General features: G+C 44.7%; 1 protein-coding gene, 5 long non-coding RNA genes and 1 other non-coding gene across 8 annotated transcripts; 2 read left to right on the top strand and 5 right to left on the bottom strand.

Moving 5' to 3' along the window:
* Positions 1–85,362: 85,362 nt before the first annotated feature.
* On the bottom strand, positions 85,363–86,563 carry LOC138441804 (uncharacterized). The gene is made up of 2 exons (XR_011257436.1): positions 86,403–86,563; positions 85,363–86,204 (listed from the first exon to the last, which is right to left on the bottom strand). It is a non-coding gene; the product is annotated as an uncharacterized lncRNA (long non-coding RNA).
* An 18,838-nt stretch (positions 86,564–105,401) lies between these two features.
* On the bottom strand, positions 105,402–115,776 carry LOC138441793 (uncharacterized). 2 transcript variants are annotated; one of them, XR_011257434.1, is made up of 3 exons: positions 115,630–115,776; positions 114,300–114,399; positions 105,402–107,050 (listed from the first exon to the last, which is right to left on the bottom strand). It is a non-coding gene; the product is annotated as an uncharacterized lncRNA (long non-coding RNA). The 2 variants fall into 2 exon arrangements; XR_011257435.1 differs by having other exon boundaries at positions 114,300–114,426; positions 115,630–115,730.
* Positions 115,777–148,616: 32,840 nt separating this feature from the next.
* Positions 148,617–153,860, bottom strand: LOC138441785 (uncharacterized). The gene is made up of 3 exons (XR_011257433.1): positions 152,197–153,860; positions 151,603–151,794; positions 148,617–151,040 (listed from the first exon to the last, which is right to left on the bottom strand). It is a non-coding gene; the product is annotated as an uncharacterized lncRNA (long non-coding RNA).
* Positions 153,861–161,990: 8,130 nt separating this feature from the next.
* On the bottom strand, positions 161,991–256,354 carry LOC138441778 (uncharacterized). The gene is made up of 4 exons (XR_011257432.1): positions 256,289–256,354; positions 242,342–242,544; positions 173,888–174,169; positions 161,991–162,589 (listed from the first exon to the last, which is right to left on the bottom strand). It is a non-coding gene; the product is annotated as an uncharacterized lncRNA (long non-coding RNA).
* On the top strand, positions 174,873–174,945 carry TRNAG-CCC (transfer RNA glycine (anticodon CCC)). Its single transcript has one exon. It is a non-coding gene; the product is annotated as a tRNA-Gly (tRNA).
* Positions 219,831–222,392, bottom strand: LOC138441769 (uncharacterized). Its single transcript, XR_011257431.1, has 2 exons — positions 222,184–222,392; positions 219,831–221,423 (listed from the first exon to the last, which is right to left on the bottom strand). It is a non-coding gene; the product is annotated as an uncharacterized lncRNA (long non-coding RNA).
* A 1,029-nt stretch (positions 256,355–257,383) lies between the features above and the next one.
* On the top strand, positions 257,384–260,068 carry JUN (Jun proto-oncogene, AP-1 transcription factor subunit). Its single transcript, XM_069592835.1, has one exon. It carries the CDS (start codon positions 258,362–258,364, stop codon positions 259,367–259,369), a length of 1,008 nt encoding a protein of 335 aa, XP_069448936.1. The 5' UTR covers positions 257,384–258,361; the 3' UTR covers positions 259,370–260,068.
* The last annotated feature ends 28,290 nt before the right edge of the window (positions 260,069–288,358 follow it).

The raw sequence follows: 288,358 nt of genomic DNA, 5'->3' as shown, positions 1-288,358 counted from the left end.
GGCTCCAGCACATAAATATGGGTCATGGTGTGGGATATGAGTTCAGTCACCCAGTTGCGTCTGACTCTTTGTGACTCCATGGACTTCCACACACCAGTTTTCCCTGTCCCTCACCATCTGAAGTTTGCCCAAGTTCATGTCTATTGTTTTGGTGATGCCATCCAACCATCTCATCTTCTGATATCCTCTTCTTCTGCCCTCAATCTTTCCCAGCATCAGGGACTTTTCCAATGAGTTGGCTGCTTTCACCAGATGACCAAAATACTGGAGCTTCAGCTTCAGCATCAGTCCTTCCAACAAGTATTCAGGGTTGATTTCCCTTAAGATTGACTGGTTTGATCTCCTTGCTGTCTAAGGGACTTTCAGGAGTCTTCTCCAACACCACAGTTCTAAGGCATCAATTCTTTGGCATTCTGCCTTCTTTATGGTCCAGCTCTCCCCACCATGGTTGGGGGTGGGAGCACAATTCAGTCCATGAAACCTTTCCACACTCATACCCAGTCCCTCCCATAGGCCAGATTCTGTACTAAATAGCAGTTATATAAAGGTAGGAAAGTAATGTCTCTGCTTTTGAATATGCTATCTAGGTTGGTCATAACTTTTCTTCCAAGGAGTAAGCATCTTTTAATTTCATGGCAGCAATCACCACTGGCAGTGATTTTGGAGCCCCAAAAAATAAAGTCTAACACTGTTTCCCCATCTATTTCCCGTGAAGAGATGGGAGTAGATGCCATGATCTTCGTTTTCTGAATGTTGAGCTTTAAACCAACTTTTTCACTCTCCACTTTCACTTTCATCAAGAGACTTTTTAGTTCCTCTTCACTTTCTGCCATAAGGGTGGTGTCATCTGCATGTCTGAGGTTATTGATATTTCTCCCAACAATCTTGATTCCAGCTTGTGCTTCTTCCAGTCCAGCGTTTCTCATGATGTACTCTGCATAGAAGTGAAATAAGCAGGGTGACAATATACAGACTTGACATACTCCTTTTCCTATTTGGAACCAGTCTGTTGTTCCATGTCTAGTTCTAACTGTTGCTTCCTACCTGCATATAGGTTTCTCAAGAGGCAGGTGAGGTGGTCTGGTATTCCCATCTCTTTCAGAATTTTCCACAGTTTATTGTGATCCACATAGTCAAAGGCTTTGGCATAGTTAATAAAGCAGAAATAGATGTTTTTCTGGAACTCTCTTGCTTTTTCCATGATCCAGTGGATGTTGGCAATTTGATCTCTGGTTTTTCTGCCTTTTCTAAAACCAGCTTGAACATCAGGAAGTTCACGGTTCACGTATTGCTGAAGCCTGGCTTGGAGAATTTTGAGCATTACTTTACTAGCATGGGAGATGAGTGCAATTGTGCAGCAGTTTGAGCATTCTTTGGCATTGCCTTTCTTTGGGATTGGAATGAAAACTGACCTTTTCCAGTCCTGTGGCCACTGCTGAGTTTTCCAAATTTGCTGGCATATTGAGTGCAGCACTTTCACAGCATCATCTTCCGGGATTTGAAATAGCTCAACTGGAATTCCATCACCTCCACTAGCTTTGTAGTGATGCTTTCTAAGGCCCACTTGACTTCACATTCCAGGATGTCTGGCTCTAGGTGAGTGATCACACCATCGTGATTATCTTGGTCATGAAGATCTTTTTTGTACAGTTCTTATGTGTATTCTTGCCACCTCTTCTTAATATCTTCTGCTTCTGTTAGGTCCATACCATTTCTTTCCTTTATCGAGCCCATCTTTGCATGAAATGTTCCCTTGGTATCTCTAATTTTCTTGAAGAGATCTCCAGTCTTTCCCATTCTGTTGTTTTCCTCTGTTTCTTTGCATTGATTGCTGACGAAGGCTTTCTTATCTCTTCTTGCTATTCTTTGGAACTCTGCATTCAGATGCTTATATCTTTCCTTTTCTCCTTTACTTTTCACTTCTCTTCTTTTCACAGCTATTTGTCAGGCCTCCCCAGACAGCCATTTTGCTTTTTTGCATTTCTTTTCCATGGATATTGATAAGCAGAGACATTACTTTGCCAGAAAGGTCCATCTAGTCAAGGCTATGGTTTTTCCAGTGGTCATGTATGGATGTGAGAGTTGGACTGTGAAGAAAGCTGAGCGCCAAAGAATTGATGCTTTTGGACTGTGGTGTTGGAGAAGACTTTTGAGAGTCCCCTGGATTGCAAGGAGATCCAACCCGTCCATTCTGAAGGAGATCAGTCCTGGGATTTCTTTGGAAGGAATGATGCTAAAGCTGAAACTCCAGTACTTTGGCCACCTAATGTGAAGAGTTGACTCATTGGAAAAGACTTTGATGCCGGGAGGGATTGGGGGCAGGAGGAGAAGGGGACGACAGAGGATGAGATGGCTGGATGGTATCACGGACTAGAAGGATGTGAGTTTGAGTGAATTCCAGGAGTTGGTGATGGACAGGGAGGCCTGTCGTGCTGCAATTCATGGGTTCAAAAAGAGTCAGACACGACTGAGAGACTGAACTGAACTGAACTGAAAGGTAGGAAGGACTCACATCTTGCCCTCCTTGTGGGTACAGGGATGGAAGATGGGGAGCATAGATGAAGACACACCCAGATGAAAATACAGTGCAAAGAAGTGTACAGACTGCTTTGGAAACACTTGAGAAGAGGTGATACTGCTTAGAGGGATTTGGAAAGGTTTCATAGAGGAGCTGATGGATGAATTGGGCCTTCAAGGTTCAGTCGATTTTTGCCAGCTAGATAAGGAGCATAATAGTACTCCCAGTTAGGGTGGAGCATGGAGCATGGAGGATCATGACAGATATTGGGGAGAGTAACCAACCATGTGGATGGGTGTGTGGATGTGGGCATCAAACAATAGAACAAGCCTGGAGAGATGTCTGGAACTGGCCATGCTGCAAGGCCAGGGCCAGCCTGTATGGACAATGGGATGAGAGGGACATAGGTATTGTCTATGACCTGATCCTGCGGTCATAGCTTGGGAGGCAATCCTTTAAATGGGGCCAAAGGCAGTGAGATTTGTGGGTTAGACTGTCTTAGTCCATTTAGGCTGCTGTAACAAAATACCACAGGGAGCTTATAAACAAGAGAAAATTATTCCTTATGCTTCTAGAGGCTCAAAATCCAAGATCAAGGTGCCAACATGATCAGGTTCTGGTGAAGGCCCTCTTCTGTGTTGCAGACTGTGAATGTCTTGTTGTGTTCTTACCTGACAGAAGGGGTGAGGGAGCTCTCTGGAGGCTCTTTTGTGTGTGTGTGTGTGTGTGTGTGTGTGTGTGTGTGTGTGTGTGCGCACGCACGCGCGCACGCACATTCTGAGTGCTGAGTTGTGTCTGACTCTTTGCAACCCTATGGACTATAGACTTTCAGGTTCCTCTGTCCATGGGATATTTCAAGCAAAAATACTGGAGTGGGTTGCCTTTTCCTTCTGCAGGGGATCTTACTGACCCAGGGATCAAATCCATGCCTCCTGTGTTTCCTGCATTGCAGGCAGATAAGACATTAATTCCATTCATGAGCGTTCCATCTTCATGACCTAATTACTTCCCAAACACTAAACCTTCTAGCACCATCATACTGGGCATTAGGATTTCAATATATGATTTGGTGGTTGAGGGGGCCACAAACATTCAGATCATGGCAGAGACCAACAAGGAGACTCTAGTAGCGGGCTAGGTGAGAGGCAATGAAAGTCTGAATATGGCAAAAGGCTGTGAGAAAGGAGAAGGGCAAGCCAGTTTAAGGGCCATTGAACAGGTAGAGTGGACAGGATGAAGGCCAGATCAGACAGGAGAAAGAGTTCTGATGCTTCCAGGATTCCCACAAGGGGCCTTAATGGATGATGGTGCCCCTTACCAAGGTGGGAAATGCAAGGAGAGTGACAACTGAAGGTAGAGCCAAATTCCATTTTAGACAGCTGTGTTTGAGATTCCTCTCAAATACTAGGAGAGTTGCTTAGGGACAGGTCTGGAACCTCAAACAATGGTTGACTCAACGTGTGGCTCTGAGATTCTGGAGAATAGGCAGTAATGCTATTGGGGGTGGATGTAGGGAGAGGTTGTATTGAAACTTGCAAGACCCTAAGTATGTGAAGGACAAACAACCCACCATCTTTCTGTGCCTCAATTTCACCCAAAACCAACCATCATCAGTATGAGAGGGATTCTTCAGGCTTCAAACTGAGGTATGCAAACATCAAGATAAGATGCACACTCTTGGGTGAGAATAAGCCCCTACCTGTCCCATAATCCATGATTTTGCTAGGATATATTAGCCTTTGATTTCCTAAGTTCTTATATCCTTAAAAATGTACCAACTTTCCATCTGTGCTGAGAAAGATCTCAGCTTATAGGAGAACTCAACCTTCAAGGCAGCCTATTTTTCGGCTGAGTATTACACACACAAAGTTGTTTCTGGTATAAGACGACAGCATTTCCCTGTTTTCCCAATGTACATTTTTTCCTCCAGCCATCCAAAGGAGCACCTCAAGACATTCACATTTCCATACTTTCAGTTCAGTTCAGTTCAGTCACACAGTCATATCTGACTGCGACCCCATGGACCACATCACGCCAGGCCTCCCTGTCCATCACCAACTCCCGGAGTTTACCCAAACTCATGTCCATTGAGTCGGCGATGCCATCCAACCATCTCATCCTCTGTCATCCCCTTCTCCTCCTGCCTTCAATCTTTCCCTGCGTCAGGGTCTTTTCAAATGAGTCAGCTCTTCGCATGAGGTGGCCAAAGTATTGGAGTTTCAGCTTCAACATCAGTCCTTCCAATGAACATTCAGGAATGATCTCCTTTAGGATGGACTGGTTGGATCGCCTTGCAGTCCAAGGGATTCCCAGAAGTCTTCTCCAACACCACAATTCAAAACCATCAATTCTTCAGCTTTACGCAATAAGAAAAGGCAGCAGAGCCTTGAGTCACCAAGGCCCCCGGGTACCTAGGAGAAGATGTTTATGGCATAATTTCACCCAAAGCACATCTGCCCATCAGCATTTTTCTAAACTTTGGAGAAAGAAGAAGCAGCAGAAACTGCTGAAATGTGAAAATAATTAGAGAAGAGACTTTCCCAGGGAACAAACATGGCCCACACTGTACAGAAGAAAGAACAAACAAATGCTGGGGAGGTTATGGAGCTGTAAAACTCTTGTTTACTTCTGAAGAAAGAAATAAAGTTGGAGGAGAGCCACTGGGTCTGCACAACAATAAATCAAGTTCCAGGGGGTGAGGAAGGAGGGGTTGGGCCATAAATTCAGAGTCTAAAACAAAGCCACATTCCAGTGGTCCCTGGTGGCGTGTGAACCTGTAACGTTTGATTTCTGGAGAGATCTGCCCACTGTCTCCATGAAGTCAAAACCCCCCGGGTGCTCCACACAGAATAGCATTTGGTTCGGGTTAAAGTTTCTGAAATCAAGTCGTGGGTTTGTTCGACTTTCAAACAGAAAGGGGGAAAAAAATCAAAACAGCCCAGTTCCCTCTTCTGCTCAAGCTGAACTTTCCACAGCAGTTTCAGGGGTGACAGAAGCCACAAGGAGCCCAGTCAGGCGCAGCAGGGCAGGCCCAGGAAGGCCAGGAGGAAATTCCCACAGCTGTGCGCTTGGAAAGGGGGCTCCCAGGCCTCTTCCCTCCAGGCTTGGGGTAAATTTGCTTGTGAAAGGTCACCAGGGAACAGCCTCCTGGCTCAGGGATTTTTCTTCAGGCTAATACTTCAGGTTTCTGGAAGAGGGAGGTCCTATTTCCTGTTAACTCAGTCTTCTAGAAATAACACTCCCTTTTTAAGTGACAAGAACACCAGGCATGAAGTTACAGTTCTCACCTTTGGTTAATAGCCCTATAACTCTCCTCGCCTTGAACCTTCAGACATTTTTCCCCCCTCTATTTTTAAATGAAAATGAAAGCAAGGGAATTTACTTCATTAAATATTGACTAAGGGCCTACTATGTGCCAGCTAGGCTTAGACCTTTATTTATTATTATTTTTAGTTTTGGCTCTACTGGGTCTTTACGCAGCATGTGAGCTTCTCTTGGTGTGGAGCACACGCTCTTGAACAAACAGGTTTAATTGCTCCTTGGCACATGGGGTCTTGGGTTTCCCTGGTGGCCCAGTGGTAAAGAATCTGCCTGCAACACAGGAGCTGCAGGAGACATGAGTTCAATCCCTGGGTGGGGAAGATTCCTTGGAAGAGAGCATGGCAACCCACTCCAGTAATCTTGCCTGGAAAATCCATGGAAAGAGGAGTGTAGTGGGCTATAGTCTACAGGGTCGCAAAGAGTCAGACACGACTGAAGGAACTCAGCATGCACACACCCATGTGTGTGGGGTCTTGGTTCACCGACCAGGGATTGAACCCACGCCCCCAACATTGGAAGGTAAATTCTGAACCACTGGCCCACCATGGAAGTTCCCAGGCTAAGCCCTTTAAATAGATTGTTTCGTATAATTCTCGTCTCAATTCTAAGAGATAAATATTAAGATTAGTCCATATTACAGATAAAACAAAGGCTTGGAAAATTCCCATGACTGGCCTGATACCATTGGCCTGATAGCCAGTGGTGTGAATAAGGTGCATACTTAGGTTATTCTCTAACTTCATTTCTCTTAACCACTAAGCTCTACTGCCCCTATGGCACAAAATTCCTGTAGGAATTATAGGTAACTTACTAAGGATACAGGGGATGAGATTTTTCTAGAGTTAATTACCTTCATTAAGAACTAGGCAACAATAATGACAAATAATGACCTTGCTAAAAAGCTGCTAATTTTTGAGCACTTTCTATACCCACTTTCAGTTCAGTTCAGTCACTTAGTCGCGTCCGACTCTGCGACTCCATGAACCGCAGCATGCCAGGCCTCCCTGTCCATCACCATCTCCCGGAGTTCACTCAAACTCATGTCATCAAGTCGGTGATGTCATCCAGCCATCTCATCCTCTGTCGTCCCCTTCTCCTCCTGCCCCCAATCCCTCCCAGCATCAGAGTCTTTTCCAATAAGTCAACTCTTCGCATGAGGTGGCCAAAGTACTGGAGTTTCAGCTTTAGCATCATTCCTTCCAAAGAACACCCAGGACTGATCTCCTTTAGAATGGACTGGTTGGATCTCCTTGCAGTCTAAGGGACTCTCAAGAGTCTTCTTCAACACCACAGTTCAAAAGCATCAATTCTTAGGTGCTCAGCTTTCTTCACAGTCCAACTCTCACGTCCATACATGACCACTGGAAAAACCATAGCCTTGGCTAGACGGACCTTTGTTGGCAAAGTAATGTCTCTGCTTCTGAATATGCTATCTCGGTTGGTCATAATTTCCTTCCAAGGAGTAAGCATCTTTAAATTTCATGGCTGCAGTCACCGTCTGCAGTGATTTTGGAGCCCCAAAAAATAAAGTCTGACACTGTTTCCACTGTTTCCCCATCTATTTCCCATGAAGTGATGGGACCAGATGCCATGATCTTCGTTTTCTGAATGTTGAGCTTTAAGCCAAATTTTTCGCTCTCCTCTTTCACTTTCATCAAGAGGGCTTTTTAGTTCCTCTTCACTTTCTGCCATAGGGTGGTGTCATCTACATATCTGAGGTTATGGATATTTCTCCCGGCAATCTTGATTCCAGCTTCTGTTTCTTCCAGCCCAGCGTTTCTTATGATGTACTCTGCATATAAGTGAAATAAGCAGGGTGACAATATACAGCCTTGACCTACTCCTTTTCCTATTTGGAACCAGTCTGTTGTTCCGTGTCCAGTTCTAACTCTTGCCTCCTGACCTGCATATAGGTTTCTCAAGAGGCAGGACAGGTGGTCTGGTATTCCCATCTCTTTCAGAATTTTCCACAGTTGATTGTGATCCACACAGTCAAAGGCTTTGGCATAGTCAATAAAGCAGAAATAGATGTTTTTCTGGAACTCTCTTGCTTTTTCCATGATCCAGTGGATGTTGGCAATTTGATCTCTGGTTTCTCTGCCTTTTCTAAAACCAGCTTGAACATCAGGAAGTTCACGGTTCACGTATTGCTGAAGCCTGGCTTGGAGAATTTTGAGCATTACTTTACTAGCATGGGAGATGAGTGCAATTGTGCAGTAGTTTGAGCATTCTTTGGCATTGCCTTTCTTTGGGATTGGAATGAAAACTGACCTTTTCCAGTCCTGTGGCCATTTCAACCACTCCACAAAAGTACCCTTTGAGGAAGGGGGCATCCCCATTTTACAGATGAGGCAGCTGGTCAGAGAGAAGATGCAGAGCTTCCCTAAGGTCACCTAACCGGAAGATGGCTGAATTACATCTGGAGGTCAGCTAGGTTGTAACAACAGCTCTCAGGCTGGATCTGTTGCAGAGCCTCAGGATCTTGGTGGTCTCTGCAGAATACACCTACAGGTAGAATGTTGTTTTACTTTTTCAAACTTAAAATGACTAAAAGGGGACTTCCCTGGTGGTCCAGTGGTTAAGATGCCATAATTCCAAAGCAGGTGGTACAGATCATCCCTGGATTGGGAACTAAGGGCTTCCCAGGAGATGCTAGTGATTAAGAACCCACCTGCTAATGCAGGAGACATAGAGATGCGGGTTTGATGCCTGGGTCAGGAAGATCCCCTGGAGAAGGACATGGCAACCCAGTCCAGTATTCTTACCTGGATAACGCCATGGACAGAGGAGCCTGAAAGGCTATAGTCCATAGCGTCACAAGGAATTAGACACAACTGAAGCAAATTAGCACACATGCTGGGAGCTAGGATCCCACATGTCTTGCAGTGTGGCCAAATATTTTTTTTTTAATGACTAGATATGCAATTTCTCCCTAAGTCAGATGCTATCCTAACTGATTTTTGGTTATAAGCAAGGCCAAAGGCATAAAGGAAAGTATTAGAGCAAAACATAAAATTAATAAAACTATCCCACTTGACTCCTTTCCCTCTGTGAAATGAGTCAAGGGGGTTCCTATTCAATTTCATGAGTAGATTGCCTCAGCCCAGCTTTCATGTTCCACAGAAGCATGGTTGGAATGTACCTCCACCACCTGGCCATGATATTTAGTTCAGTTCAGTTGCTCAGTCATGTCCAACTCTTTGCGACCTCATGAATCGCAGCACGCTAGGCCTCTCTGTCCATCACCAACTCCCAGAATTCACTCAGATTCACATCCATCGAGTCAGTGATGCCATCCAGCCATCTCATCCTCTGTCGTCCCCTTCTCCTCCTGCCCCCAACCCCACCCAGCATCAAAGTCTTTTCCAATGAGTCAACTCTTCACATGAGGTGGCCAAAGTACTGGAGATTCAGCTTTAGCATCATTCCTTCAAAGAACACCCAGGACTGATCTCCTTCAGAATGGACTGGTTGGATCTCCTTGTAGTCTAAGGAACTCTCAAGAATCTTCTCCAACACCACAGTTCAAACGCATCAATTCTTTGGCGCTCAGCTTTCTTCACAGTCCAACTCTCACATCCGTACATGACTACTGGAAAAACTATAGCCTTGACTAGACGGACCTTAGTCAGCAATGTCTCTGCTTTTGAATATGCTATCTAGGTTCATCATAATTTTTCTTCCAAGGAGTAAGCGTCTTTTATTGTCATGGCTGCAGTCACTATCTGCAGTGATTTTGGAGCCCCCAAAAATAAAGTCTGACACTGTTTCCACTGTTTCCCCATCTATTTCCCATGAAGTGATGGGACCAGATGCCATGATCTTCATTTTCTGGAATGTTGAGCTTTAAGCCAAATTTTTCACTCTCCACTTTCACTTTCATCAAGAGACTTTATAGTTCCTCTTCAGTTTCTGCCATAAAGGTGGTGTCATCTGCATATCTGAGGTTATTGATATTTCTCCCCACAATCTTGATTCCAGCTTCTGTTTCTTCCAGTAGAGCGTTTCTCCTGAAATACTCTGCATATAAGTTAAATAGGCAGGGTGACAATATACAGCCTTGACGTACTCCTTTTCCTATTTGGAACCAGTCTGTTGTTCCATGTCCAGTTCTAACTGTTGCTTCCTGACCTGCATACAGATTTCTCAAGAGGCAGGTCAGGTGGTCTGGTATTCCCATCTCTTTCAGAATCTTCCACAGTTTATTGTGATCCACACAGTCAAAGGCTTTGGCATAGTCAATAAAGCAGAAATAGATGTTTTTCTGGAACTCTCTTGCTTTTTCCATGATCCAGCAGATGTTGGCAATTTGATCTTTGGTTCCTCTGCCTTTTCTAAAACCAGCTTGAACATCAGGAAGTTCACGGTTCATGTATTGCTGAAGCCTGGCTTGGAGAATTTTGAGCATTACTTTACTAGCATGGGAGATGAGTGCAATTGTGTGGTAGTTTGAGCATTCTTTGGCATTGCCTTTCTTTGGGATTGGAATGAAAACTGACCTTTTCCAGTCCTGTGGCCACTGCTGAGTTTTCCAAATTTGCTGGCATATTGAGTGCAGCACTTTCACAGCATCATCTTCCAGGATTTAAAATAGCTCAACTGGAATTCCATCACCTCCACTAGCTTTGTTTGTAGTGATGCTTTCTAAGGCCCACTTGACTTCACATTCCAGGATGTCTGGCTCTAGGTGAGTGGTCACATCATCATTATCTGGGTCGTGAAGATCTTTTTTGTACAGTTCTTCTGTGTCTTCTTGCCACCTCTTCTTAATATCTTCTGCTTCTGTTAGGTCCATACCATTTCTGTCCTTTATCGAGCCCATCTTTGCATGAAATGTTCTCTTGGTATCTCTAATTTTCTTGAAGAGATCTCTAGTCTTCCCCATTCTGTTCTTTCCCTCTATTTCTTTGTGTTGATCACTGAAGAAGGCTTTCTTATCTCTTCTTGCTATTCTTTGGAACTCTGCATTCAGATGCTTATATCTTTCCTTTTCTCCTTTGCTTTTTGCTTCTCTTCTTTTCACAGCTATTTGTAAGGCCTCCCCGGACAGCCATTTTGCTTTTTTGCATTTCTTTTCCATGGGGATGGCCATGATATTTAGTCATTCTTTAATATTAAGATAATAGCAGCTGGCCTTTATGAGCTTCTCCATATGACAGGTAGGTTATTATCCTATTTTCCAGATGAAGAAATCCTGGCTCAAAGAGGTAGACTGATTTGTCCAAGCTGAAATAGCTGGATGATGAAAGAGCTGAGACGAGCACCCCAGTTCGCTGCTATATTCTGAAGGGCTATTTCAAGCCCCTCCACACCCTATCCTTGTTCTTTTTTTCTTCTACTTCTTTCCCTTGCTTGCACTGTTCATTTCCTTGGGATGCTGTCACAAATGACTACAAGCTCAGTGGCTTAAGACAACACACACTGATTTGCTTACAGTTCTGGAGGCCAGAAGTTGGAAGTCAGTATCTCTGGCTGAAATCAAAGTGTTGGCAGGACCACACTCCCTTCAGAGGCTCCAGGGGAATAATCCACTTCCTTGTCTTTTCCAGCATCTGCTGCCGCATTCCTTGTTTTCCTTGGTTCGTGGCCTCCTCCTCCATCTTCACAGCCAGCAGCACGGCATCTCCTCTCTCAGATTCTACTTTCCTCTTTTCCTGACACACATCTTCTCTTCCATGGTAGTCAGACCTTGCTTTCTGTTTCTATCCACACCTGGCCGCCTTTCTCTTCTTCTCTGCCTATGTTGAATCTCCCTCTGCCTCTCTCTTATAAGGACACTTGCGATTGCATTGAGGGCCTGCCTGGGCCAAGATAATCTTCCAACTCAAGACCCTTAACTTAATTACATCTTTTTCCATGTAAGGTAATATTCACAACTTCCAGGGGTTAGGACCTGATATCTTTGGAGGATATCAGGTTTGCTTTCCCCCTGAAAACTGCCCTTGGCATTATTTCTCTAGGACTGGAAGTGGGACTGAATTTGATCAACCACACTCTCTTGCCTGGTTGCTTTGGTGACCTAAACACTACACATTTACCTAGTTCTTTCCAGTTATCCAACATCATGTGCCAGTTGCCCCACTGGGGTTCCAGTCTATGGTGCTCCCTCCCATACACAGATGTTGTGAGAAAGCTTGATACAAGGCAAGGCCTGGTGGAAAATAAAATGCAAGGAATTAAGTTCATGAAAAGGAAAAAAGAAGGGCCTTTGGGGAGTTGATGACCTATTGAGGCAAAGCATCATGTACATATGGAAAGTTACATGGGAATGTCAAGAATTGTCCACCCAATGTCAGTTATGGAGGGCAACAGGAAATTGGAAATGGAAGGCATCCTGTGGTCAAGAGAGGTCTGGAAGCGCTGAAGCCTGCATTGAACTTTGAACATTAGCTAAGGCTTATTGTGCTTCCCTGGTAGCTCAGATGGTAAAGAATCTGCCTGCAATGACAGAAATGCAGGTTCGTTCCCTGGGCCAATAAGATCCCTGGAGAAGGAAATGGAAACCACTCCAGTATTCATGCCCGGAGAACTCCATGGATGGAGGATCCTGGAGGGCTACGTCCATGTGGTCGCAAAGAGTCAGGACAAAGCAACTAACAACCACATAAAAAGATAAGGGAGTTGCCATTTTTGAGCATCTTCCATAAGCTAAGCCTCTCACACCTGCCACATTTACTCTTTTCCATAACCTGGGGTGGTGGGTATTATATGTTTACAAATGAAGAAACTGAGGCTTGATTGAAGTAATTACGCACCTTGCTCAGCTGGTAGATGGCAGAGCTGAGACCTAACCTTGGGCCACTGCCTGGAGCCTGTGTGCTTTCCACACACTGACATCCTTGACCTAGAACCCTAACCTCAGGCATAAGTAATGGTAACACAGTCCTGGTGTTCAGTGGACTTAAGGAAGAAGATGCCCATATTGTGCTAAGCAGAGAAACAGAAGTCACACAACATTAACACCTGAACTGACTGAAAATGCTCATTGGTGGCCCACAGACTGTATGAGTCTAGGAGGTGTATTTTTGGAAGGACTCAACTAAGGTTTAAAGAGACTCTGGAACCCATCCTTGCAGCTAATATAAAACAAATAGTCATGTGCATGGTGAAGGGGAGAAAATTTTATTTCTGTCTGGCAAAAATCAGCTTGTATTAGAACAGACAGGAGCTCATCACCTACAGTGAGGAATTCACCTCCTGACTCCTGGAGACATATGAATTTGAGGTCCTAGTAAAACAGTCTCTCTAAACATTCAGGCACCCATTATGAGAACCAAAATCAGATAACCCCTAGCTTCATGTTGATTGCAATTTCTAAGCAGTGTCAGTATACTGACTGAAAGCAAATCAAAGCAGAGTTGCATTTTCAAGCAAGACCTCCCTGTGGGCCCATCACATGCTGCTTCTTCAACGTCACTGGCAGGACTGTCTGAGATGAAGGATAACTCTTGTCAGAAACATGCTGCTTTAGTGTACAAAATATTTGCATAGTCCTTACTTCGTCTAATCCTCACAAGAATGATATGAGTTAGCTACTATTCCCATACGAAGATGAGGGAATTCTTTAAAATGGCAGTAGGACCTACTGGTGGAGAAGGAAATGGCAACCCACTACAGTGTTCTTGCCTGGAGAATCCCAGGGACGGGGGAGCCTGGTGGGCTGCCGTCTCTGGGGTCACACAGAGTCAGCCACGACTGAAGCGATTTAGCAGCAACAGCAGCAGCAGGACCTACTGGAAAGAGCACTGGTATTTTGGTTGAAGCCCCTGAAAGGTCTCGCTGAGAGGTTTCTGTTCCCTAGACCTCAGTCTGTATATCATGATAGGCTTGTCTGACAAGATGGCTTGTATGAACCTATTTCCTCTGAAATTCTGTGACAGAAGAACAGACTTTTCCAACACCAAACATATGCACTATTCTTTGCAATGGCTTAAAATTGCCCACAGTTTTAATAAAAACTATGAATGTTAGCAACCACCTTGCTCTTCAGCACTGGTCCTGTGTCTCTTAGACCCAGAAGGCCCATTTGGGTCCCTCACAGCCAGTCATGTTTTTAGAAGGAACAAGCTCCTGACTATGAAAACCTAAATCAGTCTTCTGAGGAAAGTGAGCCTCAGCAAGGTTCTGTCACTTGCCTGAGGACACACAGCTTGTGAATGACATGAATCAGAGGTCATGGCACCAAGCACAATACAGCAAGAGTCTATGTAGCAGTGTTTCAAACTAGAGCATTTTCTCCAGCCCTGATTCCTCTTGGGGTTGAACATGAGGTAAATTCAGATCTGTCCTTCAGGTTGAGTTTTTTTGTCAGATTCAAGCACCACCTACTTCTTGACTTTTTTCAGGAGGAGGGAGAGCAATTGTCTAGAAACTTTGCTTTAAAAATATGCCTAAGAACTGATGGTATGTATGTAGGAGTGTGTTAGTTACTCAGTCATGTCCAACTCTGCAAACCCATGGACTGCAGCCTGCCAGGCTCCTCTGTCCATGGAAGTTTCCAGGCAAGAATACTGGAATGAGTTCCCATTTTCTTCTCCAGAGGATCTTCCCAACCCAGGGAGAACCCTGTCCTCCCGTGTTGCAGGCAGATTCTCCCCATCTGAGCCACCAGGGAAGCCCAAGAATGGATGGGTATCACCAAGCAAAGCTGTGGTTGTATCAGAGCCAAGGTGGGTGCCTGTTTGAGTCTGAAACAAAAGTTCTGTGACTGACTGATGTGGCCCCTGATAATAATCTGTCTAGCTGGTGCCTTTCCTGAGATGCAGCCACAGACCACAAATGTGGACAAAGCCCTGCCTGGGTGGCAACCTGAATTCTGCATTTGGTCCAATTTCATCCTCAACTCACCCAGCGGGCTATAGCATTTTCTCCATGTATCTCCACTTTCCTTATCTGGTAAAAGGAACACAATGCCAATCCCCAGAACAGCCCTAAAGCATAAGACACCAGCTTTGCCTTGAGCCTGCATTCAAACCTCAGCTCCTTCCTCATTGGCCGTGTTACTTGGGGCATGGTGTTTAATCTTCTGAGCCTCAGTCTCTTCATTCGTCACATGAGGTTAAGGACTGTCTCAAAATGAAATAAAATCATGAAGATCAAGAGCCAGGTACTTAGGATAAAGGCAGCCATTTTTGCTACAATATGAGTGAGTTTGGAAAATAGAGAGGGCCACTAAAATCTAAGGTGAAGGCGTTATCAAAGCAGCTTTATTGTCACTAACTCCCAGATGGGCCTGGAGGAGGGGAGGGAGGCAGTGGAGGTCAGAGAAGGCAGGAGCCATGCAGGGGCAGTTCCAGAAACGCTCAGGCCAAGGGAAATATACATTTCTGACCAGTTGTAGAATCCATCTCACAGCCTTCTCCAGCTCAAACACAAACACACACACACACACACACCCCTACACACACACACACACACACCCCTACACACACACACACACACACACACCCCACCAAATTGAAAAGCAAACCACAGCATTTTAAAACCTCCTGTTGGTTTCGCCTTTCCTTCCCCCCACGTATTGTTTTTGGGAAGGGCTGTTTCAGCCACAGCACTGCCAAGAAAACAGGGTGGTTTCCCTTGACCACTGGCCACGAATGTGTGCCTTTTCCTGAGCTTTGTGCAGGAACCCACAGTGACTTTAAAAAATAATAATAAAATTCTTCTCTATAAATAAACCCTTACGCTTTCTGCTGCGGGTCTTGGAGGGACGCGCTTCCCCTTCTTTTTGAACTCATTCAGGGCTCCGCTCCCTCCACAGTGGAGCTACAGCGTGTAGCCCGAGGCATTCTGGGTAATCATTCTCCGTTGTGTCTTCGATCAATGAAGGAATGGCAAAGTTCAGGAGCTTGTACTTAAAGATCCGCCTCTCCTCCAGAGACATACATCCTTCCACAAAATACCCCATTGCCACTTCCCCTAGAGATTTTATTCTTACAGCCTGTTCTGAATTTCCAGAGTCCGACAAATTAAGCACTTACAGTTTACTCAGTGATGTGAAGCAGTGGAAAGACCAGAAGTTTTGAAGTCCAGATACCCAGGACTAAATTCTGGCTTTGTTTCCTGACTAGCTGTGTGATTGTGGACAAGAGGCTTACATCAGCTTGGGCAAGGTACTTAACAATTGCATATGTGCCTGCCTCGGTTTATTCACCTTAAAAATGGATATAAATGATCTGTAATGCATGGACTTAGGTAAGTATTAAATGGGAAAAATGCATACAAAGCCTCAAGCACACAGTAGGTAGTCAACAGAACGCCATTTTTATCAAGTTCTTGGCTGGACTAATTGTAGCACAAAGAAGAAGGCTGATTCTGCTGGGATTCTCAAGAGGATGTGATGAAGGGATAATTTATAGGGGTGGGGCAGGGCTAAGGGAATTAGTAAGGGATGTTGAGGCACCCAGACACTGCAGCAGCAGGGATTATCACCACCCGCAGACCTAATGGGACAAGAGGAGGGCCAGGCAGCACTGGAGCCCAGTCAGTGGTGGAGCAAGGGAGAGAGGCTGCTGGCAGGAGCTATCATAGTGTTAGAGGAGCTAGTCACTGACAGAGGCACAGAAGCAGGGAGGCAGCTGGGGGGGAATGCCCCAGCCTCTCCTGCACCCCTTAATCCTTTGCCGATGCCTATCACTGGCCATACCCAACTGAAGACAGAGAGAAGGGAACCCCCAGATGCGATCCTAAGGGTCAGCCTTCCAGAGCACAGTGCAGATTAGAGGATAAAGCTCAGTGGGAAGAGAGTGCAAATGGTGAATCACTAGGCCATTCGGAGAGAGGAATTCCTTATGACTTACATACTGGCTAGTATTAGTCAACCCAAACAGTGAAAAAAAACTCCTGCAAAAATCCTAAAGGGGTCATTGTAATCACATCACTTTAGACCTAAAGAGTTTGCAGCGTTTTCCCAGTACCTAAAGACATGAGCCCCCTACCTCACCCCTGGGATCCTGTCCCAGACCCTCCTCTCTCCCAGCTCATCTCCTGCCTCTTCTCTCCCAGAATTTTCTGAAGTGCTTGTCTCTTCCCCCCGCCCCGAGTTAATTAAACCCTAAATTACTTTATTTTAAATCAAATCTGTGTTTTAGATTTTTTTGATGTGAACCGTTTTTAGTCCTTAATGAATCTGTTACTCCTATTCCATGTTTTTTATTTTTTTGGCCATGAGGCATCTGGATCTTAGCTTCCCAGCCAGGGATCTAACCCACATCCCCTGCATTGAAAGGTGAAGTCATAACCCCTGGACCTCTAGGGAAATACCCCTAAATGACTTTAGAGAAGTTATTAAACTTTCTGAATATCAATTTCCAGTTCTATAAAATCATGACTTTTTACTGGATAAGATAATGATAATATCCACTTCGTAACATAATTAAATTTAAATGAAGAATATACTCAGCATGTGGATAGCCACATGGAGACTCAGTAAAAAGGTCACTTCTTCATTTCTGGGGCATCCTCAGTCTTGCTGGTGAAAGAGAAATGAAAAAGACAAGATGTACCACTTGATCTGACGCAGGTTGTCCACAAAGCACGGGATGTATCTCCAACTGGAGTGATTTTGTCTTGACATGCTTCTCAGCTTTACTCTTGAAACTTGCGATGGGTGGAAATTTGATTGGTGAGAGTCCTCATAAATCTTCTGTCCCTGTCTTCTCTGCTTAGCTAACTTATTGTCACGTGCTGACATGCAGACGACACCACCCCTAGGTGATGCACCATGCCCTCACTCCTGGAAGTTCTCACCCAGAGGCAGCTCTGGAGCTGAACTGCCCAGCTTGAGGTTCCTAGACACAACATTTCTTTGCTGCATTGTACTCTTGCCACTTAACCTCTCTGTGCCTCAGTATCAGCATCTGTGAAATGAGGTGATGCTGGCACCCACGCCACAGGGTTTTCCTGAGATTAAATGTCAATATATGCAAATCACTGAGAATACTGCCTGGCATAGAGTAAGCACTTAATAATATTAGCCAGCTTATTTTTAATCTCTTTATTACCAGTATGTCACAGTCCTTAACACATCTAGTATAATTTCAGGTTTATCTGTCTGATTCCCATATTGATTCTTTGAGTACCTCGACAACAGGGCCTAAAATAATGCTTGGCACATAGTATGTGCTCAAGACATGATCAGTAAGCAAATGACTAAATAAAAGAATGCATGAATGAACAACACAGGACTCAAAGTGCGTGGAGGGAGTCTGGTTTGGGTGTTCACGTGAAGCTCAGCATAGGCCTTTTCTCAAGGATGTGAAGAACTGAAGCAGTCAGAGCCAAAAAACTCAAGCTGCTCCGGGGCAAAGCAGGGCCACCCACAGGGGCAACTCCCATGGAGGCCTAGCGTGGGTGGGTCCCTGCCCGGAGCAGCCACCAGCTTTCTAATCTAATTGTGTGATAAGAGAGACCGCTCCCCCACCATTCACACTTCCTCCTCCCACGTTAAAAACCCAGAGCAGTAATGTGCATTCAGGGGTCTCTGGGAAAGACAATACTTGCCCCTGTCCAGCCAAACTCACCATCAGGACATTCAAGGGTGGAGGGGTCTGACCAAAGGATGCCATGAGTCCCCAGGGAACACTCAGTCCGAGGGCCCAGGGCAGCCCTGCCCCTCCTCCCGCCTGCCTGGATGCTCTCCTTCCTACATCTGCTCATGTGTGTCCTCGGCCCCCATTGCTTCCATCTTATTCAGTTAAAGTGCAAGGGACCTCAAAAACCTGTGTGATCTGCCTCCTGACAGCACCCCCATCCCTCATTCCTCCACTGTCCCCTTCGCTCACCCCACCGCGGGTTAGCCTGTCACTGGTTCACCGTGGAGTGAACTTGTTGGCTATTTCCCTGCTAAAAAGGCCCTTGTAGCTTGATTCTTCTCATTACTCATTTATCAGTTCCTTCACTTAACAGACCATTTTTAAACTTCAAAATTTTTATTTTTAATTATGGTTAAAAATGCAAAATTTATGACCCTAACCGTTTTGAAAGGTAGGTCAGTTCATGAAGTAGATTTACATCATTGTGTGACTATCACCACCATCCATCTCCATTCTGCAAAACTCTCTCCATCTTGTAAAACTGAAACTCTATACCCATTAAACACAAACTCCCCCTTCCCACTTCACCCAGCTGCAGAAGTCACCATTCCACTTTCCGACTCTATGTGTAGGACTACCTAGGCACCTTATATAAGTGGACTCTTATAGTATTCGTCCTTTGTAACTGGCTTATTTTGCTTAGTATAATATCCTCAAGGTTCATCCATGTTGTAGCATGTGTCAAATATCTGCTTTTTCTGGCTAAATCATATGCCATGTATGTATAAGCCTCATTTTGTTAATAGACACCTGAGTTACTTCCACCTTCTGGCTATTCTGAATAATGCTGCTATGGACACCGGTGTACACATATCTGATCAAGTCCCTGCTTTCATTCCTTTTAGGTTTATGTCTCGAAGGGGAATTGATGGATCCCATGATAATCGTCTGTTTTGTTTTTTGAGGAGCTGCCATACTGTTTTCCATAGTAACTGCACCATTTTACATTCCCTCCAAGAAAGCAAAGTTTCCAGTTTTTCCACATCTTCCTCATCCTTATCATCACTTACTTGTTATTTTCTCTTTTGGATTTTTTTTTAAGCCATCCTAAAAGCCTCTTGATGAAAGTGAAAGTGGAGAGTGAAAAAGTTGGCTTAAAGCTCAACATTCAGAATACAAAGATCATGGCATCCGGTCCCATCACTTCATGGGAAATAGATGGGGAAACAGTGGAAACAGTGTCAGACTTTATTTTTTTGGGCTCCAAAATCACTGCAGATGGTGACTGCAGCCATGACATTAAAAGACGCTTACTCCTTGGAAGAAAAGTTATGACGAACCTAGATAGCATATTCAAAAGAAGAGACATTACTTTGCCAACAAAGGTCTGTCTAGTCAAGGCTATGGTTTTTCCAGTAGTCATGTATGGATGTGAGAGTTGGACTGTGAAGAAGGCTGAGCGCCAAAGAATTGATGCATTTGAACTGTGGTGTTGGAGAAGACTCTTGAGTCCCTTGGACTGCAAGGAGATCCAACCAGTCCATTCTGAAGGAGATCAACCCTGGGATTTCTTTGGAAGGAATGATGCTAAAGCTGAAGCTCCAGTACTTTGGCCACCTCATGCGAAGAGTTGACTCATTGGAAAAGACTTTGGTGTTTGGAGGGATTGAGGGCAGGAGGAGAAGGGGATGACCAAGGATGAGATGGCTGGATGGCATCACGGACTCAATGGGCGTGAATCTGAGTGAACTCTGGGAGTTGGTGATGGACAGGGAGGCCTGGCATGCTGCAATTCATGGGGTCACAAAGAGTCGGACATGACTGAGCGACTGAACTGAACTGAACTGAATGGGTGTGAGGTGGTATCTCATTGTGGTTTTTAACAGACAATTTTTAAGCACCTACTGTGATCCAGGTCCCAAATAGATAGTTGTCAGGACATACAAATAAAGCCTAGTTGGTGCCCTCCAGGAAGAGAGAGAGCAACAAAACAAACCTGAATTGATCCACTCAAGGATGTGTACGAAGCCTACAGATATTATCTCATTTTATCCTCACATAATCCACAAGGTGAGTACAATTAACCTATTTTAGGGTAGAAACCAAGATTCACCAAAATTCAGTGACTTGCCTCCCACTTATAGAGCTCATACATGTGACAGAATTGAAAGCACATGTTTTTGAGACTCAAAAGCCTATGCTGTTTCTGACAGTTGTTCTCAGATATTTTTTTAATTTAACTGATGAGAAAAATATAAAAATAACTTTGAGGCACCAACAGATTTCTTGCCAACATTTTATTTGGCAAAACAAGAGCTTTGGAAAGCAATTAATTTGCCATCTAATGTCACTATTCTTACATAGGAAGAAATTTAACCACATGTCCTTCAGAAAAAGACACACACGATAAAGTTTATTTAACTGAATAAACTTAACTTTATGAAAACCTTACTGCACTGCTGATTTCTCATGTCCATGCCCCAGGAGTAAGAAGCATGTATCAAACCATGACCAGTCCTTGGCTTCTAGAGGTCAAGTACTCCAGCCCCACAGGCCCTCAGCTAGGTGCGCTGGAAGATGCTAAGCCCAGCATGAGTGGGCCTTGTATGAGTACATGCATTCTCAGTTGCTAATTGGCATCCAACTCTTTGTGACCTTGTAGACTGTAGCCTGCCAGGCTCCTCTATTCATGGAACTTTCCAGGCAAGAATACTGAAGTGGTTGCTATTTCCTCCTCCAGGGTATCTTCCTGACCTGTGTCTCTTGTATCTCCTGCATTGGCAGGCAGGTTCTTTACTACTGAGCCACCTGAGAGACACCTATGTCAGCCTTGAGGGGAGTTTAAACATGAACAGAACAGAGAAAATTAAGTGCCCTTGCAGGTTAGCCAATCTGACCTCCAAGTAATGGGGAGGCAGGAACATTTACCAAACCCTGCCACTTCCAATGCCTTCATGACCTCTCTCTCTTTTTTTAAAAATTTATTTTTTATTGAAGTATAGTTGAATTGCAGTGTTGTGTTAATTATTGGTAAACAAATAATTAAGCAAATTATTTTGCAGCAAAGTCAGCTGAAGTGACTCAGTTATATATGTATATACATTCTTTTTCATATTCTTTTCTGTTATGGTTTATCGCAGGATATTGAATATAGTTCCCTGTGCTAAATGATAGGACCTTGTTGTTTATCCATCCTATGTATACCAGTTTGCATCTGATAACCCGACTCCGGGTCCTACCCTCTCCCACCCCTGCCTTGGCAACCACATCTTTTTTCTATGCCTCTGATTCTATTTCTGTTTCATAGATAGGTTCAATTGTGTCATATTTTAAATTCCATATATAGTGATATCATATGGTACTTGCACATATAGTGATATCATATGGTACTTGTCTTTTTCTTTTTGACTTCACTTGGTATGATAATCTCTAGTTGCATCAATATTGCTACAAATGGGACTCCTCAACATATGTATCCAGACAAAACTATCATTTCAAAAAGGTATTTGCAACCCTATGCTCACAGAAGCACTATTCACAATAGCCAAGACCTGCAAACAACCTAAATGTCCATCAAAACAGGAATGGATAAAGAAAATGAGGTAAATATATACAATGGAACACTACTCACCATCTCTCTTGGCTCTAAGACCCAAACTTTTCCCCTTCTTCCTAAGGCCTTTATACTTCTATAAGATCTGGGTACCCATTTATCACAGTACTTTACCAGATTTGTAAAAGGTATAAGACTTTTTTACCAGGCGGGTGAGTAGTTGTGTCCAACTCATTGCGACCCCATGGACAGTCACCTGCCAGGCTTCTCTGTCAGTGGGATTCTCCAGGCAAGAATACTGGAGTGGGTCACCATGGCCCTCCTCCAGAGGATCTTCTGGACCCTGGGACTGAACTCATGTCTCCTACATTGGCAGGTGGGTTCTTTACCACTAGTGTCACCAGGGAACCCCATATATCATTATACATTTGCCCAAACCCATACAAGGTACAGCACCAAGAGTTATTATAGAGAATAAATATAATGAACAGTCATGTTTCTTCTGTTCTGCTCTTCAAATCTTATCATTTTACTGTGATTCAGATTTTTATAAAAAGAAAGATTCAGTCATTATAGTAAATCTGTGTTCCCTTTTGAGTGAATCTCAAAATCCTATTGCCTTCTATGGCTCCCAAGATGTGGCCACTTTTCTGGTTTTAATATTTTCTATTTCTTTACTGAACAATATGTAATAGTTTCACATGTAATAAAACTTTATATAAATAATATCATGCTAAAAATAGCCTCCTGCTTATTTCTTTTCTTATTCGATATTATACCTTTGAGATTTATTCCTATATAAATATGTTAAGTACAGGTTTTTGTAAATGTCCTTTATCAGATTCAGGAACTTTCTTTCTGTAACTAGTCTGTTGATAGTCTCTCATGAATGGACATTATTTTTTGGTATCTATTATTATGTGGTTTTTATTTAGTCTAATATAATGGATGCCATTCTTTAATTTTTAAATGATGAATAGCCTTGCATTTCTTTGATTAATTTGGCTTAGTTGTGAACTATTATCATTTTATATTTGATGCATTTGATTTGCTAATATTTTGTTTAATTTTCTTTTTCTTTTTTCTGGTTTTAGTATCAGGATCATGCTAGCCACAGAAAATGAGTTGTTAATTGCTCTCTTTCTTTATTTTCTGAAATAGATTGTATATAAATTATATCTTTTATGTTTGATAAAATTCACCAGTAGAACTACCTGGGCCCAAACATCTCTTTGTTAGAAAGCTTTTTAATTATAAACTAAGTTTCTTTAGTAGATATAGGACTATGTAGTTTGTGTTTTCCCTCATGCATGAGTTTTGGTAACTTGTGTATTTTAAGATAGAAGTTCAAGTTTACTGATTCAATTATATTATTGATTCCCACCCCTACCCCAATGAGTTTTTTCTGTTATTTCATTTTCAGTTCTAAAATTTTCACTTTTTTCTTTTTTAACATTTATTTATTTATTTATTTGACTGCACTGGTCTTACTGGCGGCACATGGGATCTTCAGTCATCACTGCAGTATGTGGCATCTTTAGTTGCAGCATACAAATGCTTAGTTGCAGCAAGTGGGATCTAATTCCTAACCAGGAATCAAACCTAGGTCCCCTGCATCGGGAGTACAGAGTCTTAGCCACTGTATCATCAGGGAAGTCCCTCCATTTTTTTTCAATAGTTTCTATTTATTTACTGAAAATTCCCATCTTTCCATTTGTTTCAATAAGGTTTGCTCTTGCTTCATAAAGCATGGCAAAGTAGTTTCTCTTAAGGCTTTGTCATAGTAGTCTAACATCTGGGTCAGCTTGGTATTACTTGCCTTTCCTTTGAGAGTTATTGAGATTTTCCTGGTTCTTTGTACACTGATTAATTTTGAATTGTATGTTCAGTTCAGTTCAGTTCAGTCGCTCAGTCATATCCGACTCTTTGTGACACCATGAATCGCAGCACACCAGGCCTCCCTGTCCATCAGGGAGTTCACTCAGACTCATGTCCATCAAGTCCGTGATGCCATCCAGCCATCTCAACCTCGGTCGTCCCCTTCTCCTCCTGCTCTCAATCCCTCCCAGCATCAGAGTCTTTTCCAATGAGTCAGCTCTTCACATGAGGTGGCCAAAGTACTGGAGCTTCAGCCTTAGCATCATTCCTTCCAAAGAAATCCCAGGGTTGATCTCCTTCAGAATGGACTGGTTGGATCTCCTTGCAGTCCAAGGGACTCAAGAGTCTTCTCCAACACCACAGTTCAAACGCATCAATTCTTCAGCGCTCAGCCTTCTTCACAGTCCAACTCTCACATCCATACATGACAACAGAAAAAATGATAACCTTGACTAGACGGACCTTAGTCGGCAAAGTAATGTCTCTGCTTTTGAATATGCTATCTCAGTTGGTCATAACTTTTCTTCCAAAGAGTAAGTGTCTTTTAATTTCATGGCTGCAGTCACCATCTGCAGTGATTTTGAAGCCCCCCAAAAGAAAATCTGACACTATTTCCACTGTTTCCCCGTCTATTTCCCATGAAGTGATGGGACCAGATGCCATGATCTTCATTTTCTGAATGTTGAGCTTTAAGCCAACTTTTTCACTCTCCTCTTTCACATTCATCAAGAGGCTTTTTAATTCCTCTTCACTTTCCACCATAAAGGTGGTGTCATCTGCATATCTGAGGTTATTGATATTTTTCCCAGCAATTTTGATTCCAGCTTGTGTTTCTTCCAGTCCAGCATTTCTCATGATGTACTCTGCATATAAGTTAAATAAGCAGGGTGACAATATACAGCCTTGACATACTCCTTTTCCTATTTGGAACCAGTCTGTTGTTCCATGTCCAGTTCTAACTGTTGCTTCCTGACCTGCATACAGATTTCTCAAGAGGCAGGTCAGGTGGTCTGGTATTCCCATCTCTTCCAGAATTGTCCACAGTTTATTGTGACCCACAGTCAAAGGCTTTGGCATAGTCAATAAGGCAGAAATAGATGTTTTTCTGGAACTCTCTTGCTTTTTCCATGATCCAGTGGATGTTGGCAATTTGATCTCTGGTTCCTCTGCCTTTTCTAAAACCAGCTTGAACATCAGGAAGTTCACAGTTCACGTATTGCTGAAGCCTGGCTTGGAGAATTTTGAGCATTACTTTACTAGCATGGGAGATGAGTGCAATTGCGCAGTAGTTTGAGCATTCTTTTGCATTGTCTTTCTTTGGAATTGGATTGAAAACTGACCTTTTCCAGTCCTGTGGCCACTGCTGAGTTTTCCAAATTTGCTGGCATATTGAGTGCAGCACTTTCACAGCATCATCTTTCAGGATTTGAAACAGCTCAACTGGAATTCCATCACCTCCACTAGCTTTGTTCATAGTGATGCTTTCTAAGGCAGCAAACTAAAATGGACTCTAATGGGTGAATTTAACTCAGATGACCATTATATCTACTATTGCGGGCAGGAATCCCTCAGAAGAAATGGAGTAGCCATCATGGTCAACAGAAGAGTCTGAAATGCAGTACTTGGATGCAATCTCAAAAATGACAGAATGATCTCTGTTCGTCTCCAAGGCAAACCATTCAATATCACACTTATCCAAGTCTGTGCCCCAACCAATAACGCTGAAGAAACTGAAGTTGAACGGTTTTATGAAGACCTACAAAACCTTTTAGAACTAACACCCAAAAAAGATGTCCTTTTCATTATAGGGGACTGGAATGCAAAAGTAGGAAGTCAAGAAACACCTGGAGTAACAGGCAAATTTGGCCTTGGAATGCGGATTGAAGCAGGGCAAAGACTAATAGAGTTTTGCCAAGAAAATGCACTGGTCATAGCAAACACCCTCTTCCAACAACACAAGAGAAGACTCTACCCATGGACAACACCAGATGGGCAACACCGAAATCAGATTGATTATATTCTTTGCAGCCAAAGATGGAGAAGCTCTATGCAGTCAACAAAAACAAGACCAGGAGCTGACTGTGGCTCAGATCATTTACTCCTTATTACCAAATTCAGACTCAAATAGAAGAAAGTAGGGGACACTGCTAGACCATTCAGGTATGACCTAAATCAAATCCCTTCTGATTATACAGTGGAAGTGAGAAATAGATTTAAGGGCCTAGATCTGATAGATAGAGTACCTGATGAACTATGGAATGAGGTTCGTGACATTGTACAGGAGACAGGGATCAAGACCATCCCTATGGAAAAGAAATGCAAAAAAGCAAAATGGCTGTCTGGGGAGGCCTTACAAATAGCTGTGAAAAGAAGAGAAGTGAAAAGCAAAGGAGAAAAGGAAAGATATAAGCACCTGAATGCAGAGTTCCAGAGAATAGCAAGAAGAGATAAAGCCTTCTTCAGCGATCAATGCAAAGAAATAGAGGAAAAGAACAGAATGGGAAAGACTAGAGATCTCTTCAAGAAAATTAGAGATACCAAGGGAACATTCCATGCAAAGATGGGCTCAATAAAGGACAGAAACGGTATGGACCTAACAGAAGCAGAAGATATTAAGAAGAGGTGGCAAGGATACACGGAAGAACTGTACAAAAAAAGATCTTCACGACCCAGATAATCATGATGATGTGATCACTAATCTAGAGCCAGAATTGTATGTTAGACATGTTGAATATTGTGTTAAGAGACTGGATCCTCTTAAGAGTGGCTTAAGAATGTTTTTGTTGTTCTTGTTTTATAAGCAAGCTATTAACATGGCTAAGTTTAGATCACAGGTCCCAACCTACCTTCTTTGGGCTGTGGTTGTAAAGCCAGTTTCGTTTTTAAGGCTTTTGCAGTGCCGTTAGGGTCAACCCCATGTATGAATCACCCTGGGGCCATTCGAGGACTTGGAAAGTGTTCTATACCATAGTTAAGTCACAGGCTTTTGTTATGCTGCTTTGGGTCAGTCCCTTATCTGTGAAGCCTGGGAGTGAGCCCAGAATTTCATCCACAAATTTAAGGAACCCCTTTCTTGAGCTCCTTCTTCTTGGATATCCTTTTCTCTCCCTTACCCAGAGTCCCATTTTCTTGGTGTGCTGGGTAGTAAGCCAGGATGCAGCTTCCTCATGCTATCATACATTTTTCATCACTGAGACCACTTTGGGAATGAATCAGCGAGGAAAAAAAAAAAAAAGGAAGTGAAAATAAAAAGATATTCCCTAAAAGAGTCTTCAAATAACAGGGATCTCTTTCCCCAGTTCTTATGATCAGAGGAAGAATTTTTTTTCTGAGTTTTAAGTGATTAATAAGATGCCACTGTCACAGCAATAAGGTAGTTCATGACAGGGATTTGCCTTGGGGTCAAGACAAGAGAGTAAAAAGAATAAAATAATGAAATTTTGCCTTCTCCCAAAGCACAAACACCTTTGGTCCTGCAGGGCCGACTCTTCCTTGTCCTCTAGCCAGAAGAAGAGAGTTTTATCTTGGATTTATTACTGTCCATGCACACTGCCTTGCGCCAGGATTCAAGCTGCCCTAGTGTCTAAGCTAAAAGACACAGGAGGAAAAAAAAAAAAAAACCAGAAACTTAATACGTATGATAGTCAATTTTGTGTATCAATTTGACTGGACCACAGGGTGTCCAGACATTTGGTCAAACTTTATTCTGGATGTGTCTGTGAGGACACATTAGTTTCCAGGCCCTGTTGCTTTTTCCCTCCTCTCTCTGCCACCAACCCCATGTTTAGGAGCTCCTGTCCTGGCTCAGGCCCTCTGTGCCTCCCCTGGAAAATTGCATTACTTTCCTGGGAGATCCCCGGTTTCCACTCTCATCAGACACATGATTCGTATAAGGAACTTTAAAGTGCTCAAATCAGACCATGTTATTTGCTTGGATTAAAAACCTTTAGTGTTTTCCCTTCACCTGTAAGATGAAGTAGAAGCTACTCACATGACAAACAAATAAGAACAGAACACCCCCCAGGCCCTGGCCACTGCCGGTTCCTCCAGCTTCATGCTACATCTGTGCTTCAGACACACAGCACTCCCTGCATGTTCACAACCTGACTTCCTGACACCTTTGTATGTCGTATCATCATGACAACTCTCTCTCCCCTGCCTCAACACCATCTTACCAAGCCTTCGAGGTAAAGTGGGATGCTCTGGCCTGGAAATGATCTACTGTGTGCCAGACACTTGCACCTATGTTAGAGTCACATTTAATTCTCACCACAACGCTCTGAGTACAGAGCAGTGACCTCATTTACAGACGAGGAAGTCGATGTTCGGAGATGCTCAGCAACTTGCTGAAGACACACAGCTACACTTACTACAGTGAAAATTGGCAGAATCAGAGACTGAACCCAAATGTCTGGTGCTCTAATTATTGACCCACAGTCCTTTCTGGTTCATAAGGACTAGATTTGAAACCTGGTTCTGTTATTCACTTGTTTTATGACCTTGCCGAAAGTCACTTCCGCTTTCTAAGCCTTTGTTTTCCTCATTTGCAAAACAAAATGATTGTACTCAATGATCTGTATGCTCCCTTCCTTCCTGAAGATGTATAATACCCTGAAGTGTCCACATAGCCCTGGACATTCCTTTGCTCCTAGACTTCCCATGGAGAATAGTCAATTCTCTAATGATGATCCCTAGTCAACAGAAAACTGATGCTTCTCTCCCACACTCTTTCAAGTATTCACACCGGTCTCTGAACCAGCACGGAAACTCCTACCATAGGTCTGCATGTCTAGGCTCATGCCTGGCTGAGTGTCTCTCTTCCTGAAGCCAAAATCCCATTAGGAAAAGAGAGATGGTGAACCCCAACACAACATTCTCATGAAATTACACTAATTTGTGCTCTCTCTCTGAGCGACCCACTCGAAGCCTAGGTAACCTCACCTGTAAAACAATGAGGGGTGGTCGTCTGTAGATCTTGTAGCTCTAACCTTCCAAGATGCTGGAACATTCAAACCACCTGAGGCAAGAACTCACTAATAGAAAAACGAAGCCTCCCACAAAGGCCCATTCTCCTTGGGAGAACCCAACCTTAGCCAATTCTAAGAGTCTCGGGAATAATTGGCTACTATCCCAACTTCATGACCACAGGAACAACCATAGCCTTGACTAGAGGGACCTTAATCAGCAAAGTAATGCCTCTGCTTTTGAATATGCTATCTAGGTTGGTCATAACTTTTCTTCCAAGGCGTAAGTGTCTTTTAATTTCATGGCTGCAGTCACCATTTGCAGTGATTTTGGAGCCCAAAAAGATAAAGTCTGACACTGTTTCCACTGTTTCCCCATCTATTTCCCATGAAGTGATGGGACCAGATGCCATGATCTTCGTTTTCTGAATGTTGAGCTTTAAGCCAGCTTCTTCACTCTCCTCTTTCAATTTCATCAAGAGGCTTTTTAGTTCCTCTTCACGTTCTGCCATGAAGGTGGTGTCATCTGCATATCTGAGGTTATTGATATTTCTCCCAGCAATCTTGATTCCAGCTTGTGTTTCTTCCAGTCCAGCGTTTCTCATGATGTACTCTGCATAGAAGTTAAATAAGCAGGGTGACAATGTACAGCCTGGACGTACTTCTTTTCCTATTTGGAACCAGTCTGTTGTTCCATGCCCAGTTCGAACTGTTGCTTCCTGACCTGCATACAGATTTCTCAAGAGGCAGGTCAGGTGGTCTGGTATTCCCATCTCTCTCAGAATTTTCCACAGTTGATTGTGATCCACACAGTCAAAGGCTTTGGCATAGTCAATAAAGCAGAAATAGATGTTTTTCTGGAACTTTCTTGCTTTTTCCATGATCCAGCGGATGTTGGCAATTTGATCTCTGGTTCCTCTGCCTTTTCTAAAACCAGCTTGAACATCAGGGAGTTCAAGGTTTACCTATTGCTGAAGCCTGGCTTGGAGAATTTTGAGCATTACTTTACTAGCATGTGAGATGAGTGCAATTGTGCGGTCGTTTGAGCTAGATAGTATATTCAAAAGCAGAGACATTACTTTGCCGACTAAGGTCCGTCTAGTCAAGGCTATGGTTTTTCCAGTGGTCATGTATGGACATGAGAGTTGGACTGTGAAGAAAGCTGAGCACCGAAGAATTGATGCTTTTGAACTGTGGTATTGGAGAAGACTCTTGAGAGTCCCTTGGACTGCAAGGAGATCCAACCAGTCCATTTTGAAGGAGATCAACCCTGGGATTTCTTTGGAAGGAATGATGCTAAAGCTGAATCTCCAGTACTTTGGCCACCTCATGCGAAGAGTTGACTCATTGGAAAAGACTCTGATGCTGGGAGAGATTGGGGGCAGGAGGAGAAGGGGACGACAGAGGATGAGATGGCTGGATGGCATCACAGACTCGATGGACGTGAGTCTGAGTGAACTCCGGGAGATGGTGATGGACAGGAAGGCCTGTCGTGCTGCAATTCATGGGGTCGCAAAGAGTTGGACACGACTGAGCGAATGAACTGAACTGAATTGAACTGAACTGATCCCAACTTCAAGGTCATCCTGGAGGGAAAGTTCCCAAAAGACCAGGGACTTAAAACTGAGGTGAGAAAGGAAGGAAGGGAGTAAAATAAAGCTCTATCCAACCAAGTGAAGACATTTAGGATGGTGGTAGAAGAGCTGCATGGATTTCAGAGTCAGATGGGCTTAGATTCAATTTCATCACTAACTGTGTGATCTTACCACTAACAGTGTAAATGCAGACAGGCCACTGGATCTGGTGTCTTCATCTGGTTTAAAAAAAAAAAATTAGGCTCATCTTTCTTACTCACAACTACTTGTGAGATGGTGTGTAAAAATGGTTATTTAGCATGGTGAAGGTGTTCCAAGTTGCCTGGTTTTATTCTTCTGTGTTTTCTATTTAAAGACAATCAGAGACTGCCAAGAAAACACAAAGAAATTGGGCCAGATGTTTTCAGGCAAACACATCCATGAGAAACACACTCTGGGAGCATCCTGAATCACAGTATCCTAAAACAGGAAGTGACTCTCGCAGTGATCAATTACAGGATAATTACACCAGATTTAGTATTCTGTACCCCCCAGCATTCACCACTGCTTGAATCTGGCACTGATCGGGTGCTCACTGCTCTCCAGAATGGCCTGTTCCTAGTCAGAAGTGAGATGAGGCAAGTCACCAAAACTGTCAGATCCAATGATTCTTCCAATAACAAGGCCTCTCTGTCTCTTCCTTTACAATCCAGTTGTTACCAAACTATATTATTATTCTACTGAACCTTTGTTCTTGCTGTTCTCTTTCCTGGGGACCCTCCCCATTCCTTACCCTCTTCCTCTGCTAAAGAGACTCTTATCCATCCCTTGAGAGGCAGTTCAATCCTTACCACCTCTGAGAAGTCCTCCATGAGCTCCCACCCCAAGCTAGGGTTGGGGGTTGCTCTGTACCTCCAGCTCCTTTTACTGAGCATTCAACTAAAGTGAAATAATCTATTTACATATTGGTCTCCCCACTTGACTGTGGTTTCTCAGAAGTAGGGACCTTACCTTACACATCTCTGTATCCCAGCTCCTCCAGCAGAGCTAGGATCAATGAACAGAAGCTGTCTGAGGATTTGAGTCAGCTAAAGGGACAGAGAGGCAGGCCCATGTAGGGCCAGCAGTGGCTGCATTGCGTGGGGAGTAGCTGCCCAGGGGGCACGTGTGGCAATGATTAGATTCTGGATCTGGCTTCCTAAGTAAGAAGAATTGGAGAAGAAAGGATTTCATTTCAAAAATGCTCTGGGTTTTTTTTTTGTTTTTTTTGGGGGGGTGGGGGGGGCGGTTATGTCTGTCTGCACCAGCTGAACTCATGGAGAAGCCTGTTGAAAACTTCACATCAGACTTCTTTTCTCTTCCTATAAACAGTTCCCAGCAAATTGATGGAAAACTGGACACATGTCTCTACTGAACTGTGCTCCAAGAGTAAGGTGGGAAATGTTCTTTAGGGATTTTTGGAACAAAACAATATGGTGTAATGCATTAAGTTGTAAACAAGTCATTTGGTACTTGGGAGAAGGAGGGGTGGCTATTCTGCCAATTTGTGTACTTGACCTTGGTCTAGGTGCTTTCCACAGGGCAGTTCGCAACATACCTGTGAGGTTAGGGATCACTGTCTATTTTACACGTGGAGAAACTAAAGGTCTAGTGGTTAATTAAATAACTTTCAACTCATCCAGCATCTAAGAGGGGACCAATCTAGATATAATCCCCAAATGTATGCTTCTTTATAGTCCCATTACCAATGATGTAAATTCTGTAAGTTACTTACCAAATATCCATTTTCCCCTTTGTGCTTAGACATAGAACTTGTGCTGGGCAAATTGCCATCTACAATAAAGAGAATTCCAGCCTCCATTATAGTTGAAGAGGCCATGGGCAAAGTTCTAGCCAATGATACATAGTCAGAGGGGGAAAGTAGAGCTTCAGGGAAAGCTCCTGAAAATGGATAGAGTATGTGTCCTTTGTTTCTTCCAATTCTCCTGCTGCTAAGCTAGAACCAGGCGTGCTATGTGGAACTCCAGGAGCCATTTCAGACCTGAGATGATCCTGAGGATAGAAACCATGTGCTAGAAGGGGGGCGACGGGGCTGATAACTATGGAGGCTGCAACCAGCTCTAGGCCTTCAGACTTCTTTTATATATCAGAGGAAATCCATGTGTGATTCAGTCTCTGTTTCTGAAGCTGAAACAACACTTGTGATGTCTCAGTTCAATCACAGTTTCACTGTGGGACTTCCAGCAAGTTGTTTACATTTTGGATCTTATTTTTCTCATCTGGGAAATAAGCAGATTGAACTAGAAGGGTATTTTCAAAGGTTCTTTCTAAAATAGGGTACAAAATACACAGCATAATCCTGGGCAACCAGCAGTGCTGGGTCTGGAAAGACAACAAAATAGAAGAGCCTTTTTGTCCCCAAGGATTTTCAAAGTAGTTAGAGAAGTAGAACATTCATTCATCCAATCATTCACTCAGTGTAGTAGATACTGTGGTCTGTTGCCCAGCTGTCCCCTTAAGACCATTTTCCTACTTGCCAGGAGTGTTGACTGCTGACAGTTGACCGCTGGCTTCCTCTCCCAGAAAGACCATCAGATGAAGGATGCTGTCTCAAGCAAAGCTGTGCCTGCTTTCTATGAACAACTCGTGCCCATCAATGGATTTAGGTGGAAGGTACCCGAGTTTGGCCTCCTTGCCTCTACTATGACAACTTAGAAGGCTTAGTCCTGGGCAACTGCATTCCAGCTCAACTTCTGTCTCTACCCAATCCGCTTTGCTTAATCCTTCATGGAGGTGGGGAGGGGTGTTCCCAGAAGCACCCACTGATAAACTTTGTATCTCAGAATCTGTTTCCGAAGACACACATCCTAAGGCTGTTGGTGGCAAGAATGGCTCTATCTGGGATTTGGAGCTGGGTTACCTGTTAGCTGGGCTTCCCAGGAAGCACAGTGGTAAGGATCTACCTGCCAGTACAGGAGTTGCAGGAGATGCAGGTTCAGTCCCTGGGTCAGGAATCTCCCCCAGAAGAGGAAATGGCAACCCACTCCAGTATTCTTGCCTGGAGAATTCCATGGACGGTGCAGCCTGGCAGGCTATAGTCCATAGGGTCACAAAAGAGATGGACATGATTGAGTGACTGAGCATGCATGCACCTGTTAGCTGGGTCACCTGTCAGCTGGCTGGCAGTTAGGATACCATCACTGGGATGGAGAAAGTACTGATAGCTCCTGGCATCCTGAAGCCCTGAAATTGGGAAGATTTTTACTCTTGGTGAGCTGGGGTGGGAAGATAGTGCAAGGAAAAGCACTCGCTGGTGCCATAGGTCAGACATTTGAGAGATTTGGGGGGAAAGCTGCCATTATTAAAATTATGGAATGTGTTGACTTCACTGAGTGCTATCAATGTATTGGAGAAAGGCTAGAAATGATTAATCACTAACTTAAGACAAGGTGGGAAAGTCAGAGTCCTCCTTGGCAACATGTCAAGAGAGTCTTTTCTCCTATAGCAGGAGAACAGAAAAAGCTGAGGACTGGGCCCAGGACATAACTGAAAGGGCAGCAGAGTTTCAGTAAAATTGTCCTTTTCTACCCTTGTGTGACTAAGATGAGTACCCTGATTGGGAAGGAACGGGACCCTCAGACGTAGGGTAAGGATATCTGGGTTGAAACACTTGAGAACCTGAGAACCTTGACACTCCAGCCCTGCCTGGACATTCTAGGCCACGGAAGAGACCTGATCTTCTCAATTATGGACTTGTCTCTCTTGCTTACAAATGACTCAGAGGATTTTGGCGAGCTGTAAGTCACAATAAACTTCCTATGGGCCTCAGAAAGAAAAAGCAGCATACATCAGGTTTAGGACTTCCCCTCCAGGCCACCAGACCCAAAACGAGGATCAAGTCACACCGTTATCCCACCAGAGATGTACTGGGCCTCCAGGAAAGATGTTACACCCTGAAGGAGCTGCAGGGCCGAGCCAACCTGCCTTGGCAGGTGCCAGGAGCCCCTGTGTGGGGATGGATCCAGGGGCAATAGGTAATGGGATGACAGAGTAATTGCCATGGGAGCACTCTCCCCTGACACAGGTTATGACACCTGTCAAGGACCCTGACAATTAATCCCAATGTGCTACAAGGTTGGCTGTGGGAAACTTGCAGAAGCTCACAAGAAGCACCCACACAAAAGGCTCAGAGAAGTAGGCCTGCTGGGGTGATGAGCCGTGGAAAGCCAGAGAACCTGAGCTAAGACCTTCAGTAAATACGTATCAAGTAAACCCTGTGGGACAGGCACTGTGACCATTTATTCATTTGATCACTGTGAACAAGACATGACCTTGTCCTTCTGGTATCTGTAAGCTGTGATTATGAAATAAGGGGACTGATTTTTAAAAACAAAATCACTCAGAAGAGACACTTCCAGGATTTCCCTGGCAGTCCATTGGTTAAGACTCCACACTTCCAATGCAGGGGTTGTGGGTTTGATGCCTGATCAGAAAACTAGGATCCCACATGTGGCAGGCCACAGCTAATACTAAATAAATAAATAATAAAAGTGTTATCATGTTTTAAAAAAGCAGAAGAGATGCATCCAAATGGGTGTGACTTCTGAAAATTCTACTGGGAGACTCTAGGCTTCTCACTAATATGGAGACAGATCAGGGAAGCCACAGTCACACTGACCTGGGGACAACTTTCCATCAAGCCACAGTTTAAACCTGTGTGACCTTGAGAAAATGTTTTAACTTCTCTGACCCCAAAGTTTCTCATCTGTAAAACCCAGAGGATGATCTCTGCCCTAGTAGGGTGTTGCCCCTTTTAAATTAAAGTGAGCTCATATAAATCCCAAATGCCTAGTCCATTAAATGCAATGTACACTCAGTAAAAGCTGGTCCCTTCTCCCTCTCCTATGCTTCTGCCTTTTACTCTGCCAACTCCCTTTTGTAAAGTCCTATTCAGGGTTAGTTGAGAAGCAAAATAAGAAGATTAGTCTTTCTTTTTCTTCCTTCTGTGCTTTCCTCCCTTTCTTTTTTGCTCATTTATTTAGCCAGTGTGGACACTTGTTGTTTCCATCATTCACTTGTCTTCCTCACTTAGCTTTGAAAGACTTTTGGTAATTTTTGCTCAATGAATGTAGCTGTATAGCATGAGGATTTTTCCTCTAGGAGATGCAGAAATCCATGGCTAGGGTTCTGAAGCTGCTGGGAAATCTGGAGTAATAATATACACCTCGATGTTCAGGATGTGATATTTTGAGCAGTCCACCCTCATTGTGATATTTAACCCACACATCAAAAATTAAATAGGAAAAGAATGGAGTGAAAACACAGAGCAACATATGCAAAGGTAAACTATCTCATCTGTTTACTACTAATAATAAATACTGAGTGTTTCCTGGGGGTCAGACACAAGCACTGGACCAGTGGATGGGAAACAAGTGTGCTTATGATACAGCATCTGAGAACTCAGAGTCAAATGGAGAGGCCAGGGCTCAGTGGGAAAGCCTTGTGCTAGGAGACAGACACATGTGTTGAAAGTAATTCCCTCTGTGCAGAGGAAAGCAGACTTCACACAGGCAGCTACCCTTGACCTGAGATTTCAAGATGAAATTGACAAGGTGAAGATGATGCCATTTCAGGCAAAGGGAACAGCACGTACAAGGCAAATGGGCCAGTTTGCTAAACTATAAGTTGTTCAGTAGAGGCTGGGACATTGCAGGTTGGCTAGAGTCCAAAATAGGCAGACAAATCACACACGGACTGTCTGCCCTGGCTGGCTCGATGTCACCCCAGTTTAAGCCTGTTGTCCTGACATTATAATAATAGCACTCCCTTTTGTCCTCCAAAGTATCCCTGTTTGATCAATAAGTTGTAGAGTCATCTGGTCTTAAGTAGGAGGGGAGTACACTACAGCCTGTGTTTTGAGTGATTGCTCTGACTGCCAGGTGGACAAGCTGGAACATGGAGGCTCCACAGTGGCCTTTTAAGGTCTCATCATCTCATCCAGTTCTGGCATTCTCTGATCAAGACAGCTCTGGACCAGACACTGTTTCTAGAAGAGCACCAAGTGTCTTTTACTAATGGATAAATAAATATCCATTGAGCCCATAGATGTGACAGAATAGAGAGCAAGGTAATACTTCTGTGACCCATCCTCTGGCCAGGATTCCTGAACAAGGTCGATCTGGACCTTGACCTTGAAGGACAGGGAGGATTCCGGTAGTCAGGGCCATGAAGTGGATGTGGTGAGAGCTAAGGTGTTAAGGTAAAGATGATCAGGGAGTACAATGAGGATACCTAAGAACCCGTATGTAACATGTCAGCAGCCACAACTGCCACCCAGTTGGATTAACAGTTTACAAGGATTTGGTCATCTGTTATTTTTCCAGTCTCTCTTCCTATCCCTTGAAATGTGCAGGGCAGCATGTTAACCTGTGTATTCCCAGAGCACTTGGAGCAGAGAACTGGAGCCTTCCCGCCTGCCCAAAGGGGCTCACTATATGGTCTGCCTTTCTCTCTACTCTGGGCTCCCAGGGCTGGCGCGTGTACTTTTATAGCTTCAGGGCTTTGAACAGAGAAGACACTCAACAGAGTTGGCAGAACGATTGACCAGAGAGGAGGAAATTTGGAAGAGTTGAGTGATTTGCCCAAGATCACCTAGGGAGCAGGTTCTGGCACTGGAGCTTGAACACAAGACTCAGAACTCTGTTCTTGCCATGGTACCATGTGGCCAAAAGTACTCAAAACATAGACCTTAGTGTTGTGAGACATCCCAGTTAGGAAGTGATTCTAACTACACACCGTTTACATCTGTCTCTCAGCCTCTCCTTCCAAAGGGGCCCTCCCCTCTTTGCATCTCTGGGTCTTCGAATATCCCTGAGCCGAGCATGACCTTTCCCTTTATCTCTCCATAAAATCCCATGCATCTTTCAAGGGCCAGCCAGAATGTCCCTCCTCTGTAGTACTGTTCTCACCTCCCTGGCTGAGTGGGTGAGTCCTTCTCTGCCACAACTCCATGCTCAAATGGCAGGTTATCAGCTAATAGATAGATTGCATTGTATAGTGGGCTATTTCCAGAGCAGAACACCTCTTAGGGTCTGCCTTCTCCGACACTGTGAGCCCCTAGGGGGAGAGGCTGGTAAATTATTTATCTTTGTATTCACAGTACCCAGACTAACTCCTGGTCCATTGTAGGCATCTGATTAATATTTCTTCCCAGGTGCTGCTAGTGGTAAAGAATTTGCCTGCCAATGCAGGAGATGCAGGAGATGCAAGTTCGATCCCTGGGTCAGGATCCCCTGGATTAAGAAATGGCAACTCACTCCAGTATTCTTGCCTGGACAATTCTACAGGCAGCGGAGCCTCATGGGCTACAGTTATTAGGGCCACAAAGAGTTGGACACAGCTGAGAGACTGAGCACAGGGATGAATATTTGTTAAATGAAAAATGAATGAATGCATGTGCTCAGCTCTTATCCCAAGCTCTCACTGTGATCATATGCTAGTTATACACTTACCCTACCTGGTTTTTAGTTGGGTTCAGCTCACTGGAGATCCCAGCCAGATATCAGAGGCAGGGAGGGAAATAGGTGAGCTGTTTATCCCCCTCCCTTAATTTCAAGCTTAGAAGATTGTGTGTTAGTTTGCAAGGGCTGCCATAAGTGGGTAGCATAGACTGGGGGCTTAACTGACTTTATTTTCTCCCAGTCTTGGAGGCTGGAGGTCCAAGATCACGATGTCAGCAGAGAGGTACCTTTTGAGGACCCTCTCCTTCACTTGTAATTACCGTTCTTCTCTCTGCGATACCACACGATCTTCCCTCTGTATTCATCTGTGTCCAAATATCATAAGAACACCAGTCAGATTTGGGCCCACACGAGTGACCCCATTTTATTTATTTATTTATTTTTGGTAATCTTTTTTTCAGATTTTATTTTATTTTACTTTACAGTACTGTATTGGTTTTGCCATACATCAACATGAATCCACCATGGGTGTACACATGTTCCCCATCCTGAACCCCCCTCCCACCTCCTTCCTCATACCATCTCTCTGGGTCATCCCAGTACACCAGCCCCAAGCATCCTGTATCCTGTATCGAACCTAGACTGGCCATTTGTTTCTTATATGATATTATACATGTTTCAATGCCATTCTCCCAAATCATCCCACCCTCTCCCTCTCCCACAGAGTCCAAAAGACTGTTCTATACATCTGTGTCTCTTTTGCTGTCTTGCATACAGGGTTATCGTTACCATCTTTCTAAATTCCATATATATGTATTAGTATACTGTATTGGTGTTTTTCTTTCTGGCTTACTTCACTCTGTATAATCGGCTCCAGAAATTAAGGAAACAATTCCATTCACCATTGCAATGAAAAGAATAAAATACGTAGGAATATATCTACCTAAAGAAACCAAAGACCTATATATAGAAAACTGTAAAACACTGGTGAAAGAAATCAAAGAGGACACTGTTAGATGGAGAAATATACCATGTTCATGGACTGGAATAATCAATATAGTGAAAATGAGAATACTACCCAAAGCAATCTATAGATTCAATGCAATCCCTATCAAGCTACCAGCAGTATTTTTCACAGAGCTAGAACAAATAATTTCACAATTTGTATGGAAATACAAAAAACCTCGAATAGCCAAAGCAATCTTGAGAAAGAAGAATGGAACTGGGGGAATCAACCTGCCTGATTTCAGGCTCTATTACAAAGCCTTTTTAATTTAGTTATCTTTTTAAAGGCCCTGGCTCCAAATATAGTCCCATTCTGAAGTACAGAGATTAGGTCTTTGACATATGAGTTTTGGGGGGACAAGATTCAGCCCAAACAGGTAGCAGAACTGTTGTAAGTACCCAGGTGCTAGTTCTTAATCTTTTCCACACCGCTACAATAGTATCTTCATGCCTGCTTAGTTGCTCAGTCATGTCCAACTCTTTGCAATCCCATGGACTGCAGCCCACCAGGCTTCTCTGCCCATGGGAATTCTCTAGACAAGAATACTGGAGTGGGTAGCCATGCCCTCCTACAGAGGATCTCCCTAACCCAGGGATCAAACCGAGGTCTCCTGCATTGTGGGTGGATTCCTTACTGTCTGAGTCACCAGGGAAGCCCTGGTCCTTAACCCTTCCCACACCACTACAATAGTATCTTCATAAATGTTATTTAATTTGAACCCATTACAAGCATGCTGACTGTTTTCTGGCAGGCCTCTCCTGGATACAGATATTGGTAATATGGTAATAAACCATACCATGGTAATAAACCACTACAGCCACTATAAAGTTCCTTGGGAAAGGTAAGGTTTAGCGCCAAACCCCCAGGAGAAATGTAAAGCCAAATAATGAGCCCTTCCTTCTCTGTGCCTCATTCTCCCCATCTGCAGAATGGGGCTATTAAAAGTAGTCCTTTCCTATGACCCTTATGAAAGTCCATTGTGATAAAGGGTGGGGCAGTTTTGCAGACTGAAAAGAGCAATGAGAGCAGAGGTATATGGAATCCACAGGGTGGACCCACTTCTCCCAGAGCAGAGAACAGAGAACAGCTCTGAAACTGTGGATTCCCATGTCTATAGCCTACTGATCAAAGCAGCAAAAAGGGGAGGGACATCCAGGAAGACAAGACTCAGCTGCTAGCAAGAGAAGAGAGTGGGGTGGGGTGGGACATTTTTTCATGATCCCTAGTCAAGCAGGCCTCTTGTCAGGATAAATTCTAGACTAAGGAAAAGCCTTTTTCTTCCTCCTTGGTAATCGTGACCCACCTCATGGGCTTGCTGAATATCTGTGGAAAACAGTTCAGGCAGAGATCCTGGATACATCTATTTATAATGATGTTGACATAGAGAGGACCAGTATGTTCATGCAGAGACCATGTTCTCTGTTCCTATAAACATCTTCAATGTAAGAAGAGGCTTCCATGAGCCCATGGGCAGAATTTATAGCTTGCTCCATGCCAACATAAATTAAGCGTGCATACCATCCTAGTGAAATAATGCAGATGGTTGATTTGGGGTGGTGAAGACCTACAAACAGTGTGGATTCCAAGGCAACTGAGTCCTGAACCTTGTGGTTGGGTTAGCTTTCATCTTTGGGAGCAGAGAGGGTCAATCTGGCCATGTGGTGTGGCAGAAAGGGTGCAGGTTTTGACATTAGACAGTACGGGCTCACAGCAGGTATAGGGTCATGTTTTGATTTAGACTTTAGTTTCCTCTTCTGTAAAACCAGACTAACAGAATTGTAAAATTCTGTAATTTTGTAGAATTCTGTAAGTGAAGTGAAGTGAAGTTACTCAGTCATGTCTGACTCTGTGACTCCATGGACTGTAGCCCACCAGGCTTCTTCATCCATGGGGTTTTCCAGGCAAGAATACTGGAGTAGGTTGCCATTTCATTCTCCAGGGTATCTTCCCCACCCAGGGATCTAACCCAGGTCTCCTTCATTGAAGGCAGATGCTTTACCCTCTGAGCCACCAGGGAATTCTGTAAAACCAGACTTAAAATATCCTTGGGGGTATTAAATGAAGTAACAGGACCTTGTATTGCTTTGGTGATAGTCATCTTTGTTTCTCTAAGCTCTTGTGTTTTGTTTCATTTTTGTAATGTCTTGTCATTTTAAATTGGTCTCTGAGTCAGCAGAAGTCAAGTCAGTTATAAGCCATGATCTCTAAAAGAACTTTGAAGCACTTTCCATGCACTTGGAGACAATGAACAAGACCGAAGTCCCAGTCAGAAGTTCTGTCTGGCAAAGCATTGAAGACCACAAAGCCTTTTCATTTGTACCGTCTCCCTTGGATGCTAATTCCCATAACTATCTTTGCATGGGGACAGGTAGTTTTACCTGCATCTTTAATAATAGAATAATAAAATGGAATAATAATTTAGCAGCAAGAGAAGTTGGGAGCAGCCCATCACGTTGCACAGCTTGGGGATTAGATGGGTTCAGGGGCCACTGGAGATCCTTGGCAGATTCTAACAAATAGAGTTGTGTCAACCACTTTCAGACAATCTAATTAAGGTTGAACCATGTACTTCCTCCAGATACATGTTTGTTTTTTTTTTTTTTTTTTTTTGCCAACCTGTTGAATATCCATATGGTCTTAGGGATAGCAGAAAACACACATGGAGTGCCTCCAATGACTGAACTTTTGGAGTGTTGTGTTGACTAGATTTGGAAGAGCTGACTTTGACCCTTAATTGCTACTCACTCACCATGAGGCCTTATGCAATCATTTTTGCACTCTTGACCTCAATTTTTTCACTGGGAGAAAAGAAATATCATTCCAATCCTAAGTAACTCACAGAATACAGGGGAAGATCCAATGAAAAGATGAATGTACAGCAGTTTACAAACAGTGGCCATGAAGCATCTCAGTTTAACAGAACTGCCAAAGAAGGCTGCTCTCTGCTCCTCAAACCTCAGCCCCCACTTCAGCCAATGGCACCAGTGTCCACCTGCCCCTTGAGTTCCTCACCCACCACGTGCCATTGAACAGTCAGCCCTCAACTACTTCTTTGGATGTAGCATTATCATTTTTAATTCTTATATACTTATTTTAATATAGTTTCAAACACTTATTTTAAAATAGTTTGGGGGGTTTACCTGGTGGCTCAGTGGTAAAGCATCCACCTGCCAATGCAGGAGAGACAGATTTGATCCCTGATCCAGGAGGATACCTCATGCCCTGGAGCAACTAATCCCATGTGCCACAACTATTGAGCCTGTGCTCTAAAGTCCAGGAGCTGCAACTACTATAAAGCCCATGCACTCTAGAGGCTGTGTGCTGCAACAAGAGAAGCCACCAAAATGAGTAGCCTGTGTACCACAATGAAAAGTAGCCCACGCTCGCCACAACTAGAGTAAAGCCCAGCAATGAAGACCCAGCACAGCCAAAAATATATATATAAATTTTTTTAATTAAAAATAAATAAATAATAAAATAGTTTGGGGGACTTCCCTGGTGGTCCAGTGGTTAAAACTTTGCCTTCCAATTCAGGGAGTGTGGGTTTGATCCCTTGTCAGGAAGCTAAGATACCACATGCCTCCTGGCCAAAAAACCAGAACATAAACAACGGAAGCAATGTTATAACAAATTCAATGAAAACTTTCAAAAATGGTCCACAGTAAAAACAAAACAAAACAAACAAAAAAAACCTCTTTAAAAAAATAGTCTTGACTTAACAGAAATGTTAAACACATATAAAATATCTTAATGTACCCTTCACCTAGATTTTTAAAATGTTAACATTTTACTGAGTGAGCTTTCTCTCTCTCTCTAAGATTAGGTAGGTAGAGATAAATGCGAGACAGAGAAGATACAGAAATAAAGACATGGATCTTGCTCCTTCTGGTCATTCAAGTCTCAGCTGAAATACCACCTCGTAAAGGTCATCTTCCCTGACCATTTAATGGTCCCTGTCACACCACTGGAGTTTCAGTTCTCAACAGTGTTGAACTCCAGCTGGTGTTGTTCTTAGCTATTTATTTACTGGCTGCCTCCCTGCCTCCCACACTAGGATGTAAGCTTTATGAAGGAATTGGCTTGGGCGCCTTGCCTTGTTCACTGCTGAATCCTCAGAATAGGCCTGCACAGAACTGGCACTCCCTCTCTGCTGAATCAGTGAATTGGGGAGTCGCTGTGTCTGGCCAGTGGAGGATCCAACTAGGCACGTGTTGTGGTCTCCATGTTCATGGTCAAGATGTCCTCCAGGGCCTACACCAGCTGCAATATAGTAATAACTGTAAAATACCTACACTCTTCACTCGTTCCATTATTTTGTCATAGGAGAGAATTACTTAACACACAGCTAACATTTTTGTGTAAATCTTTTGAGAAAGAGAGAGAAAACTAGACAAACACACATTTACAAGGAAAGAGAGATCATACCAGACTATTGGTTTACGTATGGACTCTGGAGCCAGACTGCCTTGTTCTCATTCAGGTTCTGCCACTTCCTACTGTGTGATTTTGGACAAATTACCTAAATACTCTGTGTCTCGGTGCCCTTATGTGCAATGTCTAGATAATAAAAATATCTTCTTCATAAGCTTGTTGTATGATTAAAGGTGTTAATGTATTTTAAATGCCTCGAGCCATGCTTGGCACACAGCAAGTGTTCAGTGAATGTCAGTGTGATATATATTACATAACTGAGAGCCGATAGTACTGCTTTACAGTCAGCTTTTCATTTGGCAAAATATCTTGAATATTCCATGTTAATAAATATAAATTAATATTTTTCATCACATAGATGTACTCTGTCTCCTAACTTACCCCCATTGCTAGATATTTACTACCAGTTTTTCTCTACTATAAACAACATTGCGTTGAACATCCTTGCACATGTATCTTTACACACATCAGCAACTATCTCTTCTTCTTGTATCTCTAAAAGTAGAATTACTGGGTCAAAGGCTGTGCATTTTTTCTGACCTAAGATATAGATTCCAAGCGGCTGAAACAGGCTGTCCCAACAGAGGCGTTTCCTTAGGAACCAAGTCCAGAGGCCGGGGCGGTGCCTAATCTCAGCCTTTTCCACACTGCCCTCTCTCCCGGGGCCAGCCAGGCAGCCGTGTCCTGCTGAGGCCACCGCAGGTTCCCATAATCCTGTTTACTTTGCTCTGGGCAGGAAAACAACCTGGATGTCCTCTCTTCAGGGGATATCAGAGACCTTTGCTTTGAACTTTATTTAAGAGAATAAAAACAACCACATGCTCCATGTCTGCTGTCTCATTGCTAGCCTTTCCTCTGTTCTCTGACACTGACGCTGTGTTTATAAAGCATCTGGGTTTCTGAACCCTTTCCAATCATGGCTTCCCCACCCATTTTTCCTTGCAGAAACCCTTCTGTTTTTTATAGCCCAGTTCAAATGCCACTTCTTCTAGGAAGCCCTCTCCCCTTCAGTCTACACATCCTGGTGAGAGGCCAAAAAAAACCCCAATACATCTATTGTTTGGTCTGCTTCCTTGATTACTGTGGAATACCTTTTCTCACAAGCACGGAGGACACTCTTATCTTTCGGAGGATCTAAGCAGCCCTACACATCCTCTCCCTTACTTTCTGGTGAAATAGGGATCGATTATTCTGGGCAGACAGGTGTGGGCAAGGCTAGTTCAAAAGGGGAATGGCCTGACCCTGGAAGGAGTTTTCCAAGATGGCAAAATAAACTGTAGTAGCTGCTGCATCCAGAAGGAGGGACCTGCATCCCACTTCTGTATAGCACTCTTCCCCCTCCCAAAGGGGCAGAAGCTCTGAGAGTAAAAAGTAAAAAGACTGAACAGGAAGAGTTGTGGGCTCCAGGACACTGCAAGGCGAGCTACCCATGGCATGTATGGAAGGGCACTGCCCCTGTGAGTGTAGCACAGCAAGAGCAGACCTAGGTTTTACAGGGCCTGAAACATATACAATTTGGGGAGCTTTCGCAAAAAAGAAAAAAGAAATTACAAATTGAAAATGCCCATAGCTACTCAGACTCACCCAGCAGGGGTGATGGAGGAGATGGAGGTGGGTGCAAGGAGGCAGTAGTCTTCACCCACTGAAGTTAAAATATCACACTTCTGAAAGTTATCTAGTATCTGACCTGCAAACACATTCCAGGGTCCCTCTAAGAGGGGTCCTGTGCAAGTGAGGGGCACTGTGGCTGAAGCTTCATTAACATCACCCTTGTAGTTGGAACATCTTGGAGCTGAAGACTAGAGATGGAACTCGTCCCTAAACTCCATTCCTTATAAACCCCCAAGGTTTGGGGCAACCTTAAACTCATATGGGCTTCCCTGGTGGCTCAGCAATAAAGAATCCACCTGCCATTGCAAGAGACTCAGGAGACAAAGATTCTATCCTTGGGTCAGGAAGATCCTGTGGAGATGGAAATGATAACCCATCCCAGTATTCTTGCCTGTTAAATCCCATGGACAGAGGAGCCTGGAGAGCTACAGTCCTACAGTCCATGATGTCACAAAAGAGACATGACTTAGCAGCTAAACAACAACAACTCATATAGCTGAGTAAAATTCCCTGACAAATGCAGGAGAGTCAGATTGATTTGATTGTAGAAGTACAGACAGTTCTTCGTATTCATGGGTTCCACATCTACAGATTCAATCAACTGCAGTAGATAAAAATTTTAGGGAACAAAAAAAAAAAAATCCAGAAAGTTCCAAAAAGCAAAATTTGAATTTGCAACTATTTGAACAGCATTTACCTTATATTAGCTATGATAAGAAAGGCGGCGCTAGTGGTAAAGAAACTTCCTGCCAATGCAGGAGACATAAGAGATGTGGGTTTGATCCCTGGGTTGGGAAAATCCCTTGGAGAAGGGCATGGCAACCACTCCAGTATTCTTGCCAGGAAAATCCATGGACAGAGGAGCCTGGTGGGCTATAGTCCATGGGGTCAGAAATAGTTGGAGGTGACTGAAGTAACTTAGTGTGCTCAAACACACAGAGATGATTACTTATATAGGAGATGTGTATGGGAGAATGTGTAGCGGTTACTACAGCATTTTGTATAAGGAACTTGGGCATCCACAGATTTGGGTATCCACAGGGATCCTGGAACCATTCACCCATGGATACAGAGGGACAGTTGTACAAATAAATAGGATATTTCTTACTTATACCATACTCAGGAAACACTTTTATTTAAAAAACAAATTACTGAGAAAATCACTTTGAGTGATTCTCAGACATGGGCATGATAAAACCTACCTCATTAGTTTGGTGTGAGGGTGGAATGAGCTAATATACAAAGATCCCAGCATAGGAATCTCTTGGAGTATCTACTGGGTTCCTGGTTTTGGGGTGAGTACCAGCTGAATTCAACCAGAGCTTGTCCTCAGACACTGAGGCTAGTCTCCCCACAGTCTACTGCAGGGAGTAAACTGGGCAAAACTGAGATTTGCAAAGCAGGGAAGGGAGCTGGCCTGGTGACTGTCAGCTCACAGACAAGAGCTCACTTACACTGAGCCCGAAGTGTTCAGGGATTGACAGCCGGCTTTGGGAGCAAGCTGATGTAGCAGCAGTCTGGGCTGTGGGTCTGAGTGCAGGCTCTGTCTTGCTGTGTCTTCTCCAGAAAGTCATTTCCCCTCTGAGAACCTGAGTTTACACCAGGGTCTTGGGAGAATATCAGGAGGACTAGCTGAGGTAAATGTCCAGCGCAGAACAGGTGTTCGATAGATGGAAATATATTCTGTGACATTCATTCCTACCCACATTGAGAGTCCTTGCTAAAAACCTCCCTCTGGGTGGCCATGTCTGAATCCTTCTTCTCTACATGAAGCAGAATCTGAGTACCAGTGGAAGACTCAAGATACTTCCCCTTTAGTAATTCTACTAAATTCTATTTAAATGAAACAGCCTCCTGAAAGCAGAAAATGCAAATCACTTCTTCCTACTAGAAATCTTTCGCAATGTCCCCTTGACTTCATGTCTGACTGGATGCCTGGCTGCAAGGAGCCAGAAAGCTTCAATTTGGGGATGGCTCTGTGGCACACTTCCTGGCTCCTGTGCTCACTCAGGCCAGGGGGTCTTGCCTGAATAGCCCAAGTCTCCTCTCCAGGGTTCTTTTCCATCACCCTCCCCATTGCTTTCTTCTTATCAGCATCCGCCAGGTCACCAGGCAGCCTGCCGCCGAGATGGCAGGCCATGCTCCTGTGATATTTGCTCACTCTCAGTATTTTGTCCCAGGGTGCCTTTCCCCACTCCTCCAGCTGTGCCTTCGCTGCAGCTTCTTCTCAGGAGCACAAGAGATATCCTGATAATACAGGCAGGCACTGGATTGAGAGGCAGGAGGCCTCAGTCCTGCCAGCCACACATACAGCTGTGGGGATATCTCTAAGCACACACTTTTTCATGTGCAAAATCACAGAGGCTGGACCAGATTGGCCCATGGGGTCCCCTAGGGAGCAGTCTACACATCCCTCATCTTCCTGCTCTTGCGATTAAGGACTTGGCTCACTATTCATTTGCACATAAAGTTTAAACTAAGTCACTGCAGTTGTGTCCTACTCTTTGCGACCCTATGGACTGTAGCTCGCCAGGCTCCTCTGTTCATGGGATTCTCCAGGCAAGAATACTGGAATGCATTGCCATACCTTTCTCCAGGGATCTTCCCAACCCAGGGATCAAACCCATGTCTCTTATGTCTCCTGCATTGGCAAGCAGGTTCTTTACCACTTGGGCTTCCCTGGTGGCTCAGAGGTTAAAGCATCTGCCTCCAGTGCGGGAGACCCGGGTTCGATCCCTGGGTTGGGAAGATCCCCTGGAGAAGGAAATGGCAATCCACTCCAGTATTCTTGCCTGGAGAATCCCGTGGATGGAGAAGCCTAGTAGGTTACAGTCCATGGGGTCGCAAAGAGTCGGACATGACTGAGCGACTTCACCTCATCTTCACTACCTGGAAAGCCCCATTAAACTTCACCAGTGCTCTTTAAATCTATCAGTCATTGAACACTGGCTAAAGACCAGGCCCTATGCCAGGGCTAAAGATATTTAACTGAATAGCATCACCCTTACTCTGAAGCAGTTCCCGGATGAAAAAAGACTATCTTTTTTTTTTTTTTTTTCGTTATCAGCATTTATTTATTTTTTTTATTTTATTTATTTTATTTATTTATTTTTTTAATTTTAAAATCTTTAATTCTTACATGCGTTCCCAAACATGAACCCCCCTCCCACCTCCCTCCCCATAACATAAAAAAAAAAAGACTATCTAAAGATGATTAGAAAAGGGATAATTGCCAAGAAAGGACACAGACCTGGCAACCACAGGCTCCTCAAAGGTCTTGTCCCAGAGAAAGAGCTACACTGATTCTGAGGATTGAGTAGGAGATCTCAGAGGTCAGAGAGTAGGAGGGAAGAGGAAATAGCATGTGCAAAGCCAGTGCAGAAATTTAGAGTTGGTTCAATGTGGCTCCTGGGCAAAATGCGCTCCTGGGCAGTAGGAGGATCTAGGAAAGAGAACAGAGCACACGCCGGAGGATCCTGGACCCCAGACCTCCCCTACAGAAGGAGAGACCTCTGTCTGATGGCAGTTTGTGGATGTTTCCAGTGCCGTCTGATGTCAGGGTTCTCTCCAGGTCCAGAACACAGAAGCAACATCCAAAGACCACAGCCCAACTTAGCCTGAGCCCAAGACTCTCTGTTGGTTGCACAGCAGAATCCCTAAGATTTGAAGAAAACAGTCTTAGAAGTAAGACAAATATTTAGAGTTTTAGAAGCTCAGTCTACAAATTAGGAAGAATAGGAAACTTGAACGTCAGATGTATGACTTTGTTCTCTCTAATTTAAAGCAGACTTTGTTTTCTGGTGGAAGATAGATTGAAATTGTCCTGCCTGCTCAATAATACGGTGGAAACCACTTCTGAAGAGCCAGTGTTTTATGTTATAGGCAACCTAATTTAATAAGGTAACAGAAGGAGAAAAAAGTGACGTCAATATGGCTTTATCTGAGAAACAAAAGAAATATACTGCTGATTTGACTGAAGTTGTTCCAGTCTTAATTGTGGTAGAAGGGAAAAGGAAAATTTTTCTGTCTCCTGGTCCTCTTCGCTTTTCCCATACTCTGACTCTAATATATTCATTCTGGAAAAATAAGAGCTTGCTCAGCAAAAAGAAGATGGAACTTCACTTTGCTTTCCTCCATCCTTCTTAAGGCAGGAGAGGACTGATATTTACTGAATGCCCACTCTGGATCTCAGTCTTTATCTACATTGAATGTTCACTGTAGGGCATAATTCCCCAAAGAATCCGCTGTTCTCTGCATTTGAAAGCTGAGGCAACCAAGGCTCAGAGAAGTTGGACAAATCTGTTAAGGTCACATGGTCAGGTAACACTGTATGTGTGACTGACAGAGTGAGGACTGTGGTCCCTTCTTCTCTGACACTAAAGCCCATGATCCTTCCATTTGTCCCACTGCTTTCCAATGATGCACAAATTTGGTTCACGAAGAGCAGCTTTCAAAGCAACGGAACAGTAGAAGTACCATTTCACCATCCATTCATTCAGCAGATAATCATGGGGTACCATGGTATGCCAAGCCTTATTCTGGCACTGGGAATGAAGAGGCAATCCTCTTTCCTTACGTGATTCACACCCGATGAGAAGAACAACATGGTGAATGTGAGCAAGGATTCAGGAGCCAGACTCCTGAGATCACATCTTAACCTTGCCACTTGCAAGCTGTGTGACTTTGGACACGTTACCTAACTTCTCTGTACCTCAGTTTGTTCATCTGAATAAAGGGTATCTCCCTTTATGGTTGTTATGAAGACTGAATGAGCTGATATTTATACAGCATTTAGAGCATGTGAATATTGTTAAATAAGTAATGAGGAAACATAGGCAACAACAAAATGAGTAAGGTACGTAGTATGTTGCATGATAGTAAGTGTGAAGATGAACAGTTAATCAGGGAATGAAGATAGAATATGTAAGCAGTGACTTTGCAATTTGGGGGGTGCTGCACAGAGAAAGGATTATTTGAACACAGACTGGAAGGATGACCAAGCAGTGCCTGAGCCTTTTATTGATGTTCAGAAAGCACCAAAGAATGCTGGGGCTGTATCTCTGATTCTTAATTGTGAAGGATACTTCCCCCAAATTATCAATTAAGGGATATGCTTAACAAACTGCATCTTATATTGTGCTGTGGTATAAATTCAGTTAGGCCATTTAGTCATGCCATTTAGTCTTTGTGACCCCATGGACTGCAGCATGCCAGGCTTACCTGTCTTCACCAACTCCCAGAGCTTGCTCAAACTCATGTCCATTGAATTGGTGATGTCATCCAACCACCTCATCCTCTGTCCCCTTCTCATCAGAGAAGATATCAGAGTCATCTTCTAATGTGATCTCAGAGACCAGTGAAAAGGCCCTGCACCTTGAGGGACAAGGTCATTTCTGGAATAGTCCTTTATAATAGCAACACAATTACTGTGTGTTGCTAAGTTGACTTGTGGTTTATAAGGGTCATTTGCAGTCCTTATCTCATAGATAGGAAATGGCACCCCACTCCAGTATTCTTGCCTGGAGAATCCCATGGATGGAGGAGTTTGGTGGGCTACAGTCCATGGGTCGCAAAGAGTCAGACATGACTGAGCGACTTCACTTTCACTTTCTCATAGATAAAGGTGCTGGCTCCAGGGCCTGTACACAATGAGACCAAATTTTGCCCTTGACTGTCTCTTGAACCACACCTGGCTGAAATCCTTTTGTCTTGGGAGTGGAATGGGCATGAATTTAACCGTCCCTTGAATGAAAATGATCATGACTGGCTACACGTTTACTGCTCTGACCCTGCGGAAAGGTGCCCTATGTTTAGGGCATCTTTATCTATGAGATAAGGACTGCATATGTCACTGGTCTCTGAGATCACATTAGAAGATGACTCTGATACTGCCTCTGATGAGAAGGGGACAGAGGATGATACGGTTGGATGGCATCACTGACTTGATGGAACCTCAAAGTGTTCTTTAGACGCTGGAATGCTTGAAGAGCAATTTCATTTTAGTTTATCCATCCTATGCTGTCTGAGAATTATCTTTCTTATGGTTCCATGCCCCATAGTTTAGGGATATGTTTAACAATTGTCATCCTTATGGTTGTGACGTGGAGTAAAGAACACTGGCCTGGGAGGCTAAAGAACACTCGGCTCTGTCATTATCTCCCAAGTGTCTATGTACATCACAGCCTCTGTCTCTGGCTCTCATTTCTCTGTCTATAAAATGAGGATATAGGAGGTAAACATACACACACACACACACACACACACACACACACACTCCACTCTTGATTTATGGCTTGCCTTCTCTGGACCAGGCATATCACACATATTATCTCATTTTAAACTCACAGCCATGTTGAGTTAGTATGGGAGGGAGTGGGAAGAGATAGAGCAGGCCTGGTCATAGACCTGATTCAGCCATTAAGCTGCAATGACTTAGCCTTTCTAAGAATCTTTGCAGGACTGTGACTCCCTGATTTTAGAGAACATAGGGCCTTTTCAGCCTGGCTTTCTAGGAAATAGTCCCCTTGACTATCCCCTTTCTACAGCTTGAGTTGCAGATAAGTGCTCTTTTCCTTCAGTGTTGAGCTGATGGGTTTTAGCCCAGCTCTGGAGACTCTCTGGCAAGAGGAAAATGCAAGGACAGATTGGCATGCAAGTGACAGAAGCTGTGCAAGGCCATCCTCCATTTCATCATCTCCTCCCTGGAGGCAGACCAGACTAAACACAGAAACAGTGCTTCAGAGGAGGAGCCAGAGGCCTCCCCAAAGTGACTCACTCGGTTTCAATGGAAGCCTGGGTCACCCGGGGATCAGGAGTTATCCTGACACCATTCTCGGGAAGTCCTTTCCCAGGGCAGTGCAGAGGGAGGATGAGTGATGTGGTCTCAGACAACAGACACTGTATGTGTGTGTGTGTGTGTGTGTGTGTGTGCGCGCGCGCGTATGTGTGTGTGCGCATGTGAGTGAGTGGCACAGCCTCTAATTCTCCACATGGATTCAGGCAGATTGCTTCCTCAGTGATAACAGAGGGCACAGGAGCTGGTGTCGGGTTAGCAGGCAGCTTAGAGTTTGGGAGCAAGGCAGGCAGCGTTTGAACCCCCATGCTGCCACTTGTCGGAGGTGTAGGGGATACAAGCTTCCAATCAAAGCACTTGGTATGTAACCTAGAGTTCCTTGGCTCCAACCTTGATTCTAGACTGGAAGACGAGGCATTGAGCTCTGCTCCACGCTGACTGTGTGCCAATCAGCAATCACTTAACTCCTCTGGGTCTCACCCTCCTCAGCTGTAAAGTGCACAGCCTAGTAAAGGTCATTGTGAGAACTGAGGGTCATGTCTACAAAGCGTCTCATACACAGTAGGCCCTCAGGATCTATTAGGACCAAATCACTGCTCCTCTCCACTCAGCCTGGGTCAGACAGTCCAAGAAATGTTTCAGGACCACGTCTGACCCCACACCATTTAGGCAACTGGTCTATTATAAACAACACCATAGGCAGAGATTAGTTTGCAACTCCCCAGCTCTGTAGGCTAAGTTATCCAAGACTAGAAACAAAGGAGTACAAGCTGAGATTCCATGGTGTTAAGCAGGGGTGTTGAGGGGCTCTGCAACACCACAGGCATGTCACAGAAAAACGATATGGCTATAACACAGCGATTCAATAATGCCACAGCCCAAGTGAACAACAGACCTTGCTCTCACAAAGAGCAGACCTCAGAGTCATCTGAGTCTAGGAATCAGATAGCTTCCCCTAGTTGACATCCCGAAGCTCGGGTTTTACATATTCACACAAGAGAATAAGAGTTCCCTACATCCCTTTCTGCTTTATTTTTTTTTTCCTTTTATACTTAACTCAGGCAAAGCAAAGCGAAAGGAGTTCAAAAAGTCATGCTTACTGTTGTTACATTTTCAGTTGAGACCCAGACAAGTCAGAGAAGAAACACATGCTTATCAGATGCCTCCTTCCAAAGGGCTGAGCAAGTGACGTGTACTGGCAGTAAGAAAAATAGACACTGTCTTGTCTCGTGGAGTTTATATTCAATGTTAGGGTCAAAATCAAGTGTAGTCCATGGGTAATTCGAATACACCTCTTTATCACAATGAGTACCTCTCCAGTGAATTTATGTCAGGACTCTCACTGGCCTCCCACCTACAGGAGAGGAGACCCTCCCCCTCATCCAAGTGTGAATTCATGTTGCAGAGTCACAGGGGCTATGATTAGATGTTTGGGTGAAGTCCTAGCAGGATGCAGAGAATGGAGATTCCTGGGGATCAGGAGAGTTTATTGAGAGTTTTGAAAGATGAGTAGGTACTTGCAGACACTCAAAGGTAAAGGGAAGGGCAGTACAGATAAGATACCTCTCTGGAGGGGAGAACCCGGCTAATGTGCTCAGGGGAACAATAAAGAGTTCAATAATGGTTAAGGCTCAGGGTGTGAGGGGTAGAGTGGGTTTGAACAGTTTCCTAAATTTACTGAAGATCTGAATTATGCCCAGATCTACCTCTTATACAATTTTATGTTATCCTCACCACCTCTCTGAGTTGGGTTGTTTCACAGATATGGAAACTGAGGTTCATAGTAGTTAAGTGAGAACTGACAAAAGTAATGAAATTGAATTAGGTCTATCAGGTGGCAAAATCCATACTTCATCTACTCTGTGTTGTAACTTTTGATATGATCCCAAGCTCATACCTTCAACCAATATCATTGAGCCCTGCTATGTGTCAGGTACTGTTCTAGTATGAGGATACAGCTGCTAACCAGACAGGGACTGTCTTCACTGAACTTCCATTCTAATGGAGGGAGAAGGAGGGGTGTGGGGAGGGATCCTCTGAAACAAATGATCATGGAAATTTTGGATAAACTAAGTGCTATGAGAAAAAAAAAAAAAAAAACAATGGGAATGTGAGTAATAGTTGGTTGGGGAGGAAATGGGGTAGAGAGGATGACTTTTCCTAGGGTGGTTGGGGAAAGACTCTCTGAAGAAGTGACATTTGGGCAAGACCTGAATGATGCAAAGAAGGAAAACAGAAAGATCTGGATATACGCAGGCAGAAAGAAGTGCAAAGGCCCTGGGATGGGCACCAGCGTTTGTGTATTCAAGGGACAGAAAGCAGGCCAATGTGGCTAGAACAGAGGAAATCGTGGACATACGTAATATGAGATGAAGTCAAGAGGACAGAGAAGAGCCAGTTCACGAAGTTTAGAGAAGGTAGACAGAATGTGGACTAAAACTGAAGCTTTACTGTCAGTTACAAGGGTAGTTTCCTTGGAGAGTCAGTCTGGAGCAAAGGGAACATCCCTACCACACCTCTTCCCCGACTTGCCCCCGAATGTGTGGCCATGAGCAAGTGACTTCCCCTCCCTGGACCTCAGCCTCCTTCTACAAAAAGAGGAGCTCATACTGCCTGTCTCATAGACCTGAAGTGAGACTAGACGCCAAGCACTGGCCACCCCTGTGCCCCTGTTAGAGAGTTAATGAAAATTCCCCCTGGGGACCATGAGTACATCCAGCAGGCTTTTGAAACTAGACACTAGAAGGACTTGGGCAAGCCCTTGCTTATCAAGCAGGTCACCAGTCCACCTGACAGTGAAGTCCCCTCTCAGGGGTGCACACTTAAAACTATCAGGCTTTCTACTAACGGAGCTGGCTTTAGCAGCTGCGGCAGTCTTTGAATATTCCAAAGTAAGATTCCACACTTAGATTTGATTTCTAAAAGTAACCTAAAGCTCTTCAGAGCAGTGCTTCTCAAACTTCAATGTGTATGCACATCGCTTGAGGGTAAAATCTGGTGAAAATGCAGCTTCTGATTCAGTAGGTCTCTGGTGGGGCCTGAGATGCTGTGTTTCTTACAAGTTCCCAAAGGATGCAGATCCAATAACCACACTTGGAGTGGCAAGGATTTAGAAACAAGTGGCTTTTGATGCCCAGTCAATAATGTATCTTTCCCAGAAAGGTTACAAAGCAATGGTCTGCTTTTAGTAATTTATTATTGAATTTATTAGATAAATAAATGTTCCTAGAGTGGCTCATGTGCCCTGGAAACAAGGAAAGAAGGAGGACTTCAGTGTGAAGCAAGCATCAGAGCAGTATCCTAGTAGCAAGTAATAAGATAACCTGAGTGAAGGGCCTGGGGATGCCTGGGGTGTTAAGGGAGCATAGGACTGGAGAAGGTCAGGGAAGGTCTTCTGGACAATAAGACATTTGGGCAGAGAGCTGGCTCTCAGAGAGGTCATGCAAGCGGACGGAAGTGTTGCCCAGGGCAAGGCCACCCAGCCCGATTCAGATCAGGTCTATCTGATGCAAGATTTGCTCTTGCTAGTATCTTCCATGCCACATGAATCAAGTCTTGCAAAAGAGAAGCTGCCATCTGTCCTTCCCTAGCGATGTCAAAGCAGCTGGCCCCAGAGTGGAAAGATATCCGGGGAGCAGAGACCTCAGCATCACCTGACAGGACTGGTGATTACGAAATTCACTTCTGCACCAAACACGTTGCACACCAATGCCATCCAGGCTTTGCTTCAAGTGTCCTTCCTCCCAAAGACTCGTGACGGGGAAGTGTGATCACCCTCCAATTGCTACTAATAATAGCTGTTACTTTTTTTTAACCACAATGAACTTTGAAACTTGGGTGGTGGTAGCTAGTCACATCAGTTGGTTATCCCTTGAGGGAAGTTAATCAGAAAGTAAAAGTCCAGTGACCTGGGTGGTTCCAATACTGTAAGGGGGGAAAATGATAGAAATTCATCTGAAATAAGCACCCTCTGTATGGCAAATGGTATGTACACTTTCTTTGAATTAAGGAGAGGTGGAACATGTAAGCCTGGGATGAAACTGAACACATGTGACTTTGGGTAAATCTGTTACTTCCCTCGGTCTCAGTTTCCTCATCCATTAAATGGGGGCTGAACACCTATCGAACCTACCTTCCATACAGTAATGTTCATAAAACACTTGGTGACCAGCATATTGTGAATTGTGTGCTCCAGTGTTCGCATCTCTCAGTATGTGAGAAGGAAAGAGATTTAGAGCAGTTAGTGATTTCTCTAGTCTCCAAAGCAGGTAAGCAATAATAACTCAAAGTTGAAATCAAGTCTACCTCTGTAGCCCAGTACCTTTCTCCAATTTTTTATGCTCTTTGTATTAGAATTATACCCTTTCCATATGACTTCCCATTAAAGTAGGCAAGTATATTTCCCTACCCAACCATACTGAGTTTTATCATGGACAAAGGAATGAGGGGCAGAAGGGGGGAATGACAGTATGGCAGTTTGGGACTGACATATGACGAGATATCATCTGTTATATCACATTCTCGTCTGCTTACTTGCTCATTTACCATGAGAAAAGTGACCAGAGGCTACCTTTCAGCTTGGCCCACGGAATGAGACAAGTGGAACAGACCCAGCTCTGATGCCCAGCATCACTGAAACTTGTAGCCAGAACCCAGGCCACCTAGCCACCCCTCAAGCCCATGAGTTAGAAAAAAACTGCTTGTAGCTGTAAGCAACTGAGTCTTGGGAAATCTGTTACCTTGCATTATTGTGGCAATATCTTACTAATACACCTCCATGAATGAACACAGACAAACCCGGTCAGTTTTGCAAGTATTTCTTGAATACCTACTAGGTGTGATGGGAAGTAAAAAGGAATTTAAAACCATATCTGACCTCAAAGACAGTCTTATTGCTCCTTTCATCTCCTTCACCAAATGCAGTAATGGCACAGAAATCACAAATTGTTGCTTTACAAAAATTAAAATGCATAAGTGCCTGTGTACATACTGTTAAAAAGCATAGCTCCATTAAATGATACCTAGGAACATCAAGGCATATAGGAACTCAGTAGTAAGTATTAAATTAGCCTTTCTGGGACATGAAATAACTCAGCTAGAGAGTGGACAGGGGGTTCCAGACAAGTCACATGGCAGAACTTTAATGTTCAGCTCTCTCTGCTGGGGCTGGGAGGAATCAGAAACTTGGATTCAAATCCTCAGGCTGCTGTTTTCTAGCTGAGTGACCTGGGGCAGGTCACATGTCTCTGGCCTTCAGATGAGCGTCTAGAACTCTTCCCTTTGCCTGAAATGGCCCCCCGCCACCTTTGTCTGCCTGTGAGGACCTTTGTAGACCACCTGTCTACCAAGAACTAAGACCTCCCCTCTGTTGGGTTCCAGCTACACTTCACTGAAAGATGTTGGCCCTGTGGATACTCTGGGGTCTTGTACACATGTCTTTTTCTTGCAATGGAGGACGAGCTGCTTCAGGACAGGGCAACGCCTTCCACACCCTTAGACCCCAGCACCAAGTACAGCGCCTGGCACAAAATAGGTTTTCAGTAAATACTGGCTGACTTTTAAGTAAACTAGATGGAATTGCCCCAGATATCATCCAGGGCTAAAGTATTTTAAAGTACACTTTCTTCATTGTTTTTAAAAAGGGTCTCAGGGCTAAATACACAAATAAAAAAGAGACGTGCTTCGAAAAACACGTCTACATAAACACATATGTATGCAAACAAACTTATGCCAAACACAACTGGGAGTTTTCTGCAGACTTGTCTCCCATTTAAGGCCTGTAATTTCCCTCTTGGCCGACACTGGCTTTGGCCTGGACTGTGTTTCTCAGACTTCTGGCAGGCAGCCTGCTGGGATTGGGTTTAGGTTTAGATTTTTCTTTCTTTTTTTTTTTCTTTCATCAGACCTGAAACTGAAGCCACAGACTTTTTGAAACCTTCTCTCAGCAGTAGCTGCCATGCTTCGTGTCACCTGCTTACCCCTCCCAGGCCATGTGGATCCATAAATGTGTCCAGAGGTCCAGTGACAAATGGATAAATGATGCATTCCTTCTAGAAGGAGACAAAGGGAGGCTGGGGAAGGAGCAGGCGATCTGGGAACTATGACCCAGGTCAGGCCTCCACTTTCCCAGAGCGGACTGTATCTAATGGGCTGCCTGCTAGGCTAGGGACCCAGGAGGGGAAACCAAGGCATGTGAAAACAAAACAAAATAAAAGAAGTTGTGCTGGTGAAACGGGTGAAGCTTGACCGAACATAAACCCTGAGCAGGCAATGGTAGCTGGCTTATTAAGGGAGCTCCAGGGTTGGGCTCAGCTCATATTTAGATCCTGGCTCTTAATCTCCTGTGCACGTGACTTACCTGTCTGAACCCTGCTTCCACATCCATGCACTGGATTATACCTACCTTGCAGGCTAAGGTAAATGAGTTCATCACATGATGGGCCAAGCGCCTTGTAGGAAATTAATCTGTGGTGGTTTCTGTTTTCATAACAGATTTTCCAATCTGTCAGGACCTGTCTAGTCTCATCCCCTCCCTTCTCCATCTGAGGTGCAGTCTCCTCTGTAGATGCCTCTGCAGCCTGTGCTTTCAGAGTTTCAGGGCCGCCTGGAGAAATTCTCACTGCTAGGAAGTTCTTCCCTAGGCTGACTCTGAAGAAAGTCTAACAACCATCTCTCTGGAGCGTTCACCCATTGGCCATTCCCACTCAGGCTTCTACAAAACGAGTCTACATCATCACCCCCATTGAGACCTTCTTCGTATAACATAGCTTTTAGGCCCTCCTCGAGGTGCCTCCAGAATTCTCAAGGCTTTATATATATACACACATATACTTATGTGTGTATGTTGTGTGTGGCATTTGCATATGGTATGTGTGTATCAGTAATTACAAGGACTACATGGGCGCATATAAGGGGATGTCCAGCTATGACTTGGAAGATCCAGGAGGCTTCTTAGAGGAAGGCTGTCAGTAGTTACTGTGAAGTGATTGTGTAAATTCCCACAGCTAACAAGGAGGGAACAGACTCAGGGCACATCTCCTCTGCCCTGGCAGTGGGGGATGGTTGATGCCTCTAAAGTGTGTCTAAAGCCAGACATCATGGATGCTAAATTTGTATTGATTTGTTATTATTCAAATATCTCTTTCCAGGCTCAGTTTCCTCAGCAGGCTTGGCCCAGGTCTTCCAACAGATGTTTTTCCATTCATCTCTTTGGTAGACCAAGAGACCCTGGTTTGCACCCAGGCTCTGCTGCTCACAAGCTGGACAACCTGCTCTCAGACCACCTCTCTGAGCCTGTGTTTCCACACTGTAAAATGGGGACTATACTGCCTATGCCCAGGGCTGACGTGTAGATTAATAAGACATGGCACAGAGAAAGCCACTCAGCATGGAGCCAATGTTTGCTAGGTGTTTACTTTCTTTCTGTGCCTGATAAGGTGATGTAGGCTGATCCGATGTTAGACTTCCATTATTCATTAATAATGTTATAATGGGATATACCTTCAAAGGCACTTGCACTTGAATTAGTGCATATCAACCACTTTGGTGGGCTTCCCTGGTAGCTCAGATGGTAAAGAATTCACCTGCAATGTGGGAGACCTGGGTTCACTCCCTGGGTGAGGAAGATCTCTGCCGGGAGCCAGTGTGAGGAATCCCGCCTGTGACAAGGTCATGAGAAAGGAAGCTGACAAACGCAAGGCGTGCTCAGACTTCAGGGTCCCCTCTGGAAATTCCTAAGCATGTACCCCAACAAAAATCTCCCGGTTTTTGTGCTCTGCTTTTCCACTCTTCTGACATTTTCTGGAAAAAGTCAATTCAGGGCTTTAGTCTTCTGCATTTGAAAGAGTGTTTCAATCCAAAAACCCCTCTGATGGCTTTCTAGCCTGCCTGCAGGACTCGTACAGCTGCGCATGTGATTGTTTGAGGCCTCCTGACCGCAGGAGGCACAGGAAACTTAAAACATCCTAGGAATGCAGGAGCTTCTAAGGAGTCAAAATCTTTAGAATAGGACTGATTAAAAGTTTCATTTGTTGAGTCAATGCTTGCTGCCAAATTTCCATATCCTTTATTTTTAGATATAGTTGGTATATAGAAAAACAAGTAGTAGACCTTGTATTAGCAACATTAGATCTTTGAGTTAAGTACCTTCTTTGTTATAACCCACTGCACCTTTGTTCTATAGAGATGTAACTTTAGCGCTTTAAGGAGATGTAGATTAAAGAAAAACACTTCAGGGGAAACAAAATTAACATTCATTAAGGAAGAGAGCCAAAAAGTGTTAACAAGCCTCTTGGCCAGAAGATAATGTAAATCACCTGAGACCTTTTGTATGCAAAATGATATACAGAAAGAGTCTGGGCTGCGAACGCTACATAATTTTGTGTTACCCATTGATCTCCATGTTTTGTCAAAAGTATAAAAGGCCTTCTGAACAATAAAGGATGGGACCAGCTTCTCGGACCAGTTTCTCGGACTAGTCTCTCGGCCTGGTTTCTTGGGACTCTCGCTGCCCCCGTGTCTCTCTCTCTCCTTTTTTCCCTTTCCCTCCCTCTGCTCTTTACTTTAATTTTAGGCTGAATTTCCACCTGGGGCGCAGAGGCTCGCCAGGTCTACTTACTTGCCCTGGCTGTTAAGACCCGCGCGAAAGGGAGCTTAAGGCGAGGCACCCTTAGATATTCAAGCGGGCGCCGGTGGCCCAACGTAGATGGTGCAAATTCCTTGTCTGGAATTTTATTGGCCTTCCGAGTAAACCAAGCTATTCAGCCCTCTTCCTCCACTTAATCTTCTTACTACACTATAGATTCTTAATCTAATCTTATATCAATCAATAAACAAGTCTTTCCACGCCAACGCCGTCCACCCTTCGAATTCCCTGGATCCACCGGGGCTGGACCCCGGCAGATCTCCTGGAGAAGGGCAATGGCTACCCACTCCACTATTCTTGCCTGGAGAAGTCCATGGACAGAGGAGTCTGTCCATGGGGTCACAAAGAGTTGGACACAACTGAGTGACCCAGAAAATCACGATGGTGTGATCACTCATCTAGAGCCAGACATCCTGGAATGTGAAGTCAAGTGGGCCTTAGAAAGCATCACTACGAACAAAGCTAGTGGAGGTGATGAAATTCCAGCTGAGCTATTTCAAATCCTGGAAGATGATGCTGTGAAAGTGCTGCACTCAATATACCAGCAAATTTGGAAAACTCAGCAGTGGCCGCAGGACTGGAAAAGGTCAGTTTCCATTCCAATCCCAAAGAAAGGCAATGCCAAAGAATGCTCAAACTGCTGCACAATTGCACTCATCTCCCATGCTAGTAAAGTAATGCTCAAAATTCTCCAAGCCAGGCTTCAGCAATACGTGAACCGTGAACTTCCTGATGTTCAAGCTGGTTTTAGAAAAGGCAGAGGAACCAGAGATCAAATTGCCAACATCCGCTGGATCATGGAAAAAGCAAGAGAGTTCCAGAAAAACATCTATTTCTGCCTTATTGACTATGCCAAAGCCTTTGACTGTGTGGATCACAATCAACTGTGGAAAATTCTGAGAGAGATGGGAATACCAGACCACCTGACCTGCCTCTTGAGAAATCTGTATGCAGGTCAGGAAGCAACAGTTAGAACTGGACATGGAACAACAGATTGGTTCCAAATAGGAAAAGGAGTACGTCAAGGCTGTATATTGTCACCCTGCTTATTTCACTTCTATGCAGAGTACATCATGAGAAATGCTGGGCTGGAAGAAGCACAAGCTGGAATCAAGATTGCTGGGAGAAATATCAATAACCTCAGATATGCAGATGACACCACCCTTATGGCAGAAAGTGAAGAGGAACTAAAAAGCCTCTTGATGAAAGTGAAAGTGGAAAGTGAAAAAGTTGGCTTAAAGCTCAACATTCAGAAAATGAAGATCATGGCATCCAGTCCCATCGCTTCATGGGAAATAGATGGGGAAACAGTGGAAACAATGTCAGACTTTATTTTGGGGGGCTCCAAAATCACTGCAGATGGTGACTGCAGCCATGACATTAAAAGACGCTTACTCCTTGGAAGAAAAGTTATGACGAACCTAGATAGCATATTCAAAAGCAGAGACATTACTTTGCCAACTAAGTTCCGCCTAGTCAAGGCTATGGTTTTTCCAGTGGTCAGGTATGTATATGAGAGTTGGACTGTGAAGAAGGCTGAGTGCCGAAGAATTGATGCTTTTTCACTGTGGTGTTGGAGAAGACTCTTGAGAGTCCCTTGGACTGCTAGGAGATCCAACCAGTCCATTTTGAAGGAGATCAGCCCTGGGATTTCTTTGGAAGGACTGATGCTAAAGCTGAAACTCCAGTACTTTGGCCACCTCATGCGAAGAGTTGACTCATTGGAAAAGACTCTGATGCTGGGAGGGATTGGGGGCAGCAGTAGAAGGGGAGGACAGAGGATGAGATGGCTGGATGGCATCACCAACTCGATGGACGTGAGTCTGAGTGAACTCCAGGAGTTGGTGATGGACAGGGAGGCCTGGCGTGCTGCGATTCATGGGGTCGCAAAGAGTCGAACACGACTGAGCGACTGAACTGAACTGAGCAACTAAGCACGCACACAACCAGATCAGTGATATGCAGGCCCTGCTCTATCCGCCCTGTGCTGGGTTTAGGACTCCAGGCATGAGTGGGCACTGAGCCCAGGACCTCACCGTGGAGAGGAGGCACAGGCCACAGAAGCCAGCGGTGAGCACTGCTGCAAGAGCTCTGTGCACACACTGAAGGAGGACTCTGATTCCTCAGGGAGTGGTCAGCTGCGGCTTCACGGCAGAGGGGCAGATGTCTCCGAGGGTGGCAGTGCACCACATAACAAGGAACAGCTGCGCCAACCTCCCGGCTAGCTTCTTAGGGTCAACTCTCTATCCTCCTGAACCTCTCAAAAGATAAATCCTCTGCAGTTACGACTCGGACTATGGCACGCCCCAGCCCAAATATCTGCCTTGACTGACTGCTCTCATGGTGAAATCCCGAATCTTCCCTATGGTCCCCAAAGCCCTCCTTGATGGGGCTCTGGCCTCCTCAGCAGCCCCACTTGCCGACCAGTGGGGCCTCTGGAGGCCAGGCAGCTCTGGTCCCTCCAGGATGGGTGCCCACATGAGACCTCATCCTGCCCTCCTGGAAGATGCTAAGGCTGTGAGAGGCTGAGGAGAGGGGCAGACTAGTGCCTGGCTCTTGGCTACATACGGCAGGTCTCTGTGAGGAATCATGGGGAGGCTCCATGGGATTGTTGACCAGAATCACGGCAGGGAAAAAATTGCTTGCGAAAGGACTGAGTAGCAAGCACTCTAATGACAGGATGCTGGCTAGTGGTGGAGGCAGGGTTACAGAAACCAGCAAGAGAGGTCGAGGCAGCCTGGGGGGAGGGGAGCAGGAAGCTGTGCTGCTCTTAGGGGTCAAGGGAAGAAAAGGAACACGCATGCTCTGGGAGACTGGAGAGCTGGCACCAAGGAAGAGCAGCCCGGGCCCTGTGGCTCTTTGGGTCACAGCCAATCCCAGACTTCAGGAGAAAGGAACAGACAGACAGAGGAACAGACACCTGGTCTCTCTCTCCTCCAACACTCGTCTCCCCTGCTTTAGATTTCCTTTTGCCAGATTCAGCTAGAATTTAGTCTAGAGGGGTCTGGGTGATGTCATTCTTAGGCGTTAGCCCTCTGGGGCTCAGGGCAAGCAGAGTATGGAAAAATTGGATGGGAACGACCACAAAGAAAGAATTACCCTCACAGCAGGTGTCCCGGAATCCTACAGGAACAGTGAGAACAGCCAACCCTAAGAGGGCCAGCTCTTCCCCAAGAAAAAGAATTCCATGTAAGGGGAAGAGGGCACCTGGCTGACAGGCAGCTTTCCCAACCAGGCCACAGTGTTCACATAGCATTCAGATCCTGTACCCAAAGCATCTGCCAGAATAGTCCACATGGCCACAGACATCTCATACCTTGGCCCATGCATAGCTGTAGAGGGCAAAGTGTCGTTATACTATGTTCCTGGCCTTCACCCATCTTCTCTTCTCCTTCCTCAGGACCAAGACCTGGACATGCAACAGGGGACTTTGGTGTCCCCTCCATAAAAGAGGCAGAAATTATTCAGATCCAGTCATAGAAATAAGGATAAGAATAATAAGGAGAGCAATAATATGTTATTGTTTTTGCTATGACAATCACACAGTTAAGCTCTTCCCATGTGCCATGGACTATGCTCATTCTATCAAGTTATATAGTCTTCTCCCAAACTCTAGGAGGTGGTGGTCATGAGTGTTCCCATTTGAAAGATGGGAAGACCCAGAACAGTTGAGTAGATTGCTGAAGTCTCTCAAGTCAAGCCCAGATTTGCTGGCTGCAAGGCCAGACTGTCAACTACCATGGAGAACTGTTCTCAAAGCCACCTGGAGCCACAAATGAGTGTGTGAGGGAGAGAGCATTCATGCAAATCTTCAAAGTCAAAGGGCCCATCAGAGCTCGCCTTCCAGACTGGTCTTGTAGCCCTGGCCTTACAAATGCTGTGTCGTCCTGAGCACATCCAGGTTTCTCTCACTGGCGGGCCTTTGCACAGAGGCTGCTTCCTTTGCCTGGGACACCGCCTTCCCCTTTAGTGATTCTCCTAACTAGTCGCTCAGTCATATCTGACGCTTTGCAGCCCTATGGAGTGTAGCCCACCCTGCTCCTCTGTCCAGGCAAGGATTCTCCAGGCAAGGATTCTCCAGGCAAGAATACTGGAGTGGGTTCCCACCTCCTTCTCCAGGGGATCTCCCTGACCCAGGGATCAAATCTGAGTCTCCTGTGTCTCCTACATGGCAGGTATGTTCTTTACCACTGTGCCACCTGGAAGCCTGCCCAAACCTGTCATCCGTGCCAGTTGCTGAGTCTTGTCCAACTCTTTGCAACCCCATGGACTGTAGCCCACCAGGCACCTCTGTCCGTAGGATTTTACAGGCAAGAATACTGGAGTGAGTTGTCATTTCCTTCTACCTCGGTTTACTGCTGCTTGCTCCACAAAGCCTGCTACACCTCCCAAGTCACAGCCCTTTGTCCTGTGCACCCCCTACCAACAACCCTCCATATGGTCCTGAGCATTGGCTTATTCACTCCACCAGAGTACCAACGCTGCAAAGGCTGAAACATACCTGTCTGTCTTACCCCTGTGTCCTGAGAGCCCGATCTAGCACCTTTGCACGTAAAGGGTGCGTTAGAACAAGTGGCAAATGTAGCTGGATGCTGGCCCAGACTTGGCCACCCAGAGTCTGGAGCTGCAGCCCACACATGAGAGCTGCACCCAGGGTAGAGAGCAAGACAGAGGGGGTGTCCCTCCTGTGACCTGAGGCGACAGCAGCCAGGATGTCAAGGAGGGCCTCCCAGAGCGAGGCCCACTGAGCTGAGATCCTCCCGTGGAAGGTTGTTGATGGCCCCAAAGGAGGAGAGAGGTGATCCAGGCAGAAGGAATAGCACATGCAGAGGCTCGAGGGAATGGAAATGCGTGGAGGGTCCCTGAGAGGGAAGGGCAGGAGGGGCGATGGGAGGGAAGAACTGGAAGGTCCCTAGCACCTAAGCATTTGACATGGTCCAAATGAAGAGCAGAGTAAAATGCTGGAGAAAAGAACAAATCCAAGCCTCCTCCCACCCCATTCTTTTCTTCTTCATCCAAGCCTGCTCTTGGCAGCTCCTCATCATGGAGGGACCGGTTTCTGAGAACAGCTTGAGGCAGGAGTCCTGGAGGGGTGGGATTCTGCTTGATCAGGATCCAGACCCCCCAGTGGAAGGGAGGTCAGAGACACTGTTCTAAGTGCTTCATGTCTTTAATCCACACTCATTTGGTCTCTACAGTGTGTAGTAAATAGATTGTTATTCCACCAGTTTTGCAGGTAGGGAAACTAAGGCACTAAGAGGCCAAGATCTGCCCAGAATCTTACAGCTAGCACACTGGGTGAAGGAACCACGCTTTGAATGCAAACAAACTGCCTCCAAGCAGGTGGGAGCTTGACCACCTACCCTGCGGCCTCGCCCCTGTATGAAGCACTTACTGTGAGAAAGCACAAAGCAAGGGTGTTCCATCCTCACTTCATCTGCCTGACAGTCCTGAGATGTGCTACAGGTCAGCCCTATTCTAGAGATTGGTATAGCCTCATTTAGACTAAGACTTCACATTTCTCAGGAGGAACCTTCTTACTAAAGTGCAAAAGTTGGCTTTAACATTTATTCAAGGAAGGGTCTATGCGGAATAAACCAGACCCGAGAACAAGGCAGGTTTCCTGCCCCATTGCCCCAACTCAAGCACAAGGAGCCCAGATGGTTGCTACCAGGCAGTGTAGACAACTCAGGATTAAAGCTGGCGGCCAGGAGGTCTCCTTCTTTGAGCTGGGGGAAGGAGAAAGAAGATGGTTTGGTGTCAGTGGTCCTAGAATCAATAACATTGCCACTACTACCAGACCCTGCCTAGCTCTGTGACCTCGGGCAAGTCCTTGAGCCTCTGTGCCTTAATTTCCCCTTGTGAGAGAGATGGTGTCTCCTTTGTGGAACTGTTATAAGGATTCAATGAAATGTGAGAGGGAAATCTAAAGCCTGGTATGTAATCATGAATGTTAGTGTTAAGATGAATAACTGAGGCTCACAAAAGGAATCAGCTCAAGGTCTCACCCAGCGTCCTTTCTGCGTGAACTCTACTTTTGGTAGCTTCCATTTTCATCGATGACTCCAGCACTCTGGCAGTTCCTGCGGTTTAAAACCAGAATCCAGAGTCTTCTTTGATTGGCAAATACTCAGTGATGTGTGGTCTATTACCTGAGCTGCATCCCCGCCATATCTGGCCCCTTCTGTCTCTCCTCTACCCGACTCAATAGCCTTCTCAAGAACCACAGGTCAGCAAGGGGCCTAGGACTTTATAGGCACTCAGTAAATGTTGAATGAATGGGGTCATGCTCTCTCCAGACACTTTCCTTCTTCATCTGCCCTTCCCCTGTAAAATCCTCTATTCCTGAGATGACATTAAATGCCTTGTCATGCACATACCGGCCCCTGTGTGGTCCATCTGCCCAGCTGACTAACCACCATCCTTTCCTCCTATATCCTTCATTAATTCTCATCCTTTACCTGCCTTTGCTCATTCTGTCCCCTGTGCTAAGGATACCCTTCCCTTCCCTGCCAGGTCCAGTTGGCACATTTCTAGTCATTTTTAAAAACACTCTTTATGGGAACCTCCCTGGCAGTCCTGTGGTTGGGACTCTGAGATTCTACTCACTGTAGGGGGTGCCGATTTGATCCCTGGTCAGGGAACTAATCCTGTAGGCTGCTCAACGCAGCCAAAAACAAAACAAAACAAAAAAACACTCTTTATTCATTTCACAGATATGTACTGAGTGCCCACAATGTGCCAGGTACTGTTCTAGACCCTGAAGCTACATCAGGGAGCAGAATAGAAGTCCCTGACCACCCAATGCCTGTAGCCTCCTGACTGACTACCTGGCCGCAGGAACATCTAACCTAGTTAGAGGCTAACTAGGGAGTAGGGGAGGGTGTCCGCAGCTCCAGCAGCAACCCCTTCCGAGAATTCTTTTCCCAACACCTCCCCTTCCATCCTCAGCAGTGGCCGCCTCCTCCCTGGTATCCCCTCTGTACCAGGACACTGCCTGAAAGGCTATATTTATGGGTCTGTTTGGCTTCCCTGGTGACTCGGAGGGTAAAGAGTCTGCCTGCAATGTGAGAGACTGGGTTCGATCCCTGGGTGGGGAAGATCCCCTGGAGAAGGAAATGGCAATCCACTCCAGTATTTTTGCCTGGACAAGAGGAATCCCCATGGACAGAGGAACCTGGTGGGCTAGTGTCCATAGGGTTGCCAAGAGTTGGACACGACTAAGCAACTTCACTTTTTCTTTTCTTTCTTACCAAAGACGCCTAGGGCTGTGTTGTAACTGTATCACGGTGTCTGAAGTCTTCACTGGAAGGAAGAAAAGAAAGAGATTCCTGGGAGGTGGGACAGGCTGGTCTCAGGGGGGAGGTCGTGATGCTATTGGCAAATGGGAGTTCACCCCTTCCACACCCACAGAGCTCACGCCCTGTCTGGAATTCCGCCTCAGCTCTTGAAATGACCAAAACCCGGCTCCGGCACTCTTTAACCCTACTGGAGAGGATGCTCAGCACTTAGAGTGCTTCTGTGGCTCTCGGCCTCCCCACCTCGGTCTCCCCAGGGCATCAGTCAGCTTCACTGAGGAGCCAGGCCTTGGGGCAAAATGAGCACAAACCCTTGGCCTTTCACAGAGAAGGGATGTCATTTAATGCCACCATCTCCCCACAGTGGTATTACTAACCTCCTTTTCAGACGAAAAAACCTAGAGATCAGAGGTTACGTGATGTGCCCAGAGTCACCAACCAGTGGCGGATTTCCCCAAAATTACAGAAGTCCTCAGGAAAGGGTACTGTCATAGCATCGTAGAATGTTCCTTCAAAGATGTTTGTAACTGTGTGATTGTCAGTTTTCCCTCCTCCCATAGATGTGATTGTCAGCTCCTCCCATAGATGGCAATCTCCTTGAAGTCAGAATGTTTCCTTTCTGCTGCCTCTCACATCTGGTGCCCTGATCCTGTCTGCCATATAGCCACACTCGTGACACGTGCTGATGAAACACATGAGTCCATACAGTAAGCATCATCTCAGCCTCCCTGGCCTTTTACAGATTAAGCCCAGAGGATGGAAGTGACTTGGCCTCAGCCTGCATTAGGGCTGGGTCTGCTGCTGCCCCAATTCCTTTCTCCCTCCCTTCCCTTCATCAGGAAGATGAGGACTGCAGCACTTCAGGTGCTCAGAGTCCCAGGGGGTGTCTCTAAAGAGAAGGGATCATAATTCCCTGCAGAACCAGTGGGAGATGCATGGCAGTAGGGAGGAAACCATCCTCGCAGACTGCACCAAGACCACACAGGAAACTGGAACCAGCCCCTATCCTCTGCCTCCTTGACCACTGACTCAGTAAGTAATGACTGAAAAGTACTTTACAAATGAACAGGTGTCTCAGAAGGAGAAATCAGTTATTTCATCCCAGCTCTGGGCTCACCAAAACCATGCAGACTCTCTTCCACCACCCACTCATCCATCATCCCCCCATTCATACTGAGACAGTGGGTGGTGGTCATCAGCCAGGAATGCCACTCGCTACTGTGTGACTTTGGGCAGAATTCTTCATACCTATGCCTTGGTGCTCTTTCATAAAATGGGCGCAATAACAGTGTTCATCTCAGAGTGGTGGTATGAGAATTTGAATTAATATACGTAAATGACTCAGAGCAGTGCCTGGCACACAGTATGCGCTACAGAAGTGTGGGTTTCTATTACTCTGTGCTAAAGCACTGAGAATACACCTCACTGTCTCATTGGCCCTTCTCCTGTGGCTTCTGTTGTATTATTACAGATGCCAAGGCTCTGAACAAACACGCACTCCTCCCCTGGGTACCAGTACTGTCTCAGGTACTCAAGGTCAGTGCTCCAGCGATTCTCTCCTTCTTGCCCACACCATCAATGCTTGCCTGCAGACTTGATAATCCTCATCAGCATACACACACACACACACACGCACACACACACACAATCATCTCCTGAGCCCACATCCTCCTCCAGCTACTGTCCTGCTACTTTGTTCCTTTTTAGAGCAAAAACACTCAAAAAAGTTGAATATACACACCACCTTCAAATCCTCTTCTCTCTCTAGCTCTTGGAGTCACTCTGATCAAGTTCACATCACCCACTCCCAGAAGTGCTCTTGTTTAAGTCACAGGAACCTTTCACCATAAATCCAATGGTTGAGTCTCAGTTTAGATCTTAATGGTCCCGCAGCAGCAGGTGACACACCAGTCGCCTCCTCCTTCATGAAGCCCTCTCTGCCCTTGGCTTTTACAGCCTATGGTCTTCTGAATGCCCTGCTATCTGGGTGACTTCACCTCAGTCTGCTTTGCAGTTCCTCCATGTCTGCCCAAGCATTTTACAGGAGGTCCAGGATTCAGTCCTTAGCCTTCTCTTCTGTAACTGCCCTCACGCCTGTATCATCTCCTACAGCGTCCTGGCTTCAAATACCCTCTCCCCACAGTTGGGTCCCAGTGTCTACCACCAGCCCAGGCTCCCCCGTGCCAGCTCAACACCTCCACGTGGATGTCTTGATGCATCTCACATGGCCTAAAACATCTTGAGGTTTATAAAAATCAGCTTCCTGACTCCTGCCTCACCAAACATCCCCCACCTGCTCCTCTTGCCACATTTCCCATCTTGGATAATGATAGCTCAATCCTTCCCTTTGCTTGGGTCCAAATCCTAGGAGTCATTCTTAACTCCTCTCACTTTTCCACATGGCCTTTCCAATCTGTCAGCAAATACTGTTGGCGCTCCCCTCAAAAGAGGTTCAGAGCCTGACCACGTCTTAACCATCCCTTGCTGCCCAAATCCAGGCACTGTTGCCTCATCCCTGAGTTTTCATCAGTTCTCCACAGGAGTCTCCCTGCTTCCATCCTTGTCCCCCTTGGCTGTTTTCGGCACAGTCCCCAGAGAAATCCTGTTAGCATAAGAGACCGGTCATATGACTCCTCTGCTCAGAACCCTCCAATGGCCCCCATTACAAACAGAATAAAAGGTGGAGTCAGCACAGGAGCCCCTCAGGTCCTGTAGGCCCTGTCCCTGCCCCCGCCCCCTCCACCTTGCTCCTGAGACCCGTCTGGGCCTGGCGCACTGCACCTTGGGAGGCGGCCACAGCTGGCCAGCTTCTCTCACATCTTTGCTCCAGGCCACCTTCTCAGGGAGGCCCAACCGGACACCTGCTTCGATGTGTGCCTCTTCACCCCGCACCTCTCTCTCTCCCACTCTGCCCCCCACCTCCCTGGCACACGGGGTCTCTCCTCCTGGGCCTCCCGTCAGCCCTCCCTGGAATGTGAGCTCCTGGCCAGCAGCGGGTGAGGACAGCCTTGTTTCCTGCCTGTTGCGTGTAGTCAGCACGCAGTCCGTGTTTAATAAGTGAAGGAGTCTTCTGTTGGCTGGTCTTCCTCTGTTTGTCGTGAGGGAAGAAGCTGGCTCTTCATGAGTGTGTTTTTCCCAGACCCAGCAGAGAGCCTTGCTGCAGCCCCTCAGGGGGCTTTGTCAGAGGAAAGAAGGAGAAATGAAGCGAGTAGCCACTTGGGGTTGGGCTGGGCTGTGTCAGCCATGTTCTTCCAAGAGCCATCTTTCTTCTCTGTGTACTGCTCCACTGGGCTCGTGTGCGGGCTCCTCTCAGGAAGACACACCTCCACTCTTCTCCCGGTAGGGGTTTCCTGCCCACAAACCCAGGACCTGCCGTCTGTCAGCGTCCATTCAGATGCCTTTCCCTCCCCCATGAGGCCCCTCCTGAGACCCTGGTCAGGCAGCTTCTCTCTGACCCTCAGTAACCTTTCCAGCTCCAGCCTCGCCTCACCAGGTGTCCCATGAGTCAGCAGGAGGGACTCTCTCTCACACCTCCAGACAGGGTGGAGATGATTCCCTGGATAGGAAGTGGCCATTCTCCAGCTGCCTGCGTGGAGAATGTCTCCAGAAGCTTTCCCTCCACTTTTACCCTTGGGCAGAGAAAACCTGCTCTCCCCAGGGCTTCACCGTGGTGGGAACACATGGGACTTCTCTTCCGAGGGCTATTTCCTCAGTGAGATGGGAAGCAAGGTCTCCAGCTGGAAGTGATGATGGAGAAGGAGGGCTTGGAGCTTGAGGGATAGAGAAGAAAGTTGGAAACAGTTGAGACTGGGAGAGTGACCAGAAAATAAATAGTAGCTCGCCAGACACAATTATGGGCTTCCCTGGTGGCTCAGAGGTTAAAGCGTCTGCCTGGAATGCTGGAGACCCAGTTTCAATCCCTGGGTCGGGAAGATCCCCTGGAGAAGAAAATGGCAACCCACTCCAATACTCTTGCCTGGAGAATCCCATGGAGGGAGGAGCCTGGTAGGCTACAGTCCATGGGGTCTCAAAGAGTCGGACACGACTGAGTGACTTCACTCACTCACTCAGACATAATTAGCATGTTTGCACTTTTGTCTCTGGCTGTGGTGAATGGCACAGGTAGGGCAGCCGAGTGGGTGGAGGGCCACTTTTAGTCAGGTTGGGGTTTTGCCCAGCAGTACAGTGAGTCACATGGGAACAAGAGAAACTGTAGATCAGGGAGGGACTGGGATGAAAATGACAATATAAGAGTTAAAAGACTGTCGTAAGGAAATCCAGTGGCCCAAAGGCTTAGGTTTGCTGGGAAGAGTCTGACAAGCATTTGGGATTGGGACAGTCCCAGAATGTTTTTGCCAGAATGTTCAGGAACATTTTTCCCTGACCTACCCCTTTCCAGTGCAGACCTGTCTCTTCTGTCTGTTCCCATAGCACCCTGTGCTCACCTCTGCTGTATTTTAGCACTTGATTTACTCGTACGTCTTCCTTCTGGACTGCGAGCACTTGAAGGAAGGAGCCAGGCCTCATATTTCTTTAGATCCCAAGGCCAGACCCAAGAAAAAGCTCATTAGCAATCACTGACTGATTGACTGAATAAATTCATTTGATAGAAACCAGACCATGTTCTGTATAATAATACATCCTCGCTTTTATATGGCAATTTGCAGTTTGGAAAGCAATTTCACATCTATGATCTTATTTTAACTTTACAATGACCCTGCAAGATAGCAACTTATTCACTCGCTCATTCATTCCTTCAGCTGGGGAAGAACACTTATTCTGTCAGGAACTGTTCTAGGCACCAGAACGCAGGAGCAAATGAAACAGACAGAAGTTCCTGCTTTCGTGGAGCTTGCACTTCTGCAGAAGACAACACCTATTTTATAGATGGGCAGACTGAGATTCCCTCAGGGAGGCTAAGCAACTCGGCGATGCTCACAGGACTTGCAGGTAAAAGAACCCAAATTAGGACAGAGGGCTGTCTGACTCCAAGCAAAGAAAAGGCATTTTTCAGCCACACCAGTCACCTCAAGGGATGGTCGGCTCCTATATGAGGTGTCTTTTTTTTCCCCCTAACTTAACAACAAATAAAAAGGAGCCTTGGCAGAAATCCACACCCCGGGACTACCTTGGAACTCCTTCCCTTGTCTGGTGTGTGTTTAACAAAGACGTGAGAAATACCTGCCAGGTCTCTTCTTGCCAGAGCCCACGACAGAAGCCACACAACACTGTCAGCACGGGCGTCTGCTTGTGTGCAAACCCGCAGGCATTTTTAGCAACTTTGGGGAACATAAAGAAAGCTGTTGGTTTTGTTTGCACATATTTTTCGCCTCTGCAAGAAGGCTTCTCACCAAGCGGCAGCCTCAGAGTTGTCTTTTATTCGATCTCAAGACACACAATGTCTTTATATCTCACCAGAAGCTGCAGTTGGCAGATACCTTCACCTGCACTTGGATCCCACACACAAAAAATAAGTCTGGTAGTAAAAGTTCCTGCCTCTCGAGGTGGTTGCAGGGATTAACTGAGGTCCTGCGGAAATTTCAGCCATCTGTAAAGCTGTGTGCCTGGGGGGAGCACTGAGGTGAAGGCCAGTGGAGGCAGCCTGGGGAGGAGAGGGCTTTACAACAATCTGAAGGACCTGGGTTGGAACCCAGCTGTATCACTTAAGACTGCAGAAACACTGGCAAGTAACTAATCACCCTCCCTCCTCCAGCCTCAGTCTACCTCCTCCGTGGAATGGTAGCACATACCCCAAAGGATTGTTCTGGTATTAACAGTGCTGTGTATATAGTGTCTGAGCCTGAACCTGCAAGTAGTAATTGTCCAGTAAATGGCTCAAGGTGTTCATTAGTGTCATTATTGCTAAAAGTATATAAGGGGAAATGTCAACAACAGTTTTAAGAATTTTAGGTTGTGAATTCCCTGAGGCAAGCATGTATGGCTGGATACCCGATGCCCCAGACTCCATCTGGAAGTTAGAAACTGCTAGTAAAGTATGGGGAACTGGATTAGATGACGTCCAAATCCCTGAGAGTGATAGCTCAGGCTTGAACAAGAACACGTGTCCACTGCACATGATTGCAGAACAGCTTTATCTTTGTGTGACTTTATGCCTCATGTAGACTTATGAGGTGGCTCAATAGTCAAATGACTCGCCTAAGTTCACAAAGTTCGTGGGTGGCAGAACAAGGCCTGGAACCCAAAGGTGACAACTGCGGAGCCCACGCCCTTAACCCCTGCCCTGCACTGCCAGGAAGAGCTCTGGTTTGAGGTTTTCCTTTTTTCTGACCTACTTGAGTTCCTGGCCCTCTGGTTGTCTCTCATACTTCCAGCAGGAAGAGTCAATGTCCTCTCTCTAGACGCTGAAGTAAAAGATCCGCACAACAGCCTGCACTACTGTGTTGGGTGTTGGCTTGTGTTGTGCTGTGTCCCCATAAAGGTGGGCAACTGGGTGTGGAAAGGGAGGCCAACATCCCACATCTGTGGTCATCCCTTCCCGGGAAGTACCCAGCCCCTCTGGAAGCAGATGTCATCCCCTGCCGCCAACGGACACAGGGATATCCACTCATGCCAATCTCGTGGAACTAAGTGCTGGCACCCAGACCTGAAGGGGAGAAGAGGTGAGGCGGACCTGCTCCAAGAAGTCCCTGTCAGGGGCAGGGTGCGGGGAGAGGCGGTGGTGCCTGGGGGTGGGGGTGGGGAGTCGAGGACAGCATCCAGGCATATGGAGAAACCAAATTCCTCCTCTGCTCTCAAACTATCAACCACTCACACTGTGGACATCACATGGATATTCCTGACACCCTGCTCTACAACCCCACATCTCCATGCAGAATCGTGGCTCCTCCCTACAGGAATGTGAGAAGCTTGCCCAGCATCACATACCCATTAGCAGTGGAGTCAGGATGAACATTGTCCTCATTTCCAGGCTCATGGTCTTCCTGTAGCATGATGTCAGGAGACGGAGATCAAATCCCAAAAGAGCTGTTTAAAGGACTATGTGAGTTACGGGTTTGAGTGGCACAACAACACATCCAGTAAGACGTCTGTTTCTAAGGTGAGAGCCGCTAAGTTTGAATTTCAGTCCTGCCACTAGGCTGATGACCTTGGACAAGTCACGTAACATCCTAGAACTTCCAAGAGGAGGAATGCCCCTGCTTTGCTGTGGGCATGAGAGGATATAGCGCATATAAAGCTCTTGGCCCACTTCTGGGCAACAGTGAGAGATCACAACACAGAAGCTTTCCTTCTTCCTTCATTCTCCAAACATTTATTGGACATGAAAATGGGCACATTTGCATACAATGTTTCATTCAATACTGACAATCCTCTAAGGCAGGAATTAAGAGCCCTGTTAAGAACTGATGCTTTCGAATTGTAGTGCTGGAGAAGACTCTTGAGAGTCCCTTGGACTGCAAGGAGATCAAACCAGTCAATCCTAAAGGAAATAAACCATGATTATTCATTAGAAGGACTGTTGCTGAAGCCAAAACTCCAATATTTTGGCCACCTGATTCAAAGAGCCAACTCATTGGAAAAGACCCTGATGCTGGGAAAGACTGAAGGCAGGAGAAGAAGGGGGTGACAGACAATGGGATAGTTGGATGGCATCACTGATTCAATGGACATGAATTTGAGCAAACTCTGGGAGATAGAAGAGGGCAGCAAAGCCTGGAGTGCTGCAGTTCATGGGGTTGCAAAGAGTCAAACATGACTTAGTGACCAAAGAGCAACAGCCTTATGCAGGTGAATGAACGCAGCACCAGAAAGGTTAGGTGACCTGTCCAAGGTCTCTTAACTGGTATCAATAAGTGCGGGCCCCAATTCTCTGGCTCCAGAGCCCTTGTTTTCTATACTAGTTTGTGAGATATGTTTTATTGTTGTTTTAATCAAAGGGTGGTGGTGATGATCTAGTAGTACTCTACAGATTGTGACCTCAAGTGTCCAACTGTGAGATTCCTATGGTTCTCATTATCTGCCACAGAGCCTTCCTTCCTTCGAAGAACAAGTTTCCTCCAAACATGATTCTCTTAGCACCTGCTTCAGAATTAGCAGGAAGTCTCCTAAAGATGCAAGTTCCAAGATCCAAGGCCCAGAGCCACTGACCCAGACAGCTCTGTCCCTGTCTACCCAGCTTTCCAGCTGATTCTAAAACACACTTAGGTTTGAACAACACTGCCTTGAGGAGTCAGTAATCCAGTAAACACTGGTTGAATGGAGAGGGAAGACAGGTTTTCAAAAAGTAAAACTCAAACATACAAACAAGCTTGGAAAGTCACCCATGTGTTAGGATCAGAGCATGGCCATCAGGGAGCAGCAGGCCCTGGGCTGGGGAGGAGGGGACACTAGACACTGAGAGAGCAGAATGGGTGACCCCCAAGTGTCCTAGTTGTAGAGTCAGTGGGGGTTCAGACCTGGGGGAGCAGATAGCAATGCAAGTTGTATGGCAAAGCCACCAGGGGTATCCCTCAATGACAGGAAAAGTATCATGTCAGCCAGACCCCCAGCAGGTGATAGGGAAGGGCCAGGGAAGAAAGAAGAAGTCACCAAGCCTGCCCTTCTGGGAAACTGGCTGGAGGAAAAGGCAGGAGCCAGGGCTCTAGCAGAGATATAAGGCAAGATCTCCTCATAAGGCAAAAGACCAGCCTAAAGGTCTAGAGCACAAGGTCAGAGGGGAGCAAGGAGAGCTTGATGCAAACATCTGAGCCAAAGTCTCAAGGATACAGCAGGGCAGCATCCAGAAAAGGAAGTTAAGAGAGTCCAACAGTGGTTGCAGGGCTGCTGACGTAGGGAGTCAGGCACACAACTGAAGTCTGCAACCCCACCCCCATACACCACCCAGTTTAGCCACTCTTTCCAGAGTGTATCACTTGCCTGAAGCACACAAGGATGTATTTCAATACTGGTCCTGCCACGAGCTGCCTGATCTCAGTCAAGTTCTTTCTTGACTCTGGACCTCTGTTCTCTGTCTGATCCAACCTCCAGGATCTACTGTCTGATGATCTGAGGTGAAGCTGATGTAATAATGATAGAGGTAAAGTGCACAATAAGTGTAACGTACCTGAATCATCCCAAAACCTTCCCTCCCACCCCCAATCTGTGGAAAAATTGTCTTCCACGAAACCGGTCCCTGGTGCCCAGTGGGAACTGCTGTGATACAGGAAGGACCATACTTGCTGACTCCCACGTGCCTATCAACTCTTACATCGACCTCCCAGCAAATCTGTGAATATTAACTACTGAATCTGTGCACAAGCCAGACCACACATGTTCCTTGAACCCATCATCTTGCTAGTTTCTATCTGATGGGCATCTGCCCATCTTCTGAGCCCAAGCCCAACCAGGAGACAAGTCCTTGGTGGATTTCAAACAAAGGTTTCTTCCACTGATCAGTCTGATTTGCCTGGTTCTGCCACATGACAATAGAGTTGCCTGGGTGACAGCAGAGAGCTCTCCTGGAGGGCAGGGGAGTATGTACAGGCTCATCTTTAGTTAATACAATAACAACAGGAAAAAAAAAAGTGGGGGGAGGAAGGATTCCTCAGCACAGAGCACTTCTTGGTGGGCTGTCCATGTTTGGGAGGAAAATAGAAGTGCTCTGCTCAAGTGACAGTTGGGAGGGAGGAGGGGGTCATATGAGAGCACTTGGCTAATCTGGAAAGTTATGAAATGATGGGAGCATGCTGGTCCACTCACTTGGAAAATGCAAAGGAGATAAAAACAAAGCCACACCGCAAACTGTTTCCAGGTCAGGTGGCAGCAGAAGGAAGGAACAGATTCTTGCCTATTGTGGCAAAATTGACTAAATTTTGCAAGATGATAGAAAGGGCCTCTTAAATACTCAGGGTGGCAATGGGAGGGTGGGAGAAAAAAGGGAGAGAGAAAAGGGGTCTTTGGAAGCCACCCAGCTCTGCTAAGTACATGTCCTGAGATTGAGGACAGAGTATGTCACCTCCCTGAGCCTTAGTTTCTTGGATATAAATGTGAATATTCCTGAAATTTACTAGACAACTTAAAGATAACTGTATATCACAACTCATAGATCCTAGGACACAGATTGCGATCTCTGAAATTAGAACATGTCTTGTAATCTATGACATTTTAGAGTTTATGAGATAGTAGTATGTAGAATGCACAATAGTGGACACTCAGGAACTATGAGCGAATATTCTCTAGTAAACGCCAGAGGGTGGATCCAGTGGTACATCCTGCAGTGCAATTAAGGCAGCTCACAGAAATGCCACGGCGGCCAGGTGGCTGAGGAATGGGAGCCACATCTTTTGTTCATGGCACACAGTTCATGACCTGTCAGGTAAACATGTATACCTGAAGGGCCCTCAGAGTCATTTCAAATCGAAGAGTCCAGATTCCTCAGACGGCGTATCAGCTGCCATAACACTCGCTGTTGTTGTTCAGTGGCTAAGTTGCATCTGACTCTGCAATCCCACGGACTGCAGTATACCAAGCTCTTCTGTCCTCCACTATCTCCCGAGCCATAACACTACCACCCACCAAAGAGTGTACTCTTCTCTGAGTCCAAGTTCAGGACATGTGATTTCTCATTATCTACAAGATGAAATCCACAACATGTCTGATCAAACTCAAGTCATCTGCAAAGGTTAGAACCATCCAGAACCACTCAGAGTTCTTAGAACTGCTTTGCTCCCCACCTCTGGTGCTTTGTGTGCTCTCTTCTTTCTCCCTGGAATGCCTCCTTTTTTCTCCTCCCTCCTTTCCTTCTCCTGTGCTGGGGACATTGTATACAGTGGGACAAACTGATGAGGCTCTTTCCTGCCTGCAGATTACCGAGACCTTGGCAGGGAAGGAAGTTAGACAAGTGATAAAAATAGGGTGGCTCAGATGGTAAAGAATCTGCTTGCAATGTGGGAGACCCGGATTCAATCCTTGGGTTGGGAAGATCCCCTGGAGAAGGAAATGGCAACACACTCCAGTATTCTTGCCTGGAGAATCCCATGGAGAGAGGAGCCTGGAGGGCTATAGCCCATGTCATCTCAAAACAGTCGGACATGACTGAGCGACTAACACACACAAGGGTAAAAGATCCTCTGGAGAAGGAAATGGCAATCCACTTCAGTATTCTTGCCTGAGAAATTCCATGGACAGAGGAGCCCGGAGGGCTACAGTCCATGGGGTCACAAAAGAGTCAGACACGACTTAGCGACTGCACAATAATGAGGGTAAGGACAGGGTGCAAGGAGTGCTGAGACCAGAAATGGTGAACCTATCCTTACCACCCGACACCACCCTGCCCTCCTCTGAGGCAGAGATCAGCAACCCCTCTTTGGTGACTCTGTCTGGGACCTCTCCAATCTGGCAGACTTCTCCAAGGTGGAGGCAGCACCTGTCACTCTGGGTCTGTGAATGTCTGAATCCCATTTCTAGACCATGAGCTCCTTCAGGAGCTTACTTCCTAGCAGGACAGCAGGAATGGAATAGGGGTTCAAGAAATGCCTGCTAAATAGGGATCAATGGGAAAAAAATGTTTATCTTGTGACTGATGGATTTCTCCAAAGGACAAATCTTACCGCAGATGTAAATAACAAAATGCATTTAACTCTCCTCCTCTGAGCCTCGGTGTCTATATCTGTGAAATGGAAAAATTAGTTATCAGTGCTTTTCTTTACAACAAAATTCCCATTCTCTCTCTCTCTTTCTCTCCCTCCCTCCTTCCCTTCCTCTCTCTCCTCTCTCTCTCACTACTGAAACCTTTTCTTGAAGTGAAATCTTACTCAAAGCCCAATATGTAATGCAAATAAAGTCTGAGCCTCTCTGAAGTGAGACATGACATCTGACCCTTCAAGGCTCACCTCTGCTATCCCTGTTCCAGAAAGCAAGCAGTTGGACACCCTCTGAAGCCCTCCTCATCGCTAAGGCTAAGCCAGGCTCTAATTACATCAAGAAGTCAGGTTCACTGGGAACAGATGTTACAGCCAGAAGATAATGTTCAATACTGACTGAGTGCTAATATACGTCAGAACAGCTGGTCCCTTTAAAAAATTATCTTACTTCCTCTTTTCTCTTTCCATTCCTCTCTCTTTGCCCCCAATTCTTCATTTTCCAGTTAAAAATAATTATGTATTGTTAGCTGCTTTAAATACAGCTTAAATGGAGAATGAGTTATAAATAGAAATAAATACAAAGTGAGGTGTTTGTGTAATCCTCACAACAAACCTGTGGGGTTGGTTTTAGTAATTCTGTTTCATGACTGAGATCTGTGGGGCTCAGAGAGGAAGAGAAGTTGCCCAAGATCATTCCAGCAAGGGGGTGAGCGCCATCCCAACTCCCACGTCCTGGGCACTTCCCCCGCCCAGCAGCACGCTCACTGAGAGGTGCAGGCTCACTAATTTATGTAACCCCAAGAAAACCCCATGAGACAAGCACTGTTGCTATAGCCACATCACAAGCAAGTGTTAGAGACGTGAAGTAGCTTGTTCAGAACCAGACAATCAATAAAAGCTGAACCAGCCTTGAACCAAGTCTGGGTGATGCCTAAGCCTGAGCTGGTACCCAATGCAGAGCCCCCATTCCTGTCTCCAAAGGCCTGGCTCTGACTTCCCTCCCCACTTTGAAGAGGCTGTTGGTGCTGTTCCGGCTGGAGCTTGGGGAGATGCAGAAATGCCAGACATAACGCGGTGCCACGCAGTAGCACAAACCATGTTCCTTAAGCAAACCAGACTGCCTGCAGACAAGTCTGGGTTTCATTGCAAAGTGGCTGGGTGACCTTTGATGAGTTATTTAACCTCTCTGTGTTAATTTCCTCAGCCACAAAATAGGGATTACAATTGTAGCAACCTCAGAGGGATTGTTAGGAATGAAAACTTAGGACAGCATCTAGCATAGATTAAGTACTCAATAATTACTAGCTCTTATTATGTGTGTATAAAATGCCTAGCAATTAATAGCAGCTTTCTAAGTGTGTGATTACAATTTCTGTCTCTGTCTTGGGGGATTCTACATATGCGTGGAACTTTGGACCATAGGGAAGATGGAACTGGCCATACAACTGACTCTAGGCAGAGTCCTGATCCTGTTCATCTCTCCCAGGCAGAAGGCTTCTGCTCCCTTCCAACAGAAGTTTATTCAAACCAACAGATGCTCTTGGGAGCCTACTGAATGCCAGGGTTCAGAGAAATTGGTGAGGAACAGGTCCTCCCTGCCTTACATGTGTATCTGGTAAAATATTCTTAAGACAATATATATTATTTTAACCATTCATAAGTATCCAGTGCAGTGACATCAAATATATTCTATTTTCTAACTACATTTTAAAATTTTTATCGTGATAAAATAAACAATATAAAATTTAACATTTTAACCAAATTTTATGTATCTGTTTCAATGAGTGGCATTAGGTATATTCACATTTTTGTGTGAGTCACCACCATCCATTTCCAGAACTTTCTCATGTTTCCAAACTGAAACTCTGTACTGTGAAATACTAACTCCTTATCCTCCCTCCTTAGTCCCTGACAACCGCTTTCTACTCTCTGTGTCTGTGAACCTGACTACTTTAGGAATCTCACATCATGGGAATCATAATGATATTTGTCTTTTTGTGACTGGCTTATTTCACTTAGCATCATGTTCTCAAGATTCATCTGTGCTATAGCACATGTCAGAAATCCTTTGCTTTGTAAGGCTGAGTAATATTCCATTTGGTGTATGGACCACATGCCATCTATCCATTCTTCTGCTGATGGATCTTTCGGCTACCGTGATAACGCCACTATGAACGTGGGTGGGCAATTCTCCTTGCCTTTGAGCTGCTTGTGGCTTCAAGTGGGAATGATAGGTAGATTCATCTGCAAGTTACCCCAGATGAGCTCCTGTTTCCTCATCTGTGAAACAGGGATACTGTTACCCACAGTGGGGACTAAAAGAGATGATGCACTGTTTTGGACAGTACCAACATGTTGTAAACACTTGGTAAATGTGAACTCTTGCTGCAGCTACTGCCGGTGGTCCGCTTGGACACTTCCAGCAAGGTCGTGGCAGCCCACCCTCATGAACATCCAGGTGAGCTGGCCTGAAGTTCACGATTTTCCAGCGAGGAAGCAGACTCAAAGAGGTCCTTGGCTGTGATGGTAGAGGTGGGTGAGATGATACTGGAACGGGGCTCTGTGGCCTTCACACACAGCTCCAGAGAGCAAGGATGGTGTCAAGGCCCCAGGGAGGGAGGCACAGCCCACAACAGCCCCTCTAGATGTCTGCGGTGCTGACCTGGGAAAAGCTGACACGCTTGTCCCCAGCGGCCTTAGTATCAGAGGGAAGAGCTGGGAAGGCAGAAGAGAAGAAAGGTGTTTAGTGTGGAGGCAGAAGGCACAGCCTGGGTGGAAGCAAGAAGTGGGAGCAGCAGTGTCTGCAGAAGTGGGAGGAGCCGGTCTGTGGGGAGCAAAGGGCGTTTGTCCTGCAGGAAGGGTGGGGTCAGGTCACCCAGGGCAGGGGAGGAGGCCCAGCCCTGTCTTGTTCCAGAGCTGGGAGGGTTACTTGCGTAGGGTGAACTACGCAAGTGGTGTTGCAGGAGATTAGTCAGGCTGATTGGATAGGGATGCTTGCCTCACGACAGATCCCTGCTTTCAGACCACAGGCAATATTGAAAAATGGTATGTGTGTTTCTCTAACATCGCATACATAGTGTGGAAAGTCAGACAGTTCTATAAGGCCCCTTCCCCCAGACCCATTCCCCTCCATCCCCAAATCTCACTACCCAGAGGCAGCCACCCATTGACTCTTTGTGAGCCCATGAACTGTAGCCCACCAGGCTCCTCTGTCCATGGGATTCTCCAGGAAAAAATACTGGAGTGAGTTGCCATTTCCTTCTCCGGAGATTGAACCCATGTCTCATGACTCCTGCCTTGGCAGGTGGGTTCTTTACCACTAGCGCCACCTGGGAAGCCCATCATGTGTTTATACATCTCTTCATTTTCCACGTGAGATATAGCCTAGTGACCCACTGTGATGGAAGAGAAGGATCTAGCTGTCTTCCCTACAAAGCCACTCTCCCTTACACCAACTTCCCAATCCAATTACAAACATATTTTTTGGTTAAATTTAGCGTTTGTAGTCTCACGGTCATGTAGATCACAGCTGAACCATATAATACGATGACTAAATTCCTGTTTTTGTACAAGTTATTCTTTTTTTGCTGAAATTAAGGTCTCAGTTTTTTATTTGATATGCTTCATTTTCTGAGCACATCCATCTGAGAATGTAAGTCTTTTCACCGAAGCGTCAAGCACAATAGATAATCAATCCATCTGTCCATCTTGCTTCCTTCCAGAGCCTTCAGTGCTGCTGCTCGAACTCATATACCTGTTCTCTGCCTGCTGTGATGGTTGACTATGCCCAGCTGTGTTTCAGTGGAGCCCCTGAGGCCAGACAGGTGACCAGAGTCAGAGCCATCTTGGCCCAGTAGTCAGTCATCTATAGCTTTTACTCAGGATATATCTACTGTGTGCTTTCTCGGTCCCAAATAATTCCAATGCCAGAGGCTGGGGACTCAGAGGTGAATTTGATATGGTCTCTATCTCCAAAGGGGTCTGAGCCCAGTGTGCTAGTAAATAACTGATGGGCCAGAGGGGAGCTCTGGGAGTTTTTTGCAGGGGGCGGTTGAGAAAAAGCCTTTGACTGAGACTCAGGAAGGGCCAGTATGGAAGGCTTCCTGGAGGAGGTGAGGCTAAATGAGTCTCAACTTGTCGGGAGTTTTCTGAGAGTTCTGGGAAGGGCGTGCCAGGTAGGAGAGTGTCACCGTGTGCACAGTCACAGGGATATGAGAAAGCACGACTCTTTCTGAATTTCAAATAAGCAATTAGTGACGACCATGTGAGAGGGTTCCCGTGGAGGTGTGGGTGATGTCTTGTGTACCAGGCTCAGGGACCTGAGGGAAATGGGGAGAAACAGAGGGTCTTAAAGACATGACTGGGTCTGTGTGTTTTGGGAAGACAGGATGGCTGCAGAGGGTCAGATAAATTGGTGAGAGAGACAGGCTAGTGAGGGCAATGTTGATGTCTGGCAAAGGATAAAAAGGGCTTGAACTAACACTGGTACTGGAGGTGAGGCGTGGGGCTCACAAGAACTTATGGGGCCCAAGTAGACTAAACTTGGGGTCACAAGGAATGTGGGAACACTGACTGATAATTCCCAGGTGTCTCAGGGAAATGATGTTTCTATTCAATGCATGGCTTCTGGGAAACCAGAAGCTACTCTGGCTGGAAAAAAGCACCCTGACTCCTTAGTGTGTTTGAAGGGCCAGAGGATGGATGCCCAGGAACTGAGGGAGTTTAGAAATTAGACAGCAGAGGCAAGATTTTAAAAAAGAGTTGGTACAGCCTTGCTGGTGAAAGCGTGAGCTCTGGCGTCAGGCAGCCATTGGTTTAAATGCCTGCTCTGACACCTGCTTGCTGAGCCTCTGTTTTCCCAGCTGCAAAATGGGAACCATAATCCTACCTACCTCATGGGATATTTGTGAGGATTAAATGAGCCCCTGGCTACAAAGTGCTTGGCACGGTACCTAGGACATAAGAAGGGTTTCATTTTGTGACTTCCTATTATCCGTCTTAGTGACCAAGTATGGCTTCAAAGAGCAGATGAGATCTGAGCTGCTGTCAGAAGAGGAGGAGGCTGAGCCAGCTTCATAGGAGAATGATCTGTGCTGTCACACCAGGCCCCACACCTGCAAGACCCTGCCCTTGGTGTAATGCTCTACTCTGCCATCTTAAAGTTCTGAATTTTTAAACAAAAGACCCCAGGTTTTCACTGTCCACTGGACCCCACAAATTATGTATTAGTTCTGTGAATAGGATATCAGGCAGAGAAGAAGGGGCACCTTTGAAGCAAAAGGACTCTGTGTGTGCAAAGGCATGCTGAAACTTGAGGCTCAGCTCATTCTGAAGGCAGTCCCAGACACGCTCTTTGTAGTAGGAGAACTGTGCCTCCCCGGGAAGCACGTGCTCCAAGTAGAAAACAGTGAAAGGCTTCAAGTGAAACATTAAGAGGTTTGGACGCTGGATGAGGTATACATGGGGAGCCTTCCAAACTGAATCAGTGAATGGCAATGTCGTGATAGTTCACAGAAGGCACTATGGCACTGAGGGGGTGAACGGTGAGGATGGAGTTATGTGCCACAGTTTACAGATGGGGAAACTGAGACCCTGAGAGGTGACGCGAGCAAGGCTGCAAGAGGACTTCTGTGGGCTCTAGACACTTTTAGATTCATGGACTCTTTTCCTCATAAATATATGTTTACAAGTGGTAAGTCACTTCCATCGTGTCTGGCTCTTTGCGACCCTATGGAATGTAGCCCACCAGGCTCCTCTGTCCATGGGATTCTCTAGGCAAAAATACTGGAGTGGGTTACCATTTCCTTCTCCAGGGGATCTTCCCGACCCAGGGATTAAACCCAGGTCTCCCGCATTGGAGGCAGATGCTTTAACCTCTGAGCCACCAGGGAAGCCCAATATGTATACATACATGCACATAAGTGTATACACATACATACTCATTCACATGTATACATTCATATACATGTATGTATATCTGTATGTGTAATTACACCTTCAGTTCAGTTGCTCAGTCGTGTCCGACTCTTTGTGACCCCATGAACTGCAGCACGCCAGGCCTCCCTGTCCATCACCAGCTCCCGGAGTCCACCCAAACCCATGTCCATCGAGTCAGTGATGTCATCCAACCATCTCGTTCCCTGTCGACCCCTTCTCCTCCTGCCCTCAATCTTTCCCAGCATCAAGGTCTTTTCCAAAATTATATGTTATATATGTATAATTATACTTTACAGCTGCATTGGTATAAAGGCAAACATATTAATGTCATATACTAAAATATTTCTTTGACTTGAAGTACAGTGGAACCAAGGTTCTGTGCTTGTTGCCCTTAACAGGTACATCATCCCTGATATGAGTTGCTCGGCTTTTCCAGCTCTTTGGGAGTTGTCCCCAGGACTCCTCTGAGTGGGCAGTCCTCTTCTCCTCAAGGGGAGTGCTGGCCAGCCCATACAGCCATTTCAGATGGCACCTGCTTTGCCTCCGAGAACTTTTCATTCCAATTTCCTAAGAATGGTGCTGATGACTGTTTGGCTTTGGATCCGATGGTGAGGCTGAGGGACAGATGAAGGAAAGAGAGTTGCAAACATCCCTGTGTTTGGGGGACACAAGTCAAAGGTCTCTGTGTCTGCAAATGTCTGTGACTTTACTCCTGGTGCCACCTACAGCGTCACCCCTGGGGACTGGACTGCCTGCCTACTCCACCCACAGGGAGGGTGGGGAGGCTGAGTAAGTGGCAGCTGCTGAGGATTCTGTCTGGAGAGGAGAAACGTCACTGTCTGTCTGTCTGGGGTTCCAGGAAAACCTGCCTGGAGGTAGAGGAAGCACGCAGACTCTGTGGGTCTGCTGCTTGGGTAGCCATCATGGTGGGTGGATGGAGCTCCCAGGAGGGTTGTCCCCACAACACCTTCTTCCTCCAACTTTCCTCGCAGATTCCTCGGCCTTCTCGTTCTTTCCTCCATATGCTCAGGATGGTGGCAGGATGACCTGATTCACGAGCTTGAGTCCAATCTCTTGCATCCCAGCTTTGGCCACTGGATGTACCTGGGTAGGAGAGACAGGAAAGAGATGGCAAGAAGAGTGCCAATTTGGGGAAGAAAAGTAGGTCCAATCAGGTCTCAATCTTCCCTCTTCCCCAAATCACCTCTCCAAGCCCCTTCCTACTAGGTATTCACAATGGATGGATGAATGAAAGAGTGAGTAAACATTCAACCTTCCCCAAGTCTTAGAAGTCACTCCTACCTCTGGTCTCTAATTCCTGTAGTCAGGACATAGAATCCAACTGTATCTTCAGTTTCAACAAAATTGAATCTTGCACATTTGGAGGAAAGTCATTGAACAAGCAACACCATTTGAAGGCTGTGGGTTTGCTGGGAAGGTAAAGGATGAAGTTTGGAATTACTCTGGAACAAAAGCAAGACTGAATTGATCGGGGATTTGAAGACACGTTACAAGGGAGGGCCATGCATTCTATGATTTGGGGAGGGGTGGGGGCATAAGAGGAATAGCTAATATTCCTGGAGCAATTCTATTAGAGGCCAAGCACTGAGCCTGGTGCCCTGCTTACATGACCTTCTTTCATCATCACATTCGCTCAGGAGGCAGGTGCCTAAGCAAGGATAACCCAGGCCATGCTACAGAAACTAAAACCACAACAACATTCAAAAACCACTCTAAATGACTTACAGACACACACACACACACACAAATTCATTTCTTGCTCACACTATATGTCCATCTATCAATGTGCCAGAGGAAGAGACATGGCGAGACTGAGATCTAAAAGCCTGGTAAGGAGGGAGGTGTCCAGAGCCTGGAATTCAGGATGAGGTCAAAAGACCAGTGTGGTGAGAGAGCTCTGGAAAGAGAAGAGGGACGGGTCAGAGAGTGGAACCTGCTGTTTGAGATTTCATGGCTGGAGCAATAGCCAGCCAAGATAAGAGCCAGGTGTGGCTTTGCGTGTGGGTGGCTGGAGTAGGATAAAGGTGGAGGTGCCCGGAACAGAGGTCAAGGTTCTGATGGATGGAGCCATGTTTCCATTCCCTCGGGAGAACTGGGGACCAGGGAAGGCGATAACAAGTCACTGGTTCAGTGTGTGGCAGCTCCCTGGGTTGTACATTTTACCAGGAGAGGAGATTTGAAAATGATAAAATATAGAAAATATACAAGACCTCAAAGAAAAGTGTGTGCAGAAGTCCACTCCGCTCTCCAGCGGAAAGTTGGAGAAGCACCAGATGTGAAAGAGGCACTGAAAATTCGTAGGTCATGACAACCAGGAGGATTTGAGGAGCAAGCATCCAATCACTGGGGGTCTATTAAAATTTCCATTGAATGGTAACAATAATAAAAGTTAACAGTCCATGAGAGCTTATTATATGTCGGGCACTGTTCTAACCACTTTTTGTGTGTAGCTGCTTCAGTTCTCTCATGACACCTTACAGGGAGGTATTATTTTTATTCCCAGCAGGGAAGAGCTATGTAACTTGGCCAAGGTTGACTGGCCAAGTGGCCACTGATGTGTCAGAAGTGTTTGAACTCAGGCAAACTGGCTTTAGAGCCCATGCACTTAAATGCTGCATGAGTGGGTCTCCAATATGGGTGAGCATCAACATCACCTGGGCTTGTTAAGCTGAGTGTTGGGCCCCTCCACCGGGGTCCAGAGTGGGGCCTGAGAGTTTTCATTTCTAACAAGTTCCTATGCTACAGGTCCCAAGACCACACTTCCTTCTGCCTCATAGATAGACAGAGCAACCCTTCTAGGCACAGCAAGTATAACATCTCTTTCCAAATATGGCTACCAAATGCCTCAGAGCAGGTGTGTGTGTGTGTGTGTGTGTGTGTGTGTGTGTGTCACAGAGGACAGAGGATTATGACTTAAGTAGCCCTGAGAGATAAGAAACGTATTCCTGTCTTTTGGCCCTGAGATATGTGGGATATGGAAAAACAAACCATCCTCACGAGAGTGAGGGCATCAGGTTCCACTGAAAGCCCAGAGATGAGGCACACAGCAGCCAGGTTTTTAGCAGAGTGCATTTGGCTCAACACAGGAGCTCTAGAGGGCAGAATGGGAGACGGGGCAGAGAAGGCAGCAGTCACAGGCCAGAATGGGAGACACTGGGGTGTGGGTTAGGTATGGGTGGGTAAGAAAGAAAGCAGTTGTCTGAAGATGGCCAAACAGGAGAGAGGTGCAGACCTGGAGGCCTTCCTGAAGCTGGTTATCTTCCTTCCTCTTCTGGAAATTTCCCAGGGGTCAGTGATGACAAATAAGACTGGAGCGGATACCTAAATAGAGGTTGAATAATTTGGGGCTTCTCCTGGAAAGCAGTGAGCCAAAAGCAGGTGTCAGTCTCTGCAGAGCCAGTCATAAATCTTAAATTCAGGGATCACCAAAAAGACCAACTCTTTGCCTCCTTAAGAAAACCTCCTGCCTTTCCCATTCACTGCCTTCACAGGAGCATGTGGGGCCACCTCAGTTTCCCAGCCGCCAGCCCTCCTGCAGCTTGGGGTCCAGCTTAATTAAGAGCCCCGCCGGTCATTGGTCTCGATCACCTCTCTAATTGGGCACCAGCTGTGTTTTCTCTTGACAAGGATTCCTTTATGGGACTTCTAAAAGGCCTTACATGAAAAAACATAACAGTTTAGGGTTATAGGATCATAAAACCAGGAACACTTGTTTTCTATAGAAATGGAGAGTGCATCTCTCTCTCTGTTCCAGAAAATATTTTTTTGGAAAACCTGGGAGGGGATGGTATTGAACGTCAAATTCTCTACATGTTTATTTTCTGGATATGAATGCTGATTGTGGTTTTAAATGGAGTTTTGCATAATCACAGGTGTTGGTGCATAAAGAATCCTGAAAGTTTCCTGGCAGAAATGTGAGACTTGAGAAATTGGACCATGAATGGCTCCATTTATGAACAGCGACCACTGATTGACAGAATGACTATTAATAGCTAACATTAGCAGAGCCATTCACATGGGCTCAGCCTAATGCCAAACACTTGGGATGTATTGTCTCCTTTAAACCTGGCAACAGGCTTCTGAGGTGGATCTAAATGTTCTCCCCATTTTCAAAGATCAGAAAGCGAGACCCATAGAGGTGAACTAATGCATGTTCGATGTCACATGACTCACCGTTTGGTGGCTGAGATGGAACTGAAACCCACATCTGTCTCCTGCCAAAATTCCTTTCTGCCTCTCTCCAACTAAACAATGCAATTAACTTGTTGAACTCAAGTGCTTGGTTTGCAACAATTACAATATCAACAACAATGACCACTAACTTTTGTACAGCCCTTTCCTAGCTACTAAATTCACTTACATGTGCTATCTCATCTGATGTGATAGCCCTGTGAGAGAAACAAAGCAATTGCTGCAACTCCATTATCACAAATCAGGAACCTAAGTATAAGGGGCTGGGCTATTTACTCAGATATGTACCACCAACAAAGAACAGACTGATCTAATTTCTACTCCAAATCCAGGGCCCATCTCTCTCTCAATTTGGTGCTTCCCCTGGAGGAAGCCACATATATTTATAATATATATATAATTATATATATAATAATATAATATAAATATTTATAAATATATATTTATATATAATGTATAATATAATATAAATATTTATATACATAAATATTTTATAGCCCTTCACTCATTTATTCACTCATTCATCCTTTCATTTATTCATTCAGTTACATTACATTTTCATTTCCCTAGGCTGATTATTTATACCTGGTTGCTGTCTCTCTCCCCTCCTTGCAATATAAGCTTCATGAGAGCAGACCTTTGCCCTTCTTATGGATTATCAAGTTTCCAGCCCCCCAAATAGTGCCTAGAAGTTAAGTATTTATTGTTCAGTGCATTCAAACAAATATTAATGCAATCACTCAGAAAATACTAATTGAGTAACTGCTATATTTCAGGCACAGGTAGGTCCTAGAGATGACTACATGAAATAAGACTGGCATGATTTCCTACTTCCATGTAGCTTATGTTCTAATTTTGGGTGTGGAGGGGTACTTAAACACAAGTTAATAAACAAGGTAATTCCTGATGGGGATTTGTGCAATGTGGGGACTTCAGAGTGATGCAATAGAAAGTAACAGTCACTCAGTTCTGGTCCCAGAACTGTCCCCATGCTGGTCGGGCAGACCCTGCCACCCATAGGCAATTTCCACTGCATAGTAATAGTTGGGGATTTACAAACTTAGAGGCAGTGCACTTAGCTCAGAGGACTTGGACAGGGATGTGGGCAGGGAAAACTTCCTGAGAAGGTGGCACCTGAGTGGTTTTAAAGACAAATAGGAGTCATCTAGGAAAGAGGTGGGTAAAATTCCTGGCCTGTGCAGGGACAGGTGGCAGGAGGCCAGCTGGCACAGGGCATAGTGACTGAACCTAGAGTGCGAGGTGGGGACAGAGGGAAGAAAAGAAGTGAGGATGACGAGAATGGACTAGGTCCAAGGGTATCGTGTAGTAATGCTTCTTTGTTTTATGTGTTGACTTGGCTAGGCTGTGGTTCCCAGTTGTTCAATCAAATGCTAATCTGGGCGTTGCTGTGAAAGTACTTTGTAGATATGGGTAATATCTACAATCAGTTGACTTTAAATAAAGATTATCCTTAATAATCTGGGTGGGCCTCGTCTAAGATCAAAACTGAAGTTTCCCTGAGAAGGAAGAAATTCTGCCTATGCACTGCCTTGTCAGCTCCTGTCTTAGATTTTCCAGGCTTCAGCCTGACCTGCACCTCTGGTACTTGATCAGCCGGACTCCACAACTAAAGAAGCTAATTCCTTGAAATAAATCTCTAGATGACACATAGATAAGTAGACAGATGACTCCTAATCTCCTCCTGATTTACTTTCTCTGGTAGACCCTTGACTGACTGATACATACTTAGCCAGCTAAGTGAACTTCATCTTTAATGTAGTGGAAAGAAGCCATGGCAGGCTTTGAGCAAAAGAGGAAAATAACCAGATTTGTGTGAAAACACACTGGCTACAATGTCAAGTGGATTAAAAGGGCAAGGCTGGAGGGTGGTGGGCCATGTCTGAAGCGGTTGCCTGAACTAAGCCATGACAGTAAAAATGGCTGTAAAGATGGGGACCAACTCAAGCAATATTACAGAAGCAGAATTGGCTAGTCTTAACGTCTAGTCAAGGCTATGGTTTTTTCCTGTGGCCATGTATGGATGTGAGAGTTCAACTGTGAAGAAGGCTGAGCACCGAAGAATTGATGCTTTTGAACTGTGGTGTTGGAGAAGACTCTTGAGAGTCCCTTGGACTGCAAGGAGATCCAACTAGTCTATTCTGAAGGAGATCAGCCCTGGGATTTCTTTAGAAGGAATGATGCTAAAGCTGAAACTCCAGTACTTTGGCCACCTCATGCGAAGAGTTGACTCATTGGAAAAGACTCTGATGCTGGGAGGGACTGGGGGCAAGAGGAGAAGGGGACGATAGAGGATGAGATGGCTGGTTGGCATCGCTGACTCGACGGATGTGAGTCTGAGTGAACTCCGGGAGATGGTGATGGACAGGGAGGCCTGGCGTGCTGCAATTCATGGGGTCGCAAATAGTCGGACACAACTGAGCGACTGAACTGAACTGAACGTCCAGTTGCTTTCAAATTGCTTGTCCAGATACTTTCGAACTATGGTGCTGGAAAAGACTCTTGAGGGTCCTTTGGACTGCAAGGAGATCAAACCAGTTAATCCTAAAGGAAATCAACAGAATATTCATTAGAAGGACTGATGCTGAAGCTGAAGTTCCAATAATTTGGCCACCTGATGCAAAGAGGAAAAGATCCTGATGCTGGGAAAGACTGAGGGCAGGAGGAGTGGGATGACCGAGGATGAGATGGTTAGATAGCATCACTGACTCAACGAACACGAGCTTGAGCAAACTCTGGGAGATAGTGAAGGACAGGGGAGACTGGCATGCTAAAGACCATGGAGTCAAAAAGAGTGGGACACAACTTAGCGACTGAACAACAACAAAGTGTCCAGTTACATGTGGATGGTGAAGGCAGTTGCAGTGAGTCCCAGATCCTTGGACATCGTGGTAGATGCAACATAAATACCATTAGGGCAGGAATTTGGATCTGTTCCCAGCTGTCCTGTTTGCACCTACAGCCATGCCTAGCACTCCAAAGCTGCTCCTTGTACATTGAATGAATGGATGGTGGTGCAATTCCCTGAAACTCCGATCATAGGTTGGATGGCCTGGTGGTCAAGGATGAGAAATCTACAAGGGCGTGTGGGACAGGTCGAGTTTGAGTTGACTGTTAGGTGGGAGGAGAGACCTGGAAGGAAGCTAGAGAGACAGTCTGTGGGCAGGACAGACCCCAGGACAGAAACTGTGCCTCGTCTCCTAAAGGCAGGGATTGTACCTGCCTTTAGGGGTCACGACACTCTGAGGGTGTGTGTGTAGCATAGAACCAAGAGGCTGAGGACAGAATCTTGGAGAAATTGCAGCATTTATAGACTGGAGCTGGGGAAGAACCCCTCAAAGAAGAATCAGAAACAGTGGCCAGAGAGGGAGGAGGCAAATCAAGAGAATACAGTAGCCAGGAGCCAGCAAGGATGGAGTATCCCCACTGCTACTGAGAGGTCAAGAGCCATGTGGACTTCAATAGTAATCTTGGCCAGTGCAGTGATGGTGAGGGTGGAGGGGACAGAGGTCAAATGCAGACATTTGAGGAACACATGGACAGTGAGGTATGGGAGGCCGTATCTCCAGAGATCTCTCCCAACCTCCCTTCCCAACAGTTGACCAGACGTTACCAGCCCATCTTCAAGTATGTGAAACTGAGGCCCAGAGAGCTGAAGCTGGTGAAATGTCATCACAGGCCAGAGGGGACTGCACTCTAACACAGCAGTTGTTCAGAACGTACACTACCTTTTATGAGCTGGCAGGATACAGACTTTGACAAGAATGATGGCTGTGCAGGGCGGGGCGCCAGCCCTGTCTCAGCTGATCCCTGCCGACGTGCAGGGCAAGAGCCTCCAGGGCGTGCAAGAACATTTTCTCAGGGGGAACCACCTTCTCTTGAAACAGTCTGTTCTGCTGAGTTGACAGGAGAGAGGAATGGGGACTTCTCAGTCCTGGGCTGGGTGCCAAGACCGGCTCAAAGGAGGAAGGTGCCGGGAGGCCGGTCCAGCTTGCAGCCTCCCTGGGCCCCTCGTGGGCCATACGAGCTCCTCTGCCTTCTCCGGGGACCATGGAGAGACTGCATGTGCTGAATTTGTTTGTTTTGAACTAGCACTGAATAAGCACTTGCTACGAGCCATGCTCTGTACTCATTTTTACGTACTTGAGTTTATTGAATCCTTACAATGCTCTTTGAGGAATGTATGCTGATTGTTCTTAGGTAAGAATGAAAAAACTGAAGCCCAGAGAGGTTACATCCCCTGCGCAAGGTTCCACAGCTGGTTCTGCAGGTGGGAAGGCGGAGATGCTTAACTCCTGAATCTGTTGGATGGATGATTCTTTAGCCTTGGAGTGTGGTGTGGGTTCAAATCATCAGTGGGGGCACGGAGGAGGATACAGGATTCTCTCTCCAGTTCTGGAATCTTTGGTGAGTTACATCATGGCTTTGAGACTCTGTTTCCCCATCTGTAAAATGGGGGTAATGTTGCCCACTCATAAGACTATAATGAGGCTCAAAGGGTGTGTCTTTTTTTGTAAAGTGTCTCACAGAGAGTGTCCAGCTCAGAGAAGATGCTCCATAGATGTCCTATTTCCCTTTTCTCCCCAACCCCCTTTTTTTTTTTTTGAGAAGGGGGGCAGTGAGGGGAAGCTTTATCTTGACCTTTAGGTCAGAAATTAGGGCAAAAGTGCTGGAATCTTAATCAGACTGCCCAGGAGTCAAATGCTGCTTCTGATACCTGTTAGTTATTTGATTTTGAACAAGTCACTTTTCCTTGCTGGGACCTCAATTTCCCTAGCTGCAAAATATGGGAAAATCAGTTTAGTCCAAGATCCCCAAGATCCAAGCCCCCACAACCCCTTGAACTACTATCACTTCTTGTGATCACCAACTGATCACATCATTGTTTCCCTCAAGCCAAGGTAACACTTGAGAACCCTTTTGGCATGGACTTCCTATAGTCTGCCTATAATTCTACGAGTAAGCAATTATGCAAGGATTAAATTACCATGTTTCAAGAAGGCACTTGCTGATGTGCTGAGTCCTCTGTTGAAGATAACATATTAATCTTGGCATGTGTTAATATTTGCATCACTAAGGACAATGTTTTATGAATGCAAAAGTCATTTATTTTATTTAGTCTGGAAACGGTTATTGGTTGCTTGCTCTACACGGGGCACTGCTTTCAGTGTGAGAAATGCCTTGCCCTCAGGTAGCATATAGTCCAGGCTCACATTTGCTGGCACCTGTTATAAGCCTCGTGCTTCACCAGCACAGGAGGCAGAGAACCACAGTGCTAGAGGCAGAGAATCACAGTTCTCTGTTGCTGACAGCTCGTCTGTACAGAGCAACTTTTGAATCTTAGCTCCATGACTTCTTAATAGGTGAGGGAAGCCATTCCATTGTTTTCCTCCTCAGTTTCCTTATCTGAAATATCAAGATAATAATAGCTATTCCCAGTTCAGGTCAGTCACTCAGTCGTGTCTGACTCCTTGTGACCCCATGGACTGCAGCACACCAGGCTTTCCTGTCCATCACCAACTCCTGGAGTTTACTCAAACTCATGTCCATTGAGTCGGCGATGCCATCCAGCCATCTCATCCTCTGTCATCTCCTCCTCCTGCCTTCAGTCTTTCCCAGCATCAGGGTCTTTCCCAATGAGTCAGTTCTTTGCATCAGGTGGTCAAAGTATTGGAGTTTCAGCTTCAGCATCAGTCCTTCCAATGAGTATTCTGGACTGATGTCCTTTAGGACGGACTACTCCCAGGACTACTTTAGGACTGGCTACTCCCGGGGTGTAGGGTGGCGGTGGGGGGTGGGCTCTATGAGGTTTAAAACAAAGAGTGTTTATAAAGCATGCAATACTAAAAAAATTTTATATACTCAATAAACTGTAGTTAGTAATATTAATTCTGTATCCTCTTAACAGCTCTGTGAAGTTGGTACTATTTTCACCATTTCGCATAGAGGGAAATAAAGTTTCAGAGAGTTTTAATCTCAGAGAGGTTAGGTCACTTGCCCAGGATCACACAGCTAACCAGCAGTAGAAGTGAGGTTCATATCCAGGGCTACTTGACTCTATTACCTAAACGTGATGCTGTGGTCACATGTTCCCCAAACTCACAACTGGACTAGCTGCACGGCAAGAGAAAACCGTGTTCCTCTTTGGCGTCTTATGCAACAAACCATATGGACCCTCAAGCTCTTACATAACAGGCCCAGTGCTAACGAGAGGAAGTTTAACAACAACACAAAAAACAGATCGCATTCACAACAGACCACCATATGTTCCCCCGTCCCCTGGCAGCAGCCGTCCCAGCGCCTACTCGGGCACCCACAGAAGTCTTCTCGACCAAAACAGTTTTATTCCCAAGTGACTCAAACGATAGTTGCCTTTACTTAAAGAAGGGAGGGGAAAAAAGAATTGGAGCTTTTACAAAAGAAGAAATCTTGTTCACTCCTCAGGGAAAGCCCAGAAACCTCAGCCTCCTCTCGTTGGCCAGGGAACCTGCTGGTTTTTCCAGGGAGAGTCTGGCCTCTGTGACCTGGCTGCTGCCCCACACAGAGCGAGGGAGGCCATGATGGCATTGTTGCCCGAGTCTCCAAGTTAAGCTGCCTGGCTCCTTTGGGTCATCTCCTTCGCGGTCTTTAACTCCTTCACTATCTTGTGCTCATGCTCGTTTCAAGAGTCTCAGGCTTGCTCTAGGTTTCTGGAAGTGGCCCCCTGGCACTGAGCCCAATTCTAGAAGGGTGCTTTCACCTGTGGACACAGGGGAAAGGCCGCTGGCTCAGGACAGCGGCAGTCTTCCTACTGTTTATCTTTGGCCTGGTCTTCTCTCTCTGACTCCCTCCCATCGACTTCCCTGTCCTGCAGCCAAAGCAGTCCTGGCAATATGTAAATCTGATCCTGCCACCCCAAATTCCTGATAGCCCCTGTGGTCCTTCATGTGCTGCCTTTTGCCCCACTTTGCACTATTCTCCCAGTTAACCTCAGAGCCCCAGTTACATGGGTGTTCTGTCCATGGCCTGTGACTTTGCAGTGCTCTTCCCCCTGCTGGGCCCATTCATCCCTCTTTCATGCCTTCCTCATCTTCTGAATCTCAGCCACATGTGGCTATTGGAGCCTTGAAATGTGGTTATTGAGATTAAGGAATTGCCAGTCATGTATTAGTTTTAATTCATGAAAAATAATTTTAGATTAATTCTCAGGTTGCAAAGGAATTTTCTTTCCCATATTTTCTTCCTATGTTTATGGACATATTTCTTATATTAATAGTAAAATACACTTGGTATTTGTCTTGGTATTTGTCTTATACACAAAAGTTGCATATCCAAAAGTTTATCTGTGATGTTTCTATTTTCCAAAGAATGCCATGTCAGTATAGATCCCGCCCCGAACTCTCATCTCACAATGTGATATTGACAGTCCTTCACAGAGAGATGGAACTGGGTGGGGTTTTGTAACTGAGCAAGAGAATATGATGCCAGTGACTGTGTGCCTTCTGAGTCTAGGTCATAAAAGGTAGCCCTGCATTTTGCATCCTGGGATCCTGGATTCCTCACTCTGAGGGAAACAAGCCACCTGTGAGGACCCTTTTGTGGAGATGAACTAAAGATCTCAGAAAACAGCCAACACTAACTTGCCAGTCATGTGAGCGAGCCACCTCAACAGCAGACTCTCCAGCCCCAGTCAAGCCTTAACAATAGCCCCAGCTTATATCTGATTACAGTTTCATAAGACATCCCAAGTGAGACCTGCCCAGATGAACCTTTTCAGAAATCCTGACACTCAGAATCTGTGAACACTATAAATATCATAGTTATAGGCCACTGAGTTTTGGGGCAGTTTGCTATGTAGTCATAATAACTCTAGTCATTTTTTTTTCTAACACCATTTATTGAATAGTTTATCGTTTCCATGGTCTTCCCAGGTGGTGCAGTGGTAAAGAATCTGCCTGCCAATGCAGGAGGTGCAAGAGACAAAGGTTTGATCCTTGGATTGGGAAGAGTCCCCTGGAGAAGGAAATGGCAACCTGCTCTAGTATTCTTGCCTGGAATATTCCACCGACAGTGGAGCCTGGCGGGCTACAGTCCATGGGGTCACAAAGAGTTGGACACAATTGAGAGCACATACACACATCTTCTCCCTACAGATAAAAGATGTCATTTTCATCATAAATTAAATCCTCATAGAGATGGTCTTATTCTGTTCTATTGGACTGTATCAATTCAAAAAATAATATCAAATTGTTTAAATCATTGGTGTTTTATTTTATATGTTACTATATGGTAGAGGTAAAAAAGTGAAAAGTGACAGTCATCAGTTGTGTCCGACATTCCCTTCTTCAGGGTATCTTTCTGACCCAGGGATCAAAGCCAGGTGTCCTACATTACAGGCAGATTCTTTACCATCTGAGCCACCTGGGAAGCCCCTGTAACTGCCCTGTAATACTGATATTCTTTTTCTTAGCTTACTTGGGTATTATAATTTATTTTTTCAGAGGGTTTTTAGAATCAGCAGAACATGCTGCATTTTTAGTGAGTTTGTGATGAACTTACAAAATAACATAAGGAAAACTGATATATTTATGATAGTGCAGCTTCCTGTACAAAAATACAATGTACTTTCTCATTTAAGTTTTCTTTGATGTTCAGGAGTATTTTAAAGTTGTCTTCATATGTTATTGTATATTACTTATAAAGTCTATAAGTATGTTTATAGACAAAGTCTATAAAGCCTAGAAGTGTATATTATAAAGTCTATAACTATATTTCATTGTATATTACATTAACATCTTGGTTAATGATGTAAACTGACTTTTCCTGTTATGTTTACTATTCTCATTGTGATTTACATATATGAAAATTATTGATTTCTATATATTAATTTTGTATGCCACTTCCTCACTGAATAATCTATTTATGTATGGAGGCTTCAGGTTTATTCTGTTAGCTTTACTGGCTATACAACTATATTATAAGCAAACTGAGATAGTTTAATCTTTTCTAATATTTACGTTTCCAATTCTGTATTAATATTTTTGCTTGAATAACAAAGTGGTAATAGTGGACATTCTTAGTGAGACTACTTCTAAAGAGTACATCTAGCCATGTGGGTCTCCTGGATTCTTGACATGTGGCTATTGAAACTGAAGGATTTTATCAGTCTTAATTGATTTAGATAGCTATATTTGTGTAGTAATTACTATATAGGACAGCACAGGATGAAAATTTCTTCACTTCATATAATGGTAGCTTTTAGATTGAGACAGTCATTTAACACATGTGGACTATTCAAATACCTTTATTTCACTAGCTTTTTAAAAATTAAAACCAGCTGTTGAATGTTGTGAAACACCTCTTCAATATCTATGGAGATGCTTACATCATTTTTCTTCTTATATCTACTAATATCATGAATCGTTCTGAACCATCCTTGCACTGGATTAAGCCCAACTTGGTTCTGATGTATCATTCTTTTCATTGATTGCTTCATTCTGGTTTTAATGTTTCATTTAGGATTTTTTTAAATCAATCCTAGTGCTAAATGTTTCTTGTGTAATCTTTGTCAGATTTTGATAGCAGTGAATTCTCATTTGTTAAAAAAGCAAAGAAAGAAAACTTGAAAATTTCTACTTTATAACCTGACATAGTTTGACTAGAACTGTTATCATCTGCTTTTAAAAGTCTGTAGGGCTTTCTTTCTTTTTTAAAACCATTTCTTTATTGGTGGCTGCGCAGTTTTGTTGCTGTGCGCCGGCTTTCTCTAGCTGTGGTGAGTGGGAGCTACTCCCTGGTTGCTTCTTGCTGCGGACCACAGGCTCTAGGTGCTGGGCTTCAGTCAACGCAGCTCCCAGGCCCGAGAGCGCCCACGCAGTAGTTGCGGTGCATGGGCTTGTGTGCCCCTGGGCGTGCGGAATCTCCCCAGACCAGGGATCAAACCAGTGTCCCCTGCATTGGCAGGTGGACTCTTAACCACTAGACCACCAGGGAAGTTCTGTAGGATTTTCTGGCGAAACTCTTTAGGTGTGAAATTTGGGAAAGGGAGTACCTTGTTGTCTAGTTTCTCTATGTCTTCTCTACAAATCAGTCTGTTTAGATTTCCTATATCTTTTAGGTTCTGTTTTGATATACTACATTTTCCTCAAAAATTCTTTCATCCAGATTTTTTAGAAAAAAAGTTTGCAAACAAGAATCACATATTTATTTACTGTTTCTTGATTGTACTCCTATGTTTCTAATTTTTAGTAACTGCCCTTTCTTCACACCCCTCTTCCCCACAGCTTTGTCCATGATCAGGTGACCTAATTATTTATTTATTGTACTGTATTAGCTTTCTTAAAAGAATCAGTGTATTTATTTATTCATTCATCCAGATTGTTCTGTTTGCTAACAGTAAGCTTTTTCTTTATTAATTTATTCCTTCTGATTTCCAACAATTGATTTGGCTATTTTTTTCTAAATTTTTGGTATTTGTTTGGTCCATTGGTTCCTGTACTTTTTAACTGATATGAATATTGAGGTATAAATTTACCTTGGAAACTGCTTTTACAGTATCCCATGGCTTTAATACATAATATTCTTATTATTAATGCTTTTGAACTGTGGTGTTGGAGAAGACTCTTGAGAGTCCCTTGGACTGCAAGGAGATCCAACTGGTTCATTCTAAAGGAGATCAGTCCTGGGTGTTCTTCAGAAGGAATGATGCTAAAGCTGAAACTCCAGTACTTTGGCCACCTCATGCAAAGAGTTGACTCGTTGGAAAAGAGTCTGATGCTGGGAGAGATTGGGGGCAGGAGGAGAAGGGGACGACAGAGGATGAGATGGCCTGATGGCATCACCGACTCGATGGACGTGAGTCTGAGTGGACTCCGGGAGTCGATGGACAGGGAGGTCTGGTGTGCTGCAATTCATGGTGTCGCAAAGAGTCGGACACGACTGAGCAACTGAACTGAACTGAGTCTTCTTGCATCTCTCATAATCTCTGCTTTATGAATATTCCTCCTGTGTAGATTGTTACACTGATTTTCAAAATTCTTATAACCTCTCTGTGAATTGCATTATTTATCATTATAAAATATCCTTCCTTGTTTGATTCAGCATTTTTTAAACCTGAATTCAATGTTTTCTCATATTTGAAGGCAACCTCAGCTTTCTTTCAGTTTGCATTTGCCTATTACACATTTCTCCCTTTTTAACATTTCTGGGCTACTTTGAATTTTGCTTTGTGATTCATTATTTATTTTTTTTTTTAATTTTAAAATCTTTAATTCTTACATGCGTTCCCAAACATGAACCCCCCCTCCCACCTCCCTCCCCATAACAGCTCTCTGGGTCATCCCCATGCACCAGCCCCAAGCATGCTGTATCCTGCATCAGACATAGACTGGCGATTCAATTCTTACATGATAGTATACATGTTAGAATGCCATTCTCCCAAATCATCCCACCCTCTCCCTCTTGCTTTTTCAGTTAGATCATCTTTTCTTTTTATAAGTGAGTTAAAACCTATTTATACTTATTGATATAAGAGATGTGTTTGGCTCTTATTTCTGTCATCTAATTGCATGTTATCCTCTCAGCTCTACATACATTTTGTCTTTAAAGTAATGTGTTTTTTGCACCAACTTCATTGAAGTATAATTCTCATATGATAAAGTGAATATCTTCAAAATGTATACTCTGATAAGTTCTGACATATATACATATATATACCCATACAACCATCACTGCAATCCAGATAGTAAACATAAGTCATCATGCCCAAAATCTTCCTCATATTCTTTGCAATCTCTCCCTCCCATTCTATTCCACTTCCCACTCACACCCCCAGCAACCATAGTTCCACATTCACTATAGATTTGTTTAAAATGTCTATATTTTCAACTGATGGAATCATACAATATATATTCTTTCTTTGTCTACTTTTAATTCACACAGCTTAAGATTCATCCTTATTGCTGTGTGTCTAATACTTTATTCCTTTTTATTGGTGAATTGTACTGTATTATATAAATATATCACAATTTGTTGACCCATTCTCCTGTTGATGAACATTTACGTTGTTCCCAGTTTTTAGCTATTACAAATAAAGCTGTGAGAAACATTCCTGCATGAATGCATACTAAGTCGCTTCAGTCCTGTCCAACCCTTTGCAACTCTAAGGACTATGGCCTACCAGGCTCCTTTGTCCATGGGTTTCTTCAGGCAAGAATACTGGAATGGGTTGCCATTTCCTCCTCCAGGGGATCTACCCGACCCAGGAATCGAACCCATGCCTCTTACATCTCCATTGGCAGGCAGGTTCTTTACCACTAGCACCACCTGGAAAGCCCAAACATTCATATGCACACCCATACTGTTTTAAAAATCCTCTCTCTGCGACTTCCCTGGCAGGTCCAGTAGTTATGAATCGCCCTGCCAGCACAGGGGACATGGGCGTGATCACTGGTCTGGGAAGAGTACACATGCTGTGGCGCAACCAAGCCTGGACACCACAGCTACCGAGCCTGTGCTCTGGGGCCCAGGAGCCACAGCTACTGAAGCCCACAAGCCCTAGAGCCCAGGCTGTGAAACAAGAAAAGCCGCCGCGATGAGAAGCCACACACACTAACTAGCGAGTAGGCCCGACTCTCTGCAGCTAGAGCAAAAGCCCATGTGGCAACAAAGACCCAGCACAGTCAAACATAAAGATAATTCTTTTTAATTCTCTAAAGTTATTCTCGTAGATTATACCTAGAAGGAGAATAACAAAGTCGGTGCCTGTTTACTATCTCAAGAAACTTCCAAACTGTTTTCCAAAGTGGTTGTACCATGTTTTAGTCCCATGGTCAGAGCATGAGAGCTCTGGTTGTCCCTCACCTTTGCCTATGCCTGTAACGGTCAGTCTTTCTAACTGTACTTGTTCTAGTTAAAATAAATACACGTAGTGGTGTTTATTTAGGGTTCAAATGTGCATTTCCCTAATGATGTTGATAATGATACATGGATGCGATAGTTGAACCATAAAGGCTGAGCACCAAAGAATGATGCTTTTGAATTGTAATGCTGGGGAAGACTCTGGAGAGTCCTTTGGACTGCAAGGAAATCAGTCGAGCCTAAAGGAAATCAACCTTGAGTATTCATTGGAAGGACTGATGCTGAAGCTGAAGTTCCAATACTTTGGCCACCTGATGTGAAGAGCTGACTCAATGGAAAAGACCCTGATGCTGGAAAGATTGAAGGCAAAAAGAAAAGAGGGTGACAGAAGATGAGTTGGTTAGATAGCATCACTGGCTCAGTAGACATGAATTTGAGCAAACTCTGGGAAATAGTGAAGGACAGGGAAGACTGGCGTGGTGCAGTCCATGGGGTCACAAAGAGTTGGACATGACTTAGTGACTGAACAACAAAAATGATGTTGGACTTCTTTTTGTATGCCTAGTTGCCATCCACATTTCCTTTGGTGAAGTGACCGTTCAAGTCTTTGGGGTTGTTTTCTCATTATTGAGTTTTGAGGATTATTTGTATACATCTAACCCTTAATTAACATCGGTTTGAATTCTGTGGGTCCACTTGTATGTGCATTTTTTAAATAAACATGCACTAAATGATCTTTGGTTGGTTTAATCCATGAATGTGGAACTGGATACGAATGGCTGCTGAAGTTAAATATGGATTTTTCAACCATGCCCACGGAGTCGGTGATGCTATCTAACAATCTCATCTTCTGCTGTCCTCTTTTCCTTTTTAAAGCCTTCAATCTTTTCCAGCATGAGGGTCTTTTCCAGTGAGTCAGCTCTTAGTATTCCTTACCCCCGCATTGTTCAAGATCAACTGCAGTTTACATATAAGGACTTTACAGATGTAAGCTTTACACACACTTTCTCCCAGTTAGTGGCTTGTCTTTTCATTCTGTTAATAGTATCTTTCAAGAAAAACGAAGTTCTTAATTTCTGTTGAAGTCTAATTTATCAGTTTGTTCTTATATGGATTATGCTTTTGATGTCATATCTAAGAAAACTTTCTAACCCACAGTCACGAAATCTTCTCCTACGCCTTTTCTTAAGAAGTTTTATATTTTCAGGGTTTCACATTTATATCTACAATCTGTTTTGAGTTAATGTTTGTGCAGGATGCAAGGCATAGATCAAAGTTCAATATTTTTGTAATTAGATATAGGTTATCCAGTTGCATCTAGTGGTTTCCATGTTTTTATATCTTTATATAATACCTTTAGTTCTCTCTACTTTTTGGACAGTATCTATTAGTTCACTACTCTGAGTGATGACACAGTGAGTGCATTTGTCTTCCTCTTCTTAATAAGCCAATTTTAGTCAATAACATCATATTTACCAGTGTGGATGTTGCACAGATACTTATGTTCAGTTCAGTCAGTTCAGTCACTCAGTCGTGTCCAACCTTTTCCATTGACAGCAGCACTCCAGGCCTCCCTGTCCTTCACCAACTCCAGGGGTTCACTCAGACCCATGTCCATTGAGTTGGTGATGCCATCCAACCATTTCATCCTCTGTCGTCCCCTTCTCCTCTCACCTTCAATCTTTCCTAGCATTGGGGTCTTTTCAAATGAGTCAGTTCTTCGCATCAGGTGGCCAAAGTATTGGAGTTTCAGCTTCAACATCAGTCCTTTCAATGAATATTCAGCACTGATATCCTTTAGGATGGACTGGTTGGATCTCCTTGCTGTTCAAGGGACTCTCAAGAGTTTTCTCTAATACCACAGTTCAAAAGCATCAATTCTTCAGCACTCAGCTTTCTTTATAGTCCAACTCTCACATCCATACAGAACTACTGGAAAAACCATAGCGCTGACTAGATGGACCTGTGTTGGCAAAGTAATATGTTTGCTTTTTAATATGCTGTCTAGGTTGGTCATAACTTTTCTTCCAAAGAGCAAGTGTCTTTTAATATCATGGCTGCAGTCACCATCTGCAGTGATTTTGGAGCCCCAAAAGATAGTCTATCTCTGTTTCCACTGTTTCTGCATCTATTTGCCATGAAGTGATGGGACCAGATGCCATGATCTTAGTTTTCTGAATGTTGCGTTTTAAGCCAACATTTTCACTCTCCTCTTTCACTTTCATCAAGAGGCTTAATAGTTCCTCTTCACTTTCTGCCATAAGGGTGGTGTCATCTGCATATCTGACGTTATTGATATTCTCCTGGCAACCTTGATTCCAGCTTGTGCTTCATCCAGCCCAGCATTTCTCATGATAGACTCTGCATATAAGTTAAATACGCAGGATGACAATATACAGCCTTGACATACTCCTTCCTCTATTTGGAACCAGTCTGTTATTCCATGTCCAGTTCTAACCGTTTCTTCCTGACCTGCATACAGATTTCTCAGGAGGCAGGTAAGGTGGTTTGGTATTCCCATCTCTTTAAGATACTTATGTAATTAAGCTTATATTTCAATTACTTGAGTCGTCAGCTTTTTCCCTGTTCTTACTGTATGCTTAGTATAATTTCTTAGCAGAATAAGGTGGGAAATGCTGACAGACATATTCGCATTAGAAGTCCCAAATCCATCAGTTCCCAATATAGCAACAAGCATCTGGGCTCTACTGGAGGCCAGAGAGCCCTGGCTCTCTTAATTACCATTCTATTGTGACCTCACAGTAGATGCCTAACCTATTAAAACCTCAATTTCCTAGTCTTTAGGATGAGATGATAAGACCTCTCTTTTAAAGTTGTGATGAGACTGGAAGAATATAATATACGTGAAATGCTTAGCATGAAGCCTGATGCATAGAGAACACCTAGAAAATGTTAGACACTTATTATTAACACAAGCAAAAATCAACAAACAAACATCAAGGTAGTACATACCACACACTAGGTTCAGGGCTATCTGCCTTATATTTCTATTTCATTTAATCTTCACAGTGAATCTATGGCAAATGCATTGCCTTCATATTAGAGATGAGGGAGGTTGATAATACAACCTAAGTCATCCATTACAGAAGTGACAATGGTGGGAATTAAGACCCAAATATTCTGATGCTAAGTTCAGAGCTCTCAGCAGTACCTCACAGTTGCCTTTATTATCCTGAACTCTGCCCTGCTAATGAAAGCATGCACACACACACGTGCCTGCACTCGCTTTATTCTGAGAACAAACTTGGCCTTACAGCTCAGTATATAGACAGGATACACCTGGACGAATATAATTTGCCTGTTTTTCCAAACACTAGGTTCGGAGTCTGGCTTGCAGACAAGGTACAGATGGAACTCTTCCTGGACTCGGACCAAGAAGAGGAGAAAGGGTGGGAAAGGTTTGCCCCATGGCCTGCAGTAGCAGTGTTACTTGGAGATTAGCTGGAGGAATCCTGCCTTTGACTTCCAGTGGCCAGTCCAGCACATCGCAAATTCTTCAGCACCCATGCCCTCTTGGACTTTTCACAGCAGTGTTACAGCTGAGGAAATGGAGGCTCAGAAACATTAATGTCTTGCCCAAGGCCACAGAGCTAATTGGCGATAGGACCCAGCTAACAACCCAGACCTCCTAGTCACTTGTCCAGTGCTCTTCTCATGATGCTTCTGCCTTCACAGACAGCATTTACCCTCTCATAGTTCTGATTGTATCCCATAGTTCTGATTGTGTAAGTTGATATTTGACTGGATGTGCCCCTGAGTGAAAGTGTTAGTCACTCAGTCATGTCCCACTCCTTGCAAGTCCATGCACTGTAGACTGCCAGCCTCCTCCGTCCATGGGATTCTCCAGGCAAGAGTACTGGAATGGGGTAGCCACTCCCTTCTCCAGGGGATCTTCTCCACCCAGGGATCAAACCTGGGTCTCCTGCATTGCAGGCAGATTCTTTGCCATCTGAGCCACCAAGGAAGCCCCTGTCCTCAGCGCTATACTATGAGCTGCAAGAGATAAAAAGACATAAAAATTTCCCCTGTTCTCAATACTTACTCATTCATTTACTCACTCATTCATTCTAAGAGTTCATTAGGTGTCAGGCCATGCTGTTGTTGTTCAGTCACTAAGTCGTATCCGACTCTTTGCAATCCCATGGACTGCAGCATGCCAGGCTTCCCTGTCCTTCACTATGTCCCAGAGTTTGCTCAGACTCATGTCCATTGAGTTGATGATACCATCCAACCATCTCATCCTCTGCTGCCCTCTTCTCCTCCTGCCTTCAATCCTTCTCAGCCTTGGGGTCTTTCCCAATGAGCTGGCTCTTCACATCAGGTGGCCAAAGGACTAGAGCTTCAGTATCAGTCCTTCCAATGAATACTCAGGGTTGATTTCCTTTAGGATTGACTGGTTTGATCTCCTTGCAGTCCAAGGGACTCTCAAGAGTCTTCTGCAGCACCATAGTTCGAAAGTTTCAATTCTTCAGCTCTCAGCCTTCCTGTTAGGAGGGCCTAACACCCCTCAAGGACCTCACCGTGTAAAGAAGGAGACAGAATCAGAAGCCAACTGCTCCGATTCAGGGGGAGAAGCTAAAATCGCAGTATCTGGGGTATGATGAGCGTGCTGTTGACAGTACTTCACTTTGCCTGTGGGATCCAGGAAGGCATCCTTGGAAGAAGCTGAGTGTGGAAGGCAACTGAGGAAGTGAGACCCTACACCTGACACCCACTGAGGAAAAAGTGAGCCTGTTACCCTCAGAGGACCACAACTGTGGCTCAGGCTTGTGTAGAAGGTGGGAATGGGAGCAAAACTGAGACCGAGGCAGTGGTCACGCAGAGGCGTTTAGACTCTCTCCTGCAGAGGAGAAAAAGACATTCTAAAACAAAAGCAGAAGAGTGATAAGTCAATATTTTTTTTCAACTTGAGGTATAGTTGATTTATAATATTATGTAAATTTCTGGTATCTAGGATACTGATTCACAATTTTTAAGGATTATACTCCATTTATAGTTATTATAAAACACTGGCAATTTTAAGCACTATACTCCATTTATAGTTATTATAAAATATTGGCTATTTTCCCTGCGCTGTACAATATCCTTGTATCTTATTCATTTTGTTTGTAATAGTTTTTTGAATTCCCTACCCCTAAGTTGCCCTTCCCCCACTTCCCTCTCCTCACTGGTAACCACTAGTTTGTTCTCCATATCAGTGAGTCTGACTGAAGGGGATTAGAAGCTCACTGGTGCGGCAGGAAGAATGGACTAATGGAGTAGGACCGATGAAGGTTCAGAGGGAACCGGGAGGATTGCTCTGGCCAACTAAGCTCTACTCAGATTTTAAGGCTCAGCACAGACAGCCACTCAGTGGACCTTCAGTCTCATTAGAAATTGCTCCTCTTGTCCTGAAACCCTTCTCCCAGGTCCATAAGCAGAGGCAGAGTTCAGTGGCGGTTAACAGCAGGGGCTTTTTAGCTGGCTTTGAAGCTTAAGCCATTGCAAATTGCTTCAACTGCAGCCTAGCTGTGTGGCCTTGGGCAAGTTGCTTATTTACTTTGTTGCCTAGGTTTCCTTATCTATAAAATAAAGATAATAATAGTACCAATCTCTTAGGGTTACTGTGATGATTAAATGATTGAATGGGTATAAAGCACTTAGAATGGTGTCTAGCAGTGATTAAGTGGGCAATAAAAGTGGGCTTTTACTACCATCTCACCCATTCACTGTAGGGGAACTGTGTGTCTGTGGGCGTATCTGACCAGTCTGGAAGCTCCCTGGGGATGGGTATCCTCATGCCCATCAGAGAGCCTGGGTCACAGCAGACTGTCAGGGAATATCTGTTGAATGGAATGGAGATGATAGTGAAGATACACTCAAGAGCTAGGTGGGAGTTAAATCATGCTTCCCTGGGGGACTTATTGGACATGAGGGAGAGGGTTACTGAGGAGAATAAAATCATTTCCAGATTCTGAACTGGGATAGGAGGATGACGGTGATATCATGATGGAGATAGGGAGTTTAGAGAAGGAGCTGGTTCAGAGGGTAAGTAGCTAATTTGTCCAAGATCAAGTCAATAGGAACTAATGAAGCTGAGGTTGGAACCCAGGTTTGTTCTTATTCCATAGACAGTTTATGTAACCCGCATGTCTACACCCGGCATAGGGCCCAGTGTAGTGGGTATTTAATAATGTATAGATGAGCTGGTGAATGTTTGAATGAATGGATTTCTTTGGTAGATGCCAGGTTATCAGGGTTGGTTTTATTTTCAATGGTAAACAGAGGTCTGCAGAGGTTGGGGGAAAATAAAGAAAGAAAGAAAAGAAAAAAAGAGAGAAAGAAGAAAAGAAAGTCACCGTGAAAGACTAAAGAACTAGTCATCGATATTTCAAGTGAACAAACATGAGCAGCCATCTTCCTTCTTTTTCTCTTATTCTGACATATCTGACATATCCCGTATTCTGAGATGTTTTATGAGCTCCAGCTTCATAATATACTCTTGCAAACTGCTGGGAAGGATGATTAAAACTACCCACCAGTAAGTTTTGCAAAGCACAAGCCAAAAAAAAAAGAAAGAAAAAAAATCATGATATCAGGGACTCTAAGAACATAGGAAAATGCCTGATGGCAATGGAACCAGTCACACAGGCTCCTCTACATACAATCCCTATGTCAATCATCACCTCCTCAGAAACAGGTTTCCTAGGTCAAGCTGCTTGTGGGACTGGCAACTGAGGGCAGAAAGAAATGTCTGCTGATTCCCTATTTGAAATTGATAAGCTCTCCTCCAGTGCAAGCTTGGGAAGTAAGTAATAATTATAATAATTCTACTATAAAATATAATATATAATATTAATATATTCAGTTCAGTTCAGTCGCTCAGTCTTGTCTGACTCTTTGCGACCCCATGAATTGCAGCACAACAGGCCTCCCTGTCCATCACCAACTCCCGGAGTTCACTCAGACTCACGTCCATCAAGTCCGTGATACCATCCAGCCATCTCATCCTCGGTCGTCCCCTTCTCCTCCTACCCCCAATCCCTCCCATCATCAGAGTCTTTTCCAATGAGTCAACTCTTCACATGAGGTGGCCAAAGTACTGGAGTTTCAGCTTTAGCATCATTCCTTCCAAAGAAATCCCAGGGTTGATCTCCTTCTGAATGGACTGGTTGGATCTCCTTGCAGTCCAAGGGACCCTCAAGAGTCTTCTCCAACACCACAGTTCAAAAGCATCAGTTCTTTGGTGTTCAGCCTTCTTCACAGTCCAACTCTCACATCCATACATGACCACAGGAAAAACCATAGCCTTGACTAGACGGACCTTAGTCGGCAAAGTAATGTCTCTGCTTTTGAATATACTATCTAGGTTGATCATAACTTTTCTTCCAAGGAGTAAGCGTCTTTTAATTTCATGGCTGCAATCACCATCTGCAGTGATTTTGGAGCCCCAAAAAATAAAGTCTGACACTGCTTCCACTGTTTCCCCATTGATTTCCCATGAAGTGATGGGACCGGACGCCATGATCTTCGTTTTCTGAATGTTGAGCTTTAAGCCAACTTTTTCGCTCTCCTCTTTCACTTTCATCAAGAGGCTTTTTAGCTCCTCTTCACTTTCTGCCATAAGGGTGGTGTCATATATTACTATAATGTAATTATATTAGTGCCTATAATTTTGTATTGTTTACTACTTTCCGAAACTGGTGAGTGCTTTCCATGTTATTTCATTTAAACCACCAAATCCTACAAAAAAACATACTATTCTTCCCATTTTAGATGGGGAGACTAAGCCTCAGAGAGATTAAGTAACTTGACAAAAGTCACTCAGCAAGTAAGTGAGGAATCAGGACCTGAACCCCAGCTTGCTTTCTTCCAAAGCTCATGATTTAGAGCCTAATTATGCACCATTTTTCTTCTCTACTCCTCTAAATTTGGGTCTGTGCATGGTTTAACTGTATCCATGTAAGCCTAGCTGAGGCAGATAGCTCACATTCTAACTCCAGGTTTGACAAGATAAGAGTGTTCCTGATCAAATGTCGTTTGTCAGTCCAAAGGAATTAGAAGTGTGTTGTGCAGGGATCAATTCTTTGGTGCTCAGCTTTCCTTCTAGTCCAGCTCTTACATCCATAAGTGACTACTGGAAAAACCATAGCTTTGACTAGACAGACCTTTGTTGGCAAAGTAATGTCTCTGCTCTTTAATATGCTGTCTAGGTTGGTCATAGCTTTTCTTCCAAGGAAAATTTCCTGGAATTGATGCTTTTGAACTGTAGTGTTTGAGAAGACTCTTGAGAGTCCCTTGAACTGCAAGATCAAAACAGTCAATCCTAAAGGAAATCAGTCCTGAATATTCATTGGAAGGACTGATGCTGAAGCTGAAATTCCAATAATTTGGCCACCTGATGTGAAGAACTGACTCACTAGAAAAGACCCTGATGCTGGGCAAGATTGAAGGCAGGAGGAGAAGGGCATGACAGAGGATGAGATGGTTGGATGGCATCACCAGCTCAATGGACGTGAGTTTGCAGAAGCTCCAGGAGTTGGCGATGGACAGGGAAGCCTGGTGTGCTGAAGTCCATGGGGTCACAGAGTCGGACAGGACCGAGAGACTGAACTGAACTGTGCAGGGATCAAGAAACATGGATTCAGAGAACTGGGTCCTGATGCTGACTTTGCCACTCACTGGCTGTGAGGCTTCACTGGATCATTTAAATACTCTGGGCCTCTGGTAGTTTCTTAGTTTTCATCTACCTGCAGTATGGGAGACCAGGGTTCAATCCCTGGGTTGGAAAGATCCCCTGGAGAAGAAAATGGCAACTCATTCCAGTATTACTGCCTGGAGAATCTCATGCACAGAGCCTGGCAGGCTGCAGTCCATGGGGTCGCAAAGAGCTGGACACGACTGAGTGAATGATACTTTCTCTCATTTTATATCTACTTTTCAGTGTTTATATATAAAGGTTAAGTTTTTTACTCTTTAAGTAAACCCAAACAAAAAATTCTTGGGAAATTTTTTTTAAAAAAACAATTCACTCTACAACCTCTTGTTAAGAACCTACCATGTCCAGGACATCCGTGAGGAGATAACTTGGAATACAGCTTGGTGAGGAGGCCCGATGCCTAGCTGGGGGAAAAGTGAGTGAAGGGAGCCCTGAGAGTGCGTGGGCAGAGCTATTAATCTGTCGCAGAGGACAGGACAGAGGCTGGGTCTGGAAGAGCAGACTGGCATCCAACAGATGGCAGGGCCTTAGAAAAGCAACCGCCTAGACAAGCTCTCGTTTGGTTATCTAGCACCATACAATCTATCTTCCACACTAGGGTACCTGACAATAAAAGCAGAACTACTGATAATTATGTCAGGACACTGGGTGAAAACCAGAACTTCCTGGGCAAACAAAATCAGATGGCCACCTGACTTAATGCTAACATTTTGTTATTGTGAAGAACGGACCTCTGAATCTCTTTCCTTACACCTTAGACCCTGTGATGAAAATGCCCCAGGGAAGGCCTCCCCCACCCTGGTTAACTTCCTGAATAAGCTGCCCAGGTTCCCCTAACAATGCTTTTCAGTCCTGTTGTTGGACTTCAGTATAACACAGTGATTTGTTCTGATTTAGGAGCTCATTTGTGTATCATCCTTAAATCAGCTTCAGAGTAATAAAAGGTTTTCCAAACCATATTGATATGCAGCCTTATGAGTTTGGGTTTTACTACAATGCTTTTGGTAACGCTTTAGGTTAGGGCACACAATGCCTTCACTCTCAATGTTTCCACTTATTCTTTGATTTGTTTCTGTGTTTGGCTGCAATTCTAAAAAGTCAGCAAAAGCTCTCTCTTTGCAGGGACTACAGAAGTCTTGGGAATGGAAGAGGAAATCTGACATGTTTGAAAATGGGATTGGTGTCATCTAAATGTGATGTCTGCTGGCATGCCATGGGCAGAAGGAATAGCATATACCAAGGCATAGAGGCAGGAACAAACATGGAAAATTTAGGGAACTGCATGGAATTCTCGGGCTGGGAATGGGGCTGGGAACATGATCCGAGAAGAGATTAAAAGGGTGAGTTGGGACGAGATAGTGAAGGACCTCGAGTGCCAGCCCTTGTAGTCTGGACTTTATCTTGTTGGGAATGACAAGTCTTTACGGCTGTTCAAGCAGGATATTTGCTTCTGGTGAAACAGCAAACCAACAAAGCCAGACAAAGTCAGTCATCCTGGAGCCAGTTTCTCCTTTAGGTTTTGCAGTTCTCATTTCTCTTCAAACATTTTGTTAATGTGCTCCCTGAAATACCACCCCTAAGGGAATCAATTCTGGTGATCACCAACACAAATTTCTGACTTCACATTCAGCCCAACCCCAATCTAGGCCATACTGGAATATTTCAACATCCCCCAGCTCTATCCTCAGGCCAGACTCTGTGGGTGAAGGGCACGGGTGAGGTCAAAAAGGTGACCTGATCTGTCTTCTGATCACTCCGTTGTAAACTGGCATCTGAAGACTTCCTGAGGTGGGGCGGGGGAAGGTGGTACACAGGATTTATAATTTCCCTTTCCTTAACCCTCTGGGGCTTCCCTGGATGGCTAAGATGGTAAAGAATCTGCCTGCAACTCAGAAGACCTGGGTTCAAGTCGTGGGTTGGGAAGGTCCCCTGGAGAAGGAAATAGCAACCCACTCGAGTATTCTTGCCTGGGAAATCCCATGGACAGCGGAGCCTGGTGGTCTAGAGTCCTTGGACTCACAAAGCGTTGGACACAACTGAGCGACTTACACTTCACTTGACTTCACTAACCCTCTACCCAAATCGTGTCTGCCTTGAGTTAAGTCCACTCATGAAGTGAATATAAAAATGACAGCTTTACCTTTCTCAGTTATTCAGGATACCTAATAATGGGCTGGTTGGAAAGATAATAGGTTCCTTTCCCTCAGAGATATTTGAACAGGTTGGCTCCAGAGAGGATTCTCGTAGGCAGTAGGGAATTGGAGTCTAACAAATAAGGACTCTACTGCCTATCCAACTGCTTCTAACCTCTGAACCTCTGTTTTCTCAGCTGTAATATAAAGATCACAGTGATACCTCTTTACAGGGTTCTGGAGAAAAATAAACAGGATACTGATGGCACATTGCACAATGCCCAGCACTACCACGTGCTCAGTAAAAGCTGGTTAGCACAATCACCTACCAGTGCTCGAGGTTTGTCCTTCCATTGGTGAGCCAGTCATTTATTTCTGGGTATAACCTCTAACTTGGAACATTACTCAAGTAAAAGTCCTACAGGAAAAGAACTGATCATTAATACACTATTGAATATTACTCTTCAAAACTATCCAGCTGCAGGAGTCAAACTTCTCTTTCAGCAAGAGAAATAAATTCAGAGAGAGGAAATTCAGTTCAGTTCAGTCGTGTTCAACTCTTTGTGACCCCGTGGACTGCAGCACACCAGGCTTCCCTGTCCATCACCAACTCCCAGAGCTTGCTCAAACTCATGTCCATCAAATTGGTGATGCCATCCAACCATCTCATCCTCTGTTGTCCCCTTCTCCTCCTGCCTTCAATCTTGTCCAGCATCAAGGTCTTTTCCAATGAGTCAGTTCTTCGCATCAGGTGGCCAAAGTATTGGAATTTCAGCTTCAGCATCAGTTCTTCCAATGAATATTCAGGACTGATTTCCTTTAGGACTGACTGGTTGGATCTCATTGCAGTCCAAGGGACTTTCAAGAGATAGGAAGAGACAGGCCTAAGTCCACCCAGGAAGTTAGAGACAGATTTGGAACCAGGTCTTACCCCTTGACCCAGCATGCTCAGTGACATTCTTTTTATGCTTCACTTTTGTCAACAAGCAAAGTTCAGATCCTCAGCATTCCTGTCATCATTCGCTGGACATCTATCACTCAAGAGATTCACAATAGTATATCTAGAACTACATAGATTAGATCTAGATGGTCATTCAATCCTACAGCAAGGCCATCAGGCCACTCTCCTTGTTAATTTCCATTTTTATAGGATCCGGGAAGTGAGGCAAAGAGAACTTATATAACTTATTCAACCCTCACAACCAGCAAGTAGTAAAGCCAAGATTTGAGCCAGGGCAGTTGGGCTTCTAAGCATGTACTTTATTACAACACCATACTTACCCTCCCATGGTGAAAAAAGTGTAGTGTCTGCATCAGAGAAGCACACTCCCTGGAGGAGACACACAGCCTACAAGGGGGTGCAGTCACATGCTCCAGGCACCTGGAGAACAGAGAGGGAGGGTTTGTTCTACAAAGGGAGGAGGGAGAGAATAAGGAAAGCTGCCTGGAGGAGGTGACCTTTATCCACTTTCTAGAGCTCTCCGATTTTCCTGTAATTCGGTGAGCCTAGGGGAAGAAAAGGCATTCCCTAATAGATACAGGCATCTCTGCTGAGGCTGGCAGGTGTGGAGTAGCTGGAGCTTAAGAGACACTTTGAAGAAGGGAGGTCAGGACATCAGGTACTAACTCAGTATGTGTTGGAGGCAAATTACTTAACTTCCAGGAGCCTCAACTTCCCCATCTGCATAATGGGGATAATAAAGCCTGCCTTGTGAAGCTGCTTGAATATTAAATGAGGCCATGTGCATATACTTTCTGACCCAGTGTTACTCTTCTTTACCTCTCATAAAACTGTTGATATTTCCCTCAGTAAAAAATTTTAATTGAGCTTATTTTTTTTTTACTTATAGTAGCATTAGTAATAATCCTGAGTGTCGTTATTAGTCATTCGTAATAACAATTAATAACAATGTTAATTGACATTGAGGGCACTAAATACTTAATATGTATAATCTCTTTATCTAATCTACTTCTCAGAACATATTTTAGAGATAGGTATCATTATCCCCATTTTACAGATTAGGACAGCAAAGCTCAGAAAGATGAAGAAATCTACACAAAGGTCACCTGGCTAGAAAGTGGCAGAACTGGTACCCAGACCCAAGTCTGTCCAGAAAAATGTCCGACAGACAATGCCCCGGGTTGGGAGTTCATGCCGGTCTTGGCAATATCCCTCGGCCTCCTTCTCAGAAAGAAAACAAACATTCTAAGCGTTTTTACTAATGCGTCGGAACACGAACGCCCTAGAGAGTTAGGGAAGAAGCAAGCTGTAGCAGGAAGATCGGTCCATATTTGGAGGTGGAGCTGGGGCGGCCCCTGAGCCTCGTCGGCCCGCCTGGCAGTCCTGGCCAGCGCCGGACTGGACTGGAACCTTGAGCCGCCTTCAGGTGGCTCTGGGCAGCCCGCAGGGACTGTCAACCGCCAGGGAGGCCGCACACTGGTTCCCGTGTGGGTGGCTCCCAGGCAGCTGGGAGTTAATCTGCTTATCTGATGGGAAAGCTTCCAGAACCCTCCTCCCAGTCCGTGTTTGCTCAGGGCCGGGCTCTTCAGAAACTGGAACCAGCAGGACGCCAGGCCCCGCCAGCCCCAGTGGGATCCTGCCCGAGTTTACCTTCTATGGGGAGGCCCGGGAGGGCTGGGCGGAGCGGAGTGTGCAGCCCGGCCAGGGCAGGCGACGTGGCGTCCCGGCTCCCTCCCCGCCTCCCGGGAGCCACCCCAGCCCCCGCCCGGGGACCTGCTCTCTGGCCCGGGGAAGCACGTGGGCCCGCCCCCGCCCCCGCCCACGGGGTGGCTGGAATCCGGCCCCGCCCCTCACCACCTCCGAGACACTGAGTACACCACTAAACCTCCGGAGTTTCGAGTTTCAGTCTCTTTCACTGTAAAATGGGGATAAATAATGCTTAGCCTCTGAAATCCGTCACATCCATCCAGCGCTTCTGAGCCAAAAGAAATGCTCCATATATGGTCACTGTATTGGTGTCTTTGCTATTAGTGTTGCTGTTCTCAGAACGGGTTGGGCAGCCTGCCTTGTGAGGCGGTGAGCTCCCATCACTCAAGCGTGTCAAGCACAAGCTGAATGAGACGGAAAAAAAGAAAAAAAATTAGAACAGGAAGGGACCCGTTCTTGCCATACTCAGATACTGACCTGGTCATCTCAGAATCACCTAAGAAGCTCACACCATCTCAGATCCACTGAATCAAAATCCCTGATGGCAAGCTTTTTGAAGTACTGGCTTCAGCTGCTTCCTTTTGTAAACCACTGATCTAGGCTAATAATCCCTACAGTTGTTTCTCTTCCAAAGACCCTTATGTTATCCCCTCCTACCCCATCCATTGTACAGAGGAAAGGATTTAATTGACCAAACTATATTTGTTAACTCATAATTAACTTATTTACTCTCTATATAAATTATTAACTAAAGACCCAGAGTTCATTCAACAAGTAGTCATTCATTTAACAAATATTTACTGAATAACCATTGTGTGAGAGGCATTGTGTGGGGTACTGGAGTGTGGTATGGGAGCTCTGTCCTCAGGGACTCTCCAGTCTGGTGAAGGATGCAGAAAGGGAATAAGGATTCGAATACTGACCCTGAAGCCCAGAGAATGTGGCTAAGCATAAGATACCGAATATTCCTACTGCAAGCATATAGAGTTCCAGTCTAAAACAAAGTTGATAACTATTCCTCTCTATGGCCTCATTATACAGAAAGTTGGATGTCCCTCTCCAACATACACACACAGACACACACACGCACAGACGTATATATGTACACACACCATGGCACTGTTGCATTATTACTTTTACGGATTCCATGAGGTCCAAGGCCCTTAGTCCAAGAACATCTAAGGCCTTGTGAAGAAACAGAGTCCCTTTGGACCCAATTCCTGCTTCTGTGTCTAGTCACCTTACCTGCATGTACCCCCAACCACTCGGAGCAGAGTAGCTGAGAGTTTGTGCTCTGAAGCCAGGCTGCTTGGATTTGGATTGAATTCCAGCTTGTTTCCTTACTAGCTGTGAGATCGTGGGCAAGTTACCGTGTGATCCTAGGCAGGTAGGCAAGACCTCTGTGGGCCTGGGTTTCCTCTTCTGTCAAGTGGTCTGAATAATAGAAACTGCTGCACAGAGTTGCTGAGGTTAGGGTTGGGGTTAGGGCACTAAAAGCAGGTGGTAGGCGCCTACTGTTTGAGCTGTTCTGACGCTGCAGCATGTATTCCCTTTGATGCTCTCTCTGCCTGGCCTATCCCTCCCTTTCTCCACCTAGGGAGTGCTTAGTTATCTGTGCAATGTCCCCTCCTTTCTAAAGCCTTCCTTGCTTTTACATCACCAAGAAGTTTGCTGCTTTTTCTTCCAAGTTCCTGTAGCTCTTTTTATATACCTCTTATAGCACCTCTCATCCCACAGTCTTGTTTCTTATTATGGTTTAGGTGCTTTCTTTCCTCATTGCATTATGAATTCTTGAAGAGCTGGGGAAATATTTTTTACATTTTTTCATCTCTATGGACTACGCAATCTCTGGGACAGAATAAGCACTTGCCATTAAGTCTGTTCAATTAATGAATGGAAAGGTGATGGATGGATGGATGAATGAATGAAGTGACTTGCCCTGGACCACAGAGTTCAGATGGGTGTGAATTTAGTTTATTTTGGGAAAATTACTTTTCTGAGCTTCTAGTTTATCATCTGGAAGACAGGTCTGATAATAACAGTCAATAATAATGTCTTGGGGTTGGGAAGGTTAAACATGGCCCATTGGACAGTTTTCAAGAGTTTAAGCTCTAGAATTGGTTTGCTTTTGAGTCCCAGCTCCACCACTCATGAGCCATGTGATTTTTGACAAGTTCTTAACCTTGCTGTGCCTCGAGAAGATATATCTCAAACCTGTGTACACACACACACACACACACACACACACGCACACACATTAATGGGCTGTTTAGAGAATTGAAAGAGCTATACTTTATAAAGGTGCCCAGCACATGATAGGTATTCAGTAAGTAAATACTGGTTCCTTTCCCCGACCTTCTCCAGACCTGTAGGCCCTGGACTCTGAAAGCTTGAAACAGCTGTTCACATGCCGAATTTTGCTCCCAGTGACTAATGTCCCTTAAGCCAAGGTTAGAAAGCCGACTCCAGAACTACACTTACATTTGAGTGCTGAATTAGAAGCAGGGAATATGGCTGACTGGCTTATTTAATTAATAAGAAAAGTTTTGAAAAGGGGCAATTTAAAATCAGCAAACATGCCAAGGAAATTGAAAAGCTAGAGTTCACCCACAATTTCGTATGTGGGTTTCATATGTCATTGGAAGGGTACATTACGAATGAATAATGGGCCTTCCAAAACCAAGTTAATGTTTTACTAACTGTAAGAGCAGTGATTGTTTTTGGAGCAAATTAACCAAACGGTCCATGTACAACATTAGAATAATACTTGAATTTCCTACTACTTTATGACAATAGATCCCAATAAATTCATTATTCAGAATTCTCCAGTGATCATGTGTCTATTACTAAGTCAAAAGGTATGGAAGAGAAAAAAAAAGGTATTTCACTTTGGACCTAGAATGCCATCACACGCCTACATGAATCCCCCCGAACCTCCTTCTTTTTGTGGGATCTGGAAAGGACAGACATGACGTGCCCAAGGCCCTGGGGGCTGGGGTTGTCAGTGGCTCACGCAGCAAGCATTTGGCCCTTCAGTTGAGAGAAGAAATCGGAGAGGGCAGAGGCCCAGCCAGACCTAAAGGGATGAGCTACACAGAGAGGGAGGGAGAAGGGCAGGAATCTTATTAGCAAAACCAGCTGCCTGCCAAGTAGGGCATGTGTCTGAATTTCTGAAGAAAAGAGAGAATTGCAGCTGTTAGTTTTAACCTCAGGCCTTCAAAGATCAGGAAGAAAGTGGAGGATGATGGTGGGGGCGGTGGGGGGATGGGGTACGCTACTCTTTATTCTCCAAACAAACTCCTTGTATCTTCTAACTTAATCTCCCTTAACCTCACACCTCCCCATCCATACCTAGAGCCATGTCATACACCTGTCCCAAGAACTCTTTTCTGATCTAACTTGGGAAAGAATCTCTCTCTTCCTCCCCATGTGCCTCAGGAACTCTGTGTCCTCTTTTCAGACATCTCACAAAGTTCTTATAATGTATGCCTGCCAACCTTCTTCCTTCTTTTCCCCCTCTTATCTTTCCCTTTAATAGCTTTAGAGAGGTATGCGCTGAGCATGTGTGCATGCCAACTCACTTCAGTCGTGTCCGACTCTTTGTGACCCCATGGACTTAGCCTGCCAGGCTCCTCTGTGGATGGAACCCTCCAAGCAAGGATTGGGTTGCCATGCCCTCCTTCAGGGGATCTTCCCAACTCAGGGATCCAACCCATGCCTCTTATGTCTCCTGCATTGTCTTTTAGCACCGTTGCCACCTGGGAAGGCCTTATAGAGGGTCCTATGTGAATTTAAGTGCACAATTTGATATATGCACAGACGTGTGGAATCATCACCACCATCGAGACAGTGTACACACCCCTCACCTCAAACGGTCTTATATCCCCTTGAAATCTTTCCTCCTTCCTCCCTTCCCCGAACAATCAACGATCTGCTTTTTAGCCCTGTAGATCAGCCTGCATTGTCTAGGTGCTTTAGTCACTCAATCATGTCCTCCTCTTTGTGACTCCACGGACTGTAGCCCAGCAGGCTCCTCTGTCCATGAGATCTCCCAGGCAACAATACTGGGGTGGGTTTCCATTTCCTTCTCCAGAGGATCTTTCTGACCCAGGGATCAAACCTGGGTGTCCTGTACTACAAGCAGATTCTTAACCACTGTGCCACCAGGGAGCGGTGGAAAGATATAGTATGACTGTATTTTGACCGTCTTATGCTTCCCTGGTAGCTCAGCTGAGAAAGACCCCATCTGGATTGCGGGAGACCTGGGTTCGATCCCTGGGTTGGAAAGATCCCCTGGAGGAGGCCATGGCAAACTACTCCAGTATTCTTGCCTGGAGAATCCTGTGGACTGATGTTTCTGATGGACTCAGTCCATGGGGTCGCAAAGAGTCGGACACAACTGAGCGAGAACGCACAGCAAATCCACTGAATTACGTTGAACCCGTGCCACCTTCACTCCTCCCTGGAATGTGAGTTTCTGGGTTATGGTGGCAGGGTACGGATGCAGGCATGAAGGAAGACCCCCACCCCCACCCTGCGCCTCCACTACCCGAGGACACTGGTGTGATGCACAGACCTTGGGATGTGATACCAAAACGAACTTGGATCTCAGCCCAGATTCAGTCGCTCACTGCCAGCTGTGTAGCCAGGAGGGAGTTATTCGCAACACAAGCCTCAGTTTCCTCATTTAAAAATCGGGGTTGATGATAAACTCCCTTCTCTCTTCTCTCGGGAGAGCTCTGTGAGACTCCATTGAGCCAAGAGATCAAGTGCTCTGTAAACTGTGAAAGGTCAGTCCTGGGCAAGGGATTAAGCTGGGATCAAGGCAGCAGCACGCTGGGAATGCCCCAGCTCCAGGGCTATTTAAAGGCCACCCTGAATCCTGGGAAGATGCCTGGATTGGCAATTCCCCCCAGAAATGGCCAATAGGAGCGGTGCCTGGTGGCCTTTCATCCTGGTCCAGTCACCAAAATGTCAAGGATTCTTTTCCAGTGACCCTCCCCCCTTCCTCCACTGGGGCAGTGTTTATTTACATGGTCTCCCTCCCTCCAGAGAACCGCATGTGACCTGAGGATTCCTCTTCTGGCCTGGAGCCGGCTGATAAGGGCAGCCCATCTGCTGGGGGCTCTAAGAACCTCAGGAACAGGAACCAGGAGCAGGAGGCGGGTGGGGAGCCTGCCAGGCCTGGCCGCGGCTTCCTTTGTCAGAGATTCTCTAGAGCTGACAAGGCAGGAGGGAGGGAAGGAAATAGTCATCTCCCATTCAAAACCCACTTGGCCTATAAAATCACCCAGATTTGAGGAAACTTCTATCTCCTTCCATGAACTCGGTTCCTTTTTTACTGTTGATTAGTAAAGAGGGGTGAGGTGAACCAGAAGGACCCAGAGAAGGAGGTTCAAGTTCCGGCAATGTCATTTCTTGTGTGTACTTGGCAAGGCCACTTGCCTCTCCCTCCTGGGGCTTTAGTTAATTTAGAGTTACCATTTGTTGAATACCTACTATGCATCAGGCATAACACTGCTTTTTCTTTTTCTTTTTTTGCTGTTCCAGGTGGTATGTGGGATTTTCGTTCTCCAACCAGGGAACAAACCTGTGCCCGCTGCATTGGAAGTGTGGATTCTTAACCACTGGACCACCAGGAAAGTCCCAACACTGCTGTATACTATATAGCAACACTTTCTATGTACTTTTTCAGTGTAACCCTCAAAACTATACCAAGAGGTAAATATTCTTCCTCTCATTTTGATAACCTGTCCAAACTCATCTGGGATTTGTGCCAGAATATGAGCTCAGTGCCATCTGACAACAGAATCTATGTTCTTTTGAGAAGCTGAGGACAGAAATGCTCAAGGAATGAACTTAATAATTAAGTTCATTTAATATGAGGAATGCTGCCTACAGTGTCCTTCTCATAAAGAACCATGATGTACTTTTGTGTGTCTATAAGATTCTGAGAAGTCCCAGAATAGAGAAACTTATTTATTTTTTTAACCAAGAATTTTCCATGTTAAATTGATCATCAGTCTGTTTTCCTGTAACATCTATTCAGAGTCTAAAGAATAAGATTCTTCAGAGACTCGCAGTGGGGAGCCACAATTGAAGCAGCATTAAAGGGATTACAGAGTTTATCCTACTAACCATAAGAATTCCATGAACAACACCTTCTTTAAACATCTCCAGGGATGAGAAGCTCATCACCTGATCAGACAGCCTGCTCCATTGTACAAATGCAGTGGTTAGAATAGCACTGCCCAAAAAAGAAAGATACTATGAATCTTCTAGTGTGCATGCTAAGTTGCTTCAGTCGTGTCCGACTCTTTGTGACCCCATGGACTGTAGCCCACCAGGCTCCTCTCTCCATGGGATTCTCCAAGCAAGAATACTGGAGTGGGTTGCCATTTCCTCCTCCAATTCCCAACCTAGGGATCCAACAGGCATCTCTTTGTATCGGCTGCATTGGCAGGTGGATTCTTTGATGTATTATTTTACCCAATGGATCTAAAAATATCATATTTATGGAACCAATAAACAAATGATGAATGATTTTTTTTTTCCTTTTTAAATTGTCCTTAAAATCCAGAGTAGCCACATTTCAAGTGCTCCTTGGCTACCTTTAGCCAGTGGCTACCACACTGGAGAGCACAAGGTTAGACAATTCTTCTTTGGGCAGAGCCAAGCTCTTCCTGCCTGTGCCCCCATGCTCCTTGGGTTCAAGGGCACCATCATCACAGCCACCAGCCCTGAGAATGAGTTCTCTTTGGCCACGTCCTTGCACATCATGCTCCCCTGATGGAGTTCACCCTCAGTCGGGGATCTGCTGAGTTCTGGGTCTGCCTTGGAAAGCACTTACCAACACTAACTGAATGTGTTAGTCACTCAGTTGTGTCCAATTCTGCGAGTCCATGGACTAGCCTGCCAGGCTCCTCTGTCCGTGGGATTCTCCAGGCAAGAATACTGGAGTGGGTAACCATTCCCTTCTCCAAGGGATCTTCCCGACCCAGGGATCGAACCCGGGTCTCCTGTACTGCAGGCAGATTCTTTATTGTCTGAGCCACCAGGGAAGCCTCCCAACACTGAAAGGTGACATAAATGCAAGGCCTCTTTCTCCTAATTCCTACTGGGTCAGACTTTCAGTCACCCAGGGTTTTAGGGGTCTCACACCCTGTTATTTTACATTAAACCTACAGGCAGCTGTTAATGCAATGCCAGACCTAGGATGATTCCTTTCTGCTCCCTGGGTCTCAGGTTTCCCATATATCAAATATAAATTTGAGTTTTCTATGATTCTGTCCGTTCCTACCTCTTTTTATCTGCTACCACTCTCTCAGTCTTCTGACTCAATTTCCCTTTAAACTACATTTCAGTTAGAATTCAGGCATAGTTATAGCCTTCCATACGCCATAATAATGAGCATTTTCCCAGAGTTTGCCACATGTCAAGAATGGTGTGCTACGAGACTTATATATAGCATCTCATTTAGTCCTTTCCACACCCTAGTGAAGTAAACACTATTGTATATTCCCTTTTCTAAATGTGGAAACTGAGGCATCGAGTGGCTGAGTCACAGGTCACACCCCTAATAAGGGAACAGCTGGAGCTTCCCGCCCAGCACCTTCTCCCGGCTCCCTGGTCCTTGGCTGTGAATGCACTTCTAGGCCTCTGGCCTGAGCTGGACCCGGGCCTCCAGTAACTAACAAGGGAACCAGTGAAGCTGCTTCTTGCCTTTTGTCGTAGTTGTTGTTGTTGCTAAAACCCGCAGAGTGTCCTCCTTCTGTTTTGCAGAGGAAGGAATTATTGTTATACTCTCCTCGCTAAGGAAATCCTATTCTTTACAAGTGAACTTTCCTCCCATCCCCTTGACCTTTCAGGGAACGGGCTGAGGCCCTTGAAGGTGCTGGAGGAGACCCAAGGAGCTCAGGGTGCCTGTCTAGGGCAAGAGTATTTTTAGAGTTGGCTGCACTGTTTACAAGGAAGCCAGTCCCCAGAGCCTTCCCTCTCTCTAAGGGGGGTGTGGGGAGTCCTGGCCGCCGGCCCCACCTGCCGCCGGCTCTAGCCCTTCCTCTCCCCTCCTGGCTGCCCGGCTCCCGTCCTCTCGGTCACAGGTGGGTTCCCCCGGCCTGTGGGTGCACTGCCTTTACTGCCCTGGGAGTTGGTGGAGCAGAGCTGCAGCCCATGGTGTTGAACCCCTCCCGCACTGGAGAAACCAAGAAGCTGGATCAATTGGGAAGATGGGGCTGGCAGCTGGTGATGGGCCCTACAAATGGACATTGCTCTTCTGGAATAATGGTTTCTGAGCCTTGCTGTCCTGGACCTGAGAACTTCTAAGAAGTTGTGTGTAGCAGATAAAGAGGCCACGGAGTATGACTCCAGCTCTTACCATGTACTCGAGGGTCTCTGAACTGTGACATGTCACTCCCGTCTCAGCCCCTCTTTCTGCAGCTACAGTGTGGAGGGCTCAGATAGTGGGGCTCCCCAGTCACTGACTGAATGTCTGAGCTTCCTCCGTGACTAGCAGAGGATACCTAGGCCCCCTCAGGCGATACTGGTGGTATTAAATGAGTGGGGTGGACACTGTGGGTATGTACTAAGACCACTGGTAATAATTCCATACCTCCAGCTCTTTAACACAGTGTCCAGCACAAAGTCAGGTCTTCACCAAGCATGCTTTCCTTTATTCTTATAGTTCATGGTTCTTTCACCTCAAGTCTATATAAACCTCCCCTCTAGCTATGCTTTCTTTGAAATTAAGTGTTTATTCCTTCTCACCCAGCCATGTGCCCCTGTCCCTCTATGGCTCAAGAGTCTCACTGCAGATTTTGGAAGTGCTTTCTCCGAGTCACAGTCCTGCAGCTTCCCAGACAGGCTGTACATTTGTATCCCATCCACACTGGCTCTTCAGACGCATCATCATCCAGACCCAGTGCAGCTGGACCTGACCCAGGCAAGCCGGTCTTCCCAGGATCTGATCCCAAGCTGGCAGAGCTGGTGGGAAGCTGGCCTCAAACAGCCCAGCCCTCACCCAAGCTTCCCTGAGACGTGGGTGCGAAGATGACAAGGCCTCTAGGTTCCTCAGAAGTGCCAACCTCCTCTGTCCCTTGGGCAGGCTGGACTTCTCCTCTAGGAGCTGAAAGAGGTTCAGGGATTGTTCAGAGCAGGATAAACTCCCACCATGCTTCCTTCTCCTCCCTCCTCTATCCTACTCTGCCCCTTCTGTTTCCCACTTCCGCTCCCAGCCCTTTTCCTTCCTCCTCCTCCTCCTCCCCACAGCTGTACTTTTGACCAAGTATTGGCCCACTATCTTCCTGAGCAGGGAAGTCCCAGCAGAGGCAAGAGCAGTTGACTTCTCTCTGCAGCATCCTCCTTTTCCAGACCTTCCACAGAGACATGCTGGTGGTCTCTGATGCTCCAGGCACTGGCTTACCACTTAGCGGCATGGCCAGCTGGGAACACCACAGGCTAGTTAGCCCAGTGAGCTGGGGCCAGGGTGGCCCTCCTAGTTGGTTGGGGAGGTTGTAAATTTCAAAGGTGTTGCCATTGACCACCTTCTCTACTGCCTCAAAGCCCTGCATTCACATTTCCCTCGTGTCATTTTTCTGTCATACAGGTGCCCACCTTTGGAAAATGTGGTTACAGAAAGAAGCATCCCACCCAGGTCCCCTTCCCCTGACCACTAGGCAGAAGAAACAGCTTATTTAAAGCCTTAAAAAAGCTTCCCAGATGGCACTAGTGGTAAAGAACTTGTGTGCCAATGCAGGAGACATGAGATGCAGGTTCAATCCCCTGGAGAAGGAAACAGCAACCCACTTCAGTATTCTTGCCTGGAGAATCCCACGGACAGTGGAGCCTGGCGGGCTATAGTCCACGATGTCACAAAGAGTTGGACACGACTGAAGGAACTTAGCACACATGCACTCACAAGCCTGAAAGAATAATGGTGCCATCTGGCAAAAGATAACAGGTGTAGCTGGAGTGTGGGTTGCTGGCAAGGGAGAAGATCAGGACAGCAGTCTGGAGACCCAGGATTGGACCATTCTGCATCAGGGGCACCTCAGCTAGGATGTCAGGCTGAGTTGCAAGAAGGAGAGATTACCAGCAGGGAGACCTCCTAGGACAGAGTGACACTTCGTCTTGCCCCTTGAACCTCCTCAATCCCTAATCCCTCCTTCTAAGCCCCTAGACTGAGCAAAACTGAAACTTTCCCAAGGATGTACTCATTCTCAATCCTCTTCCTTACTCAGTTTCTGCTCCTTACTAGCTAGTGATCTCACACAAGTCCTTTAGCTTCTGTGGCTTGATCTCCTTCACCTGTCAACCAGAGAAAGAGGGTGCATGTGTGTGTACGTGTGTGCATGAGGGTACACACACACACGGGTTGTTATGAAGCTGGGGTAAATAAGATGCTGTGGAAGGAAGCCCCCTCTGGAAAGCACACGCTGTTCCCAGTCCTTCGTTGCCGCCCTCAGCTGCTATTCCCATTCCAGAAGGGAAATCCTCGCCCGGAAAGCCCTGCTCACCCTGGCGCAGGGCCCAGGGCGGGCGCCCCTGTGGTCTGGGTCTCTCCCTTCCCATTTCCCTTGTTGATTCCAGTGTGACCGTTGTTGGCTCACAGATGGACAGGCAGCTCTCCAGGATCCCCCCGCTGCAGGCCTCAGGTCCTGCCTTGGCTGCTCAGGCTCGGAGACTGGTTTCAAGAGGCTCAGAGGGCCTCTGCCCAGATGGACAGGGAGCTTAGGTGTCTCCACAGAGCTGGGCAAGGGCTTCTTTTGCTCAAGCAGCAGCTCAGAGATGACCTGTCACCTCTACAGAGGCCTTCCGGCAAGATGAAGAGGTGAAGTTGGGGAGGTGATCCGACCTGAGAAAGCGGGACCACATGGGAGGAGCAGAAATCCCAGGAAGGGGGCGGGGCTTCCTCAAAGGCTGAGAGGTGTGGGCCAGCAGGAGGGCTTGCCGGCTGGCAGCTCATCCCCTGCAGCAGCCGCCTACCTGCTGATGCTGCTCTTTGGCTTGGCCCTTCCCTCTCCCCCAGTACCCTCTTCTCCAGTTCTACGGCCACTGCCTGAAACCCTTTCTGGCCTGAACTCATTACAACAGCCTCTTGACTGTTCTTTCCTCCAGTTACCCCTCCTTCTAACCCATCCACCTCACAGCAGCAAAGTGGTGATCTTTCTGGCATGCAGCTCTGATTGTGACATCTCTCTCTGCTGCTTAAATAAATCCATTAAGGTCTTCTCACTACCTGCACTTAGAACCCAGGACCCTCCGTGGTCTGCACAGCTTCATCGAGTTATATAAGCCGCTTTCTCACAACAAGGTGTTGAAATCATGACTCAGTGCACATGAATTTGGGCAAACTCTTGGACACAATGAAGGACAGGGAAGTCTGGCATGCTGCAGTCATGGGATTACCAAGAGGTGGACACAACTTAGCAACTGAACAGCAACAACCATTTGCCACACTAAGCTTCTACGGATAAAAGAAGCCTTGGCCAGGAGCACAGTATTTATAGCTCCTTCAATATCCCCTCTTTTGTGACTTCTTTACAACTCAATGATGTCAGAGCTCCTTTATGAATAAAGAAACAAATCTTGGAGAAAAAGCTAGCTTAGTCAAGGTAGCTCAGATGGCAGAGTAAAGACTTGAGCCCAGATCTCCTAAGTCAAGAGCCTGTGCCTTAAACGCACACAGGCCTGGAAAACCATTCAAGAGAGGACGAAATCCAGAGAACAGATCATCGCCACCAAGATTAACATCAAACATCACCGTCATTACCATCACCATTACCATCATCTTCATCGTCTTTGTGGCAGCTGTATTCTTCCGATTTAAATCTCCCCTTATTTTGCTTAAGCAAGTTTAAGTTGGGATTTTGCTCCTTTTAACCAATAAAGGTTTGAACAATAAAGACAAGAAGCTCATAAGCTCAAATGTGGAGAGGAGGGATAGGCATGAAAGACATGTCAGAAGCAGAATTAAAAGAATGTGGTAATCAATTTGATGAGTCATGTAAAAGGGATGTCCAAGGGGAAGTCCTCAGCTTTTGGCTTGAGAGGTTGGAGGAGGAGGAGGGTGTCTTTAGCAGAAGCAGGCAATCCAGCAGATAAACTATGTTGGAAGGTGGGTGGAAGAAGGGAAAATCTATTCCTCCTTTCGTTCATCCATCCATCCATTCATTCACTGAACAATTATTTGCCAAGCTCTTTCTATGCACTAGGAACCTAATACTGGATAAAGTGAGTTGAGATTTGGATAATGTCTGTATACCATTACTGACTTATGTGTTTTACTAACAATAATCACCAACTATGGAGCATGCTCTGTCTAGAGAACTGAGCATAAATCCAGGCAGTGACGTCCAGCAGGCAGCAGGAAAGAGGGTTGAGCTGGGCTTTCTATTGTAAATGTCATCCCCACAGAATAATTCTGGCAGTCATGGGAAAGGGTGCTTGGAGAAGAGAAATCTAGTTTCACATGCATCATCCATCATGCCCAGGCTTCATCTGTGAGCTGAGAACAAAGTGTTTCTTGGGCCTGTGTGGCTAAGAGGAAGAGGCAGTAAAAGCATGAGTTTTGGAGTCTAATCTGGTGCCAGCCTGGGTTCACACATCAGCCCTACCAGGTAACCTTGAGAATGACCCTGAATGAATTGGCTGGCTTTTCAGAGTTTTGGATTTCTTAGCAACAGAATGAAGATGTGAATGCTCAGCCAAGTGTTAAGAGTAAAGAAATGTAGAAATGTATCCATTCAACTGCAACTATGTAGCAAATACCTATATGTCCCAAGTTCTAGAGTAAAGGACTTCATGGAGGCCAATCTTAGGGGCTTCATCTAGGAGGAATAGGTGAATCTTTGGGGCTACCACAGCTCTGTTCTAACTCACCTGAAACAGCCAGTCTCTCTCTGCCCACTACGAATCAACACCAATCTGCCCTTTTCCCACCCTTCACTCAAGGTAATATTTTTTGCAATTAGAGGGGGAAAAGAAAAATGAGCATTCTGCTGTCCTCTGCAGAGCTGTTTTCCAGAGCCGCAGAAAAAAGGTCCACGAGAACCGTGCTGTTCTCGGCAGCCACTGCTCCACTCCCAGCCGCCAGAGGCTTAAAGTTTTATTTGTGGTTTAGGTTACAAGCAGGGGTGAAAACCCCAGAAAAGGGGGGGCAAGGTGAAAACGTTTTAAAAGTTGAGAAAATTGCCTTGTGTTCTCAAGTGCGGGCAATTTGTCCAAACACCTGAGCTCTGTAGAATCCTAGTGGTCTGACTGTGGTTTCTATTCTGGGGCTCTGGGCCCAGTGTCGAGAGTGGGGGACGTTGTTTTCATACAGTAAGAAAATCACAAAATCGCTTTTTACAAGATATTAATGAGTAGTTTTACCATTTCAATGGCAACATTGTTGAAGGTCTTGAAAAAAATCCAGGTTCAGGATTGGAGGTGGTTTTGTTCTGAAGGTCGTTGCTACGTTAGGGCAAGTTTGTATGCCCCACGCACAGTGAAGTTAAACAAACCAAAATGTCAATTTGGAGCAGAGAAAGGTTTATTGCAGGGTCGTACAAGGAGGCAGGTGGCTCATGCCCTGAAACGTTCCAAGCTCCCAGAAGTGTTTCAGCAAAGCATTTTAAAAAGCCAGATTAGTAGGGTGGTGGGTGAGGGTCAGTGGTTGCTGGCTCGCTGGTTCTGTGATCAGCTTGTGCACAATTCTGTTTATAAGTTCTTAGGCTCCAGGAGACTTAGGGCTATGTGCTCATAGTCATCAAGTAGTTAACATCTTCCATTTGGTGGGAGGTTTTCATATCTTTAAAACAACTCAGGAAATGTATATCAGATATTGTTATCTAGGTATTATACTTCAGAGAGTAGCTAAAGCAGAGGATATGGGGAAGGCCTGTCTGGGGAAGGCTTCATAAGGTCCTGCTCAGACACTCAGTTATGCCCAACTCTTTGTGACCCCATGGACCGCAGACCACCAGGCTCCTCTGTCTATGGGATTCTACTAGCAAGAATACTGGAATGGGTTGCCATCTCTTTCTCCACAGGATCTCCTGATCCAGGGATCAAACCCATGTCTTATATCTCGTACATTGGCAGACAGATTCTTTACCACTGTGCCACCTGGGAAGCCCCCTGCTTGGTGACAGCTATATAATGCATTTCACAGATATTACCTGCAGAGTTTGGGGGTTGTCCTCCCAGGATCCAGAGCAAAGAAAGCTAAACATTCTAGGGACAGAAGTGTCCAATAAAGTCTTCAAAGTTCAAGCCTCTTCTTACACTGATGACAAAAACAAGGCCCAGAGAAAGCAGGCAGCATGCCCAGGGCAGGACAGCATGTTTGTATTATTGTAGAAGCAAGTCTAGACTCTTGGCTCCTAGACTTCGAAGATCTTTCTGGCAGTCTTTGAGACAGCCCAGAGGTGACATTCCACTTCAGAAACCGGCCTCCCCTCGTGTTGACATTTCTGCGGCAGTGACTTTGAAAGCTGCCTTTTATGGCCCTAGCTTTGGAAGGGCAAACACTGTTATCAGTAGAACAACACAGGTGGCTTCTGGAGTTGGGTCCAGGTGGAGCTGAGCAGGAAGGGGGGCCCCTCTGCATAGGCAGACGTGACCCAATCACCTGTCTGGGTTCAGGAGGGGACACAGACGCTCCCTGGGGAGTGGGACAAGCAGCTGGTATGAAAGAAGACAAGCGGCTGATGGTGAAGGAAGAGCTTGGCTTTGGGAAAGCCAAGACGGTCTGAGTCCTGGCGATGCTGCTTGCCAAGAAACTTCCTGACCGAGATGTTTATAAAACAAGGGTGATGATGGCTCAACCACAAGTGCTCAAGATTCTAGGTTGCTAGTAGCTCTTGTATTGGATAGTCCAGGTATAGGATTGGAGAGTGCTGCTGGGGGCACTAAGCTCTAGGCATTGGTTGCTTACTTCTGGTCTTGCCATCTAAGAACAGAGGGTGGTCCAGGTGAAGTCTCCACCTCTAAGGGTTCAGGCTCCAGGCAGGGCCATCTGGGGTTCCAGGCTCATCTCACCTTCTCAGTCCTCTCTAATAATATAGGGATTTGCTTTCAAGGTTTGGATCCTGGCTGAGTAACCTTCTCATGCTTCCTGGAGCAGAACTCTAGGCCAAGAATATGTGTGGGGTCAGGGCAATGCTTGATATAAGTGCTACTGTTTAAAGTCAGAAAGCCTTGATTCAAGTCCTGGTTCACCTGTGAGCTGTGTGCTTAGTCGCTCAGTCATCTCCAACTCTTTGCAACCCTATGGACTATAACCTGCTAGGCTCCTTTTACCATGGGGATTCTCCAGGCAAGAATATTGGAGTGGGTTGCCATCCTCCAGGGGATCTTCCCGACTCAGGGATCGAACCCAGGTCTCCCGCATTGCAGGCCAGTTCTTTACTGTCCGAGCTACCAGGGGAGCCCAGCATTCAAGTCCTGGTTCACCTATTCAGATTTTATTGGTCCTGGGTAAGTCAGAGAACCTCTCTGATTTCCTCATTGGTGTTCTTCCTGCCTGGCAAGTCGCATACTGGTACGAGAATGAAGTCACGAAGGTAAAAGATATTGTAATCTGTAAAGAGCACTAATAACAACCGGAAACTTCTAAAAATAGGGGGTGGCTTTCTTTTCGCTCTGTCTCTTCACCAAAACAGTATTTAGGCAGAGGTACGTAGCTGCCTTTGAATCTATGTAAATAGATGTTGTACTATTTGAAAGGTCTTCCCATGTGTCTCAGTGGTAAAAAAATCCGCCTGCCAAGGTTTAGTCTCTGGGTTGGGAAGATCCCCTGGAGGAGGAAACGGCAACCCACTCCAGTATTCTTGCCTGGGAAATCCCATGGACAGAGATGTCTGGCTGGCTACAGTCCGTGAGGTCACAAAAGAATTGGGCACTACATAGCGACTAGCGCAAACACAATATTTATTACAGAAACGTTCTCCAGATGTCTAGAGATGAGAAGCTGGTAGCCAGAGACACCCTGAAAGAGTTCCCTTAAGAGAATGGGGAGGGGAAAATCAGCACTCTTTGAACATCTATTACATCACTTTCATGTATAAAGAGTGAGGGTGAGGATGATGAAGGCTAACTTTATTAACAGGTACAGTTCTGAGTGCCTTACACACATCAACCCCATTTTGCAGATAAAGAAACTGAGGCACTGAGAAGTTAACAACAGTCAACAAGGTTGTCCTAAGCTGAGGGTTGGATCCCAGCAGTCTGGGTCCCAGGGTTATGTGTGTAAGCATTGCCCTGCACTGCTCCCATAGATAGCATGCTGTCAGATTCTCATGTACACCACCTGCCTCTTTCAGACAGGAAAGTGAGACTCAGGAAAATCGGGTAATGGTGCAGCGTCACACAAAGGAAAGACCAGAGGTTTGCTGAGGTTTTTCTTACTTCAAAATTATTTGCTTCTTTGATGTGGCAGCCTGGATGGGAGGTGAGTTTGGGGGAGAACGGATACATGTATATGTATGACTCAGTGACTTTGCTGAAACTATCACAACATTGTTAATCGGCTGTACTCCAATGTTTAAAAAAAAATTTTTTTTTTCAAACAAATTATTTCTTTCTTTGTCTTTTTAACTGGTAGAAAAGCACCATTAAGAATGAGCCAAATGTAGCTTTCTGTTACATCCTCACTTGAGTCCTATTTGGCTCAAAGAGAAGAGGTCAAAGGGAAACAGAGGAAAACTAGGGAAAACCACCTAGGCCGAGCTTGGCACATAGTAACATAGGGTGTTGGATGGAGTCTCCCAACTTTCTCACCTCTTTTCTTTCTCAGAAAAGAAATGCAGATCCTTCTGCCATTACAAGACAACAGTATGCCCTCCTCCATTCCGGTTCTGAACTTTTTGGACAAGTTCCGGTTTGACTATGATAATCTGAAAATGTGAAAGCAGCCTTTAGCCCCGCATTTCAGCTCCAATCTGACCCAGGAGGAAATGCAATGTCACCTTGTTATTTGACACTGTGCTCCTACTAATGCAACTGAAGTTTACATTCTTTCTTTTGGCAGCCACCACACACTGCTGACTCACGACTCTCACGTCCTGAGAGCCTGTCTGTTGCCCTCTCCTCTATTTGGCCTGATTCCATTCCTTAAGACTCTCCCATTGGCATTATGCTGGGATTCATAAGGGATCCCTTCTGAGGGTACCTTGGGGGAGCTCTCAGATTAGGGGCTAATCCGCATCCTCAAACGCAAGCCTTTGAAGTCCCAAAGACCACCAGGTCCAGTGGGTGACTAAACAGTGCTGTCTGACTGCTGGGCAAGTAGCAGACAGAGTTCGATCAGTAAATGACAAGAAAACATCCCTTGACTGGGAATAAATGAGCCTGTGACCTTGGGTGAGGCTCACTCCAGGAAGAGTTGGGGAGCCATAGTTCATTCCCCCATGGATTCACTTTAAAGTAGTGCTTGATAGTTCAGGCTTTGGAATCTGGCAGGCCTGGATTCAAAGCCACTTACCAGCATTGTGATTTTAGGCCAAGTTCCCACTTTAAAACCTCAGTTTCTTTCTATAAACCTGGAGCCACAACAGCACTTACTTCATCGTGATATCGAGAGAACGAAAAGAGAAAGCATAAATAAATGTTTTACCCCGGGGCCCTGGCACAAAAGAAGAGTTCAACATTTGTGGAGATTTCTCTCACGTCTTTGCTTTCCCATTCAAGCATTTGTAGAGCAAATACTCACCCAGAGTCTGTCGGGGTAAATGAAAGGAACACAGGTGAGAGTAAAAGCTTGAGGGCAGGATAGGGATCTATCGAATAAAGGTGCTTTCAGGAATCACCCAGATGCCTTACAGAAACTTTGCCCTGCTTCTGGGTTTGGACTGCTGGACACACCAGCAGCTTCACCCCACCCCAACACGCACACGATTTCTGGGGTCATCTCTGAGTTCGAAGTTTCTCAGGTTACTCTCAATGTGACCTTGGGCAAATTCCATAACTCATCTCGGCCTCTGGCACGTTTCCTGTAAAAGAGATACGTTCATATCCACAGTGTGGAGGTTTTACAGTAGGTCAACCGATAACAAAGGTAAGGTGAGAAGCCAAGCCTGCTCTTGGCTGATTCCCCATGACTTTCATCTGTGTTTCCCCCACCACTCACCCTTCCTGCCAGCCTCTATCACCATATGCCAAGATTGGGCTAGATGCTGGTAGTCAACAGACACGTGATAAGCTAGCCCTGCCTATACAGAGTTCCAAGTTTGCAGGGGGTGCAGGGAGGGTGAAATAAATGTTTGAATTTCCAACCCTGACAGAGAGGGCTAAGAACTGTGACAGAATTATGTTCAACCCTATGTAAGAATGCCAGAAAAGATCAATCACTTTGTCTGTTGGCCCTCAGATTTTTCATCTGTCAAATGGATGTAATTTGTTTTTACCTCACGTGAGATGCCTTAAGTGAGTTAGTAAATGTGAAACTATGCGTCGGAAAGTTTGGCTCTATACTGTGTGTGTGCTCAGTCATGCTCGACTCTTTTGGCCCCATGGACTGTGTAGCCCGCCAATCTCTTCTGTCCATGGAATTTTCCAGGCAAGATTAGCGGGATGGGTTGCCATTTCCTACTCCAGGGGATCTTCCTGACCCAAGAATCGAACCCATGTCTCTTGTTTCTCCTGCATTGTCGTGCAGATTCTTTACCCCCAGTGCCACCTAGGAAGCCCCTTCGGCTCCTACTTATTTATCTATTTCCCCATTAGAAGTCAGTCTTCTTGAAGGAGAACGCATGTCTCCCTCATTTCCCTGTCCCCAGCACGTTGAGACAGAGCGGGTGCCGATTAACACTGAACTGAACTGATAGAAGAATTTATTATCTGATTTGATTTCCCCAACCTCAGAGAGGTCCACCCATTTTGTAGATAAAAAACTGTGTACAGGGTTCAGCCAGTTCTTGGCAATCAGTGACTGAACCAGACATCTTCAGACCTGTTCTGATGACCTTTCTACTAGATTCCACAACAGAAGCTCAGGTAGGATGACAGCGCTCTGCTGGACATGACTCACCCTTCTCCACGGTCACTAAGCCAGTCCATCAGCCTCTCACGCTGCGTCATGGGTGGAGGTGAGCCTGGAGCTTGAAGAGAAAGCAGAGCGGTCCTGCTGGGCCGGTGTGCCCAGGGACCCCTCAGGGCAGCCAAACACGTCACCCAGGAAATCCCTCATGGGGTGGGGGGTGGCAGTGGGGTGGGTACAGAGATGTCACACTGGATCCACTCCCCTCTCTCCAAGAGTGTCTGAAGGGCAACACCTACCCATCACTGTGTCCAGTGGCCTCTAACACAGAGGCATCCCTTCCCCTCCATTCCCAGGGCCAAAGCCCTCATCATCTCTTGTGTTGACTAGGCTCTCAGCCCCCACTTTACAGACCTTCCTTTAAGAAATTAAGTAACCTGCCCCAGTTACACATTATGACTATGTCATGCTGATGTTCAAAAAAATCTTTAAAAGCTCCCCAGTACGTAGGGAATGAAGTCCAAATCCTTGGCTCACCATTCAGGCTCTCTTGATGACAGCCCCTCTCCATGCTTCCCTGAAGCCCTTACAGTAGCTCAGGGTACATATCGTTATTCCTCAGAGTTGTCTTTTATCCTTTGTTCCCCTCGCCCTGACTAATATACTTTCTTTCCCTTCAAAGGCCCTTTTATTCATCCTTCACATCTGAGCTTAAAAGCCACCTACTGAGGATTTCCCTGGTGGTCCATTGGCTAAGAATTCATCTTCCAATGCAGGGGACCCGTGTTAGATCCCTTGTTGGGGAACTAAGATCCCACATGCCAAGGGGCAACTAAGCCCATGTGCCATAACTACAGAAGCTCATGCATGGCAATGAAGAGTCTGAGTATCATAACTAAGGCCCAATGCAGCCAAATAAATAAATATTTTTTTTTAAAAAGTCACCCCCTTTAGGAAGCATTCTCTGATCTCTTCAGCCCAAAATGATAGCACTAGTTATATTTGTTTGTCATGTTTTGTCCAATCATAGTGATTAATACTTTGACATGCTTCCTTTAATTTGATGCTTCCCACAGTCTTAGTCATGAATATCATTAATCCCCTTTATAGATGTGGAAACTGACACTCAGAAAGCAGAACTAAGCTGCCTGACCTCACACACCTCACGGGATTTCACACATTAGTCTGCCTGCCTCCAAAGCTGCTCCAGGATTCTTGGTTCTTACTCAGCTAGTTCTTTGTACATTTTTGCGGCACTCATCTTGCTCAGTTCAGTTCAGTTCGGTCGCTCAGTCGTGTCCGACTCTTTGCGACCCCATGAATCGCAGCACGCCAGGCCTCCCTGTCCATCACCATCTCCCGGAGTTCACTCAGACTCACGTCCGTCGAGTCAGTGATGCCATCCAGCCATCTCATCCTCTGTCGTCCCCTTCTCCTCCTGCCCCCAATCCCTCCCAGCATCAGAGTCTTTTCCAATGAGTCAACTCTTCACATGAGGTAGCCAAAGTACTGGAGTTTCAGCTTTAGCATCAGTCCTTCTAAAGAAATCCCAGGACTGATCTCCTTCAGAATGGACTGGTTGGATCTCCTTGCAGTCCAAGGGACTCTCAAGAGTCTTCTCCAACACCACAGTTCAAAAGCATCAGTTCTTTAGTGCTCAGCCTTCTTCACAGTCCAACTCTCACATCCATACATGACCACAGGAAAAACCAAAGCCTTGACTAGCTGGACCTTTGTCGGCAAAGTAATGTCTCTGTTTTTGAATATACTATCTAGGTTGGTCATAATTTTTCTTCCAAGAAGTAAGCGTCTTTTAATTTTATGGCTGCAGTCACCATTGGCAGTGATTTTGGAGCCCCCCAAAATAAAGTCTGACACTGTTTCCACTGTTTCCCCATCTATTTCCCATGAAGTGATAGGACTGGATGCCATGATCTTCATTTTCTGAATGTTGAGCTTTAAGCCAACTTTTTCATTCTCCTCTTTCACTTTCATCAAGAGGCTTTTTAGCTCCTCTTCACTTTCTGCCATAATGGTGGTGTCATCCGCATATCTGAGGTTATTGATATTTCTCCCAGCAATCTTGATTCCAGCTTGTGCTTCTTCCAGTCCAGCATTTCTCATGATGTACTCTGCATAGAAGTGAAATAAGCAGGGTGACAATATACAGCCTTGATGTACTCCTTTTCCTATTTGGAACCAGTCTGTTGTTCCATGTCCAGTTCTAACTGTTGCTTCCTGACCTGCATACAGATTTCTCAAGAGGCAGGTCAGGTGGTCTGGTATTCCCATCTCTTTCAGAATCTTCCACAGTTTATTGTGATCCACACAGTCAAAGGCTTTGGCATAGTCAATAAAGCAGAAATAGATGTTTTTCTGGAACTCTCTTGCTTTTTCCATGATCCAGCAGATGTTGGCAATTTGATCTCTGGTTCCTCTGTCTTTTCTAAAACAAGCTTGAACATCAGGGAGTTCAAGGTTCATGTATTGCTGAAGCCTGGCTTGGAGAATTTTGAGCATTACTTTACTAGCATGTGAGATGAGTGCAATTGTGCGGTAATTTGAGCATTCTTTGGCATTGCCTTTCTTTGGGATTGGAATGAAAACTGACCTTTTCCAGTCCTGTGGCCACTGCTGAGTTTTCCAAATTTGCTGGCATATTGAGTGCAGCACTTTCACAGCATCATCTTTCACAATTTGAAACGGCTCAACTGGAATTCCATCACCTCCACTAGCTTTGTTTGTAGTGATGCTTTCTAAGGCCCACTTGACTTCACTTTCCAAGATGTCTGGCTCTAGATTAGTGATCACATCATCATGATTATCTGGGTCGTGAAGATCTTTTTTGTACAGTTCTTCTGTGTATTCTTGGCACCTCTTCTTAATATCTTCTGCTTCTGTTAGGTCCATACCATTTCTGTCCTTTATCGAGTCTATCTTTGCATGAAATGTTTCCTTGGTATCTCTAATTTTCTTGAAGAGATCTCTAGTCTTTCCCATTCTGTTCTTTTCCTCTATTTCTTTGCATTGATCGCTGAAGAAGGCTTTCTTATCTCTTCTTGCTATTCTTTGGAACTCTGCATTCAGATGCTTATATCTTTCCTTTTCTCCTTTGCTTTTCACCTCTCTTGTTTTCACAGCTATTTGTAAGGCCTCCCCAGACAGCCATTTTGCTTATTTGCATTTCTTTTCCTTGATCCCTGTCTCCTGTACAATGTCACGAACCTCCATCCATAGTTCATCAGGCACTCTGTCTATCAGATCTAGGCCCTTAAATCTATTTCTCACTTCCACTGTATAATCAGAAGGGATTTGATTTAGGTCATACCTGAATGGTCTAGCGGTTTTCCCTACTTTCTTCAATTTGAGTCTGAATTTGGTAATAAGGAGTTCATGATCTGAGCCACAGTCAGCTCCTGGTCTTGTTTTTGTTGACTGTATGCTTGCTAGATGTTGTGTTTTCCTACAGAGATAATCTACTCATTTCTACTCTGATCTTCCTGAAAACAGAGGACTATTTCTTAAGTACCTTTAGCACTCTGTATAGCGTCTGACACATATTGGGTTGTGAGACAGAAAGCAGGAGTTAATCAGAATTTACTGTGTGTAGTCCAGGGCTAGTTGCTATACCGACATCCACATCCACACACACACACACACACACACACACACACACACACACATCCTTTAAGTGTTGTTAGACCAATTTTACACTGAAATAAAGAGGCCCAGAGAAGCTAAATAACTTTTCATCATCTAAATTTTGAGATTAAATTATTTTTTAATCATTTGTGTTTCTTTTTCAAAAAATAATTCTTTTGCAATATGAACTGATACAAACTTTTGAAGATCACGCATCTTTAGAAGAATTCAGATTTGGGGCTTTCTGAATCCAGGGGTCATTCCACTATAACCATCTCATTTCTGACATATTTGAAGAAAATTTTGGTATATGGTATTATTATTATGGTCAGCTGCATATGACAGAAAATTCACAGTCGCTGTGAGGGTTAGTTCTTTCACACATGAAAGAAGCCCAGAGGAAGGTGATACGTCCCACGGAGGCAGAGGCCCAGGCTCCTTCTGTCTTGTTTCTTTTTTTTTTTTTTTATCTTGTTTCTCTGCCTTCCTTCATGCATAGCTTCCACTTTCAGGCCCAGCACAGCTACTCTCTCCAGCAAGAAAGAGCAGGATGGAGGGCATGTTTCCTTCAATCTAGAACACCTCCCAGAAGTCTCCTACGTCACTTCGGCTCACATCCCATGGACCAGAACTTAGATACCTGGCAACACTTAGCCATAATGAAGGTCAGACAATATCAACTTCACTTGTAGCAGCCACACACCCAGCTAAAATCCAGGGATTTTATTATAAGGAGGAAGGGGACAACCAGTTGTTCCCTGGCATGGGTATGAGTGTTTTGTTTTCAGAATGTGTTTGCCCTGCTTGCTAAAACGGATTCATGATTAGAAATGCTTCACCTTTCTGAGATACTCTGAGCCCTCTGTAGAGGAGATTAATATACACTGAGGGAAGACAACCAACTGCTCATCAAGGACCCAATTTCTGCATTGGAAGATGGATTCTTAACCACTGCACCACCAGGGAAGTCCTTGTAGATTTCTGGGTTTATTTTTTTGGCTGGGCCATACGTGAGATCTCAGTTCCCTGACCAGGGATCAAACCTGTGTGCATAATGGGAGTGCACAGTCTTAACCACTGGACCATCAGGGAAGTCCCAAAGACTGAATTTCTGAACCAAATGGTCAATAGTCCCTCTCTGAGGCAAGGTCAGGTATGTGTTCTTGGCTATTGTTCCCCAGGTCTATATGAACGTGCACAGCTGTGCATGCATACTTAGTTGTGTCCAATTCTTTGTGACATTATGGGCTGCAGTCCTTCAGGCAAGAACACTGGAGAGGATTGCCATGCCCTCCTCCAGGGGATCTTCCCAACCCAGGGATCAACCTGCGTCTCCTGCGTCTCCTTCACTACAGGCAGATTCTTTACCTTTGAGCCACCGGGGAAGCTTCTACAGGACCTTAGGCAAGTCATTTGACCAGTGTAAGCATGTTTTCTTTTTCAAAAGCACGTTTGCTTTTAAAGTGTGGTGTTGGAGAAGACTCTTGAGAGTCTCTTGGACTGCAAGGAGATCCAACCAGTCAATCCTAAAGGAAATCAATCCTGAATACTCATTGGAAGGACTGATGCTGAAGCTGAAACTCCAATACTTTGGCCACCTGATGGGAAGAACTGACTCATTTGAAAAGACCCTGATGCTGGGCAAGATTGAGGGTGAGAGGAGAAGGGGACGACAGAGGATGAAATGGTTGGATGGCATCACCAACTCAATGGGCATGAGTTTGAGTAAGCTCTGGGAGTTGAAGGATAGGAAAGCCTGGTGTGCTGCAGTCCATGGGGTCGCAAAGAGTCGGACATGACTAACTGAACTGAACTGAAGCATGTTTTCTACCAGTTAAGTGAAGACTAGAATAAAATAATATCTACCTCATAGGGTTGCTGGGCAGTTTAAATGGAAACATGAGAAATTAATTTTGTTAGTAGATTTTATTTAATCCAATATATTCAAACTATTGTCATTTCAACCTGCAACCAATTTAAATTGCCAATGGAATATTTTACACTGTTTCTCATACTTAGACTTTGCTTTTCTCTTCTTTTTTTAATTGAAGTGTAGTTGATTTACAATGTTTCAGGCGTATAGCAATGGAGAAGGAAATGGCAACCCACTCTAGTATTTTTGCCTAGAGAATCCCACAGACAGAGAAGCCTGGTGGGCTGCCGTCTATGGGGTTGCACAGAGTCAGACACGACTGAAGTGACTTAGCATGCATGCATGCATTGGAGAAGGAAATGGCAACCCACTCCAGTATTATTGCCTGGAGAATCCCAGGGACAGAGAAGCCTGGTGGGCTGCCATCTATGGGGTCGCACAGAGTCGGACACGACTGCAGCGACTTAGCAGCAGCAGCAGCAGGCGTATAGCAAAGTGATTCATCTGACTATATATAAACATACTATTTTTCAGATTCTTTTCCATTATAGGTTATTACAAGATATTGAATTTAGTTCCCTGTGTTATACAGTAGGCACTTGCTGGTTATCTATTATATATATATTAGTGTATATCTTTTAATCTCAAATTCCCAGTTTATCCCTCCCTGACTTTCCTCTTGGTAACCTTGTTTCCTGGGTCTATGAGTCTATTTCTGTTTTGTAAATAAGTTTCTTTGTATCACTTTTTATATGCCACATATAAGTGATATCACATGGTATTTGTCTTTCTCTGACCTACTTCACTTACTCAGACTTTGAAATCCAGTGTGTATTTTACGTTTACAGAACAACTCAGTTTGGCAGATATGTTTAAAGTGGCTGCTGGCTACTGAGGTAGATCTTACAAGTTGAGACTAATGTATGTGCCCTTTCTGGGTGCGCCCCTGGCACCCTGTCCTTACAAGCGAAGAAGTACTCTTTCCCATGGCAAGTATCTGTTTACGTGGCTTATCCACAAGCAGCTCCCTTGAGGAGAGGGCAAGTGTGGTCTCCTCAGGGCCTGACATACATAGTACCTAGCACAGAGCAGACACTCAATTGGTGCTTGTTAAACAAATATTATTCATTTCTCTATCCACAATACCTGGCCCACAGCTTGACCCTCAGTAAGCATTTAATAAAGATGTATTAAATTAATGAAGTAATGACCCAGTATTTTAATGGTAAGTGAATTTGTGCAGGCAGTTTATTGCAGAGGAGACAATGGCACCTTTCTAGCCCTCAAAGTAACACCTGCTGTTAAGTCAAGTATCCTTCACCACCTCCTTCCCACTCCCCACCCCCAAACAGAACTGGAGCCACCTGGTAAGCCATGGGCCCGCTTAGTCTGGTAAGATCGCACAACGCCTGGCCTGCCGAGATAAGGAGGCAGATCAAGTTCCCATGAGCAAATAAAATGAACTCCCAGCTTAAGGCTTAAATTCTCTGGTTGACGATATTCTTTTTCTCTCAAAATTGACTCAGCACAGTGCATGGTGAGAGTTTCTGAAAAGTTGCCAGCCATTGTGCAACAGAAGTCTAGGGAACTTTACAAAAATACCAATTAAATTCATAATGCCAAGCACATGTCAGCCTCAGTAGCACCGCTAGCTAACAGGATGTCCCAAAGCAACTTGTGGCCCTTCCTTGATTGTGAACTTCATTGGTAAGCTGGGATTAACTGGCCCTGCAGTTGCAAAGATCCTAAGAGACCAGAGTCTCTTGAACATTCCCAGTGAGGGTGAATTTGCCTTGTTTCTGCCAGGCTGTCCTGAAGGCATTTACAAAGTGAGACTTAGCATCATTTTTGTCTTGTCAACCAGACAGGCTGGATGATTTCCTTAGAATTATGTAGAGCTTTCCCTCCATTCCTTGTGGACGACTAAAACACAAACACTATTTAGAAAGATCTGGGCCGAATCATCTCTTTGGAGCCTGGTGGCAGGCCAGGAGGCTGGTCACAAAGGCTGCATTCAGCTGCAAACAGCAGCCTGATGGGCAGGGGCCTTGTCCCAAACATCCTTTACTAGGCTTGGTAGGGGGTGGAGGAGGGGAGGTGTTACCAGCCTCCCAGTATTTGTTGTTGTGTCTCCAGGGCAACGGCGTTGGCCATAGTGAAACCTTGAAACTGCACATTGAAACTTGGGAGGTGCTGCAAAGACAGGCCTGATTGGAAGAAGGCTTTCTCCTGCACCTTTCCCTTGTTGTCTAACTGGAGAGTTTTCTGGGCTCCTTTCAAAAGGCATTAAACAGAAGCTATTGTGTTGGCCGCACCTAGACTATTGCTGGCTCTCATGAAAGTTACGTGTGCAAAAGCTGTACCAGCTGCCCAGGACAGTTTTTAAGAGAATTATACCAAATCAAGCAGCCTGATGTTGCTGCAGAGCTTAGCAGCATGCTGTACTGACTCTGGTTCTGGCGCAGGACAACAATGCCACTTACCTGGGTGACCTTGGACAAGTCAGTTCCAGTCAGTGAGTCCTCTCCTTAATAACAACAAAAAATTCATTTAAATTAAACCCGATTCTTAATCCAGTAAATTCTTATTGATTTCCTACTCTGAAATAGATGCTGGAATTGCAAAGTTAAAACCACATGGCTATTCAAGACATGGCAACGACCTAAGTGTCTATCACTGCATGAGTCAATGATGAATGGATAAAGCAAATGTGGTATGTACTTTATACGATACATTATTTCAGATACTAATATGAAAGATTATTTAGCCATTTAAAGAAGGAGGAAATCCTGCATTTGCAACATCATGGATGGACCTTGATGGCATTGAAGTGAAGTGAAGCAGAAGTTGCTCAGTTGTGTCTGACTCTTTGCAACCCCATGGACTATATTCTCCAGGCCAGAATACTGGAGTGGGTAGCCTTTCCCTTCTCCAGGGGATCTTCCCAACCCAGGGATCTAACCCAGGTCTCCCACATTGCAGGAGGATTCTTTACCAGCTGAGCCATGAGGGAAGCCCAAGAATATTGGAATGAGTAGCCTATCCCTTCTCCAGCAGATCTTCCCAGCCCAGGGTCTCCTTCATTGCAGGCAGATTCTTTACCAACTGAGCTACCAGGGAAGCCCAGGGAAGCAAAGACAAATACTGTATCATACCACTTATATACGAAATCCAAAACAAACAAGCTAACTTGGAGACACAGAGGGCAGACCAGAGATTGCCAGAAATAGTAGGTGGGGTGTGGGCAACATGGGTGAAAGTGGTCAAGAGATACAAACTTCCAGTTTTAAGATAGTAAGTTTTGGGTATGTAACACTCTACGCGGTGATTATAGTTAACAACACTGTATTTACTATATATTTGAAAGAGGCTAAGAGAGTAGGGACTTATGTTTCTATCACAGAAAAAAATTGTAACTATGTGCAGTAATGAAACAAAGAAAGAAATAACAAAGCATGGAGGACTGAAAACAACAAACAAAAAACACGTGCCTACTGAGGGGAAGGGATGAATTGGGAATTGGGGATTAAAGGGTACACAGTACAGTAAGTCTCCTAATGCAAATGAGTTTTGTCCCAATTTGTTCTTAAGTCCAACAAAGTTAGCCTAGGTGTCCAACTAACATAGTCAGCTATATAGTACTGTACTGTAATGGGCTTCCCTGATAACTCAGTTGGCAAAGAATCTGACTGCAATGGAGGAGACGCAGGTTCGATCCCTGGGTCAGGAAGATCCCCTGGAGAAGGAAATGGCAACCCACTCCAGTAGTCTTGCCTGGAAAATTCCATGGACAGAGGAGCTTGGCGGGCTACAGTACACAGGGTCACAAGAGCTGGACACTACTTAGCGACTAAACCACCACCCTCCACAGTGAATCTGCTTCCCACGAGGTGCTTGTGGTAAAGAACCTGCCTGCCAATGCAGGAGACATAAGGGATGGTGGGTTTGATCCCTGGGTCGGGAAGATCCCCTGGAGGAGGGCACGACAACCCACTCCAGTATTCTTGCCTAAGAGAATCCCATAGACAGAGGAGCCTGGTGGGCTACAGTCCATAGGGTTGCAAAGAGTCAGACACAACTGAAGTGACTAAGCACACATAATAGGTTTACAATACTTTCCAGACAAATGAATACATAAAAAGCAAACACACACACACAACAACACATCTTTCATCTCACAATCTTGAAAAGTGCAATGGTACAGTCCAGTACATACAGAGGCTGGCTGAGGGAACACGCAAGAAGAGTCGCTGACTGGAGGAGAGAGAGGAGGTGGGAGACGGTAGAGCTGAAGGATCACCAGCAATAGGAGATGGGGGGCAGACTGCAATTTCACTCACGCCTGCCATGCTGGCACAGGTTCCGGCTCCTTGCTGGCTTCAACTCTATCTGCCTTCCTATCTTGTCATCTTGTCATAGATGACATGGTAGCACTGAATTGCATTCCAAATGGTTGCTGCAACCTTCCTGTACTGTTTTATGCTCTGGTCCTATGCCCCCAACACTAATGGTGCCCCCTCAAACAGAGCTAACTTACACGTAGGCTGGACATGGGAACACACACGTTCGCATCTTGGAAAGCTCGAAACTTGAAGGTTCATATGTAAGGGACTATCTGTACTATATATAACATAGATAAATAATAAGAACCTACTGTATAGCACAGGGAACGATATTCAATATCTTGTAATAACCCTAATGGAAAAGAATCTGCAAAACAGATATATCTACATGCATGACTGAATCACTTTGTTATATGCCTGAAGCATTGTAAATCACCTGCACTTCAATTTAAAACACAGACACATACACTGCCCTCCAGGAGCTCATGTAAACCTAGCAGGCAGAGCTGTATTAAATATTAATAGTAAGCTGGCTCATACCCCATGCCCCCTGCCTGGCTCCCAGTGGAGACCAATCATCCTATAAAAGTTCCTTTCCCTCCCTTCTTCATCCTGGGGTACTCCAAACAAAGCCCTCAAAGATGAAGAAGATCCCATGCATTTTCATAATGCTCTTCTCATGTCCGAGACACATTTACCAATTTGGACAAAATGGGGAGTAATTGGTCTTTTGCTGATTTTATACATCGTGGGCTTCTGTCTATGGGGTCGCACAGAGTCGGACACGACTGAAGCGACTTAGCAGCAGCAGTCTTCATTACAGCATGCTTTCACAATCCAAGGATTTCACAATCTCATTGGATTTTCTTAGCTCTCTGCTGAACCTGGAAGGCCAAGAGATTGTTTCCACTCTAAATTGAAGGTGTTGAGGCACAAAGGAAGTGGTTTGTCTGGGTCATAGAGGGAATTAGAGGCAGAGCTGGGATTCAAACACCCAGTTCCCAACTTCTTCTTTCCAAAAATATTTCTTGAGCAGCTATGTGCCAACATTGTTCTAAGATACTGGGAGGAAAGCAGTGAACAAAACAAACTTCTCTTAAGAAGCTTAAGTTCCAGAGGAAAAAACGTTCTGTTAACAATCACATCAAAACATATTCTATCAGAGAAGAAAAAGCACTATGGAGAAGAAATAGGCAGAAGGAAGAAAATATTAATGCTGAGTATCGTTTTTTAATAGTCATCTGGGAAGTCCTATCTAAGGATACCTGAGAGAAGCGAGGAGCCAGCCATGTGGGAACTATAGGAGAATATCCAGCTAGAAGGGAGAAGAAGCTTGAAGTCTTGAAAAGAAAGTGAAAGTCTCTCAATCGTGCCTGACTCTTTGCAACCCCATGGACTATACCGTCCATGGAATTCTTCAAGCCAGCATACTGGAGTGGGTAGACTTTCCCTTTCCTAGTACATCTTCCCAATCCAGGAATCAGACCAGCGTCTCCTGCATCACAGGTAGATTTTTTGCCAGCTGAGCTACCAGGGAAACCCGTGAGGTCTCGAGGTGGGAACACTGTCGGCACATTTGTGGAGTAGGCAGATGACCAGTGCAGGCTAGAGTAAACAGAAGCACGAGGAGACTAACAGGAGCTGAAGCCAGGGAAGATGTGAGGGGTCTAGCTCGTAACAGTCTCTTGGGGGATGGAATGAACTGTGGATTCCACCCAAAGAGAGACTGGAGCCATTGGAGGGCATTGGGCAAAGGAGTGTCGTGCTATGACGTGACTTTCGAAAAGATCCCTCTGGCTCCAAAGTGAGCAATCGTCTGGGAGCAGCACGGATGGACAGGGAGATCAGTTAGGAAGCTCTTGCCACAGTGGAGGTGGGAAAGGACAGTGGCTCAGAGAGAGTGGTGCCAGTGGGGTGGTAAGAGGTGGCAGAGTCTGGATCTGTTCCTCAGAAAGAAGCAACAGGATTTGCTGATGGCTGAATGTGGAGTGTGAGCAGAAGGAGGCAATGATGACACCGCAGCTCTCGGTCTGAGTCACAGGGAGAGTAAAGTTGCCATTTCCAGAGATGGGAAATTCTAGAGGAGGAACAGGTTGGGAGTGATGATAAAAAGTTTTGTTTTAAGTATGGTACTTTGAGATGCATATTAGAGAACCAGTGGTAAAAACAGAGAAGGTAGAGAGAAAGGCAAGCTGGAGATATGTACTCACGATTCTTCAAATTCCCTGGTGGAAGCAAAGTGAAGTGAAAGTTGCTCAGTTGTGTCTAATCCTTTGCAATCCCATAGACCACACAGTCTATGGAATTCTCCTGGCTAGAATACTGGAGTGGGTAGCCATTCCCTTCTCCAGGGGATCTTCCCAACCCAGGGATCGAACCCAGGTCTCCAGCATTGCAGGTGGATTCTTTACCAGCTGAGCCAGCAGGGAAGCCCTCAGATAGTAAAAAATCCAACTTCAATGCAGGAGATCTGGGTTTGATCCCTGGGTCAGAAAGACCCCCTGGAGAAGAGAATGGCTACCCATTCCAGTATTTTTGCCTGGAGAATTCCATGGACGGAGGAGCCTGGCAGGCTACAGTCCATGGGGTCACAAAGAGTTGGACACGATTGAGTGACTAACAGTTCAGAACACATGTTATTCAAAGCCATCAGTTTGGACTGAAAATAATCTGGCTCAGACGGTAAAAGCGTCTGCCTACAATGTGGGAGACCCAGGTTCAATCCCTGGTTCGGGAAGATCCCCTGGAGAAGGAAATGGCAACCCAATCCAGTACTCTTGCCTGAAAAATCCCATGGATGGAGGAGCTTGATAGGCTACAGTCCATGGATGAGGTCGCAAAGAGTTGGACATGACTGAGCAACTTCACTTTTCTTTCTTTCTTTCACTTTCGGGATTGAAATCCTCAAGGGAATGAGAGGAGCTAGAGGAGAGGACCGACCATGGAGTATTCCAAAGGCTAGAGGAAGGGACCAGGGGGAAAACTGTGCAGAAGAGTTCCCTTAAGGAGGAAAATCCAAAGATTCCAGCCTTAGTGAAGAAAGTGTTTCAAGAAAAGAGTGACCCGCAAGGTCAAACTGGTGATGGGTTAGGGTGAGGACCTTCCAATTTGGCACAATTGCCCCTCTCTGGAAATGGCAGATCGTGGCACTGACAATGTCTCAGTGATGTGGTGAGCGCAAAAGCCTGACTGAGTGGGTTCAAGAGAGAATATAGGAGAGCACGTGGAGACTGAGAGTAGATTCGCCTCTTTGGGGAGTGTGTCTGGAAAGAGGAACAGAGTCTCCTTCTGTTTTGTAAGTATCATTTGCATCATTTCTTTCTAGGGTGTTAGCAGTCTTAGTCCTTCAGTCGTGTCCAACTCATTGCAGCCCCATAGACTGTAGCCAGCCTCTGTCCGTGGGGATTCTGCAGGCAAGAATACTGGAGTGGGTAGCCATTCCCTTCTCCAGAGGATCTTCCCGACCCAGGGATCTCCCAGAATCCAGGTCTCCTGCACTGCAAGCAGGTCCTTTACTGTTCCACATATAAGGGACACCATACAATGCTTCTCCTTCCCTGACTTACTTCACTCAGTATTACACTCTCTAGGTCCATCCATGTTGACTCACAGACTTAGAAAATGAACTTACGGATGCTGGTGGGAGGGGACAGTTAGGGAGTTTGGGAAGCTCATGTACACACTGCTTTATTTAAAATGGATAACCAACAAAGACCTGCTGTATAGCACAGGGAACTCTGTTCAATGTTATGCGGCAGCCTGGATGAGGGGAGTGTGGGGGAGAATGCATACATGTGTATGTCCGGTTGGATTCCCTTCACTGTTCACCTGAAACTATAACTATCACAACATTGTTAATAGGCTATTCCCCAATACAAAATTAAAAGTTCAAAAAATTTTTTAAAAAAGAGGAACAGAGAATTGAGATCAATGGAAGGCTTCTTTTTAAAGATGGTTGCCTTCACAGATTGTTACTGTTACAGCCTGCTGGAGAGGGACAGATGACAATGTCCTTGAGAAGATGAGAGAGATAGGATCAGTTTCAACCCCTGGTGTGTCTTCTACTATAATAACATGCCCCCCCCCCCAATTCACAAAATTAAATGTTTGGGGATAGTTTTAAATTGCTTTAAAATGCAAACATTTCTTTCAATTACATAGAGTGAGTTTTCCAGGAGATGAAAAAATATTGCCACTGGGTCTTGGAGACACTGCCTTGATGAACATCATGAGATGGCCAGTCCTACTGCTGACTTTCCCTAGCATTTCTACACACTTCTGATTTCAGGTTATTTATATGGCTGGCTCCCAGGGTAGATAGAAGTCAGTCACTCAGTGGTGTAGAACTCTTTGTGATCCCATGGACTGCAGCACACCAGGCTTCCCTGTCCTTCACCATCTCCTGGAGCTTGCTCACTCATGTCCACTGAGTCGTTGATGCCATCCAACCATCTCTTACTCTGTTGTCCCCTTCTCCTCTCGCCCTCAATCTTTCCCAGCATCAGGGTCTTTTCTAATAAAGTGGCTCTTTGCATTAGGTGGCCAAAGTATTGGAATTTCAGCTTCAGCATCAGTCCTTCCAATGAATATTCAGGACTGATTTCCTTTAGGATGGACTCGTTGGATCTCCTTGCAGTCCAAGGGACTCTCAAGAGTCTTCTCCAACACCACAGTTCAAAAGCATCAATTCTTTGGTGCTCGGCCTTTTTTATGGTCCAACTCTCACATCCATACATGACTACTGGAAAAACCATAGCTTTGACTAGATGGACCTTTGTTGGCAAAGTAATGTCTCTGCTTTTTAATATGCTGTCTAGGTTGGTCATAGCTTTTCTTCCAAGGAGCAAGTATCTTTTAATTCCATGGCTGCAGTCACCATCTGCAGTGATTTTGGAGCCCAAAAAATAAAGTCTGTTACTCTTTCCACTGTTTCCCCACTTATTTGCCATGAAGTGATGGGACTGGATATCATGATCTTAGTTTTTTGAATGCTGAGTTTTAAGCCAGCTTTTTCACTCTCTTCTTTCACTTTTATCAAGAGGTTCTTTAGTTCTTATTCACTTTAAGCCATAAGGGTGGTATCATCTGCATATCTGAGGTGATTGATATTTTTCTGTTCTGCAGCCCCATGACTAGCAAATGATTAGTATATGTGTATTCACCAACTACTTGGGAAAGGAAGGAGAAATAAAAAGAGAGAAGGTGAGAACTGGATCTTCCTGCCCTACTAAACCTTTCACATGAGGCATGAGCTTCATATTATTTTACAAATATACTTTCCTGATAGTATATATAGTAAATAAACAATATCTTCCTTTTTAATTTGCAAATGACAAAGGCAAAAGGGGGAAAGGAATAAAGATTTATTGAGTGCCCACAGCGTTCTAGGCACTCTGCTAGGCACAGTTGCATGAATTAGTTCTTTTATAGATAATCAACATGATTAGGAAAAAGTTGCATTTTGTACAGAGTCATCAGCACTGCCATTGAGTTAAACAGTCATGTAATGAAATGGGATGCCTCATACAGTAGTGAGCATCCCATCAATGGAAATATGTAAGCAGAGTACGGATGAGGAGAAACCTAGCACCATCAGGTTTTATCACCTATGGTCCAATCCAATCGTGGGAATCAATGGGTCCACGTGATATCATTCTGTACCTGTATAATTCATACCTCAAGGTTTCTCATCATCAAAACAGAAGCGTATAGAATTTGTTAGAAGGCACCATAGGACAGCACTTAACTGTGCAGATTCTGAAGTCAGACTATCAAGGACAAAAGCTACCTCTGCTATCTATGAATCATATTATGTGCCTCAGTTTCCTCATCTGCGAAAAATTAGAATAATAACAGGATGGGAGACAGTGGAGGACTGAGGAGCCTGGCATGCTGCAGGCTCCAAGGGGTTGCAAAGAGTCAGACACAATTTGGCAACTGAACAACAGCCTCACTCTAAAATTCATCCAAAGTGATTAGGACAGCATCTAGCACATAGTAAGTGCTCAATAAATATTAGTTATTATTCATTCTGTTCAATCGTCTCTTAGAGACTCCACCAACAGTGTCCTGGGCATTTGGGTATCTGTTATGGCCCATGTTTATACCTTAAACCTAAGCCAACTCCAGTTAGAAAGACAGAGCTTAGCACTCAGAAGCTCTTGGGGATTGAGGTGCTTTGATGGGGGTACAGCCAAGCCGGCCCCCTCTCCTGCTCTATGAATGTACCCATCTGCCCAAGTTGGGCAATGTGCAGAAATGTTTATAGCGACCTCATTTGTTTTCCTTTCTGTGACTGCTGGCTTCCAAAGGCCAGGAACCACTGAAATTAAACCAAGGCAGGGGCCAGGGGAGCAGACGGGGCCTGGGTCGAGGCCAGGAGTAATGAAGTGGAAAATGTTCACACCACAGGCAGCATTACAATGCACCTGTACAAACAGAATAAGACGTGCCCCTTCTCCCTCCCAGGGGCCCCACTACCTCAAGACTTCTCTTTACAGCTTTGCTCTGTCCCCTCCCCAGTCAACCGCGCTGAGACCTACAATGGAGATAAGAAACAAAGACATTAAGAGTGGCGACGTTAGGGGAGGGACAGAATGAGAGGGAGGTGAAAACAGAGACACCCTTAGCCTAAATGTTTCCTGTAAGTTCTGGTGAGTTCTTTGAAAGCCAGGTTGCCTAAAACGGGAGAAATGCAGTTAACGAGTGCCAACTAGGCGCTAGGGGTTTGTCAGGTCACTTTCGTGTGCTTTAGCTCATGTTACCTACCTGATACGATTTCACCCTGTTTCACAGACAAGGAAACTGAAGTCCAAGGAAACAAAGCCAGAAGGCGACAGAATCAAGATCTGAATCTGGGTAGCACCATTCCTGTTTTATAATGAAGTGACTCTGAGCCAGAATATTGAGTGACTTTCTCAAAGCCATACAGCTATTGAGCAGAAACTCAGAGGTGCTGAGCTCCTGGGGTGGTGGTCACTGCTGCACTCTGAACAGGTAGGGCAGTGAAAATGAAGGGCCTGGTTTCCCCCAGAGAGAGGAGCAGAGGGGCCATTATGTCTTCATCAGGATAGAAGACGGAAGGTTAAACAAAGACCAACCTATGATCAGTGTTATATCGTTTTTGAAGCAAAGTGACTCCGGGCCAGTCTCCCAATCTCAGGGAGGTTCAGTGTCTCCATCTCTGAAGTGGGAATTCTGTGAGCTTGAAGGGAGATAGCACCTCTGAAAGCCCAAGGATCTGGTGCTCTTCACCTCTCTCAGGCTCCGTCTGCAGTCACTCCCAACTGCTACTGTTGGTGGGGGAAAAGTAAAGGTCAAAAGTAAGAGTCTTTGCCCCTATATACACCCTGGGAGTTCACCTTTCATCACCATCTTCTCTTACGTAAGTTGTTAGGATCTTGGGACTTCCCTGGTGGTCCAGCAGTTAAGAACTTATCTTGGAATGAAGAGGACGAAGGTTCAATCCCTAGTCCTGGAACTAAGATCCCACGTGCTGTGGTCCAGCTAAGCCTGTGTGCTACAGCTACTGAGCCCACGCACCACAACTGGGGAGTCCATGCACTACAACAAAAGGTCCCTCGGGACTCAGCCCAGATCCCACGTGCCGCAGTCAAATAAATAAATAAGCGTTTTTAAAATATGTTGCTAGGATCCTTACAAAAGCAAACAGATATAGGAATGCATCCACATACCATAGACCATCAATAAATTCTAGCACCCTTGAAAAAATGAGTTTTTTGCCAACCAAAACATATGCTGTTTTTAACTCTCTAATATGTAGCTCATAGTAAATGCTCAATAAATGTCTCTCAAATCTGTCAAGCACTTCCAGAGCTTGTGTCATTGTGCCCCTAACTTCCACACTCATGGTTTGGTCGACATCCAGCACAGTTTGGTCCTCTCCAGATGCCAGGTGCTTGATGCAAGAATTCAGGGACCAACATGATACAGTTCTCCAAGGAGATGCTTAGCTGCTTCAAAAGGCTGACCTAATTCAACATTAGGAATGAATTACTTTTGTTGCTTTTTGTTGCTTTAGATGTTTTTGTTATTGCTGTTGGCTTTTATGATCACTGTTGTTTGGATCAAGAAGGAAGGCTAAACTTTGTATAAAAATCAGGGTTCAGTTCAATCACTCAGTCGTGTCTGACTCTTTGCAACCTCATGGACTGCAGTACGCCAGGCTTCCCTGTCCATCACCAACTCCCAGAGCTTACTCAAACTCATATTCATTGAGTCAGTGATGCCATCCAACCATCTCATCCTCTGTGGACCCCTTCTTCTCCTGCCTTCAATCTTTCTCAGCATCAGTCCTTCCAATGAATATTCAGGACTGATTTCCTTTAGGATGGACTGGGTTGGATCTCCTTGCAATCCAAGGAACTCTCAAGAATTTTCTCCAACACCACAGTTCAAAAGCATCAATTCTTCGGCACTCAGGTTTCGTTATAGTCCAACTCTCACATCCATACATGATTACAGGAAAAACCATAGCTTTGACTAGGGACCTTTGTTGTCAAAGTAATGTCTCTGCTTTTTAATATGCTGTCTAGATTGGTCATAGCTTTTCTTCCAAGGAGCAAGCATCTTTTAATTTCATGGCTGCTGTCACCATCTGCAGTGATTTTTGAGCCCCAAAATATAAAGTCTGACACTGTTTCCATTCTTTCCCATTTGCCATGAAGTGATTGGACCAGATGCCATGGTCTTGGTTTTCTGAATGTTGAATTTTAAGCCAACTTTTTCACTCTCCTCTTTCACTTTCATCAACAGGCTCTTTAGTTCCTCTTCAGTTTCTGCCATAAGGGTGGTGTCATCTGCATAGCTGAGGTTATTGATATTTCTCCTGGAAATCTTGATTCCAGCTTGTGCTTCATTCAGCCTGGAATTTTGCATAATGCACTCTGAATGTAAGTTAAATAAGCAGGGTGACAATATGCAGCCTTGACTGATTTGGAACTGATTTGTCCTGATTTGGAACCAGTCTGTAGTTCCATGTCCAGTTCTAACTCGCTCCTTGACCTGTATGCAGATTTCTCAGGATGCAGGTCAGGTGGTCTGGTATTCCCATCTCTTTCAGAATTTTCCACAGTTTTTTGTGATCCACACAGTCAAAGGCTTGTCACTTCCACTGTATAATCATAAGGGATTTGATTTAGGTCATACCTGAGTGGTCTGGTAGTCTTCCCTACTTTCTTCAATTTAAGTCTGAATTTGGCAATAAGGAGTTCATGATATGAGCCACAGTCAGCTCTAGTGTTGTTTTTGCTGACTCTATAGAGCTTCTCCATCTTTGGCTGCAAAGAATATAATCAATTTGATTTAGGTATTGACCATCTATTGGCTCTTTCCCTTGCGGCTCAGACGGTAAAGCATCTGACTCCAATGCGGGAGACCTGGGTTTGATCGCTGGGTAGGGAAGATCCCCTAGAGAAGGGAATGGCAATCCACTCCAGTACTATTGCCTGGAGAATCCCATGGACAGAGGAGCCTGGTAGGCTACAGTCCATGGGGTCACAAAGAGTCGGACATGACTGAGCAACTTCACTATTGACCATCTAGTGACGTCCATGTGTAGAATCTTCTCTTGTGTTCCTGGAAGAGGGTGTTTGCTGTGACCAGTGCAATCTGTTGGCAAACTCTGTTAGCCTTTGCCCTGCTTCGTTTTGTATTCCAAGGCCAAATTGGCCTGTTACTCCCGGTATCTCTTGACTTCCTTACTTTTGCATTCCAGTCTCCTATAATGAAAAGGACATCTTTCCAGGATGTTAGTTCTAGAAGGTCTTGTAGGTCTTCATAGAACCGTTCAACTTCAGCTTCTTCAGTGTTACTGGTTGGGGCATAGGGCATTGGATTATTGTGATACTGAATGGTTTGCCTTGGAAATGAACAGAGATCATTCTGTCGTTTTTGAGATTGCATCCAAGTACTGCATTTTGGACTATTTTGTTGACTATGATGGCTACCAAAACCAGGGTTAGCATGTGTTATTGTTGTAGTTGTGTTGTAAAGAGAGGAAACGGTTTATTTATTGATTGATTGATTTTTGGCTCTCCTGGGTCTTCACTGCTGCGTAGGTCTTTCTCAGCTGCAGACAGCAGGGTCTACGCTCTAGCTGCCATGTGCATTCTTCTCACTGTGCTGGCTTCTCTTGTTGCCAAGCACAGGCTCCAGGGTGCATGGGCAGTGGTTGCGGCACATGGGCTCAATAGCTGCTGCTTCTGGGCTCTTGGGCACAGCCTAATAGTTGTGGCTCATGGGCTGCGTTGCTCTGCGGCATGTGAGATCTTCCCAGATCAGGGATCGTGCCTGTATCTCTTGCGTTGACAGGTGGGTTCTTCACCACTGAGCCTCCAGGGAAGCCGGCATGTGTCCTTAAAACCCTTTGCACTTTCTGACTTTTCCCTATTCAATCCACTTGCCCTTGTCTCTCACTAGGTGCCAGATGAAGCAAAGAACTCACTTCTGCAGATGCAGACTCTCAAATAAATACCTTTCATACAATGTGACTCCTGGAGCCACAGAAACATGTACAGGTGGGAAAGGTGAACTCAGTGCAGGAATGCTGTCCTAAAATTGGTCACCCTAGCTGGGTTAGAATTCCATCATGGGATGATCCCAGTAGATCATACGACCTTGGCCACATCTTCTGAACAGCTGAATGACCTGCATCTTCAGAGCAAAGTATGTCCAACCACACATGGTCTGTTTCCCACCATTTAGAATATAATGTTATCCCTAGAATGGGCACCTAGTCAGACACCATTTGAAGTGAAGTCGCTCAGTCGTATCTGACTCTTTGCAACCCCATAGACTGCAGCCTGCCAGGTTCCTCTGTCCATGGGATTTTCCAGGCAATAGTACTGGAGTGGATTGCCATTTCCTTCTCCAGGGGATCTTCCCAACCCAGGGCTCAAACCCGGGTCTCCTGCATTGCAGACAGACACTTTACCGTCTGAGCCACCTTAGTGTTCTCATTTAGCAGTTTTTCACTGCTGTACATAACAAAAACTCCATAAAAGTCTGTTGACCCAGCTGAACTCAGCAATGAAGTCTAGTCTTGCTCTTAGAAGATGGAAAGTTTCTTAAGACTAGAGACTGCTGCTGCTAAGTCGTTTCAGTCGTGTCCGACTCTGTTCGACCCCATAGACGGCCTCCTACCAGGCTCCTCTGTCCCTGGGATTCTCCAGGCAAGAACACTGCAGTGGGTTGCCATTTCCTTCTCCAATGCATGAAAGTGAAAAGTGAAAGTGAAGTCGTTCAGTTGTGTCCAACTGTTAGCGACCCCATGGACTGCAGCCTACCAGGCTCCTTCGTCCATGGGATTTTCCAGGCAAGAGTACTGGAGTCGGTGCCATCGCCTTCTCCAAAGACTAGAGATGAGCCCTAACATTTGTGATCTCTACATGTGCATTTTGGTTTCTCTATCCCTACAGTAGCCAGCTCCTGCTAGTCTGTCAGACTCAGGTGGTCAGCATCTCCCAGGTGTCTTGGCCAATCACAAGGCCATCCCCTCCTAGGGATGGGCCATATCCGGCCCCCTGTGTTCCAGTTGCACTGTAACCCTCGGCCACTGCAGCACCACCTGCTTCACTGGCTTACTTCCTCCCCTAGGCCGATCTTCCTGACAGCAGAGAAGGCGACACCATCATCTCCTCTATACCTGGAACATAGGAGGTCAACATGAGACACATGTTAAGTGAACAAATGACTGCACAGTTTCGTCAAATAGAGCTGACTTTCCCTGAAGATTTTAAGCTCCCTGTGGACAAGACCATGTTTCCCCTAGAGAGTTGGAATAAGCTAGGCTCTGGGAGAAGGATGTTGATATCAGAAGAGCAGGATGATGCCAAAAGGTGAAGGAAAAAGATTCCTTCTATTTTTTTTCCCCAAATTTCTTTCACCTTTGGGATTCTTCCTAGAACCTGGAAGTAACTCTTTAGGGGACACTTAGTATGTATTATAGGGCTCAAGTAGGCTAGGCATTTCCTGCTATGGGACTGGACCAATTCACTTCTCCCAGCTCAGCGGAGTTGCTGTGGCTGGGAGAATGTTCTAAGCTTGGATTAGTCTGCAGGACAGGGAGCAACTCAATCTCTATGCAGAAGGGAGGTTTTGAACACTCAGACACAAATACCAGTTTACCACACCTCCAACATCATTACCAAAGGTTAATATTTCTGGATTTTAAACCTTTTAAAAATTATTTTATAAAACCAAAAGGTGAAAACCCCCAAATTTCCTGTGCTCAGTGAAGAACTCACTTAATTCAGCTAGTACTCAGTATGTTCCATCTAAGAAGAACAGACCTGAAAAGCACCACAGGAAAATCACAGGGTACTTACCTGTAATACACAAGAGTTGTCTATTGGATGGAATCACCACAACCTTTCTTTAAATGGCAAGCAGCCCCTCAACTCTGAAAAATTTAGATCTCAGAAATGCAAAACTGTCAGCAAACACCAGGCACACTTCGGGGGCCAAGGGTGTCAAAAATGTCCCACAGTTGTACAGTACAATTTCAAGCAAACAAATAGACAAGTACATGCTGCTTCTTATTCCTGTTGAATGTACAGAAACTGAAATCATTCTTACCCCCAGGACTTCAACATGCCATGATGGTTTAACTTTTCTTTGTTCACATACAGACTGAACATGCACTGAACAGTTACCTACATTCCTTAAAAACAAAATGTTAGAACCAAAAGTAACATCAGATTCCAGGGGAAACATGAGGGTTTATCTGACAGTGACATGTGGAGCAGTGCTGAAACGGAGTCTGCGTCCATGTTTGGATGCAGCCAGAGGGTGTGTAGCAATCGATTAAGGATATCGGTCCTGGATGCGTGAATGCAGAATAATAACACACCAGGCATGCATTTGTCATCCCTGATCCTGTTTGTGATTCTCAAATTATAGACAGTGAAACTAGCACCCAGAGAGATGAACTGTCTAAGATCACATTGTGAATTTCTTTTTAGAGGACTTAGAATCACGTGGACATAATCATTAGGCCATTTCTATGAGCTAAAGATCTACTAGTATTCAATCTATAAGGCTTAGAAAAGACATCTAGCCTTGGTATAAAGGATCTTAGGCAGCTGTGATTTCTCACCTCATTTGGGTCAACCCCCAACTAGCATCTGAGACAATATACCGCCATTGAATAGCACCCTCTAGCCACTGGACAGCCCCTTTCAACTATATTTGATGTTTAATGAATAGAAATCACCAATACTGTCCATCATCATCTCCTGAGGCCCCTGGGACCCACCACATCCCAAATTCTTGAAACTCCTCTAAGAATATAAGTTTGGGACCCGACACTGATGCTCAGCAGAGAGGGGCTTTTGCTCACACTACCACTGAGATCATGCGCTCCCTGGTCCATGGACAGCTAGGTGTGTCCCCGCAGACTACGCACAGCTAGAGGACCTTTCTCTCTGGGCTTGAGTGGTGGCCCCGGTGTTCCCTCCCATGAAACTCTTTTCTGAGACTTCCCTGATCGTCCAGTGGTTAAGAATCTGCCTTTCAACACAGGAGACATGTGTTCGATCCCTGTTTAGGGAACTGAGATCCCATATGCCACATGCAACTAAGCACATGTGCCCCAACTACAGAGAAGCCAGCTGCCAGCAATGAAGGGCTGACATGCTGCAACTAAGACCAGACACACTCAAACAAACACATCATAAATGAATATGTAAAACCAACAGGAAACGCCTCCTCAGCCATCCAGTCTTCCTATACGACTGCCTTCTTGCACCCCAGTCAGGTGAGCCGCCCTCTCCGTGCTTGCTTTATCCTGCTACTAGGGCACCCATCACACCTTCCTATGACCACTCACTTGAGACAGTGATCTTCATAAGGGCCAGGAGTATGGCTTGTTCAGCATCTTAGTTGTAGTAGCTGAGCACAGCGTCTGACTGAGAGAAAGTGCTTCATAAGTGTCTGTCATAAGAATGAGTTACTAGATGGATGAATAATGTCGTCTTCACATTTATCAGCACACCATGGTCTTCTCTTTTCCAGAATGATTACAACCTAGTTTTTCCTAAGGTAAGTTTTCCCAAATTATTTTCTGTGAAATCTTGAGATCCATGTAATAATTGCTGTCCTGAAAAAGTAATCAATAAAGGGTAAAAAAAAAAAAAAACCTTGGGATTTTTTTTCTAAAATGTAATGTAACACATTTGTTGTTGTTGTTCGCATATATGTAAGAAAAGTGTGTGTGTGTATTCTTTAATACAGTATATGATTCTACTATATTAAAGCATAATCTGGTCTGGGCAGAAGAAATGGAGAAATAGCACACCCTAATTAGAATGCCTGGTGGACGCACAGACCTGGAACATTCCATGGCAGCATGACGCATAGAGAGCTTGAATCAGCTCGGATCAGCTCATGTATACTGCCTTTTGGATGATTGTTGGTCTTTGTTACATATATTTCTTATAAAAGCACCATATATTTCTGATATTATTCAATGTTTATTGTACATTGAACATATGGATAAAATGTGATCATTTCTTACAACAAATAGATCATCCAGAAAACTTATTATTCCTCTGTTTTCATTCAAATGCACATGATATTTATAAGGTCCTTTGGTATCCATAAATATACTATTTTTAAATGTTTCTTATATACAAAAGTCTGAGAAGTACTACCCTTATATAAATATATCACTGAATTGTTGATATATCCAATCTGCTGGTTTCCTTGGGGAAATATGCAGAGATTTGGAAACAAAGGGAAGAGTAGATGAGGAGGTTGGAGGTAATAAAATAAGATTTCATGAAAGTTGGAATTGAAAAAGACATGAAGCTCTTATAAACCCCGTATTAACCAGGATGCTAAAGGAGCTATAAAGCATACATGAATAAACAGAAAAAAAGCTTGTAAAGATAAAAACTCTCTGATTAGATTTTAAAACAAAAAATGGTGATATTTTTATATAATAGACTGGTATATAAACTGTCATGAAAAGTTTAAAATAATAAGTATGTAACCATGTAAGTCAGATAAACATAAAGAAAAAGCAAGAGACATTAAAAATTAGAGAAAGCAATTTCCAGATGGCAAAAGGTAAAAAAATAATAATAATTTCTTATTGATAAAATTAACAGAACAGTGAAGACATATAGTAACAAGCTCACTGCTCATAAAAATAGCAATTTTTAAAAATAACCAAAAGTATTATATTTTAGAATGCTAAAACTCTATGTAGATAATTTACTATTTTTAAATAAGAAGATGAAACTTGTAAACATTTTTACCAAAGTGTTGTTCTTAATGAGTCCTCCACATTAGAGAAAGAGTGATGGGAAGTAGAAAAGAAACTGTAAAAACTAGAATTAATTAATTTGAAAGCAAAACTAGAGTACATAGTGTATATAGTAATGTATATAAATCCATGTATTAATATAATTGGGCTTCCCAACCGGCTCAGTGGTAAAGAATCCACCTGCCAATGCAGGAGACATGGGTTTGATTCCTGGGTCAGAAAGATCCCCGAAGGAGGAAACGGCAACCAAGAATTCCAGTATTCTTGCCTGGGAAAGCCCATGGACAGAGGAGCCTGGCAGGCTACAGCCCATGGGGTATCAAAGAGTCAGACACAACTGAGTGACTAAACGATAACAGCGTACTGTTACAAGAATAACCATTGCCACAGTAGCCTTTATTGTATTGTTAAAAGCAGTGTGAGTCTGGAGATTGAGGACTGCTTTCTAGCTTTGGCTCTGCCACTCACCAGCTGTCAGTGGGGGCCTTGGAGAACTCTTGGCTTCAGTTTCCCTTTATGGGTATAGGGCTACTTACCCTATAAGGTGATTATGAGAATGAAACAACGTAACAGATGGGAAGTGGTTTTTAATTTATAAAATGCTACAGAAACATTGACTTTTATTACTGTTAGTGATATCATTTTGTTATACTGAGAAGAAATTTGTATATCTTATACTTACAGCCCCCAATCCTCACTCCTTATAGGAAGCCCCCATTACTTCCAGGAAACAAACAATCATATTGAGGCAGGCTGAATTTAAAACTAAATCACTCCATGATGCAGTCAGGAGCCAAGAAATGCTGGCTGCTTCTAGAATCTTCCAGCAAGGAATGGATCTCTCCCTAGGGCCTCCAGAAGTAAGTAGCTCTCCTTTCACCTTGATTTTAACCCCTTAAGAATTATTTTGGATTTTTGACCTTCACAACTGTCAGAGAGTAAGTTGTGTTATTTTAAAGCTTAAAAAAATAAATAAATAAAACTAAATCACTTCAGGACACGTAGACTGATAGAATCTCAGTTGGAACCAGAATCCCATCTTACCATCACAGACAAGCCACCTAGACAGAGTTATGCCTTAAATTATGTTTTGTAGAGGAAATATAAAATCTGTGGAAAGGTGCTAACATCTCCTAGCAGAGGCTGGCCTCTTAGTTGCCTCCCAAGGAACTGGTATCTAATGGCGGGAACCAGGACGTGCATAAAATATTGTAATGTAAGGCATAAAGCACTAAGGCTATTAGCTGGATACAGGAAGAGTGTTAGAGAGGTATAGAGAAGATAAAGGTCACCAGCACCTGGGGAAAGGAATCAAAGACATCTTTCTGAAAGAGTACTTTTTGAATCAGGCTTTGCAAGGCACACAGATGACCAGCTTGGAACAGTGGAAAGGGCACGGACTCTCAGTTCAGCAAATGACCTGTTGTTGCTGCTGCTACTGCTGCTAAGTCACTTCAGTCATGTTCGACTCTGTGCGACCCCATAGATGGCAGCCCACCAGGCTCCCCCGTCCCTGGGATTCTCCAGGCAAGAACCCACTGGAGTGGGTTGCCATTTCCTTCTCCAATGCATGAAAGTGAAAAGTGAAAGTGAAGTCGCTCAGTCGTATCCGACTCCTAGCGACCCCATGGACTACAGCCTACAAGGCTCCTCCGTCCATAGGATTTTCCAGGCAAGAATACCGGAGTGGGGTGCCATTGCCTTCTCCAACCTGTTGTTGGCCCTGCTCAAACCATAGCTTCTCCCTCTGAGCCTCAGTTTCCTCATCCATAGAGCAGGAATAAAGCTACTAGTGAGAAAGGATTGCTCCTAGGGCTAAATTAGTAAACAAATATATATTTCGACTGTAGGGATTCCCAGGTGGCTCAGTGGTAAAGAATCTGCCTGCAATGATGGAGACTTTTGTTTGATCCATGGGTCAGAAAGGTCCCCTGGAGAAGGAAATGGCAACCTACTTCAATATTCCTGCCTGGAGAATCCCATGGACAGAAGAGCCTGGTGGGCTACAGTCCACGGGGTCTCAAAGAATCAGATACAACTTAGCCACTAAACAAAAACAGCAAAGATACTGCTTTAAGATGACTCCAAATTATGTTTCTAAAAACAGAAGGTAATAAACCAACCAGGGGCTATTTATGGAGCATTCTACATATGTCCAGCAAGGTGCTGAGAGTGATTTGAGTACCATGAAATTCAGTATTTCTTTTTTTTTCCTTTTCCAGATTTATTAAGATATTGACACATACCATGTGTATGTTTAAAGTATACAGTGTAATGATTTCATACACATATATTGCAAAATGATTACCACAACAAGGTTAGCTAATACCTGTATTCTCTCACATATAGAATTACAGTATTTCTCAATTCTAAGATAACATTGATTTAAAGAAACATTGCTAATATAATAACTTTCAGGTTGAAGAGAAGGAAAGAGAGATTATGTAATATGTACATATCAACTGTAAGATCCATACAGATTTCAGAAAAAAATGAAATTTGAAAGGAAAAGTATGTCTTTGAATTTGAGACAATGTGGTCTTAAGATGTAGCCTCTACTTTCCAAAAGTAAGCAGCCCCATTGGCAAGATATGACTACCAGGAAGAGAACAAAACAGCCCAAGCAAGTACATGGTTAAATACTGGGGGTCTCGGTCTCTCCTTTTCTGCAAAACACTTGGAGATCCACAAAAGGGAAGCCTACTTTGTGTTGCTTACAACTCACCACTGTAGGCCACGTGTTCAGGGATTCTCCACCAGGTTTAAGGAGTCCTGAAGATAGCCCCGCTTCTGGTAGCCTGCAGGATTGCAAATGACATTCAAGTAAAGCTTGAATTCAACAAAATTTCCTGAGCATCTATTCTGTGTTCACAGTCGAGCTGAGTGCTACGTGTGGAAGACCCAACACCTTGCTCATCCCTGCATTTCCCACAGCCCCTGGTACACTACACAACACACAGTAGGTGAGTGTGGCTGGCGTTTTGCCAAGCTGAGCTAAACTGATTCTACTATCCACATGAAGTTCAAGTCCTTCTACAAAGGAACTACTGTGCTGGCCATAAAGTTTGTTTGGGTCTTTCTATAACATCTTATGGAAAAACCCAAACAAACTCTGTGGCCAACCCAATAGAACCAATCATTGGCCAACCTAATAGAACCAATCATTGGGTAAATGGGTTGCGTCCCTGCTTCTCAGAATGTCTATGGTGACGGACCAGGTTTTTAGTCTCAATCTTTTGTGAAATACAAAATCACATAATTTTATGCCATAGGGATGCCAAATTTCTGTAATATTTCTCAATTTGCTCTCAGTTTCTGTACTGATCTCATCAGGGACCCATAAGAGTTTGCAGATTGACACCCAACTGATAACAGTACACAGATCACACTTCGAGTAACATGTTTGAGTAACATGATTCCAAAATTCTTCCTTATATATTACATGGAGATCTCAGAATCACTTGGAAAATTTATCAATTGGCAAGCTTTGGAACGCATTTAATAATGATGATGATGAGATCATCACTTTTCAAGTGCTTCTTATATGGAAGGCTCTGTTGATGATTAGGAACCAGCCCCATCACATCTTCTCATGAAGGAGACTGCTCTTCAGTGGGGGAGATCAACCAGTGAACACTTCTGTTCTTTTTTCCATCTCTTGACTGGAGCAAGAGAAGGTATAACTGGAAATAGAAAACATAGGGCTCTGGAAGCCAGATGGCTTTGGATATAAGCCCTACATTACTGTTTACCATCTACATGAAGTTGGGCAAGCAGGCACTTCACAGAACCTCAGTTATTCCATCTGGACATAGGAGCCCCTCCCCCATACATGGAGTTATTGTTTTAGACATACAGCAGCTTGCTGTGGTGTTGATATCCTTAAGAGAAGCAATCAAGTGATTTGGTACAGGTCTGAATGAGGAATTACTAGCAGACAGAAAAATTCTGATAAGACCCTCAGACTAATAAAGGTTTCAAAGACTCTATGATGAAGAACATCTGAAGGATGAGAAATACTTGGCTTAGAAACAATTTAGAGGACAACAGAGTTACCTTCATTTCAGAAGAGACAGTCCCTTGGAATGAGCATAGATAGACCTCTCCTGGCTGGCCCCAAAGCCTAGAACCACAGACAGTATGAGAAAACTATAGAGAGACAGATTTTGCTCAAAGGAAGAAGTTTCTGACAACCAGAGTCTTCCAAAGATGGAAGGGGCCACTGTACTACAGTGAGTGGCCACTTGTGTGCAAAACCTGTGTCCCCTTGTCACAGAAGCTGGTAGTGGGTGACCTTAGTATTTTCAGACAAATGACTGGTCTAGGTGGTCTCCAGGTGTGTTCTGGGGCTTCCATTACAACTCTGAAAATCCAAGGAGAAACTTTCCCACTGTGGGAAGAGTCTTCTGTTCGTTTGGGCATAAAAGGTAGGACAGCTGGGAAGATGTCAATCAGTCAATCAGAACTACTAAAAATGGCAGTGCATGCTGAAAAGTGGTCCTAATATCCCTTTTATTTGTCTGTCCCTGTGTAGTGCATGAAACATCTTCACACATTGGCTCGCCCACAGCTCTGGGAGGTAAAAATCATTATTATGCCCAATTTGCAAAGATGAAGCAAAGACTCAGAGAGAAGCTTTTAGTTCAGAAAAGAACTCATATCCCATAAGTTAGAGACCTGGAGCTCAAATCCGATTTGCTGATTCCCAATTCTCAGCTCTTCTCACTGCTGCCTCCTCCCATCTCTTCTGAGACTTAGTGCCTATCCTAGGTAACCATTCCTGTTGTTTAGTCCCTAAGTTGTGTCTGACTCTTTTGCAACTCCATGGACTGTAGCCCACCAGGTTCCTCTGTCCATGGTATTTCCCAGGCAAGAATACTGGAGTAGGTTGCCATTTCCTTCTCCAGGGGATCTTCCCCACCCAGGGAGTGAACCCACATCTCCTGCATTGCAGGTGGACTCTTTACCACTGAGCCACTAGGGAAACCCAGACATTCCTACCCCAGCATTTAAACTGTTTGTGAAGATCAGATGAGGTAATGTACTTGAAAAGGCTTTGAGGTGCTAAAATGATTTCCTTCTTCCTCCCTCTTCCCTCCTTCCTTCTCTTGTTTTCTTTTCTTCCTTAAATGTTTACTGAACAGTTTTAAAGTTCCAAGCACTATGGCGATCAGCTGGGATGCAAAGATGCATGATATACAGTCTTTGCCTTCAAGGAGCTGCCAGTCTGGCTGGGAGTTACAGATAGGTTTAAAAACAATCCACAAGTGTATCAACAGTGCAAAAATAGATATAATGAAGGTTGCTCTAAGGCAGGTGTGATTAATTCAGGAAGGCGAGTGGGACAGTTAGAGAAGTCTTCCTGGAGGAGGTGACATCTAAACTAGGTTTGGAAGACTTGCAGTTTCCCAGGCAGGTATTGAGCACGTTTGGACAGGAAGAAGAGGGTATTCCAGGGAAAGAGGGGAACATTTACTAAGGCATGGAGATGTGGGCCAACATGGTGTATTTAGGAGCAATACAATAGAGCTACTGTATTGAGTAAGGACCAGGAGTGGTAAGAAACAGGACTAGGGAGGTCAGAAAGGGTCAAAGGAATGTTCAGTGTCAATTTAAGGAGCTTTGGAGAGTTTTGAAAGTGGTTCAAAACTGGTGAGGGTGGGGGAGTGGGAGAGGGGCTAAAGAGAGGGTTTGAAGGACAGGATGGTTTCACAGCAGAGCATGAGATTAGTGGTCTCAGAGAAGAGACCAAGAGTGACAGGTTACATGAATTAGATGTGACTCCCAGTCACTAGTGTGATGCTGAATGCTGTGTGTGTGGACTGAATTGGAAGCAAACGACTCTAGAAGAAAAGGTGGTTCAGTTCAAGAAGAGTCATCACCAGGGTCTTAGAATGAGCACATGGATATCAGAGTGTAGAACAGATAAGAGGGGAGAGGCTATGCATCCACAGTCCTTCTCTTCCATATTCCCAGGCCCAACCTCAGCCCTTCTCTGCAGCTCTGTGCCCCAGGAGACGGACCTCTGCTGACTGCACCTTCTGCACCCCCTGGAACTGGACTTCTGTGTTCAAACAGTGGGAAGTAAGCTCCAGCAGGCAGGGCAGAGGAAGCAGTCATCACCTGATTTCTTCCCCGTTCCCTCCCTGCTGCCGCATAGCCTTTCCGATATTTCCCACCAAGTAGTCCTTCCTCCATGGTTCTAGTTCTCTCTTTGCTTCATCATCTTTATTTATTCCCTTGTCTCTCCCGTCCTAGAGGTGGTAACAGCTTCCAGCACTTCCTAGTCTCTGGGTGCCTCGATATTCCTTGTTCGTAACACTAACCCTGCCCCCACCTCTCTGCGTCTTCGTTTATGTCTCTTCAGTTGAACCATGTGAGACAAGTTCTGCCTCCTGCCATGAGCCTGACTGATTCAGGGGTCAGGGTGAGATACAGGTCTGGAGCGAGGCAGGGCCATGGCAACAATCTGAGGGAAGGATGCTGTGGTAGTGGGGGTGAGGAAAAGCGAGCAGAGTGGAGGATCTTTCCAAGGGAAGCCATGTGCCTTGATTTCGGCTTGTGTGGGTCTCCAGGAGGGGGAAGGTCCTGGGGGACTGAATAAGTGGTGGGGCACTCCCCAAAATGGAGAATTATGAGAAGCTGTTCTGGTGGATTGATGAGGTCAGTTTTGATCACCTGAGTTTGAGGTGCATCAGGAAGAGATGTCCAGGAGACCAGTGGATCAAAGGGCCTCCACCTGGAGACAAGGCCAAGGCATCAGCAGCACAGAGCTGACAGTTAAGGTCCCCAAACAACAGAGAAATGCATTAAATTTGCCACAAACCCACCCCCTTGGTTCTTTCTTGATAATTATTGTTATATAAAGAAATAGAGCTTCAGGACCCAAGATGTCACATGAAGGCTCTTGTGACAAGCTGCTTGCCTTGTGCCTTGATTAATTGCCCCCCTTTTAAAGATGTAGGGGTTTGTTTTTCATGTCCACAAGTTTCCCTGGCGTTCCATTTAGTCATTCCTATTTTTCACCACCAGATTGTTTGCTGGGGAAAAGAACAAAAACAGCAACAGATGTCTTTGTTTTGGGGTTTTGCAAAACTCTCTGGTTAAGATAACACTTTCAATTAAAGAAATTATATCATCCAAATACCATATGCCGACAAGCCCTCATTTGCAAAAAATCACCTGCTTTCAGAAACTGTTTGAAGAGTCTTCTCACACCATCCTTCAATCACTCAGTCGGACATTGAAACAGATCCCTTCTCTTCTCTCGTCTGGATTATGAAAGCTTCAGTTCAGAAAGCTGAAGTCAAGAGAGCATCCTCTGATTTTTCCTCGGGACTCTGCAGGCATTCATCACCAATTGCTCAGACTTCATGCACATGTGTGTGCTCACACACACACACACAGCAACACACCCTTCTTGTGTGTAACCTGTACTATTCATTGTATATCAGGGCCCGGCACATTGTAGTTCAGTTCAGTTCAGTCACTCAGTTGTGTCCGACTCTTTGCAACCCCATGGATCGCAGCACGCCAGGCCTCCCTGTCCATCACCAACTCCTGGAGTTTACTCAAACTCATGTCCATCAAGTCAGTGATGCCATCTAGCCATCTCATCCTCTGTTGTCCCCTTCTCCTCCTGCCACCAATCCCTCCCAGCATCAGGGTCTTTTCCAATGAGTCAACTCTTCGCATGAGGTGGCCAAATTACTGGAGTTTCAGCTTTAGCATCAGTCCTTCCAAAGAACACCCAGGACTGATCTCCTTCAGGATGGACTGGTTAGATCTCCTTGCAGTCCTAGGGACTCTCAAGAGTCTTCTCCAACACCAAAAGCATCAATTCTTCAGCACTCAGCTTTCTTCACAGTCCAACTCTCACATCCATACACGACCACTGGAAAAACCATAGCCTAGACTAGACGGACTTTTGTTGGCAAAGTAATGTCTCTGCTTTTGAATATGCTATCTAGGTTGGTCATAATTTTCCTTCCAAGGAGAAAACGTCTTTTAATTTCATGGCTGCAATCACCATCTGCAGTGATTTTGGAGCCCCCAAAAATAAAGTCTGACACTGTTTCCACTGTTTTCCCCATCTATTTCCCATGAAGTGATGGGACCAGATGCCATGATCTTAGTTTTCTGAATGTTGAGTGTACATTGTAAGCACTTAGCAAATCATTGTGGAATAAATTAATTCATTTCTTTTTTCCTTCCTTCCTCCCTCTTTCCATCCTTGTTTCTTCTATGGCTTCACATTTTCTGAAGGACTCCTGTGCCAAACAGTTGCTAAGCACTGGAAGTACAAAGAGAATTAAACAGATACCCTGCCCTCAAGACACCCACAGTCTAGAAGGAAGATTGCCAAGTAACAGGAGAGTTCTAATCCTGGGAAGAACATGAGCTTCTTAGGGGCAAAAACCAGTCCTAATACCCCACATAGTTCCTTTTTTTTTTTAGGGCCAGGAGCTCAATGGGTATTTAGTGTTTGTGGAGCAAAATATTTGTTGAATGGAGTATATCCTATCATAACAAGCAGGCCACAAACTGCAGAAGCAAAGGAAAAATGATCCTAAGATGATAAGGGAGCTGCGAGCAGTGGGATGTGCCCCAAGAGCTGGAAAAGCAGGGGCGATGGCAAGAGACCAGGACCTGCTGGGCTGTCAGAAGCAGTTCAGCCAAAGCATGGAGTCATGACAGGGCTTATGACTTCCATGATTGCCACGGTGAGCAATCCAGTTTGCTCACAACATCAACATCAATCACAATATCAAGTGAGAGGAAGACTCCAGACGATCCAAGTCCCATTATAGCGGACCTTCAAAGCCTGCTTAGAGTCTACGTTTTGTTAGACGCTGGAGAACCATGACAGGTTGTGACAAATATGAAGGGGAAGTTCATCCAGCTCAAACCTACTGTAATAGACTCTTCCCTGTGTTGTGGATATTGATTTGACCGGAAACAATTTCAGAGTGGGAATTTGGATTCAGTGCGTTCTGCTGGACAGTCTCCATTTGCCCATCCAGATCTACTTTCCCCGTATCTCACCTGACTCTCTGCCCCAGAAGGCTGACCTTATAAAGAACATCAGTTGGCCCCCTTGTGCTCTGGCTTTCAGCTGGATTTGGCCAGTGGGAACCACCAGTAGGAGATCAGGAAGTGAGAGGAGAGCGAGGTTCAGGTATTGGCTCCCCCGGCTCCGTCAGTGTCAGGTGGCTGTGGGTTAATGGAACTCCTCCGAAGCCCACAGCTCCTGAAAAGTGGCCCTCTCTATATGGCTACACCTTTTGGTTGCATAACTGGTCCTTCCTCTCACTCCTTTAGGCCTGAGGACAGTTAAAATCCCCCTTCTGTTATTAGCTCTGTCTAGCTAGGTAGTGATAGACAGGACTGAGCACTGTCCTTTGTTGCTTTCTCTAACCCTGTCTGTAACTCCTTAAATAATTATTCTTCTCAAATTGACCAGTGTGAGTGTGCCAAGAATCTTATACGAATACCTACCATATGCCAAGCACAACCTGAGATGTTTTACATACATGTCTTTCAAGAAATCCTCCCAAACAAATCTTCAGGTAAATATTAATATTTCCATTTACAAATTGTAAACATACTTGAAGTTCACAAATTTTAGATAACTAGTAAAAGCCATCTTCTACAACTTGGAATCTTCCTGTTTAGAACAGTATCTGACAGCCCCTTGACTGAACGTATGAATGACTACAAGACTGTGCATGCCAAATACTAATATGAGCATTAGAGGCCACAGGGGTGTTTGAATGCAGTGGTGCGAGGAGCGGCTTTTGAATCAGAAAGAGCAGAATCCTAATTCAACCAAGTGGGGTTTATTCCAGGTATGCAGGGCTGGTTCAATATTTAATATAATCCATTATATCAATAAACTAAAATAGGAAAATCACATACTCATATCAATAGAGGAAGAAAACCTATTTGAAAAAATCCAACTCATGGTAAAACCCATTCATGAACATGAAAGGACCTAGGGATTGTCATACTGAGTGAAGTAAGTCAGACACAGAAAGACAAATATAATATGATATCGCTTATTATGTGGAATCTTTTTTTTTTAAAGGGTACAAATGAACTTACAAAACAGACATAGAGTATCTGATATAGAAAACAAACTTATGGTTGTCAAAGGGGTAGAAGGCAAAGAGATATATTGGGAGATGGGGATTGATATATATACACTCTTCCTCTTCTTGGGCAGTGTTCATCCATGTCGACTCTCTGTGACCCCATGGACTGCAGCCCACCAGGCTATATACACACTGCTGCTGCTGCTGCTAAGTCGCCTCAGTCGTGTCTGACTCTGTGCAACCCCAGAGACAGCAGCCCACCAGGCTCCCCCGTCCCTGGGATTCTCCAGGTAAGAACACTGGAGTGGGTTGCCATTTCCTTCTCCAGTGCATGAAAGTGAAAAGTAAAAGTGAAGTTGCTCAGTCGTGTACAACTCCTAGCGACCCCATGCTCTGCAGCCCACCAGGCTCCTCCATCCATGGGATTTTCCAGGCAAGAGTACTGGAGTGGGGTGCCACTGCCTTCTCCGATATACACACTACTATATATAAAATAGATAACTAATAGGGACCTCCTATTAGTTATCCTATTAGTTAGGGACACAGGGAACCCCTCAATACGGCCTATATGGGGAAAGGATCTTAAATAAGAGTGGATATATGTATAACTGATTCACTTTGCTATACACCTGAAACTAACACAACTTTGTAAATCAACTATACTCCAATGAAATTTTTTTAAAATTTAAAAACCCCATTCATGATGAAAACTGGGTAAACCAGGAATGTACAGGAACTTTCTCAACTTGATAAAGACTATCCACAAAAATCCTACAGCTTATACACCATATTTAATGATAAGAAAATGAAAATTTCCCACTAAGTTCAGGTACAAGGCAAGGATGTCCCTTCTCATTGCTCCATTTAACATCATACTGGAAGTCTTTACTAATGCAATAAGATAAGAATAAGAAATTCTAAAGTACACAGTTTGGGAAGGAAGACATAAGACTGCAGAGGACATGATCATCTAAGTAAAAAATTCGGAATAACTAACAAAAAAGAAAAAGAAAAAAGACTCCTGAAACTATAAGGCAATCATAGAAAAGTTGCAAATAAAAAGTTAATGTATAAAAGTCAGTTACTTTCCTATATGCCAATAATGAATAAGTAGAATTTGAAATTAAAAAGACTACTACTCAAGAAAACAAAATACTTAGGTATAAATCTTACAAAATATGTAAAAGATCTAAATGAGGACCACAAAACTTTGATGAATGAAATCAAACAAGAACTAAAGAAATGGAGAGATACTCCATGTTTATGGCTAGGAAGGCAAAGTGTAGTCAAAATGTCAATTCTTCCCAACTTGAGCTACTGATTCAGTGCACTTCCAATCACAATCCCAGAAAGTTATTTCATAGATACCAACAAATTGATTCTAAAGTTTATACGGAAGGGCAAAAGACCCAGAGGAGAAAGCACAGTACTGAAGGAGAACAAAATTGAAGGACTGACCCTCCTCAGCTTCAAAACTTACTATAATACTACAGCCATCAAGACAGTGCGCTATTGGTAAAAGAATTGCAAACTGATCAATGGAACAAAACAGAGATCCCGGAAACATATCCCCATAAATACTATCAACTGATCTGTGACAAAGAAGCCAAGGGAATACAATGGAACAAAGACAGTCTTTTCAACCAATGATGGTGGGACAACCGGCCATCCATCCATATGCAAAAAAGAAAAGAAGAAGAATCTTTACACAAACTCCTTCACAAAAATTAACACAAAGTAGATCACAGATCTAATTGTAAAATGCAAAATGATAAAACTCTTAGAAAATACACAGGGGAAAACCAAATAAGTTTGAATATGGTCATGCCTTTTTAGACACAGGACCAAAAACAAAATCCTTGAAAGAAATAATTGATAAGCTGAATTTCATGAAAAGTAAAAACTTCTGCTCTGTGAAAGACCATGTTAAAAGAATGAGCCACAGACTAGGAGAAAATATTTGTAAAAGACACATCTGCTGCTGCTGCTGCTAAGTCGCTTCAGTCGTGTCCGACTCTGTGCGACCCCATAGACGGCAGCCCACCAGGCTCCCCTGTCCCTGGGATTCTCCAGGCAAGAGCACTGGAGTGAGTTGCCATTTCCTTCTCCAATGTATGAAAGTGAAAAGTGAAAGGGAAGTCGTTCAGTCGTATCCGGCTCTTAGTGACCCAATGGACTGCAGCCCACTGCAGCCTGCGGCTCCTCCGTCCATGGGATTTTCCAGGAAAGAGTACTGGAGTGGGGTGCCATTACCTTCCATCTAGTAATAAACTATTGTACTACTGTACTATTGTACTAAACTATAAACTATTGTATATGAAGAACACTTAAAACAACAATAAGAAAGCAAGCCCAATTTTAAGTGAGAGGTCATCAAAGAAAATGCTGTGCTGTGCCCACTTGCTCAGTTGTGTCCGACTCTTTGCAACCCTAAGGGCTGTAGCCTCCCAGTCCATGGAGATTCTCCAGGCAAGAATACTAGAGTGGGTTGCCATGCTCTCCTCCAAGGGACCTTCCCAACCAAGGAATCAAACTCAGGTCTCCCACATTGCAGGCAGATTCTTTACCAGCTGAACTGCCAGGGAAGCCCATCAAAAAAGATATACATATGGCAAATAAGTGTTGGGATGTCTAAAAAAGCTCATCCGGATTTTTCCAACAACTTATGGAAAAGTTCAAATGAACTTTTGGGCCCACCCAATATGTGAATCGATGCTCCACATCATATGTCATCAGGGAAATGCAAATTAAAATAATGACATACCACTGCACACCTATTATAATGGCCAAAATCAAGAATGTTGACAATACTAAATGCTAGTGAGGATGTGGAGCAACAGGAGTTCTCCTTCATTGCTGGTGGGAACACAAAATGTACAGTCACTTTGGAAGATAGTTGGATAGTTTCTTATAAAAACAAAACATACTGTTACTGAATGATCCAGCGACCACACTCCTTGGTATTTAACCAAAGGAGCTGACAACTTATGTCTATACAAAAACCTGCACGTGGATGGATGCTCATAGCAGCTTTATTATTACTTATAACTGCAAAAAAATTTGGAGGCAACTGAGATGTCTTCAGTAGGTGGGTGGATAAATACACTGTGGTACATCCAGACAAGGGAATATTACTCAGTGCTAAAAAGAAATGAGCTATCAAGCCATGTAAAGACATGAATGAAACTTAAATGCATATTACTAAGTGAAAGAAGTCAATCTGAAAAGGCTACACACTATGATTATAACTATATGATATTCTACAAAAGGTAAAACTATGGAGACTAGTAAAAGGTTACTAGCTGCTGGAGTAGGCAAGGGTGAGGAGGAAGAGGAGATGGAATAGACAGAGCACAGAGGATTTTTAGGGTCCTGAAAAGACTCTGTATGATATTATAATGAAACACATAAATCATTATACATTTGCCCAAACCTATAGAAGGTACAACACCAAGAGTGAACTCTAAGGTAAATTATGGACTTTACCTTAGAGTTTATGGACATGTAGGTTTTTCCTCGGTAAAAAATGTACCATTCTGATGAGTGATATTGGCAGGGGGCTGTGCATGTGTAGGGGCAGGGCTATTATTAGCAACCTCTGTACCTTCCTCTCAATTTTGTTGTAAATCTAAAAGTGCTCTTAAAAAAATATTCTAACTCCACTACTGACTAGATCTCTTAGCCTTAATTCCTTATATGGACTTTTGGATAAAAATTCCTACTACATAATATGGTTATAAGGTTTAACCAAGATAATATTCACAAAGTATCCAGAATACAACAAGTATTTTATAAATGATAGACTTATTTTACACAGAAAATATACATATATATTCTATATAGTCATATATATTTCTCATCCTGATTAGTACTCAGATCAGTGATGAAAACCACATTATCGGACAGATAGCCTCACTCAAGTACCCTTTTCTTTTACTTACAAATGACTGCTTCACACACACACATATACAAATGTAGTAGCCAGTTGAAGTTGTTAGTTACCTTATTAGTTAAATAGAGTTGCCAGTGCTTAAAGCTTCCTATTTAGACTGGGCCTCGGTCTTCTGGTCCCCGGGTTATGTTCAGCCCTCCCAGCGCCTCACTGTAGAGTCTAAAGAACGTCTTGCAATCAGTAGAGAGGATACTTCTGTGTTTTCCTCTTCAAGCTCCAACCTCTTCGATCGGAAGCAGCAAACCTTTCCAAGACACATGACAGTTACTCACTTAGGAGTGAGCCACAGGTCTTTCCTGGCTGGCTTCGCCAACTCCTCTTTTTAATTGTTTCTGGGGGAGGGAAAAACTTCATGTTAATGGAATTCCAAAAAAGAATGTTATGGTGACAAAGCAGGGAGAAAGCTCAGACAATGGGAGGAAACGGTGAAAGATTCCCTTTCATCTTCTAACGGCCGTTTGGGGCTGCACATGCCCTGCCCTGGGAACAGACTCCCAGGGCAAAGGTTCACTGCGATGAGCAGCCCACATTTTGTTGAGTGCATAGTTACTCTTCCTTCCGTTTGTTAAAAATATTTTTCTAACCAGGTCTCCGGAATTGAGTATAAACACTGCAAGAATGGTTTCATTCTTTCCAAAACAGCATTTCCCTCTCAGCATCTATCTAACGCCCCTGTTGAGAATTTGAGTATCTAGATAAATGGACCCAGGCCTTTGAGATCTTGGGAAAAAGAGGTGTGACATAACAGAACACATAAGCTCTGTTCTGGTTCTATTTCATTTCCCAAGCAACCCGGTGAAAAGCAAGCCCTAGGGGAATCTAGGGCAGGGCTCTGCTTTGCTCTTCATCGGTCCTAGAGTCTCAGCCATGCGAAGAAAATGGGGTGGTGTGAAGGCAGCAGATTTGAACTGAAAAGCCCTGCTTTTGCAGCCTGTCTCCTGCATTTATTAGCAAGGCATTTAGCCAGGCAATGGGGACAATTACCTCCATCTCTCAGAGCTGTCGAGAAGATCCAAAAATACTGTGCCTGGGACTTCCCTGGTGGTCCAGTGGCTAAGACTCTGCACTCCCAATGCAGGGGACCCAGGTTCAATCCCTGGTCAAGGAGCTAGACACCATAAGCCACAACTAAAGATTCCATGTGCCACAACTAAGATGGGCTGCAGCCAAATAAGTAAATAAATAAATAAATCTTAAGTCCCTTTATCCTGTACATTAAAAAACCACTTTGCCTCCTGGTTTGGCCTCTCGGGGCTGGTTTCTCTGATGGGGTGCAGGGCTGGAGCTGGTTGACACGTGTGGTGTCCCCACCCCACCCCACCCCTGCAGCTGCTTCTAACAAGAAACAGTGAGCTCCTTGAAGCTGTTGGCTACCGACTTGAAGTCACCCCAAGTTGAATCTTCGAGATCCACAACTTTCTCACAGGCTGGGGTATAACTTCTCCAATAGAAAGTTTCCCCAAATCAAGGGGTCCACCACTCTCTTGTTTTAATTTATTTTTTGGTCTAGGAATAAAGGACCACCACAAGTACAGTAACACAGATGTTGTTGGGAGTGATTGCTGAGAAGAATGAGGAGGAAGAGAGCCAGGGTGACACAGTCGCTGGGGAGACCAGACTGGCTAGAGGAGCTGGCTGAGCCAAGGAGAGCTAAATCGTTTCAGTTGCGGCCAGCTCTTTGCAACCTTATGGACTGTAGCCCACCAGGCTCCTCTCTCCATAGGATTCTTCAGGCAAAAATACTGGAGCAGGTTGCTATGCCCTGCTTCAGGGGATCTTCCTGACCCAGGGATCAAACCCGCATCTCCCACAGATCCTACATTGCAGGTGGATCCTCTACTGCTGAGCCACCAGGTTGAGCCAATAGAAGCCCTTTGCAACCTGGCTCAGGCATCTCCTCCACCAGGAAGGCTTCCCTGAGCACATCCTCCAGCCTGAGATGGGTACCCTCCAGGCACCAATCCCCTGTGCTCACTTCAGTCACAACACTTATGCATGGGGCACTGTATGTTTCCAATTGTTCTCTTTGTGCGCAAGTGATGGGAAATTATTAATCTTGTGAGCCCAACAGTGGGCATAGTGCTTGTCACGCAGTACTTTTGCCCAAAATGTTAAATGCTCTGGAATGAATTGCTGTCTACTTGATTAAGTGAGCGTGAATTCACCTCTCCTAATGGCAGTACCAAGGAGGTACCATCCCTCACTGGGACACAGTCACAAGCAATGCTGAAAATCAAATGGGTGGTAACTATATGGAGCCATGGAAATCATCCCATTCATGGTTCACAGCAGGAAGGACCCAGTCAGTGGAGGATGAGTCGGGAAAGCAGGACCAGCCTCTTCCCTCTCTCTGCCCACACCAAAGAAAAGAGAATGGGCAGCAGGGTTCCAGCTCATGAGGCTTGAGTTCGAGTCTAACTTTTGCCCCAGGAAGACCTGAGGTGTCAAGCAGGGAAAGTAAGGCAGATGCCCAGGAATTTAGACTAGACAGCTTGATGTGAGGGAGAAAAATTATAGCTTAGAGATTGTAAGAGTGCCAGGATGGATCTAGCTTGTTGGCAGTAAAATTGTCCCTTGGCCCAAAGGGCTGCTGCTACTGACAGTCAACTAAGAGAACACAGGATGGCAGAAGTGGACACGGGGAATGCCTTCATCACAGTGATGCTAACACAGCGAAAATATTCAGGCTCTGTTTAAAACTTATCAGTACAGATCTCCGGGGAGCTATATTTTTATTAACTTCCTCTTTGGGACTGTGTAATTGAAGGCAATCAGAAAAAGAAAATTATTTCATTCTGAAATTATCTCTCTTCTCTCAGTGCCAAAGATGTGAGATCACCTTGTACCTTAAATAGAAAAGTCTCCATGCTACAAACTGTGCAAAACTGAAAGATCAGAAGATGGATAAGATAGGGCCCTCATTTGTCTGGGTTCCTCTCATGTGTAAGCAAGACAGAAGCTGGGGGTTGGGGGATGGGGGTGGATAGTCTGCTCAGAAGAGAACATATGGGAAGCCTGGCCAAAGGCTTTCCTTGAGTGCTTTCAGCCAAGAAAGAAGGAAAAAGTAGAGAAGTTCTTTCCATGAGATGCTTCATGACAGTTCACAGGTATAGATCAAGGTTTATCAACCCTTGACACTATTGACATTTGGTGCTAGATGATTCTTTGTTATGGGGCCATCCTGTGCACTGCAGGAGGTTAAGCAGCATCCCTGGTCTCTGCTCACTAACGCCAGTGACAACTGAAGATCCCTCCAAATGTTACCAAACATCCCTGAAGGGGCAAAATTACCCATCCCACCTTCACCTCAATCTACTAGAACTACTGGTGTAGAGAAACAATGAAACTTATAGTCAAGTCTGAGCTTGGATAGGGCTTCCCAGTAGAGATCTTGGACATGTAGGAGGCTCTGGACAACATACGGTCCTACTGACATCGTGGGCACTATTATTACTAGACTGTCTTCTCAACATCCAAAAATTGAATCAGAGAAAGAACTAAAACCACAAAATTCATGAAGGAAGTCTACTCAAAATCTAACTCAAGGAAAATATGAAATTAAGCACCAAATTCAATTCTGAACTCCTTGGAAGCCAAGATAGAATGGGAAATTTAAAGGCATTATAGTTCTTGTTTTCAGATTAGAGTAAGTATACCTTTTCTATTTGTCTGAAGAAACTCAATTCCCTCCTATAACTGAACCTTATGGGGGATTTATCAGAAGATCCTTACAGAAAGATTACTGAAAAAATGTAAGGACTAGATAAATGGCAATATAGCAATGAGGTAGGCAGAGAAGAATTAGGGCCCCACATATCCTAGAAAAAAGCAAAATACAGTTTTTTCATCTATGTAGCCAGTATTTCTTGCTCACCATCTACATATCCAGCACCACACTAGAAACAGTTTGGATATAGGTCTATAGACACTGGAGCTGTATCTCTGAATAAGACAAAAAGTATCCTGGTTTTCCTAGAGCTTACACTCTTTTGGGATCAGAATGAACTACTCAATTGTGTGTCTTTAAACAAGTCATTCCATCTTGGGGTGCCTAAATTTCTCCAACTGTAAAATGAGAATAATACCTACAACAGGACACGACTGATACTGTAGGTATTCTTTGAAGGCTTAACATCCTTTGAATGTTTGTTTAGCATTTATTTGCTCCCCTGGTGGCTCAGAAGGTAAAAAATCTGCCTGCAATGCAAGAGACACTTGTTGTATCCCTGGGATGGGAAGATCCCTTGGAGAAAGGAAAGGCAACCCGCTCCAGTACTCTTGCCTGGAGAATCCCATGGACAGAGGAGCCTGGAGGGCTACAGTCCACGGGGCCACAAAGACTGGGACATGACTGATCACACATGCAACAGCATCAACAAAAAGCCAAACAATCAGCAGATGAGACGTCTGAGGGTCTGAGGCTGCAGAGCAAGCTAAGGAGCATAGAGAGTCAAGGGCAACCAGAAACTCTACACCCGGCCATTCTGCTCCTACCCATGGATTCCAGAGGAAGCTCAGCCCCTTCCCCCACTCTCCCCCACCTCCTCCACCCTGGCTTCCGCTGCCCAGCCAACATTATTTTCTGGGCCCCTTTAATTTGGAGGCTTTTAGGGCCATATCCTGCCATCAATTTGGGGGTTGACTTCAATGAACGTTCTGTGCAGGGCGGGAGAGGGGCAGGATGCAGCTTTCTCCTGGCGGGCCCTGATACAATAGGGTTTTCTACTGAGATCAATGGATTAATTGCCAACGCTCCATTTGGGGCCATAAGGAGTTGCTTTGTTTTCCCATAGTCGGCAGTTGGGGCTAGGCAGCCAAATTTCATTTTTGAAAAGTCAGGGAAAACAATTTGGTAAAAAGGGGTGGGGGCGGAGGGGTACGGGAGAGCAATTTTGCTCATTGCACTGAAGGTCAATAACAATTATAGTGAAAATTCAGAAGGCACATTTGTTCTCTGACTGAGGCCCCGTCTGGAAAATTCCATCCAGAAACAATTTGCTGTCTCTCCTCTCGTTTCCCCTCCTCCACCGGGCTCTCTCACCACTAAGGCCCCAGCCAACCACACCATGCCCATCCTCTCACCCCTCCCTCCACATCAGAAACTCTGTCCCCAGGAAGCGGCCTCAAATGCTGAGAAGGGAGAGGAGAGTCGTGAATTCTCTCCCGTTCCCTCAGGAGGTTGAGGAAAGCATTAAAAAGAAAAAAAAAAGGCATCCTTTCTTTCTCCCTGCAGTGGTGGGAATGCTTACAGCCTGGGTAGGCAGGAGGTAGAGCTCTAATTCTGCCATTTAACAGCTAATAAACTTGGGAAAGGGGCTTCCAGGTGGCTCAGTGGGCAAAGAATTCACCTGCCAATGCAGGAGATGCACTTCTGATCCCAGGTCGGGAAGATCCCCTGGAGGAAGCATGGCTACCCACGCCAATATTCTTGCCTGGAGAATCCCACGGACAGAGGCAGGCTACAGTCCCTAGGGTCTCAAAGAGTCAGACACAACTGAAGCAACTGAACACACACAAACTTGGGAAACTCCAGCTCTCTGAGCATCCACAGGGTCATGAGTACAATGGGAACAGTAATGGTGACCTGCTGAGATGACTGAACAGTTAATTGAGACATGACATGCAATCTGCACTGGAGTTGAAACAGAAGCCTGGGGACTTCCCTGGTGGTCCATTGGTTAAGTATCTGCCTTGCCATGCAGGCTACACAGGTTTGATCCCTGGTCAGGGAACTAAGATCCCACATGCTGAGAAGCAATAAGCCCCCACGCCACAACCAGAGAGTCCTTATGCTGCAATAAAAGCTCTCACATGACACATGAAGATCCTGTGTGCCATAACTAAGATCCTATGCAGCCAAGTAAATGAATAAAAAAAGGCTAATTACAGCCTAAAACAGGAGGCTCCCCCTGTGCAGAAACATTCCCTGCTAACCTGTTCCCATACGAAGCCCTCCACTTTCTAGACCCTCTGGCTTTTTCAGCCTTAATGCCCACTCCACTCTCCCTTCTCTGTACTTAATCTCTCCTTCATCCTCACTGTGGCTCTAATTCTGGACTCTACTCTGGAATACACGCATTCACATCCTACCCATCCAATGACTGAGCTTAATCAACAGTTTGATTCTGTCAGCTACAGTGCATTGATTCTCTTCTCTACACATAGCACATTGCTTCCAAATGCCCTCTAAGTCCCACATTCTGCTTAGCTGTAGTTGTCTCAATCATACATGTGTTTATTAAACATTTAGAATCGTGGTTAAGAACTCCAGCTCTGGGATCAGGACTGCCTGTGTTTGTAATTCAACCCCACTTCTTGTCAGCTCTGGGATCTTGGCTGTTTCGTGCCTCAGTTTCCTCATTTGCAAAATGGGAGTTAATGATTGCAACTACCGCAGAGGTGTCTGGTAAAGCTAAGTGAGATGAACCAGACAATGTAACACATGTAGAATCATTCAAAGAATGCTTGGAATTTGCTCAATAAGTCCTGGATAATGTTATTATTAAAAACCCAGTCTGTTTCAGGGTCTAGGGGTTCAATGATAAAGAAGACAAGCTTTCCTTCAATAAATATTTAAGTGCCTTCTATATGCCAGGAACTGTTCTACTTCTAGTAGGAAGGGGAGAGGAGTAGAGATAGATAATAACAAACCAGTAAGTATAACAACAAGAAAAATGTCATCCTGTTAAAAGTTCTGTTTTGCAAATTACAACAGATTGAAGTGATAGAGTGTAGAGGGTTTTTTAGATAGGAGGCCAGGGCAGGTCTCTCTCTTTTTTCAGAACATATATGTTTTAGCATTTATTTTATCATAAGAATTTCAAACATAAAAATAAGCAGACAGAATAACATAATGAAAACCCCCTATCACCCAGCTTCAACAACGGTCAGTCCACGGCCAATCTTGCCTCATTTGTGCCCCAATCACTTCTCTCCTTCCCATATTTTAAAAATTTTTTTATTTTTAGTTGGAGAACAACTGCTTTACAATGAATAATTGCTTTACAATGCTGAGTTGGTTTCTGCCATACATCAACATGAATGAACCATAGGTATACACATGTCCCCTCCCTCTTGCACCTCCCTCCCACCTCCCACCTTATCCACAACCCCCCATCATCACCCCATCCCCACCCCCAACCCCTCCCACCACCACCCCCGCCCAGGCTGTCACAGAGCACCAGGCTGAGCTCCTCCCAGGAAGGTCTCTTTGAGGAGGTGGCATTTAGGCTGCCGTGTTCCCAATCCTGAAGGGACTGTTAGAGGTGGGTGTATACCTGCTGTCCCTGCTTGATTTGGTGCTCCTGAGAAGAGGAGATGGTCATGCTCATCTCTGTCCCTCCCCACACCAAATTCTGCAACCATCATGCAGTATATACAGATGAATGGGGACACTGAATTTGAACCTTAACTCTCACTCCCTCAAGACAAGAGCAAGGGAGGGCGTGGCCCGGGGGCAGAGGTCAGTTAAGGATATAAGGATGATGATGCGGATGGAAATGATAATGGATTGACTGGATGGCAAACACCCTTATGTTCTTTTGAAGGAGCTGTAGGGTGTGAGCAGCACAGCTTTGGAGTCAGGCAAAGCTGGATTTGTATCTCAGCCGGAAACACTACAGCCTCACTCCGATCTTCTAGAAAATAGACCCAATTACACCTCATCCCAGGTGGATTATTAATACTGCAAAAGACCTTGAAGGTAAAGTAGCTTCATGGAGTAGACATTCCATAAGTATTCATTCTCCTCCCCGCTATGTCAGACCCCTGAGGCCAAGAACTACATTCCTGGACTCATCACACAGAAACATGTATAGGAAAATGTAGAATATTCTAGTGACTACTTGTTCATCTCCTATTCAAATGCCATAAAATGTTTTTCCAGGGAAATAAAATAGTAGGAAAAAGGAAGGATGCTTTAAAAAAAAAAAAATTCTTCTCTGCTGCCCTCAAAAAAAAAAAAAAAATGGTTTCCAGAACATCAAACGCTCCTCAAAGAATCAACAATATTTTTTGATGATGGAAGTATGAATAATCAGACACATGGATTACATTTCCTTAAATTATGCACAGCCCAAAAACCAGGAGGGAAGGGAACGTGCTGGTAAAGTTTTTTTCACATTTTATTAAAACCTCAAGGTCTGAGGAACACTTTCATGGTTATTACACATACACACACATTTCCTGTGTCCAACTATCAAGAAAGAAAAATGAACACACTGAGCATTCTTTTTTCCCTGTTCAAAGCTTTGTCTTTTCTCCGGTCATCTCCAATTCCTGGCACCGGCCTCATTCATAGAAATAAAAGGACCACACATTGGTTGGGTTCCCAAGTTCTGCACCTTACCAGCTGTGTGACCTTAAGCAAGTCACTTAAATTCTCAGAGCTTGAGTTTCCTTTGTGGCAAACAGGAATGATGGTCTGACCTTCATAAATGATGCTGGGGATTAAATGGAATGAGACGTGAACATACCTTGGAAACTGTACAATGTCAGGTAGGTACGAGGGATGGGAGTGGCTCCAGGAAGTTAGCCCCATGTTGACAGGCAGAGGAGTGCACTGGCAGCAGTTAAAGAACCTGACTGTCCACCTTCAAATGTCCCCTATGCTGATGCTTGAGATGTGTGTTCCTAGGCAGACATCTAAGCCATGCTGTCCATACTCCACTTACTTATTTGCAAAATGGGATGCTGCTGATAATAACAGTACCTACCTCATACAGTGGTGAAAGTTTTAGTTGCTCAGTCATGTCTGACTCTTTGTGACCCCATGGACTGTAGCCTACAAGGCTCCTCAGCTCCTCTGTCTGTGGAGTTCTCCAGGCAAGAATACTGGAGTGGGTGGCCATTCCCTTCTCCAGGGATCTTCCCAACCCAGGGATCAAACTCAGGTCTGCTGCACTACAGGCAGATTCTTTACCATCTGAGCCCCCAGGGAAGCCATACAGTGGTGATAAGGATTAAATTAGGAAATACTGACAAAGCACTTGGGTTAGTGCCAATGTTTTGAAAGAAAGAACAGGAAGGGAAGGGAAGGGAAGAAAGAAGGGAGGGAGGGGAAGAGAAGGCAGTAGAAGAAATGTCCGAGCAAAGATTCCTTGTACTAGAAATTCACCTTTTCGTTGTTGGGGTCAGGTATTATCTTTTCCAGGAATACTTTTAGAAAATGCAAACATACTTAAAAAGCGTGGCACAGCAATTCAGATTCAATGTGTCCTTATTGAGAACCTACTGTATGCAAGGCAGTGTACTGTCTTAGGTAATCGTTTGGAAAATCTCTGACTTTTTGGAAGGTGGGTGTAAGAGGAGGTGACAAATGGAAAAGAGAGAAAAAGAGGAGACACAGGGAGAGACAGAGATGAAGAGCCTCTTTTCCTGCTGTGGCTTTGGCATTGGACAGACTTGGGTCCATATGTTAGCTCTGCCAGTTACTAACTATGTGACCTTGGACAGGCAAGGACAAATTTAGACCCTACTTTGCTTGGAAAATGGGGATAATGATCATAGGCTATGTGGGGATAAAATGAGACAAGGTGTTAAAACATCTCATTTTCCTTTTCCCAACTCCACATTTTTGTCACATGCCTCCCAAAACTTCTGTGTGGTGAGTAGAAAGAAATCTTTCGTGGCAGCACCTAGGAAACTAGAATCAGAACTCCCACGAGAGGAAATCAGCTTGCCACTTTCTCTGTGCACTGAAAAGGGCATTTTTGCATGAAGACCATGCTCTACTAAGCTCATAAGAAGCGCATTTCCTCCGCGTGACATTCCCAATCAATTTCAGCCAGCGGTAACCAAGTGACTAACTCTTCCTCTGGAGGCCAAGAGCCAGCACTGGTTGTTGACTTCTCCCGAGTCTCTCAAGTACAGAGATGATTCCTGCTGGATACTGCTCTTGGAGAAAATGGGGGAGAAATTCAGCTTTGGCTCCCACCATTCAACCAATAATAAAGAAGGCAGGGAAAAAGCTGAGTTAGAAAGAGAGGCTACATAACCCTCTTCCTGGATCCTGGCAGATGCCAGAGGAAGAATCAGTGAGTGAGTAATACTGTAGCCGGGAGTCCAAAAGCTGCAGCTGGAGGTCTGTGCCAAGAAGACGGTGCCAGGTTTGGTTCTGAGGCAGAGGGGGCCGCTCTTGGGCCAGCCTCAGCCGGATAGGGAACAGCTCAGCGTGAGTCAGGGGCTGGGTCTCTGCTCCAAGAGTCTCAGGCAAGCCACATCCATTCAGATGCACCACCCACACAGATGGAGCTGTCTTTGCAGAGACTCAGGTGGCTTTTCTTGGGGGTGGTACGTGCCAGGCATTGAATGCAAATGATAGAAAAATTCTGTGGTCTAAGCACAAGCCAGCACAAAATGGAATGCAGACGGTCCAGGTTGCAGGTACCAGGCCTGTCCCCAAGGCCGTGGGCTGCCGAGCTGCCGCACTGCAAATGACAACAGCTGCCATTTACTGATTGCTCGTCAGATCCCAACACTGCCCAGTGCCAACAGCTCCGAAGCCCTTGTGTACAGTTACAGAGCATGATGAGAGCAGAAAGCAAATGAAGCTGGAGAATCTTAAGTCACTGCCCCCACCCCCAACTCACTACCTCAATTTCCCCACTGCAAAACAGATATGATACCTGCCTACATGATGGATTACTTGGAGAACCGCAGTACAGTGGTTCAAAACTCAGACTTTGAGTCAGAAAAATCTGGGTGTGAGACTCAGCTCTGCCTCTAATTCACTGTGTGACCTCGAGCAAGTTTCTTAGCCTCTCTGAGCTTCTGTTTCCTCATCTGTTATCACTAGAGAGCCAGCCTCAAAGGCTTATGACAAAGATCAGATTAGTGAAGAGGAACTAAAAAGCCTCTTGATGAAAGTAAAAGAGGAAAGTGAAAACGTTGGCTTAAAGCTCAACATTCAGAAAACAAAGATCATGGCATCCGGTCCCATCACTCCATGGGAAATAGATGGAGAAACAGTGGAAACAGTGTCCGACTTTATTTTGGGGGGCTCCAAAATCACTGCAGATGGTGATAAGCAGCCATGAAATTAAAAGACGCTTACTCCTTGGAAGGAAAGTTATGACCAACCTAGATAGCATATTCAAAAGCAGAGACATTACTTTGCCAACTAAGGTCCGTCTAGTCAAGGCTATGGTTTTTCCAGTGGTCAGGGATGGATATGAGAGTTGGACTGTGAAGAAGGCTGAGCGCCGAAGAATTGATGCTTTTGAACTGTGGTGTTGGAGAAGACTCTTGAGGGTCCCTTGGACTGCAAGGAGATCCAACCAGACCATTCTAAAGGAGATAAACCATGGGATTTCTTTGGAAGGACTGATGCTAAAGCTGGAACTCCAGTACTTTGGCCACCTCATGTGAAGAGTTGACTCACTGGAAAAGACTCTGATGCTGGGAGGGATTGGGGGCAGGAGGAGAAGGGGACGACCAAGGATGAGATGGCTGGATGGCATCACTGACTCGATGAACGCGAGTCTGAGTGAACTCCGGGAGTTGGTGATGGACAGCGAGGCCTGGCGTGCTGCGATCCATGGGGTCGCAAAGAGTCGGACACGACTGAGCGACTGAACTGAACTGAACTGAACTGAACTGAGCCTGCTTCCTCCTCTATAAGCCAGATAAAATAATATACATCTCTCATTATCGTGAAGAGTGGATAACATTTTTAAAAGGCCTAATAAAGTGTCTTGCACTCAGTAGGCTCTCAGTGAATCATGGTTTTTTAGTAACGTCAAATGAGACACTACATGGAAGGTTATTGGTAAATTTTAAGCCATTGTCTTTGATAAAATGTATTACTTATTAAACTCAAGTGAGGTGCTTAATGTGGTCATTAGTACTTTGATTACAACTGTTTTTTTCCTCTCTCTCTTTCTGTGTTCTTTTTCATGAGAAGTTTAGATTATGCTGGGGTTTCCGTCCTCGGATCCCTGGACTGAAAGCATTAGGAAAGTAAAAGCATTGAGACACGGGTGTCTAGAAGTATTTTCAATGTTCCCAAAAGTATGGGAAAATTTACATTTGTCAATACGTGACCTCCACAAACTCCCAGGACGATCATGTTTCCTTGCTTTAGGCTGAGACTGTAGTGGTTTGATAGCACCACTAGCTAGCTACCACTCACCAAAACCTCCAGTTGACTGAGGTATGTGTGGTGGACCAGATCTATTAGTGCCACGGGGCTCTAGAGCTAGAATCCCTGACTCACCACTTGGCAGCTTTGTAGCCTTTAGCCAGATTTGGACCTCTCTGTACTTATGTCTCTTCATCTGAAAACTGGGGATAACAATACTGGGTAACAATGGCATCTCCCCATAGGAATGCTGTGGGGACAGTGCCTGGTCCATAGAAACCACTCTATAATGCAAGTGCTTGTCTCATTGTTCTTACCAGATTTTAGGAAGCATCTTCCCAAGTTCAGACATGGCTAGTCAAGGGTAACAGTTGAAGCATGAGTTGGAAGAGAGTATCTGTGCTAAGGAAGGAAGTCACATTTACTGGATGTGTATGAGGTATTGGTAGGGGTGCGCTTCCCAGGTGGCACTAGTGATAAAGAACCTCCCTGCCAGTGCAGGAGACATAAGAGATGCAGGTTTGATCCCTGGGTTGGGAAGATCTCCAGGAGGAGGGCATGGAAACCCACTCCAGCATTCTTCCCTGGAGAATCCCATGGACAGAGGAGCCTGGTGGGCTATAGTCCACAGGGTCACAAACAGCTGGACACGACTGAAGTAACTTAGCATGCACCCTTGCATGAGGCACTGGATGCTGGGCCAGTGATCCGGATGTCCTCCTGTTGGATCTGGTCCACCATTACATGAGGTTGGTATGTTACAAAGGAGGTACCAGGGTTCAGATTGTCACACAACCACCATGTGGAAGAATCAAAGACTCCAGTCCTGTCCTTCTGACCCCCATAGCACTCATTCATTAAATTAAACCATGAGAATCCCAGGAGAAAGTTAAGTTACAGGAGGTTCTTCATGGACCATAGGATGAAAACCCTTAGTCTAGCATTGCAAACAGTTGGTGAACTGGGATGTTTCTCTCCTTTCTTGACATTGACAACACAAGAACCACTTCTGAGCCCTCTTGGAAGAGAATTGAGTCTCAAAATCTCCCTCTGCCAGGAGTTTCCAGCTTCCCTTGGTATCCTTGAGATCCATACCTACATCAATGGTGGCAACAGATTTAGACGGCTCCATGAGACCCTGGGTGAAATTAAATCCCCATTTGGACACAGCAGGGAAACGATTTCTGTTTTCTAACACGCTTTGACTGAACGCTTGGTTAACGTGTTAAAACCAAGGCTTGAGGAGGTGGCTAAGAATGACTACTACTTATTCACTCATTCATACCACCGACACTTGCTGAGCCCTTCTCTTCCCCAGATTCTATGCTGGGTGTCGGGGAGTTGCTGGCATAAGCAGGCTCTATCAATCAGGGCACAGACAAAAACACAGGTGATAGTATTTGCTGCTTTCATGGAGGTAGCCACAGGAGGCCACTGAGCACGCAGAGGGTCTGAGGGGATGCAGAGAAGAGGTGGTGTCTTACGGGACAGACAATGGTTCGTTAAGCAGAGAGGAGAGGAGGAATCGCATCTTCAGCAGAGAGAACAGCATGACGATAGGAAAGACAATATGAGGGATCTAAATGGAGCTTTGTGTGGCTGGAGCAAAAAGTGAGATTTATAGAGGACTGAGCCATGCGGCGTTAATAACATGCAGAAGGAACTTAAAAAATACTCTGCTCAGAAGCAAGGATTTTACCCTTAGAGCCATCAAAGCACCTTAAGCAGGGGAATGGCCTGACTGTATTCTGCAGGTTTCATTTGTGCCATTTCTGATTTCACCCTGACGTGCTTTGTCAACAGCATTCATGCAGGTCCCTGCCATCCAAAATTTTCATTTATCCCAGGAAATCAGAGAACAATGATGATTAAAATTATCATCATTTCATATATTGAAATTTCCTCTTTACTTAATTGTAAATCCTAGAAGACAGAGACAAGATCTTGTTTACCAATATTTTCTCAGCACCAAGCACAATGCCAACCACACAGCTGCTTTTCCTCAAGCTAGGCTTGAACCCCAGGTCTGCCTGACTCCAAAATATTTTGCTTACAAATGCAGGATCACAAGTGTTAAACTGCATTTTAAGGCTGTGAATATCCTTTCTACCACCATTTTAGTCCACTCCACAGGGTGGGCATGAAATGACCCTAAGTGTGGGGGAGGGAGCAGGGGTAGGAAGGGTGGTCTGCATTCAGTACATATGCAGTAAATAATGAACAAAGGACTGGACAGGAACTCCAGGCATCTGAGCAACAGGATCAATATACTCCTTTTAAGCTGTAGACCTTGGGCAGCCAGTTGACCTCTCTGGGCTTCAGTGTTCTTGCTGTGTAAGGAAGGGACTGGAACTGACAAACTCTAAAATCTCTTTCAACCTGAGTTGCCATGACTCATCCAGACTGTTTTTTAAAGGCTACTTGAAGCTTTCCTAAAAGATCTTGCCTCTATCAATATATTATTTCATAAGACTTGCCTAGCCCACATTTTAACAGTCTCAGATTTCTCCCTGAGGGAATCTTAAGAGGTTTCTAATTGATGACCAATGCTATATTAAAAATCAAAGAGGAGAGTAATAGTTTTTCCACCCTGGCCACAAAAAGAAAAATGATAATCACAATCAAAATGCTGCTCTCTTGTTAAAGAGGTTTAGAAAAGCTGACTTGAGCATGATGTTTTTATCCATCTTCCTACATGTCCTCTGGCTGCAGGACACAAGGATGTTTCTCTTGTGGCAAGATCAGCCCTGGGGCACAACAGCTAAAGAGACTCTTCCCTTGGCCTCAATTTCCTCCTCTGTAAAATGGGGATTTTCATGACTTTGCTCTGCCTACTTTACAAGGTGGTTGGTAGGTAAACAGAGATAAAAGATGAAGAAGATGCTGGACAAATTCAAAGGAGATTATGGTGACTGTACGGTTCTCTAGATAAACAGAGTCAGAAAGGTGGGGGGAGGGGGGCGGGGCGCTTGATTATGAGGAGCTGACTCACATGATTATGGAGGCTGACAAGCCCCAAGATCTGTAGTCAGCAAGCTGGGATCCAGGAAAGCTAGTGGTGTAGTTCCAGTCTGAGGCCAGAGGCTTGGGAATAAGAGCTGATGGTATAAGTTCTAGTCTGTAAAGCTGGCAGGCTGAAGACCCAGGAAGAACTGATATTTCAGTTTGAGTCATAAAGTGGGGGAAAAGCCCATGTCTCAGTTCAAAGATCATCAATAGGTGGTCTCTCAAGAAGTCTCTCTCACTTGTGGTGGGGGTTGGGGTGGGGTTAGTGTGTCTGTCTTTTTGTTCTATTTAAGGGATTCCCAGGTGGCGCTAGTGGTAAAGAACCCACTTGCCAATGCAGGAGACTGGGTCAGGAGGATACTCTGTAGAAGGGCACGGCAACCCACTGCAATATGCTTGCCTGCAGAATCTTGTAGACAGAGTAGCCTGGTGGGCTACAGTCCATAGGGTCGCAAAGAGCTGGACATGCCTAAAGAGACCTAGCATGAAGCGTTCACCTGACTGGATGAGTGAGGCCCACCCACATTAGGGAGGGCCGTCTGCTTTACTCAGCCTACTGATGTAAATGTGAACTTTGCCCAAAAAACACCTTCGCAGACAAACTCAGAATCATGCTTGACCAAAGAGCTGGACATCCTGTAGCCCAGTCAAGTTAACCAATTTAAGTTAATCACCATAATGATGAAAATGTAAACTCAATGAGGAAACCAAATTTTTGTCTATTTTGTTTCCTGTAGTATTTTCAGGGCCTGGGGGGCAGTTTAGTGCAGAATAGGGGCTCAAAACATATTGAATGAATGAATGAGGAGGAGAAGGAACATTTGAGGCTAGTGGAAAAAGAAATCCCATACACATCTGCCAGGGACTTTGGTCATTTGCTCAATCAACAACTACAGATGTTAACTCTCTAGCAACTGAATCTCAATATTGACTTTGTGAAAGTGAAATTCTCTGTCGTGTCCGACTCTTTGCACCACCATGGACTACACAGTCCATGGAATTCTCCAGGCCAGAATACTAGAGTGGATAGCCGTTCCCTTCTCCAGAGGATCCCTTGTGGCTCAACTGGTAAAGAATCCATCCACAATGCAGGAGACCCAGGTTCGATCCCTGGGTTGGGAAGATCCCCTGGAGAAGGGAAAGGCTACCCACTCCAATCTTCTGGCCTGGAGAATCCCATGGACTGTATAGTCTTTGCAAAGAGTCGCACTCGACTGAGCGACTTTCACTTTCATTTTCTTCAGGGGATCTTCCCAACTCAGGGACTGAACCCAGGTCTCCTGCATTGCAGGCAGATTCTTTAGCAGCTGAGCCACAAGGGTAGCCCAAGAATACTGGAGTGGGTAGCCTATCCCTTCTCCAAAGGATCTTACCAACCTAGGCATTGAACTGGGGGCTCCTGCATTACTGGTGGATTCTTTATCAACTGAGCTATCAGGGAAGCCCTTGACTTTGTCCGTTAGGCATTAATATCCTCATTTTTCAAGGTAAATAATGTGAGGTTCAGAGAAGTTAAGTATCCAATAGGTAGACTATATCTTCATTCCACAACTTTCCAGGTTTCTTTTCTTATCTCACCACTTAGCACCATGCACAATTACATCACTGTTTATTGATTTCATTTTATTCTTGCCACTCTCAGTGAGTTGTATAAAGTGTCCCAAAAGATAGGTGCACCTGGGACCCAGGCAAATGTGACCTCATTTAGAAAAGGGTCTTTGTAGATAGAGATCTTGAAAGGAAATCACCCTAGATCAGGGTGGACCCTAAATCCAGTGACAAACGTCCTAATAAGAAAAGAGAAGGAGAGAAGGCAGACAGAGGAGAAGGTAATGTGTAATTGGAAGATGAGCTTGGAGTGATGGTCTGCAAGCAAGGAATATGGAGGCTTGCCAGTAAGAAGCTAGGAGAGGGGCCTGGAACTGATTACCCTTTAGCATCTACAGAGGGGACCAACTTCAACATCTTATTTCAGACTTCTAGCCTCCAGAACTTTGAGAGGATAAACATTTCTGTTATTTTAAGACATCCAGTTCTGAGCTGTTTGTTAGAGCAGCCATGGAAAACTAAAATGCCCCCTACCTCCACTTCAGTCTCCAATTAGGCTCTAAGAGCCATAGGGGCAGTCATAGATTCTATTTTGTTCACTGTTTTATTGGATCTAGAGTCTAGAAGTGCCAGGGTCAAAGTAGGAGCATGGAAATTGTTTGTTGAAAAAAACTGAAAGCATGACTAACCAAATTTCAGATGCTTGCAGTCAGGGAAGTGTCTTGAGTCAGAGCAAAGAATCCTAGGTTCTCTGTCCTGCTGCTGCCACCAGGACATAGTCCCTAGGACTAGCAGCAGGACTTTTTTAAGGTGGTAAGGTGGGGTGGAGGGAGATGGCTTGGGGAGGGGGAGGAAGGGAGTGCATTTGGGTATCCATCTCCCAGTTTGGAAAGTGGGCCTGAGGCTTCCTCCCAGGAGTCTTCAGAGGCTGGCACCAGGTTTACCCACACAGGTGGGTAAACAGGGGAGGTGAGGTGCCCTGATGAAAGGGAAAGGATGCTTCCCAGAATTCCAGGCTCTAGTCAAGCTGGGCCCAGTCTTCTGCCTCCTGTTTCCTTCTCCTCCTCTCTTCCTTTTTGTTTTTGTACCACTTCTCCCTGCTTCTGCTGCAGAAGCAGTGGGTAGGCTCAGAGATGTCAGGTAGGGGACTGCTGTGAGGCCAGGGGACTCAGGAGGTTGGGCTCTACCGGTTCCCACCCACTCCACCCCCTGTGCACCCTGGGCAGAACCTGCTCCTCTCCAAAAGGGTCACTGAGATCTGCATTATCCATTTAACCAGTCTTGACTCAGGACTTCCCTGGGCCTGAGCACTTCCTGTTTATCAGCAACACATAGGAGGAGGGCTCAAAATCCAGGAGGAAGATACGTCCAAATACCCTTTCCAAGTAACAAAACTGAGTTGAAGTCCTTGATTGCACTATTTATGTGCAAGTTACTTAACCTCTCTGTGTTCAGTAACTCAGTCATGTCCAACTCCTTGCAACCCTGTGGACTGTAGCCTGCCAAGCTATTCTGTTTATGGAATTTTCTAGGCAAGAATACTGAAGTGGGTTGCCATTTCCTACTCCAGGGGATCTTCCTGACCCAGGGGTCGAACTTGTGTCTCTTGCATCTCCTGCATTGGCAGGCAGACTCTTTACCACTAGCACCACCTGGGAGCATCTATAAATTGTGAAAATACCACCCACCAATCCTGTGAAAAGAGGACAAAACAAAAGGTGTTAAGTCTTTTAGACTAGTGTGTAATATATAATAGGTGCTCAAAATGCCACTTTATCCCTTTTCACTCTTTTCCAAAAGAGATCATAGATATTTGCATTCATTCATTCACTGACATAGTAAAGTACTTATCATGACTCAAGGAATAGCAACTGATATTTTTCATCCTTTGAGCAATTATAGCATCTGTGATCACTTGGGATCTGAAAATCAATATGATGCAAGGAAGTTTCAAGAGCATATAGCCCTGCCCTGGGTTCTTCAAATCAGGAAACGAAAGCTGAGAGAAGGCAAGGGATTTTCCTGAGGTCACACAGCTGGTAAAAACTTAGAGTTAGAGCTTCACTCAGCCTGCTGCTCATTCACCTAATGACTCATCAAGCCTCAGGCAGTGAGGACAAAGGCTATTCACCAACATCGTCTGGTACCTACAGAACCCAAGGCCAGAACTGGCCATTCTAGAGGCCCCAAAAAACCTTCAAGGGCCCCAGAAATGTGGACAGATGGAAGAAATTATAAGGCAGGCATTTAGGAAGCAATTCCTTTCCAAATCAAATGCATTCTTGCATTCTAACACTCATATCCTAAAAATTGTTGTTTAATGGGCTCTCCACATCCGAACTTGACTCACTCTCTGAAATGGAAATCTGGGCACTTTGGAGTTTGGGTGGCGGTTCTTAACAGCCAGCAACAGGACAGTGCTTGCTGGCAGTGCCACAGGCAGCCCTGACCTCAGTCCAGAGCCTCTGCCTCCAAGGCCACTGCGAAGTTTGAGAGGCTCCAGAGCTGGGGCCTCAGCCTGGGGAACCTTGACCTTGCCGTAGGCTGGATCTGTTTCTGATACGGCGTGGCAAATTTCTAAATCTTAGCTGTGGGATGGCATTTGCTCCTTGCAGAAAAAGAGCAAGGGGCCCAGGAGGTTCCAATTGATTCCTAAGTAGAACCAGCTGTTGGAATCCTGCAGCACTGATTAGGGAAGTTCACTTCCAGGTTGCAGTTTCCAGTTGGTGGCCTCACCCCCTCCCAGTGCTGTCAGAGAAGCACCCCAAAATCTAAATTGCTGCATCTGTTGATCCAGAGCTGGAAACCAGGCAAAGGCAGGAAGAGAGACTAGAAACTATAGCTTCCATCTCTTGAGGACCTAGTTAATATGTACCTGCCACTGGGCTAGGCGCTTTGTAAATATCATTTCCAGTTCTTAACAACCACACCAGCATTCCCAGATTTACAAATGAAAAACCAAAAAAGTGATTCAGGGAATAATAATCATCATCACCACTCTTTTTCTGCCTACTAGTTACTGAGTGCTGACCATATGCCACACATTTCTTAATCACATTACATGTCATCTGCCAATTTATCTTCATATCAACCCTATGATACAAGTATTATTATTGTCTCCACTTTATAGATGAGAACACTAAGGCTTAGGAGAGTTAAGTGACTCCTCATGTCCCTCAGTTTGAGATATGCAGCACATAGTTACTGCCAAGGATACAAAATCCAGGTCTTTCTGACTACAATATTAGTAATAATAATGATAACAGCTGACATCGGTTAAGAGCTTAGGATGTACCACATGCTGTGCAAAATTTCTTTTCTTAAATGACGTGTTACTTCATTGAATTCTCATGACAATCCTGTGATGTGGGTCATAGTTTCCTGCTATTACAAATGAAGAAACTGAGGCTCAGTCATTAAGAGAAGCAGGATTCAAAGGCAGCCTCATTGGTCCCCAGATGGCTAGTTTTTAATCACTGTGATCTCTATCTCCCCAAGTGTCCTGTCCTTTGGTTTGAGTTCCCAAGTTTTCCATTCTTCATATAGTTTTATCACATAACAAAAAACAAGGAGCCACCTCTGACTCAGCTCCAGGTTTCACAGTGACTATTCTGTCACTCTTTCCAATATTAACCTTCAAAAGCCACTGTAAAACCGTAGTTGCAATTTGAAACTTGCTGTCAATGTTATAAACAGAACATTAATCTAGGGTTGATTTTGTAAACTATTAAAGATGAAATGAGTTTGATATTTACCAAGTTAAAGAAATATGAAGCTTATGGCTTTCAATTGCTCTGCAGAGGCTTGCTTGCTAGAATTTTTTCCTTATTTAAATCATAATGAATAAAGCTTTTGATAATATATGTTTTACACTCTCAAATAGAAGTCCACTTGATCTCACAGATATCCTTTAAAGCAAGATGAAACAGGCACATCTGAAAAGGAGTAAAAGGACAAATTACATGTCTCCTCAATCAGTCCACAGATATTAAACACTGATTGATGTGTCTGTGACCACTGGACATGTTCCAGGAGCTCCCAGCAAGGTTAGACTTGTTTGTTAATTTTGCATGAATATGTGATGTGGTTGTTCGTACATTCACGCAATTATTCACTCATTTCTTAATGTTAATTAAATGCCTCCATGTGATATTTACAGGTGCTAGGCAGGGAAGGGTCCTCCAGAACTTGGGAAACTCAGAACAGGTCATCCAGAACAGGGTCCTCCAAGTCTCAATGGGAAGCCAGGAAATAAATGTCACTTAAAGGTCACTACTGATGCCACAGGAGCAAAAGGAGAACCCTAATACTGCCTGGGTATAAGGGAGATCAAGAATGCTTTCTGAAGGAAATATTATCTAAGCTGATGAATAAAGAATGAGTGGAGTTAACCTGAAGAGAGATAAGCAGGAATACCAAGTAGAGGAAAAGGCTTTGCAAAGATCTTGAGCAGAAGGAAACTGTACTTGCCAAGCGCCAAGAAAATGAGACAAATGACACTCTCAGAGTTTAGTGAGGAAAGCTCCAGTAGAATTAGTGTGATCAGGAAAGATGCACTGGAGATGCTAGAACTGGAGAGAGTATTTAGCCAGCAGGGGAGGATAGGGAGGTGTGAGGAACTACATAACTAAAGATACCAAGGGAAGACCCACCATACTAAAGCAAAGCACACAACCACCACCATACTCATCATGGCTGATGTTTACTTACAATACACCTAGCTCTTGTTGGAAGATAATTCTCCATAGGTCTTTCACATTTCTGTGTGACTTGTGAGCAGAGGCACTGACTGTGCTTTTAGTCCAGATCATCTTTTCAAGGATGTCTGTAGAAGAACAGACTTGGAAGATAGAGATAGTGCCCCACTCTACAGCAGAGGGTAGGTTCACCTACAACCCACTAATAAAAAGACTGAAGTTCCTTAAGCTCAGGGATCCTCTCCATAATGCAACCCACAAATGTCAGGTGTCATCTGGCACCTCTTCACATCATCACATGGGAACTGAAGTTCAGGGAATGAGCATAAGAAAACACTGATACTCACAGATGCAAACAATCATAACAGAACATGATGAATAAGTATATGCGACAAATTGGACAACCTAGAAGAAATGGAAAATTCCTAGAAACACAGCATTCCAAGACTGAATCAGAAAGAACAGAAAATCTAAAATCCAATTACTAGTAATGAAATTGAACCAGTAATCAAAAAACTCCGAAGAAACAAAGTCCAGGACCAGGTGGCCTCACAGAAGAATTCTACCAAACATTTAAAGAAAAGTTAATCCCATTCTTCTTTAACTATTCTTAAAAACTGAAGAGGAAGAAACACTTACAAATTCATTCTAGGAAGCCAACATTACCCTAACACCAAAACCAGACAAAGAAACTACAAATAAAAAAGAGAGAGAGAGAGAAAAAAGAAAGAAAATTACAGGCCAATATCCCTATGAACATAGATGCAAAAATTCTTTACAAAATAGTCAGTTCAGTTCAGACGCACAGTCATGTCCAACTCTTTGTGACCCCATGGACTGCAGCAGGCTTCCCTGTCCATCACCAACTCCTCGCACGTCCATCAAGTCGGTGATGCCATCCAACCATCTCATCCTCTGTTGTCCCCTTCTTCTCCTGCCTTCAATCTTTCCCAACATCAGGGTCTTTCCCAGTGAGTCAGCTCTTCATATCAGGTGGCCAGAGTATTAGAGCTTCAGCTTCAGTATCAGTCCACAAAATATTAGCAAACCAAATTCAATAATACATTAAAATGATCATACATTATGATCAAGTGGGGTTCATTTCAGGGATGCAAAGATGGTTTAATATCTACAATCAATGTGATATACTACACTAACAAAACAAAGGATTAAAAAAATCACATGATCATCTTAACAAACACGGAAAAAGCATTTGAAAAAATTCAGTATCCGTTCATTATAAAACTCAAAAAATTTAGTATAGAGGGAACATACTTCAACACAGTAAGTCATTTATAACAAACCCACAGCTAACATCACACTCAATGGTGAAAAGATGAAAGCTTTTTCCTAAGATCAGGAACAAGACAAAGATATCCATTCTCACCACTTTTATTCAACATCCTATGGGAAGCCCTAACCACAGCAACTAGACAAGAGAAGAAATAAAAAGGCTTCCAAATTGGAAGGGAAGAAGTAAAACTGTCACTATTTGTAGACATGAGACTATATAGAGAAAACCCTAAAGACTCCAAAATATTAAAAGCTGATAAATTCAGTAACATTGCAGGATACAAAAATTAATATGCAGAAATCTGTTGCATTTACATATACTACTAACAAAATATCACAATGAGAAATCATGAAAAATAATCCTATTTACAATTGCATCAAAAAGATTAAAACATCTAGGAATTAATTTAACCACACAGGTGAAAGTCCCACACTATGCAATCTATAAAACAATGATGAAACTGAAGGCAACACAAATAAATCAAAATATACTGTGTTCATCGACTGAGAGAATTAGCATTGTTAAAATGCTCATACCCCAAATAGTCAATGTAATCCCTATCAAAATATCCATTTTTCATAGAACTAGAACAAATAAACCTAAAATTTGAATGGAACCACAAAAGATCACAAATAGCCAGAGTAATCTTGAAAAACAAAAGCAAAACTTGAGGTATCGAGGTATCAAGCTCCCTGACTTCAAACTAAACTGCAAAGCTATAGCAATCAAAACAGTCAGTGCTGGCACAAAAACAAACACTCATATCAATGGAATTGAACAGAGTCCAGAAATACTTCTATGCCTATGATCAATTGACCTATGACAAATGAAGTAAGAATATACAAAAAACAGTCTCTTCAACAAGTGATGTTGGGATAACAGGACAACTACATAAAAAAGAATGAAAATAGACCATTTTCTTACACCATATGCAAAAACAAACTCAAAATGAATTAAAAACTTACACTTGCCAAAAAGTCAAGAAGAGACTGAATTCAAGACTTAAATGTAAGACCTGAAACCATAAAACTCTTAGAAGAAAACAATAGGTAGTTCCCTCTTTGAAATTGGTCTTAGAAATAATTTTTGGATCTGTCTCCTCAAGCAAGGGAAACAAAAGCAAAAGTTTTTAAATGGGACCACATCAGACTAAAAAGCTTTTGCACAGGGAAAGAAACCATCAACAAAATAAAAAAGCAACCTACTGAAGGGGAGATGACATTTGCAGATGACATGTCTGATAAGGGGTTAACATCCAAAATATATGAAGAACTCGTATAACTCACAATATTAAAAAAAAAATAAACAATCCAATTTAAAAATGGACAGAGGACCAGAACAGGCATTTTTGTAAAGACATAAAGACACAAGTCCAACAGACACATGAAAGGTGCTCAACATCTCTAATAATCAGGAAAACGCAAATCAAAGTCATAAGAAATCACATCACTCCTGTCAGGATGCATGTGTGCGTGCATGCTCGGTTGTGTCCGACTCTTAGCGACCCCATGGACTGTAGCCTGCCAGGCTCCTCTGTCCATCAAAATTTCCAAGTAAGAACACTGGATTGGGTTGCCATTTCCTTCTCCAAGGGATTTTCCCAACCCAGGGATCAAATCCATGTCCCTTGCATCTCCTGCATTGGTAGGCTCTTTACCAACTGAGCTTGTCAGAATGGCAATCATCAAAAACACAAAAATAACAAATGTTGTCAAGGATGTGGAGAAAAGAGACCCTTGTGCACTGTTGGTGGGAATGTAAATTGATGCAGTACTGTGGAAAACAGAATCGTGGTTCCTCAAAAAATTAAAAATAGAACTACCATATGATCCAGTAATTCCACTCTTGGGTATTTATACAAAGAAAATGAAAACACTAACTGGAAAGGATATTTATTGCAGCATTGTTTACAACAACCAAGATATGGAAACAAGCTAAACATCCTTTGATAGATGAATAGCTAAAGAAGAGGTGGCCTATATATACACATGTGTGTGTGTGTGTGTGTGTGTGTGTGTGTGTGTATGTATATATGCTTCCCTGGTGCCTCAGACAGTAAAGAATCCACCTGCAATGCAAGAGACCTGGGTTCACACACACACACACACCCACACACACATAGACACACACACACATAGACACAGACACACACACAGACACACATATATATGCACACACACACACAATAGACTATCACTAAGCCATAAAAAGGAAAGAAATCTTGATACTTGTGACAACATGGAGGGACCTAGAGGATACTTTGCTTAATGAAATAAGTCAGACAGAGAAACATAAATATTGTATATTTATACTTACATGCGAAATCTAAAAAACAAACATATAATAAAACAGACTCAGATACAGCAAACAAACTAGTGGTTGCCAGCGAGGAGGAGGATGGGCGGATGGGTGAAATAGGTGAAGGGAATTAAGGGGTATAAACTTTAAGTTATATAATAAATAAGTTACAGGGCTATAATAAAGAGCACAGAGAATACAGCTGATCTAGTAACTATGTATGGTATGTAATCTCTAAAAATATCAAATCACCATGCTGCACACCTGAAAGCAATATAGTATTGTATGTCAACTATGCTTCAATAAAAAAAAAGAAAGAAGAAAACAGTGATATACTGACTACTGCAACTGCTGTAATAAAATCCCTGTCTCTAACCTTGCAGACATGAAATTGTGCCAGGTTAATTATTATTTTGCAAATGACGAAAGACTGTAGATCCTTCAGAATTCTTAAAAGCCCTGTTCTAAGTGCTCTTCCATTATGAACTCGCTTAATCCTCACAAAAATCCTATGCTACAGGAATGATTATCATCCCTATTTGGGCAGGAAAAATAGAATAAGAGCATTCAAAAAGTAGGTTGGTCTTGGGTCATGAAGAGTTTTGTGCAACAGGCTAAGGAGGTTAGGCCCTATCTATTTTGCAATCATGGAAAGATTCTGAACAGGAGAGGAATATGAAGAAAACAGCATTTCCAAAAAGCTTTCTTAGCCATAGTCTGTTGGATGGATAGGACAGGGGGAAAATCCTGCTAGGAAACAGGCTAGCAAGGGTTAGGTGTCAGAACCAAGATTTCAGACAGACTTGATAGATGGGCTAAATGTACTCCCAGCAGAATAGAATTTCACTAGCCTAAATGTCAGGCCCTGGACAAGGCTTCTTAACACCAATGGCTCCAGCAAATGGTTAGGGAGACATGAGTTAGCAGTATAGCCCTTGAGAATGAGGCTTAAGGTTTCCAGGGACTGGGCAAACTGGGGTGAGTCAGCAGGGGACGTGCCTGCCAAAAGGGCCACCGTGATCCTTGGCCGCATGAGAAGGCCCGTGCTGGGCCAGGAGGAAACAATCCAGCTCCTGCTAGGCTCCTTCAGGTCAGCCTATATTTGGTTCTGGGCCACACTTTGCATATGACCACAGCTGATGATTATTGCATGCTTGTCAAGTCCTTTGCATTCATGATCTGCTCTAAATCCCCCAAACAGATGGATAGGGTATTATGACCATCTTGTTTTACATGTATGGAAACTGAGGTTCAGAGAAGCTTGCCTGAGCTCTCCTAGTTAATAAGTGGCAAAGATATGCTTCATACTTGGGCCTGGTGAAATCCCGAGGACTGTTCTTAAGTGCCATGCTGCCTGCTACTTTCTGAAGGATGTCCTCAAATAGAACAAGTTCAGAGTCAGTGCTCAAAGCTGAGAAGGGAACTGGAAACCATGACACTAGTCAGGGGTGACAGAGGTGCTCAGGAATGAGGAACCAAGCCACACACACAGCATGGCACACGAGCTATTCCCATATTAAGGGGCCATCCGCAGAATTCATGTACACATCTGTGTAGTTTATCAAGGGCACATGGACCAAGGAATAGTTAAACATTCCCCTCTGTCTAATCCCTTCCCTCTGTCTCTTGGCCTAGAAAGCCTCTGTGCATCCTTTATGCTGGAGTCCATGGACCACTCTGGAGAAGGCAATAGCACCCCACTCCAGTACTCTTGCCTGGAAAATCCCATGGATGGAGGAGCCTGGTAGGCTACAGTCCATGGGGTTGCAAAGAGCTGGACATGACTGAGCAACTTCAATTTCTTTCTATAGTTCCTTTTGGAGAAGGAGATGGCAACCCATTCCAGTGTTCTTGTCTGGAGAATCCCATGGACGGAGGGGCCTGGTGGGCTACAGTCCATGGAGTTGCAAAGAGTTGGACACAACTAAGCAACTAACACACATACACACACACACGGACCGTTTCCCCCAAAGTCTTCCCTGCCTGCTCGGGAGCTCTTCCTCCATGAAGCTGCAAGCCCCACACTTCCTTCCATCTACCTGTTTCACCCTGATTGAAATGTTCAAGGCCTCCTAGCCTGGGAATGTCTCAAGGGCAAAGGCTGTGTTCAACTCTACACCCCCAGAGACCTGTGCATGCCTGGCTCAGCAGAGGGGCATCGAGTGAAGACAACCAGAAGATTCCCTGGTAAAGAAGAAAGGAAGCCATGAGGTCATGAAAGGGATCCAGGAGTGCTGACCTGCAAGGATGCTGGGAAAACGGGACCCATGAGAAATGGGTAGCGTGTCCCTAGCTCTGGCCAAGAGGGGATGTTTTGGCAGGCAGAGTTATTCTTGGTGGTTGGGCAGCTGACATTCAGGACCGGAGAGGAGGGACAGGGAGGAAGCATCCACCTTGGACAGTCAACGTTCCCACATCTTAACATCCTATTCCTCTCTGGAGACATTCCAGGCAGGGGGGAGAAAAAAACAAACAAACAGGTGTTCAGTCAAGGATGATGTTTCATCAGTGTCTGTGGGGTCAGGACATCAGGGACAAAACTCTCTCCCCTCACCTCTGCAAGCCTGCCCTGAGAACAAGAAGACGAGGCAGAAAGAGGACTGCGGCTGCTGCTCCTGCTGAGTCGCGAGGTCAAGTCTAACTCTTTGAGATCCTACGGACTGCAGCCTGCCAGGCTCCTCTGCCCACGAGATTTCCAGGCAAGAATACTAGAGTGGGTTGCCACTTGCTTCTCCAAGGATCTTCCCAACCCAGGGATCAACCCTTGTCTCCTGCCTGGCAGGAGGATTCTTCACCATTGAGCCATCTGGGAAGCTCAGAAAGAGAAGACTAATTAATAAATCAGAATATCAAACTTTTTCTAAGTCCTTTCTATACTCTTGGCATTGAGAAATGAGTGCCAAGATCAATGCAGTAGAGCATGGTGTAGACAAGAGAGAAGAGGCTGGGAGTTAAGCCCCTGCTAGGGGAATGCCCAGCTTCATTCCCCATGTGCTGTGGGATGCTGGTCAATGACTTGACCTGTGGGAGCTTTGGTTCCCTCACCTATAAATGGGGGCAGATGCCACCCTCACTGAACTGGTATGAAGACTGAATAGGACCACATATGGGAAGTCTTAGGAGGTAAATCACAGGGATGCCCTAGCTGCTAATGCCCACCACTCCCCACCCTGACTTGTCCATCGGCATGAGAGCACACAGGTGGCTACCCATCTCAGACTTACTGAGCATGAGCTCTTGCTTGGTAAACTAGGATAAGGTGATGGCTGTGAACATGCTTTGTAAACTGCAACATGCTTATCAAACATGATAAGGGAACATAGCTATTGCCATTCGTTCTCTCCTTCAGAGCATAAACCTTCATGCCCAAAGAGATGTCCTAAAACACAAGTCTGTTGAAGTGCAGTGGTGGTTTAGTCCCTAAGTCATGTCTGACTCTTGTGACCCCATGGGCTGTAGCCCACCAGGCTCCTCTGTCCATGGGATTTCCCTGGCAAGAATACTGGAGTGAGTTGCCATTTCCTTCTCCAGAGAATCTTCCTGACCCAGGGATCAAATGCAGGTCACCTGGATTGCAGGCAGTCTCCTGCATTGCAGCCCCTGTTGAAGTGCAGTAGGATTTTTTTTTTTAATCTTGAGGAATAGCTGATTAACAATGCTGTGATAGTTTCAGGTGAGCACCAAAGGGACTCAGCCATATATATACATGCATCCATTCTCCCCAAACTCCCTTCCCATCCAGGCTGCCACATAACATTGAGCAGAGTTCCCTGTGCTATACAGTAGGTCCTTGTTGGTTACTCATTTTAAATACAGCAGTGTGTACATGTTGAACCCAAACTCCCTAACTATCCCTTCCCCTCATTCTTCCCCCTGGCAACCATAAGTTCATTCTTTAAATTTTTAAATCTGTTTCTATTTTGTAAATAAGTTCATTTATATCAGTTCTTTATAGATTCCATATATAAGGGATGGCACAGGCTACTTCTCCATTTGACTTACTTTGTTCAGTATGATGATCACCAGGTCCATTCATGTTGCTGCAAATGGCATTGCTTCATTCTTTTTAATGGCTGAGTAATATTCCATTGTATATGTGTGACGTACTGTAGGATTTTAAGAACAGACCTTCAGAGCTGTAGGATTCCAGGAGAGGAGGCCTGGGTTGCACATGGGCTGAGGTGATTGGGAAAGGCTTCTTTTCCAGAGGATAACTGGACTCAATGCAACAAGCTTAGAAAGCTGCCTGAGCCTCTCTCGAGAACATTCAAGGTCCTTCTAACCTGGGAGGGTGCCCTGTCTCTGAACTCCCTCATCCCCTACACTTCCTTCCCAAAGCACATCACCCTGAGCCGGAATCATTTATTCATGCATCCATTTCCCTGCCGACTCATGAGTTGGGGTCCCTGTTTCTCTGTTGTCATATCCCCACCACCTTGCACAGTACCTGTGAATGCTGAACAAGTGCATTTGGGGGAGAGTGAGAAGGCTGGGGCAGAGAACCAAACAAAACCTGAACAAGGTTTTCTGAGTCACTGAAAACCTAACAGGTCGTAGTTTCAGCACAAGAGACAGGGCCTAAATGTCTTCAGAGTTTGGTCTTTCCTATCCCAGCAGCACCAAGCCAAGTGGTTGGACCTGGCCTGGCCTTCTTTATGCCAGATGAGTGGCATCTCATGGGAAGTGTTTGCTATCTCCAACCCCTTCCTTCATCCCAGCACCTGCTGCCTGACCCTTATATTCTTTCTGCCTAAAAGGGGAATCTGAAGTCTAGAAGAGCAGTGCTCAGTAGCCCTTTCTATCATAAAAGTGCACCTCCCACCTTCTAATAAAATTGCTCAGCTCACCTGTGAGGTAACAAGTCCCTCTCTACTTCTGTCTGCCTTACCTTTTCTAGAGTCAACAGCCAAAAGGGGCTTTGGGGTGCCTATTCCTTTTTCTGCTCCAGGCCACAGAGAAGGAATCTGATTTCCAGGAGTTTATGGCTTCTCATCTCGTGTTCAGACCCATATTTACCTTGTTCATAGGGGAGCTGGGAGGAGTAATTATTGTTCCTCGCAACTTTGAAGGTCAGCTTGCTGTGTGGCAATAGAGGTGTCCAGTGTGATGATTACCATTAATAAGTACTATGAGCAGCAGAGCTTAGCTCTTTGAAAGGGAGAATTGCCCTGCAACTATTTCCCAGATGCTGAGGCTCCCTCCATTGCTCCTTTTGCTCTTAAAGGAGATGCCATGATAGGATGAGGCAGGCCAGGGAGTTGGACTATAGGCCTTCTGGAATGATCACAGGCCAACCCTGGCCAAAGAGACGAAAGAGAGAGAACTTTGACTCTAGCATTTAGCATTTATCCAAATACCTGATCTGGCCCCTCCCTCCCTCATCTTGAGCCACTCTCCCCTAGCTCTTCATATGAAGACACACTGGCCCTCTTTGACTTCCTCCTGTGTGTGGTCTGAGCCCAGAACTATTACACATGCTAGGCCATCTACTGAGAAGGCCTTCCTCCCATCCATGACCCTGGATGGCGCTGATGTCAGTGCATCCTTTGGTCTCTGTGATATGCTGCTGGGTACTCAAGTTATCTTCTGCAGCACAGACATTTACTCAATTTCTGTCTTCCTTACTCTGTTGGGATTTTTACGAGCTCACAGTCAAAGTTCATTCATGAGCCAGTTCCTTTCACTGCATTCTCTATACTAAGTTTGATGAAGCAAGTAGGTGCTTATACTATATATTACACTGAGCCAAACTCACATTAAGTGAGGGATGGCAAGATATCCAAAGAGCAATCAGTGCAAAGTTCCCCCCTTATAACTCCAAGCAGGCCTGTGCTCCCAGAGATGGAGCATCCTGGAGAAGCCAGAAGCCTGCAGAAATATTCCCTTTCCATATTTCCAAAGAAATATCCCCTTTCTTTCATTGCTTAAATTCCATTTTTGTGAATACAACTGAGTGTAGCCATGTCTGTGCTTTCTCCACCCCTTGGCCACTTGAGGTGGAACAATGGTAATATTCATGCCTGGTCACAGGGATTTGTCCAAGGCAAGCACATGACCCACCCAGGCCAATCACAGGGCTTCCCTGGGATTTTTCTATCTCAGGTTGTAGGGAAAAACTCTTTTTCCTTTCTGACAGCCAGTTGAGAAAAATGTAAGGCTAAACTGTACCTACATCATTATATACATGTAAAGTATATATTATATTTCATGAATTAAAAGACTCTGCAGAAGTTGGAAGGCAAGCCTGGAGCTTGGGCAGTTGTGGCACCCAGCACACAGAGAATGCTCTTGAAGCTCAGGAGAGAATGAGGCAGAATCACAGTGAGTCAGAGAGGATTTCTGGCAGGACTGGAGACCCAGATCGAGCCATTTCCAAGGTTGGCCCCACCTCTGCCCTTAATTCATCTGAACAAATAAAGTCCCCTTTTTGGCATAAACTAGATTTCTTTTACCTAAATTGACCGACTACCAAGAAAGAAAAATATTTCATGTTTTATTTTTGTTCCCTTTGTTCCATAAATGATTTTTTAAGTTTTTTTTTTAATGGGCCATTTTAAAAGTCTTTATTGAATTTGTTACAATATTCTTTCTGTTTTATGTTTTGGCTTTTTTGGCCACTAGGCATGTGGGAATCTTAGCTCCCCAACCAGGGGTCAAAACTGCACCCACTGCATTAGAAAGTGAAGTCTTAACCACTGGACCACCAGGGAAGTCCTCTCATAAAGGATTTTAAAGCTAACATCCTTCCTCTGTCTTTTATTTTCTGACTTATGATGTATTATTTCACTCAAGGTCATCTCTCAATATGGTTTTGCAAGGGAAGCAAAGCAAGTTTAATTCATTCATTTTACAGATAATATAAGTGAGGTCCAAAGAAGTAAAGAAACTTAGGTCACATGGCTAGTAATGACTGTTCCTGGACTAAAATCTGGTGTTTGTTTTTCTCTGTTTTGCAAATAAATCATGGCTATGAGCTCTAAGAGATGGTTTGACTGTTTGCTTATAACATTCCCCAGGCTCCACCTGTGGGTAATTATGCCCCTTTAAGAAGCACATTGTCACAGTACAATAATGCTTGCTAGAAATATTTCTGAGAAGGAATGGAAGTTAAAGACTATCACAAAGTCTTAGGGGTCTGCCAGGTTGAAATAATACATTTAATGTCTCAATGATACCAAGATCCTGACTTGTTGCTAAGGAGGACAGGATGCTCTGAGCCTAGTGGAAAGGACTACTGGGTGCATTTGGTGAGGAAGGCTCCAGTGCTGTTGACAAGAGGGAGGAAGTAAGAGGGAGGAGGCTGGGAAAGGTTCTGCTTTTATAAAAGGAAGATGAGAAGTTGGAAACCACCGTTACAAAGTCAAACAGATCCAAGTTTAACTAGTTAACTTCTTGGGCAAATCATCAAATATCTTTAAGCCTCTGTTTCTTTACTAGTAAAATGGGGATAATGTTAACACCTTCTTTCAAAATGCATGTGTGTGGATCAGACATATAAAAGCACCCAATGGTGCCTGGCACTTAATAGTTGATCAATAAACATCTCTCTTTCTTTCACTGGAGGAAGGCTCATGCTTTGTCCTCCATTATGAGAATTCAGTAGGAAACACCTGTGTGACCCAAGGCAGAGCAGTGCATGGCACACGTGACTCTGCAACTGGACCTTTACCAGGTGACCCCAAGCGCCTTACCCAGCCACAATGTTCTTCCCTCTTCCTCCTCCCATGCTGCTCCAACCATCCAGACTGTTTGTCCTTCTTTGGCCAAATCTCATCCTTCCTGCTCCGCCTGCATCTCAGTGCATTTCCAAGCAGACTGTTTTCCTGGAGAGTTGATTTGCCAGTTAGGCTTCCTCTGAAAGAGCTCCTAGTGGTATCCTCTCTGCAAAAAGCATTATCTCTTCCAACAGAGAAAAGGGAAGGAAATAAAAAAGGAAGGAGGGGGAGAGTCAGCAGGATGGAAAAAAAAAAAGAAGAGGAAATATAATAGACTTATTGTTTCAAGGGCTTTCCCAAGAACTTTATTAATAGCCATAGGAAAATGGTAGACTCCGCTAAAAATCATATTTACCAGTTACTATACCCAAATTCTCTATTTTTGGAAACTTCTACCTACATCCCTTTGGGCAAAATACTACATAACCCTCAAGGCCTGGGTCAAATGCTTTTTGACTCATGTTAATTAATTCATGCATTTGAATTAACATCAATTGAACTCTGATTATGTGCCAAACACTGGGCTGGGTGCTGGTCTGTCTGACCGAGACAGACATGGTCCCCACCGTGATGAAGCTTTGAGCCCTGCCTGGTTCCTCCTTACAGTGTGTGTCCCTCTCTCTGTTCCCTGAACTGTTATTACTGCCATTATTATAACTGCTTTTATGTCTTCCCTCGTTTTTAAAAAGCCTATAAAGTAGTGTGACCTGCTCATCTCAGTTTGCTTGGGGCTTTCCTGGCTCTAGCGCTGAAAGTACTATGTCCCAAGAAACTTCGTGGGCTTCAGCAAGTTGGGATGGCTGCTCACCCTGTGATAAGTGCAATGCTGTGCGTGTGCACACGTCTTCAGTCGCTTCAGTTGTGTCCAACTCTTTGCGACCCTAAGGACCATAGCTCACCAGACTCCCCTGTCCATGAGATATCCCGGCAAGAATACTGGAGTGGGTTGCCATGCCCTCCTCCAGGGGATCTTCCCAACCCAGCCATAGAACTGTCTCCTGTGTCTTCTGCACTGCAGGTGGATTCTTTACTGCTGAGCCACCAGGGAAGCCCAAAGGCAAAGCTATGACTACAACAAAAACTATTCTTGGAAGGAAACCACTCAATCATTCATTCTTCAAATATTTATTGAGCTGAGTTTATCATAGCTAGTTGCCTCTATTTTGTGTTAGATCTCCCCCACTCTACTATGAGTCCCTGGGGGTTGAGGCCCAGGTCTTTTTCAGTGCAAACTGCTAGGTCCCAGCAATGTCTGGCACAAAAAAAATTGACTTCATTTTATGAAAACCACTGTATATTGAGAAACAGAGTGTGTTTGTGTATAGCAATGTTAAAGTATGCGTTTCTACAATTTTTAAACAGAGATCACCAGCTAGAACCGGGCTTAGAATCTTCACAAGTAATAAGATCTGCTCACAATCCTCTCCCCTCCTAGTCTCCCTGTAGCGCCTCCAACAGATGAGCTGTCTCTTCCCAGCTGTGGCTGCTTAAAGATTGCTATATAACACAGACAGCCCAGTCTGCACTCTTTGATGACCTAGAGGGGCGGGATGAGAAGAGAGGAGGGAGACTCAAGAGGGAGGGGATACATGTACAATTATAACCGATTTGCACTGTTACACAGCAGAAACCAACACAACCCTGTAAAGCAATTTTCCTCCAATTAAAAAATAGATTTAAAAAATCTCCCATATGCACATGCAAGCGTCACCCACTCTTAGCTGGCTTTAGACAATCCTAGTTTTAATTGTAAACTGATTTGAAATACAAATATCTGTAGTTCCCGCCGATTGGCTATGGCCCTTTTAGCCAGAGACCCAATAAAGAGACCTAGACTCCTAGCTAGCAGCCCTTCAAGTATTAGAAGCGCGTTCCCGTGCCCTTACTTCTCACCCCATCCCATCCCACCCCACATAAACACACCTGAGATGTTCTTAGGCATTCTAACAGTGGCCACACTGATCAGCGTGACCAGACTGATATTATTTTAGGGTCCAGGTCACCATCCTCTGAAACTTCCCCACTTTACCTTCCTCTTAAAGCACATATGAATGGTTACTCTAATTGGTCTGACTAGTAGGACTACCATTCACATCTGTCCCTAGCTTCAGTTCAGTCACTCAGTTAGGTCCAACTCTTTGTGACCCCATGGACTGCAGCATGACAGGCTTCCCTGTCCTTCACCATCTCCCAGGGCTTGCTCAAACTCATATCACTGAGTCGGTGATGCCATCAAAACATCTCATCCTCTGTTGTCCCCTTCCCCTCCTGCCTTCAATCTTTCCCAGCATCAGGGTCTTTTCCAATGAATTAGTTCTTCTCATCAGCTGGCCAAAGTATTGGAGCTTCAGCTTTAGCATCAGTCCTTTCAATGAATATTCCTAGCTTAGCAAAACGTAATAATACCACCTAAAGATTTAAATGTCTTTTTCTTTATGTGTTGTGGGCCATGTAATCAGGTACCTGGCACATTTTAAGTATTCACTCAGTAAATGATCAGGCTTCCCAGCTGGCTCAGTGGTAAAGAATCTGCCTGTCAATGCAAAAGACATGGGTTCGATTCCTGAGTCAAGAAGATCCCCTGGAGAAGGAAATGGTAGCCCACTTCAGTATTCTTGCCTGGAGAAGTCCATGGACAGAGGAACCTGGTGGACTACTGTCCATGGGGTTGCAAAGAGTCAGACGTAACTTAACAGCTGAGCACACACGCACACGTGCAGTAAATCACTGGCTGGCTGGCTGGATGCATGCATAGATTCATTATGTGGATGGGACACAATAAAGAATTTTTAAACTATAATCATAAAAACTAACTACATTGCACCGAGTTGCATAGTGTTCTTCCAAAATTCCTATCTACCTAGGACCTCAGAATGTGACTTTGTTTGGAAATAGAGTCATTGCAGAAGCAATTAAACAATTAAGATGAGATCATACTAAAAAAAAATGTTGTCAATTTGAAAAGCAAAACCCTGTAGCTTAAAACAAAGGAGACATATACATAGAGGGAAGACAACGTGAAGAAACACATGGAGAAGGCCAGGTGAGATGCAGGCAAAGACCAGAGCGCAAGAAACACCAAAGGCCATCAGCAACCACCAGAAACTAGGAAGAGAGAGAATGATTCTCTGTTAGGGTCTTAAGAAAGAGCATGGCCCTGCTGACACCTTGATTTCAGACTGCTAGCCTCCAGAACTCTGATTGAATAAATTTCTGTTGTTCTAAGTCATGTGGTTTGTGATAATTTATGACAGCAGCTATAGAAAACTAATACACACAAATGAAATGTTTCACTCTTTCTCTCTTACGGTTATCCCAAGAGCATGCTATGAGATTACTGAAAGAATATTCATCAAGGTTAGAAGAGCTGGGTTCAAGTCATAGTTTTACCATTCACTAGTTGCATGCCCCTAAAAAGTAGTCTCATTTCTTTTATCCTTAGTTTGATCACTAGCAAAGTAGAGATATAAACATATAACATATAGGATTAATTTAGGAACCAAGATTGATAAGGAATGGGGAGGTGTTTTACAAATTGTTGAAACTTTTCAGATATCAACTATTTTTTCTTTTTTTATTCTTAAGTAGATTTTCTATAGGTTTATTTTACTCCTCCCTCCCCCAACGAGTCAGCTCATGAATTTATTAATGAACTCTACTATTTTGCTGATTTTCTAATTCACTCGTTATCCTCATTTTTTTGTACTGCTCTTTTTTTTTTTTTTTTTTTGGTTTTCTTGTGCTGCCCATATTCTAAATTCTTAGACACTTAGTTGCTTTCTTTTCATGTATTCTTATTTTTAAGCGAAAGCATGAAGGCTATGAGTTTACCTCTGTCTATGGCTTTGGTTGCATTATGTACATATTCGAGTCAGTGTTCTAAAGACTTATTTATTTTACTTTTTGGCTGTAGGGGTCTTCATTGCTGCACACAGGCTTTCTCTGGTTGCGGTGGACAGAAACTCCTCTTTGTTACAGTGCGTGGGCTCCTCATTGCCACGGCTTCTCTTGCTGCAGAGAACAGGCTCTAGGTGCGTGGGTTTCAGTAGTTGCAGGGCGTGTGCTCAGCAGTTACAGCACAGAGGCTTAGTTGCTCTGCAGCATGTGGGATCTTCCCAGACCAGGAATTGAACCAGTGTCCCCTGCACTGCAAAGAGCATTCTTAACCACTGGGCCACCAGGGAAGCCCTAGACCTAGTGTTCTCATTTTCTTTCTCTCTAAGTTGTTTACAATTGTGTATTTTTTTTTAATTTCCTCTTTGAGTTATTATTAATATTATCCGATCCTTAGCAGTGGGTATTGGCTTTACTGATCCAGGAGTATTCATTGTTATTACTATGCTGGAACTAGAGTGTTACAATTTTCGGTAACCAGCTGTTTCTCTGACTTCAGACACGTACGTTGTGACTGAAAAAAAATTTTTTTAAGAAGAAGTTTTATATTTCCTCATCATGAAAGCTTCAGGCACAAAATATTACCTGCTTTCTGGGATTCAGGCATTTGTCAGTGAATACATTTCTAGAATGCTCTCATATGTTCCTCCATATCCACCAGGAACTAAAGAAGTTAACAATCCTGCTGAAAGAACATGTTAGCACCACTAGTCTATGGCCCTAGTGTTGACTTATGAATTATTTCCCAAGGTTGCAGTCTAAACCTTAGCCCTCCTTTAAGCTTAGCGCAAGGCCCAATTTCTCCCTGAAGTCTTCACAAACCACCTCAATATAGAGGAACCTCTTCTTTCTCAGATGACATACTTTGCCCACAAGTCTGTGTAACTCAGCCCAAGCTCCCAAATGAGGTGGTTAGCTCCTTGAGGGCAAAGCCATGTCTTTTATGTCTTTTCATTCCTCCTTATACTCCCTAGCATCAAGCTCCAATAAATACTACATTGTTTGATTACAATTCTCTGAGAATATTTCCTGAGAGGGAACATAATTGACATTTAGGGTCATAGATTTTAAAGCAGTCTAGTGGTAAAAATTAAGCACCATTCAAAAATCTTTAGAAAGGTTGATACTAATGTCTTAGACACATGCTTTGAAAAGAAATTGTGCTGTCTCAAACATCAAGAACATTTTTAGACTTTATGAAAACCCAAATGGCATGTTGGTCTTTGTCCAACTAGAGCTACCTGTGGATTCATGTTCTGCCAACTCTGAAGGTGACAGCAATAAAGAACAAAGTGACTCTAACAATCGTGTGTCACATATATAAAATACTTCACAATTCACAAAACTCTCCCGTGTGTTAGCTCAGCTGATGCTCAAGACAAACCTGTGAGTAAGGCAAGCTAGGGACTATTAACCCCTTTCTGGAAAACAGATGTTTGGGACTCACAAAAGGTTGGTTAATTTATCCAAGGTCACAACATTAGCAGGTAGATGGAACACAATTAAGCCCAGATTTTCTGATTCTCCATCGTAAATTCTTTAGGCTGGAGCTACTCTATTGATTTGGGAATTTGTGGAATATATCTCTACAAAGAGTCATCAGTTTCAAAGGCTAAATGTTCAATTACAAATACCCTTCCCATATCCACATGCTTGGAGACATCAGAGAAAGGAAGACAAAGTTTCTACCTTCAAGAAGCTCACAGACCATTAACCTGAGCATCATAATGACAAACTGTATTTGTTACAAGCGCCATGAGAGAATTAAGATAATAAGAAACATCCGCTGAGAACTTACTCTGTGTCGATTTCTGTCCTAAGGACTTTGCATCTGAGGTGAATAACATTATGTACCATATTGCTTGGCACACAGCAAAACTTTAAGTTGGCAACCATTATAATGATTATAGTTTTTAAAAATAAGATCCTGGATTGTTATTTGGAAAAAGAAGAAGAACATTTAACATTTTAAATTATCCAGAGCAACACTATAGAGGAGAAACGAGCTATCTGAAGGAAATCAGAACTGCGGACGAAATGCTGAAGTGGGGTCTCAAAGGAAGATTAGTGGCTTATAGACAGGGAGGGGAAGAACATTCCAGGCAGAGCAAGACGGGGGCCCTGAACAGCAGGGAAGGAAGAAGCATGGAAAGGAGGTGCTGCCCTCCAGATGGTCAGAGACAACATACAGAACAGGACAAAGGAGGTGGCCTCCAGTTAGAAAGCAGCAGAAGGGTGTGGCTCTCCTGTGCCTGACCCAGGCACTCAGGGTGAGGCACAGATTTTCCAAGGCTATTTGTTTGTAGATTACATTTTTCCTGAATAGAATCCAAATGCCTTTGTTTTTGTAAAGAGCACCATAGTTTCCAAAGAAAAGAGAAAACAGACTTCTTGGTCCAAGGGCTTTCCCTGAGAAATATTCTAATGGCTGTGGGCCAAGGCAGGGTTCCACCGAGCTCTGCACTCAGAGAACAAGAGAGCAGTACGCTAGAATCTTCTCCAGAACCTGTAAGAAAATGGGAATTTAGAGAACATTCCTTGGGAGATTTTTAAATACAAGTAATATGTCCTGTTGGATCTGCCCCAACCAAACCCTCCTACGTGAGGTTCCCAGAATATTGCATGCAATGTGAAAATTCTGTGCCTGGCAGGCACTCTCACTTACACCCCACCCGACAGCCCTGCCTCCTCTTCCCTGTTTGGCATGGCCCTGCTCTTCCTACAGGTCCAGCTGAAAGACTCCTCCTCTGTGAGCTTTGCCTGGCAAATCTAGGCCCCAAAACCAGAGTGGGTGGCTGGCTTTGACCTCAGTGCTCCTACAGAGCCATGGACCCACCTCTACAGACAGTCACTGTACCACTTTGTAATCATAGCACATCTTCTCCCCAACCAACACCAACACCACCCCCCCATCCCATCCCATGTCTCTCTCAATTTTGAGAGCCAGTGATGAAGCAAAGATGGTGAATAGGAGCAGTCCACTCTGGAGGCAGGTAATAAGGGGGATGTTATCTGCAGCAAACATTTAAAAGTACACATAATAAACGTCAATCTTGTTTTAATTGCCACCATGTGCAGGCAATTCTAAACAATGTCAGAAATATTTAATAAAATACTCTTCCTCTCTGGGCCAAAGGGTATGTGGCAAGTGGCATACCCCTTGCTGTGCCACTCCTGTGATCATGCTCCAGTGCCTTCTGTCCAGGAAAAGGACGTGCATCAGGGACAGAATGCAAGGCTGGGCAGACTTTTTCAGTCAAGAGTTACTCACTAAAGCCAAGGACGTGCCAGGTACCACGCAAGCCATTTTACATGCATTATAGCCAGCTTCCCAACAACCCCAGTATATGGGCACCACTATTTGGTTAGGGTCATATGAAGAAACCAAATTTTAGCATAGTACAGTGATTTGTCCAGGGTCCAACCACAAGGAAGCAGTGGAGAGAAATTCAAACCCAGATCTGTGTACCTAGCGTCTATATCCTTTCTCCTGTGTCTAGACCACCATGGCTACCCTATACCAGGGGCTACAGCTGCAAGCCACACGTGTCCTTCTTAGAAGTTCACAGTCTAATGGAGAAAAAGACTCAGCAACTCACTGTGATTCAGCTTAGCATGTGACAAGTAGCTTCAGGAATAAACCAGACTAAACCCCCCTACGATAGCCACCTCGTTGTGGATTTAAGTCTGAAGATCCAAGTGGGGGAGGAGGGCTTAGCAAAAGAAATAATCAGCAGGGATTGAACTTAAAACAGATGCTCTTCTGGATATAAGCACATGCTCTCCTGCTTGGGTTTTATCACAAACAACGCTGAGGTAGGTCTCATTGTCTTGGGTTTTCAGAAGTGCTCAGAGAAGTTAAGTTACTCACCCAGGGTCACACAGCAGCTAGTAGTCGGTGGAGTGGGGGACTGAGCAGAAGCCTCTCTGACTTGGAAGCTGGGGCTCTGGGCAAGCAGCAGTCTGATGAGGATGGTGTGAACACATCCACCCTGCAGGTCCTCTTAGGGACCGGGGGATATAATACTGGCAAAGGGGATGAGGAAGAGGAAAACGATAATTCCTCATGTTTCTTTCAGCACTTTACAATTTATAAGATGTTTTCTCATCCACTGTCTCATTGGATCCCTATGAATTTGAAAGGATGGGTGGGTATTATCTCCATTTTGCAGATGAAAAAAAATACGGAGGCTTTAGTAAAGTTATAAGTTTCCTGAGCTCATACTAAGTGGTTGCAGAGAACCTATGATTCCTTCATCAGACTTGCTCCATGCATTATCACAGGTAATAGACAGGTTCCTTTGTATAGCATCTGATTCTTGAAAACAACCCCAGAAGGTAGGATGGGCAAGTCTGATGCTCCCCACTGTATGGTGAAAAGAAACAGAATCCAGAGAGGGTAGGGGACTTCCCCAAGAAGTGGAACCAGGACTAGAAAGCAGGCGCTTGCTATCACACGACATGGAACAAATCATCCACTTACTCATTCAGCACCAAACTTAGCAGGCTTGCCAATCACTCGGGAGTGGGCATGTCCCTAAGAAGCCCCACCAGTGTGTTGGACATTCAGGTCCCCTCTCCTCCAACAGCACTTAGCTTCCCCATTACTGCCACCTCCAAATCTTGGTATCAAAAGGCAACTCTCACAGACTCTTAAGTCTGCTTGACTCTTAAGTCTGCAGAAGGCAAAGACTGATCCAACAGTGGACCCCACCTACAACATAAGTGCATCTTAAATGAACCTGAGTTTATTTCCCCTTCCGTCACCCTTTTTTAAAGTTTCCCTCCAATTCTAAAGGGAGGTATAACACTACTCCTCTGCCAACATATTTCAAATTTCTTGATCAAGATCCTGTAATTACAAGCAACAAAACAAATAAAGACAATGACTTACAATGCAAGAATATCAATTATGCACAGTCCAGCCAGAATTCATTTAGTTCCTGAAAAACATAAATTATCATTTATGTTGTTTCAGATACATTATAGACACACAGTTGGGGACCCCAAGAAACAATGGAAAGGTCTGGGCCTGGAGATTATTAAGCATTCTAGAAGAGAAAACTGAAGCTCAGAGACGTTAAGTAAAGTGCTGAAAGTCACACAGCACTCCACAGAGTCAAAAATGAAAACAGAATCTGAATTCAGGTCCCTCTGCCTTCACACTGCTTCCCTGCCCTCTTGGATTAAAACGTGTATTTATCCACCCTCAGGGCTGAGTGGAAGCACACCAAGGGGCTGCAAACTGTGCCTCAGAACACGGGTCTTTGGCTCTCCTATAACTGTCTTGGGTCCTAAAACCGTTAGAGCATAATGAGTACTGCATGCGTGAGGCAGAGCTAAGGCCAAAGAATGTCCAGCTCAACCTTTTTTCATTCTGCTTTATCATAGCAGATAGTGTCATTGTTCTGACCAGATTCCAGTGGGATTCCTCTTTGCTGGTGGTGTGAGGAAGACCACTAGTGTGGTCTGGTATGACTTCAACAGCCAGTGCTATTCTTGGGAGGACGGTCAAGTGCTGTAGCTCCTTAAGCCTTGGGTGGGGGTAACTGAAGTGTAACCCACACTCCACAGTCCCCCAGCAGGACCAAGCTGAAGCTACCCTCTGCAGGTGGCATCTCAGTGCTATCCCCAAAATTACAGTGGGAGCAACTTGTACATTCAAGTTGGGATGGGTTTGGCAGATTGCTTTTTAAGGAATAACACTAAAATGCCATCTATTTTACATTCAGAAACTCACTCTGACTTTGTTCTATTTTGGTCATTTAAATTCATTTTAAAGATCATATTGTTCTTATACTTTGCTCCAAAGCCTTCATTTTGTTGTTGACTGAAAGCTATAAAAATCTGACGAAGAAATTCAGCCCAATTTTCTGGCTGATAGACCATGCTTCATTCATTCTCTTATTCATCCACCCACAGCTGGCTTGAACTCAGGACAAACTGCATGTTGATTTTATCCCACCTACCAAACTAGCAACTGACACCAACAGCTGCCATTGAAAACAACCTGGGACCTACCCCCTGGGACCTACCCCTCCTGCCCCCCCAAACCCACCCATCTTAGGACCTTTGCACTTGCTACTTTCTCTGCCTAGAATATACTTTCTCCAGATATTCACCCAGCTTCCTCCCTCACTGCATTCCAGGCCCTGGCAAATGCCACTTCTTCAAAGAGCCTTTCCTGATCCCCCATCTAAAATAGTCTGCCCTTCCTCCATTCCATCTACCTTCTGTGATCCTGTTCTTTCTTCATAGTCTGAACTGAGACATTTATTATTTGTTTATGTCTTTCTTCCCAAGGAGAATGGAAATAACATGAGGGGAGATATTGTGTCTACTGTGCTCACTGCTATATCAGTAGTGCCCAAAACAGCACCTGGGGGTTAGCAGGCAATTTTTTTTTTTAATAAACAAAGAATGAATGAGAATAAACTCTCTTCCCCAAACTCTCTTCCTCTTATTTATAAAGTCTTTCCAGGAAAATATTACAAAGGTAAAGGCCTAGAAACTGGGAGATATTTTCAATCGCCTGAGCAGGTCTCTATGTTACCTGTGGATCAAGGAGCTCTCTACTTCAAAAACCTGTAGTGGCTCCCCATTGCTTCAACAGAGGACAGTTTTCCCTCATTGCTTAGAGCCTTGGTAAAGATTTAAGGCTATAAAAATAATCTGATGGTGACATTCAATGTGGGTGTGTATGCATATATTTATTGCACACACGTTTACCAAGTGTTTGCTACATGTCAGGTAGTCTGCTGAAAAAAAATGCGAAAACCTGGTTCATCTCAATCACCACAATTTGGGGAGTGGTGGTAGGAGGATGCAGAGGGAGGTCATAAGTGATTGAGAGGGAGAGACTTGTCAATAACATGTAAGTATAACAAATGCTAGGAGATGGTTCTACACAGGCAGGCAGGAAAGAAGAATCAGACCCTTCACTTGGATATAGGTAGGAGTACAGAAAACTTCCTAAGGAAGCTGCATTTCAGCTGCATCTTGATGCATAGGTGTTTACCCGGCTAACAGGAGGCGCGAGGAAGGGGTTGAGAGCATTCCAGGCAGAGGATGAGGCCTGGAAGGATAACACACTCTGGAACTCCAGGTGATCAAGTTAGTTTCAAGTGTGGACCCTAAGCTAAGGCATGGTGAGATACCAAACAGAGAGGCAAGCAGGGTGTTGAAACAAAAGACACCACACATGAAGGGAGCCAGCCAGTCAGACCCGAGTGCAGGTGCTGACCATGTCACTAGCAATTCATTCCTCTCTGGGCTTTACTTCCCAGGAAGGAATTGACCAGGAGGTGAGAGGTGTGAGCAGCTCTCACTGGGGTGGGTGGAGGTGAGGAGCTAGAACCCAAAGCTCTGAAGAGGCTTATTGGGTTTAAAAACAAAATACTGAAGATGGGATTTCCCTGGCGGTTCAGTGTTTAAGACTCTGCGCTTCCAAAGCAGGGGGATGTGTGGACACAGGTTGGATCCCTGGTAGGGGAACTAAGATCCCAAATGCCACAGAGCATGGCTGCAAAGCAAAAGAACAAACAAAAAACCTGAAAAAGTGAAAATGCTGTCCCTTTGCTTTGTTTTGAATCATAATATGTATTTTTAATTTGAAACTCATTCAGAAAAGGCTTTTGCATTTATCTACAGTGACCTGGATTTCATAAAGAGGCAGAGAAACCCCGGTTGAGGGCAACTTAAAGTCCCCTCTGATTCTTGCCTCCAGGTCTAAGATGACTGACAGCCAGGCATATGGGAAAAAGAAGAGAGGTGCAGTGAATTGGCCGCTGAATTTAGGATTAGACCCAAATTGCAACTCAGATTATACTACTTACTCCCTGGTGAGACAGGCAAGTTAACGAACTTTTTTAGAGTGTCAATTTCTTCCTCGATAACATGATGTTTTCCTCACAAGTTCATTTTGCAATTAATTTGAAATAATGGACTTACAAGCATCTAGCACATAGTAGGTATTCAATAAAAATCAGTTGACTGGAAAATATTCAGTGGTCTCTCTGCATCCCAGCCCCTAATCATAAAGGCTTCCCTTGAGTGTCTACCATTTGCTGAACCCTCTCCACAGCTATCTCATGTTCAAGGAGAAACTCACAGTTTAATGTTTTGTCATCAGTTCAGCTCATTGCATTGTCTAAAGGTGGTTTAACCCTCAGAATACAGCATTGCTGGATGATGGGAATTTAGGGCATGCTGCCTGGGAATTCAGGGCATGCTGCCTGGAACCAGACCAGGATTCAAATCTTCTAAAATGTAAAGCTTTTTTTTTTTTTTTTTTTTACTCTGGAAACCTATCCACTGCATGCTTTTATTTCCAACCGTTAAGCACTTTCCCCCCTTACTTTCCACATTTAACTCAAGGCTTCATATGCAAAAGGCAAGCTTGAAACGATCATAACATTTAAGCAATGAATATAACGACAGCTTAAACTTGCATCGCAGGAAGATCTACATTCTATATTTAATAGCTTTAGTCATTTACAGCAAGAGTTATCACAGGCGCCCCAAAGAGGGAGGCTTGGAGAGGGAGAATTCTGCACCTTTGATTAAAGATGTCGTAGTCATAAGCTGTTTTGGAAATGATTAAGTGATAAATACAGTAAGTTCATCCTCAGTTCTGGGAACCCCACAGCACAGACAGTAATTTTCAGAGGCAGAAGCAATCATTATTATTTAAAGGTCTAAGCCTTAGTGCATTCGCTAAGTACAGGGAAGGAGGAACTCAGGTACCGGGAGTACCTACTAGACACTAAGTTCTCCATCACCTAAAACATCTAATGTCCACCCTCCAAGTAAAGACTTGTAACTAGACCACAAAAATAGGGGAAGAGGGACATTCACAATGTCAATTACCTCCCTGTCCCAGGCGCACACAATGCACATGTAAAACATGATCAAGTGCCTACAATGCTTAAGAATACGCAAGGAAGGCGGGCAAACTAAGAAAGGAGATCTTGCCCTTTGTTGAGGAGATGGCTGTGTGCCATCATTATTCCTGTCTGCATCCCCAGACCCTGCCTCCTACATCTGGTGGGAGTTAGGAACACGGAATAGGAAGCCAGATTTTGCCGCTCTGTGCAAATCCTACTTAGTAGCTGAGTGACCTTAGATAATCATTTAACCTCTCTGTCTCAGTTTCCTATTTGTGAAATGGAAAATAGTAATATCTCTGTCATACTGCAATTGTGTAGGATGAAAGGCACTCATAAGTGCAAAATGCTTAAGACAATGATGGCAAATAATAAGAGTTGCAAACATAACCGCGTGTAGTCTTGCCAGATGCTGGGGAGGGCCGTCTGTCCTCATCCCCACCCTGTGACGGCAATTGCAATGAAGCTCTCTTTTCCAGGTGGGGGAACTAAGAAAGTCCATCTGCCCAGGTCATCCAGTTCTGAATTGGCCTGAGAGTCCCACCCAGGCCCGCCTAGCAATAACAGTAAAACAGCATTTGTTTTTTTCTTTTTAATGTTCTAGACCTTTACAGCTAGGTACACATTTACTTCTCACAGCAATTACATGAGGTAAGACTCGCTAACTCCCATTTTACAGATGCAGAAACTGAGAGAGAGTTTAGGTAATTTTCTTAAGACCTTAGTGTTAGCAAATACCAGGGGCGGATTTAAGGTCAAGCCTAAGAACCTGACTGTTTCCACGGGCAAGGACAGGGCCGCCGGTCCCAGGACCTGAAGCTGGACGGGCTGATCAAAAGCCCCCTGCACCTTTTAGCCCCTGTTGGGAGGAGGGGTTTGGGACCGGGATTCTCAGGTCCGGGATGGGTCCCCAGGGCTGGGAGCAGGGGCGGGGCCTGCAGCGTCCGCGCCTGCGCGGGGCGGGGCCGTCGAGAACTGTCCCGGAGCACGCCTACCGCACGCTCGCCCCGCGGGAACCCCGGCTGCGGCCCCGCCTGCGCGCTTTACCCGTCGCCCTCCCGGGCCTGTCGCGCGCGCGTCCCTTTCGCTTTTAGCCCCAGCTGCGCTGACTGCTCGCGATTACTCAGAATCGTTTCTTCGGTTGGCGGAGTGACAAAAATCGGCAGTGGCTATCCGAGGACACCTGTTTACAAACAGGACCCCCGCCCCCAGCCGAAAACACCCCAGGCCGAGAGCCCGGAAATCTCGGTTCTCCTCCCACTCCGCCTCTCGCTCTCAGTGGGACTGGTTTCGGGCCTCAGTTTGCCTGTTTGTGTACTTCAGGTCAAGAATGTGTGTGCAATCGAACGAAAGGTGTGCGAGGTGGAAACAGCCTGACATTTAAGTCTTCTGTTTTCAGCTATCATTATTTTAAAATTATATTCTTCTCCATCGTAATCTATTTTAATAAATATATATTTAATTTAAAAAAAAGAATATGATTGGTCACCGAGGAAAAGTAGTCTTGTTACTTTTCCTGTGCTTCGAGTCCACTTGTTTGAAATACCAGCAGCTCTGGAAGGCCCTTTCAACTCCCTACGATCTGTTAATCTGATTCGTGTATTTTTTTTTCTTCTCCTTTAAGACTTTTACAGTCTCGCTGGTGACCGGTGGGGTGGTTTTGCAGCCAGCTATACTCGGTTAGAATTTCTTGGTTTGCCACTTTTTTCGCCTATGGCACCTCGGTCAAGCCACTTACACTTGGTGAGCCTCAGTCTCTCGTCTATAAAATGGAGAGGATACTCCCAGGGTCGCGGGGAGAATTCAGGACGATACTTGTCAAGGGCCTGTCACGCGCGGGGTGACCCACGGAAGAGGGTGCAGGTGGGTGGGGACTTTCACGTGCTAGGTTTCTCCGCTCGGCTCGTTCTGAGGGGCCCGGAGTGCCGCCCCCGCGCGACGGCTGAGCGTGGCCGGCTCTCGGCCTCTCCCGGCCCGGCTGAGGCGGTCGTACCGGTTCCGAACCCTTCCCCCACCGGCCGGCTTCTGGCTGCAACCTGCAGGCAGAACGCCAGGCTTTATTTACACAAAAGCAGCGGGTGGAAGCTGGCCTTGTATGGACGAAAGAAACGTTGGCGGGCCGGGAACGTCGCCGGGGGAGGCAGTACAAAGCGGTTCTCCTGATAGGAATCTGTGAATAAATAAATAACGCGAATCAAAGAACGCATTGGAATGCCCTCCTAGGATCACAGAAACAGGACCTAAAGGCAGCCTTCGGAATCCTTCCACACGTCCCGCCCTGTCCGATAACTTGTCAAAGAGGTTGATTCTGGAGTTATTATCAAACCAGGACTCCTGCCACCCAGATCCTACGGTCCTAGGGTGGCCTCTGGGGCGCACCTTCCGGGCTGGGAGTGAGACCTGGGTCTGAAACAAACAGAAAGGGAACCCCGTTTTATCGTGGCTCAGACGGTAAAGCGTCTGTCTACAATGCGGGAGACCCAGGTTCGAGCCCTGGGTCGGGAAGATCCCCTGGAGAAGGAAATGGCAACCCACTCCAGTACCCTTGCCTGGAAAATCCCATGGACGGAGGAGTCTGGTAGGCAATAGTCCATGGGTCGCAAAGAGTCGGACACGACTGAGCAACTCCACTACTCCACTACTCAGGTGCTAGGCATCGTTCCTATGCGGTTTCATGACTCCTCACACCACGCTTTGAGCAGGATCCCGTACTCTGGTAGGCAGGGGAAGTTAACTGCTCCAGAACACAAAAGCCGGTAGATGGGACTGAATTCCAATACAGTTCTGTCCCTGGTTCCTTCCATCCAACCTTCCTGCCCCTGGCAGGGGGCAAGGATAAAGCGCAAAAGGCGCGTTTGCAACTACAGACAGTGGTGCGATGACCTAGCTGTTTCTGGGCGCCGCCCCTCCCCTCCTTTTTCTTTACCTACCTACAGGATGTCCAAAGCCTCTTCCAGTTCTACCTATCAGCTGATTCGCTGCTGCCGCGCCCGCTCGCCTAATTTAGCAGCCGGAAGTCGCACGCCCGGCGACCGCTGACCTAGAGCCCTTAGTCTTATCATTGCCAAAGCCAGTGTTGGCCCAGAGGACACACAGGTGCGCCCAGGGCACGTATTTCTCCAGCCTCCGCCCTAGTCACGGGGCTGCATCCGGTCCAGGAGCCAAGGAAACTGGTCCAGCGGCTCCTTTCCCGGCAGGGCCCCGCCCACGCCCACCCCAGCGGAGGCCCAGAACAGGTTTCTTCACTTTCCCTGGCCCAGCTCCCGCCTCGGGCGAGAAAGGGAAGCCGGTTGCTCAATGTGCCTGAGGATCGTTCTGGTTCGCAGGCTACTCGTGGACGAGCCATCAGTCAGGTAGACCCAACTCAAGCCACCAGGCACAGTACACCGGCTTGTGCACCAAGGGCTACCCAGCAAACCCTTAGGGTTCCTCAGGGGACACCTGGGCTCCTTGCTCTGTGCAGGGCGGGCCAGCATCAGGTCCTAAGGGGAAGGTGAGCAGAATGGGATGAGTTACCCGGCCACCTGGGTCCATCCAGCAATGAGGGGGTGTGGGAGTCCAGTGTCAGGCTTGCCCTGGGGGTGGCACACTGTCACTGGCCACTGGCCCTCCATCCTCATGTGCCCAGGGTTTTGGGGGACTTTCTCAGAAGCCTGGCTCCTCAGTTTTAGACCTCTTGGCCGAGAGGAAAGCTTGGGCAAAAACCCCTTCAAATAGAATTTACTCACACATATTTACTGAGTGCCAGGCACTGTGCTAGGCCCGGGAGATCACCATGACCCAGACACAGAACCTGCTCTCATCAGTTCTAGCTTAGTGAGTCAGCCAGGTAACAAATAGATCATTTTAATACGGGGCAAAGAACCATTTCCTGGAGCTTGTCTGGGAGAAGACCCGGAGTTGGTTAGAGGTGGGGTCAGGAAGCTTTAGAAAAAACTTTCTCAGGCTTCAAACACTGCTCTTTTCCTTCTTCCTTTCATCTCTCTGCACTCATTTCTGGAGTACCTGCACCATGCTGAGAGCTCAAGGAGCAGTTGATGTATTAGGGTGTCGTGTTTAAAACATCAGGTCTCTGGCTACAGCCACTTACTTTCTGCCACTGAATGATTTGCATAATTTCTGGAGTGCATAACTCCACTTTCTTTATCTGTAAAATAGGGATAAAGATAACACCAGCTTCATAGAACAAGGTCTGGCCCATGGTAGCTATTAATGAGTGGAATCTATTGTATTACTTTGTTGTTTGTGGTTCACATACTTCTTCCAGTCTGCACAACCACCACCAATCCTCCACCCCCACTGTGGTTGACAGTGCAGGTAACTTCATACCCATTTTACAGATGAGGAAGCGGACTTGGACAAATTAACAGGATGGCTCATGTCTGGTAAGTTTTCAAGACCAGGATCCTGGGGAGCAGAGGTCTCCCGAAATAGGGGAGATATTCTGACCTTCATCTGCCCTCCCTGAAACCTCAGATGACTGGTTAAGACTGAACTGTCTGGAGAACTTCCTTTGACCTAGATCCTGTGGGCTCTACCAGAACACCAGCCAGAAAATGCAAGCAGCCACACCCTCAGCCTTCTTGCCCCAACCTGCACTTCATGCTGGGGATCATGCTTTCAGGGACTGTTCTTTCAAAGGGGGGATTATAACTGGACGGCTGCTGTGTGCCAGACCCTACACCAGGCATGCGCATCAGGGCGATTTCATCTCCTGTGAGCCATCTTCTGTGGTCAGGGAAAGGAGGAGGAAAGAATCAGCTTATCCCAATAATGATTATGTGTCCACAATAAAGCTTGACACATGTGCGTTCAATCCCGAGTGCTCTTTCTAAAGTGCAAATGTGACTGCTGCTGCTACTGCTAAGTCGCTTCAGTCGTGTCCGACTCTGTGCGACCCCATAGACGGCAGCCCACCCTGCTCTCCCGCCCCTGGGATTCTCCAGGCAAGAATACTGGAGTGGGTTGCCATTTCCTTCTCCAATACCTGAAAGTGAAAGTGAACTATGTTATTCCAATTCTCTTGTTTAAAATCTCTCAGTGGTCTCCCACTGCCTTTTTAGAGTCCGCACTGAGGAAAGGCAGACTCAGCTAGTCACATTATCACATCTGCTGTTTCCACTGATCTCCTGGCCTTTGCATATGCAATTCCTTCTTCCTGGAATGCCCTTCCCAGCTCCTCACTTCCTTTCCTACTTTTATATGGTTAAATACTATTTATCCTTCAGCTCTCAGCTAGATGTCACCTCCTCCAGGAAGCCCTCCTTGTCCACTCAAACAGGACTAAGCCTGACTACACTCTCTTGTAAGTACCTGTTTAACAGTCTCTCCCACTAGATGGTGAGCTCCTTAGGGTCAGGGACGGTGTCCTCAGCACCAAGAATGGCATGGCTCATAACAGGCATTCAATAAAAATTTAATGGATGGATGAGAAAATGTTGAGCATGAAGACCATCTCCATTTAACAGAGGAGAAAACCAAGTCTCAAAGAAGGCAAAAATACCTATCTTAGGTCAAATAGCTGGTTAGTGGGTGAATTGAGCTAGAGATAAATTCTTCCAAGTCCCATCTTGTTTCACTATTTTACTTATATTGAAGATAATACAACCTCCTTCTAAGTTGTCTTATTGAAGTTGTTCTTAGCACTGCCTCTCCACATTTTACAGAAACACATTCTGGGTTCTGATAATGGAATATTTATGAATACCAATCATCAAACCTATAGTTAGTCACAGGGACCAATTTTAGGTGCCTGAGACAGCTTATATCTCATGACACCTTAGAGAGGACAACATTATGATGTCTGCTTAACACATGAGGAAGCTTGTTCAGAGAGGTTAAGTGACTTGCTCAAAGTTCCACAGCCTTCAAACCCAAGTTAATCTCCAGCTCCTAAGCCCAGGTTTTTTTCCATCTCCCCAGACAGCCGCCTGACCGTGGCTCTAGAGCCAGCTCTCATGTAGCTTTAGGCACCAACTGGACCCAGGTTCTCTTTCAAAAGGGATATAGATGAAACTCCATAACTTCAAGGGATCTTCTGGACTTGACCCAAATGTCATCCTAACGCTGCCTTTTTGCTCTGGCCACTCCTCTCTTTTCCCTTGGGTTGCAGCATCTGCACTGGCTCCACCTCTGGGGAAAAGTCAGGGCATGGGAAGCTGTCCTTGTTCCTTGTTCCCAGTAAATGGCCCCCTTGGGAACCAGGCAGGTAGGAGCAGATCCTCCTGTTCTCAGGTGTCTCAACAAACAAACTATTTAGCAATTACACACGCCTTTGGATGGAGCACCCACAGCCTTTCCTGACTCCAAGGAGCTGCTCCTCGACTCCACCCCAAGAGCTTCACTAAGGTGCTTGCATTGATTTATTGATTCAATGACTATCTGCCCATCTCCTACCTCTATTACGCTGCTCTTTCAGCTAACAGTGTTCCCCTTGGAGCCCTGGCACTTTTTCAACTATCTGAGATGAGGAAGCTCCCCCAACTATCTCATATTAGACAAGAAGGGAGGGGCTGTATCTGTTTTGTTTGTCACTCCATCCCCATTACCTGGTGGCTCAGATGGTAAAGAGTCTGCCTGCAATGCAGGAAACCCTAGTTCGATACCTGGGTTGTGAAGATCTGCTGGAGAAGGGAATGGCAACCCATTTCAGTATTCTTGCCTGGAAAATCCCATGGACACAGGAGCCTGGCCGGCTACAGTCCTTGGGGTCACAAAGAGTCAGACATGACTGAGCAACTAACACACACACACTCATCACCTAGCGCTATGCCTGACACATGGTTGGCCTTTAATGAAACGATTGTTGAACAGCTGAATACTAAAGCTCCATTCATCTCTTAAGAGTTAATCCTCCACTTAGAGATAGGAATCATGGCATGTTAGATCAAAGGGGAACCCAGAGGAAATAAAACTTACTCTAAATCCTTCATTCTACAGAAACGGAGACCCAGAAAATGGAGATACAAAGTCTAGGGAAGATCTACAGGATAGTTCAGGCCTCCTGACTTTTGTCTCAGCACCCTCTCCATATTAGGACCCTACCCCCAAACCATAAACATGCTGTGCTGTGCTTAGTTGCTCAGTCGTGTCCAACTCTTTGCAACCCTATGGACTACAGCCTGCCAGGTTCCTCTGTCCATGGGGATTCTCCAGGCAAGAATACTGGAGTGGGTTGCTATGCCTGCCTCCAGGAACATATTCTTTTCTAATTCTCACAGCAGGCACCTGGAGCTGGGAGCAGGGAAGGGACAGCATTGCCATTGCCAAATGGCAGAAAAGAAAAGTGGGGTTCAGAGAGGTGAGTGGAGTGTACCCAACATCACACAGCTGGAATCCAGGCTTTTCCTGTCACAGCCTGTGTTCAGAGCTCCTTCTACCCCATTCTCCCTCCCCACTGCTCTCTGCTTTTATGAGCCTTGAAAAAGATTTGAAGGTTCTAGGATTTCAAGGACTTTCATCTTTATTATTCATCTTGCTTCTGGAAGATCTGGTTAATCTGTGTGCCCAGTGCAAAATATGAAGACCATTAAGGTATTAATCAATATCGTTCAGGTATTCAAAATTGTCATTTACTCTAAAAGGGGGCTGGTGGCCCAAATGCTTATCTTAAATGTTCAAATGTGACACTGAGGATATCTGCTTTCTATGAGGGGCACTGCTGAGTGGGGCTGGGGGCTTTGGAAGACCACTAGAGCCCATCACAAATCTCAAAGGTCCCTTTTGGACCCTGGCCACGCCAGCTCTCTCTGACCACAGGATTGTCCAGGCCACAGGTCCTGGTCATGGCTAATGCTGCCTCAGCAACCACAAAACTATGGTGATGGCAGGGAACAGTCTTTAAAGGAGGCCAGTGCCTTAGGGGAAAAAGACAGAGAAAGGGCCAAACAAGCAAGGGTGGCCATTGTTGTACCTCCAGACATCACACTTAAGTGACCTGGGGTGAAGATTTATATCTCTAGGACAAAATAGCCCAATTACTCAAGAATGAAAAGATAAAGCACTTCTTTCTCTGAAAGAGCAGGGGCAGTCAGCATGCCAGCATCCTGGTTCATGAATTAGAGATCATTTATAACTTCATTGAAGAATAAAATGTGCCGCTGATAACCTTAAAATGTCAGTGTAACCTGCTGTTTGGACAGCACTGGGCAGGAGCCCCTGCTCTGCTCCACACCAACTGAGTGATCTTGGGGAGATGGCCCCAACTTCCTGAATTTGTCTCCTGGGCCACACAGGGCACTAATGGAGGCCCTTGGCAGGGTTTGTGGGAGTCCAATGATATCACAGATGTAAAGTGCCCAGTACCATGCCTAGCCCAGAAATGTGAAATGTTAGTTGCTCAGTCATGTCCAACTCTTTGCGACCCCATTGACTGTAGCCCTCCAGGCTCCTCTGTCCATGGAATTCTCCAAGCAAGAATACTGGAGTGGGTAGCCATTCCCTTCTCCAGGGGATCTTCCCAACCCAGGGATCAAACCCAGGTCTCCTGCATTGCAGGAGGGTTCTTTACCATCTGAGCCTCCAGGGATGCCCACCTGGCCCCTAATGAGTGCCAAACAAATATTAGCTCCTTAAAAAAAAAAAAAGAATGGGAAATGAACTGTGCTCTGGAAATAGAATAGTCATGGAACAACTCAGCTTCCCACCCCACCCCAAACCCCACCTCCTGCCCCAGCAAAGTAAACTTCCACTGGGGCCCCCAGAGCCACTTCCCATTGGCGTGTTCAAGGACTAGCCTCACCATGTGCCTGGCCTCCTGCGCAGTGGGCTTGTGTGCTCCCTTTCCTGTTTTCCTTGAGGCAGGCTTTGCCAGCAAAAAATGCAGTTAGCACTCAAAATGCAATCATTACGACTCACCTAGCAGGCACGTCAACATGCCTGTTGACATGTGCTCACAAATACTAAAAATGCATGCAATGTGATGCAGCCAGATAAAGCTCATGGCACCCTTCCACGTACATTCAGGGAAATAGTAGAGCAGAATGGAAAAAGCAGATGCTTTGGAGCTGGGTGAATGGGGGTTCCGAGCTGTTTCCTTCTTTTAATAGTGGTATGATCTTGAGCACGTCTCTAGGCATCTCAGTCCCCTTCATCTGAAACACCGTATTCACAATTCTTAGCTTTTGGTCTTGTTTCAAGGATTGTATAAGACCATGTATGTAAAAGAATGGTCTGATATGCAACAGATGCTTAAAGGTATTTATTGCAGAAATGCCAAGAATCTGAAAAGGGAGGAGAGAGGGAGGGTCCAGTGCTGGACTCACCTTCTTTATGGTGTTTTACCTTTTTCCTGTTTCTCAGCTCCTTAGGGGCTTTTTGCCTCTTTACAGTAAGATCTTGACCTTAACTGATTTTACTGTTAAGGACCTGTTTCCATTTTACCTCATCAAATGAGCCAGGAGACGATCTGAGTGTGATCGTCCTCATCTCCCTTCCACATCTCCCCACCTCCCACCCATGATCCCAAATGCCCTGGCAGAGCTAGAGACAGCAGGTCCTCAGTGAAGGCTGGGAAAGGAGCACTGGATTTATCTTTATCCTCAAACTTCTTGCCATGGCCCTAATCCCCTCCTTCTTCCCTCTGCCTCTTTGAGCCTAGTTGGGTGAGAGGGACTATAGCGAGCAAGAAGGGTGAAGATAAAGAAGGGCACAGGATTGACAGTCCAGATCTGGAATAGATATTTTGGAATGGGAAACAAACAAAAAAAGTGCTGCAAAAAGAGTAACTCTCCCCCTATCCCCCTCCTCATTTATCTGAAACATTGTCAGGAGGAGAAGGAAGACAATAAAGGGAAGAAATCCAGATCTGAGACATATTCAAATCTGAGAATCATATTTTGCATAACATAGAGAACTTTCCTTAACTTTGTGCTGTTTCACCTTCACACCATCTTGGTGAGGCAGACACTGTTAGCCCATTCCTCTGTTAGCCCATTCCACAGATGGTAAAACCAAGGATAAGAGAAGTATAGCCACTTGCCTGAGATCACACAACAGGGGAATACCAGATACGGTGCTCAAAATGGAGTCTTCCTCATCCAGATCCCTGCTTCTTCCTGTTATGGGGGTCATTTCTCCATAGGACAAAGAAGAGGAATTCTGAGTCATTGACCCATCTTGAACTCTTCTCTATTCTGCCTCTTCTCTGACAATCCAACAACCTAGGTGGTGTACACACAGGGCTATGCACTTATTCATCAAGTTACACTCGTAACTTGTGCACTTTTCTGCATATATGTTATACTTCTTAAAAAAAAATGACATGATAAATATAAATTTAGGATCTACTACAAAGTACTTTCCATTACAGTCTTTCTCTAATTTTTATTTTTAATAGGCAGATATGTCTATCTCTCCATTACCCTCTGGATGGCTTACAGTACCCTGTCCAATCTGACCCCTTGCCTGCCTCTTCAGCCCACAGGGCTTCCTGTGGATTCCTTTTCTTCTACCTAGAACTCCTCCCTCTTTGGGCATGGCTGCTTCCTACTACCTCATCTTTCAGGTCTCCTGTGAGATACTACCCCTCCTCCTCCAGGAAGACTTCTCTGACCACCATGCCTCCAGAGCTCTCCAGATCTCCAGACTTTCTGCCAAGCCCCCACAGCTTCAGGGTCCACCTCCTCCAAGCCCTACCATGCTGAGTTGGAAACACCTGTTACTCTCTACCTGTTACCCATCCCCCACACACACCCTCTCACCACTACCACCACCCTCCCCACCAGTTGGTGGTCACCTTATCATTTCTACTTCCTTGCACCCAGCTTAGCAGGGGTTCAGCAGTGTTACTGGATCAAAGAATGAATGAATCAAACCCCTACCTATCTCCCAGAAGGGTGTGTTTTACTCTTTACTTGAAACTCTGGTTGCTCAGCTGTGTGTATTCTGTCCCTTTGCCTAATCTGAAATTCTTGAAGAAACTGTATTAGATCAAACTGTGTCCCCCTGCCCCCAAAAGATATGTCCAACCCCTAGTGTTTGGGAATATGACCCTATTAGAAATAGGGGTTTTGTGGGTAAAACTAAATTAAGGATCTCATTGTGGATTTAGGGTCAGCCCTAAATCCAATGACTAGTGACTTAGAAAGGAGAGGGTGACGTGAGACAAAGAAATACCTAGCGGGGAGGGATGGAAGGCAGGCAGGGATGGAAGCAGAGATTAGAGAGATGCTGCCCCAAGCCAAGTGTTATCAGGAGTCACAGGAAGCTGGAAGCAGCAAAGAAGGGATCTTCCCTCAGAACCTTCAAAGGGAGTGCAGCCCTGCTAACTAACACCTTGATTTTTTGACCTCTAGAATTATTCAAGAAGAAAATTTTGTTGTTCAAAGCCACCAAGCTTGTGGCATTTGTTACAGCAGCCCTGGGAAACTAACTGGAGCAGAACCATGCCTTTCACTGCCTGCCTGCCTGTCCCAGAATCTTCCACCCTGCCATGCAAACAGAGAAGACTCTTGAGAGTCCCTTGAACTGCGAGGAGGTCAAGCCAGTCCATCCTAAAGGAAATCAACCCTAGATATTCATTGGAAGGACTAATGCTGAAGCTGAAGCTCTAATACTTTGGCACCTGATGTGAAGAGCCAACTCACTGGAAAAGACCCTGATGCTGGGAAACACTGAGGGCAAGAGGAGAAGGGGGTGACAGAGGATGAGATGGATGGATGGCATCACCAACTTAATGGACACAAGTTTGAGCAAATTCCAGGAGATAATGAAGGACAAGGAAGCCTGGCATGCTGCAGTCCATGGGATCGCAGAGTCAGACACAACTAATCACAACATGCAAATAGTAGGACCTCTATGAAAGCCTTATGCAGTACCGATTCCAAAAGGCCTTGTCTCCGTGTTTAGCTGGCTTGTCTATCCCAAAGGTTGACCAAAGCCAAAGTAAGTTTACATCACAGTTGTGAAAATCAGTGTGCATGGGAGGCACTAGCGCTACTGAGGGTTCACCATGGGCTACCATTCTTCCTCAGTGTCCCATTTTGCCATCTTTCATTCAGCACATAGTACTGAGTACCTGTTGTCAAGGCCCATTTTACAGAGAAGGATACTGAGGGTCAGGGAAGGAGGGTAAGTGCTCAAGATCTCACAGTGAATAAAGGGTGGTGTTGGGACTGGAAACCCAGACCCCCAGTACAACTTTGCCCTCCACTAAGCTACCATACTTTACAGGAACGGAATCAGGACAGGAGGGTGAAGGCAGGGAGAGATCAGGTGGCTAAGAGTGATTCAGTGCTAGCAGACTTTGTGTTTTTGCTTTCATAGTCTGGGAACAAGCAGATATTACATCTCTAACTTTCAGTTTGTGGTAGTATACTAAACACAAAACATTAGTAAAAAAAAAATGAGTGATCTTTATCTATGATCGATACATTATCTATGTGAGCAAAATTAATCATATTGCAAAGCTGCCATGAGAATTCCAGACAACAGTGCAACTCTGCATGAGGCAGTGTAAAGCCAGGTATGTCACTGCCACAGATGAGACAGATCTGGTCTTGAAGGTGCATATATGAAGGGGGTGGGTCCCTAAAAGGCCACCTGATTTCCCTCTTCACTGCTCATCACCTTGGCTTGGATACAATAAATACTGGACAGTGAGCCATCAGGGCTGGAATCACCTGGAACAGCTATGCAGGCTCTTCCCTATCATTTCATACAGAGGCCACACACATTCATCAATTCGGCAAATATTAATTGAGCACCTACTATGTGTTGGGCTCTGGGGACTCAGCAGAAAACAAAGTCTGTTCTTCTAGAGCTTACCTTCCATTGTAGGTAGAGAGGCAATCAAAAGTAAAGGAATAAATCTAGAATCTGTCTCTGAAAAGTGAGGAGATAAATAAAATGGAGGATTGAGAGTGACTGGGGTGTTATTTTATGTAAGGTCATCACAGAGCACCTTTCTGATAAGGTGACATGTGGGCAGAGATGTGAGGAAGTGAGAATGAACTCTATAGCTGCTTGGAGGGAGAGAGAACTGCACTTATAAAAGACCCAAAGCTGGAACATCCTTGGAAAGTTCCCGTAATAGTCAGAAGGCTTTTGAGGCTGGAGCAGAGTTAAAAAGTGCTAGGAAGCTGGCTCAGAGAGTTTGCCAGAAGACAGTTCACACACAGAGCCTTTTGGACTATGGTGAGGGCCACAGACTGTTCTCAGTGTGATGAGAAGCTACTGGAAGGAGTGGCACAGAGGAGTAGCAAGGTCTGGGTCAGGTTACAAAAGGATACCCTGTGTGGAGAATACAACCACAGAGTGTTGGATGGAGAAGAGGATGAAGGAGGCCAGGGAGAGCTGCTGCCACAATCCAGGAACAAGGTGACCCTGGATAGGGGGGCTGAGTCAGTAGATGGAGGCTGACCGAAAAAGAAAAAAGGGAGGAAGGGAAATAAAGGAAAAGGATGGGAAGGAGAAAATAAAGATGGAGTATGAGAAAAGAAGGGCCTTCCTGGTGGCTCAGACAGTAAAGAATCCTCCTGCAATGCAGGAGATCTGGGTTTGATCCCTGGGTCGGGAAGATCCCCTGGAGAAAGGAATGGCTACCCACTCCAGTACCCTTGTTTGGAGAATTCCATGGACAGAGAAGCCTTTGGGCTACAGTCCACAAGGTCTCAAAGAGTCAGATACGACTGAGCGAGTAACACACAACATGAGAGAAAAGAATGTGTTTACATGAGAGAAAAGAATGTGTTTTACATATCAAACAAGAACACAGCCATCCCGAATGTCAGCCTCTGGGATGGGAAAAAGGGAAACAGATACTTCCAATGAGCTATCCGAGGTACTAGGTCTCTCCATAGGTCCCACCTCATCACATGACAATCATCTGAGGTGGGAATAATCAGCCTTTATTTCACAGTTGAGGAATCTGAGGCCCAGGAAAGTTAAATAATTCCTCCAGGTCACACAGTTGGTATGAGAGTGCTAGAATCAAAGCTGAGGAATTGTCTGACTCCAAAGCCTGCTCTTTCCAAACCTCATTCTAACTGGGTGCAGAGAAGGGTACAGAGGTAGTCCCTGCCCTAAAAAATCTCCTTGACTGGTGCTCTGTGACAACCTAGAGGGGTGGAAGGGGGAGGGAGGTGTAAGAAGAAGGGGACATATGTATATCTATGGCTGATTCATGTTGATGCATGGCAGAAACCATTATAATAGTGTAAAGTAATTATCCTCCAATTAAAAATTAAATTACAAAAAAAATCTCCCTGATTTATAGTAATCCCATGAGGTCAGAACTGTTTTAACCCCTGGTTTTAGAAATGACAAAACTGATGCCCAGAGAGGTTAGGTGACTTGCCTAAGTCACAACAGCTGGTAAGAGACAGAGCCAAAATTCAAACCCTGGTCAAGCTCCAGATATCTTAACCACTACTCTGTGTCATCTTATAATATAGTTGCTTGGAGTATTAGTGAAACATATTTTTAAGCCTCATTTACAGCCAGATGATAAGTAATAAAGGAACCAAATCATCTAAGTACACCAGTATCTCAAGACTTCCTGAAGAACACACACCATGCATGTGTTTGCACACTACATTTATTGACACATAATATGGACACACCTATAAACTGCATGCATATACAACATTCCAGAGTCAATTACTCCCTAAATTAGCCTCTGTTATCTGGCTGTCTGGGGAAGCTAAGTCGTTTACCCAATTATGATAAATTGCCAAAGCTACCTTGTCCATTCCCAAGAAGTACTGGATGTAGTCTTCAAATTACCTCTTAAAAAGTCAACTGGAAAAGTCTGCTAACATTTCCTTGAGAAGGTCGGGATGAGATGGGAGTTAGAAGGTTGAAATGTTGGTATCATCCCCTAGCAATGGAGGCCTCTGTGAAACACCGATTTTCAACGCCTTGCTTCCTCTCTGGAAATACAGACTCTGCCCCGCTGGTATGTAATTCAATTCCAAGCATCAGAAGCAAAAGTCTCCTGTTGAGAGGTGCTATGGTGTAGGGAAATGTGTGGAAGCTAAATTTGTCCTCCGGCAGTTCTAAACCCATTCCCAGCTATGTGAACCCAAGCAGGTGACTGGGTTCCCTTAGAAACAAAATAAGGATAATACCTACCTCTAAGCTATCATGAGGATTATAAAAGATGCCTTAAATAAAGTGTCAAGCACAGAGTTGAGGCTGATGGAGTGTCAAAGTTCAGTGTCTTGACCTTTTCCCTACAAGATAGAAAGTCACTAACTTCCAACCAATAGAACCTATAATTACTATTTTTGGCCACCACCGGAAGGACTTTTTTTTTCTGTTTTTTAAAGCAGTCAGATGTTTTCACAAAGGCAGGCAGGTCCAGGCATCATTACCAGGTTGCTAGGTGTTGTTAAACCACCTACATAGCCGCAGAGTGGGCAGCAATTAATGTAATTAGCGTAGTGATGAGTGTCCTCAGCAGCAATAAACAGCTCAGGCCTGTAGAACTTGACAGACCTGCTGCTCCCACAAGGCTTCTGACACTATGCGTCCACTTGGGGAGCCATGTAGTGTAGTTTTGTGGGAAAAGACCATCTTTGACTGTTGGAAACAGATGTAAATCCTGTCTTTGGAAATTGCTAGCTGTATGACTGAGAGCAAGCCATGTCACATCTCTGAGCCTTAGTTTCCATATCTATACAATGGGCTTATTGCAGTTATCATCATCACCATCATCAACACAGCAGAAAAGCCCCAGCCAAGCTGATGTTGAACTTGAAAAAGGGTGCAGAGTTCAAAGAAGACATGGGCACCTAGTACTGGAACAACCCATTTCTTTTTCTTTGGCTAAATGCAGAACGTGTAGCATTCATTAGAGTGGTTTTGCAGAAACTACTGGAGTTTGGGATAAAAAGGAGATTGATACCCAGAAACAAGGGTGAGAGGAAGAGAGAAAGGAGGTACTCTTGGATTTAATTATTTAATATTATGTTATAAATAATTACCACACGTTATCAGCAGTACTAGTGCTTACATAAAACTAAAGCCACAGCAATCTGGCAGTTGGTAATAAAAGCAGGAAACCAGCTTATAACTTTGAATCTAGCAATTCTGTCCAAATTGACACGCTCACAAAAGAAGTCAAATGGTCAAAGGTCATTAAGTGTATGAATGTGTATGTTCTTGATAATCATTAAGAATTCACTAATTCACTAATTCATCCAACAGTTGCTGAGTGCCTACCAGTGCCAGGAATACAGACCTTAAGTGTGGGGAGATATATACACACAGACAATTAGGATTCACTGAAATGAAGGCTCTGAAAAGGCCTGTAAAGGAGAGGGAATCAGGAGAAGGGAATTGATAGGGAAAGTGCTAAGCAAAGAGAAGGGAACCCCTGAGGCTGACAAGGGGGAGCACCCCATGGATTCTTGGGAACTTGCATATAAGATGGTGTTAAATGAAAGGAAACTAAGAGAAAAGAAAAATTATCACAGAATTCAGAGAATGTCAGAACTAAAAGGACTTCAGAGAACATCCCTTTCAGCAGTTTACAACTTTTTCCATGGAGTCTTTATGACAGTGAGGCTCACATAGCCTAACAATGTAGGCAGAGAAAACTGAAGTTCTGGGTCACAATAATAAAACTCTCCAGCTGCTGGTTGTCAATCCAGGAGTTGAGAAAACTTTTCAATATACCAAAGAATATGGCTCCATTTAATAGAATGGAGGTTGGGAGTGAACACTTCAGTTGAAAACCAGTGATCTGGCCCAAGCCTTCATGCCATTGGTGAGAATCTGAGGCCCCCAGCAACCTCTCTACCCCATCACACCAGCACATACTTCTTGCTAAGTTGGTATTCATTGAGTGCTGCTACTGCTACTGCTAAGTCGCTTCAGTCGTGTCCGACTCTTTGCTACCCCAGAGATGGCAGGCCACCACGCTCCCCTGTCCCTGGGATTCTCCAGGCAAGAACACTGGAGTGGGTTGCCATTTCCTTCTCCAATGCATCAAAGTGAAAAGTGGAAGTGAAATCGCTCAGTCGTGTCCAACTTCTAGCGACCCCATGGACTGCAGCCTACCAGGCTCCTCCAGTCCATGGGATTTGCCAGGCAAGAGTACTGGAGTGGGTTGCCATTGCCTTCTCCAAGTGTTGGTAAATAATAGGAAATGAGGTGACCTAACCGAGGTTACCCAACTTGTATGTGGTTGGTAACATATACTGATTAAAACTTAGGCATTGGGAGTGAATTTAGACCATGGTACATAGAAATGCATGCTCATTACGTTTCCTTTCTTTAATCTGCTCAAGTGTAACCTAAGAAATAAAATAATTGGGTAATTCCCTGGAGGTCCAGTGGTTAATTCTCCATGCTTCCACTGCAGGGGGCACAGGTTCAATCCCTGGTCAGGGAATTAGGACTGCCATGCCACTGGCCAGAAAAACCAAACAAACAAACAATAAATGGCCTGGATGGCTTGACAGTGTAGAAGGGGTCACAGTAGCCTGAAAAGATATGGAGTTCTAGATTCCTCAGGCCGTGGTTAATACCAGTACTTGAAAGCCACCACTGAGGGCTCCCAATACAGTAGACACTAAAAATGACCAGCTGGAAACAGGATCTTTTAACAAGACTGGCCAAGTGCAGAACCAACAGGCGGAGTTCCTCAACACTTGGTCACTGGTGATGGCTCCTTCCTGCCTTTCCTCTGCCTGGAATGCCCTCCCACATACCCTGCTCCTCAGGAGTCAGCACTTACATCCTTTATATCATAGCTGCCCTTCAGAGAGCCCCTTTTAGATAACCCTCTTTAAGAAGTTCCCCACTGTTAATCTTCTTTCAAATCACAAATGTATAGAAATCTTTCAGGTCCCCAGGCTCCATCATCTCCCCACTCCCCTAGCAGATAACGTTTGCATAGTCTACTAACTACAGAGTTAGTTAGAACCACAGAGTTCCAGGTGATTCTGTTCTTTTCACTCATAATACTTATAGCTTATTGTGATTTTATATGCATGTGTTTATTATCTATAGGCAGCAACTATAATACTAGTAATTACAGTTAATATTTATTGGGCACTTACTAGGTATTTTATATGTCCATTCATTTAATATTCATAACAACTCTCTGAATTGGGTTCTATTATGAGCCTTATTTCATAAGTAAGGAAACAGAGATTCAGAGATGAATTTGGCCAAGTTCATACAGTGGGTAAAAGACAGAGCCAGGTAACAGATGCAGGCAACCTGGCTCCAGAAGTTCAGTAACCTTAATCTCCAAGCAACATAGAAGCACCATAAAGGCAGATTCCATGTCTTTCTTGCCCACCATTTCATCCTCAGGACCTGGTAGTGCCTGATATGGGATAGGGGCCTGATAAATATGTGTTGGAAGGAAGGAAGGAAAGGAGGAGGATGAGTGAGGAGGAGGATGTGCTGCTAGCCCCATTGTGGGCTTCTCGTAGGTAAAGTGGGGCTGGGACCCACCGAGGAGTCCCTGCTTCGCTTCGGAGCAACAGGGACAGTAGGGATAGAGCTGAATGAGACACAGTCTTTGTTCTAATGGGGAAGGTGCCTCCATCCTCATCTCAAGGTGGCCCAGTGGTTCTGATGCCCTCAGATGAGCCCAGGGACCGTTCATTAAGCTCTGGGCTCTTTTTTATCTACAGACAGAGGTTCAACTGTAATGCAACTATTCTGCTCGAGGACCCATGTATGGGTCCTCAGAGCACATCAATGAATTAAGACAGAGCCCTCTCTCAAGGAGCTCACAGGCTAGTGAGGAAGAGCAAGCCTGAAACCAAAGAGAGGAAAAGAAGTTAGACAGTTCAGACTAAGAAAGGAAAGTGGGCACAGAGAGGAAGACTCATGGCCTGGATGAATTCTACCTCTGGGAGTCTCTGACTGTTCTACTCATAGAGTCTGGGATCAGGAATTGGGCGTTCAGTTGAGAACTGCACCTCCCCACCAACTGCACATGTGGGTTGCCCCACTACAATACATGATACTGTGACCTATTTTGCTGGAAGACAAGGTAAGGCTATCATTAGAGGAAGGAGAGCAGTATAACATGCAAGTTGCTTCTTTCCACACTGATTTTTCCCGGGATGTTAATGTTTTGTTCTACCGGGGAGCAGCGACTGAGCAGAAACGACACTGACAGAGTGGAATGTGGTTGCCTCAGAGGCACACAGATCTGGGAGTACTGGACAGAATGCCCTTTCAGCTTCCGTCCTCCTGCTGGGCTGTTTGCCTGCACACTCCTTGAGAGAGCTTATTGCACGGTGCATCCTCATCTTTAAGGATTTGCCCTCGTTGACCCCATAGCTTAAGCAGCCTGGTCTTCCTTATGCCTTCCATCAAGTTCTCTTTGCCAGCTTTAAGGTTTAAATACAGGATTAAAATCCTATATTCACTGTAGTATGTGTGGGTATACGTATATTTATTGAGTCAAAATTTAATAGATCTCCTTAGCTCCATTACTTTTATTAGGATAGTCAGAGTTTTATCTTAGCAGTATGGTTGTGCAGGTTGTCAGTGGTCTGCCTTAACCCTATTTGAATTTTTAAACAACTTTTAAATGTACAATTTTTTAAAAATGTACAACTCTTCAGAATACAGTGTTTCAGGAATGTACATGTCACATTATAGCAGAAACACCTGTATCTAAACACCCAAAGACTTTTCCACTCATTATGATGTCATTCCTTCCAGGAGTTCTTTGAAGTAGCATAAATGGCAACCACCACACTCATTTTCAGATGAGGAAACTGAAGCTCAGAGATATTAAATGACTTATCCAAAAGGAGATAAAATGGGACTGGAATCCAAGTCTTCAACTCCATTTACTCAGTTTTCATAGTACCCATGCACTTAGTACATTACCTAGTACCTGTAGGCAATTGATCACTAGTTTATTTCATTTTATGGATTAAAATGATGCTCCATCTTATGGATAAGAAACTGATGCTCAATAATTAAGAAAATTGCCCAAGGTCACACTATGGGGAAGAAAATGAGTTGAGATTTTAACCCATGTCTTCCTGATTGCACAGCCCCTGTTGATAATGAGGTTTAGTTGCTAAGTCATGTCTGACTCTTTGTGACCCCATAGACTGTAGCCCTCCAAGTCTCTCTGTCCATGGGACTCTCCAGGCAAGAATACTGGAGTAGGTTGTCATTTCCTTTTCCAGCAGATCTTTCCAATCCAAGGATCAAACTCATGTCTCCTGCATTGCGGGCAGATTCTTTATCACTGAACCACCAGGGAAGTGTTGTCCAGAGACCATACCTTTCTACAATATCAATGGAAAAACACCTACCTTGTGTAGAATAAGAGACAATTTATCTATTGTAATGATTATGTATTTATTTTTACAGTTGTCTAAATGTTTATGGCAAGTAAATACTTTTAATCAATTTATACTGGTAATATATCATCTCCTATAAAAATACCTTTAAGTTTTAAAAAAGTGAATCTATTTTAAGAAAACTACTGATGTGAAAGAAGTAGACAGATAAAAATAGAAAAAGTGATGGGTAAATGACTGAAACTTGAGAAATACAATTCTTAATCTTAACAAAGAGTCCTCAGTAAAACATTTGCTTTATGCAATTGATTCCCATAAGCTATATCAGCAGATATTTCTAAATTACCTAGAAAAGAAAGGAAATTAAAATAGGCATGATTCCCTGGGCAGTGCTTCAGGAAATTTAACATACTTCTCTTCATTTCAGAGTCTGTGCCAATGGTGTTTCATTGCATGACTCAGAGGTAGTTGGTCTAAGCAGTACTTGGGTTCTCTTAAGACAAAGGAAACAATAAAACAAGGAGGCTTAATATAATTTTTAAAGACAGTCTAGTGACTATTCCCAAATGCTCCATATGCTGGATTGTTCATGTTATGCAGAGAAACGAAACAAGAGGCCCTGGGCCCACTCATTTAGGTTTCCATCCTATTTTGGCCACTCAGGTAAGTGACAGCTGGGGGGTCTCCCTGTCCCCATGGGCTACCCGAAAGAATTTTGATTCCATAACCATTTTCCAAGCAATGTGAGACACACCCAATCAAGACTGACTATAACTGGCAAAAGCAGCTGTTCATATGAGTTAAGAGGCACCTGCCTACCATAGGCACTAGAGCCTTCCACGTCCAAGAGTCTGTGATTCTATGATTTAAGTTCTTTGGATTGCAAATGGCCACACAAGTAGCAGTGATGTATACACAGGGCCATTAAACACTCTCCGAATTATGCTCAGAATGTTACACCATAGGCAGCATAAGCCAACTGGTGTAAAGGACTACCTGCCCTACTAGGCAACGAGTTCTCTGGTTAATTAAATGTCCATCTTAATATCACTGTGCTCATTATAATTGTAGATATGGAATTTGTATTTTTAAGAAATGTATAAAGTGACTTTGTAATATATTAAACACAATTTAAACTATCCCTGGTAAATATTCTTTTCCTCACTTTATTTTATTTTTTAACTAAGAAAGCAATGAATGTTGATGGTAGATTACTATACAGTGAATATTCACTTTCTCTTTCCAAACCTCTATGACTTTCCAGCTCCACCACTACTGGACTCGGCCATGTGACTTGCTTCAGCTAATAGAATGTGGGCCGAAATGACATCAGGCCAGTTCCAAACCTGGGCCTTCACAAGCTTCCCATGTGTCCATTTGCCCCCACCTCTATCATGAGAAGGACAGATCCCTGGCAGATTCTGCTTCTCCAGGATGGGTTCTAAGATGAGGCATATGGAACAGACCTGAACTTGACCCTCAGCACTGCTTCTCCAGGTTGCACCTGAGCACACACAACATGGCACTAATGTCAGCAGTTCCAGGAAAAGTCATCATCACTACTTAGAAAACTGCAGGGGAGGCAGACGCAGTGGGAGGAAAGAACGCCCGGCAGGGCCTTGAAAGGCTGTGCTGCCTCAGCTGACTGCAGACCCATAAGCAGAAAACAAAATACTTTGCACTCATGTGTTACTGTGGTTTCTTTCACCACAAAAGTTGACTAACCCCCGTATGGAGATCAGTAAAAATGTATAGAATCATTTACTTTTAAGAGTAAATAAAATCTCTCTCATCTCACCCCCAAGTAAGATAGTTAACAAAAACCACTCAATTAATAATGTTCTACTCCTTTTTCTGGGTTTTGCAAGGATTAAATGAGCAAATGCATGTAAAAAGCACTTAGCACAGAATAGGCATATGATGTAAGCATTCCTTAAACATTTGCTGCTTTTATTAATATTTTCATGTAAACAAATATGCTCAGATATAGGGTTTTTAATTTATGCAAAAATGAGACCTAGTTATACACATTACTGTATAACTTGCTTTCTATAACACTATATTATGGGCTTTTCTCCAGGTCAACTCATTTTTTTTTAAGGGCAACTATTCATTTTTTACAATGGCTATACAATATTCCACAGTTTGAATGATTGTTTTACTTATTTCCATTTTATAGATACAGAAGCTAAGATTCAGAGAGCTAAGAAGGTGTCAAAACACTGGCTGCTCTTCCTCATCAGCCCTGTGACACACTATGACCACTCAGAGAGGAAGTGACTGTGGGCAAGGCTTTAAGAACTACCCTGGTGGCAGCTCTCCCTTCCCTGTGACACAAACCAGCAACATCTCATCCAGGAGCCACTTCCTCACCCAAGGTCTCTGAATAAAGAGCCAAGCCCTAAGTGAGGATGGATAGGTAATATGCACATCAATTAAACTCATGCTGTTTCAAGCTCTGAGATCTGGGAAGGGGGGTTGTGTGTTGCCACAATATAATCTAAACAATGTTAATACAGTGTTTCAAGACTTTCAAATGTTTGGGTGTTCACTGTCACTGGTTTGACCAAGCAGCAACATGTTAGTCAATCAAGATGTGGGTTGATGGGATAATAAGAAACTATTTCCTCCCTAACTTCATTCTTTAAAATTATCCATAGCCCTCTCCCCTGCTGCCAAATGACTATGCAAAGGACATGAGAGCAGCACAGAAATGAGAGGTCTGATGACATAGTCCAGTAGGTGGAGAACCATTTTTTGCATGTGGCGAGCCTCTTACGTCAGTCAGGATCATGAGAATGTGGATCCAATTTCTCTAAGTTGCAAACAACATACACAAGAACATGCAACATACCACTAAAGTCAGTAGTTCCATCCTCAAAAAGCCATCCTCAGTACTTGGATAATGGCCAGGGAGGCAGACGAAATGGAGAGGAAGTAGACTGAATGGAACCGGAGGAAAGCCAATTCCAGCACCACTGTGCATCAGTTCTGGACCTCACCTTGCTCAGACAACTGCTCTGAGGATCCAATGATGTACAGCAGGTGCAGTCACAACTAAGGAGAAAATAAACTCTTCAGTTTCAAAATTCCTAATGTAACATATGTTTACTGTATACAGTTTTAAAACAAACAGTGAAACATAAGGGGAAAAATAGAAATTACTCAAATACCACAAATGTTGACATCTTGATGGTAAATCAGCCATATTTTCTTCTAGGTAAATGCATACACTGTTCACACAATTGTGCTCATTTCACTTGCTAGCAAGGTAATGCTCAAACTCCTTCAATCTGGGCTTCAACAGTATGTGAAGAAAGAACTTCCAGATGTACAAGCTGGATTTAGAAAAGTCAGAGGAACCAAAGATCAAATTGCCAATATCTGCTGGATCATAGAAAAAGCAAAGGAATTCCAGAAAAACATCTATTTCTGTTTCACTGACTGTGCTAAAGCCTGACTGTGTGGATCACAACTGGTAGAAAATTCTTAAAGAGATGGGAATACCAGATCACCTTACCCTCCTCCTGAGAAACTTGTATGCAGGTTAAGAAGCAACAGTTAGAACTGAACATGGAACAACAGACTGGTTCAAAATTGGAAAAGGAGTATGTCAAGGTTGTATACTGTCACTCTGCTTATTTAACTTATATGAAGACTACATCATGCAAGATGCTGAGCTGGATGAAGCACAAGCTGGAATCAAGACTGTTGGGAGAAATATCAACAACCTCAGATATGCAGATGACACCACCCTAATGGCAGAAAGCAAAGACAACTAAAGAGCCTCTTAATGAGAGTGAAAGAGGAAAGCGGAAAAAGCTGGCTTAAAACTCAACATTCAGAAAACGAAGATCATGGCATCGTTTCCCATCACTTCATGGCAAATAGATGGGGAAACAATGGAAACAGTGACATACTTTATTTTCTTGGGCTCCAAAATCATTGCAGATGGTGACTGTAGCCATTAAATTAAAAGATGCTTGCTTCTTGGAAGAAAAGCTATGACAAATCTAGATAGCACATTAAAAAGCAGAGATATCACTTTGCCAGCAAAAGGTCCATATAGTCCAAAAGCTATAGAAAAACCATAGCTATGGTTTTTCTAGTAGTCACGTATGGAAGTAGAATTGGACCATAAAGAAGGCACAGTGCTGAAGAATTGATGCTTTTGAACTGTGGTGCTAGAGAAGACTCTTGAGAGTCCCTTGGACAGCAAGGAAATCAAATCAGTCAGTCCTAAAGGAAATCAACCCTGAATATTCACTGGAAGGACTGATGCTGAAGCTGAAGCTCCAATCCTTTGGCTACCTGATGTGAACAGCTGATTCACTGGAAAAGACCCTGATGCTGGAAAAGATTGAGGGCAAGAAGAGAAGGGGGGCAAAAGAGGATGAGATGGTTGGATGCCATCACTGAATCAATGGACATGAGTTTGAGCAAACTCTAGGAGATAGTGAAGGACAGGGAAGCCTGGTGTGCTGCAGTCCATGGAGTCACAACGAATCCGACAGGATTTAGTAACTGAACAACAAAAACAAAATACATAAAGTACAAGGTCTTCCGCCTGCATTTATCAAGTACGTGCATACATAAATTAAGAGTTCCTCCTCTCGTGCTCATCTTCTCCATGCTTCCTTTTCAGCTCACCTTCTGGTCCCTCCAAACACACCCCCATCTTCAAGCCCATATCTAGGCCTTTGTGCGCGCATTTGCTCTTCCTAAAATACTCTTCCTGTCTCCACTGTCTTCTCTTCTGGCTAATCCTACTCATCCTCGTGGTCTCGACATATTCACTACCTTAATAGAGGGCAATTCTCTGACTGCCACCCCCGCAGATGTCCCGTCCGTGTGCATCCTAGAAGATCCTGTCCTTCTTTCTCACAGCACTGTCATGCTCAACTAGTCTTGCCTCTTTATTTCTATTTTCCTTGCTATACCCCAATTTATGGGCAGGTACCGTGGCTAGTGGCTAGCTCATAGTGAACTCTCAAAAACTGTTGAATAATGAATAACATTTAATAATTCGTGCTACCTGTGTTTCTTCTGAAATCCCCAAAGCACCTGGAATTGCTCAGTAAATATCCACCAAAAGATTAAATATACAAGAAACAAAGCAACATGTTTCATAAAATTTACAAATCAGTTGGGAAGAAAACATAAGCAAAAAGGAAGCATCAGTGTGTAATTAAGTGCTGTGTCTTTTATTTCTGCTTCCTCCACTGATTCTCTTTAAACAAGAAAGGGTGAAACAAAATCCCTAACTTCAGTTCCATGTTTCTTCTCTCTTGGAGGGCATCTTACAGCACAAGTTGGAATAAGAAGACACTAGCAGCTTTAACATATATACTCCAAAAATCTCAGTGTTTCAACACTTAAGTTGATTTCTCATTCAGGAAAAGTCCAGCGCAAAAAAAAAAAAAACTTAGCCAGTGGGCAATTAATCTTCCACGTGGTCATTCATGATCCAGGCTCCTTTTACCTATGGCTCTGCCCTTCTCTTCAAACCTGACATTGAACCAGAAGATACGGAGAGATGAGCCAGGTCTGTAAGTGGCACACATCACATTCACCTCTTTTGCACTGGTTTAAGCTCAGCCACATGGCCACACCTAATTACAAAGGAGGCTGGGAAATGTGGCTGAGCTGTAAAAGGAGTTTTGGAAAAACTTTGTAGTTCTTCTTCCACAAATAGTAAGAGAGTATCTAGCCTTTTAAGATTTAACTGTAGTTTTAAAATTTATTTGGCTGAGCTATGTCTTAGTTACAGTATGTGGGAATAGTTTCCTGACCAGAGATTGAATCTGGGCCCCCAGCATTAGGAGTGCAGAGTCTTAGCTGCTGGACCACCAGGGAATTCCCAGGAGTATCCAGCCATAAGTGATCCCAAGTACAGGTAATTTTGACTTATAGACATTAAAAACACTTGTTTTGATGGAAGAATGTCCATATAACTAATATTTAACATGAGAAAATATCATCTCAGGTTTTCACATTTTGAAAGGAAAAAAAAAGGGGGTGGTCAGTTCCAGAACTGAGAAACAAAGCCACTAATACTGTTGCTGCTGCTGCTGCTAAGTCGCTTCAGTCATGTCCGACTCTGTGTGACCCCATAGATGGCAGCCCACCAGGCTCCCCCATCCCTGGGATTCTCCAGGCAAGAACACTGGAGTGGGTTGCCATTTCCTTCTCCAATGCATTAAAGTGAAAAGTGAAAGTAAAGTCGCTCAGTTGTAACCAACTCTTAGCGACCCCATGGACTGCAGCCTACCAGGCTCCTTCGTCCATGGGATTTTCCAGGCAAGAGTACTGGAGTGGGTTGCCATTGCCTTCTCCGCTAATACTGGTGACCTCTTCCAAATTCTAAAAGAGAATATTTTAAAAGGTTTTTATAAATTTTGAAAATAAACAAGAATAACTTGAATACTATAGGTTACTAAAAGCTCATTAGGAATTATCATACACTAAACCAGTATTGCCAACATCTGCTGGATCATTGAAAAAGCAAGAGAATTTCAGAAAAACATCTATCTCTGCTTTATTGACTATGCCAAAGCCTTTGACTGTGTGGATCACAGTGTCAAAGTCACTGCCTCTTGAGAAACCTGTATGCAGGTCAGGAAGCAACAGTTAGAACTGGACATGGAACAAAAGACTGGTTCCAAATAGGAAAAGGAGTACATCAAGGCTGTATATTGTCACCCTGCTAATTTAACTTATATGCAGAGTACATTATGAGAAACGCTGGGCTGGAAGAAGCACAAGCTGGAATAAAGATTGCTGGAAGAAATATCAATAACCTCAGATATGCAGATAACACCACCCTTATGGCAGAAAGTGAAGAGGAACTAAAAAGCCTCTTGATGCAAGTGAAAGAGGAGAGTGAAAAAGTTGGCTTAAAGCTCAACATTCAGAAAACTAAGATCATGGCATCTGGTCCGATCACTTCATGGGAAATAGATGGGGAAACAGTGGAAACAGTGTCAGACTTTATTTTTTGGGGCTCCAAAATCACTGCAGATGGTGATTGCAGCCATGAAATTAAAAGACACTTACTCCTTGGATTTGAAATAGCTCAACTGGAATTCCATCACCTCCACTAGCTTTGTTCATAGTGATGCTTTCTAAGGCCCACTTGACTTCACATTCCAAGATGTCTGGCTCTAGATGAGTGATCACACCATCATGAGTATCTGGGTTGTGAAGATCTTTTTTTGTACAGTTCTTCTGTGTATTCTTGCCACCTCTTCTTAATATCTTCTGCTTCTGTTAGGTCCAGACCATTTCTGTCCTTTATTGAGCCCATCTTTGCATGAAATGTTCCCTTGGTATCTCTAATTTTCTTGAAGAGATCTCTAGTCTTTCCCATTCTGTTGTTTTCCTCTATTTCTTTGCACTGATCGCTGAAGAAGACTTTCTTATCTCTTCTTGCTATTCTTTGGAACTCTGCATTCAGATGCTTATATCTTTCCTTTTCTCCTTTGCTTTTCACTTCTCTTGTTTTCACAGCTATTTGTAAGGCCTCCCCAGACAGCCATTTTGCTTTTTTGCATTTCTTTTCCATGGGGATGGTCTTGATCCCTGTCTCCTGTACAATGTCACAAACCTCATTCCATAGTTCATCAGGCACTAAAAAAGACGCTTACTCCTGGGAAGAAAAGTTATGACAACCTAGATAGTATATTCAAAAGCAGAGACATTACTTTGCCGACCAAGTCAAGACTATGGTTTTTCCAGTAGTCATGTATAGATGTGAAAGTTGGATTGTGAAGAAAGCTGAGCGCCGAAGAATTGATGCTTTTGAACTGTGGTGTTGAAGAAGACTCTTGAGAGTCTGTGGGACTGCAAGAAGATCCAACCAGTCCATTCTGAAGGAGATCAACCCTGGGATTTCTTTGGAAGGAATGATGCTAAAGCTGAAACTCCAATACTTTGGCCACCTCATGCGAAGAGTTGACTCATCATTGGAAAAGACTCTGATGCTGGGAGGGGTTGGGGGCAGGAGGAGAAAGGGATGACAGAGGATGAGATGGCTGGACGGCATCACTGACTTGATGAACGTGAATCTGAGTGAACTCCGGGAGTTGATGACGGACAGGGAGGCCTGGCGTGCTGTGATTCATGGGTCATAAAGAGTCGGACATGACTGAGCGACTGAACTGAACTGAACTACTCCCTGGAAGGAAAGTTATGACCAACCTAGACAGCATATTAAAAAGCAGAGACATTATTTTGCCAACAAAGGTCCTTCTAGTCAAGGCTATGGTTTTTCCAGTAGTCATGTATGGAGGTGAGAGTTGGACTATAAAGAAATCTGAGTGCCGAAGAATTGATGCTTTTGAATTGTGTTGTTGGAGAAGACTCTTGAGAGTCCCTTGGACTGCAAGATCTAACCAGTCCATCCTGAAGGAGATCAGTCCTGGGTGTTCATTGGAAGGACTGATGTTGAAGCTGAAACTCCAATACTTTAGCCACCTGATGCGAAGAGCTAGCTCATTTGAAAAGACTCTGATGCTGGGAAAGATTGAGGGCAGGAGGAGAAGGGGACAACAGGATGAGATGGCTGGATGGCATCACCGACTCAATGGACATGAGTTTGGATAGGCTCTGACAGTTGGTGATGGACAGGGAGGCCTGGCCTGCTGCAGTTCATGGGGTCACAAAGAGTTGGACACGACTGAGCAACTGAACTGAACTGAAACCAGTATTGAGTCTGGTACATAGTAAGCAGCAAATAGTATTGAGTAGATAATTTTCCATTCTACTTTAAAAGCAACTGTCACATTGATAAATAGCTATAACTTCAGAAAGTTCTTCCTTAATTACAGCAGAGTTTTCCTTTGTAACTGCTAGTTATTATCCTCGCTCTGATCTCAAAACCTACAGTATGTTAACTTCCCCATGTGATAGCTGCACAACCATTTGGAGACTTCTCTACATGGTCTCAAGGTCTTTTATTCCTTCCCCTGGTTAAATATTCTGAGTTCCTTCAATTCTTCTCCACTGAACATATATTTGAGCTGCTTACCATTTGGCTGACCTCTGAGATCTCACGGATTGATCACAATTTTATGTCCACAATGTCCCCAATGAGGTCCTATCAGCAGTATTCAGTAGACTTATCAGGCCCCAGCTCTGAGGATCCCTAGAATGATTTAAGCAGAGATGATGCTTTCAAAGGGATTCCTGCTTTGGGAAAAGGGCAGGACTTGGAAGGTGGCTTTAAGGGCCCTTGTTACTTTATGATCCCTTAAGTTTGTAGGTATTCTCAATGACAGAAATATAGATCAATGGAACAAAATAGAAAGCCCAGAGATAAATCCACGCACCTATGGACACCTTATCTTTAACAAAAGAGGCAAAAATTTACAGTGGAGAAAAGACAATATTTTTAAAAGGTGGTATTGGGAAAACTGGTCAACCACCTGTAAAAGAATAAAACTAGAACACCTTCTAACACCATACACAAAAAGAAACTCCAAATGGATCAAAGATCTAAACATAAGACCAGAAACTATAAAATTCCTAGAGGAGTTTTATAGGCAAAACACTCTCTGACATAAATCAGAGCAAGATCCTCTCTGACCCACCTGCCACAGTAATGGAAATAAAAGCAAAAATAAGCAAATGGGACCTAATTAAACTTAAAAGCTTTTGCACAACAAAGGAAACTATAAGCAAGATGAAAAGACAGCCTTCATAATGGAAGAAAATATTAGCAAATGAAACTGACGAAGAATTAATCTCCAAAATATACAAGCAGCTCATGCAGCTCAATACCAGAAAAATAAACAACCCAATAAAAAAATGGGCCAAAGAACTAAACAGACATTTCTTCGAAGAAGACATACAGATAGCTAACAAACACATGAAAAAGATGCTCAACATCACTCATTGTCAGAGAAATGCAAATCAAAATGACAATGAGGTACCATCTCACACCAGTCAGAATGGCTGCTATCAAGAAGTCTACAAACAATAAATGCTGGAGAGGGTATGGAGAAAAGGGAACCCTCTTACACTGTTGGTGGGGATGCAAAGTAGTACAGCCACTATGGAGAACAGTGTGGAGATTCCTTAAAAAACTGGAAATAGAACTGCCATACGACCCAGCAATCCCACTGCTGGGCATACACACCGAGGAAACCAGAATTGAAAGAGACACGTGTACCCCAATGTTCACTGCAGCACTGTTTACAATAGCCAGGACATGGAAGCAACCTAGATGTCCATTGGCAAATGAATGGATAAGAAAGCTGTGGTACATATACACAATGGAATATTACTCAGCTATTTAAAAGAACACATTTGAATCAGTTCTAATGAGGTGGATGAAACTGGAGCCTATTAAACAGAGTGAAGTAAGCCAGAAAGAAAAACACCAATACACCAATATTAACACATATATATGGAATTTAGAAAGATGGTAATGACGACCCTATACATGAGACAGCAAAAGAGACACAGATGAAAAGAACAGACTTTTGGACTCTGTGGGAGAAGGCGAGGGTGGGATGACGAGAGAATAGCATTGAAACATGTATATTGCCTTATGTGAAATAGAAGACCAGTCCAAGTTCAATGCATGAAACAGGGCACTCAAAGCTCGTGCACTGGGACAACCCAGAGGGATGGGATGGGAAGGGAGGTGGGAAGTGGGTTCAGGATGGGGGACACATGTACATCTGTGGCTGATTCATGTCAATGTATGGCAAAACCCACAATATTATAAAGTAATTAGTCTCCAATTAAAATAAATTAATTTTTAAAAAGTTTTTAGGTGTTCTGAGTGCTGAAAAGACATCACAGTCAGGGGGATGGTGTGTACAACAGCATGCTCATCCCAGCCACTTTTCTCTCTTCTCAGAATGGATTTGTCTACAGGATGCACACGGTCAATGTCCATTTGGAAAAGGCCTGCAATGCAGGAGACCTGGTTTTGATCCCTGGTTTGGGAAGATTCCCTGGAGAAAGGAAAGGCTACCCACTACAGTATTCTTGCCTAGAGAATGCATGGACTGTATAGTCCATGGGGTCTCAAAGAGTCAGACACAACTGAGCGACTTTTAATTTCACCTTCACTTTGCAACTGCCCGCCTTTGCCAGAGAGCAGTGGGTAAGTTTAATTCAGGGTGAAACATGAGGAAATCCATTACGTCTGCCATGCCCTCCAATCCAGCCCATATCAGCTATCAAGTGGACATTGCAATCCCCATTCATCTGATTCCTGTATCTAACTTTCAGCTGGTTCTGAACTTGGGAGAGAAAGAAAGAGGTGTGATTTATCACACTCCTGAACTTCTATAAAAAACATAGAGACTTATGAAAAAGCATAAGAGGGGGACCTAATTTAGATTGGCATAGGTGTTGGCGTACAGTATGAAAGAAAGCCTCCTTAAGTGTCATTTAAGGTAACCTCTAAAGAAACAGAAGTTGACCAAGGAACAGGGAAGAGGTGGGAGGGTGCATATAAAGGTTCTTAGGCAAGAAACTGTCTTGTTTGCGGAACAGAAGAAGTCCAGTGTGGGAGTTATTAGGACTGATACTTTTAGCTCGCTGCCTTCCAGGCAAATAGGATTGCATTTCCTGGTCCCCTTGTGGCTAGACTTGTTTTAGCCAAAGAATTGTAAGAAGTGTCATGTGACATCTCCTGGAAAATGTACCTAATTGCCTGGCTAAAGCCCTTTAGGGAGCCTGATAGGCTACAGTCCAAGGGGTCACAAAGAGTCAGACATGACTGAGTGACTAACACACACACAAAGTCCTTCAAAGCTCCCTTTCCCTCTACCATGAGATCTATAATGTTCCTGAAAGTACCTCCTGGATCCCAGAGGAAAGCAAAATGATCAGAGTTCCTGACAACCCTTGACAGATGCGGAACAAAGAAGAAATATAACTTTTTTGTCACTAAGATCTGGAGTTGTTTTTTACTGGAGCATTACTAGGCTATCTTGACTGATACAATCACAGCCAGTGTAGCTGCAGAATAGTGAGGGGATAGGTACAAGTTACGTCAGACTGATGAGGTAGGATAGCTCAGATCGTGTAGGATCTTATAGGCAAAGTAAAGAATCTGGATTTTATCCCAAGTCCAATAGCATGTGCTTAGGGAGGGTTCAGCGGGGGAATTTGACATGTTCCAAATTTTAAATATTAAAACAAGTTACTGTTGCTATTTGACTATTAAAATACCCCCTTAATCCCAGAATGTGTGTATTAGTGTTAGTCGCTCAGTCATGTCCAACTCTTTGCAATCCCATGGACTACAGCCTGCCAGGCTCCTCTGTCCATGGGATTCTCCAGGCAAGAATACTGGAGTGGGTTGACATTCCCTTCTCCAGAGGATCTTCCCAACCCAGGGATCAAACCCGGGTCTTCTGAATTGCAAGCAGATTCTTTACTGACTAAGACATCAAATACCAGTATAGAAAAGACTGTTTTTAAGAAAACCATCAGTAAGCATTTACTGAGCACCTTCTCTCCTTTCATGTGCCAGACCCTGAATTAAGCATTGGAAATACAAAAAATGAGTAAGACACAGTTCCTGTATTTGGAGTCAGGGTTATAAGCAGAATACATGAGGTACATTCACAGCTTCAGGTGTGTACCGAATGAGGTGAGGCAAAGAAGATAATAACTATTTGAGGGTGGAAGCAAGCTTCAGAGGGAGCAATTATTTGAGCAGGGTCTTGAAGGATGAGTAGGAGTTGGCCAGATAGCATTTTGATTAGGGATATTTTATAATAAATGGAATTTAATAAATGAAAAAAATAATAAATAAATGGAATAAATAAATACAATAAATGGAAAACCAGGAAAATGTTAGAGGTATGGAAAATGTTTAGGGTAGCTGAGACTATGGAATGGGAGGAATGTGGCAGGGTGTGGTAGATGGTATTACTATTTGCAAATACTGCCCCTCCCCACAGACAACAGGCGTGGCCACGTGAACTGCTTGCAGCAGAAACTTTAAAGCACCATGTTCTTCCCTCTCCGCCATGACATTCAGCAATGTTTCAGAAAAGGTCCCAGAGCAAAGATGATGTACGTGAAGCAGAGACATGGCCAGCCCATAATGGGCATGCAGCAGGAGTGAGGAATAATTCTGTGGTTGTCATTGGGTCAGATTTTTGCATCGCTACCATAGCATAACCTGGCCTATATAAACGCGTGCATTTCCAGCTCTTAACTTCCAAGCACATAGTAGGATTGCACTTCCCTGAACCTTTTAAGTAAGACAAGGTCACATGACTAGTTTTTAGCCAACATTATACGAACACAAGTAACATATGTCATTTCTTGGAGGCAACTTTTAAAGCCAATAGAAATTCAACTTGCTTTCTTTTTCCTGTTTAGGGGATTGGGTGATTGTAGAAGCACACATGTTTCAAGATGAAACCTTCAGACTCTCTTTGAGTGAGTATATTGAGAAAAGCCCATCTGAACTTGAACAAGTAGTACGAGCAAGAAATAAAATTGTTTCATTAAGCCACTGAGATATTGGGATTATTATGGTGGCAAATCTAGCCTATCCTGACAAACATAAAAACTGGCACCTAGACACAGGGTAATGTAATAACAACGATTGAACTGTTTAGAGGGCAGTAATTAAGAACTCTGTTGTCAGACGGTAAAAGGATGGTGATCTATTTGGTGAACTGTGATAATCTAGAAGGCATATCATGAACCTAATGAACTAAAGCAAGAGGTTGTAAAACAAAATGTTAGCAGCATGTGTTGGTTGCTGCTGGATGCACTTAGAAACATTACAAAAACGAGGTGAGCGCAGAGAAGATCTGGCCAGTTTGTAAGCAGGAATAAGAGTGCAGACAAACTATAAATTCAGCGATATGAAGGGTTAGAGGAAGGTATTGTTTCTCCATCTCAACTAGTAAAATATAAAATTAAGGAAGGTTTTCAGCAAGAAAAGGCCAATGAAAAACAACCCTGAAGTATGGCTAAAGTTAAAGGTATGGCCTTAAACCTATTGTTAAAACTTCTGGATAAATTAAGATGTTACTCAGCATATCTTTCAATTAGAGAAAGGGGCTCTGGAAAAGGAAGGAAAACTAAGGCTCTCCCACCTAAGCCCAATAAGCCCAAAGCACTGAAAACCAAGTCAGGAGAGAGAGACAGAAAGACAGAGAAACAGAGAGAGAATATGAGAATGAGATGAATGAGATAGATATTAGCAGCCACAACAGCAAGAAAGCAAAGAAACATGGAAACCATCGATGCTTGTCTAGAAAAGAACTGGCTGCAGCCACTAGCACATAGAAAGCCTGGAATCAAATAGATAAGAAACGTACATTATGGGGAGAGCTACACTGCCAGAAGAACATCAGCCTGGATTAAAGGAGATTGTATTCCCCCACATCTATCCCTATTTTTAAAAGCTGACTTTAAAACCTATTCCCTATGCCTGCTGTATATGTAGAGAAGGAAGAGTCTCAGAGTACAAGGCCAGGGGTCAAGGAAAACAATGGCCAGGGTGGCCACACTTAGGGAACAGAATCCAGGTCTGCTCAGGGTGTTGGGTGAGGTGTGGGATGGGCAACATGTCTGCTCTGTGGATTAATGTCCACAGTGGTGCCCCCTTCCTTCACTTTGGTGTATCCATTGCAGTTATCCTGTCTGTCCCACTGTTACACCCTGAGGGTATGTTGGGCAGACATCTTGCCTTTGGATGAAGAAGCACATCTGGAGCCAATATAGAGTCTACTGCGTATCACCCACTACCTGGAAAGTGAGCTCGATATACTGTGACTAGATAGGTCTGCAGGGTCAACCCCCTTGAGGAGAGTGTGAGGGAATTCTGCCTGAGGGAGGACAGTAAGCCAAACATTTGGTGAACAGAAAGGGAGACTGTTCGAGTCATTAGTATTGTTCCCCAAATATTCCTGGCTCTCTTCCTTCAAGACACTTGGCAGGATTACAGAGCTTTAAAGTCAGGCAAGGCCACGTGACTGGTTCTGGCCAAGGATCCGTGAGCAGGAGTGCAGTGTGTCACTTCCAGGTGGATGCTCTGAGAGCCAGTGAATGATCTGCTGCCTCCCCTCCACCCAGCGGAGACAGTAAGGAGACTTATGCATCAAGAGAAAGCCTTCTTCAGCCCAAGCCCATGGTGAATGAAACCCCCCTGCAGACTCACAGTGGGGACATGGCATGAGAAGAAACAAACTTACTGGGATAAGCCACTGAGATGGTAGGGTTGTTTGTCGAGGCAGCAGAGCCCAGGCTTTCCTGATCCTAGGAGTGAGGGATGGGGCTGGAGAGCAGGAGCTAGGCTGTGAAAGGCCCCCTCCCACACAAAGGCATCTGAACCCTCTCCTGGTTGTGAGGGGAAGCCAGTGAAGGCTTCCAAGCAAGGGCGTTAACATGAAAAGATCTGTTATTTTTTGGATGAAATATGCTATTTCTTAACATAAGGAGAAAATCAGCCTACTAAACCACATAAGGCAGAGAGGAACACACAGAACCCTTAGGCAAAAGATATATATTTACATAATGTCCTAAGTTTTGAAATTTCTAAATACAGGAGCTCTGAAAGGAGGCTTTGAAAGGAGCTACAGAGAACTGGGCAAGACAATTTCTTCCATCGCACTATCTAAACACCGTTTCCTCTGCAGACAATCAATACTTTACAAGAAAGTCTCCCATAGCAGAGAAGATATAAAAAGGGAATGTAACAAACACCTGAAGTCAATTTCCAGCTGCCTGTGTGACCTGAGCAGGATACTTAAAAGTCTCTGGGCCTAGTTCCTCATATATTAAATCTGGATAATAATATATTATATGTAGCTCAAGATAGTTGTGGGGGAGAAACAGCATATATAAATTGCTCTGGTGAAGGCCTGGTTGATAGTAGGTGTTTATTACATGACATCCATTTTTATTACTGTTATCATTAAAACTATTATTTAAAAAAAAAAAAAAAAAAAAAAACAGCATCTCCCTGATTACAAAAGAAAATGATTCAGGGCAACAATATAGGGGAAAATGTTCCTTCCTGGAGAAAAGTAACTAGATCTTGTCATCGCTGTATTCCCCACCTCCACCACACTACCTGGCTGACAGTAGCCACTGTTTTCCCTGCTTCATGAGGGAATGAGGGGCAAGTAAAGGAAGAAAAGGAAAGCTGTCAAGATGTCCCTAACACCAGCTGCTGCTGGGCTGCTGAATCTCAACTCTCAAAGCCACAAATACCTTAAAGCTCCGGGCTATGCAAGCTCAGAAGCTGAAAAGCCAGAATTAGGACCTAGGGACATAAACTGCTGCAGGTCCAACGTCAAACCACGGTCCTGGAGAAAACCCTGGAAGGAGATGAGTTCTGACCCTTTCCTCCCTCACCCTCCTCACAGGTTAAATCCACCTGTTCCTGCCAAGTCACACTCATATCCTGGCATTCCATGGACGCTCCGGAAGCTCCGACCAAGGGCAGGGAAGGGGGCTGTTGGTGACCACCTCCTAGCCCTGGAGACAATGACTCTACAATAAGCCAGGCCTATGAGGTGGGTCTCACCAGCCCCACTTGCAGATGAAGAAACTCAGGGAAGTTCTCTGATTCGCTCCCTTCACATTGCGGCAGCGTTGGCCAGGAGAGAACCCACGACTCCAGACTTCTGTATTCTTTCCACCGTACACTTTCGTCCCTAAGGGGCGCGGGGTTGGGGGAGGAGAAGAATAACCACCACTGAAAAGGAACCACTTACATGGGTCTAGCGCTTCCTAGAGGCTACACAGGATATGGGCCCACCCCCCAGCCGGGAGCGGAGAAATTTTAAATCTTTATTCTACTCACTCGCTGCGTGACTTTTGGCAAGTGTCTGCTGCTCTCGGACTTGTTTTCCCGGAAGCAAATCGGGGCGGGAGGAGTGGCGTGTGCGTGTGTGTGTGTTTGTGTGTACATGTGATGTGCGGTGTGTCTATGCATGTTGTGCGGGGGCGGAGAGTAGACTATCACCGGGGTTCCCCGAGTTTCGGATTCTCCAAACGCTCGTTCACAACTAGACGCCGAGTTGCCCCTTAAATCCACCTCCTGTAAGAAACCTTTCCGAGGCAAAGATGCGAACCCCCGCACCCTTTCTCCCACGGTCGGGAGGGTGAGGTGGGAGTGCGGAGGGGACTTAGCCGAACACCCAGTTTCAAGCAATGCAAATCACTGGACTTCCAGACAGAGCCAGACAGTCGCTATTGAACTTGACCAGGAGACAAACTTCAGGGCATTCTCAACGTGGGGGGCCGACTCTCACGAACTGCCCCCAAATTTAAAAGCCACTTTCACTCGCCCCCACAGGGGACTTAACAGAGCCACCTTAAGGGCGGTGCTCCCGCCCCCCGGAAGTGCGGGGGGGCCAGGGCCCCGGGCGCTCAACGGGCCCGGCCCGCCCCGAGCGGCGGCGAAGTGCCCGTGGGTGACATCGAGCCCCCAAGTGGGGAAATACCACCCGCCCCGCGCCCTCGGCCCCAGACACCTGGCTTGGTTCCCCTGGCCTCCTGGGTCCTAGCATCCCTGGCATTCCCATCCGAGCCCTAAACTTCAGCCCACTTCCCTCAGAGGCTGGGAGCGCCGGAGTCCGCCCGGCTCGCGGCAGCCACCGTCACTAGACAGTCAAACCCCAAGACGTCAGCCCACAATGCACCGGGCGGGCCGGGAAAGACGCGTCGGGGAGGGAGGGGGAAGAGAGGGGCGCGAGTCGCGCGGAGCGGGTTGGGGGGAGGAGGAGAAAGAAGGGCCCAACTGTAGGAGGGCAACGGAGCATTACCTCATCCCGTGAGCCTCCGCGGGCCCAGAGAAGAATCTTCTAGGGTGGGGTCTCCATGGCGACGGGTGGGCCCGCCCCCCTGAGAGCGACGCGAGCCAATGGGAAGGCCTTGGGGTGACATCATGGGCTATTTTTAGGGGTTGACTGGTAGCAGATAAGTGTTGCGCTCCTGCTGGATAAGGGCTCAGAGTTGCACTGAGTGTGGCTGAAGCTGCGAGGCGGGAGTGGAGGTGCGCGGACGCAGGCAGGCAGACAGGCACAGTCAGTCGAGAAGGACAGCAAATCCTATTTTCCAATTTCTCTCCAACTGCCCGGAGCTAGCGCTTGTGGCTCCCGGCCTGGTGTTTTGGGGAGCGCCGGGAGAGCCCCTTCGCCAGCCGCCCCCAGGCGGAGAGCCCCGCTGCGCGGGCGCTGCTGACAGCGCGAAGAGCGGCTACTGTCCGCCCGGGGAAGTCCGGAGAGCGGCTGCAGCGGCAAGAACTTTCCCGGCCAGGAAGACAGGAGACAAGTGGCCGCCGGGTCCCGGAACGAACTTTTGCAAATCTTGCCTCCGCCCGAAGCTGCCGCGGCGGCGGCGGTGAAGAAAAAGAGGCGGCGGAGAGAGGAGGACGTGCGCTCCGCTTCGCTCGCACCGGTTGCTGAACTTGGGCGAGCGCGAGCCGCGGCTGCCGGGCGCCCCCTCCCCCTCTCAGCGGAGGAGGGGACAGTCTTCCGAGTCGGGGCGGCGGACACCCGCCGCCGGCAGGCAACCGCGGGGTCCGCGCTCCCTGCTATCACCGGGAAGCGAGTTCGTCCGCGGGCTCTGAGGAACCGCTGCGCTCGAGAGAGCTCCGTGAGTGACCGCGACTTTTCAAAGCCGGGCGGCGCGCGCGAGCGGACAAGTAAGAGCGCGGGCGGCGTCTTAACCCTGCGATCCCCCGGACCGAGCTGGTGAGGAGGGCGCCGGGGGCGGGGGCTGCCAGCCGGCGGGGGCGCGCGCTCTTCCAGAAACTTTCCTTGCTCACTGCCCGGGGAGGCGCGGGTGTCCCCCGCTTGCCAGCGCGCTGTTGCGGCCCCGAAACTTCTGCGCGCAGCTTAAACTAAGCCCACGCGAAGTGACGGACTGTTCTATGACTGCAAAGATGGAAACGACCTTCTACGACGATGCCCTCAACGCCTCGTTCCTCCAGTCTGAGAGCGGCGCCTACGGCTACAGTAACCCCAAGATTCTGAAGCAGAGCATGACCCTGAATCTGGCCGACCCGGTGGGCAGCCTGAAGCCGCACCTCCGGGCCAAGAACTCCGACCTCCTCACCTCGCCCGACGTTGGGCTGCTCAAGCTGGCGTCGCCCGAGCTGGAGCGCCTGATCATACAGTCCAGCAACGGGCATATCACCACCACGCCGACCCCCACCCAGTTCCTGTGCCCCAAGAACGTGACGGACGAGCAGGAGGGATTCGCCGAGGGCTTCGTGCGCGCCCTGGCCGAACTGCACAGCCAGAACACGCTGCCCAGCGTCACGTCGGCGGCGCAGCCGGTCAGCGGGGCGGGCCTGGTGGCCCCGGCGGTGGCCTCGGTGGCGGGCGGCAGCGGCAGCGGCGGCTTCAGCGCCAGCCTGCACAGCGAGCCGCCGGTCTACGCCAACCTCAGCAACTTCAACCCCGGCGCGCTGAGCAGCGGCGGCGGGGCGCCCTCCTACGGCGCGGCTGGCCTGGCCTTTCCCGCGCAGCCCCAGCAGCAGCAGCAGCAACCACCGCAGCCGCCGCACCATCTGCCCCAGCAGATACCCGTGCAGCACCCGCGGCTGCAGGCCCTGAAGGAAGAGCCGCAGACGGTGCCCGAGATGCCCGGGGAAACGCCGCCCCTGTCCCCCATCGACATGGAGTCCCAGGAGCGGATCAAGGCGGAGAGGAAGCGCATGAGGAACCGCATCGCTGCTTCCAAGTGCCGGAAAAGGAAGCTGGAGAGGATCGCGCGGCTGGAGGAAAAAGTGAAAACCTTGAAAGCGCAGAACTCGGAGCTGGCGTCCACGGCCAATATGCTCAGGGAACAGGTGGCCCAGCTTAAACAAAAAGTCATGAACCACGTTAACAGCGGGTGCCAACTCATGCTAACGCAGCAGTTGCAAACGTTTTGAGGCGAGACTGTCGGGGGCTGAGGGGCAACGGAGAAAAAATATAAATAACACAGAGAGACAGATTTGAGAACTTGACAAGTTGCGAGAGAGAAACAGAAAAAAACAAAAGTGTCCGAGGACTAAAGCCAAGGGTATCCAAGTTGGACTGGGTTGCGTCCTGACGGCGCCCCCAGTGTGCACGAGTGGGAAGGACTTGGCGCGCCCTCCCTTGGCGAGGAGCCAGGGAACGGCCGCTCGCGGGCTGCCCGGGTTTGCGGACGGGCTGTCCCCGCGCAAACAGAACGTTAGACTTTTCTTTAACGTTGACCAAGAACTGCATGGACCTAACATTCGATCTCATTCAGTATTAAAGGGGTGGGGTGGGGGAGGGGGTTGCAAACTGCAATAGAGACTGTAGATCGCTTCTGTAGTACTCCTTAAGAACACAAAGGGGGTGGGGGAGGGGAGGCGGGAGGGAGGTTTGTGAGAGCGAGGCCCAGCCTGCAGATGAGCTCTTTCTGGCCTGCCTTCCATAACTGTGTATGTACATATATATATTTTTTAATTTGATGAAAGCTGATTACTGTCAATAAACAGCTTCATGCCTTTGTAAGTTATTCATGTTTGTTTGTTTGGGTGTCCTGCCCAGCCTTGTTTGTAAATAAGAGATTTGGAGCACTCTGAGTTTACCATTTGTAATAAAGTATATAATTTTTTTTATGTTTTGTTTCTGAAAATTCCAGAAAGGATATTTAAGAAAATACAATAAAATATTGAAAAAGTTACCCCTCCCCCAACCTCTTTTCTGCATTATCTATAGATTACTTGTCTAGGTGGAGTTGAAAGAGTTGAGTGTCAATTAAAATCACTGTGGGTGCTTCTTACTAGCAGGCCCTGAAAACTGTTGTCTGCTTGACTTGAGAAAGAACTGCAGCTGATGCTGTCATCAAGTTAATACATTTCCCTCCCCAGCAATCTACATAGAGTTGCTTACCAAGGATAGTGTGCCATTTCAGGAAGATGAGCGAAGGGAGGTTGTGGTGGAGAGGGACAGCCCACTGGGAAATCTAACATTTTAGTTTGGATTATATCAAGTGGCATGTGCTGTGACCATTTATAATGTTAGTAGAAATTTAAACAATAGATGCTTATTCTCAAAGCAGGAACGGTGGCAGATTTTTTACAAAAGCTGTATGCTTCCAATTTGGAATCTTCAACGATTCCTAGATAAAAGAGATGGTCTTTGCTTATGAATATTTATAACAGCATTCTTGTCACAATAAACGTATTCAAATACCAATAACAGATCTTGATTTCCTTTCCCTTTTGTCCTTTTTTCCTCCCAAGTTCTATTCTGAAGCTTTTCTTTTCAGTTGCTGGGGTTAACATTATGAAGTTATTTGGTAATTAAGAAGCAAAGAATTTAGGAAAAGTCAACACAGAAGTTGCAGTCTGGATGAAATGTTCTCCCTGCTTCATTCATTCTCTTTCTCTCTCTCCCTCCCTACTTCTCTTCCCACTCACCTCTCCCTGAAATAAACACCTGTGCCCAGACAAATTACCAGTATAGCAGTTTACTGTTTCAAATTCTATAGTTTCTTCATTCATCTCTAAAATAAGCTTGCTTAAATTATTATAGACTCTCAAAAGATGGTAATTTAGATACTATAAAAAGATCCACAAGAGAAAACATGAACATAAATGCAGTGATTGCTTATGTATTAATAAATCAAACCTTCACTCTGGGGAAATGGCGAACTTAAATTCTGTCTGCAGATAAAACTTAGGAGATCAATAAGGCAGAACTCAACAAGGGAACAATTTTTGCTTGGTTGCTTTTAATCCCAAGAGCCAGTGTGATTATCAAGCAGCAAAAGCAATTTGATATCCAGGAATATTTCACAAACCACTAATTGAGGCGGGCGGTTTGCTCATTAGCAGTGCTCTAGTACCCAACAGGTCTGAGAGTGCTAATACCCTGCCTGTGGCTGTAAATCCAAAGACACAAAGAGTTTTTCCTTGGGAGGATATCTAGGAGTGGAAGGGATTGGACTGAGTTGTTACCTATCAGATACTCCATTGTAATAATACTTTAGCAAAGGATTACTGGGAGCAGAGACGAGTTTGCCAAACAGTGAATTTGCTGATGTCAGCAACCCGGAAGGTGAGTTTATTTTGACCATATGTAGGAATAGTGAGCAGAGGGACAATAAAGCACTCTGGGGTGGGGCTCTGTGGAAGCTAAACAAGAGCCAACTAGAAAAAATAAGCAGGCTGGGGAATTAATTACCTGCAAAGGTAGACTAAGCCCAGACAACAGAACAGCACAGAAAAGCCACACCACTCCCCAGTTTGCTTTAGACTCTGACGTTTAAAAGAAAAAAAGCCTGAAACTCGTAGCTATCGCTACCCTTGTTTGTTTCAATTATGGCTTTGAATGTATATCCCTGAAACTCTTTAACAAAAGAGACAGAAAATAATTGTGGTAGAGGAAATTCACCAATGATCTCCTATAAACTGGAGACAGAAAATCAGATACTTGCAGACACTCAAAAGTCACTGTTAAAAAAAGTCAGTTATTTTGACACTCAATGAGTTATTGTTTGGGTAACACTAACAGTTGGAGAAGATGAAACCAGTGGTACATGAAACCATGAGTCCTCTTTTACTTTGTTTTACATATGTATATTTCAGAAATTCTTAACTCTGTGTCCACTGGGGCAGAGGGCTCATAACTCGGTGAAATGCCTACAAAACTCTGTTTGCGTATGGGTGTGTACGTGTGCACACACACACACACATACTCCCCTAGGGAGAGAGATCATTAGCTCTGTTTAGTTCTCAAAAAGTTCCATGACTCAAAAAAGGTTAATTTCTAAGCTGAATGTTTATACATTCACTGTGAAAAACATATCTGTGTGTGAATTTGAATTTCATGCATTTTCACCTCTTCATGCTTCTTGTACACATTTCTCTGCCTGGAATACTTTTCTTTCTGGCTCAACTGCTGAATCCTACCTATTTGTTAAGGCTTTGCAAAAGTGGCACCTTCTCTGTGATGCCTTTCGTGCTAACTCCCTCTTCAGGTGGAATGAATATTCTCCATTGAGCATCCCTAACATTTTATCAAAACTTCTGATAGCACTTATCAAAGGATTATCATTGTGAACCTTTCTGTGTCATGGTCAGAACCTACCCTATTCATCTGCGGACCCCAGACTCCTAGTACAGTTTCTGGTTGCATAGATGTTCATAAAATAAATGTGTGTTAACAGGATAGACAATTGAACTTAAATGCTCCAAAATAATTCTAGGTTAATTTCTTCTAGTGCAATATACTTCATCCATTTCCAAGTGTACAATTCCAAATGGATTGAAGACCCTCAGAAAAATCAAGTCTGGACAATCACCAGGTACTAAAGCCCAGTTCTCAATGAGTGCTCTTAAGAGAATTAAACTGTTAGCACCTTCATTCTTCCTGGTTTCCCTGGTAGCTCAGTGGTAAAGAATCTACCTGCCAGTGCAGGAGATGCAAGTTTGTTCCCTGGGTTGGAAAGATCCTCTGGAAAAGGAAATGGCAACCCACTCCAGTAATCTTGCCTGGGAAATTTGGACAGAGAAGCCTGGCAGGCTACAGTCCATGGGATCGCAAAGAGTTAGACACAACTAAGCAACTAAACAACATTCATTGTTCCCCAGCCACAGAGAGTGTCCCTTCCATCCTCTGCTAATGCAAGTGGGCATTTTCTTATATCAAATGGGCCTGTTTGAAGCATTAGGCTTGGAGGTGGAGATGGGGGAGGATAAAATGTGATCATTAGGCAGGCACAGAAAATAGTTCAAGATGTAGCTTTATTAAAACCAACTATTTCACTGGTAATGACTGAAAGAAATTTCTGTTTGCAAAGTTAATGTATTTCAGGGGTCCAGAAGTTAGTACTCAAGGTTTACTTGATGGAGACATGCTAATATATCTAATCCCCATGTAATTTTATTATTAGAGAAGATGCACATCGATTGATCCAAGGAAAAAAATGTCTTTCAGTCTTGCTCACCCCTTGCTCCCACCACCTACTTCTGTATGTAGCAAGTAGAATGTTATAGAAGAAGGGAAGAGGGCTAGAAGCTGGGATAGCCACAGAAGGTGAAACAATCCCTTCCTGACTCTGGAATTTGGCTCTAGTTATTTGGTTTTGGACTTATGACATCGCAAAAAGGGCATTGCCCTGGGCCTACAAGACAAACCCTGTTCTCTAGGAACTCCCAGTCTGGTGGGGAGGAGTACAGAGATGAAGCGGAAAGACGTGCCAGACACAGGAGGAGGCGTCTTTATCAGGAAAGACTTCACAGGTGAAGTGACATCTTGGTGGAACTCAGCAGGCAGAAAAGGGTGGAGGAGGAACCTGTATGCAAAGGCACAAGGCATCAGAAAACATGTGATGGGGGACTTGTAAGCTGCTTGGAGAGGCTGGAAATAAAGATGTGAGAGAAAAATGAAGGAGAAGAAGCAGAAAAGTTTAAGGTTTCATTTGTGAAGTACTATCTGTTCCACGCCAAGAGTTTGGTTGTTATCCTAGTCTTTATGGAGAAATACTCGAATTGAGACAACAGAGGATGAGATGGCTGGATGGCATCACTGACTCGATGGATGTGAGTCTGAGTGAACTGTGGGAGTTGGTGATGGACAGGGAGGCCTGGCGTGCTACGATTCATGGGGTCGCAAAGAGTCGGAAACGACTGAGCAACTGAACTGAACTGAACTGAAAGAAAGCTGAGCGCCAAAGAATTTATACTTTTGAACTTTGGGGTTAGAGTAGATTCTTGAGAGTCCCTTGGACTGCAAAGAGATCCAACCAGTCCATCCTAAAGGAAATTGGTCCTGAATATTCACTGGAAGGACTGATGTTGAAGCTGAAACTCCAATTCTTTGGCAACCTGATGTAAAGAGCTGTCTCATCTGAAAAGACCCTGATGCTGGGAAAGATTGAAGGCAGGAGGAGAAGGGGATGACAGAGGATGAGATGGTTGGATGGCATCACCAAATCAATGGACGTGAGTTTGAGTAAGCTCCGAGAGTTGGTGATGAACAGGGAGGCCTGGCGTGCTATAGTCCATGAGGTTGCAAAAAGTCAGACACAACTGAGCAACTGAACTGAACTGAGATGATTTAAGAGTTCAACATGTCAAGAATAGAAAAGAGAGGGTAAGGAATTCCAGAGGAAGGGTCAGCATGAGGGGAAGCCTGGGGGAAACTCTAGGGTGCCCTAAGTGTGATGGGAAGGCCTATCTTCTTGGATTCAGGTGAGCAGAGGAGGGGAGTGAGCACTGAGATTGGTGCTGACCAGTTTATACTTTGTCCTCTCCAATGCGCTTTCACCCCTTCAGTTTCACTTTATTTTCACCACTACCCTGCATGCATCATTGTTAATAACTGTGTTTCACAGGAACAGAAGCTGAGGCTCCCAGTGAGTTTTAAGAGTTTCTGTTGAGACTCCTCATCCAGTGACTGATGGGGCCATGATTAGGTCCCCAGCCATCAAGAACCATATCGTTCTCCTCTATTGTTCCACAAACCAGATGCCCTGGTGATCCTGGGACACCTTGATTGTACAGTAAGGACCCTGAGGAACTGAATTAGTCATCAGAAGGTTCTTTGATGTGCACAGCATCTGAGCAAAGGTAATCAGATAGTCTCCTGGGATATTTCATCTATGCTAGTAATGTCTAATGAACTCTCCTTGCCCTGATGCAAACCCCTTCACTCTGGAGGGACCAGGATACTAGCGCTGAGAAGCCCTGACAGTTTCTTGCTATACAAACTTCCTTCATGTACATCCACTAAAAGGCGTTGCCTGATGATTGCTTCATCATTCCTTCGAAAACCTGGGTTACCAGATCATTGAGTTACTGCCTTCTTGGGCTATAAATATTCACTAGCTACTTGGACAGAACCTGGGTGTTTCCCAGGCCTCCTTGGGACTTTCTGTCCATTAGCTTCTGCTGATAGCAGATCTCTTCCAGGGTGTATTTGATTCATCCTGTATTCATGCTTGTAGAGAGGAACATCCTGACCTTATGGCAAATCTTGAAAAAAGATAAGCAGGTACCAGGACTATTATATAATCAATCACGCTACCAGTTAGGATGCTTACACAGGCCAGTAACAGAAGGCACAATTTAAACAAGGTCCCAGGCGAATATAGCAGCTCAGCAACATCATCATGGGCTTTCATCTTTTCCTTTCACCATCCTCAGGGTGTGAGAGATGCTCCTTGTGTGGACTCAAGACGGCATCAACAGGGACTTCCCCGGTAGTCCAGTAATTAAGAATCTGCCTTCTAGTGCAAGGGATAGGGGCTTGATCCCTGGTCGGGAACTAAGATCCCACATGCCCTGGGACAAGCTCCATGTACTGCAACTACTAAGCCTGCATTCCACAAGGAAAGATCCCGCGTGCTGAAGCTAAGACCTGATGCAGCCAGATAAATAATAATTTTTTAACAAATAAGTAAAAATCAAGGCTCTGATAGTAAGAAATTACTGAGTTGGAGGATGGCTTTTGGACTGGTAGATAGTCATTAGTCCTCTCCACCAGATATTTCTGGTTTTCCTCTTGGGTACAAGGTAGGGTAGTACTTCCCTATCTTCTACCTTTTGGATGTTGAGTAAGAGGCCTTGTGACTTTGTCAGCCAATGAAATACCAGCAGTGGTGACATCCTGACTTCTTTAAGAGGAAGTGTGAGATTTGCCTCATTTCCTTTTCCCAAACTTGGCAACTGTGGAAGCACAGAGATGGAACATCTATTAACCTGGTCCTTAAATGACGCTGATGCAGATTAGAGTCCCTCCCCATGCCCAGCATCTACAGTAGACATTTAACAGGTGCAAGGATTAAACTTTTGTTGTATTAAGACACAGAGATTTGAGGACATCTTGTTATTGTAGCATTACCTAGACTTTTCTAACTGCTCCAGTAGGAAACAACAGTGTCTGCCACACGTATAGTTAAATTTTAAAAACCTGTAAAATATTCAATATACATACCAGTTACTAAATTTCTACTATGTAGCAGACTCTGTACTAGGACTTACAAGGTAAATGTTATAGAGTTTTATTGTAATACATGAGAAAATGGAGGTTTCTATCTTATTCAGGTTCAAAAAATAAGTAACTTGGGGAAGCGCAAAGTGAATCCAGGTTCTTAATTCCAGAGAGCTTGCTTTGCTCACCTATGACCTTGCCCTTGAGTAGTACTGCCACATGAATTTATATCTCAATGGAACCTCACAGCCTCCCTGCCATAGGCATTGCTATCACTGCATACTGCGAATGAGGAAACTGAGATTCAGAGAAGAAAACTAACTTGCAAGACTACAGAACTGGGAACACACCAGAGACTCTGCCCTTTCCATAGTTCCTCACTACCCTTCTGAGCACATGAAGAGTCGAGATGTTACAGGCTGGAAGAGAGAAGTGGAGTTTTAGGACTTGGTGGCGACACAGGGATTTTGGAGTCAGGTACCCAGGGGTTCAGCCTGGAAGCTCAAAGCGGGGAGGTGCAGATCAATTTCTTTAATGTTGCTAAGTCCTTCTTTTGTGAAAATGAGGCCAGCCATGGCTACCTCAGAAGGTTGCCGAAAGGTTCAGATATAGCCTGGAAGGTTCAGATGCCCCATATAGAACAGGCAAGCAATAATTCATCATTTTTTCCACTGTAGATTTGTTAAGAAGAAATGATCAGGAATACCACCTCCCTGCCCAAGCCAGTGCAGATTCATACACACACACAGCCCCTCCACACACCACCATGACTGAAATGAAAACATTTTCCATTAAGATTCAACGAGGTCTCCCAGGACCTGCTTCTTGGTCATATAAGGGCTGGCAGGTCCTCTCTGCGGGCTGGAGAAAAGTTTTGTTTCCCCAGCTGCACTCACAGGGGAATACTCTGCAGGCACGGCGTTGGGAACCTGTTTGGCTTGGCTCAGAGGCCTGTCAGCACATTCAGGAAGTGAAGTCAGAAGAGGCAGGATTTCAAACAGCCAGCTGCACATGAATGCCCGAGCGGTGAAATGCCTTATCCAAGCAGGGTGCCTCTCAGCCTGGGTTGCCCTGAGAGCTGTCAAATGAGCCTCTGAGGATGGCTCTGGACCAGAAAAGGAAGAAGCGATTGGTGGCATGCGGGGAAGGGCCATGACCTCACAGCAAAGCAGCCAGAAGGGCTGTGTGGGGTCATCTCAGCCATCTCCTCTCTCAGCTTGCTGGGAGAAGAGTTAGCTTCATCCTCGGTCTCCACATGATAGTGCCCAGCTGCTCCCACTCTCTGCCCATAGGAATAAGTGAGATGGAGGTAGCAGTTCCTCATGTCCTCCCAGGATGGTATTTCATTGATCTGACTGGGCCTCATCTCCAACCCTGGACCAATCAGATACAGGACATACTGTCAATAATACCAGGTTGGCTGAGATGTGTAGGTCATTTGCCCACCTATAAAACCAAAGTATTGATGGGAGTTCCATTAAACCACATGGCCAGAGAAGAGAATAAGGGAGAAGATCTTCAAAGGACAATCAGAACCTACAAAGGAGTAGGTGCTGGAGGTCAAACAGATGATTATTGTTATTATTATCAAACCCATACCAGGATGAAGGGGCATCTACTTCCCTTCCAAAATCAGGTTGGCACTCATGATCCACAGTTTTACCTCTTTTAATGAATTGGTGAGTCCAGATATAAATCAAGAGCATGCTTCCTTGGATGGAAAATGCTCAGGAGGGATGTATTCAATGATATAAACACATAAAAAGATCCTGTGAAAAAATTATTAATCTTAGTTGTAGTTATGATATTCACTGTAAAAACTTGACATAGGCCAATTAAAAGAGAGAATTGAATACCCTCCAAGCAAGATTTTGAAACATCAAAAAGCCCTCCAAGTATGTCTACTTCTGGTCTGTGTTTTTCTCTGCTTACCCTGCCCATTGAACTATATCAGCATCAGTTTCTACACCAGGATTTGCACAATTCAATTGGTAAGGTAGCAGAAGTAGAAAAGAGTCTGAGATCAGTTATCATCATGACCGAACCCTGAAAAAGGAAAATCTAATAGAAAATGAAGTGTACTTTCTCCTCCCTACAACAAATCAAAGATCTTTACTCCCAAGAACCAGAATGTGAGAAGGATCTTTGAAAATCCTTAGAATTGACTATAAACATAAGTGAATGATAAATCCAGTGTTGCAAGTAGGAAATGCCGAGAGGTTGATGAGTATCTACTGTGTGGCTTAAAACGTTGGTGGGAGGTAATATAGTAACCAGTTCTTGACATAGTCTTAAAATCTTTCCACCTGAGGACAGCATTATGAGACTTAATGATTGTCACCCTCTCAGAAGGTCACGTGCTCTATTCATTCACCCTGTATTTATTGAATTCATTCATCTTCTCTGTCCAGGCACCTGCTAAGCACTGCAGGTGAGAATTTATGTAAAACCTGGATCCTGCTATCAAGGTCAGGTGGCTTCAATACATAATTGTCATGACAGGTAAATATAGGATACTTCGGGAATAAGAACCCAACCTAAGGGAGTTCAGCAATGGCTTCACTGAGGAGCTGGTTTAGAACTGGATCTTAAAAGAGATGAGTAGGCGTTTGACAGGAAAATGGGGAGATAATACTCCAGGGGGATGGGACGTTGAGGACTAAGGTAAGTATCAACTATTCACAGACAAAATGGAGGGAGTTCCTACCCACATATTATTAGGTAAAAAAAGAGAGAGAGAGACACCAAACAAATTATCAAAGATATTATCACCATTACTTTATCCAGCCCAGATCTTTACAGAGTGCTGCAGAAAATATGTACAGCAGTGTCTGCAGTCCATGGGGTCGCTAAGAGTCAGACACGACTGAGCAACTTCACTTTGACTTTTCACTTTCATGCATTGGAGAAGGAAATGGCAACTCGTGTTCTTGCCTGGAGAATCCCAGGGACAGGGAGCCTGGTGGGCTGCCGTCTATGGGGTCGGACACGACTGAAGCGACGCAGCAGCAGCAGCAGCAGCAGCAGCAGCAGCAGCAGCAGCAGCAGCAGTGGTGTCTGCAGAGACTGGGAAGCCACAACCCTAGCTTTCACTGAGGGATGAGGAGGGCCTGGCCTCAGTCCAGGAAATCAGGGAGGCCTCCTGGAGGAAGTGACTTTTATTTAAACTGAGACCTGAAGGAATTAGTCAGGCATATGGGGTAAGTGGGGAGAGCACTGCTGTCTTAGGCTAGAGCATATGTTAGAAGTAACAAGAAGGGGCTCCCCTGGAGGCTCAGTGGTAAAGAATCCACCTGCCAATACAGGAGACAGGTTTGATCCCTGATCTGGGAAGATTCCACATGCCTTGGAGCCACTAAGCCTGTGAGCCCCAACTATTGAGCCTGTGCTCTGGAGCCTGGGAACCACAAGTACTGAAGCCCACGTGCCCTAGAGCCCGTGCTCAGCAACAGGGAAGCCACCACAAGAAGAAGCCTGCACACTGCAACCAGAGCGAAACCCGGGCAGCAACAGAGATTCCCATAGCCAAAAATAAATAAATTTATTTATTTTTAATTTTAAAAAAGAAGTAACTAGAAGACCAATTTGTTTAGAGTATACTGTTCCCTGAGGGGGAGGGGATGAGTGGAGGAGGTGGTCATGGGGCAGGTTGATCCAGAAGGGTTGAAGTGAGCGTGGCATGTCCAAATATGGCGCCCAAACTCCAAGTCTCAATCTGAAAGGCTAGATGACAGTGAGAAAAGAGGTCCCAGGGTTTGTTTTTTTTTTTTTTTTACCATTCAATTTTATTAATTAACATATACTAATTTCATATAGTCTAAATAAAGCCTTTTATAATCCATTCTGCGATCCTTGATCAAAATACAGATTACAAGCATACAGAAAGATTGTCATTCCTCTGATGTAATGATTTGAGAATTGTGATTTCTGTGGTTTACAAAACAGAGGCTAATCATTTAGTAAACATGGACATAAGTTAATTATATGATTTTCCCAGGAAGGGTTTCTTATACTTTTTCTTGGGTGTTGATGACTATGTCTTTATTTCAATCAAGTCAACTAATATTCATGACTTCTCTCTGTTGATATTATAAAGATGTGTCAGGAGTTTAGTGAACTGTCTTTGTTTTATCCTTAGAAAGCAAGTGATGTAACTATTTAAAATTTAGAACAAACCTCTGCCCAGTCTTTGTCTGAAAGTCACACTCTTCATTCTCAGGGCAGAAGCTCCGATTTCTGGCTATGAGAGACTGACCATAAGATTAGCTGTTTATGAAGCTCTTGTGATGTGCCCAGGCCCGTGGTAAATGCCTTCTGTATTACCTTGTTTCAACCTCACAACAGCCCTCTCAGGTACCTATGGCAAGCGTGTTCCCAGGTGAGGAAATGAGACTGAGTGGCTACAGAAAATGGCCAAAGCCCTGGGACTGTTAGAGGCAGGAGCAGGATTTGGCTCCAAAGCTGAGCCCCTGATACCTCCATCAAACCACCTCTAAAGAAAACCAAAAGCATTAGAAATATTGTAAAATTCCAACAGCTCAGCAATATCACCCTCCCTGCATGGTACTTTGACAGAAAGTTGGTTTACAATGATATTCCCTTTCCTTAATGTGGAAGGTGCGGGGGAAACTCCAGGGACCCTTTTATTTTCTTTCCCATTCGTATCTGGGCTTTATGCCCCTGCTGTTTTGAATTCCATTTCAAATGAAAAAATAACTAAAAACCACACTCAGCCAAGCTATTTGGATTTAAAACAGACCGGCAGAAATCTGGAAGGAGTCAGGATTCTCCCTAATATATCAAATATAGCAGCCAGCGCCAATCTGAGAGGCTCTGCTCCATTCTGTAAAGAGAACAGGCCGCATTTTGAAAATGGATGAGTTGAGTTCACTGTTGTGACTTGTCTGAAGGTCTGGAGGCCAGGTCTGGTTTTGATCTGACAGGCCTGGGTCTCCAAACATGGGTTATTCCTTTGCAAAGACTCTGAGAGTCGGCGTGTTTGCCAGGTACAGACCTGGAACAGAGTCCCTTTGAAGACTTCCCGGGTGGATCTTAAATGGGATTTGGTGCCCATGGTGGAATCACAGTAATGAGCTGAAAAACAATGTTTTCCGTTACACAGGCAAATCAGTTAGCCCCTCTGTTTGCTCAGGTGTGTGGCTGTGTGCCCCATGCCCTGATCTCTATATAGTAAGAAAATAAATATTTTTAAAGGGAGAGAGAATTGAAGATGAAAGAATGTCACAGCTGGTGGGATGGGAAGAGAGAGAAAGGAGACTCTAGTCTCTTTAAAGTAAGATAATGTATTTGACATCACTACAGACAGTGACTGCAGCCATGAAATTAAAAGATGGTTTCTCCTTGGAAGTAAAGCTATGATGAAGCTAGGCAGCATATTAAAAAGCAGAGATATCACTTTGCAACAAAGGTTCATCTAGCCAAAGCTATGGTTTGACTAGACTACTAAGTCCAGTACTAAGTCATGGATGTGACAGTTGGACCCTAAAGAAGGCTGAGTGCTGAAGAATTGATACTTTCAAACTGTGGTGCTGCAGAAGATGCTCCAGAGTTCCTTGGACTGCAAGGAGATCAAATCAGTCAATCCTAAAGGAAATCAACCCTGAATATTCATTGACAGGACTGATACTGAAGCTGAAACTCCAATACTTTGGCCACCCAATGTGAAGAGTCAGCTTATTAGAAAAGACCCCAATGCTTGGAAAGATTGAGGGCAGGAGGAGAAGGGGGTGACAGAGGATGAGATCGTTGGATGGCATCACCGACTCAATGGATGTGAGTTTGAGCAAACTCGGGGAGACAGTGAAGGACAGGGAAGCCTGGTGTGCTGCCTCCATGGAGTTGCAAAGAGTCGGACATGACTCAGCAAGTGAATAACAACAATGTATTTGATATCTACTCTCTTTACTAATTGGTCACCATCTAGTCCATGTAGGAAAAAAGAATCTGCTAATATTAAAAAGCAGAGACATTACTTTGCCAACAAAGGTCCATCTAGTCAAGGCTATGGTTTTTCTAGTGGTCATGTATGGATGTGAGAGTTGGACTGTGAAGAAAGCTGAGCGCCAAAGAATTGATGCTTTTGAACTGTGGTGTTGGAGAAGACTCTTGAGAGTCCCTTGGACTACAAGAAGATCCAACCAGTCCATTCTGAAGGAGATCAGTCCTGGGATTTCTTTGGAAGGAATGATGCTAAAGCTGAAACTCCAGTACTTTGGCCACCTCATGCAAAGAGTTGACTCATTGGAAAAGACTCTGATGCTGGGAGGGATTGGGGGCAGGAGGAGAAGGGGACGACAGAGGATGAGATGGCTGGATGCCATCACCGACTCGATGGACATGAGTTTGAGTGAACTCCGGGAGTTGGTGATGGACAGGGAGGCCTGGCGTGCTGCGACTCATGGGGTCGCAAAGAGTCGGACACGACTGAGCAACTGAACTGAACTGAACTGAACTGAATGCAGTAGCAAGATTCATTGAATTAGTTACTGAATATATCACAACTCCTCTCCGGGAGAAGCCGTCAGACTCCCAACAACGCCAGTAGATGGCGCCAAAGGGCACGCGCGGTGCTCTTCTTCTCAGGGTGTAAAGGATTAGAAAAAGCCCAGGCAACAAATTTGGCCGAGACAAAAGTACAGGCATCGTTTGCCTTCAGAGGGACCAAGCATAAACACAGTTTTACAGAATAGGGAAGCATGTGCACTGAAAATGTTCTTACCCGACCAGCCGGAGTCCAGGAAATAAGCAGCAGATATTGTTTACAGGGCAGCTCTTATTTCAAAATCAATAAGAAGGCTCAGCAGGTAGCGAGCCCTTGAGGATAACCACCGAATTTCTAAGAAGCCCAAGCTGCGATGGAGCTGCGAAGGGCTTGGCTCAGGGAATTCATTGGATTAGACAGCAGAGGTTGTAGAAATAAACCCATCTGTCTTATTAGAGAGATCAGATTGGTATACTGGGGGGAAAAGTTCTGGAGTTGGACAAAAATGAGTTAAAAATCCTACTTGTGTGACCTTAGGCAAGGCTTTTTCCTTTAGTGAACAACAGTTTACTCATCCTTGGAATAGATGTAAGAGTTGTAAAGTGTGGTTGGGGAAGGGGGTGTGGAGAGTTGATTTATGGAAACCACTTAACACAACATTCACTATTCAGCAATCTCTGAAAAATTCTTCCAGCCGTGGCACTAACCCATTCATGTGGGAATCCAGACCATTCTAGGTGGACAAGACAACTTTTTCATTTGTGTCCTCATGGTGTTGATACACTCTGATTCCCTGTGGGCTTATCACACTATTTTTGCCTCATTTATTTATACAGGTCATTAGATTGTGTACTGCTTTAAAGCAAGGGCTGTTGTAAAACATTCACCTTGAATTCCCAGAACCTATCAGGGCCTCTGCAACATAACATCTGTTGAATACACGAGTTTTTCTTATGAGCAAGTTGTTCCAACCCACCAAGTTGAGTGATTCAGTTACACTGATATAGCCACATCTCACTTTTTTCTCTTTATTGTGCTCAGGGAAGAAAACAGAAAATACTACAAACTCAGTGATGAAAATTAATTTTGAGGGGTTTTTTTGTTTGTTTGTTTTAGCCAAAGACCAAATAGAAGCCAGATGCTAAGTGGCCATTTTCAGTATTGGCCAACTCAACCAGCCAAGACTCAAATTCCAAGACAGAATTACAATATGAGGCGTAATTCTGTGATTTAATGTCATAGCTTAAGACTTGGACATGCAGATTGTAGTTTGTCTAGGCCAAAGAGAGATGCAGAAAGATGGGAGGAACAACCTGGAAACGACAGGAAGCCAACAGGATGAGAAATACCACAGTGGCCAGCACCAGATATGGGACCGCAGAATTTGGCTACTGTGAGTTGGATAGACTTGGTCACTAAGTAACCCCTTTGATGAGGGTAAGTTACTTAAATGCTGAAAGATTCCGTTTTTTCATTTATAAAATAGAGTACATTAGTCAGGATAGGTTAGCCTACAGTGTATCAACAAACTCTGAAGTCTCACTGACTACGCAAAACAAAAGTAAATCTCTCATTCACCCAAAGTCTCACAAAAGGCAGGTTAATGGAAACTCTTCTACTTCTAGTGACTCAGGGATCCCATTTTTTTTCCTTTTTTGTGACACTACCACCCCACTTCATTGTGTGGCTTCCAGTGACGCTGTGATAGGGAAGACAAAGCTGGAGAGGGCACACTGGCTCTTAAGTGACATATGTCACTTCTGCTCGGAGCCCATTGGCCAAAATTAGACACATCCAACCCAACTGCCAGGCAAACGAAGGTAGAGGAGCATAGAGATACTTGGAGAGTACCATCTGTGTCTGCCTCATGAGATAATTGTTAAGATAATTAAATCAACCAGGATTAGGTCCTATGGAGTAAAACAGAACAGCCAAATAACAGTGACTTTAAAAAGGCTAGACATCTATTTCCTCTATTGCACAAAAAGAGAAGAGAGATGGGGCGGCAGCTCTCAGTCTTCAGAAGCATGGCTTCCTCTGTGCTCCCCTCCTGTTTGCACGTGGCTTCCATCTTGAAGTCACTTCATGGCGATAAGGTGCCCTCCAGCTATCAAGTCCCCATTCCTACCAAGACAGAGGAAACTATCAGGGCAATAAAAGGCACCCTACCAGCTTTAAAGAGCTTTCCTAGAAGCTCACCTAGCAATTTCCATGTGTATTTCATTGTCCGCTTCTAATTGCAAGGAAGTCTGGGAAATACAGTCTTTAACGTTTGTGAATGGACGAATGAGCACCAGGTAGGCACCTATCAGTCTATGCCAAAATAATAATACTCAACGCATGGGATAATGGTGCTGCTGCTGCTGCTAAGTCGTTTCAGTCTTGTCCGACTCTGTGCGACCCCATAGACGGCAGCCCACCAGGCTCCTCCATCCCTGGGGTTCTCCAGGCAAGAACACTGGAATGGGTTGCCATTTCCTTCTCCAATGCATGAAAGGAAAAGTGAAAGTGAAGTCAGTCATGTCCGACTCTTAGCGACCCCCATGGACTGCAGCCTACCAGGCTCCTCCGCCCATGGGATTTTCCAGGCAAGAGTACTGGAGTGGGTTGCCATTGCCTTCTCCGGGATAATAGTGAGCACTTTACAAAAGAGCTTTGCCCATGACCTGGCCATTAAATGCATGTGCCCAGTAAATGCTAGCTATTTGCAATGCATATATGCTAATTCTGACCCTTTGCGACCCTATGGACTGTACCCCCACTCCCAAGACTTATCTGTCCATGGGATTCTCCAGGCAAGAATACTGGAGTGGGTTATCCTGCCCTCCTCCAGGGGATCTTCCTGACCCAGGGATTGAATCTGCGTCTCTTCAGTCTCTTGCACCGGCTGGTGAGTTCTTTACCGCTAACGCCACCTAGGAAGCCCCAATCAGCTATATATTCCAGTACAAAAGAAAGAGTTTTTTTTAAAAAAAGGACTGAATCAACCTATTGATACATGATCACCATGTGAGAATAAACTGTCTTAGTCAGAGATTTAAGAACTACTTTCTTTGATATTAACTATGAGATGTAAGATTAAAAAAAAAAAAAACTTTCTGAAGTCTCCATTCCACAGCACCCCTGCTATTTTAAGAGCTAGCTTTGATCGTTAGCTGGCATGAAAGTGAAAAATCCTTCTAAAATACTGCGCCCTCCTGTCTGCTTTCCAAGCAGGCAGTCTTGTTTATATATCATTTCTCCCGGATGAATCATTTGTAGCAAGAGTACAGCTTCCACTTGTCCATGAGAAATTGTTCAAAACAATCCTTCCCACTCTGCACAAAACCTCAAGAGTAACAATAGATTTTCAAAATAAGACTGCTATTTGTCAGCCTCTCAAAGTCAGGGAACCAATGAAAGTACTATGTGCCATCAAGAATCATTTTGAAAGAAAAAACAAAACCCTCCTGGTGATTGCTTATTCTTTTTGAACTCCCACCCTTTATCTTCTGCAAAGCTAGCTTTTATAGTATACTTCCTGCAGAAGCCTTCCAGTTCCTTTTGTTTCAGGTTTCAAGGTGTTCTTTTCACATGAAGCTTCCTGAAATCCATGCAGACTTATCATGGGGGCGGAGGGGGGGAGGGGAAGGAGAAGGCTGGTTTAGGAAGCCAGAGTTTAATTGCCCTTTGCATTTTAGGGATATGAATCTGCAAATCAAGGTTAGGTGGAAATGTAGAGTCATTTCTCAATACTGTGTTTATCTGATATGCTGAATTTATGTACTGCTGTACAAAGACCGTACAAAGAAATACATTTTCTGCAAATCCCTGTCAAGCTCTCAGGAACAGAGAAGGGGTAGGTGAGGAGACAAGGGCTAGAGAAGATACCAGAAGTGGAGACTGGTGTCTGGACCATGGCTTGTGCATAGATACTGTCCCAGAGGCTTTATGTTAATTCTCACAAACCTCTTCAAAGTGGATGTTTTATCTCCATCTTACGGGTAGAGAAAGTAAAGCTCAGAGAGATTAGGTAACTTGCCCAAGATCACACAGCAGAGAAATGGCAAGTGGGGCCCCAAATCTAGGTTGACACTGCCTAGTACCTGTGCTCATAGCTGTGCCTTGCTGCCTGCAAGAGCTCAGTTTATTTCTTATTTTTATATATAAATTTATTTATTTTAATTGGAGGCTAATTACTTTACAGTGTGGTATTGGTTTTGCCGTACATCAACATGAATCCACCACGGGTGTACACGTGTTCCCCATCCTGAACCCCCCTCCCACCTCCCTCGCCGTACCATCCCTCTGGGTCATCCCAGTGCACCAGCCCAAAGCATCCTGTATCATGCATCGAACCTGGACAGGTGATTCGTTTCTTATGTGATATTATACGTGCTTCAGTGCCATTCTCCCAAATCATCCCACCCTCTCCCTCTCCCACAGAGTCCAAAAGACTGTTCCACACATCTGTGTTTCTTTTGCTGTCTCGCATACCAGGTTATCATTACCATCTTTCTAAATTCCATATATATGCGTTAGTATACTGTATTGGTGTTTTTCTTTCTGGCTTACTTCACTCTGTATAATAGGCTCCAGTTTCATTCACCTCATTAGAACTGATTCAAATGTATTCTTTTTGTTAGAGGGACGATCAGCAAGATGTGGTGCGTAAGGAAAGTGAGGATCCAGTCCCAGCATGGTCCCATGGGACAAAGCATGCCATCCTCCTGGACTTGAGCATTCCCCGCTCTAGACTGAGACAGTAGAGCTAGATGGTTCTTAAACTGCTTCTGCTCTCTGGGAGTCTGGGTTTTCATATCTACTTTCATCAAAGGCATCCAACAAAAGAGTCAAAATAACAGGAAGGGTGAGCCACAGGCAGGATCCCTCCCTGTGGGTCAGGAGTCCAGGAAAGGCCAGAGACAGGCCCTGCAGAATAAACAAACGGAGCCTGGTGTTCCTTGCAGCCACTCATTTTCTCATCAACTTCCCCAGTCCCTTCTCCCACCATCCAGGTACTCTACTCCTGGCTTTACCACCTCTAACTTGACACCCACACACCCCCAACTTATGGCACCCCAGCCAGGTTTGCCTGAATGCCTGCAACACTGAGTTTAACTTAGTGTTGCCAAATGAATGGCTCCTTTTTGCAAATTTTAAGAAAATCCTTCTCCAAATGGAGTCAACATAGCCCTGAATTGGGATGTGCAGCTTAATGTTCAGAGTACAGACTGACTTCCATTGCCTGCCTTTCCTACTCAGCCAGATGCCTTGTGCAGCGTACAACTCACACAACTGTCTGTGGCAGCCCTGAGACAAGGCCAACTGTTGATTCACTTCAGTGAAAAATATTCCATCCATCCAATTATGCTTGGCAGGCAGGAACCTCAGACATATCCTGGATGCTCAAATTCATTTCCCATGTTCTATCCACCGTATTATTGATTTAACTCCAGCTAATCTGTCCATCATCAGCACCACCTTAGTCGAAAAAACACAACCTTTCTTCTGAACTACAACACTAAGTTCTAACAGGCCTCTCCCTTATGTATAAAGTACTGCCTTTATTCTCATTGTCACAGCCAGAACGTGTATAAACTCAACTAGTCTAACAGGGCTTGCAAACTGGAGGATCTTTTTAAAGTATAAACTTGACCGTTCCCTTTCCTGTTTGAAGTTTTCAGTGGCTTCTCCCGACTCTTAGGAGAAAGACTGAATTCTATGGCTAGGGCTTCAGCATGATTACTCACCTCCCTATGGATCTAGCTTCAGTTTGCTTCACTTTCCTTTCAGATCTCTCTCCAGCACCTCTGGAAAGTAGCTCAGGTGCAGGCTATTGCGGCTACCTAGAGCACTGGTCCTTCCCCCTCATCCCTATGAACTCCTGTTCACACTTAAAGCATGTCAAAGTTCAAATGTCAGCAAGACCTTCCCTGGCTCCCCTCTTGATCAGCTCCCTTTATGATAAGTTCCTTAGCAACAAAGGCATTCTTCCCTTCTCTACACTCATCAATTACAATTTCACGTGTATCTGTGAGATCATCTGACACCATCTCCTGTCTTTCCAGCCAGCTGTAAGCTGCATACATAACAAGCACACTGCCTGGGCTCATCATTGTATTTCTGACTCCTTAGCATCATGCCTGGCACACAGTTTATAGCTGATAAATATGTGTTGAATGAGTGCAGGTTTGTCTGGCTTGGAGAAACCAACATTTAGCAACGACTGATTTTGATAATCCCTCAAGAAATTTGCAAGTTTAACTTCCCCAAACTGATGGTGTAAATGGAAGAGGAAGAAGAACAAATCACATAAAATTAGTAATTGACAAACAGCTCCCTCATAGCTAGGCAACTCTGAACCCACCCTCTGTGACGCATTGTGGTTAACTGGTTTCTAGCAAATATTTGTCTAATTGATGGATAAAATCCAGTCATTCAAGGCCCAGACTAAATGCTACATCTGCTAAGGAGTCATGTCTAATGTGTACCAGTCTCCGGAAGTAATCTCTCTGTTCCCTATATGTTCAGAGCATTTCATCATTCCCCCCTGATGACAGTTTTTATCTTGCATTAGAGTTATCTGAGTATCTATCTCATCCCTTAGAACACATTGTAACTGTTTAACTTACTTCCACTCTGACCCTCCATCCCCCAAATAGTATCTATCTATAGTAGTGCCCAAATCAAGTTTGTGAATGGAGGAATGAATGCACAAATGGATTATAAATAAGGCTTGAATTAGTGCTCTGTCTCAGTGATACAGACTGCTAGTTCTAGCGTGTTTTGACTTTCCTGATCTTGTATTCTCTTCAAGAAAAAAAAAAAAAGACTGGGTGAAAGGATTGCTTAGGATACTTCCAGTTACTTTAATTGTCTATCATTTATTAAGATTCCCTTGAGAGAATCAGGTTTTCATTTCTCTTCCCCCAATGAAGCATCTTCTATTAAGGTGATCTTGACAGTTTTCTAATTTAAGTCAGAGAACTTCCAGTTTCAGATAGGTGCTCCAAACACTCCTGAGGTTCAAAATCCAGCGTGGGAGAGCTCAGTGCCCACCATATAACCATCTAGGTAAATGTCCTTATGGTATGGAAATTCCATTTAATAACTGTCAGTGCTTCCCTTGAGTCTCTTATTTGCACCAGTTGGAACCATGCATTGATACATAGAAAATTTACCCTCTTTACATATCTCCCAATTGAAAGGCAGTTTAGCTGATTTGTCAGGGTGGTGAGAGTCTCTTTCCTAACCACGAGTTATCATTAGGATTCAAATATGTGTACAGCAATATATTGATACCTTAGAGTTATCAAGTTTCAAAGCAGAGAGAAACCTAAGGGGTTATTTAATCTAAACATCTATTTTACAGGTGATGAAAATTAAGTCCAAGGAGAGGAAGTTGACTGGTCAAGTGGCTTCTGGAGCTGAGATCCAAACTCAGGTTTTTGGAGTCAGAATATGTTTTATATCCCAATGAGGTACCAAACTTTCTAAATACTTTGTCACTGGTTATCTCTAACCACATCCCAAGAAAGGTGTATCACTCACATTTTACAGATGAGGAAACTAAGCTCAGAAAGCTGAAATGACTTATCTCAAGGTTTTCTGGCTAATAAGAAGTCCTCTAAATAACACAGTTGGAATTGAAACTCAGGTCTCTTTAAATCTGAAGATGAAGTGTGTTCCACCACATTACAGTGGTAAAGGTCATCAGAGCTTTGTGAAGTGCACCTTGCTACTGAGTGATGGATCTGAGACCAAAAGAATGCAAATTACAGACTAGAAAATTCAAGACTAGAGATGCCATATGCTCCTGTGTCCCCACCCCACCCCCACTACACAGCACCACCAGCTCCCTGGATACCTGGACCAATATATTCATAATCTTTATTATGTGTGCAGATCACCTGGGAATCTTTTTAAAATGCAGGCTATGATTGAACAGGTCTTGAGTGGGCCCTGACTTTCTGCAAATTCTGAGATGCTTGGGGGATGCAAACGCCCCTTGTTCTGGAGCCATGTCTTATGTCACAAGGCTCCTAAAGATATGACTCCATCCTCAGGCTACATCTCCAGACTGCCAAGCAGCAAAATCAAAAGGTCAAGGGAGGGCAGCTGTGGTCAAGCAGTCAGAAGGGGCACAATGTTTGCATACTTGGCACTTGTTGAACATCTTACTGTATGCTGGGCATAATGCTAAGGACTTCGCAAGTCTAATTGCATTTAATCCCTACTGTCATCCTCTGAGTAGCTATTGATATCTGTATTTTACAGATGAGGAAGCAGACTTAGAGTTTAAGCAACTTCTCCAAATTCACATGGTTCTGTCTGATTTAACAGCTCATATCCTCCACAGTGAGCGTTGCCTTTACACCTGGAGCAAATCTGAGTGGCTCTTTCAGGGAGGAAGGAGTCTTTGAGTAGATATTAGTGAGCTGATGTGGACATCACAAACCCAACCCCAAGGTGCCAAAGAGTCTCTTAGACCAGATGTTAGTCAACTTGCTAGAGAAATGTGCAAAGGATTCATTCACAGACAGGCAGAAATAAGCATAAGTAGCTTGAATGAAAAATTAAAAATATCTTGCATGCTCAACAAAGAGGAATGGTTAAATAAAACAGTATATTAGGTAATGAGCTTGCTAATCAGGCAATGGGTATACAGATTGAAGATAATACATTTGTTACCACAGCATGACCTGAATTTTGTTGGAAAAAAGATGTGTGTTTATGTTTATACATAGGAAAAGATTGAAATGACATATTCCAAGAAACTAGTATCAGTAACCTTTGGATAGTGTTAATATTCAAATTTTTTTTATTTTTATACTTAATCTGTACTTCTCATTTTTCTATAAAATGGTATAGCATATGTATTTTTTTTAAGAAAAAAGTAAATATACAAGACAGGAAAAAGCTGAAAAAGGATAACAAAGGTAGTTATACACTAAAATATATTATTTTTATATATTAAAACATTTATTTTATATGTTAAAATATATTATAAAGTTATAAATATTAAAACAATTTGGAATTGGGAAATAGTAGAATAATAAATCAGTGGAAGACAATAGAAAACAAAGTAAAAGATTTGCATGCAAAATAATTTATTTTTTCTCTTGTAGTGAGAACACTTTCCTAAAACTAATACAGAACTATGTTATGCCCCCTCAGGTATGATATATGCAGTCAATAGATCATTGACAGGATAGGAAAAATATCTCTAACACAGAGAAACATATCTCTAACACATATGACAAGTAAATAAGGCTAATTTTCTTCAAATAATTTTCTTTAGATAAATTTAATAATGTATCTATTAGAGCACTGATAGATAAAATGTTCTTCTAACTGAAGTGAAAAATTGGCAAAAAACATGAACAACTATTCAAAAAAGAAAGAAAAGAGTGTGAGAATGAATGCCAGTTGCAGCATTTATAAAAGGGCACTGTTCATGCCATTGTTCACCCCGTTGATTAAAGTTCTTACATAATAATCAAGGTAGGAATTCAAATCAAACCAGAACAAGAACAATCCCATTAGTCACATCTGAACACTAAGGGCTTCATCAGTAGCTTAGTGACAGAGGGATAGGAAATGAATACCCAGCTCCTACTGTGCACGATTCATAGTCTGTTTATATAATTAGGCTTATACTGACTTCATAATAAAACATAGCAATAAGGGAAGGGAGATGGCATGAGGAATGAAAAAAGGACTGATAAAGGACTACAATCCCAGCTCTTCCTCTGGCTGTGAGTATCCTGGAACAACCTCATTAAACCTTCCTTTCATCATCTCTATAAAATGGATACAATAAATCTATTTCACATATGTAAAGCACTTAGCACCCTCAGTGAGCACTGAATATAGTAGTAACTGTTTTTACATCACCAGGATTATTATTAGCACCCATGTCCCAGGTGGCTCAGTGGTAAAGAATTCACCTGCCAAGTAATAGACACCTGCCAAGCAGGAAACACAGGTTTGATCCCTGGGCTGGGAAGATCCCCGGAAGAAGGAAATGGCAACCCACCCCAGTATTCTTGCCCAGAGAATCCATCCCACGGACAGAGGAGGCTAGTAGGCTACAGTCCAGGGGGTTGCAAAGAGTCAGACATGACTTAGTGATTAAACTGCAGGAGGGCAGAAAGAGGGCCCATGCTTTTCACCTCCCCTATTGTACTGAGCACAGAGCGAGTCCCGTGATGGCTGAGTTGGGGGCTGGTTTGGGGATGACAGAGGATGAGATGGTTGGATGGCATCACCATCTCGATGGACATGAGTTTGAGCAAACTCTGGGAGTTGGTGATGGACAGGGAAGCCTGGCATGCTGTAGTCCATGGGGTCATAAAGAGCTGGACATGACTGAGCAACTGAACTGATTCATGGAGTGCTTTCTGTGTTCTGAGAATAATGCTAAGTATTTTACCTGCATTGTTTCCATTAATCCTCACAGGGGATTTATGAGAGATGAGGGGAGACTGAAGAGTACAAAAGGTAACTACAGAAGTTAAGGAATTTATGGTTTATAAATAATGGTCTAGAGCCTGGAACCCAAGTCTGTCTAACTAGGATCTTGGTTACCATGTTGCCTCTCTTGGAATGATTTTACTGATGTGTCTCAAGAAGTGAGGGCTTCCCAGGTGGCTCAGTGGTAAAGAATCCACCTGCCAATGCAGGAGAAGCGGGTTTGATCCTGGCAGCAGGAAGGTCCTTGGAGGTGGTAACGGCACCCACTCCAATATTCTTGCCTGGGAAATCCCATGGGCAGAAATCCCACGGTCGCAAAGAGTTGGACATGACTTAGTGACTAAACAACAGCCCAAGAAGTGAAGTGACCTACCCAGGATCACACAGCTGCTGCTGCTGCTGCTAAGTCACTTCAGTTGTGTCCAACTCTGTGTGCCCACAGACAGCAGCCCACCAGGCTCCTCTGTCCCTGGGATTCTCCAGGCAAGAATACTGGAGTGGGTTGCCATTTCCTTCTCCAGATCACACAGCTAGTAGGTACCAATACTGAGACTAGAACTGACGATTTTCCAAGTGCAAAGTCACGTGCTCCCATGACACCATGCTGCGTTCCCCAATCCTATAAAGACTAGCTTCTATCTAAGTGCCTCTTCTCTGAGCCCAGAGCCTATTGCTGTCCCTGCCAGTTGGTTGGTGGCCTGGAACCAGCCTAACTTTCCTCAGCTCCTTTCCCTGGGGACTGGGTTCTGGAGTCTGTCCTTGCTGGTTGATATCTCCTGCATGTGGACAGATCTTCCCCAAAGGTGGCAAATTCCTACCTGGTTCCAGAGAATGCAAACTGGAGTTCCCTCTTCAGACACATCCACCTTTGAGAATGAATGTAAATGGGTTAGAAGCAAACTAACCCACTCCCTTAGCTTCTCTGTTTGGTCTCCTAGGTTGCCTTGCTCCTAAGCTGGCTTGAGTGGGGCCGAGAGGTCAATCCCCCCATCTTGCCTTCGCCCAGGTTCATCCTCCTGTTCACTCAGTCATGCTAGGTATCCATAGTGCCTTGGACTCCAGCCAGACCCATGACAACTATGAGCTGTTGTTTTTCATTATGTCGCTCATCTCCAACTATAGAAGCAACATGCTCATTGTGCCATTTCCCACTCTCATGACAAACCATTCCTCTCCACCGCAAATGCTGCAGAAGTATCAAGGGAGGAGTTACACTTGAAATTTTATAACCTACGTAAGTACTAATTAAAACTCCTCCAAGGTGTTCAAAGGATGCTACCACCGGATCAATTTGCAACAGATTCAACAGAAGAAAAGCAGACTAAGAAATAGAATATTTAAACCCTGCAAATCATTTCCTTGGAAAAGCTCTCTGTATGTTGTCAGAGAAGCGAGTCATCTTCCTGCGTGAAGTGTTCTACTCACTTCCGGTGAGTAATGAGAGGGGCATTCAGGTCTGGACACAGCCGCTGTGCACGTGGGGGAGCCCACGGCACTCCAGCTTCCTTTTCGGAAAGCAGAGGTGCTGCCGCCAGGACCCCATTGCTCCTGGCTTTTTTCCAGGCTTCAAAACAGCCAGTTTCCGAGGGGCATCTGCTGGTGGTGTCTGCCAGCTCTCCATCCAGTGCATCGTGGTGTCTGTGACTGAAAGCAAGTTCCCACCGGAAGCCATTGCCCTGTGTCTCTGTGCAGGGTCTGTTGGCTGAAATTCATGCCAGCCCCAGGAAAGCTCTGTGATGCTGGCAGGCAGCAATCGTGAGCAAAGGAGAGCTGCAAGGACCCAACCTTAGCTTGGGCCGCAGTAGCACTTAAGGCCAAAAATATAAACCGACACAAACTGATTCATGTGATGAATGGGTCAGTCTATTCAGTAAGCTGGAAAACACATACCACACATCTGGTGGAGAATGCAATCGCGTGCCACGCACACAGAAGGCTGTATGTTATCTGGGTCAAGCACGGCATTTCCACAGAGATAAGGAAGGAAAGGAATCCATTGCTCGGAACAGTAGATGAAGCAGGACAATGGGAGACTTGATGTGTTAAACTCCCATTCTACCTCTAATTTAGGTTAGTCATAAAACCTTCAAATGACCCCACAGAAACAGCCTGGGAGAGCAGTTTCGTCCCCTCCATTTTACACAGCCTGAGCTTCAAAGATCACACCAGTAGTCAGTGGTCTGGCGGCACAGGAACCCCCATCTCTCAGACTCCTGGGCTCTGAGTTACTTCAAAACTCATTTTGTTCTGATAGATTTTTATTGACAACCATCTGTATGCAGTACCCGAGCTTGGAGCAGACATCCTTATGAGATGTTGAATGAGAGGAAAAAAGAAAGGGAGAGAACAAGATGTTCCACCGGTTTTGCTTTCCAAGTGTGTGACCTTGAAAGTGAAAGTCACTCAGTCGTGTCTGACTCTTTGCAACCCCATGGACTATACAGTCCATGGAATTCTCCAGGCCAGAATATTGGAGTGACCTACTCCATGCCTTTCCCTTCTCCAGGGGATCTTCCCAATCCAGGGATTGAACCCAGGTCTCCCGCATTGCAGGCGGATTCTTTACCAACTGAGCGATCAGGAAAGATCTTGAGCAGCTGCAAATAACCTGCGGCCACTCTCGGGTATCCTGTGACGCACAGGGAACCACAGGGAGGGTGGAGCCAGATCTTGATCTGACTCCATCAGCAACCAGAATGGGGAGGGACATCCAGGGGGTCACCAGGCCCCTCTGGCTTCCAGTTATTCATTTGTAAAACAGTGGACTTATCCATAAGGACTCTTGCACCGCTGACATGGTTTTATTTTATGATTGAGAGGTTGAAATTAGATTATTGTAAAAATCTAATTATTGTTGTAAGAGCCCCATCATCTCTGATTTTCTTCATAGATGTGGTGATGACTAAAGATTTTACCATTATATAAGAGATTGCCCCTTTAGCACCTAACACTTCACAGCTGGGCAGGATTGCCGCCTCTCCCTCCTTTTCTGCTTTGTAATTTCATGAAGTCCTGGGTTGTGTTTCCTCCAACTGGGTTAACACACAAAGCAACTCTCACCAAGACCTCTCTGATTGCTTCCATTTGTGAATCAAGGCCCATCTCTGATCTTTAAGGAATTACAGCAATATACACAAGGAATTCTATGGGAATAAAGTCTGTGTCTGTCTGTTATCCAGCTCCTAGCTTGTGTGTAGCAAATGCTACTACTGCTGCTGCTGCTACTACTACTAATAGTAGTAGTAATACTACTATTACTGCCCCAATGCACGGCAGATCTGCTACTAATACTACTGCTGCTATTACTCCTGTAACTACTGCTGCTGCTGCCACCACTAGGAATACTGGTTCAGCGCATGGCAAGGACGACTGCTATTAACTTCTACTGCTGTTACTACTGCTGCTGTTGACCCAGTGTATGGCAAATACTGCTACTACTAATAGTAATAATAATAACAATAACAACAGCATCAGCAACAACAGATTTAGAGTTCAGTAAGCACATTTTAGGGCTTCCCTGGGTGGAGATCGTGGTAAAGAACCCACCTCCTAATGCAGGAGACATAAGAAACACAAGTTCAATCCCGGGGTTGGGAAGATCCCCTGGAGGAGGCCATGGCAATCCACTCCAGTATTCTTGCCTGGAGAATTCCATGGACAGAAAAGCCTGGAGGGTTACAGTCCCTAGGATCACAAAGAGTCAGACTTAGCACGCACACACGACCACCAGCATGCAATTACATGTTAAATGCCAGCCTTTATGCTACTTGCTTTATACGCATCATCTCACATATTTTCCTTCAACAGCTCTTGGAGAGAGGTACCATTATCATCCCTGCTTTACAGATGAAGGAATAGAGGTATAAAAAGGTGAAAATACCTGCTCAGAGTTACACAGCATCTGGTGGCAGAGTTGAGATTCAAACCCAAAGAGCCTGACTCCCAGGCTTGTCCACCTAGCCTCCAAAGACACTGAGCTGCTTATGAATAAACAAGTGAATGTGGGGAAGGACGGGGGAAGGGTAATACACAGGCTTAGAAGGCACGCAGTCCTGGGGTTTGAACGTCAGCCCTGTTACTTACTAGCTATGACCAAAGTCCGAGTCTCTGTTGCAGCAAACTTTGGAAGCACTTCAACTTTACTACAGTTTTTGTTTGAAGTCCCTTTCCAAATCTGCCTCTTCTCAGCTAAAGGCAAGTCTACAAACACGCATGAAATGCCCACCAATGTTGGGTATGTCCCTGGGCCCTAGGGAGAGATGCGCAAGTGAATGGGACAGAATTCTTGCCCTCCAAGAACACAAGCATGCTCAGGTGTGAACACGGAAACAGCCATTCACCAGGCACATGGGACCTGGATGCAGACATGGATGCAGAGGAAGGGCTGTTTAACACTCAAGACTCCATCCTTGGACCACAGCTGCCTTCTGGAATTACATGGGTCCTTTGGGCTTACATGACATTGTTGGGTGATTTATTATAGAATTTAGAGCAAGAGAATTTTGAGACCATTCTAATCCAATCTTTCACTTCACAGATGAGAAAACTGAGGCCCAGAGAGGTGAAAGTCATAAGTAGGAAGGGACAGGATCTGGTTCCGACCCAGACCTCTCAACTTGCCTATCTTGCTAAGTTTCAGCAGTTATGAGATGCCCCAATCTTCCTCTTGTTTATCCTTCCTCCTCCATTCATACTCTCCAACCTCATTCAACTGGGTGTGATCATGCAGGACAGGGACTGAATACATCTAACATTTCTCAGTGGGATACTTGAAATTAAATAAACATTATTTTTTGGACTTATTTCCAGAAATCTCTCCAGCAAGGATCTTTATTTATCTAGCTGAAGTGCCAAAGACTCGGTTAACATTAAAATCTGCCTCAGATGAATCTTATTTGTAAAATGTAGTAGATGGAATAAGTCCTGATCCAGGATTTGGGAAGCCCAGATTCTAAGGTCAACTCTGCCAGGAGGTGGCCCAAGGCCGGAGGCACATCACTCAGCTCCC

The sequence above is a fragment of the Ovis canadensis genome, chromosome 1, assembly GCF_042477335.2.
Source record: "Ovis canadensis isolate MfBH-ARS-UI-01 breed Bighorn chromosome 1, ARS-UI_OviCan_v2, whole genome shotgun sequence".
NCBI classification, from domain to species: domain Eukaryota; kingdom Metazoa; phylum Chordata; class Mammalia; order Artiodactyla; family Bovidae; genus Ovis; species Ovis canadensis.
Note: the sequence above shows the minus strand (reverse complement) of the source record. Positions and strands in the feature narration are given on the sequence as shown.

Coding starts and splice junctions, on each gene's coding strand:
- JUN (XM_069592835.1), top strand. CDS start 258,362: ATGACTGCAAAGATGGAAACGACCTTCTACGACGATGCCCTCAACGCC.